Source organism: Neovison vison, chromosome 3, assembly GCF_020171115.1.
Source record: "Neovison vison isolate M4711 chromosome 3, ASM_NN_V1, whole genome shotgun sequence".
In the NCBI taxonomy this organism is placed as follows: domain Eukaryota; kingdom Metazoa; phylum Chordata; class Mammalia; order Carnivora; family Mustelidae; genus Neogale; species Neogale vison.
The window spans coordinates 14,779,286-15,013,329 of record NC_058093.1 but is presented as its reverse complement, the minus strand read 5'-3'; the positions used below and the strand labels follow the sequence as shown (position 1 = coordinate 15,013,329).

The 234,044-nt window shown below is 36.6% G+C and overlaps 1 protein-coding gene and 2 pseudogenes across 4 annotated transcripts; 1 reads left to right on the top strand and 2 right to left on the bottom strand.

Annotated features, from left to right (window-relative positions):
- Positions 1-21,985: 21,985 nt before the first annotated feature.
- On the bottom strand, positions 21,986-229,287 carry NBEAL1 (neurobeachin like 1). 4 transcript variants are annotated; one of them, XM_044241352.1, is made up of 56 exons: positions 229,175-229,287; positions 227,889-228,178; positions 201,966-202,057; positions 197,362-197,523; positions 181,139-181,220; positions 180,468-180,595; positions 170,804-170,886; positions 164,371-164,456; positions 160,346-160,652; positions 158,823-158,929; positions 151,101-151,187; positions 148,974-149,057; positions 145,320-145,418; positions 144,652-145,232; positions 143,812-143,944; positions 143,081-143,200; positions 140,866-141,169; positions 138,422-138,507; positions 133,713-133,802; positions 130,232-130,403; positions 129,621-129,754; positions 128,809-128,968; positions 128,601-128,703; positions 127,904-128,060; positions 126,051-126,209; positions 123,784-123,943; positions 119,957-120,045; positions 117,353-117,928; positions 116,838-117,013; positions 115,964-116,117; positions 115,339-115,467; positions 110,132-110,437; positions 109,885-110,034; positions 98,162-98,319; positions 95,936-96,060; positions 89,122-89,248; positions 78,362-78,510; positions 77,418-77,551; positions 75,726-75,827; positions 73,844-73,939; positions 73,334-73,458; positions 71,078-71,218; positions 67,511-67,641; positions 64,696-64,805; positions 57,311-57,428; positions 54,228-54,325; positions 45,216-45,332; positions 41,980-42,069; positions 37,826-37,935; positions 36,247-36,419; positions 33,741-33,835; positions 31,573-31,689; positions 30,761-30,922; positions 28,716-28,864; positions 26,763-26,898; positions 21,986-24,321 (listed from the first exon to the last, which is right to left on the bottom strand). In XM_044241352.1, exons 2-56 carry the CDS (start codon positions 227,937-227,939, stop codon positions 24,220-24,222), a joined length of 8,172 nt encoding a protein of 2,723 aa, XP_044097287.1. In that variant the 5' UTR covers positions 227,940-228,178; positions 229,175-229,287; the 3' UTR covers positions 21,986-24,219. The 4 variants fall into 4 exon arrangements, with proteins under 4 accessions (XP_044097287.1, XP_044097289.1, XP_044097285.1 ...); XM_044241354.1 differs by lacking the exon at positions 151,101-151,187; XM_044241350.1 differs by lacking the exon at positions 21,986-24,321 and having other exon boundaries at positions 25,311-26,898.
- Positions 169,861-170,300, bottom strand: LOC122902215 (annotated as a pseudogene).
- Positions 187,075-187,764, top strand: LOC122902068 (annotated as a pseudogene).
- Positions 229,288-234,044: the final 4,757 nt, after the last annotated feature.

Below are 234,044 nucleotides of genomic sequence, written 5' to 3'. Positions count from 1 at the left end.
CCATGCCAGGACCCTGAGATCATGACCTGAGCCAAAGGCAGAGGCTTAACCCGCGGAGCCACCCAGGCGCCCCTATGATCCCTCTTCTTTCTCATAAGTTTTAATTATGGACAGTGTAAGGCAAAGCCCGTTACTTACTGGTGCTCCATTTTGTGACCGCGTCCTAAAAGTACAGATTTTAAAGTTTTAACGGCATAAAGTCTGTCTGTCTGTCTGTCTGTCTCTCTCTCTCTCTCACACACACACACACACGCAGCGATTCGGAAAGAGAAATCATTCGAGATTGCATTTTAAAGATTTTTTTTTTTTTTTTTTGACAGAGAGAGATCACAAGTAGGCAGAGAGGCAGGCAGAGAGAGAGAGGAGGAAGCAGGCTCCCTGCTGAGCAGAGAGCTTGATGTGGGCCTCGATCCCAAGACCCTGAGATCAGGGCCTGACCGAAGGCAGCGGCTTAACCCACTGAGCCACCCAGGCGCCCCCGAGATTGCATTTTAGACCGCCTCTGTCTTCCCCTCAGGTCATGATCCCAGGGTCCTGAGATCTAGCCCCACATCCGGGCTCTCTGCTCAGCGGGGAGCCTGCTTCCTCCTCTCTCTGCCTGCCTCTTTGCCTACTTGTGATCTCTGTCAAATAAAAACTTTTAAAAAATTTTTTTAATTTTTAAATAAAGTATTTCAAAATTTAAAGTATTTAAAATTTTAAAACTCTTTTTTTTTTTCTTTTTAAGGTTTCATTTATTTATTTGACAGGGAGAGAACAAAAGCCGGGAGGGAAAGCAAGAAGCAGACTCCCTGCTGAGCCTACACTCCCACTGGCCAGGCCTAAGGCCTAAGGCCCACTCTTTTTTTTTTTTTTTTTTCTTTCAGCGTAGCAGTATTCATTGTTTTTTGCACCACACCCAGTGCTCCATGCAATCTGTGCCCTCTCCAATACCCACCACCTGGTTCCCCCAACCTCCCAATCCCTCCCCTTCAAACCCCTCAGATTGTTTTTCAGAGTCCATAGTCTCTCATGGTTCACCTCCCCTTCCAATTTCCCCCAACTCCCTTCTCCTCTCCATCTCCCCATGTCCTCCATGCTATTTGTTATGCTCCACAAATAAGTAAAACCATATGATAATTGACTCTCTCTGCTTGACTTATTTCACTCCGCATAATCTCTTCCAGTCCCGTCCATGTTGCTACAAAAGTTGGGTATTCGCCCTTTCTGATGGAAGCATAATACTCCATAGTGTATATGGACCACATCTTCCTTATCCAGTCGTCCCTTGAAGGGCATCTTGGTTCTTTCCACAGTTTGGCAACCGTGGCCATTGCTGCTATAAACATTGGGGTACAGATGGCCCTTCTTTTCACTACATCTGTATCTTTGGGGTAAATACCCAGTAGTGCAATGGCAGGGTCATAGGGAAGCTCTATTTTTAATTTCTTGAGGAATCTCCACACTGTTCTCCAAAGTGGCTACACCAACTTGCATTTCCACCAACAGTGTAAGAGGGTTCCCCTTTCTCCACATCCCCTCCAACACATGTTGTTTCCTGTCTTGCTAATTTTGGCCATTCTAATAGGTGTAAGGTGGTATCTCAATGTGGTTTTAATTTGAATCTCCCTGATGGCTAGTGATGATGAACATTTTTTCATGTGTCTGATAGCCATTTGTAGGTCTTCAGTGGAGAAGTGTCTGTTCATATCTTCTGCCCATTTTTTAATATGATTGTCTGTTTTGTGTGTGTTGAGTTTGAGGAGTTCTTTATAGATCCTGGATATCAACCTTTTGTCTGTACTGTCATTTGCAAATATCTTCTCCCAAGGCCTACTCTTAACTGACTTAGCCAGCCAGCTGTCCCTTAAACTCTTAAATATTTCTTCAGGATCAAGTTGTCATTACAATTTTGTTACATAATTGGTTAAACACACACACACACACACACACACACACAAAACCCCCACACCAAAAAAAAATTTTGATAAAGCAGTAAACATAAGGAAAATTCCATTGGAAATGCATCTCTCCAGATGGACAGGCAGTTTTTCAATTAGTTCATGTATTTATGAGTGAATACTGTTTGTTGCTAGTATTAGCTATGATTCAATATCAACTCTATTCCTGTTTTTTGTTTTAATACATATAAACCCTAAAAAACCTTTTTCACAAAAATAATAAGATGGGACACTGTTATAGCAACATTATTTAATTTTTGGCAGTGCTTTTGAGAGACCAAAAATCATATGAAAATATGATTAACCAGGCATATATATATTCATATATATATGATTATGTTTATTTTATATTTTTGGTCTGTTACCTCACCTTCACATCTCAATTAGGTCCTCTTTGCATTTTACTGAAAAGAATTAGAAACATCTTTTTGCCGATTGTTCTCCATTCTCCACCCTCCCCACATATCCTCAGATCATTCTCTGCATTCTTTGCCCTGTATTGTGACTATTGGAGCAAATTCCCATAGACTACACCCCCTGGGCTCCCTTGTAAACTTGCCTCCAGTTGGGTTCCACCAACAGGAAGCATCAATATGGGGAGCTTGAGAAGAAAGCAGGTTTAGAAGCTTCCTTTTTGCTCCTCATCCAGCTCCGAGCCATGTTATCCCGCAGGCGCCTATCCCTGTCTGCCCACAGCTGAGGTAGTCTCCTCCTCTGGTCCTCCAGCCCTCTCTGAGCCACAGTACTATCGTTTTCTCTCCTTGACCTCTCAGATCTAGGGTTGATGATGGTTTCCCCTGCTGCTAGTCTCTGCATAGTTCAGCATCCCTTGTTGGTGTCATAACCTTGCTGACACCCCTGTGCATCATTCCTTCATTAAAATCTTTTGAGCCATCTGAGTCAAATACTGTTTTTAAAACAGGAACGGGCCCTTGAAACAAGATGGAATTCTGGGCCAGGTTAAACACATATTTGACAACCTCATGAACCACAGACACCTGCCCTTGATAGTCTGTGGAATGCAATGGCAACAAGATGATTCAGATTGTCGCTGATTGTGGCATGGGATGGAATGCAGGTAGGGGACAAAACTGTGGGTGGTCACATACCTCTTGATGACAACAGTAGGAATTATGAAAGATTGTGAAGTGGATGGCTATTTCCAACTGCATTATAGATCTTAACGAAAGGGGAAAAATAAGTTCTCAAAACAAGGGAGAGATGAAGAACCAGAAACCCTCCATGGTGGTCTCAAAAGGATTTCCTATCTTGTGCAGCTGCAGGGCTGATACGGCCGAATATCAGACCTAGAATCTAATTGTGCAGGTTGTAGGGTTTCGATGCCTAGTTAAAAGCACAACCTTGGGGTGCCTGGGTGGCTCAGTGGATTAAGCCTCTGCTTTAGGTTCAGGTCATGATCTCAGGGTCCTGGGCTCGAGCCCCACATCGGGCTCTCTGCTCAGCAGAGAGCCTGCTTCCCTCTCTCTCTGCCTGCCTCTCTGCCTACTTGTGATCTCTCTCTGTCAAATAAATAAATCTTAAAAAAAAAAAGCACAGGGACACCTGGGTGGCGCAGTTGGTTGGACGACTGCCTTCGGCTCAGGGCGTGATCCTGGAGTCCCAGGATCGAGTCCCACATCAGGCTCCCAGCTCCATGGGGAGTCTGCTTCACTCTCTGACCTTCTCCTCGCTCATGCTCTTTCTCACTGTCTCTCTCTCAAATAAATAAATAAAATCTTTAAAAAAAAAAAAAAAAAAAGCACAACCTTGCCGAGTCTCTTATTCTAAAGTTAGAGCACTGTTGGGAAAGGACTAGGACTCTGCGATCAGGACATTTGGTCAGTGCAAGACACAGCCCAAACCCCAAGTTCCTCTGAACCTCACTCTCTGTCCCCTTATTAAGGAAGCTGCCTTTTCACACATAAAAATCTTTCAGAAATTTCTCTTTGGTCGGTTATATCACAAGGGGCTGCCTGTCATCCTGAAGAAGAAATCCCATTTCCCCTCGTTATCTCCAGGCCCATAAAGAAAGTTAAACTCCTTGTGACCCAGGAAGAGAAATGCCTGTTCAGTTCCTAGAGGGAATAACCCAACATTCTGCTGATGGGGCACCCCCAGCAGAATGGAGGCATTTATTACCGACATTTTTACAATTGCCACCACATCGTGATCATAAAAAGCAGAAGACATTTAGTTGGTTTATTATTGCTTTAAAATTCTCTACCCACAGCGCTTGCTTCGGCAGCACATATACTAAAATGGGAATGATACAGAGAAAATTAACGTGAAGTGTTCCATATTTTAAAAAAATAATAAAATAAATTTCTTTACACACAGTGCACCTCCTTTTGTATGAACCTGGGGAAGAACACTGGCTTATACAGCAAACAAACAGTAAGATCTTGTTGCGTGGGAGAGAAACTAGGAAGCATGTACAGGGGTGGATTCTAGGCATATCTGTTTAAAAAGATAAAACAGTGGCGTCTGATTGGCTCAGTCAGAAGAACACGCCACTCTTGATCTCAGGGTTGTGAGTTCAAGCCCCACGTTGGGTGTACAGATTACTGAGGTAAAAACTTTAAAAACAAAACAAAACAAAACAAAAAATATATATATATATATAATTTAATTTAAAAACTATCCTTTAAGGGCACCTGGGTGGCTCAGTTGGTTGGGCAGCAACATATATATATATATATATTAAGGGCCAAGTATATTTATATGGTTTCATTCATTTGGGATTTGAGATTTTAGTACCCCACGATACTGGATCTGAATATGTGCTTGTTTGGTTAACTGAAGCCTGGATTCAACACTGGCCGAGTCATTCTAGTTGAGATGCTGGCTATATCCCAGCATACTGTTTTATGGGGTCAGCAAACTAAGGATTGTGGGGCCCCATCTATTTTTGTAGATGGAGTTTTATGGGAAGACATTTATGCTCATTAATTTATGTATTGTCTGTGGCTGCTTTCATGCTACAATGGCAATAGTAAGTCGTTGCAACAGAGACCTGATGGCTCTCAAAGCCCGAAATATTTATTATCTGGTCCTTTACAGGAAAAGGCCTGTGGACTCCTGCTATAGAGGAAAGAAGTCCACAGGTTTAGGGAGATGGGAATGTTGGTATGGATTTTGTTGATTGTCAAAATACAACTCACAAAGGAAGTTAACAAACTGTTACATAAATGATATTCTATCTTTCTGCCCTAAAAATACACCTTCATAATGACAGAATTAAAACATGTGTAAAGCTATGGTTTTTATGACTGAAGGTCAATAAACTAACAAAACTAGCTTTACTTAACTATTGCACATGTCCGGGTGTTCTGTAATGGTCTAGTGTGTTTGAGCAAAAAATAAAATAGACACATAATTTATTTATTCCATAAAGCTAATTTTCTTCCCTTCGTCTCAGCAATATCCCTATTTTTGTAATCAAGATCTTCATATCTTTTGTGTTCTGTTGGCACTTATGCCAAATTAGCCTGCTTTGGGTCATAGTATTTCTTGGATAGATTTTTTTTAAAATAATCTTTTCAGGTTTATTGAGGCATAATTCATATAAACGATAGTTTTTTTTTTAAGATTTTATTTATTTGTCAGAGAGAGAGAGGGAGAGAGAGCGAGCACAGGCAGACAGAGTGGCAGGCAGAGGCAGAGGGAGAAGCAGGATCCCTGCTGAGCAAGGAGCCCGATGTGGGACTCGATCCCAGGACGCTGGGATCATGACCTGAGCCGAAGGCAGCTGCCCAACCAACTGAGCCACCCAGGTGCCCTTAAAGGATAGTTTTTAAATTAATTTATTTATGTATTATTTAATAGGATTTTATTTATTTGACACAGAGAGAGAGCCAGAGAGCATAAGGGAGGAGACTGGGGCTGGATCCTAGGCCCCTGGGATCATGACCTAAGCCAAAGGCAAACGCCCAACCAACTGAGCCACCCAGGTGTCAGTATTTTTAAATTGAAGAAATTTTGCTCTGTTGGGCGCCTGGGTGGCTCAGTGGGTTAAGCCGCTGCCTTCGGCTCAGGTCATGATCTCAGGGTCCTGGGATCGAGTCCTGCATTGGGCTCTCTGCTTGGCGGGGAGCCTGCTTTCCTCTCTCTCTCTCTGCCTGCCTTTCCGTCTACTTGTGATTTCTCTCTGTTAAATAAATAAATAAAATCTTTAAAAAAAAAAAAAAGAAATTTTGCTCTGTTGAGACAGTAGCAACTGGAATTATCAATAAAATTTTATTTTCTTTTAAAAATATTTTATTTATTCATTTGAGAGAGAGAGAGAGAGACAAAGAGAGCACAATCAAGGGGAGAGGCAGGGGGAAGGGGAGAAGCTGACTCCCCACTGAACTGGGAACCCAACATAGGTCTCAATCCCAGGACCTGGAGATCATGACCTGAGCTGAAGGCAGACACTTAACCAACTGAGCCACCCAGGCGCCCCTATCAACACAATCTTCTTCTTTTTTTCTTTTTTCTTTTTACTTATTTTTTAAATTTCTTTTCAGTGTTCGAGAATTCATTGTTAATGCACCACACCCAGTGCTCCGTGCAATCCATGCCCTCCACGATACCCACCACCAGGCTCACCCAACCTCCCACCCCCGCCCTCCAAAACCCTCAGTTAGTTCTTCAGAGTCCACGGTCTCTCATGTCAACACAATTTTAAAAGCAATATTTACATTCAGAAATGAACCAAAATTTTACCTATTTTATTTGTAATAATGGAATTATTACAAATGGTAACATTTTTATTGCAGGAAATATTATAAAATAATTTAAATTCATCATAACAGTTGTATCACTTACATTGTGATTTTTTCACCATTTCTCAAAGCAATAACTATATCTGTGCAGTAATATAAAGTAATATAAAGAATTTTGCTTCTATTATGTCTAGATCTGCATTAAAATGTAAGAGTAGTTTAATATAGAAAATTGATCATAAGCTGCCTGTTGTAACCATTGTGGCCACCATAATAATTCTTGAGTGCTTCTAGTTCATTAATTGAAACCCAAAGAGAAGAGAATGATTGATGAGCACTGCTGGGAAATGATATTTCATTATGCAAGAATCGATTGTGTTTATGCTACTGAGAACAAAGACTTGACAAATTAATTTATCTATTTTATCTACTTGCTCAAATCCTCTTTCCACTCATATATTCTTCTCCAACTTTAGCATGAGCACAGCCTATAAACCTTTGTAACTCTTAGATGCAGTCACATTTTATTTCAAAGATAAAAGACATGAGATGTGAAGTATTTTCCTGAAGCCTGAGCAGTATTCACTATGAGAATAATGTTGAAAGTTTAGTTTCACTGTACAAATACTGACCACTAAATCCTGATAGGACACCAAATCCTGATTTACTCATGTTCTCTTTAATATTAAGTTTTTAATGAATTCATGATATGTGGCATTTTTCAAGCATGCGACCCATTATGTATATAATATTCCATTATATATATTATATATATTATATATATATATATATATATAAAATGTGTCTTTATTCATCAGTTGATGGATACTTGGGCTGTTTCCATAATTTTCTTGTTGTAGATATTGCTGCTATAAATATCGGGGTACAGATATCTCTTTAAATTGGTATTTTTGTTTTTTTTTTTGTTTGTTTGTTTTTGTTTTTGTTTTTTTTTTAAAGATTTTATTTATTTATTTGACAGAGAGAGATCACAAGCAGGCAGAGAGGCAGGCAGAGAGAGAGAGGAGGAAGCAGGCTCCCTGCTGAGCAGAGAGCCCGATGCGGGCCTCGATCCCAGGACCCTGAGATCATGACCTGAGCCGAAGGCAGCGGCTTAACCCACTGAGCCACCCAGGCGCCCTAAATTGGTATTTTTGTATTCTTCGGTAAAACCTAGTAGTGTGATTACTGGATTATAGGTAATTCTATTTTTAACTTTTTGAGGAATCTCTGTCCTGTTTTCCAGATTGGTTGTACTAGTTTGCATTCCCACACTTGGTAGTTAGTCTTAAAGAATGAATTCTTCTGAACTCCCTGAGCCTCTGGTAATCATATACTTCTCAGGCTGTAATTTCTCTGTCCATTTGCAGTCACAATGGAGCCAAGTCACAAAGGAGTCTAAGTTATGCTCAAGTAGGTCGCCTGGATTCTACACATATTTCCCCTGTCCCCATTATGGAATACCAGCTTTACTTTTTCCTAACGATCTAGATGAATTACTCCACACAGGATGGTGACTCCTTGTCTGATAGTCCTAGCACAAAAGGAAACCAAAATTTAAAAAAAAAAAAAGGAAACCAAAACGTCCAGGAAACAGCCGTATCTTAAAAATCAGTGGGACTCTTGATGTGTTTTCTAATAGAACTGTGCCCCTTTGGGGAACTAGGACCCCAAAGAATCTAGATTTGTGTAGCTGGGAAGCACAAAGTGATCCCCATGGATCATTAAGAGTAAAAGTCAGAGGGGTGCCAGGGTGGCTCAGTTGTTAAGCGTCTGTCTTTGGCTCAGGTCATGATCTCAGGGTCCTGGGATCCAGCCCTGCATCGGGCTTCCTGCTCAGTGGAGAACCTGCTTCTCCCTCCTCTCCCCCTGCTTGTGTTCCCACTCTTGAGGTCTCTCTGTCAAATAAATAAATAAAATCTTAAAAAAAAAAAAAAGAGTAAAAGTCAGAGGGCTTACTTCTGCTCCCACTCCTTGATTCCCAGACCCATGTTTTATTCTATTTGGAGCCATAACACCATGTAAAAATCCTTGACTCCATGAGAATAGTGAATCCTAAAGGACAGCTCCTCATCTTTGTAAAGTATTGCATCTAAGCCAATGCTTCAGCAAATTGTTCCGATACTTCATCAAAATGGCAGCTTTGTGGGTGATGCATGTGGTAGGACCAGTGGATCCCGTAGTCTGGACTGTCTCCAGCACCAAAATCAAGTGGGCTCTTTGGTCCAAGGTGATGTTATGTGGGATCCCTTGCCAGTGAATCAAATACTCCATGGTCCTTAAAACAACGGTGCTGGCTGAGGTCCTGTAGACACATAAGGTAAAAATACATAAAACACATGTCTGTTCCTATGAGAATGGATCTTTAGCTCTTCCAGAATTGAAAGGATCTAAAGTAACTAACTTTCCAGCAAGTGGCCCATTGAGCTCTTTGAGGAATGATACTGAGTGCTAAGCTTTGATCTTTGTTGCTGGTAAGCTGGACGTTCAGTGGTGGCAATAGCTAGACCAGCCTCGGTAAATGTATAGCCTCCATTTCTGTCATTGTGGCTATTTCTACCATACACCATTTTGCCAACTCTGGGGTGGTCAAAGCAGGGGTTACCTGCCATTAACTGGAATGGTTGTTTTATCCACTTGATTGTTGAATGCCTCCTTCATGGTGGGCTCTTAGTGTTCATAGGTGACTCAAAGATTTTAACCCTTCTTCTCCACTCCCACATGTCCATCTACATACCTCTTAACGCAGACTCTTTTGTCCTTAATCTTAAAATCGTTCCCCATTCATGCCTCTGATCAGCTGGCCAGGCCTTTCATCACTGCCCATGATTCCGTATAAATTCTAACCTAGGGCCTCTTCTCTTTCCACACTAAATGAATGACCAGGTGCAGCACTGAAGATCTGAGACTGAGATGGTTTCCCCCCGCCATTGTCTTTCAGGACCATCCGTAAATAAGGCTTCAATTCTCCTGCTACCCATTTTTGGCTTTACCCACATACTGAGTCATTTCATCTATAAATCAGGCTTCGGCTTTTTATTCCTTCTCCATCTGGTCATACAGTATCACCTATAAAATAAAACGTCTCAGCTGAGGAAGGGGCACTGGTACTAGAGTAGTGAATACTTTGGGGATCACGGCTATTTGCTCATGCAACTTGCCTCTGGCCTGTGGTCCTTAAGACTTGGTGGTCCGACGAGACCTAAATCAATGATCAGTGGTACTGGTAAACTAAGTCTTTACAAGAAAGGTGTTAACTGTCATTTTGTCCTGCAGAAATCTTTTCATTGATGTTTGTACAGCAACAACATTAGAAGGTAAAGATGGCCTTCCTTTGGAAGAGAAGGCAGGTTTGCTTACTTATCAGTAGAAGTCTCCTTCCAGGGCAAAGGTCAGACAGGTTTTCTTGCAGCTCGTTATAAAAGACTCAGCTTCCCTAAACTCAGAGTCTTCAGTTGTGATGCAAGATTGTGAAATGTATGTTTATGATTTCATTTACTTAATGTTTGTTGGTTTGACATTTAGGTCTATCATTCACTTCAAGTTAATTTGTAAGGTAAAGGTAAGAGATTATTTTATTCCATATGGATAACCAGTTCCAGACCATTTGTTGAAAAGACTTTTCTTTTCCCCACTGATTTTGATACATTTGTAGACAACTAATTCATCATATTATGTATGGATGTGTCTAAAGGGCTTCTATATTATTCCATTCATCTACTTGTCTTTAAAAAAAAAAAAAAAAGATTTAGGGGCACCTGGGTGGCTCAGTGGGTTAGAGCCTCTGCCTTTGGCTCAGGTCATGATCCCAGGGTCTTAGAATCAAGCCCCGCATCAGGCTTTCTGCTCATTGCGGGGCCTGCTTCCTCTTCTCTCTGCCTGCCTCTCTGCCTATGTGTGATCTCTGTCTGTCAGATAAATAAATAAAATCTTTAAAAAAAAAGATTTATTGGGGCGCCTGGGTGGCTCAGTGGGGTAAGCCTCTGCTTTCAGCTCAGGTCATGATCCCAGGGTCCTGGGATTGAGCCCCGCATCGGGCTCCCTGCTCAGTGGAAAGCCTGCTTCCCCCTCTCTCTGTCTCTGCCTGCCTCTCTGCCTACTTGTGATCTCTGTCTGTCAAATAAATAAGTAAAATCTTAAAAAAAAGAGATTTATTTTAGAGAGAGAGCAAGTGGGGGGGATAGAGAGAGAGGGAGAGAGAGAATCTTCAAGCAGGCTCCGCACTGAGAGTGGAGCCTGACCCAGAGCTCAATCTCAAGACCGTGAGATCATGACCTGAGCCAAAACCAAAAGTTGGATACTTAACCAACTGAGCCAACTAGGCATCCCAAATAGCGCATATCTTTTAAAATATTCAAAATTAAATTCTAACCTTTGGATATTGATAGAACTCAGATTTTCCTTTAGCAAACACCTTTTCATCCTGGTTAACTTGCTGGTTTACTAGCTAAAAACAAAATGTTTCATAAATGATACACATTCCCATTTCAAATCTCCATGTTCTTTTACCGTGTAAGATTTGTGGAACACTAATTACAAAGTGAAACTAATTATATCATTTTGTAAGGAAATAATCTGGCACAAGTAGCGAAAGAGAAAAGAATGCAAACTGGTATCTATTATTGGCTTTTTGTGTTCATTACTGTGTCAGGCTGAATAATGGCACCCAAATACGTCCTCATCCTAATCTCTGGAATTTGTGAATGTTATCTTACAGGGTAAAATAAAGTCACCTTTGTAGACTAGGTGATTATGCTAAGAATCTTGAGATGGGGAAGACAAATCTGGATGATCCATGTGGGCTCAACATGATCACAACAGGCCTAATAGGAGGGAGGCAGGAAGAGTCAGAAGCAGAGAAGTTGGCAGTGGGATGATGGAAGCAGAGGCTAAGGTGATAAGCTTTCAAGATGGAGAAAGTGGCCACAGACCATGGAACATAGATGACCATGAGAAGCTGGAAAAGGAAAAAGATTTTCCCTACCAAGTCTCCAGAAAACAGCCCTGCTGACACTCTGACCTTAGCTCAGTGAAATTGACTTTGATTTTCTGACCTCCAGAACTGTAAGAGGGAATTTATGTCATTTTAAACCACTAAACTGTGCTAATTTGTTACAGCAGCCATAGGAATGTAGTATAATCCTCTTTTAAATGAAATGACATAAAAGGAGAAGAGCCAAGTTATCTAATGTTGTGATCAATAATACCCATCAGTTAAATATTATTTTATAGTAAAGGTAATTAGATTCACGGTGTCAGCTATCCACTTCAAAGCAAACTTACTTTGCCTTTTTTTTTTTTAAGATTTTATTTATTTATTTGACAGAGAGAAATCACAAGTAGGCAGAGAGGCAGGCAGAGAGAGAGAGAGGAGGAAGCAGGCTCCCTGCCAAGCAGAGATACCCATGTGGGGCTCTATCCCAGGACCCTGGGATCATGACCTGAGCTGAAGGCAGAGGCTTTAACCTGCTGAGCCACCCAGGCACCCCTACTTTGCCTCCTTATTAAGAATACTCCTTGCCTAGAAGTCAAACCATCACTCTTTGCAGATGATATGATACTGTATGTGGAAAACCCAAAAGACTCCACTCCAAAACTGCTAGAACTTGTACAGGAATTTAGTAAAGTGTCCGGATATAAAATCAATGCACAGAAATCAGTTGCATTTCTCTACACCAACAACAAGACAGAAGAAAGAGAAATTAGGGAGTCAATCCCATTTACAATTGCACCCAAAACCATAAGATACATAGGAATAAACCTAACCAAAGAGGCTAAGAATCTATACTCAGAAAACTATAAAGTACTCATGAAAGAAATTGAGGAAGACACAAAGAAATGGAAAAATGTTCCATGCTCCTGGATTGGAAGAACAAATATTGTGAAAATGTCTGTGCTACCTAAAGCAATCTACACATTTAATGCAATCCCTATCAAAGTCCCACCCATTTTTTTCAAAGAAATGGAACAAATAATCCTAAAATTTATATGGAACCAGAAAAGACCTCGAATAGCCAAAGGAATATTGAAAAAGAAAGCCAAAGTTGGTGGCATCACAATTCCAGACTTCAAGCTCTATTACAAAGCTGTCATCATCAAGACAGTATGGTACTAAAAAAAAAAAAAAAAAAAAAAAAAAAAAAAAGACAGTATGGTACTGGCACAAAAACAGACACATAGATCAATGGAACAGAATAGAGAGCCCAGAAACAGACCCTCAACTCTATGGTCAACTAATCTTTGACAAAGCAGGAAAGAATGTCCAATGGAAGAAAGAGAGTCTCATCAACAAATGGTGCTGGGAAAACTGGATGGCCACAGGAGGAAAAATGAAATTGGACCATTTCCTTACACCACACATAAAAATAGACTCAAAATGGATGAAGGACCTCAATGTGAGAAAGGAATCCATCAAAATCCTTGAGGAGAACACAGGCAGCAACCTCTTTGACCTCAGCCACAACAACGTCTTCCTAGGAACATCGCCAAAAGCAAGGGAAGCAAGGGCAAAAATGAACTATTGGGATTTCATCAAGATCAAAAGCTTTTTCACAGCAAAGGAAACAGTTAACAAAACCAAAAGACAACTGACAGAATGGGAGAAGCTATTTGCAAACGACATATCAGATAAAGGGCTAGTATCCAAAATATATAAAGAACTTAGCAAACTCAACACCGAAAGAACAAATAATCTAATCAAGAAATGGGCAGAAGACGTGAACAGACATTTCTGCAAAGAAGACATCCAGATGGACAACAGACACATGAAAAATTACTCCACAACACTCGGCATCAGGGAAATACAAATCAAAACCACAATGAGATATCACCTCACACCAGTCAGAATAGCTAAAATTAACAATTCAGGAAATGACAGATGCTGGCGAGGATGCGGAGAAAGGGGAACCCTCCTACACTGTTGGTGGGAATGCAAGCTGGTGCAACCACTCTGGAAAACAGCATGGAGGTTCCTCAAAAAGTTGAAAGGAGAACTACCCTATGACCCAGCAATCACACTACTGGGTATTTACCCTAAAAATACAAACGTAGTGATCCGAAGGGGCACATGCACCGGAATGTTTATAGCAGCAATGTCTACAATAGCCAAACTATGGAAAGAACCTAGATGTCCATCAACAGATGAATGGATAACAAATATGTGGTATATATCTACAATGGAATACTATGCAGCCATCAAAAGAAATGAAACCGGGGCGCCTGGGTGGCTCAGTGGGTTAAAGCCTCTGCCTTTGGCTCAGGTCATGATCCCAGGGTCCTGGGATAGAGCCCCACATAGGGCTCTCTGCTCAGCGGGGAGTCTGCTTCCTCCTCTCTCTCTGCCTGCCTCTCTGCCTACTTGTGATCTCTGTCAAATAAATAAAATTCTAAAAAAAAAAAAAAAAGAAACCTTGCCATTTGTGACGACGTGGATGGAACTAGAGGGTATCATGCTTAGTGAAATAAGTCAATCGGAGAAAGACAACTATCATATGATCTCCCTGAGATGAGGAAGTGGAGATGCAACGTGGGGGGTTGGGGTGTAGGAGAAGAATAAATGAAATAAGATGGGATCGGGAGGGAGACAAACCATAAATGACTCTTAATATCACAAAACAAACAGGGTTGCTGGAGGGAGGGGGGTCAGGAGAGGGGGGTGAGGTTATGGACATTGGGGAGGGTATGTGCTATGGTGAGTACTGCCAAGTGTGTAAACCTGACGACTCACAGACCTGTACCCCTGGGGATAAAAATATATCATATGTGTATAAAAAAAAAAAGATTACTCCTTGCCAAGATAGAGATTTTTCTTTTGTGAAAGATAATGTAAGCAATGAGCTCCTTGAATAAGATTTGTCTCTATATTTTCCATAGCATATGTATCATATATTCCCTTAATAATTTATTAATAACCTTTTAGTACATTTTTATTAAGAATCCCATACTTGTTACCTAATATTTAAACATATGTAGCAATAATCTGGATTCTTATAACTAATATGTCAATTGGACTTTCATTAAAATGAAATTAAAATTGTTTTACAATGGGGGGCGCCTGGGTGGCTTAGTGGGTTAAGCCACTGCCTTCGGCTCAGGTCATGATCTCGGGGTCCTGGGATCAAGTCCCGCATCGGGCTCTCTGCTCAGCAGGGAGCCTGCTTCCCTCTCTCTCTGCCTGCCTCTCTGTCTACTTGTGATCTCTCTCTGTCAAATAAATAAATAAAAATCTAAAAAAAAAAAATTGTTTTACAATGGTATATTTCCTTTTTAAAAAAATTTTTGGCTTGTGATCTTATGAATCACAACTTACCTAACAGCCATCCTGATACATCTCATCATTCTTCAGATGACTGCCTGTGTCTGCTCTGATTAATGATATGCCAGGCTTACAATTTACATTCACAGGGCAATCAATGATCCCGCATTTCCTTGTTCTGATTTTTATTTTTTAAAAAAATCTCTTCACTAAAGTGGGGCTCGAACTCATGATCCTGACTGAGATCATGTCGCATGCTCTTACAACTGAGCCAGCCAGGCACCCCCAATAGTGGATTTTTAACCTCTGAACCTTTAAATATAATTTCATTTGATCCCTAAACCATTACTAACGTTCTATTTTGTACACGAAGTAATTGAAACCAGATCTTTAGTTCCAGGTACATGCCCTTTCCATTATATGACAATCTATTAGACACAAGATAGTATCTCAGAATCTTGACCAATATTGTTGATCATAGATCAAAACTTCCTGTTTCAGTATACTTAAAAAATAGTAGTGACCCTAGTACACTAGGACATTAGGATCTATTGATGGTATGTAAGACAACTGTGAGAAATTAATTAAAGAATGAAGTTTTTTTTTTTTTAATTTCATCCATTTATTTGACAGAGAGAGCACAAGTAGGGGAGCAGCAGGCAGAGGTAGAACCAGGTTCCCCACTGAGCAGGGAGCCTAAGGTGAGGCTTGATTCCAGGACCCTGGGATCATGACCTGAGCCAAAGGCAGATGGTCAACAGACTGGGCCACCCAAGCACCCGAAGAATGAAGGTTGTCTTAAGAAAAAAACACTAGAAATGAATATACTGCTTGCTATGGTGTTACAGACTATCTCACAAAAGCAAGACATTCTTAATTAAACCTTTAACTGATCTGGCTTTGACTGTCCTGTGACTGTGAGATCTTACCAGATGAAATTAATGCAGGAAATTTCCAATTCTAACACCGTCTTCAATAAAAGTGTAGTATCATGTATCGATGGCATCAGGCTAGAAAAAGGTTAACGTTCATTTCTGCGTGTTGTTACTCTGGATCTAGACAAAAGTACTTAGAAAGACCCTGACACAGAGCTTGGATTCTGTTTTATTATGGATTAGGATTTATTAACAAACATAGGAGGATTAGGTCAACATTTAGACTGTCAAAAGTTGATGAATAAAAGATTTTAATTATGTGAAAGGAAAGAAAGTTAAGGAGAAAGGAAAGAAAGTTAAGGAAAAAAAAAAAGCCCAGCTTAATGTATTATTCAATGAACTACAAATGGACATCTCTGGCTTATGATCATTTCCGGAGGGAGGAAATGTAACAAGTTTCTGAGGTGGCTTTAAAACCAAAGGCATAATATCTGTTGTTATATATAACAAAAACTGGTCAATTAACCTAACATTTATCTTGTACACACAGGACTGCAGAAGAAATTCTCATATGAAAGCAGTGATCAATTTGCTGCTTAACAAAAACTGTATTTAATCTCTTGCTCACTCAAATAATTTAGCCAAGGCTAAATTCTAATCAGACTATGATGTGAGAATTACAAGTCAACTGAAGAAAGTAACATCATTTTTTTATTTGATTTGAACCCATTTTCATATACAAAGCTAATGTATTATGTACAAAATAAATGTATACTCTTAAAAACTGTTAGAATACAAATTTCCAAAGGACTAAAAAAAGTGCAAAATTCTCAATTATCTTCAATCATGCTATACAGAAACAAATCAAATATTAGCTCATATACACACACTGAAAAATTTTCAAACACAATGTAACAAAACAAAACATACATCTTATATATTCAACTTTAAAAAGATGAGGAAGGAAAGAATGTATTGCACCAAATTAACAGTAACTTCATTATAATGAGAAGACTAATCAAAATTATTTACACATCTTTATTAAAAATTTTCTCAACTTTAAGACCGTTTTTTGGCATACAAATATTCACTGAGTCACAGTTTGCACAGTCAATAATTAGATATAAATAAGGCTTAATATTCTCTTTTTCATGGTCAATTCCAGTAGAATAAATGAGAAGGACCGCTTAATGATAACTACACAACTTTTTGAATTCCTTAAATATTTAAGTAGCAGCACAATTTGCAAGTATTTTTCTTTAAAACAAGTAATTCTGAATTTTCAGGTGTCCTCCTCTGACTATGTGCACTCACATGCATTCAAGTCACTGTCACCCTCTACGAAAACACTGAAATGTTCCTATTTCATCTGGGTCCCAGAAAAACCAACATAAGAGACAAATCATATGTGTTTGGTATTTTTCTGTCTTAATGGATTCATTTTTATAGCAGTGCATCTGACAGACAATGTCTAGCTAAATCTCTGATTATTTTTTGCTAAATTTTTTGCTCCAAGTATATAAAAGCTAACCACTGGGGAAAGGAACGCCATACTCTTGAAAAGTTTCTGAAGAAAACAGACCAGCCATATAGTTTTCTAACAATTCTTTTTATGTAAAGTAAAGCTAATTATGAGACAAAGTATCCACAAGTATTTTTGATGGTAGTATTTTTGAAACACAGAGAGGAGTAACATGTTAGAAGAGGGGGAAAAAAAGTCTAAAATGTGAAAGATCTTCAACAGCAAGATCTGTTGTAATATGTCATAATTTTAGAAGAAGGTAGAAACTATGATACTTTTAAAAGCAATCAAAATCCCAAAGGAAAAAATAAAGTTATTTTCTTTAATCCCTATATAAGGAATTAAGAGGCTGAATTTTTTCAGTTACGTCTAACAACTGGTATCTCCTTACCAGAACCACTTCTAAAGTGTTTATGATTAATATGATTTTAACATTCTGAAGAGCAAAATAATGCCAATCACAGGTAAGCTTTTTCCTTCAAAATGCAAGACAGGCATTTGTTGAATTTATAGGTTGAGCCCACTAAATTTTTTTTTTTTTTTGAGCCCATTAAATCTTAAAAACGCATTGCTTGGATAGTGTAGGAAATGTTTCCAAGGGAAGGGACATCAAAAATAGCATTTTAACTTTAACTAGTTAGTACCCTGGCTACCAGAGAACCTCCGGTTTTAATACTTATTATTTTGAAATATATTATTACCAAAATAAAATTTTAAAAGGTCCAATTGGAATAAAACTCTTTAAAAAATTATATTTTAATCAAAAAAATATAATTTTCTTTTTCAACCCTACCTAAATCCTAACTTTCTATTCTTAAATTACAGTGCTACATTATAATATTACAAATAGCTAATCATTTTGTACATTCAAAAATAGTTCTAGATTTTAAATGAGACAGCCATCATATTATAAGTGGAAAAACACACACAAAACACCCAAAACTCCACTAACAATCAACTTTGAAAAATGAATGGGTAATTCAATGACAGAACTGTGCTGTTTTTAGTATTATGGTAATATTTGTAAAATAACTTTCAAAGGAAACATTAAAAATCTATACCACAGAAAACAAATGTTGTATTAGTGACTTTCTATTTGTTCTTTTCCCTTGAATTTTCAGTTTATAAGATTATAGGCATTAAGACAAAAGTAAATACAGTTGTATCTCTGTCCTTTTATTTTTCACTACAGCCATTAGCTTCATAGGTCCAAATCCTGTAATATGTTTAGAAATCAACCACATGTGACAACAAATGCCAGTGAGATAATCTAAGCTATGTCTGATGAATTATGTACTCTAGCTAAAAGTATGTGATAGCCACTTATTTAGACAGGATTCTTACACTGAAGAAAATCATACAACTCCTATACCTAGGATGGAGATTTTATATATATAAAAATATATATTTTTATATATAAATATATATAAATAATACATATATTTATTTATATATATTTATATATATATATTTTTAAGGATGGCTTTATATTTTTAACATAGAAAACAGCATCATTTCCAATATAGGCCTAAATATCTTAAATGTTAATGCTTTATTTTCTGTAATATTATGATTTTTTATATGAAAAATTTAAAGATTATTTCCATACTGAGAAGTCATCAGAAGTCTTCGGGAATATATCCAGTGTTTTTTAATTAGAAAAATTCTAATGATTACTACCTTCAAGGCTATGAGAGACCTAATTCTATTTTTAAACCCAGCATTTGGTAACTCGTGCTTCTTATTAATACTTTAAAGTGTTAAATAATTCACATACACAAAATATTACTGACAGTCACTAGGAACTAATAAAAGCAAACACACTTTTTGGAAGCAAATTTAAGTTATAATATTCAAATGTGAAAGGTCTGAAGAAAGTTATAATAATAACTGAAAAGGAAATTTGACTGGTTCAGTGGCAAGCAAAACAAAGGCAAGAAAGCCATTCTGAACAAATTTTAGAAAAATGTCTCCAAGGGGTGCCTGGGTGGCTCAGTGGTTAAGCATCTGCCTTCTGCTCAGGTCATGATCCCAGGGTCTTGGGATGGAGCCCCGCATTGGGCTCCCTGCTCTGCGGGAAGCTTGCTGCTCCCTCTCCCACTCCCCCTGCTTGTGTTCTTTCTCTTGCTGTGTATCTCTCTGTTAAATAAATAAATAAATAAAATCTTAAAAAAAAAAAAAGGAAAAAGAAAAATGTCTCCAAGGATAATGATTAAACCTATTTTCATATAGGCCTGTGAATAAGCAATCTGACTTGTAAAAATAAACAGATATAATTTTTTTCTTTCTTTCTTTCTTTTTTTTTTAAGATTTTACTTATTTATTTGACAGAGAGAGAGAGACAGAGACAGCAAGAGAGGGAACACAAGCTAGGGAAGTGGGGAGAGGGAGAACAGGCTCCGCAGGGAGCCCAATGCCATGTGGGGCTTGATTCCAGGACTCTGGGATCATGACACCTGAGCTGAAGGTAGACACTTCACAACAAAGCCACCCAGGCGCCCCTGACTCTAATGTCTATAGTGTAAAATATTTTAAGACTTAAAAATCCTGAGGCATAATTTTTTTATACTAGGAGATTCAGAAAGTCCAGAGTAGTGCCTAGACTTCTGTATATTTATAGGACTTCACAGACAAGTCTGATCTGCAATCTCAATTAAGAAACACTGGCTTAAGAAAATTCTAGATTCAAATTAAAGAAGTTGTGGCCGGCATTTTAATAATATTGAAATGATGGCTAATAATACTATATATATGGTTGTTGCAATAATGTCATGAGAAAAAGCACCACCAAAATATAGGAAAGTTCTTCAGAACAATGTTCTGGGTGGGGTCAAATTTTAAGCAAAGCAAATGTTGGTTGTATATGATAAAGGAATTAGGCAAAAAGAATATTGAGAATGGGTATTTGTTGGGAGTGATAAAAATATTTACGATTGACCACTTACTGGGAAAGAACAGAGTCAGCTGATTAAAAGTAATTAGGACAAGCTAGGAGTCTGGGTGATAGAGGAAAGCAAGAGATTAGATTTAGAAAAGAAAAAGAACATAAATTCATTTTATCAGTTAAAAATTTTATCCCACAGACAGGTGTAGGAACTTATTTATGAAGACAATTGTATTGATGTATTTGAAAAGACCAACCTTCACTCATTCACACACACATCCTACGATAGTACGTGTAATATATATTATTTAATATTTATATTTAATATAGTTCATGCACTTGCATCTTTTCACTTGAAGGGTGATAAAGACAATGCTACTCATTTTATAAATGTAAATATATAAAAGGAGCTAACCTTTTTAAATTTAACTAAAACATTTCCATTAGTGATTTCTTTAGTAATAACAATAAAAATATACTTAAAGGCCATGTGTCTATCATCATTAAATAAAAATCTGATATTTGAGTTAAAAAAATTTTTTTAAAGATTTCATTTATTCAATTGACAGAGAGAGAGAGAGAGAGAGAGAGATAGCAACGGAGGGAACACAAGCAGGGGGAGTGCGAGGAGAATCAGGCCCCCGCCACTGAGCAGGGAGCCTCTGTTATGGGCTCCAGTCCAGGACTCTGGGAACATGACCTGAGCCGAAGGCAGATGCTTAATAACTGAGGCACCCGAGTGCCCTTCAAGTTAAAATTTCCACGGCCTACGCTTATTCAAGTAAAATATAAACAATCTTAGGTTAAGATTCAACTTTCAAATCTAAATTCTAATTATGAGAGTACATTTACTCCTTCAAATGCATAAAACTGATTTTCAATACCAGTTTTTTAAGGATAATTGTTATATGTCTTATATAGAGAAAAAAAGGAAGCTTCACTGACATTCCTTGCTAATGACATGAATGCCTGGCATTTTCTTTCCTACAGAAAGGATGTGACCTAAAAAAAATTGCTGTTACCTAATGGAAACTAACAGGTAGAAACTTATTAATAGCTGACATGAGCTTCACAGGCTTAAAAGATTTTAAGCCAAATGGACAAGCTTTAGTTTCATCATATACTTTTCTAATTTTCATGCCCTGATCTATTTTTTCTTTTCTCCTCCAATTTTATCTAAGCATCACAGAATACTAATTGGAGAGTGAAAAATTGGTTCTTTATTCTCTAAATGAAAACAGTTATTTTATGTTTAAATATCTAAGACCTCATTTTCTAAGAGTAAAATCATTATCCTAGTATAAATCTCTATCACCAGGATGCTGAGATCTTTCATTGATTTCGTTGATGATTTCCATCATCACCAGTGTCAAGAAGCAAAAGCAGATGAAAATTTCCTTAGATAACAGACTTCATAGCAGCTAAGTTGAGATATTATATAATGAACTAAAATCACCTGTTATTCTATTCTAATCATACTGTTGTTCATTTCTCCCATTATATAAATAGAAACATCTTCTATGGGTAACACTAAATATACCAGAATCCCCCAAAGTATATCTTTCCAGTGATTCTATCTAGTCATTTTTAATTCAGTGGGCTACACTGTTTAGAAGAGGTTTATATTTTTCATATAGAGGTTTATATTTTACTATATTTGCTTACTTTAATAGCTAAACACAAGTTCCATTCCCCTAGACTAGTATTAGTATTCTTAGGTTTTCCTGAAAATATTACATTTTTGGTTTTTACTTTTTGGAAAAACTAATATAAGGAAGCATTCCACAGTTCTGAGCATCTACTATTAGTCTAGGTAGGATATTTATTTTACTGTGAACGAAGCGCCTTTTATTTGTGCTATAAAATGAATACTGCTTGTTTGGTTCTTCCATCTAAAGAGCAGCAAAATAAAACACCATAAATTTGGGGATTTTGCCCTGAAAAGTTAAACTTCTTTGTAATTTTTGTAAGCATTCATCTAAAATAATTCCAAAACCAACATTAAGTAACCTTAAAAATAAAGACATCCTTATACCAAAATCTCCAGATGAGTAAGCAAAAGAAAAATCTCCAACATTTTGATTCAGAACAGTTTAAAAAAAATCAACATTTAAAATATCAAGTCAATCATGTTGGTTCTGATGACCTGAAACCTCCTAAAAATGTAATATAAAAAACTGAATGAAATAAATAGAAGCAACAAATCTCAATAATTATCTCTATTGACTTGTTTTGAGACATTTTCATCAGAAATTTCTTAAGTCCTTAAAACGGAAATTTTCACATTTATATATACTCTATTTTACACTTGCTGCATTGGTTTATTTCAGTGCTTCTTACCTAAAACATAACCGTTTTTTTGTTGGTGGTGTTGTTTTCTTTTACTGAACAGAGCAGGGGATTTTAAATAATTGGAATGAAAATTCTTTTGTAAGTTATTAGTCCTGACTCAAACAGATCATATCTATTCAAAAAGCTTCCCTAAACTGAATCTTGTACTTCTCTTAATTGTTTTACTCACTCATAGGATTAAAGAAAATGGTATCAAATACTGTGGACAACCAAAGAGAAGAATTACAGAGTGAAAGTTTCTTAAAGATGCCATTGAGAAGACAACTAGATGTAAGGAAATCTATGATTTATGGAATAAAAAGGAGCATTATAAGAAACTATTATTGTGAGAAGTCTTTTTTTCCCTTCTGATCACAGACCCCTTTATGAAAGCCACACATGCACTCCTGAAAAAAATGCAGTTAACACACAGAATTTCCATACAATTTCAGAGGATTCATAAATTCCCCCAAACCCATGGAATCTCAGATTAAGGACACTTATAGTTGAAAAAGCTCTCTGACTAACTCCAAAGATGACCTTATAAAAGCACTAGGTTTAACAATCTCTTTGAATTCCAAAATAAATCTATCAGCTTTTTACTTTAAAATATTGAATATTAAGCATATGTAATACTTCACTATTATAATAAAATTGATTATCTTAAAAGTTATACATAACATGAAATAGAAATGTTTTTTAAAAATTACTATATCTACATGACAAGTTTAAGTGATACAAATCTTTTCATTTATCAATCACATGGAAGTTATAGGTAAAAATGTTAATGTATTTGGGTATCATTGCTAACACTTCTAATTATGGGGAAAGACACAGTATTTGCTTAGTAAGGAATAAGCCAAGAAATTTTGAACTTTGCAAATATAAATTGTGTTGCAAATGCTACTTAAAGGGTCCACCTGTCAAAATCATAATCAGCATTTTTCCTTCATTATACTACTAATGAAATGTATCTGCAAAATATATCTCTTGTTTCTCTTATTCCTACTTAACCTTTATTATTTAAGCATAATAATGTATTTCAGTAAGTTCTCATTAGTAATATGCTAAGTAGTAGTGGAATGACCCAATGTACCGGTTTCAACTGTCTTATATTCAACTTATCATGAAAACCTGGAATTTACATGGAGTTTTGAAAATCCAAGTGTGCAACAGATGCCTTTAAAATATTACCCTAATCAGAAGTTCCATAAATAAACTGATGAATTTTTAAATATGGTGGTCAGTAACTAGAAAAATGATTAAATAAAGAATACATTAAAAGCCAGGTCTCTCAACTGTCCGATCATCTTGTCTCTTCTTAGAAATACCTTACATTCTGCTGGTTAGGATCATAATGGAATTATTTACAACTTCTTCATTTTTGGAAGTTTTCTTCCCCAATGGATCTAATGATCTTCAGGAATGAACCACAAATCTAATTCAATTGTATTTTCTCAAATCCACCTTGGTGTAGATCAAGAATTAGTCAGTAAGACTGGATTCAATGTTAACCAGAAATTTTTAAAGTGGATAATAATACAACCAATGTCTTTATATACACATAGCATACTGAATTTTGGTAATCCCTAACTAATTTTCAGAGATAAAAGCCCAGATATATTTCAGAGAGTTGAGAGATGTGGTTAAAGTGCCAAAGCAATAAATCAAGTTTCATTTATCCATGACAGAAGATGGAAACAGTAATCACTTGAAATCTTGAGTATTATATTCAGTTTCTCCAGCTGAAATCTGGCTGAGTCGCTTGCTAGATCCCCACAATTTTCGAGAAAGCTGACCTGAACGCATCTGTTTAAAGTAATTCAGAGAAACAAAGAATAGATGTTATTAAGAAAAAAGAAAGAAAAAAAAAGAAATGAAATTGATATACAAGACACCGATTCTGTAGAATGCAGAACGTAGTTTTGTTAACAGAATAATTAACATTTTAGTGATTCGTGATTAATAATAATTGAAGAAAGGCTTCTCTACATTGGTTGTCTTTCAACTAAGAAAGGTCTAATGCTAATGTTAATTTTAAATTTTATAAAATTAAGTGTCCCAGTTTGTCCAAATTACCAGAGTCCCTTTCTTTATAAATTAACAAAACCAGGTGTTATATGCAACTTGAATTCTTGAACACTACATCAAAAACTAATGATGTGTTAAATGTTGGCCAAATGAACATAATAAAAATTTTTTTAATTAACAAAAGTATATTTTACTATATTAAAATAATCTTCCAAAATTATACTTTAATAAGACACATAAGTTGAGTATTTTCTCCTCTTGTATTTTAAGTAATATTAATGCTTATCACAGGGATAAGAAGGAAGTAAAATAATGTTTGGAGGAAAAGAAAATAACTTTAGGATATTTTGATATATAAGAATTTCAAAAAATAATATTTAACAAGAGAATGATAAAATGTGATTTAGAAAACAAGAACAGCATCAGTTCTCTGAAGATAAGAATCATATTTTATCCATCATTAAATTTTTACCACCTGCCACACTTCTCAGAATATAATAATTATTAAACATTAATTCAACGGGTGAATAAACTCCCCTCTAAAAGTGCTTAAACTTCTAGGTAGGGCAAAAAAAGAACCCATGTGGGAAACATTTCTCAGTCTAAGCATATGATTATGATGTCAGAATTACTTTCCCAAGTGCAACCTGCTTCTTAACGGTGATTCATCAGCCACCCTTTTTCAATGGTTATCCTTCTCTAAGGTACACTTATTGAAGGGATAAAAAAAAAATCAAGGCTCATGCAAAGACACTTTGGGATGCTTGTTTTACATTTTCATTTCTAGGTGTATTTCCAGAAACACTGTTTCCATTACTCTATTACCACATTACCACTTTATTTATAAATACAAATTTTGTACTGAGAACGTAACATATAAAACTGATGACTTAAAATACACATTAATCAAGATTTTGATCTTTTAGATAAATTCAGATATTGAAATAAAAATCTTTTCATACCTAAATCTTGATTTAATTTTGATACTGTCATACACAATTATATTTCAATTATGCAAGATTCTAAGTATTCAATTATATACTAAAGTAGAACTATACTTCAGCTGATACATCCAAAGATATAAAATGATAAATACTCCTATTCAAAATCTACACATAATTCAGATTCTCTGTGTTGTAGACTACAAAAATCTTTCAGTGAAGACAAAAAACTTTAGTAAGTAGTACAAAACATTGACTGAGGCCTATGAAATGAAGCTATTTAGGGGTTTTTTCCCCAATCAATTTTTAGAAGAAAATGTGTTCACATAATGGTCACTTCACTTAAAAAAAATCAGTAAAATAAAAAAGTGAAGCATACTCAGTGAGAAAAAGTGCTTAAAATGTTTTAAATATAAGTGAATACCAAGATATGGATTTGCTGACATTGTTTGGGGGATTGCTAAACTAAAGGTAAATGACAATATCAATTTAATAAGACCTCTGTTTTGTTACAATAATATCTTGAAAAATAGTATAAGAACTAACAAAACCTTAAAATATATATAAAACAAAAAGGCCCCCATGATCCGTGGTAGATTTACTAAAACCAGTGACAGTGTGTTATTCACTAGTGTCTTCTCTTGAAATGATTCCAAGAGTTGCCATTATTTTAGATTTCTCAGAAGAGACTGATGCAATCAGTAGAAATTTATAATGCTTAATTTGACTCTATATAGTAAAAGAAATTTTCTAGAAGAATTACTTGGAATATAGCCACTAAGTATTTGAAGGAACAATACCAGATTTATGGTATCTGAATATTCAGTGATTGATAAGCCACTGGCAAATCTATAGTTAAGTACAAGAAACTCACTGAGAATTAAGCATATTTGTTCTGCTAATTCTGGTATTCTTGTTGAAAGTAAAGTATATAGTTTTATTGCTGGAGTCTGTATTTCATTTTTTATAAAGGCTTTTATGTATTAGAAATCCAATTAGTGTCTTGAATCCAGATTTGGAAAGATAGATAATAAAAGAACTTCCTTATTCATACAGAGTGATAGAAACGGCCAAATATGTGCTTTCACTTATATCACAATATAAACATCACTCTTGAATATTAGATTTATGACCTTTTCATTTACTGCCCTTTGAAAAATCAAATTTGGTTTTTAGTTTGTTCATCCATAATGGAGACTTCTGATTCAGCTGGAACAAAGGAGAACCAAAGGAATCCCCAACAGTATGGGAAAAGAAGTTCTTGATGCTGTGTTTTACCTCAGCTGGCTTCCCAACACCCACTACAATCAATTTGCCATCTTCTAATCCTACAAGAATATGGCTGTATTCTTTGGTGACACAAACACAGTGGATAGGCATTCGCATGGCTAATGGGTTCATGCTGAGATTCAAACTAAAAGAGAAATAAAACACAAACATAATTACATGGATACATAATAGATTCAGAGAATCTTATACCTGGAAGATAACCTAATGATCACTGATTCTGCATTCTAATTTTACAGATGTGTAACTTAGATTCAGAAAGCCTCAATGACTCACACAAGGGCCCACATTACAGCATTACTTAAAATACATACTGTTTTTTTCCCTAGTCTCAACATCTGTTTTTCTTCTAACCATATGTATGATCTCTCACGAAATGATTTTTACCTTGTTGATTAAAAAGTTAAAGTAGAATAAAAAGGAAAAAGTTCAAAAAGTGTTCGTGTGCATGTTGGGGGGTAAGGTTGATGAAACTGTTCTATTTGCCTTTTCTTAGAAGATGTAATATATAAACATATAAGATAAAACATAATAAAATAATATATAATATTTAAAAACAGAATGATATAAAAACATAACATAATACTCAATTGTGGAAAATGTCCATAACTTTTAGGATTAAAGAATAAAGAATCCTCTGATGTACACACTATGTTTGGACCAACCTGCTAAAAGATCTCATTCTTTTTTCTGATCTGGGATTCTCTTTTTTTTCCCCTCACTACTGATCTGGGATTCTCTTAACAATACCGTAAAAGAAAATGTTGGAAAGCTATGATTCAAATAGGGACTCGGTGCTTTATTGCTGGAGAAAGAATGACAAAAATAAGAAGAGAATTACAATAATGGGGAAAGGATGTTGGTACAGAAGTGATTCTGATATGAATGTGGGAAGAGAGAACGCCCTGGGATCAGGAAATGATTTATAAGAACGGTTTGGGAGGGGCCAAGACAGTCTCAGGAATGTAAATGTAAATATAAACCATAATAAATTTTTTAAAAATGGAGGAAAGGATATATTTGGGAATACAAGGAGTAATAGTGCTTTGCATATATGTTAGTAAATATGAAGAATATAAAACTTAAAAACATATCCACTATTTAAACATCCTTTTCCTTCAGTGCTTTAAATAATAAGACTCCCCACCAATTTTACATACACATAATACACAATCATGAACAGATACGTTAGCCTTAAAAATACTTTAGTTTGTTTTACCACAATTAAAAACAATTTTTAAGACCTAGCTGTAGTTTGTAAAAATTCAAACTCTAACTGAACAAATTTACAAATCTATAATCCAGGCTTGGCACGATGAAAATTCTTTTCCTGGCTTTTTAAAAAAAATTTTACTATGCTAAAATACACATAACATAAAGTTTCCTACATTTTTAAAACATACATCTATATTTCATTTACTAATCCAGAAATAATTTAGCTTCCCTAATTTTTTTCAGAGTTGTTAAAAATGACATGTTCACAATAAATGATAGACTTTACAAAAGATTAGAAATCTGTGATTGCTGATTTCCACTCTAGGCTGCAAGTATTACTACCTTTTCTTTCTTTCTTTCTTCCCTTCTTTCTTTCTTTCCTTCTTCTTTTTTTTAAAAAATATTTTATTTATTTATTTAACAGAGAGAGAGATCATAAGTAGGCAGAGAAGCAGGCAGGAAGTAGGCTCCCTGCCGAGCAGAGAGCCCGATGCAGGGCTCGATCCCAGGACCCTGAGACCATGACCTGAGCTGAAGGCAGAAGCTTTAACCCACTGAGCCACCCAGGCGTCCCTCTTTCCTTCTTTTTTAAAGATTTTATTGTTAAGTAATCTCTACCTAAAACATGGGATTCGAACACACAACCCCAAGATCAAGAGTTGCATGCCAGTGAGGTGCCCCTATTACCACCTTTTCTTACGTGAGCCTTCAAAGAATCTTATTATTTACCTGTGGAGATTTCTTATGGACAGGAAGCCTTGTAAGCTGCCCGTGATAATATGTTCTCCAGTGATACATATATCTGATACTTGTTCTGTCAGGACTTGGGACCCTAGATACTTGCCATTTATGGAAAACAGATGTAATGCATTCTTATCCTGTGAAGATTAGATGAAGAAAAGTTAATGACCTCAAATGAAAATGGGGTTTTAATACTGGCAATTAAAACTGTGACTATAACAGAATGACTACTGGATTTAAAATTCTGAAATAAGCATATAGCTATGCTTATTTTTTATTTTTATTATTTTAAAAGATTTTATTTATTTATTTGACAGAGAGAAACACAGCAAGGGAGGGAACACAGGCAGAGAGAGTAGGAAAGGGAGAAGCAGGCTTCCCACCGAGCAGGAACCTGGGATCACAACCTGAGCAGAAGGCAGCCACTCAACCAACTGAGCCACCCAGGAGCCCCTACAGTTAGTTATGTTTAAAGAAAAAGTGTGTAGACAATATTATTACTGTTATTTTAAATGAAAAGTAGCTGTTTATTTTAAGAAAATATTTAAATAAGTAATTGCCAAGTAAATAAATATTAAACAGGTACTCTCATCCCTCCAAAAGAATTAAAATCTCACTCAGCCTAAAAAAATCCCACAAGACATTTTTTAAGCCCCACATTTTTAACACAGAACAAAAAGACTCTAACTTTTTTTTTTTTAAGATTTTTATTTATTTATTTGACAGACAAAGATCACAAGTAGACAGAGAGAGGCAGGCGCAGAGAGAGAGAGAGAGGAGGAAGCAGGCTCCCCGCTGAGCAGAGAGCCCGATGTGGGACTCGATCCCGGGACCCCGAGATCATGACCTGAGCCGAAGGCAGCGGCCCAACCCACTGAGCCACCCTACTACCCTGGCATCATGACCTGAGCAGAAATCAAGAGTTGGGTGTTCAACCAACTGAGTCACCCAGGCACCGTTTTTCAACTAAATTTTTAAAAAATGGAAAAAAAAAAAGAAGCCCCCAAGACTCTAACTTTTTTTAAAGCTACAGTTTTTAAAAAAATTTATTTTTTAAAAATAAATTTATTTTAAAATAAAATTAAAAAGCCCAGTTTTATTAAAATAAAATAATAAAAGTCCAGTGTGTGGCTTGAACTCATAACCCGGGGATCAAGAGTCTCATGCTCTACCAACAAAATTTAAAAATTAAAAAAAAAAATTTTTTTTTTTTTGAGAGAGAGAAAAAGAGAAAGAAAGAATGTATGTGTATATGGGCATGCAAGTGGGGGAGGGGCGGGGGGAAAGAGAGAGAAAGAGACAGAGAGAGACAGAATCCCAAGCAGACTCCCCACTCAGTGGGGAATCCAATGCAGGGTTCAATCTCACGACCCTGAAATCATGACCTGATCTGAAATCAAGAGTTGGATGTTTAACCAACTAAAGCCACCCAGGACCCGGTTCTCTAAATTTTATTATTAAAAAAAATTTTTTTTTAAATATTTTATTTATTTGAGAGAGAGAGAGAGAGAGAGCGCAAGCGCATAAGCCTGGTGAGGGGCAGAAGGAGAGGGACAAGCAGACTCCTTGAGCAGGGAGCCCAACTTGGGGCTCAATCCCCAAGCCCCAGGATCATGACCTTAACCAACTGAGCCACCCAGGCACCCCATCAGTGCTCTAATTTTTTAAAAAACTTGATCATGGAAAGAAAAGGAATATAATTTATGGCTCCTTTATACCCAACCTGTGCAAAAAGAATTTAATTTGGTTATAATTTCCACTGAAGCTTCTGAAGTCCCACATAACCAGAAATTCTTTTTGCAATCATTTATTATATAGGTCAATAGAAATCCCTAAAACAAAGTATGAACATGAGGCCAAAACTGTGATGGGGTCCATCTAATGGTAAGGAATAAACAAATTAAAAGATGAAAGGAACATATCCTTTTCAAAATATGGTGTTCATCAAAATGCCTCATATATACAGTATAACATGGAAAGAAAAAGACAGGCTTATAGATAGTCTAGCCCTCCTGCACGTAACTGTTCTATACCTTGAGATTGGTCTTTTCTTCAATGCTGGAATAGATAACAATATGTCCTTCCCAAGATATAGCCAAATTAGGAACAGTCAGGAGCACAGAACTCTCAGAAGGTGGCCGTAAAGTCCTCATGTATTGACCTTTCTGAATGGTATGTATAATCACAGTGCCATCCTACATACAGAAAACAGTAGAGTATAAAAAAGAGAAACAGAACAACAAAAAAGAAGGCCAGATAAATAAATACAAGAAATGAACTCAGAAAATGATTATTCTACCAAGGACTCATGTTATCTTAGGAAAAATTTCAATCTTGAAATTTGAAATAGTATTTTATTTCATGAGATGCTGTCTTTCTGTAACTAATAAGACTAGTAAAATACCAAAGTAGAATCCAGTCTCTTTAAGTTTCTTCTGTGTTATGCTACTTCTGCAAAGTCCTACACAAACAATAAAGAATTCCTATACTTTTACCAGTCCCCCTAGAAGAAAATTTGTCATTCCAATTTTAACATATGTGCCTCCAAAGCAAGCATGAAAATAATTAAATATAATATTCCTTCTCAATTTGTAGAAAAAAATTAGCATTTCTTTTTCTTTTTGAAGATTTATTTATTTATCTTTAGAAAGAGAGTGAGGGACGGGGGGCAGAGGGAGAGGGAGAGAGAATCTCAGACTCCCCACTGAGTATGGAGCCCAGGGTGGGGTCAATCCCATGACCCTGAGATCATGAGCTGAGCCAAAATCAAGAGTCGGATGCTTAACTGACTGAGCCACCCAGGCACCCTGAAAAAAGTGAGCATTTCTTAAAGGTGAAATCTTACCCTTGATCCTGACACTGCCATATCTAGTTCAGTGCTGATTCCAACACTCAATACCTCATCGGTGTGTCCATACAGAATCTGAAAGGGTTTAGATGCTAAGCCCACAGGAACACCTCCCTAAGGTCGAAAGAGAAGCAAATGTTAATTTTCTAGTAGGCTATTGTCTACAAAAAGGTTTATATTATATTTAAATTGTCTAATCACAAAGTAATATTGCAACTAGTTCTTACCACGGCATCTATTCATAACAAGACTCATTCTTGTGTTCCTCCTTGGATTCTCAAATTATTCTTTTTTTTTTTTTTTAAAGATTTTATTTATTTATTTGACAGAGAGAGATCACAAGCAGACAGAGAGGCAGGCAGAGAGGGAGATAGAGGGAAGCAGGCTCCCCGCTGAGCAGAGAGCCCAACGCGGGACTCGATCCCAGGACCCCGAGATCATGACCTGAGCCGAAGGCAGCGGCTTAACCCACTGAGCCACCCAGGCGCCCCAAATTATTCTGTCTTTTGAAGCTCCAACACTTAATCTGAATAATTTCCAAGTTGACTGCATTGGATCAATTCTAACAGGTGTATTATTTGTCCTTTTCATCCACAGATTTGCTCTTCCTGTACTACAAATAAACTTCATATTCTTTCTCTGAATACTTTTCTTTCTTTGTTTTTGGTTGACATAAAATGTCTTGTCTTTCTTTTCTTTTGGTTGACTTAAAATGTCAGGTATACAACAATGATTCAACAGTTCTGTAAATTATGTTAATACTGACCATGGTAAATGTAGTTATCACCTGTCACCACACAACCTTATTATAATATATTAGCTATGGTCCCTATACTGTATCTCTGTGACTTAGTTTATAGAACTTCATTATTTTAAATATTTCATATTAGTAATTTGATATTCAGCCACATCAAATCTGTTGCTTGCTGTTTCTACTTTTGAGTTTACTTATTATATTTGTAATGGTATTGGTTTTAATATTGGTTTGATTCTTCTGCAATCACCCTTTTCATCTTACTATTTATTTATTTTTAGAGAGCGAGCGAGAGAGAAAGAGAGAGCACACACACATGAGTGAGTGGGAGGGAGGGGCAGAAAGAGACGGAGAGAAGCAGAACCTCCACTGAGCGTGAATCTGGATGCAGGGCTCCATTCCACAACCCAGACCATGACCTGAGCTGAAATCAAGAGTCAGTTCCTAAGCCAACTGAGCTACCCAGGTGAAAATCCTTTCCATCTTTTTGTTTTTTAAGACTTCATTTATTTATTTGAGAGAGAGAGAGAGAAAGAAAGTGAAAGAACACATGCAGGGGGAGCAGTAGAGGGAGAGGGAGAAGCAGACTCCCTGGCGAGCAGGAAGCCTGATGCGGGACTCAATCCCAGGACCCTGGGATCATGACCTGAGCAGAAGACAGATGCTTAACCACCTGAGCCACCCAGGCACCCCTCCATCTTTTTTTATTTATTTAATTTTTTAATTTGAGAGAGTATGCAAGAGAGTATGCGTGGGGGCAGAGGGAGAGGGAGAAGCAGAATCCCCACCAAGCAGGGATCCTGATGTGGGGCTTGATACCAGGACCCTGTGATCATGACCTGAGCTGAAGGCAGATGTTAAACCAACTAAGCTACCTAGGTGCCCCTCCTTTTCATCTTATTATGCCACTGTATAATTTCATCTTTGAGGTCCTTCATGTTTTACTGAATTGATATTCTTATATTCTTCTAATAACACAATTTTATCTCAGAGATCTCTCCATACTTGTTGTTGTCTTCACTCGTGTTTAGCATGTTTTGTTTGTACATTACTTTCTATATATAGATACAGAATGTTTGAGTAGTTGCCATGGTATTTGTTTTATAATTATATACAGAGCATATATCTATACTCTTACTCTATATTAAATTTATAGAAAAGTTAATTACCAATGGATTAAAGAATCAAATGTAAAAAAAAATAAAGAAAAATAATACAAGAAAAATTTTAGGTAATTATTTTAACAAATTTGGAGAAGAAAGACTGTTAACCGAAGTAGAAAACCTAAAAGCCATAAAGAAAAAGGACACTTTCTTGAAGCAACATTATAAAGAGTATAATACAGTTGATGAAAATAATAAATCTGTAATTTTTAGCAGTCCCACCAGAAAGGAAGATACAATGTAACTACCTGTTGTGTTATTTGCCATATCATACATGTAGTATCTCTGGAACCAGAAATCAAATGTATTCCACAGTAATCTGTAGCTAAACAAGTCACAATATCTGTAAGAAAAAAGGAATTACAAAGGATGAAATGGTGTGGTTTTTCTGAATAAAGCTCTAAGAGCAATTTTAATTTATATTCTAACTATTACTAAATTAGTTGTTTTAGCAGAAGTGTAAGAATGGCAACAGAAAAGCACTGAGAAAGGATGACACAGGAAAGAAGCAGTTTTTTTTTTTTAAGATTTTATTTTTAGGCCACCTGGGTGTAGACGCCCTGACTCTAGATTTTGGCTCAAGTTTTGATCTCAGAGTTGTGATATCAGGCTCTGAGTTGGGCTCTGTGCTAAGAGTGGAGCCTGCTTGGGATTCTCTCTCTCCCTTTGCCCTTCTTCCTCCCCAACTCCTCCTTTCTAAAATAAATAAATAAAATCTTAAAAAAAAAAAAAAGAATGTTAAAGATTTTATTTTTAAGTAATCTCTGTACCCAATGTGGGGCTCAAACTTACAACCCTGAGATCAAGAGTCACGTGCTCTACCAACTGAGCCAGCCAGGCACCTCAGGAAAGAAGCAGTTTTACTACTGGGTATTTACCTCAAAGATACAAATGTAGTGAAAAGAAGGGCCACCTGTACCCCAATGTTCATAGCAGCAATGGCCACAGTTGCCAGAATGTGGAAAGAACCAAGATGTCCTTCAACAGATGAATGGATAAAGAAGATATGGTCCATATATACAATGGAATATTATGCCTCCATCAGAAAGGATAAATACCCAACTTTTGTATCAACATGGATGGGACTGGACGAGATTATACTGAGTGAAATAAGCCAAGCAGAGAAAGTCAATTATCCTATGGTTTCACTTACTTGTGGAACATAAGGAATAACACGGACGACATGGGGAGATGGAGAGGAGAAATGAGTTGAGGGAAATCGGAGGGGGAGACAGACGAACCATGAGACCATGGACTCTGAGAGACAAACTGAGGGCTTTGGAGGAGAGGGGAGGGGAGTGGGAGGTTGGGTGAGCCCAGTAGTGGGTACTATGGAGGGCACGTATTGCATGGAGCACCGGGTGAGGTGCATAAACAATGAATTTTGGAACACTGAAAAGAAATTTTTAAAAAATGGAAAAAAAAAAAAAAAGAAAAAAAAAAAGAAGCAGTGTTAAACTCAAGTAGGAGAGCTTTGAGAGTGAAGAGTATACACGGGGCAGGGAAATGTCTGCTGGAGTCCGGGCAGTGGGTGAGGTGGCTTGGAATGGATTCCCAGGAAGTTCTGATATGCTTCTCTGCTCTCTTACTCTCTCATTCGCATTCACCTTCTACTCCTATTAAGCACTGCAATCCTATGGAATATGTACCTCTAGTTCTCAATATGAAATACATTTTTTTACTAAACAGTAAAAACCTGAGCTAAGTGTCATCTCAGGAGTCACCTGTATAGAATTAGTAGCAGACCATTTCCCTTTCCTAATAGGTGTACTAGGGGAAAATCTACATGGTCTTTCGTTTTTAGAGACAGCGAGTGTGGAGAGAGGGAGGGACTGAGGGGCAGAGAGAAAGAGAATCTTTAACAGGTTCCATGCCCAGTGTGGAGCCCAGTGCAGAGCCAAACACGGGCCAGTCTTACATCCCTGAGATCGCAAACTGAGCCAAAATCAAGAGTTGGACACTTAACCTACTGAGCCACCCAGGCACTCCCACAATATTTTATTCTTTTACTGAAGGCTGGAACACTAAGAAGCACCAGGTTAAACTACCTTCAGTAATTTACCTCCTCCATGCTTAACTAATAGGGCAGGTGATGTCTTATTCAACAATGACAAATTTTTTTTTAACCATTTTGTCTTAAAATTCTTATTTGTATTAACTAATTTTTATTTTTATTTATTTATTTATTTATTTTAAAAGATTTTATTTATTTATTTGACAGAGAGAGATCACAAGTAGGCAGAGAGGCAGGCAGAGAGAGAGAGAAGGAAGCAGGCTCCCTGCTGAGCAGAGAGCCCGAATTTATTTATTTTTATTTTTAAAAGATTCATGTATTTTGAGAGAGAGGTGGGGTAGAGGGAGAGGGAGAGAATCTTAAGCAGACTCCCTGCTGAGTTGCAGAGTCAGTGTGGGGCTCCATCCTACTACCCTGGCATCATGACCTGAGCAGAAATCAAGAGTTGGGTGTTCAACCAACTGAGTCACCCAGGCACCGTTTTTCAACTAATTTTTTAAAAAAAGACTTAGCCTAACATTGTTCAGATACTATAAAGCTGTATTTAGTTTATATAGTATTTAGTGTATCCCAAATGCATAAATACTCTTAAAGAAACCATAATGTTCTTAACTGCTCTATCAAAAAGTTTACTTAGCTTCGAAGGTAAATTTTAATGCTTTCTATAGGAACAGGTACTACTTTTGTAGTTGGAAGAAAGTGAAACTTTTCTTTTTTGGGGAAAAAAAGTTAATACTTACCCATGTGTCTAATATTGTGTGAAATAATTTTGCCTTTTGTAAGCGACATCACTTGAATGCTATTATCCCAGTGTCCAGCACTGAAAAGCAACTTCGCATCATGTGATACTATGAATAGCTTAGAAGTGATCTCCAGCCCTGGAGCAAAAGGACCATTCATAATACGCTGAGTTCTGTAAACACAATGAAATATTAGACTTTTCCTTAAAAGATCACTTAGGCTGATACCAATTATTTTTTAAATCTCTCTGAAAAAGAAAAAAAATTAATCTGTTCAACCATTCAATTTGAAATGTCCATTAATGAATGATAACAACTTTCAGAAAATATATTAATAGTATTCATATTTTTTATTACATAAGATGGTACATAACAAATAGCCTCAAGGGTTAAGCTAAAGAAGTTGAGACTGGTGAAGGTGTGGAAAAGATTTAAGTCTTGCCTTTCAAAGCCAGTTTAGGAAGATTGTCAATTCTGTAAATGGTAGTATCAAAGAATAAAGGACAAGATAAGGATATGACAGGATGAGGAAAGTTGGAAATCAACTGAAACCACGAATCTACTGCACAGGCAGATAAATGTGTACCTAACAATACTCATGAAGATCATTTCTCACTCAAACGAAAGCAAGGATATGGGTTTTTATCTGCTTTCCTGTGAAATAAATACCTGTGAGGTCAGTCAATCTAGATTTTGCAGAGACACAATGAAGTTATACACAACCAATGAATCATTGAATACTACACCAAAAACTAATGATGTACTATACGTTGGCTAACTAAACATAAGAAAAGAAGTTATTACACCTCAGTGTGCACACAGAGAATGAGGGCCAATTCTGACAGTTCAGCTCTAGAACTTTATTATTCAGTATTAATTTGCTGAAGGTATGCTTTGTGCCAAGCACAACAGTACTAAGTCCTACATGGGATAAGAAGGAAAAAAGACATCACTCCTAATAAACATATAGCTAATACAGCTCGGAGTAAGGGAAACATTACTTGAATTTAAAATGTAACCTTTGGATATTTAAAAAATTAACTAAGGTAATAAATAAATTTTAAAAAATCTAAAAGAAATAATAAAGTAAAATTAAAAAAATAAAAAATTAACTAAGGTAAATAATAAATTCTTATATAAAACACACAAGGCTTATTTAGAAGTAAAACTGTGCAATAAAAATACAATCAAGCCTAAAAACTACTAATAATTTCTTTTTTTAAAAAGATTTTATTTATTTCTCAGAGAGCAGGAGAACGAGAGAGCACGAGGGCCACAAGCATGGGGAGTGGCAGGCAGAGCAAGAAGCCTGATTCAAGACTCACTTCCACGACTCTGGGATCATGACCCGAGCTGAAGGCAGACGCTTAACGGACTGAGTCACCCAGGTATCCTAATTTCTGTTTCTATAATGGTATTATAAAAATTATTTTATCCTGAAGCCAGGAAGAGGGAAAAAGGGAAGAAAATCTACATGTCTACTATATTACTTTCAAAATGACACCAATCAATTTAGTTGTTTTTTCCAGCAATAAGGTACCAGGTGCACCTGTTTTGCTTTAAATATTCATTTACTTACTTTGGATTTGTTACAGTTTGATCTTTGATGAATGTAAAGTAATTGGAAATGTTTCTGTCATATGGCAGCCATCCATGGGTTCCAACAATGTAATTCATGTTTACTGTTATCTGGTAAAGAACATATGAAGACAAAAAAGAAAAGATTAAAGAAAGCAGCATAAAATAATGGAATGCTCATATGATGTTAGCATTTACCATTTAAGGAATAATGTGGAATTGTGTATTTAAAGCACAAAATTCATTAATTCTTTTTCCCTTTAAGATTTTATTTTTAGGTAATCTCTATACCCAAAGTGGGGCTCAAACTCACAACCCTGAAATCACATACTCTACTGACTGAGCCAACCAAGTGCCCTGCATAAAGCCTTAATAATAGTAATTAATAAAGGGGCGCCTGGGTGGCTCAGTGGGTTAAAGCCTCTGCCTTCAGCTCAGGTCATGATCCCAGGGTCCTGGGATCGAGCCCCGCATTGGGCTCTCTGCTCAGCAGGGAGCCTGCTTCCTCCTCTCTCTCTGCCTGCCTCTCTGCCTACTTGTGACCTCTGTCTGTCAAATAAATAAATAAATCTTTAAAAAATAATAATAATAATTAATTAAGTCTTAAAATGGAAAAATCTGTTTATTCTTATCTTTTAGTTTATCTTATATCTCATGGCAAGAAAAGTTGTTCAATTATCTCTCCTTTTTTTTTTTTAGATTTTATTTATTTGAGAGACACAGAGGGAGAAAGAGCATGATCAAGGGAGGGGCAAAGAGAGGGAGACAGACTCCCCCCCTGAGTGGGGAGCCCAATGTGGGGCTCAATCCCAGGACCCTAAAGTCATGACCTCAGCCCAAGTCAGATGCTTAACCACTGAGCCACCCAAGGGCCTCTGTATCTTTTCTTTAGTGAGATAATTTTTCTCCTCATTTCTCAAAGTTTACTAACATCTATTGGCCTTTGGAAGAAATTAAAAGTTATTAAAAGAAATTAAGAAGCTCTCTCTTAGTAATAGTCATATGAATATTCTTTTTTTTTTTTTTTTAAGATTTATTTATTTGAAAGAGAGAGAGAACAGGCAAGCACAGGGAAGAGGGGCAGGGTGAGAGAGAGAATCCCAAGCAGACTCCCCTCTGAGCACCGAGCCTAACACAGGACTTTATCTCACAACCCTGAGATCATGACCTGAGCCAAAATCAAGAGTCAGAGGCTTAAGCAACTGAGCCACCCAGGTGTCCCTTATAGTGAATAATGAAAAGACCCCCCATTATAAAACAGATTACAAAGAAGATATAACTTAAAGAAATACACAGGTATTAAAGGTGAAAATCACAAGAATTCTACCACTGAAAGGCACTTTTTTTGGAGTATGTCTTTCTAGACTTCTTTTCCTAAGCAAACACACAATATACATAATTAGAAAAATAGGTTTAATTCTGGAATCTCTACTGTTCCCTGTGCTATACTCCTGTCTTATAATTTGTACATGACCGAATGTGAATAAGACAGACCTAGGTTTGGTCCATGTACCTGCAGCACAGATCCCTTGCTTGCTAGCTCTGCAACTATGAGCAAATTACATTTGAGTTTTAATTTCTCATCTGTATAAGAGAAATAATAATAGTGCCTATCTCATAGGATTGTCGGTGGATTAAATTACAAAATTCATATAAAGCACTCACTAACACGTCCTGAGTGTATATACTTTAATCAACTTTGTATTACTTCTCATTTTCATTCTTTTACTGCCTTATATTGTAATAGATGGTATTATATTGTATTTTTTTCTTGTACAAAATTTTCTGGTATTTTCAGATATTTATTATTCCAAATAAACTTTAGAATTACAGTTAACTTGAATAACGCTATGAAACTAGAAGTCAACTTCAAGAAAAAAATCTGCAAAGACCACAAATACATGGGGTTAAATAGCAGGCACTTAAACAATGAAATGGGTCAACCAAGAAATAAAAGAAATAAAATATACAGAAAGAAATGAAAATGAAAACACAACAGTCTGCCTTTGGGATGCAGCAAAAGTGGTCCTAAGAGGGAAGTATATAGCAATAGAGGCCTACCTCAAAAAGCAAGGAAAATCTCAAATAATCTAACCTTATACCTAAAGGAGCTAGAAAAAGAACAGCAAACAAAGCCTAAAGTAATAAATGATAAGCTAATAATAATAATAATAATAATAATACAACAGATCAATGAAACCAGGAGCTAGTCATTTGAAAAAAATAATACAACTGATAAACCTGTAGACTCAATCGAAAGAAAAGAGGTGTGCCTGGGTGGTTCACTCTGTTAATCTCCAACTCTTGGTTTTGGCCCAGGTCATGATCTCAGGGTTGTGAGATCAAGCCCCATATCAGGCTCCCCACTCAGTGGGGAGTCTGCTGGAGATGCTCTCCCTTTCCCTCGATCCCTCCCTTTCTCACTTGCTCTAAATAATAAATAAATCTTAAAAAAAAAAGAGAGAGAGAGAGGAAGTACCCAAATAAAATCATAAATGAGAAGGGAAAGAATAACCACCAACACCACAGAAATACAATTACAAGAGAATATTATGAAAAACTATATGCCAACAAATTGCACAACCTGAAAGAAACAGATAAAGCCCCCAAAACACATAAATTGCCAAAGCTGAAACAGGAAGAAATAGAATTTGAATAGATCAATAACCAACACTAATTTATTTTTATTTTATTTTAATTTAGTTTAAAAAAAAATTTTTTTTTCAGATTTTATTTGACAGAGAGATAGAACACAAGTAGGCAGAGCAGCAGGGAGAAGGAGAGGCAGGCTCTCAGTCTAGTCCGGGGCCTGATATGGGGCTTGATCCCAGGACCCTGGGATTATGACCTGAGCAGAAGGCAGCCACTTAACTGACTGAGCCACCCAGGCACCCTGTCCAGCACTAATTTAAAGGGATACACATACCCCAATATTTATAGCATTACTACAATAGCCAAATTATGGAAACAGTCCAAGTGTCTATCAACTGATGAATGGATAAAGATGTGGTCTGCCTGTCTATCTATACATAATGGAATACTATTCAGCCATAAAAAGGAATAAAATCTTGCTATTTGCAATGACATGGATGGAGCTAGAGAGTATTATGCTAAGCAAAATTAGTCAGTCAAAAACAAATACCATATGATTTCACTCACATGTAGAATTTAAGAAAGAAAACAAATGAGCAAATGGGAAAAAGACAGAGAGAGAGAGGCAAACCAAGAAACACACTGTTACCAGAAGGGGGGTGGGAGGGGAGATGGGTTAAAGAGGTAAGGGGGGGCGGCTGTTAAGGAGGGCACCTGTTGTGATGAGCACCAGGTGACGTATGAAGTGCTGAATCACTGTATTGTATACCTGAACCTAATATTACACTGTATGTTAACTAACAGAATTTAAATGAAAAGTTAAAAAAAAACCCAGAACAACTATTTCTGGTTCTAAAAAAGACCAAAAGCAAGTAATAAATTGAGACATATTTATTGAAATAAAAAAAAGAATTACAGTTAAGTAATTGAAATAAAAGCTGTGTATCTAGAAGACATGTATTTTTAAAAGATTTATTTGTTTATTTTAGAGAGAGCATGAGCAGGAAGGGCAGAGGGAGAGAGAGAGAGACTCTCAAGCAGACTCCATGCTGAGTGTGGAGCCCTATGCTAGGCTCCATCGTAGGAGCCTGAGATCATGACCTGAGATGAAACCAAGAGCTGAATGCTTAACTGACGCTGCCTCTCAGGTGTCCCCAGAAAATACAATTTCATATTTGATCAAAATAATTTCATAAAAATCTTCTTTATAATTTTTAAGAAGTCTTTAAAAATTCATTTTCTCAATTTTTTTGGTAAGTATTCTGTAATGTATTTTGTAATGTATTTTTTTAAAGTTTTTTATAATGTATTTTATTTTTATTTTTTTTAAGATTTTTATTTATTTATTTGACAGAGAGAAATCACAAGTAGACGGAGAGGCAGGCAGAGAGAGAGAGAGGGAAGCAGGCTCCCTGCTGAGCAGAGAGCCCGATGCGGGACTCAATCCCAGGACCCTGAGACCATGACCTGAGCCTAAGGCAGCGGCTTAACCCACTGAGCCACCCAGGTGCCCCTATAATGTATTTTGATGTAGCAGTGTGAAAAAAATATAAGTCAACTTACCAATAACTCAGGACTGCCTTGAGACATAAAAGAACGAGACTGATTTTTGGGGACAACGGCCTTTATTAGTGGGACGCCATCACTAATTCCCTATAAAATAAAGACAGAGGCTTAGTGGCTAGTTCTGCTTATCTTTATTAGGTTTAAGTTACTGAAAACTTCTATTTCTTGAAACAAGAATGAACCCTGTGAGACAGCATTTTACTCTATCAAAACGTACCATTTAAATAAATGTAGAAAAGGAGAATCATTATGCTGTACACTTGAAACTAATCTAACAGTGTGTGTCAAATAATACTTTTTTAAAAAGCCTAAAAAAATGTAGGAAAGGAACTTTGTACCATGTTTGTTGAGTGGCATACTTCAAACTTCTAAAACCCATAATTTTCTTGTATTCTACTCTGCTGTGAAACAGAAATGCAGATTTCAAGGAGCATCAACCATTTAACATAGCCAATGATTTCAAATCTTTCCTTTTCCTTTGCCATGCTGACATGAATATAAAGTAGGAAATGTAGACCATATAAGAACATATTGCTCAATTAAGTCAAATACAATAACTGGTTATATTTTTATAGAAGTTCTTTTTGGGTTTAACTTTCAAAACATAGATCTATTCCATTAAGTGAGAAAATCCTAAATGATGGAACAATAGTACCAGAAAAAAAGTCCTCAGAAAATATCTGCCATTATCTTATTACAACATGAAAGAGAAGAGTGATTTGAACTAAGTTTTTTGATGTAACAGTAGTTCATAAATTATACTTCACATTTATTAGATAAATTATAACCTAACATTATTGGGTATATGCTATGTGTCAGGTATTATTCTAAGATACTTACATGAATTAAGTAAAGAATTATAAACCATACAAAATTAGTCCCTATCTCTTCTCTTCACTCTGTGAATCATGAGAACAACTTAAATTTGCACAGCATAAATGAACATGGTGTTTGAAGAAATCCATTTATTAGGCCTTTGCTTTCACTGCTACCTCTGTTTTCTTTACCATTTTAGCAACTAGGAAGAGATAACTACAGACAGGACTTCTCTTTTCATATGAATGAGGTGGGAAATAGCGCCCCCTACAATGATGAACAGGGATTAACAAATTACTAGCACCCAAGGATATTTATTGTGTTCTTTGTCCTGCTCCAGATACTGGTCCTGGGGATAACTACCCTATGACATGTTGGGTTCAAAGGGTTCAAATGTCACTGAATCTGCAGATGGAACTTGGAATGCATTATTCTATAAAAACAAGGTCACAAATTATTAGACATGATGAAATAATTTTATCACCATTGCATAATATAGTATAACATGTGCATCAGATTATGTGTTCAATAATGGGTTGTCTATGTGCAGTGAAGAGTTATCATAGCAGGCTCGAAACAGTCTCCTTAGAACAGCCTGCCTTTAAGGTTGGCCCCTGGCTTGCATCTGGGAACTTGGTGGTCAGAGCTCCTTACACTGATACAAAACTTGTCCTCAAGGATAAAAGCAGCTTGTTATTCATAGATTAATTGTGCAAACAACATGGTTTATGCTGAATACCCTATTTTCTCCTGGGAGTCTGGAATTTTGGCATGGACAAGGCACATGTGACCAGCCCCTAATAAAAACCCTGAATGTTGAGTCTCTAATGAGCTTCCCTGGTAGACAAACATGTGTTTTCACATTTCATTACTGGGAGAAATAAGCATGTCCTATGTGACTGTCCTAGGAGAGGATTCTTGGATACTTGCCCCTGATTTCCCCTATACTCCACCCCATGTGCCTTCGTCCTTTGCTGATGTTATTTTGTATCCTTTCACTGTAATAAATTTTAGTTGTGAGTACAACCATATGTTGAATACCCTGAGTCCTTCTAGCAAATCATCGAACCTGAGGATAGTCTTAGGGACCCAGAACACATCCAGGAATTAGTCATCTTTTCTTTTTTCTTTCTTTTTAAAAGTTAAGCTCTATGTCTAACATGGGTCTTGAACTCATGATCCCAAGATCAAGAGTCACATGCTTTACTGACTGAGTCAGACAGGGGCCCCAAAATAGTCATCAATTCTAAGCACTGTTTCTATGTATGCCAAGTTCCAGGCAACTGACTTAGATACTTTGGGAAAACAACTGATTCTGGAGAGTTTGTATTGTTAAACACTAAATAACTATATCTCACTAAACATGACTCTAGGAAAGGAGTGGCAAGAATTAATTATGAAGTGTTTTCACCATGGGAAAACATTTAACGTACTATGGAGTTTAGTACATGATTCATTTGAATAAAACCCAATATAAAGCTAACTATAATAGAAGCTTTATAAAAATTTTTAACACCAAATTATTTAAAAAATTCTATAATGATGTCCCATGCTACTGAACCTAAGAAACACATTATAATGATGTTCTAAGGCAAGATTTGACAAACGGCCTATGGTACAAGTCCAACCTACCACCTGTTTTATAGGCTGTGGGTAAGCAAAGAATGGTTTTTACATTTTTAAATGGTTCTATTTTAAGTGGTTACATATGTACCTATATAACATTCTTGATTTTACCTTTTGATTACAGAGTGGAAAATATTTATTATCTGGCCCTTTAAGAAAAGTTTTCCAATGTCTATTGTATTGTGTGAGAGCTATTGCTTTTTTCACACATTTCCAAACTATCCTTAATAACTTTTTATCATCATTTTTCTTCTTGCCAAGAATATTATGTCTTAACCAAATTCATAGGTACAAATGTATTTCACATTTACACTGTGAACAAAAATTCAGTATGTATATAAACGTTTGAATTTAAAGTACTCTTTCAATTATAGCAATAACTATCCTGTTTTACTTGATTATTCCTTCTGATATTAGCAATTAACAATATGACTTATTGGGACATATTTTATAAATGAGCAGACACTATAATTAGGAGTTATTTTACACTCTCTCTATGTATCATTTCAGCTGTCACGAAAAGCAATTTAAATCAAATTATTTATTCTTCGTTGTCTGGAAAATGTGAAGTAGAAGACAGCAAGCCAAGAAAAATAGGTCTCACTACCGCTCAGCAGCAAACAAAAACTTTCAGCAAGATTGTTTTAAAAACCAAGAACATATTATTGCAATATTACTTACTATTTTGGATTAAATATTATGACCCCCCTCCTTTTGAGAATAAAAGGAGCATTGATCGGTGTATAGAATTCACAAAGAAAATACTTTGATATTACCAAGTTGGATATTACCTCTATAAAAAATGACTTGAGTTCGGAGAGATGTTGAAATACATTTAGGGTTGAAGTGTCTGTTTTGGTCTGCTTCTGCACTGCTTCTTCTGCTGACAGTCTAGGAGGATGCGGTTCCTTCAAAATAATTTTAAGAAAAAATAACTCCATAACTATATTAAGACATCTCTCACTGTATTCCTGCACACATACTGGGCTCTTGCTACAATGGATTACACACCATGAACTGTTGACAAATTCTAGGCCACTGTTCGGACTACTCCTTCAGCAGAGTTTTTATGCTGTTCATTTCTAGAGAAACCCTATTTCTACTTTAAAGTTTTCTTACTGATGTCCGTCTTGAATTTCTAAGTCAGAATTAACAATTCTTTTATTATTTTTACTAGCACACTGTTTTGTTTAGTATTTTATTTAGTAATTATTTCTGTGTTGGATTATGTAGTTGTTTATGGTCTATCTTTTCTAACTAGGCAATGAGTATCTTTTTAAAGATTTTTAAAATAATTTTTAAGTAATTTTTAAGTAATCTCTACACACAATATGGGGCTTGAACTCACAATTCCGAGATCAAGAGGTGCACACTCCACTGACTGAGCTAGTCAGATACCCTTAGGCAAAGGTATTTTAAAATCAGAAAACAAATCTTACTCATTTTTGAATTTTTGATACCTAGAATAGTGTATTGAGTGTGATAGATGCTTAATAAATATTTGGTAAAATTAAATGAATCATTCAAAAGTCAAAATTCATATGGGTAAATCCTTATTTCCTGAACTAAAAATCAAAATGTCAATACTATCAAAATCAAATTATAAATATTGCTGCAATCATTTTCAAATAAAATCTTCTTCCTTAACTTTAATGTCAGCAGCACAGAACAGTGTTACCTTTATTAAATTAGAAGTAAATGGCAAATCAAATTAATAAGCAAAAAGCATAATTAAAATATAGAACAGAATTCCATCTAAAGGGGATTTTTCTATATCACAAAATATTAAATGACAGAAAATAATACGACAACTATAAGTACTTCGATATTTAGCTCTCAATCCATAGGAGTACGATTGTCTTTATTTTAAATCAAAGGCTGCCTGGAAGTGAAGATGGTGGAGGAGTAGAGGGATTTATCAAATACAACTAGATAGTTATCAAATCATTCTGAACACCCAAGAAATCTGAGAAAAGAAATGCTGTAAGTCTAATAGTAGAAAAGCAACCACTGTTTGGAAGGTGGGAGGTACAGAGACTTGCATCCAGTGTGGGAGAGCTGAGGATACAGCAGTGGGGAGGGGCCTGCTGAAGGAGGCTACCACAAAGCATCATAAGCAGCTGAGTGCAAAATCAGAACTTTTGGAAGACTGCTCCTACAGTGAGGGACATGCCTGGCTTAAAGGTGCTCAGGTGGTGAAGTGGGGCAGAATCCCAGGGGTGACAGCATGATCTGAGGATCCCTGGGGTCACAAGAAGAACGGGTGGCACCTAAGGGTGGCACAGTTCCCAGGTACGGGAGCGTAGAAGCCAGCTTTCTGCTCTGTGTTGCCATAAACTGATCCCCTGCGTGATCAAGCGACTGCTTTCCTGAGACAGGTTTCCCAAATGGCAGAAGCGGGGCAAGACCGTCTCTGGGAGGAATAGGGCGGGTCCAAACCGTGGGAGTCCCTAAACTTTGGAATTCTGAAATTCAGTCAGGTGCTAGGGATAAAAAAGCTTGGACGTGGGGAGGGTGAACCCAGAGTTGTGACAGAAATGTGGGAGACAAGAGTGAATGAGTGCTTTTCTGTGAGGGCTCACTGAAGAGTGGCGGGCACACATTTTCAGCTTGGGGGGCTAGAAAACAGAGTCCTGCCATATTCATCCTGCCGGTCAGTGCTGAAGTGCTCAGGGAGCAAAGAGAGCCACCTAGTGGAGTCTGCAGCCGCTTACACTAGCCCCTGCCTCCCTTGCAATGCAGGTACATTTCCACTACAGCAAGTCCACCTGAGAATGAGCATAATGGGGCCCCTCTCCCAGAAGACCAGCACAAACAACTCTCCTGTACCAAGTCTACTGATCATAAAGGGCTGAAAAACTTCAGCTCTAGGGGAAAACAGTAGCTAGTATTCTTTGTATTTTTATTCTTTAGTCTTTCATTATTTTTTGTTATTTTCTTATTTTTTTCCAATTCTTTTTTAAATGTTTACTTTCCTAAACATGTTTTATTTTTTGTTTCTTTTCATTGTGTGTGTGTGTATAATTTTCTTATTTTGGGATCTAGCTTATTTTCTTTTTAATATTTATTTGAGAGAGAGAGTACAAGAGAGATCATGAGTAAGGGGGAAGGGCAGAAGGAGAAGCAGACTCCCCAGTGAGCAAGAGCCTGATGTGGGACTCGATCCCAGGGCCCTGGGATCATGACCTGAGCTGAAGACAGATGCTTAACCAAATGAACCACCCACATGCCTGGGATCTAGTTTCTTTTAACAAGCAGACTAAAACACATCCAGGATTTAGTTCTTTTCTGTTGATACAGTTTTTCTTTTTCTTTTCTTTTCTGGACAAAATGACAAGACAGAGAAATTCACCCCAAAAGAAAGAAGGTGGGGTAGTATTCAAAGTCAGGAATTTAATCAATACAGATATAAGTAAAATGTCTGAACTAGAATTTAAAACGACAATTATAAAGATACTAGCTGGGCATGAAAAAAGTAGAGAAGACCCTAGAGAATCCTTTATTATAGAGATAAAAACTAAAATCTAGTCAGGTTAAAATTAAAAACCCTATAACTGAGATACAGACCCAAGTGGAGGCCATAAAAACAAGCATGAACAAAGCAGAAGAGTGAATCAGTGATACAGAAGATAGAATTATAGAAAGTAATGAATGTGAAAAGGAGAGGGGAAAAAAACTATTAAAGCGTGAAGGTAGACTTAGGGAACTCAGCAATTCCAAAAAGTGAAATAATATCCATATTATAGGAGTCCCAGAAGAAGAGCGGGCAAAACGGGGACAGAAGGTTTATTTGAACAGATCATGGCAGAGAACTTTCCGAACATGGGGAAGGAAACATACACTCAAGTCCAAGAGGCATAGAGAACTCCCTACAAAAGCAACAAAAATAGGTCAACACCATGACATGTTAATAGTGAAACTTACAAATTACAAAGATAAAGGGAAAATTCTGAAAGCAGCTTGGGACAAGAGGTCCTTAACCTACAATGGTAGACATGTAAGGCTGGCAGCTGACCTGTCCATAGAGACCTGGTAGGTCAGAAAGTACTGGCATGATGTATTCAATGAGCTAAATGGGAAAAATATGCACCCAAGAATACTTGATCCAGTAAGGCTGTAATTCAGAAGAGAAGGAGAGATAAACAGCTTCCAAGACAAATAAAAACTAAAGGAACAGTGAAGAGTAAAGCAACCCTAATGAAAGGGGGCCCATATGAGCAAAAGAGATATCAAAAGTAACAATGACCAGAAAAGAATGTAGACAATCTACAGGAATAGTGATTTTACAAGTAATACAGTAATACTGAATTCATATCTTTCAATAATTACTCTGAATGTAAATGGACTAAATAATCAAAAGACATAGGGTATAAGAATGGTTAGAAAAATAAGACCTATTAAACAAACTGTGGGTTGCTGGGGAGAGGTGGGTTGGGAGAAGGGGGGTAGAGTTATGGACATTGGGGAGGGTATGTGCTTTTGGGTAAATTGGAAGGGGTGGTGAACCATGAGAGACTATGGACTCTGAAAAACAATCTGAGGGGTTTGAAGTGGCGGAGGGGTGGGAGGTTGGGGTACCAGGTGGTGGGTATTATAGAGGGCACGGCTTGCATGGAGCACTGGGTGTGGTGAAAAAAATAATGAATACTGTTTTTCTGAAAATAAATAAATTGGAAAGAAAAAGAAAAAGAAAAAGAAGACCTATTGATATGCTGCTTAAAAGAGACTAATTTCAGACCCAAGGACACCTCCAGATTGAAAGTGAGGGTATCTCCACCATTTATTATGCTAAGGGACATCAAAAGAAAGCTGAAGTGACCATCCTTATATCAGACAAACTATGTTTCAAATTAAAGACTGCAATAAGAGATGGAAAAGGACACTATATCATAATAAGCAGTCGATTCAACCAGAAGATCTAACATTTGTAAATACTTATGCCCCTAACTTGGAAGCAGCCAAATATATAGATCAATTAATAACTTTGAATGACTTTGAATTTCCTTAAGGAAAGTCATTGATAACAATACAATAACAGTAGGGGACTTTAACACCCCACTCACAGCAATGAGCAGATCATCTAAGCCGAAGATTAACAAGGAGACAAGGGCTTTAAATGACACACTGGACCAGATGGACTTCACAGATATATTCAGAGCATTTCATCCTAAAGCAGCAGAATACACACTTTTTTTAGAGTGCACATGGAACATTCTCCAGAACAGATCACATACTGAGTCACAAATCAGGACTTGACCAGTACAAAAAAGACTGAGATCATACTATGCTATTTTCAGACCACAATGCTATTAAGCTTGAAGTCAACCACAAGAAAAAAATTTGAAAGGGCCACAAATACATGGAGGTTAAAGAACATCATACTAAAGAATGAATGGGTCAACAAGAAATTAAAAAAGAATTTAAAAAAATATAGGGAAGCAAATGAAAATGAAAACATGACAGTTCACAACCTTTGGGATACAGCAAAGGCGGTCCAGAATGAAGTATATACCAATACAGGTATACCTCAATATATAACAATATAGGCCTTCCTCAAGAAGAAAGAAAAGGCTCAAAAACACAGCCTAAATTTACATCAAAAAGAAGCTAGAGAAGGAAGAGCAAATAAAGCCTAAATCTACCAGAAGAGAATAAATAAAGATCAGAACAGAAATCAATGAAATAGAAGCCAAAAGAACAGTAGAACAGATCAATGAAACTAGGAGCGGGTTCTTTGAAAGAAGAAGATTGATAAATCCCTGGCCAGACTTATCAAAAAGAAAAGAGACAGGACCCAAATAAATACAATCATGAATGAAAGAGGAGAGATCACAACCAACACCAAAGAAACACAAACAATTATAAGAGAATATTATGATCAATTATATGCCAACAAATTAGGCAATCTGAGACATGGATAAATTCCTAGAAATATATGAACTATCAAAACTGAAACAGGAGTAAATAAAAAACCTAACAGACCTATAACCTGCAAAGAAATTGAATCAGTAATCAAAAATCTCCCAAGAAACAAAAGTCCAGGGCCGGATGGTTTGCTTAGGGGAATTCTACCAAACATTTGAAGAATTAATAATTCTTCTTCTGAAACTTCCAAACATTAGAAACCAAAGAAAAATTTCCAAACTCATTCTCTGAGGCCAGCATTACCTTGATCCCCAAACCAAAGACCCCACCAAAAAGGAGAACCAAAGGCCAATATCCTGATGAACATGGATGCAAAAATTCTCAACAAGAGACTAGCTAACAGGATCCAGTAGTACATTAAAAGAATAATTCATCATGACCAAGTGGAATTTATTCCTGGGCTGCATAGGCGTTCAACATCTGCAAATCAATGAACATGATATACTGCATTAATAAAAGAAAGGATAAGAACCACACAAGCCTCTCAATAGATGCAGAAAAAACATTTGACAAAATATACAATCTTTTCTTGATTATAAATCCTCCACAATGTAGGGATAGAGGGAACATATCTCAACATAATAAAGACCATACACGAAAGACCCGCAGTGACTATCATTCACAATGGGAAAAACTGAGAGCTTTTCTTTTATGGCCAGGAACACAAAAGGAATGTCCACTTTCATCACTGTTGTTCAACATAGTACTGGAAGTCCTAGCCTTGGCAATCGGAAAATAAAAAGAAATTAAAGGCATCCAAATCAGTAAGGAAGAAGTCAAACTTTCACTATTTGCAGATGACATGATACTGTATGTGGAAAACCTGAAAGACTCCAACAAAAAGTTGCTAGAACTGATACAGGAATTCAGAAAATCCCAGGATATAAAAATCAACACACAGAAGTCTGTGGTATTTCTACAGACTAACAGTGAAGCAGCAGAAAGAAAAATCAAGGAAATCAATCTTGTTCACAATTGCACCAAGAACTATAAGATACCAAGGAATAAACTTAACTAAAGAGGTAAAAGATTTGTACTCTGAAAACTACAGAACCTTTATGAAAGCAATTTAGGAAAGACAAAAATAAAATGGAAAAATGTTCCATGCCCATGGATTGGAAGAACAAATATTGTTAAAATGTCTATGCCACCTAGAGCAACCTATACACCCAATATAGCTATCAAAATACCATCAACTTTTTTCACAGAGGTAGAACAAACGATTCTAAAATTTTAATGGAACCAGAAAAGACCCCAAATAGCCAAAGGAATGTTGAAAAAGAAAACCAAAGCTGGTGACATCATAATTCTGAACTTCAAGCTCTACTACAAAGCTATAATCATCAAAACACTACGGTACTGGCCCCAAAACAGACACATAGCTCAGTGGAACAGAAGAGAGAACCCTCAACTCTATGGTTAACTAATCTTTGACAAAGTAGGAAAGAATATCCAATGGAAAAAAGAAAGTCTGTTCAACAAATGGTGTTGGAAAATTGTACAGAAGAATAAAACTGGACCACTTTGTTACACCACACACAGAAATAAATTAAAATGGAAGAAAGAACTAAATGTAAGATAGGAATCCATGAGAATCCTAGAGAAGAAAACAGGCAACAACCTTTGTGACCTCGGCCACAGCAACATCTTACTAGATAGAGGTCTCCAAAGGGTAGGGAACAAAGGCAAAAATGAAAATTGGGACTTCATCAAGATAAAAAGCTTTGCACAGCAAAGGAAACAAAACCAAGACAACCAACAGAATGGGAGATGTCTTATCAGATAAAGGGTTAATACAAAAATCTATAAAGAACTTACCAAACTCAACACACAAAGAACAACTAAACTAATCAAGAAATGGGCAGGAGACATGAACAGCTATTTCTCCAAAGAAAACATATAAATGGCCAACAGACACATCACCTGGCATAAGGGAAATACAAATCAAAACCACAATGAGATACCACCTCACATCAGTCAGAATAGCTAAAATTAATTAATTAAGTCAGGAAACAACAGGTGTTGGTGAGGATGCGGAAAAAGGTGTTGGTGGGAATATAAACTGGTGCAGTCGCTCTGGAAAACAATACAGAGGCTCCTCAAAAAGTTGAAAATGGAGTTACCCTATAACTCGGCAATTGCACTACTAGGTATTTACCTCAAAGATACAAATGTAGTGATCTGAAGGGGTATCTGTACCCCAGTGTTTATAGCAGCAATGTCCACAACAGCCAGACTATGGAAAGAAGCCAGATGTCCATCAACTGATGAATGGATAAAGAAGATGTGGTAAATATAGAGAGAACAGAATACTACTCAGCCATCAGAAAAGAAATCTTGCCATTTGCAATGACATGGATGGAACTAGAGGTTATTATGCTAAGCAAAATATGTCAATCAGAGAAAGATAATTATCATATGATCTTACTTATACATGGAACTTAAGAAACAAGGCAAATGAACATAGAGGAAGGGAAGGAAAAATAAAACATGATAAAAACAGAGGGAAGCAAACCGTAAGAGACTGTTAATTACTGGGAACAAACTGAGGATTGATGGAGGGGAGGTGAGTGGGGGAATGAGGTACTGGGTGATGGGCATTAAGGAGGTCATGTGACATAATGAGCACTGGGTATTACATGCAACTGATGAGCCACTAAATTCTACCCCTAAAACTAATAATACACTATATGTTAATGAAATTGAATTTAAATAAAGAATTAAGAAAAAGATCAAAGGCTGACTTTTTTTGTAATTTTTTATGGTGATAAAAACTAATTAGCACTACTCTTATGAAAAAAAGAAAAGTTTAAAGCTGGTACAAAAATATTATAGAATCTACTTCAAAGCTCAATGAAGTGTTCTGTTTTCTTCTGTTACTTTTGCATTCGAACAGCAGACAGGTATAAAGCATTGATTTTAAATATGACTATTCTGTGAAAAGAGCGAACGTTGGAGGCTTTAAACAAACTCTGCTAAGGAACAGTAGCAATTACAAACCTTAGTCTGATAACTGAATTAACAAAAGTTCAACATATTTATAGGCCACAATTTAGATACATTCTTGCTGTAGCACTTGTGGAGATTCAATTTATAAATATTTACTACACAAATACTATATGCAATAAACATATAAAATGATTAGGAACAGTTGCCGCCTGTAACATACTTATAATAAAGTGAGGCAACTAAGGCAGGAAATGTCATTATTAGGATATAAATAACAGCCCACAGAACATGGAAAGTAGTCTGAATTCAATAAAGGAGTTTACAGCTATTAATTCAGAGGAGACATGGCATGGTAGAAACACTTCTAGGTTGGATGGTTATGAATCCAAATCCTGTTGCAGTAACATTTTAGTTGTTTAAACAAAATGAAGTGATTGGCTTTCTGAGTAAAAATAAAACTCCTCTGTGATTTAAGTTATTGACTATATATGCGGACTTTGACTACGATATTTTGTTATTTCAAAATAGGAATCATCATTTAAATCTATTTACTTTTTAAAAATTTTTTTATTTATTATTTATTTGACAGATAGAGATCACAAGTAGGCAGAGAAGCAGGCGGAGAGAGGGAGGAGGAAGCAGGCTTCCCCGCCGAGCAGAGAGCCCGACGTGGGGCTCGATCCCAGCACCCTGGGATCATGACCAGAGCTGAAGACAGAGGCTTTAAACCACTGAGCCACCCAGGCACCACAATCTATTTACTTTTTAAGGGGCAGTATAATTTTTCTTAAATTCTAGATAATTCTGACAGATACAGGTTTAAATAATTAAAATATTTGAAAATGCTGGTAGTACTCCTTAGCAATTAAGTTTTAGACTTCCTATGTAATCAATAACATTTTTAAAATAATCAATAACTTTAATGATACCTTTAACAGTTGACAGGGTGTTTGCCCAAAATTATTAATCATCCCTTCTAAGGCTTTTCTTTCCTTCTCATCTGTTAAGGCATCCAGATCCACAGCTCCTAAAACAAGGAGAAGTAAAACAAGGAGAAGTAGTCAACTCACTACAGAGTGAAAACAAATCAGGAAGCCACACATGTTGATTAATATATGAGACTGAATAGTGTATTTTCAACAAAATATCATTCTGTTCTTCAATTTGAAAGAATACTGTGAGAAAGGCAATTTTTAATATTTTATACGATTTTATTTATTTATTTTATAGACCAAGAGAGCACATGAGAGCTCGGGTAGGGTTGGGGTGGAGTGGGGCGAGGAACAGAGAGAGGGAGAGGGACAAGCAGACTACACACTAAGTGTGGAGCCCAGCTCAGGCCTGAATCCCACAAGCCTGAGAGCATGACCTGGGCTGAAATGAAAAGCTGGACACTTAATCCACTGAGCCATCCTGGCACCCCAAGAAGCAATTTTTAAAAAGACAGCGACTCCAAACATTAAATATGTATAAAAATAAATTCCATCTATGATTTAGAACAAAACTATTTTAAGCAAAAGTTAACTGGTAGTGCATAAAAATTTTTCTTGAAAACATACAAACTATCTCACAGTACATCTAATTGTTTTCTTCATGATAATCAAGCTGAACCAGGTATAATAATCACACGAAATACTACTATAAGTTACTGCTTATCTAACAAATACTGGCATAGGTGATAATACCCAACTGTACTTGATATGGCTGGTAAGTGGCCAAACTAGGGAAGTCGGATTTCAAAGCCTATGCTCGTGACTACCATGCATACCAGCTCTTTACAAAACTATTACCAGATGAATATGGCAACACAAATACATGCTTGTCTGTTTACCAAAAGGCATGTGGACTCTGTTCAAGTTCACATAAATTCACACTATTCACAATCTTTACTACTGAAGGATTAAAGAAAACTACTTCTTAAGGCTTTTAAACCCTTCAGAAAATGTTCTTGATTCCAAGCTAAACATTAGAATGATGTCACCTTTTTTTTTTTAAACATTTGAAGAGTTTGTTATTTATAATACTAAAGATCTTCTTTCAAAATCTGCTAACAATCAACACCTGAGTATTTATTTTAGGACCTGACTGAATAGGACACTTGCGGCAAGTAATCTAAAACTTTTATGCCAAAAAAAAAAAAAAAAAAAACAAAAAACTTTTATGCCACCGATAACTGATATTTATAAGTAGATATGCATATATTCTTATTTTTTTTTTATTTTAAGCAGTTCTTTTTTTTTTAAAGATTTTATTTATTTATTTGAGAGAGACAGTGAGAGAGAGCATGAGCGAGGAGAAGGTCAGAGAGCGAAGCAGACTCCCCATGGAGCTGGGAGCCCGATGCGGGACTCGATCCTGGGACTCCAGGATCACGCCCTGAGCCGAAGGCAGTCGTCCAACCAACTGCGCCACCCAGGCGTCCCTATTCTTATTTTTTTTTAATCCCCTTTCACTCTTCCCTGCACCCGTCTCCCCTCTGGCAACCACTGAGTTTGTTCTCTGTATTTCAAGAGTCTGTCTTTTTGTCTTTTACTTTGTTCGTTTTGTGTTTTTTAGAAAAAATCATTTTTAAATTCTAACAGCTTTTTTTTTTTTTTTTAAGTTTTACTTAAGTTCCAGTTAACATAAAGTGTACTACTAGTTTTAGGTGTACAACACAGTAATTCATCAATTCCATACATCACCTGTTGCTCATCAGGACACGGGCACTCCTTAACCCCATCATCTATTTAACTCCTCCTTCCATCTTCTCTCCTCTGGTAACCATCAGTTTGTTCTCTATAGTTAAGACTCTCTTTCTGGGTTTGTATTTTTTTTTCCTCCTTTACTCATTTCTTTTTTTTCTTAAATTCCACATATGAGTGACATCATATGGTATTTGTCTTTCTCTGACTTACATTTCTTAACATTACACCCTCTAGATCCATCTATATTGTTACAAATGACAAGATCACATTCTTTTTTATGGCAGAGTAATGTTCCATTGTGTATGTTTGTGTGTGTGTGTGTATATATATATATATATATATTTCATATCTTATCTATTCATCTATCAATGGACACTGGTTGCTTTCATATCTTGGCTACTGTAAATAATGGTGCCATAAACATAAGGGTACAGAGTTTTTCAAATTAGTGTTTTCATATTCTTTGGGCAAATATCCAGTAGTGGAATTACTGATCATAGCATACTTCTATTTTTTTTTTTTTTTTTTTTAAGATTTTATTTATTTATTTGACAGAGAGAGATCACAAGTAGGCAGAGAGGCAGGCAGAGAGAGAGGAGGAAGCAGGCTCCCTGCTGAGCAGAGAGCCCGATGCGGGACTCGATCCCAGGACCCTGAGATCATGACCTGAGCTGAAGGAGCATACTTCTATTTTTAATTTTTTGAAAAACCTCCATACTGTTTTTCACAGTGGCTGCACAAATGCACAAAGGTTCTTTTTTCTCCATATCCTTGCTAACACTTGTTATTTCTTATGTTTATTATTGTAGCCATTCTGACAGGCATAAGATAATTTCTCACTGTTTGTTTTTTTTTAAGCTGTGGTTTTTATTTGCATTTCCCTGATGATGAATAATGCTGAACATCTTTTCATGTGTCTATTGGCATCTGTACGTCTTCTTTGGAAAATGTCTCTTCAGGTTCTCTGACCATTTTTAAAATCAGATTCTTTTCTTTGGTGTTGAGTTATACAAATTCTTCATATATTTTGTATATTAACCCCTTATTGGATATATCACTTGCAAATACCTTTTCCCACTGAGTAGGTTGCTTTTTTGTTTTGTTGACAGTTTCCTCAACTGTGCAAAGTGAAGATTTGCATACATACTCTTAACTACTATTTTAAAAAAAACCACACATCAGTTTCTTAATATTTCAAATAGAAAATATCATTAAAACAATTTTTAAATGTAGTCTTTCTCATGACCAAAATATCACATATAAACACCTATTAAATGATACTTTCCATCAATGGGATGTAAGATAAAAAGTATATAGGCTTATACCTTCATAACTACAGTAATAGAAAACATTCAGTGCTTCTACTGCAGCTGGCCCCCTCTGTTTGTAGCCAAAAATCAGATCTATCCATTCATGAAGATGAGCAGAAACATATTCAGACTCCTAGAAAAAGAACAAATAATATAGAGATACCTTCCAACTACAATGTAATCACTGGTCCTTTAAAAAAAGTAAGAGAAAATTAACAATTTCCACACACAAATCTTATCACTATAAATAAAATTATTCCAAAATCATGTTAAAACATTTAATTAGTATCTATCACATATTTTGAATATATTCTATCTAGTATAATGTAGACATATTTATTAATATTTAATAACATATATACTTCTTAACTAATGGGTTAAGAAAATAACTCAATAGCCTAAATATCAACAACAAAAAACTTAATGAAGGCTATGAATATATATTTGCTGTGAAATTTCCATTGAAATAGCTTTCTAGAAATTCAATTCAGAGAAACAAACTGGTTGGTGTTGATTAAAGGTGGCTGAAAATCACTCCCTCCAACCTAGCTAATCTGACACCACCCCACTAAGAAGGTGGACTGTGTGGCAGGCAGAGGCTTGAAGGCCCTCCTGAAGCCTGTTAGTTATGCTTTGAAAGACAGTATGGAAATTGTTACTGAGACTGGAGAAAAGGGGGCTCAAGTTTATTTCCATCATGAATTTGGGGATAGATTTTTTTATAATATTAGATTTTTGTGTACAACATAGTTTTTTCAACACTTCCATACAGTGGGTGGGGGAATGGGTTAAATAGATGATGGGGATTAAGGAATGCATTTGTTGTTATGAGCACCTGGGTGTTATCTGGTGATGGAGACTTTCATGCTAATTGGTCTTTTTAGCTGCCTGTGACAAAGTGTGGAAGAGTAAGATGAATTTTAAAAAGTAACTATTCATGGGGTGCCTGAGTGACTCAGTGGGTTCATGGTCTTCCTTCAGCTCAGGTCACGATCCCAGGGTGGTGGCATGGAGTTCTGCATGGGGCTCCCTCCTCACCGGGGAGCCTGCTTCTCCCTCTCCTCCCTGCTCACGCTATCTCTGTCTCTCTCTCTCAAATAAGTAGATAAAATCCAAAAAAAAAAAAAAAATCAGGTTTTAAGCATAATTAAAAAAATATAAAGGAGCAGGTCTTGCTGGGTTCCAATTAAAATTATTTCATTCCCTGGATACTAGAGAGCACAGTCTTTAATTGAGAAATGGCCAAGGTCAGTGATCAAATCAAGAGAGTCATCAGTAAAATACGGCCTTAGGTGAAAGTTTAGTTCAAGACTGTGGCTGTGAAGCAATGTGCTGATACTTCAGAGATTTAAGGCTGTGCTGCACAGACCCACTCAACTAGAAAATAGAACACTTTTTTTTAAAAGTTTAAAAAAATTAACATATATTATTTGTTTCCGGGTACAGGTGTGTTAAATCATCAGTCTTACACAGTTCACAGCACTCACCATAGCACATACGCTCCCCAATGTCCACCACCCAGCCAGCCTATTCCTCCCCCCACCCCCTCCAGCGACCCTCAGTTTGTTTCCCAAGATTAAGAGTCTCTTACGGTTTTTCTCCCTCTCCAGTCCCACCTTGTTTCATTTTTCCCTCCCTCCCCCACCCCTGCCTTGCCTCTCAAATTCCTCATATCAGAGAGATCATAAGATATTTGTCTTTCTCTGATTGACTTATTTCCCTTAGCATAATACCCTCTAGTTCCATCCACATCATTGCAAATGGCAAGATCTCATTTTTTCTTGATGGCTGCACAGTATTCCACAGTATGGCTGCACTGTATATATGTGTGTGTGTGTGTGTGTGTGTATTTTATATATATATATATATAATACACACACCACATTTTCTTTATCCATTCATCTAGGCTCTTTCCATAGTTTGGCTATTGTGGACACTGCTGCTATAAACACTGGAGTGCACATGCCCCTTTGGATCACTACATTTGTATCTTTAGGGTAAATACCCAGTAGTAGGATTGCTGGGTCATAGGGTAGCTCTATTTTCAACTTTTTGTGGAACCTCCATAGTATTTTCCAGAATGACTGCACCAGCTTGCATTCCCACCAACATAGGAGAGTTCCCCTTTCTCCGTATCCTCACCAACATCTGTCATTTCCTGACTGGTTAATTTTAACCATTCTGACTGGTTTGAGGTGGTATCTCACTGTGGTGATGCTGGGTGATGTAGAGCACTTTTTCATGTGTCTGTTGGCCATTTGGATGTCTTCTTTGCAGAACTGTCCATTCATGTCTTCTGCCCATTTCTTTTTTTTTTTCTAATTTAAAGACTTTATTTATTTATTTGAAGAGAGAGATCACAAGTAGGCAGAGAGGCAGGCAGAGAGAGAGAGAGAGAGAAGCAGGCTCCCTGCTGAGCAGAGAGCCCGATGTGGGACTCGATCCCAGGACCCAGGACTCTGAGATCATGACCCGAGCTGAAGGCAGCGGCTTAACCCACTGAGCCACCCAGGCGCCCCTTCTGCCCATTTCTTGATTAGATTATTTGTTCTTTGGGTGTTGAGTTTGATAAGTTCTTTATAGATTTTGGATACTAGCCCTTTATCTGATATGTCATTTGCAAATATCTTCTCCCATTCTGTCAGTTTCCTTTTGGTTTTGTTGACTGTTTCCTTTGCTTTGCAAAGCTTTTTATCTTGATGAAGTACCAATAGTTCATTTTTACCCTTGTTTCCCTCACCTTTGGCTATGTTTCTAGGAAGAAGTTGCTGTCTTCTCCTTAAGAATTTTGATGGATTCCTGTCTCACATTGGGGTCTTTCATCCATTTTGAGTCTTTTTTGGGGATGGTGTAAGGAAATGGCCCAGTTTCATTTTTCTGCATGTGACTGTCCAATTTTCCCAGCACCATTTGTTGAAGAGACTGTGTTTTTTCCACTGGACATTCCTTCCTGCTTTGTCGAAGATAGTTGACCACAGAGTTGAGGGTCCATTTCTGGGCTCTTAATTCTGTTCCACTGATCTATGTGTCTGTTTTTGTGCCAGTACCATGCTGTCTTTGTAATAGAGCTTGAAGTCTGGAATTGTGATGGCACCAACTTTGGCTTTCTTTTTCAACATTCTTCTCCCTTCTTCGGGGTCTTCTCTGGTTCCACACAAATTTTAGGATTATTTGTTCCATTTCTTTTAAAAAAATTGATGTTATTTTGATAGGGATTGCATTAAATGTGTAGATTGCTCTAGGTGGCAAAGACATTTTAACAATATTTGTTCTTCTAATCCATGAGCATGGAGTTTTTCCATTTCTCTGTGTCTTCCTCACAATTTCTTTCATGAGTACTTTATAGTTTTCTTAGTATAGATTCTTTGCCTCTTTGGTTAGGTTTATTCCCAGGTATCTTATGGTTTTGGGTGCAATTATAAATTTGATTGAGGGACGCCTGGGTGGCTCAGTGGGTTAAGCCTCTGCCTTCAGCTCAGGTCATGATTTCATGGTCCTGGGATTGAGCCCCACATCGGGCTCTCTGCTCAGTGGGGAGCCTGCTTCCCCCTCTCTCTCTGCTTGCCTCTTTGCTTACCTGTAACCTTTCTTCCTCTGTCAAATAAATAAATAATCTTAAAATAAATAAACAAATAAATTTGATTGATTCCTTAATTTCTCTTTCTTCTGTCTTGCTGTTGGTGTATAGAAATGCAACTGACTTCTGTGCACTGATTTTATGTCCTGACACATTACTGAATTCCTGTATGAGATCTAGCAGTTTTGGGGTGGATTCTTTGGGTTTTCCACATAAAGTATCATATTATCTGCAAAAAGTGAGAGTTTGACTTCTTTGCAGATTCGGATGCCTTTTATTTCTTTTTGTTGTCTGACTGCTGAGGCTAGGACTTCTAGTACTATGTTGAATAGCAGTGGTGATAGTGGACATTCCTGCTGTGCTGCAGACCTTCTGGGTTTTTCCCCATTGAGAATGATATTCGCTGTGGGTTTTTCATACATGGCTTTTATGATATTGAGGTATGTATCCTCTATACTTACTACCTATTCCCTTTAGAGTTTGATCAAAAAAGGATGCTGTACTTCAAATGCTTTTTCAGCATCTACTGAGAATTTATCATATGGCTCTTATTCTTTCTTTTATTAATGTATCACACTGATTGATCTGCTGATGTTCAACCAACCTTGTAGCCCAGGAATAAATCCCACTTGGTTGTGGTGAACAATCCTTTTAATGTACTGTTGGATCCTATTGCCTATACTTCGGTGAGAATAGAAAATAGAACATCTTAAGAATCTTAATTTTCCCACAGCAGCCTCCCACTGGACCCACTGTTTTCTAAAGTAATGTGAAATGGTTATTATCCAATAAAGATGATGCATAAGAAATTCATAAAATTTTTTTAAGTCTTTTTTTTTTTTTAGGTTTTATTTATTTATTTGACAGAGAGACAGTACAAGCAGGGAGAGAGGCAGGCAAAGGGAGAGGGAGAAGCAGGCTCCCCACCGAGCAGGGAGCCTGATGTGGGATTCGATCCCAGGACCCCAGGATCATGCCCAAGCTGAAGGCAGCAGCTTAACTGACTGAACCACCCAGGTGTCTCTATTTTATTTTTTTAAAGATTTTATTTATTTACCTGACAGAGAGACAGAGAGCACAAAGGCAAAGTGGTGTCAGGGAAAGGGAGAGGAAGAAGCAGGCTCTCTACTGAGTGTAGAGCCTGATGCGGGGCTTGATCCCAGGGTCATGGGATCATGACCTGAGATGAAGGCAGATGCTTTGACTGAGCCACCCAAGCGCCCTGAAACCCGTAAAATTTTAAAATACACTGTTATTAGTTCAGACTGAAAGAGGCAGAAACTGTTCAAAAAAGATGAGATCTTTGGCTTCCAGTTTACTGTGGTTAAGTAAGAGGCTGACAAAGATACTCATGGAAACATTTTTTTTTTAATGTAAAATAAAGAATGTATATATGTTTTTTTAATGTAAAAGAATGACTCAAAGCAGGAAGCTAAGAGCCAAAGGGTAAAACAAAATAGCCATGGGGAACCACTCTGAGGGAAAAGGACTGGGCCCTAATAAAGGAACTGAAAACATGTCCCTGCTGGAATTCTGAATTGTTGTAATCCAGTTACTGCTAGGTACCTCTTGTTTTTCTCTTCCACCTTTTAAAATTTAATTCTACGCCCAATGTGGGGCTCAAACGTATAAGCCGATAGATCAAGAGTCACATGCTCTAGGGACTGAGCTAGCCAGGCACCCCTTCTAATTTCTCTTTTAAATGAGAATGTCTATGATGGTTCTTCTGTCTTTGTCACACCACTGTTGTTACGCAGGGACAGAGAGCCTGTCTCTTTACTCTACAGTCTTCAGATGCAAGAACAGACAAACCTGAGTAGTTTTATGCCCACATCCATTTGATTTAGATTACTAATAAGATTCCGGACTTCAGACCTCATGCCTTAATGCAGGGAACAGTTAACTAGTTATGGCTTGTGGCCCAAATTTTACTAGCTCCAGATTTGTAGAGTAGTACAAAAAAGCCACATCCGTTTTCTTTTGCATTGCAGTGGCAGAATTTCAACACAGACCTTAAAGCCAGCGAAAATATTTACTATCTAGTCCTCTACAGAAAAGAGGTTTGCAGATTCCTGACTTAAAAGTTGCTGACATGAGATTTTTGGGAGGGTCTTGAGAGGAAGTACATACATTTTGCATGTAGAAGGAATGCAAATAATTTGTAATCAGAGAGCAGACTGTGTGTGGGATTAAAGATGGTTGCAAATTCTTTTTCCCCTCCCACCACTGAGAGATGGAGATTACCTTCCCTCCTCTTGAATCTGCACTGATCCTATTACTGTCTGACTCTGACAAGGTGACAGAAGTGTGGTGACCATTCACAGCCTTAAGCCTTAAGAAAGCATGGAAGCTTCCAATTTTGTACTCCTTCCTGAGCCGTAGACAGGTGCATGTCTGCCTACCTAGCTACAGTGACCACATGAATAGGAGATATCCTGAGATTACATGGGAAGGAAGAAAAGCCCAGCATCCCAGTGTCTCAATGCATATGACTCCATCTCAGCTGCTATGACTGCAAGGGCATGAGAACCGTGCAAGGTGAGAACTTTTCAAGCAAGATGAGAACTTTTCAAGCAAGATGAGAACTTTTCAGTTGAGACCAGTCAACTCACAGAACTGTGAGAGATAATAAAATGACTGTATTTTAAGCCACTAAATTTTGGATAGGTTGTTGTACAGCAATATATAACTGAAACAGAGGCTTCCAATATAGTAATACAAGGAGCATGTCCTCCTAAAATCCTAGACCCCAATTTCATATCATAGATACAGAGGAATGCATCTGAGAAGGTCCTGGCTAGCCAATAAGTAACAGATTTTTTCTGAGTTGCTTAATTTTTTTCCCAATTCCTTATTCATGCATAGTGCTATTGCTTACAAATATTATGATCTAATTCTGATTTTTATGAACCTGACATACTATATACTAATGACATGGAATGTTTCCAAATATTGGCCTAATGAGCTTCAGACTCTGAGACATTTCAGTTTAGACAGAGAACTAAGTGGACTATTGTGGGGGGAAAAAAGCATCATTTACAAAATGACATAATAACAGTGCTTAACTCTCACAACTCTTTAAATCCCAAACTAGAAATTCAGCTAAAAACTAACATTTTTTTAAAAGTGGAATTTAGGATTTAGCAGTCATATTAAAAACTTACTGAAATTCCTCAGAGAAAACAAGAATGTACTCATCCTTTTTTTTTTTTTTTAAAGATTTTATTTATTTATTTATTTGAGAGAGAAAGAGAGAAAGAGAGCACAAGCGCAAGCTGGGGGAGGAGAAAAGAGGAGGGAGAGAGAGAATCTCAAGCGATCTCCACACTGAGTATGCAGCTTAACAAGGGGCTTGCTCCCAAGACCCTAAGATCATGACTTGAGCTGAAACCAAGTTGGACACTTAACCAACTGAGCCACCTAGGAGTCCCTCATCCTTGTTAGAGCTAAAACAAATGCAAAACACCAAATGACACCGGCTTGGTGGATGGAATAGCTTAAAATACAACAGGTGGTTATCTTATAGAACTAAATATATATAAACACACATACACACACACACATATACATACACACATATATATATATATATATATATATATATATTTTTTTTTTGGCTATATATCCACAGGACTATACCGTATTCTTACTGTATCAGAAGATTCATAACCTCAAAATAAATTATATTATACTCTTCACAATAGTATACAACAGATGACAAATTAATCTAAAAAAATAACAGCTAGATATACATTAATCTATTCTCTAGAGAACACATGCATCTCTATCTTAGTAACCTAATAACTAAACAACAAAATCTTACCAGAGCTTTCCTGTGTTTATAGATGAAATCTTCAGCTGACTTAGCCCATTTGGGGAGAATGACGTCATTTACTATTTCTTTGGAAACTTGCAGACAGCCCAAGTTAAATTCTAAGACAAGTAAAAGATAAATGCATCAAATCATTTTAGATTTAAATAAATCAAGTAAAACAGATATACAATTCTTGGCAAAACTGAGACTTCTTCTCTAATAGGTGAGAATCAAGTTCCCTTCTTGATCCAAATTTACTGAACATGTAAAAATAATTCTTTTCATATTGAAATGTATTTTATCAGTTGATTAAACAGGTAAATGAAAATAAAATACTTCTAAATTAGTTATTATAAAGCAAATCAGATTAACAACTGATTTTTGGTTGAGAAGCAGGGTATACGACAGATATGACCAAAACCTTAATCTAAACAAAAATGCAATATTCAGTATTCTGACATTAAAAATAATTAATATAGTCCCTGTAATGGTTAATTTACAAAATACAGCTCCTTAGTGCTTTTTGGTGTAACTTATACTTTAAATACACTCAAAGGAAGTGTTGTATTTGTCATAATAAAAAAATATGTATTTGTATAGCCCTCTTCTAAGTAATACTGACATAAAGATTTTCTCATATAGTTAAAATATAGTACTTTGACAAAACTATCCCAAAGATGAGGTTTTCTTATTTATATAGCATGGAAAGAGAAAAGTGTTCACATAAAAGATCTTCATAAAAGAATCTACCCTAAAATATCAGTGTGTCCCAGAGCTGGAAAGAGGTTTGAATGTCATAAAATGACAGGATGCACAGGGTCTGTGGCTTTGCTAACCCAACTACTGTGTAACAGACATTGTTGCCAACCTGCTAGCCATCCCTCCTTATTTGGTAACAGAACCTTGATTTTATTCAAGTATCCATCCTTGTGCTTTATTTTATGCCTGTAGCAGGCTGACTGGTATAAGCACAATAAGGAAAGGTTACAAGAAAGGATTTCTCACTTTTAAGAAATGACAAAAAGAATTAACAATCCACTTCTAAGACACTATTGTATCTGCCTATGAAGCCTAGAAATGCTTCAGTCATTTGTAACCATGAGAAAGACTAGCCAAGGACAAAGCCCAAAACACTTGGAACAGCAGAATGAAAATACAGGAAGAACTTGGCTTTGATGATGTTGTTAAGCTACCTGGATACTACCATACCTTAGGGTTTACACTGTGGAAAATACTAAAATTTTCTTGCACAATTTTGAGTTAGTTTTACTAATATTTGTTTTACTAATTAATATTAAAATTTATTGACATTCTAAGAAATGTTCTTTGCTTTCTCCCACCTATCTCATTTCAAACAAAGAAGCAATATACAATTAGAAAAGGAAGCCAGCAAGACAGTAGTTCAAGACAGCAACTTGCTCTAGTGAACATCAGAAATTGTCAAGCTAAGAGTATCTTAACTTCTGTGTCCAAATTTAATCTGCTCATTCTCCTAGCCCGGATACCCTGTTTTGGCAGTTCCAGTCCTATGGCTAAGACTCTAGAATCAGAGTCCGTCGATAGATTGATTTGATTTTCTGCAAGGGACCAACTTTAAATACTTTACGCTGAGAAATCAGATGCCCCGCCTCCAACAGCATGTCCCAGAGTGCATGATCAGAGGACACAAAGCCCTGGATATGTTCTCCCTAATGTGGCAAACAACTCTACTACAGAAGCAAAGGGTCAAACATTAACACTTCATACTAGGGGAAGAAAAGGAAGTTGGTAATGGTCCTTTGAAACTGTAATTTTCCTTAAGAACCCCAGTAGTAACAATCTTTTCCTTTTCTTACTGCGCTTAAAAGGAAATCTAAAATTCCTTCATAGAGAAGTATTTGGATATTTTTAAAGACTGTCTTTGGCTCCATAATGCTCTACTTCAAAAACACAATATGATTTTTTAAATATTGTAGTAACTTATAACTTGTCATTAATTTCAATTTGCCTCCTCTCTTCTGCTCTAAACCAGGAGTCAGCCAACTTTTTCCATAAAGTGTCAAAGAATAAATATTTTCTGTTGTGTGAGCCCAATGGTCTCTGATGCAACTACTCCAATAAGCTGTTATTCTATGAAAGCAGCCACAATCTACATGTAGATGAACTGGCTTGGCTGTGTTCCAACAAAATTTTATTTATAAACAAATGAGTCTACCCTGTGGATCTGACCCATGACCTACAGTCTGAAAACCCCTGGTTTAAATCCTCATCTTATCTAACTCACGTACTTTTATTTTCTTTCCCATCCCTAACTCAAAACACTTTTAGCCAAAGTGGCTAGCTATATGGCTGAAATAGCATATGGCCAATTTTGCATTTTTTTTTTTTTAAAGATTTTATTTATTTATTTGAGAGAGAGACAGTGAGAGAGAGCACGAGTGAGGAGAAGGTCAGAGGGAGAAGCAGACTCCCCATGGAGCTGGGAGCCCGATACGGGACTCGATCCTGGGACTCCAGGATCATGACCTGAGCTGAAGGCAGTCGTCCAACCAACTGAGCCACCCAGGCGCCCCAATTTTGCATTTTTGCACTGGGTTCTAGAAAACCCAATACTCTGATAAATTCTCTCACCAATTCAAATATGACTCATTTATCATGGTTCACCACAGCATTTCCCTGGAAAAGTAAGACTAGATCCGGGCATCAGTCAAACCCTATCTATGAATAACAGACAGAATGAACCTTAAGTAATCTACAGAATATCACAAAAATTTCCTGAAAGGTATTTTTCAGGATCCTTCACTGGGACCTGTTGAGTCAAAATTTTTAATCTCTCATTTCTTACGATTTTGATTTTCCAAAAACTCTGGGAAATAGAAGAATTCAGGAATAAGCTCCTTCACATCATACGCATTGTCCATGAGAGCCTGCCAGGTTGCAGGGATGGAATGGAACTGTCGATCTGCACAGTCAAACCTGCACGTGGAGATTGACAGAGAACAACGAGTAAACTTCTGTGAGAGCAACAATAGCCATGAAACAAGCCTTACACGCCCTTCAGGTTCCTAATGATTAGAGCTTCTCTTTCATTCACCTTTCTCTTAATGTCTAAAAGCACAATTTGGGAGGCACTTAGGTGGCTCAGTCAGTTTAAGTGTCTGCCTTTGGCTCAGGTCATGATCCCAGGGGGATCGGGCCCCCCATCAGGTTCCCTATTCAGCGGGGAGCCTACTTCTCCCTCTCCTACTCCCCGTTTGTGCTATCCCTCTCTCTGTCAAATAAATAAATAAAATCTTTTAAATTAAATTAAATTAAAATACAATTTGTTTTTCATATTTATGATAATATGATACATTCATATGATAATCTTTCACATTTTGTTGCCAGGAACTAAATACTACAACTTTTTTTTTTTGAAGTTTTTATTTATTTATTTGAGAGAGAGAGGGCGTGAGAGTGGAGTGAGTGGCAATAGGGGACAGTGAGGGCAGAGGGAGGGGAAGAAGCAGGCTCCCGGCTGAGCAGGGAACCCTATGTGGGGCTCAATCCCAGGACCTGGGAACATGACCCATGCGGAAGGCAGACACTCAAACGATGGAGCCACCCAGGCACCCCTCACTTTAACGTTAATCACTAGTATCATTTTAGTTAGAAGAGCTAAAAACCAAATCACACTGGAGAAAATTTTTAAGTAATTAAATGTAAACCTAAGAGACTTTTAAAGAAAGGCCTAATTTTTGCTGAGTAAAATTCATTACCGAGAGTGAATAAACATTATTTGGATATTTTAGATTCACAGAATTTAAATATCATTATTAATATACATGGTTAACAGATCCATAGGAGAGCTGCTGACTTAATCCTCTATACAAACTCTTCTAAAAACCAGAGGGTGAGTTAGGGAAATGGTTCTTTTTATAATATATATTAAATATTAATATATAAATATATGATATATTAAATATATATACTTATATATAAAAATTTTATATTTTAAAAATATTTTTATATTTTACCTGCATATACTATTATCTGATTTTATTTTTAAGTTTCATCACAGGCCTATGGTACTTGAAAGAAGCTCAAGTAGTCATGCTGCGATTTTATTACACTGTTTTTACATATTTTCTATTCACAAAAAGCATAAATGCCCGTTTAATCTCCTTTGATATTGTTATCCTGGATTTACTTAGTAATACCTACCAATCTTGGTTTGAGGTGGAGCTGAAATTAGCAGAATTCTGAATTTAATTACGGTCAATGATTGGGTCATCAATAAAGTCTAATAATGGTGTATCCAAATTCAAGGACATATAGTTTTAATGGAGGAATTTTTTGTTTGGGAGAACTGCTTTACTGAGATATAATTCACATACAATTCACAATTCAATGGTTTTCAATATATTCACGAGTTGTGCAACAATCACCACAATCAATTTTGAACATTTCCATCACTCCTAAAAGAAACCTTGTATCTATTAGCAGTTACTCTCTATCCACCCTACCTCAACTCTGGCAACTGCAAATCTACTTTCTGTCTCTATGGGACACTGCATGTAAATCATACAGCATGTGGCTTTTTATGTCTGGCTTATTACATTTAGCATACTGTTTTCGAGGATCATTCAAGTTGCAACATGTATCTTTCATTCCTTTTATCTACTCATGGCCAAGTAATATTCCACTATATGGATATACCACATTTTATTTATTCCTTTATCACCTGACAGACAAACAACCTTCGGGCTGTTTTTACTTTTTGGCTATTATAAATAATGCTGCTATGTACACCTGTATATAATTTTTTGTGTGAACATATGTTTTCAATTATTTTGGGTGTATAGCTAAGAATGGAATTACTAGGTCAGGATAATTTTATGTTTAACCCATTGAAGAACTTTGAAGAACTGCCAAACTGTTTTCCACAGAGGCTACAGTATTTTTCATTTCCACAGGCAGTACATAAGGGTTCTAGCTTCTCACCATGCTCATCAACACTAGGTATTACCTGTCTTTTTTATTATAGCCATCCTTGGAGGTGTGAAGAGGTTATCTCAATTTGGTTTTGATTTGAATTTCCCTGATGACTAAGGATATTCAGCATCTTTTCATATGTTTCTTGGACATTTGTATTCTTCTTTGGAGAAATGTCCATTCAGATCCTTTGTTCAGTTTTTAATTGGGTTATCTGTCTATCACTGCACTGTAAGGGTTATTGTATTGTAGACTTCAAGTCCCTCAGCAGATTTACAACCTACAAATATTTTCCTCCCCTGAATGGGTTGTCCTCTTCCATTCTTGAATGGAGTCTTTTGAAGCAGAGAATCTATTTCTGAAGCCTTGTAGTAAAATCACTAATTGTTAAAATCATTAAAAGCTGAAAAGACCCAGTTATACCTTAATGGGGAGAAAACTACCTGATATCATGTGTATGTAACATTTGGAGATGGTTAATGTGATCACAGAGACAGAGTCTCTTCTTGAAAGACAAGGCTTATTGCACTAAAGATAGGAGTAAGGTTAATTTTGAGAGATAAAAACTATATGCATGGAGAATAGAATAGGCAATGTTTAGGAAAGGTGAAATAGTAATGTTAAAGAATAAGGCAATACAGAGATAAAATGTAAGTAAGTAGGAAGCTATAGAGAGGATACATTGGAAAACCGAGGATTCATAAAGAAGTTTGTTTCTTTAAGATTATCAGGAAAGTGTGAACATAATATATAATTCTGAGAGGTAATATAATATACTACAATGGAATCATAGACCTGTATGCGTTATGTAAGAGCCCCTCATTCCTCCTCATTTTTATTCTTTAACAATATTTTAAAGAGGACTACACAGGCATTGGTTAGGTTTAAATCTCTGGTAGATGTCATGGATCTAGGTCTAAATCAGTTCAAACTCTCGGTCTCTGGCAGGTACCTAAAACCAGTAAGAATAACAAAGCTACAAAGCTGGATAACTGTAAAAAGGAATTCTCCTTAAAGGTCATTTGTGTAAGTCAGTTGGAGTGACTTATTCTCAAACTAGTTTGGCTGTTTTTATTTAGAGGCTATTAAATGAAATAAAATCTAATAGAGGAGACTGAAACTGATAAGGCCCTGTTATGTAGAACATGACACAAAGGCAAAGAGTTTTCAATGCTAACATGTAGTCTTAAGAAAATAGCTTATTGGGACGCCTGGGTGGCTCAGTTGGTTGGACGACTGCCTTCGGCTCAGGGCGTGATCCTGGAGTCCCGGGATCGAGTCCCACATCAGGCTCCCAGCTCCATGGGGAGTCTGCTTCGCTCTCTGACCTTCTCCTCGCTCATGCTCTCTCTCACTGTCTCTCTCTCTCAAATAAATAAATAAAATCTTTAAAAAAAAAAAAAAAAAAAAGAAAATAGCTTATTTACCCAAAACATACCTTCCACTCTGAAGCTGAATGTGGAGCGTGGTGAATGGTTCTGTACGAATAAGATAGTGCATGACCCCAGCAGAATTTGAATAGTGAGTACCATAATGAAATTTATCAATAGTTCCCAGGGGATCCTCAAAATTTTCATATCTAAAAAGAGAAACTAAACTTTTATAACCATAATAGTAATATTAAATTGGGATATAAGGTTGTAGTGCATTGCTAAAAACATAGTTTTTAAGAAGTCCTTATTAATATTCATTATTTACATATTCATATCATATCAAGTTAATAAATGAAAAAAATTATTCATTAATACTTTATCACTAGAAACAGTAATACTGTGTTTCATATTATGCAGTAATATGTATTCACTGTAGATAAATTAGAAAACACAGAGTACCAAAAAAGGAGAAACTTAAAATGAAGCACAAAGATAATTAACATTAACATTTTGATGAAAATCTGTCACCCTTAATGTATAAGTTAGTACACAAATGTATTTCAATGTAAAAGTGCTATACATAATATATTGTTCACAACCTGTTTTTTTATTTAGCAGTTTTCTATTTGTCTTTCCAAATGACTGAATAGTCTACTTTTTAACTGCACCTGGTATTTATAACAGTAACATATACGAATGTATGACAATTTAACCATTTCTTTAGTTTTGGATATAAAGGGTTATTTGATTTTTCTGCTACCATAAGCAATGTGATAATGAGACATCCTTTTGTGGACAAGATAATGGAAGAAAATATGGAGGATCAGGTCAAGAATTGTGGAAATAAATGTCTATTAATTAAAGGAAAAAGAAGGTTGTCTAGGAAGGAAGATGATGGATAGGAAGATAAAAAGGAAAGGATATATATATATAGTTAATTCTATAAGCACTACCAATATGTAATTGTTTTGAATGGTGGTTTGAATATTGACATCTGAATTAGTGGGTACAAAATCTGAATAAGAAGAGTTTTGGGGGGCACCTGGGTGGCTCAGTGGGTTAAAGCCTCTGCCTTCAGCTCAGAGCTCCTCTTGATCCCAGCTCATGATCCTGGGATCAAGCCCCGCATCGGGCTCTCTGCTTAGTGGGGAACCTGCCTCCCTCTCTGCCTGCCTCTGCCTACTTGTGATCTCTGTCAAATAAGTAAATAAATAAATTTAAAAAAAATTTTTTTTCAGCTTTAACTTGATCTGCAAAAAAAAAAAAAAAAAAAGTAGAAAAGAAAAAAATTTCTACATTGTCAAAAAAAAAAAAAAAAAGAATTTTTTGGAGGAAATAAACACTAAACTTTTCAAACCAAAACAGTAATTAGTTCATCGAGTTGAGGCCAATTTCCTTTTACACAGAAATCATTAATATTCAGGAGAATAAAAAGCTTTCAGGTCAAAGTCATCTCCATCTATGCAAAAACATACACTATTAAAATTTAAAACAGTGCTTTCTGTGGAACAGTATTTTTAAAAGCTTGTTTTTTTGTTATTGTCAAAAAAGTTTGACTAATGATAGTGAGGTTACATATATGCAGAATTCCACTAGTAAATCAAATCAAGTATCAAACACTACAAAGAGTCCTAAAATAGATTTGCAGATAAAATGGAAAAAAAAAGTACTTTCAAATAAATCTACATTATTTGTTTGCAAAATAGATTTTGCACTTAATGTAAGTCATTACTAACAATTCATCCACAATTTCACATGGAGAAAAAGGGAAATTAAAATTAGATTATTCTTTTACCTGTTAGCAGCTTGCTTTGAAGAAAAACATTGTAAGACATTCACAGGACATATCATAAATATACAGAATTATAAAAATTCCTTTCTTTATTAAAAGATAGCAACTTTCTACACATTTTGGTATACTTTATTCACATTATTTGTGAATCATAGGTTAGTATTAATTTTATATCTACCAAAGTACTGTATTAAATTAAAGGTATTTTTTCATGTTGATTAGGAGGTTAATAACGCTAAAATATCTGGGAAGAAAAATTACCCTTCAGCATATAAAAGGTGAAAAGAAACTCTAAACAAAATCAATTTAAATTGTCACAGAAGTGAAATTAACTGAATATAGGTAAAACACTTGAGAGATAATCATATATTTTCAAGAAGATACAGTAAAGGGATTATCAGACTGATTACCAAAAATAGTTGTGCATTTAAGAAAAGTAACACTTGGTTGGCCAGATTAGAAATCAATGCAAATTGAAAATACCATCAAAAGTGATGGGTATCTTTCAAAAGGGATAAAATGCACCTACTTTTCTCGCATGGCTTTGGCATTTTTATCATTAACTACCCCAATTGGTTTGGAAAGATCTCGAAATACAGATGGGTTATTAAGGTCCAATTCTTCTGAAGTATAATCTTGTAAAATCCAGGGAAACTAAAAAAGAGCCACAATTTACAATTTAGACATTCCTTTCCAGAGACGTTGTAATATCAAATGCTTATCTAAAGACAAAAAGGGTTAGTCTTTAAAAATATTTTTCCCTGTTTCAAATGTTTATTCATCTTCAGTTCCATAACCAGAAGCATTATTTCCTGTAATTCCACTGGAATATTTTCAATGAAGTGAAAAAAAAGCTTTTATTATTTAAATACTCTAAATGTTTATATATGTTTTGAAGATAGCAGGTAGAAAATCTACAAAAGGCAGAAACAGTTTTTGTATCTTTTTTGATGACAAATAATCATCACACACATACATTTTTCATGTATTATAAAACTGAAAGGTAACCCCATATTTATGAGATTTCTATAAAACTTACCACAGGATACTGCGCAAGGTCATTATAGGTTCGTCCTGCCATTGTATTTATTTGAATGAGGTAGTCAAAATTTGATATCTCTCTGTTCACCCATTTCTAGATAGTACAAAAAGCAAAATCAGAACTCACTTAAATTTTTAGAAGTTAGTAACTATTACTGATAGTACTAACATAATCTTTTGTTCCCATTATCTTCATCATCTTACTAATAAAAGGAATGGGACTTCAAAAAAGGCTTAAATCAATCAACTTTTCCTAAATTTCTTTCCTTTAAAAACTGGTCTTTAGAAAAGGAAGAGAAAATCAAACATAAATTTTTATTATAGTCAAAAAATGCAAAAGAGTCCTTTTTTCCAATTAAGTTATTTAAATATCTCCAAAATGTCAATTTTAGGACTGTCCAACATGGAAAATTTTGTTATAAACTGATATTTTCAGAAGTGCACATATTAAAGAAAAGCATCCTAATGTACTAAAATGATCTGTAAATTTTAAATAAATATTATCTAACTATTCTCAGAGAACTGCCTTGAGATTCTGCTACAGTAGATAACTTCCTAAAAAAAAACATAATCACCATTTTCTTTTAATCACTTGCCTATTAATTACTCTACACAGTATGGGTATGCTCGAGAATTTTGCTGACAGATTACATTCACTTTTTTTTTTTTTTAAGATTTTATTTATTCATTTGACAGAGAAAGATCACAAGTAGAGGGAGAGGCAGGCAGAGAGAGAGAGAGAGAGAAGCAGACTCCCTGCTGAGCAGAGAGCCCGATGCGGGACTCGATCCCAGGACCCTGATATCATGACCCGAGCTGAAGGCAGCGGCTTAACCCACTGAGCCACCCAGGCGCCCCGATTACATTCACTTTTAAGTTTACTGTTTGCCTTAAGCAAATAATACATTTAAGGGAATGGTGAGAAATGAATCTATATATATAGATTTAATAGAAAGCCCAATTATAATTACACTTGAGTGCTAACTTTAGAAGTACTTTAATAAAGTTTACTCCACAAAAAAATAGCAAATACCCCATTAAATAAAGTTTATTCCATAAGCAATACGAATGAATTGCTGATGGTTTTTGAACAAGAGCAACACTTCAGATTATGATTAAAGCATATGGAAGAGGGAGACCTAATTTAGAGACCTAAATCAGCAGACTATTGACAGTTCTGGAAAACAAAAAAACAACGGCCTTTCCTTGGATGTTGGTAGTAGAAATTCAAGATATACTGGGATATAGGTGAGAACAAAATATACAAGAGCATTAATCAGATTTGGCTAATAGATGAACTGATTTTTTTTTTCCTTTTTCCCCCATGGCGTCTTTTGTATTTTCCCACATTTTACCTCATGCATAGATAAATTTTATTATTAGAAAAACCCAACAAGGGGTGCCTGGGTGGCTCGGTGGTTAAGTGTCTGCCTTTGACTCAGGTCATGACCCCAGGGTCCTGGGGTTGAGGCCTCTAGCAGGCTCCCTGATCAGCGGGAAGCCGGCTTCTCTCTCTCCCACACCCCCTGCTTGTATTGCCTCTCAAGCTCTCAAGCTTGTATTGTCTCTCTGTGTCAAATAAATAAACAAAATATGAAAGAAGAGAAAAAGAAAAACCCAGCAAGGCTACCTGTTATACTTTAAAAAGTAAAATTATTAAAATAGAAGAATTTGTAAGATATACCCCATGAACCAAATGGTATGGGAGCTGAAAGACAGGACACAGTGTTAGTGAAACAGAAAGATTCAAAGATAATTCAAAAGATCAATTTGAATGGAAGAATGGTTGTAATAACCAAAATAAAATAATCAGAAGAGGAAGTTTTAGGCAAAAGCCTGAAATATAATATGAACATTACAACAGTGTTGAAATTTCCTACCTGTGTCAACCCAGATGCTTTGAATAATTCCTGTGGTGATCTGGTACCAGAACTAATTGGAGAATGAAGTGACAACAGTCTACTATATACTTTGTTTCTAACCTATAAAAAATAGTATTTTACAGTTTAAAAATTGATCAAGACAAATTGGGATTGCGATTTTTGTAACTGCTTTATTGAAATACATTTCACATACCACAAAATTTACCCTTTTGGAGTAGATAATTCAGTGGGCTTTTTAAAAATATATATATTCAAAGAGCTGTGCAACCATAAACACTATCTAACTCTGGAACATTTTCGTCATCCTTAAAAGAAACTTCATACTCACTAGTCATCAACCCCCCAACTCTTACTCCCTCTCATTCCCTGAAAACCACTAATCTACTTCCTGCCTCTACAAATCTGCCTCTTCTGGACATTTTTCTTTAATAGAGGATTATGGCTTTAACTACTCTACTAGGTTTGATGAAGTCAAGCTATATATTTTTTTGAAGAAGTTACATGATCAGCAGATACTGAATCGGAAAATAAACTGGAGTCCAATTCCAACTCAGTCCTGTCATTTACTAATCATACTGGCAAATCAATTACTTTACTGAGTCTCATTTATACAATAAACATAATAATCTCTACCCTTACAGTTTTCTGAATTCCTCAAAGCTATACAAATAAAGTCATAAATTCGTCTTGAACTTCAGTTTCCTCACCTATTAGAAAAGGAGTAACAGAATTTGCCACAGTGAATCTGAAGGTTGCTATAAAGGTTAGAACCATATATAAATGTGCTTTAAAAACTATAAATAAAGTTATACAAATAAATGTACAGTATTCAACAGGAGCATGGTTGGTTTAATTATATGACATAGCTTCCTAAAAAACACAAGCTTTGTATATTCCTATTGGAAAATTTTATTTTTAATAGTAAAAAAAGTATCCTTTTGTAAATACACAGAAATGCCCTTTAAACCTCTGAAGAAAATCATCTGTAAGTAAACCTGGATCCCACAAATGAACAGAAACTTAGTTACTGACTGTGCTAATCCAGATTATGTCCGAAGCAGATGAAGAAAATGGAACTGAATATTCAAGGATTTTATTAGGAGAGAGGCCTGTGACAGAAAATGAAGAGAGTGCTAGGCAAGACAGGAGACCTATCAGAAACTGATGCAAGTGCCACCCAAAGCGAGAAACAGAGGGAAGGAAGGTTGGGGGCAAGCATCCCAAGTAACGTGCTGAAGATAAATAGCTAGTATCTTGATCCAGATAATCAGGCTTCAAGGTAATCTCTTAACTACTTACACTATTCCAGAATTTACTCTATTCCCAGAAGAAATACCTATCTCATTATTATTTAACTGAACTGAACCCAATTTCATAAATCCTATCATATCATATATATTGCATGTTATTTCACAACTGGATATTGCATGAGGCATCTATTGGCTGACACCAGTATTTTACTGATTTATTTACTCATAGATTAAAAACTGAAAACAAGCACCCTAAAAATACTCAAACATAAATCCCCCCCCAATTAATTTACTACTTAGCTCCTAAGGCACATGTTTTTTCCTCTAGTATTTTGACTTCATAAATGAGTAGAGTTCAAAGTTTCATTATAGCTCACCAACCAGAAAATTACTTCAAGCTAATACTCTGGAACTTCCAGAAAGGCAGCATCTTACATACCTCTTTTTTGAAATTGAGAAAGTAGTTGGATTGGTCAACATGAAAAATCTCAAGAGCTGACCTCCTTAAATTATAACGCCGCAGGTGAATCTCTCGAATTTGAGAATGAGGCCACTTGAAATCAAAGCCTACTCCTAAAAACAGAAGAAATCTTGTGACCAAGGTACCATATGAAGTTCCTCATGCTATGCAGAAAATATCTCCTAGTTCCTGACAAAAGTAGCACTTAAGGAAAAGGAATTAAATTTGTTTCACAGAAATCATTTGTTAAATTTAGTGGATGTTTAAATGGCTTCTTTCATTTACTTTTTTGAGAGAGAGAGAGCGAGCGAGCGTGCAACATGCATGCAGGGGGTGGGGGGTTGCAAAAGCAGGGGGAGAGAGAGATAATCTTAAGCAGTCTCCACATCCAACACGAAAGCGGCTCGGGCTCAATCTCAAAACCCTGAGATCATGACCTAAGTGAAATCAACAGTAGGATGCTTAAGTGTCTGAGCCACCCAGGAGCCTGTAAATGGTTTAAAATTTTTAAAAAATTCTATAGCTGTTCCCCTTCCTTCTCATGAGAACAGAGAATAATCCTGATTATTATATCTCAAAAACATTTTTTCCTTTTCTCTTTATATTGGCATTTTAGATTTAAATATCCTTTTTCTTTTCAAAGGACTAGGTGAGAAACTGATGGAAATAAATGTACAAATAAAATTAAGATTGCATTTTACAAAAACTTTACAGCAATCTCCTTTCATCAAAACCATTAAAAACATTAATAAAAAAGCATTCCTTTATTACACTGTTGAATAATAAATTGAATCCCATATTGATTTTGTATTTCTCCTTTTAGATGAGAGACCACAATTCCAATCCTATCTTATTATTTTCTTCTCATTAATACTTGATAAACTGGATACTTAACTATTGAACAACAGAAATTATTCCCTCACCATCTTCTTTTTCAATGCTGCAATCATAGAAGTAAACGTGCTGAGTAGTGATTTCTAATCTGCCAGGAATGACGTCAATTATTGTAATGAGTTCACAGTCTTCTGACAACACCAATTTTTCTTTTTGATCCTGTTCTTCTTTCTCATCACTGTAAAAACAAGTATAAACCAAACAAAAACCACTGAGCAATGTATTCTGTGTAAATGGAAAAGAGTATTAAGAAAGCATAATTGCATTACTTAAAAAAATATTTTACTGCATATTAAATTACTGAAATGCTGTCCAAATGTTATTGCCCAATAAGCCAGTTTCCAAAAAAAAGTTTTACATTTTAATTGTATGTGACCCATTAAAACAAAACATAGTGAATCTTTAAGACAACTGGCAGAGAACAATTCAAACATGCAGCAATTTGGGATTTTAGTTATATTTGGGAGGCATGAATTGAGAACATATGAATCTGTGAATAAAGGACTGCATCATTGGTGATGTTTTATAAATAATTATCAGAAGCATTAATTGTAACTGATTCTCAAACTGTAAAATGAGACTTCTCCAGAGTAACTAAATCTAGGTAATGTCCCCTGACCGTGGGACTGGGGATGATACTACTGCAATACCTTACTTCGAGTGAAGTCACCTTGTATCAAGAAAACTGCTTCACTTGATTTTTTTGGACAAGATAACTGGGAAGGGTGAGTCTTCTGATGGCTTAGGTGACTTCTGACTGCCAGATAAAGAAATAGGAACTCCTACCACTCACAGAATGCCATTCAAGTAAATCTTTCAAGCCAGGTGCTTCCTGGTCCTAGATATTTCACATCTGCCCTATTTCCAGGATAGCAATGACTAAGTCTAATTTTTCCCCCCAGTGGAGTTCCAGGAGGAAGTATCCTGAAGTATCAAGTATCACCAACCAAACTGGTGATATTGCAGCCCATGACTTAAAGCTAAGCTTTAAAAAAAAAATAAGTAAATAAAAATCAAGAATGTTTTTCCTAAACAGTGAAATCCCAATATTTATAGTGATGAAATAGAGAAATAAGTTACCTAAAGGAGTAAATAATCTGAAGGTTATTTATATTTTATGAAAGAAAGGTTTTGGTTTTTTAGTTTGTAATTAATGAGACGGAATATTCACTGAATTTACTAGTCATTAAAGTGAGAAAATAAAATCCCTATTAAAAGGTTGATTAATAATATACTAAAGATAGCACCCTATATAACTAACCTTACCCAATTCCTTGAAAATTATCAAGGAAATCTTAAAAATTATTAAAATTATATGAACTTATTTATGCTAACAAACTATACTATTGAACCTGGTCAATTTGTAATACTACTAAAATAAGTCCCAAATAAATACATGGCATGTGTTGCTTATAATCCACAAAAAAAGTGATGTTCAGAATAAATTATATATTTGGGTCTCAGCTACTCATTTTTGGCTGAAGGTGAATCTTTACAATAGAAAGTAAAAGGGCAGATGTGTAAATCACAAAATTTGAACACATTCCCTAAAGCACACATAATTCTACTGGCAAAGAATGGCAGTCTTTTGGAACAAGGGGCTTAAATATAATCAACTAAATGATTATTGGCTGACCACCAAGCTATACTAACTAACTAAAAGGCCAGTTTTGTTTTGTTTTTTAACAAGAGACTTTTTGTCTAAAAACTAAACAAAGTGAGACAAAAACCCAATGAATACAGATATCAGTAGCAACACACAGCAGGTAAGACATACTCTACAGAATTAGTCCAGGAAAATCACTAAACAAAAATATCACCACAATAACCACCATCAAGGAAGGGTACAGGAAATCCAAGTGGTTACAATTTATTATCTAAAATGCACAGATTTCAAGAAAATTATGAGACATACAAAGAAAAGGTAAAGTATGGGCTATAAAGACAAAAGCAATAAAAAGAAACTATCTTTGGGGGACCACATGTTCAACTTAGTACACAAAACTGTAAAGTAGCTATCGTAAATACATTAAAACAAGTAAAGTAAACTATATTTAAAGAACTAAAGTGCATTATGGCAACAAAGCCTAGTCAAATAGAGACTGTCAATTAAGAGACAGAAATTACATGTCCACAGTAGCCAAATTATGCAAAGAACCTAGATGTCTATCAACAGATGAATGGATGAATGTGGTATATATATACAATGGAATACTATGCGGCCATCAAAAGAAATGAAATCTTGCCATTTGTGATGACATGGATGGAACTGGAGGGTATTATGCTTAGCAAAATAAGTCAATTGGAGAAAGACAACTATCATATGATCTCCCTGATATGAGGAAGTGGAGATGCAACGTGGGGAGTTTGGGGGGGTAGGAAAAGAATAAATAAAACAAGATGGGATCTGGAGGGAGACAAACCATAAGAGACTCTTAATCTCACAAAACAAACTGAGGGTTGCCAGGGGAAGGGGGGTAGGGAGAGGGTGGTGGGATTATGGACATTGGGGAGGGTATGTGCTATGATGAGTGCTGTGAAGTGTGTAAACCTGGCGATTCACAGACCTGTACCCCTGGGGCTAATAATACATTATATGTTTATAAAAATATAAAAAATTATTTAAAAAAGAGACAGAAATTACATACATATCTGTAAAAAAAAGAACCACATGGAAAAGTGTCCAATCAAAAAGCATAACTAAATGAAAAATTCACCTGAAGGACATAACAGCGTATTTGAACTTGCAGAAGACAGACCCAAGACTCTTGAAGACAGTTCAAAACAAACTGTCCAATCTGAAGCACACAAAGAAAATAAAAGCAGGATGAAAACACCTCAAAGCGTTATTACCATCATGGGAGAAAAAAATGTGTGTAAAGGAACACCCAGAAGGAGAAGACAGAGGAAAAGGGCGAAACATATATTTGAAGAAATAATGCCTGACAACTTCCTAAATAACAATAACAGTAACAACAACAACAACAGCAGCAGCAGCAATAGTAGTAATAATAATCTACACATCCAGGAAGATCTCATGACTATCCAAAGATATCATGGACATAAAGCCAAGGTGTGGAAAGGTAAGGACAAAAAACCACAATAATACAGGACACTAAAAGGTAGTGGGATGACATATTCAAAACACTGAAAGAAAAAAACACTTGTCCACTAAGAACTGTATATCCAACAAAAACTACCCTTAAAAAAAAAAAGTAATGGTTCCCAGGCAACTGGATAATCACATAAAAAAGAATGAATGTGGACTCCCATGTCATACCACATACAAAAATTAACTAAAAATGGATCAAAGACCTAAATGTAAGAGACAATACATAAAACTCTTAGAAAATGTAAAACTTCTGTGAATCAATAAAATGAAGGAAAGCACATTCAACGGAAGAACATTTTTTAATTCATACATCTGATAGGACATTTACTCCTAAAATAAACTATTATAACTTAATAATTAAAAGATACCCCAATTAAAAAGTGAGGAAAGGATTTGCATAAATATTTGTCCAAAAAAGATATATAAATAGTAAATATATACATGAAAAGATGCTCGGCATCAACAGTGATTAGGAAAATGCAAATTAAAATTACAAGGTACCATTTCAAATCATATAGGATAGTATAATAAGTAAACATATAAAAGAACAAACATTGGGGTAGACGTGGAGAAATTTAAATCCCCATACATTACTTGGGGGAATGTTAAACAGTGTAGTCATTGTGGAAATAATTTTGTAATTCCTTAAATAAACACAGAATTACTATATGACTAACAAATTCATTCCTAGGTATATACCCAATATAAGTGAAAATGTATGTTGACACAAAGATTTGTACATGAATACTCATGAAGTATTATTTTTAATAGCCAAAAAGTAGAAATAACTATAAGTTCATCAATTGATGAATAAACAAAAGTGGTATAGCCATATGAAGGAGTATTATTCAACCAAAAAGGAATGAAGTACAGTTACATGCTCCTCATGAATGATCCTTGAATCATTATCTTGAATGAAATGAGATGGACACAAAAGGACACATATTTTAAGAAATAAATTAAATGTTGAAAACAGACAAATCCACTACAGACAGAAAGCAGATTAGTAGTTTCCAGGGGATGTACAAAGGGGAAAATTGGGAGTGACTACTGAAAAGGATAAGATTTCCTTTCAGACTGATGGAAATGTTCTGGAATTAGTGGTAATGTTCACACTGTGAATATACTAAAACCTGTGGAACAGTACACTTTAACCTAGTAAATTTTATATACGAATCTTAATTTTCAAAAAATAGAACTCTAGTTTTTAAGAAGAAGCCAAAAATGGAGGCAAAAAATAAAGACTTCCACAGATAACAAAGACTGAGAGAATATGTGGCTATCAGACCTTCCTTATAAGAAAACAACACAAATCCTTCAGGCTGAGAGATGACACCAGATGTACTCGGAATGTGCACAAAGAAACAAAGTATATAAGCATGGTAATTATTTTCCTTTAACTAATTTAGATAAATGCCTAAAACAGTAACTATTAAACTATATTGTTGGGAGAGGAGTCCAAGATGGCAGAGGAGTAGGAGTACTTGTTTTGTCTGGTCCTGCAAATTCAGCTAGACAACTACCAAATCATTCTGAACACCTGTGAACTCAACCAGAGATCTAATAGAATTCCTGCAATTTTACAAATAGAAAAGTGATCACTTTCTGTAAGAATGACAAGATGGAAAAACTCACCTCAAAAAAGAGAACAAGAGGCAGTAATGACTGCCAGGGACTAATCAGTATGGGCATGAGTAAGACATCAGAACTAGAGCTCAGAATAAAAAGATTATAAAGATACAAGATATGCTTGAAAAGAGCACAGAAGACACTAGAAAATCCCTTTCTGAAAAAAATGAAAGAATTAAATCTAACCAAGTTGAAATAAAAAAGGCTATTAATGAGATACAATAAAAAATGGAGGCTATAACTACTAAGATAAATGAGACAGAAGGGAGAATTAGTGATATAGAAGACCAAACGATGGAGAGAAGCTGAGAAAAAGATAAAAAAATACTTGAGCACGGAGGAGAATTTGAGAGGTAAGTGATAGAGCAAAACAATATTAGAATAATAGGGATCCCAGAAGAAGACAAAAGATGGGGGGGGGCGGCAGAAGGTATATTGGAACAAATTATAGTGGAGAACGTCCCTGTCTGGGGAAGGAAACAGACATTGAAGTCCAGGAGGCACAGAGAATCCCCCTTCTAAATCAATAAAAATAGGTCCACATCTGAACATATAGTAGTGTAGCTTGCAAAACTTAGAGACAAAAAGGAAACCCTGAAAGCAGTTTGGGACAAAAGGTCCATAAACTACAAGGGTAGAGTGCTGGGTGTTATACACAACTACTGAATCACTGAACACTATGTCAAAAACTAATGGTGTACTAACCAGTGGCTAATCGAACATAATAAAAAAAATGATGAATCCAAATAAATTAAAGATTTATTAAAAACAAACAAACAAACCTACAAGGGCAGAAACATTAGACTGTCAGCAGTCCTATCCACAGAGACCTGGCAGGCCAGAAAGGACTGGCATGATATATTCAGGGTGCTAAAGGAAAAAATACACATCCAAGAATACTTTGTCCGACAAGGCTATCATTCAAAATAGAAGGAGATAAAAAACTTCCAGGATGAACAGAAACTAAACCAACCCTGCAACAAATATTAAAGAGGATCCTTTAAGAGAAAAGAGACCCCAAAAGTAACACAGGCCAGAAACAGAGACAATATACAGGAACACTGACTGTACAGGTAATACAATGGCACTAAATTCCTATCTTTCAATAGTTACTCTGAATGTAAATAGGCTAAACGCTTCCAGTCAAAAGACACAGGGTATCAAATTGGATAAAAAAGCAAGACCCATCGATATGCTATCTGCAAGAGACTCATTTTAGACCCAAAGACAACCCCAGACTGAAAGTGCGGGGTGGAAAACCATTTTTCATGCTAATGGACATCAAAAAAGCTGGGGAGGCAATCCTTGTACCAGACAAATTAGATTTTAACCCAAAGACTGTACTAAGTGGTGAGGAAGGACACTGTATCATAATTAAAGGGTCTGTTTAACAAGAAGATCTAATAATTTTAAATACTTACGCCCCTAACATGGGAGCAGACAATTATGTAAGCCAATTAATAACAAAATTAAAGAAATACAATAATAGTGAGGGACTAACTTACAGCAAGTACTTACTTACTTACCTCAAGGGACAGATCATCTAAGCAGAAGATCAACAAGGAAAGAAGGACTTTGTATGACACACTGGACCAGATGGACTTCACAGATATATTCAGAGCATTCCATCCTAAAGCAACAGAATACACATCTTCTCGAGTGCACACGGAACATTCTCCAGAAAAAACCATACATTGGGTCGCAAATCAGGTCTCAACTGGTACCAAAAGACCGAGATTATTCCCTGCACACTTTCAGACCACAATGCTTTGAAACTTCAACTCAATTACAAGAGGAAATTTGGAAAGAACTCAAATACATGAAGGCTAAAGAGCATCCTACTAAACAATGAATGAATCAGCCAGAAAATTGAAGAATTTAAAAAATTCACAGAAACAAATGAAAATGAAAACACAACTGTTCAAAATCTTTGGGATGCAGCAAAAGCAGTCCTAAGAGGGAAGTACAGAGCAATACAAGCTTTTCTCAAGAAACAAGAAAGGTCTCAAATACACAACCTAACTTATACCTGTAGGAGCTGGAGGAAGAAGAGCAAATAAAGCCTAAACCCATCAGGAGAAGAGCTGAAATCAATGAAAAGAACCGTATCCAGATCAATGAAACTAGGAGCAGGTTCTTTGAAAGAATTAATAAGACTGATAACCCCCTGGCCAGACTTATCAAAAAGAGACGAGACAGGACCCAGATAAATAAAATCATGAATGCAAGATGAGAGATCACAACCAACAATAAAGACAATTAAAAGAATGTACTATGAGCAACTGTATGCCAACAAATTAGACAATCTGGAAAAAATGGATGCATCCCTAGAGACGTAAACTACCAAAACTGAAACTGGAAGAAACAGAAAACCTAAACAGACCCATAACCAGAAAGGAAATTGAAGGAGTAATCAAAAATCTCCCAACAAAAAACAGTCCAGGGCCAGATGGCGTCCTAGGGGAGTCCTACCAAACATTTAAAGAAAAATTAATACCTATTCCTCTGAAGACACGAAACATACAAATGGAAGGAAAACTTCCAAACTCTTTCTACGAGGGCAATATTACCTTGATCCCAACGCCAGACAAAGACCCTGACAAAAAGGACAATTATAAACCAATATCCCTGATGAACACAGAATTCTCAGCAACATACTAACCAATAGGATCCAAAAGCACATTAAAAGAATTATTCACCATGACCAAGCAGGATTTACTCCCGGGCTGCAAGAGTGGTTCAACATCCACAAATTAATGTGATACATTAATAAAAGAAAGGACAAGAACCATATGATCCTCTCAAATGATGCAGAAAAGAAATCTGACAAAGTACAGTATCCTTTCTTGACTAAAACTCTTCACAGTGTCAAGATAGAGTAAACATACCTCAAGATCATAAAATCCATGTAAGAAAAGCCCACAGCAAATGTCATTCTTAATGGGGAAAAACTGACAGCTTTTCTCTAAGGTCAGAAACATGACCGAGATGTCCCCTACCACCACTGTTCAACATAGTATTAGACATCCTCGCTTCTGCAATCAGACAACAAAAAGAAATAAAAGGCATCCAAATTGGCAAAGAAGTCAGACTCTCACTCTTCACAGATGACAAACTCTTATTCTTCGACTCTATGTGGAAAACCCAAAAGACTCCACCCCAAAATTGTTAGATCTCATGCAGGAATTCAACAAATTGGCAGGATATAAAATCAGTGCACAGAAATCAATTGCATTTCTACACGCTAATAATGAAACAGAAGAAAGAGAAATTAAGGAATCAGTCCCATTTACAATTGTACCCCAAATCATAAGATACCTAGGAATAAACCTCACCAAAGAGTAAAAGAATCTGTACTCAGAGAACTATAAAGTACTCATGAAATTGAGGAAGACACAAAGAAATGGAAAAAATTCCATGCTCATGGATTGGAGGAAAAAATATTAAAATGTTTATGCCATCTATATATTCAAGGTACCTATCAAAATACCATCAACTTTTTTTTTTTAAAGATTTTATTTATTTATTTGACAGAGAGAGATCATAAGTAGGCAGAGAGGCAGGCAGACAGAGAGAGGAGGAAGCAGGCTCCCCGCTGAGCAGAGAGCCCGATGCGGGACTCGATCCCAGGACCCTGAGATCATGACCTGAGCCGAAGGAAGCGGCTTAACCCACTGAGCCACCCAGGCGTCCAAAATACCATCAACTTTTTTCACAGAAGTGGAACAAATGATTCTAAAATTTGTATGGAATCAGAAAAGACCCCAAATAGCCAAAGGAATGTTGAAAAAGAAAAAAAAGTTGGTGACCTCACAATTCCGACTTTAAGCTCTATTACAGAGCTGTAGTCAACAAGACAATATGGTACTGGCACAAAAACAGACACATAGATCAGTGGAATAGAAGAGAGAACCCAGAAATGGACCTTCAACTCTATGGTCAACTAATCTTTGACAAAGTAGGAAAGAACATCCAATGGAAAAAAGTCTCTTCAACAAATGGTGTTGGAAAATTGGACAGCCACATGCAGAAGAATGAAACTGGGTCACTTTCTTACACAATAAACAGAAATAAATTCAAAATGGAAGAAAGAACTAAATGTAAGACAGGACTCCATGAGAATCCTAAAGGAAAACACAGGCAGCAACCTCTGTGACCTAGACAGGTCTCCAAAGAGAAGGGGAATAAAGGCAAAAATGAAAATTGGGATTTTATCAAGATAAAAAACTTTTGCCCAACAAAGGAAAGAAAATCCAAAGAAAACCAACAGAATGGGAGAAGATATTTGCAAATGTCTTATCAGATAAATGTCTTTATCAGATAAAGGGCTACTATCAAAAATCTATAAGAACTTACCAAACTCAACACCCAAAGAACTAATCAAATCAAGAAATGGGCATAAGACGTGAACAGATATTTCTCCAAAGAAGACATACAAAAAAGGCCAACAGATCCATGAAAAAATGCTCCACATCACTTGGCATCAGGCAAATACAAATCAAAACTACAATGAGAGGGGCGCCTGGGTGGCTCAGTGGGTTAAAGCCTCTGCTTTCGGCTCAGGTCATGATCCCAGGATCCTCGGATCGAGCCCCGCATCAGGCTCTCTGCTAGCGGGGAGCCTGCTTCCTCCTCTCTCTCTGCCTACTTGTGATCTCTGTCTGTCAAATAAATAAAATCTTAAAAAAAAAAAAAAACCACACACACACAATGAGATACCACCTCACACCAGTCAGAATGGCTAAAATTAACAAGTCAGGAAACAACGGATGTTGGCAGGGATGTGGAGAAAAGGGAACCCTCTGAAACTCCGTGGGAATGCAAGCTGGTGTAGTCACTCTGGAAAACTGTATGGAGGTTCCTCAAAAAGCTGAAAATGGAGCTACCCTACAACCCAGCAACTGCACTAGGTATTTACCCAATGATATAAACGTAGTGACCCGAAGGGGCACCTGCACCCCATGTTTATAGCAGCAATGTCCTCAATAGCCAAACTAGTAAGAACCCAAATGTCCAACAACTGATGAGTGGATAAAGAAGATATGGTGTATAGATAGAGAATGGAATACTACTCAGCCATCAAGAAATGAAATCTTGCTATTCGTGACGATGTGGATAGAACTAGAAGGTATTATGCTAAGTGAAGTAAGTAAATCAGAGAAAGACAACATATGATCTCACTCATATGTGGAATTTAAGAAACTAAACAGAGGATCATGGGGGAAGGGAGGGAAAAATAAAAAGACAATCAGAGAGGGAGACAAACTGTAAGACTCTTAATTATAGGAAACAAACGGAGGGGAGGTGAAGGGGGGGATGGTGCAACTAGGTGGTGGGCCATTAAGGAGAGCATGTGATGGAATGAGCACTGTATATTATATAAGACTGATAGATCACTGAACTCTACCTTGAAACTAATAATATGCTATATGTTAATTAATTGATATATAAATAATGTATAGTTAATATATTTTTAAATTTAAAAATATAGTAAAAAATAAACTGTATTATTGGGGTTAAAACATATGAAAGCCTATATTGATGACAATAATAACACAAAGGAGAGTTAAGCAAATTAATATATTTTCTGTTAATACTGATAGACACTTAACAGCTGACATAGCAGTAACAGATCGATGCTGGAAATACAGTTGACCCTTGAATAATGCAGGGGTTAGTGGCACTGAACCCTATGTAGTCAAAAATCCATGAATAAATCTGACTCCCTAAAAATTTAATTATTGATTGCCTACTGTTGACCAGAAGCCTTACCAATAACATACACAGTCAATAATACATATTGTATTCTTATAATAAAGTAAGCTAGAGAAAAGAAAATGTTTTTAAGTAAATTACTCAGAAAATACATTTATAGTACTATACTGTACTTACTGAAAAAAAAATTGTATATATGTGGACCCACGCAGTTCAAACTTTTATTATTCAGGGTCAATGTACTTAGGATTATAAGCAAATATCTTCCACAATTATATAGGCCCATTTTTCAGAACAAAATAATTTTTAATTCTTTCAAATACTTATACATACATATTTACTCTGGCTGTTAAGTCGTCTTCAGGAAGGTCTAATTTATCCTCCTCCATGTTGCTAACTTTTACTTGTTTCACTACTTCCAAAAGCAATGAATCACTGGAAGGCTGTGAGTGCTGGATACCTGTTTAAATAAATACAAAATATCCATTAAACCAGTAAAAAAAAAAATCTTATTACAGTCCTTCTATAATTCCTGACTATTAATTACATAATAATAATAATGTGTATTTTAAGTAAAGGCAGGGGAATTGGGTGAAGGAGTCAAAAGGTATAAACTTCCAGTTGTAAGATAATAAAGTATTGGGCACATAATGGGCATGAGGACCAGTTAACAATGTGTATATGGCCTAGCTGAAAGTTGCTACGAGAGATCCTAAAAGGTCTCATCATAAAGAAAAAAAAATTTGTAATGATGTGATGGGTGTTAACTGTACACTGCCCTGATCATTTTGCAATATGTGCATATCTCAAGTCATTAAGCTCTACACCTTACACAGTACTGTATGTCAATTATATCTTAATAAAACTGGAAAAAAACTAAGAAGGACTTAACATTTTCTAAGATAAAAAAGCAATGTACAGGGTCCCTGGGTTACTCAGTTGGTTTTGTGTCAGCTCTTGGTTTAGGCTCAGGTGGGGTTGTGGGATTGAGCACTGTGTGGGGCTCTGTGCCCAGAGGTGAGCATACTTGGGATTCTCTCTCTCTCCCTCTGCTCTTCACACCTCTGCCCCCGCCCCTGAACTCATGAGCTCTCTCTCAAATAAATCTTTTCTTTTTTTTTTTTTTAAGATTTTATTTATTTTTTTGACAGAGACACAGCGAGAGAGGGAACACAAGCAGGGGGAGTGGGAGAGGGAGAAGCAGGCTTCCTGCCAAGCAGGGAGCCCAATGCAGGGCTTGATCCCAGAACCCTGGGATCACGACCCTAGCCGAAGACAGTTGCCCAATGACTGAGCCACCTAGGCACCCCTCTCTTGAATAAATCTGAGGGAAAAAACCTCAGTTTACTACAGAAAAGTTTTTATACATGATTATTTGTGATCTTAAAAACTATTACATGTATAATAAAAGGAATAAATGTTTTAAAAATATGTTATCTATTTTAATGACTGTATTATTTATATTTCAACATGGGCCAAGTAATCTCTTTAGTTCTAAAGTATGCCAATAAGTCATAGAAAGAATTATTCTCACTGTATTAACTTAATAGAACTATTCTTACTTTGTACTTGTACTAAGGAAACATTAAGAAAGAAGATGACAAATTATCTTTAATTGGAAGAGAATACATAACCCAAGAGCTAAAGTTTTTCTTTTTTTTTTTCCTGGTGCACATGAAATTTAATAATTAATTCTGGATAAAAATATATGCAATAAATGCAATACATTTTATAAACTATACATTTTATAAGAAGGCAGGGCTAGTATAATGGGATGAATGAAGGCTGTGAAGTGGTAAACTTAAGTCCAGATTCTGTTCTACCACTTATTAAACAGGTGACTCCTCTGACTCTGTTTTCTTAACTGTGAAATGGGGACACATCACATCACAGTAAGTATAAGATCAACAGCAGCTATCATTATTATACATCCACTTCTCAGTTACCTGAGTAACATAAGAATAGTAATAAAAATAACTGCATAATTTATAGGTAGGACTGGGAAAAATTTATGTATGTAACTTTGAATAAAGATATTTCAGTTGTGGGAAATAAAAATAATTCATACTAGTGAAGCCTTGTTAAGATTCTCTCTGTTCCTCTGCCCTTCCACCCCTCCCTAATGAAAAAGAAGAAAACAAAACAAAACAAAAAAACCCTAAGTAACAAAACATTATAAAGATGACAAATCCGGGACGCCTGGGTGGCTCAGTTGGTTAAGCGGCTGCCTTCAGCTCAGGTCATGATCCCAGCGTCCTGGGATCGAGTCCAACATCGGGCTCCTTGCTCAGCAGGAAGCCTGCTTCTCCCTCTGCCTCTGCCTACCACTCTGTCTGCCTGTGCTCGCTCTCTCTGACAAAAAAAAAAAAAAAAAAAAGAAAAGATGACAAATCCTCCCTTAGTTTTTCAAATGGTATCATTGCTCAGACACAAAAAATAAGTCAACATAATGTACAAATGCATTTTGTACATTTTATATCTATGTAAATCTGCTTTGATCACACCTGTCTATACCTAGGGAGGTACTGGCTCACACTTTTCCTAGAACAATTTACTATTTTTACTGAACATGTTTCTTTATGTAGCCTAATTTATTTTGTATGCCAAAATTTATTGTTAAACACTTAATTTAAAAAAGCACATGAGAATATGCAATGAAAACTGAAAATAAGGAATCTAGATAATCCAACACAAATAGAAAACAGACTTTATGTAGATGAATGACGTTACTCCATTAAGAGTGTAAGTTCAAAATTTGGTAAGATTGGTGAATGAGGGGCATCTGGGTGGCTCATTGGGTTAAAGCCTCTGCCTTTGGCTCAGGTCATGATCCCAGGGTCCTGGGTTGGAGCCCCAGGGCAAGCTCCCTGTTCACTGGAGAGCCTATTCTTCCCCCCCTGCTTGTGCTCTCTGTGTCTCAAATAATTTTTTTTTTTAAAGGAAGATTGGTGAATAAAATGAGGATGGAAAACACGTCAGGCAAAGAGGCCAGCTGGGAAACTACTGTTAATTTTAGGAAAAGGTAGCACTAAGCTAAGCCATGGCAATAGCAAAGGGAAAGAGAATAAGAAAAAAACATTCAAAAGATGTGTAAGGGAAAATTAACAGGACATTATATCTATTATGTGTAGGGGATTAGGAGGGATAAGGACAGATTCATGGTTAATATTAATGATTCTGAGAAACTAACAGATGGAGAAAATAAAACTACAAGCAAGATACAAGAAAAGCAGAGTCTGGGGTGAGGGGTAGACAAGTGAGCAAGATAACGAATTCAGTTTCAGAACTTTTATATGGAGGTGTCTGTGGAATAGGTATCTCAACAGGCAGACACGCAATTGGAAACCTTGGTCTAAAGTTCAAAAGGCAGTGAGAATTAGAAATACAGGTGAGAAAGCATCATTTCATATACACTGGTAAGGTCACGAAATCACCACTTCACAGAAAGTGTAAGTAAAAGGCAAAATGGTATGGACCAGGGAACGCGATCATTTAAAAGGTGACCAAGAAAAGAAGACTAAAAATTGGTAAAAAAAACAAACAAAGAAACAAATAAAAAAAAGTAGGAGGTTAAGCACCAGCGCTAAAAAAATATAAATACTTATACAGGAGGATTACTACCTAAGTTCAGAGATAATAGAAACGGTATAAGGACTAAAAATAAGTTGTTGCAAATACTCATTAGTATTTCTAATGAAGAAGTAAGGGCAAAAAAAAATTTCTCTAAAACCCAAACCAAACCAAAACAAACAACAAAAAAACACACAAAACCATTTTTTTCTCTAAAACCAAATATTAAAAAAAATATATATATATATTTTATTTATTTATTTGACAGAGAGAGAGATCACAAGTAGGCAGAGAGGCAGGCGGGGGGGGGGGGGAAGCAGGCTCCCTGCTGAGCAGAGCCTAATGTGGGGCTTGATCCCAGGACCCTGAGACCATGACCTGAGCCAAAGGCAGAGGCTTAACCCACTAAGCTACTCACCCAGGTGTCCCACTAACTATTTCAATTCCATAATTTGTAGGTGGTTGTGCTTCAAAAGATACTTTACAAATAACAAGATGTGTTCACAATCCAAGATCTTAATACTAAATTTTCAAAAAGGAAGCTCTATCACTTCTAAGAACAAACTTAATGTAATTTTATTAAGAGCAGGAACTCTAGGCCGTCTTCTAATTATAATCCATTTAGTCTACCCTCACCAAGTCAAAGCTTTTAAGCTCATCACAAAAAATTAACAGTAATTAGCCTGAGGTATTTTATTTTATTTATTTTTTTTTTAAAGATTTTATTTTTATTTATTTATTTGACAGACAGAGATCAGAAGTTGGCGAGAGGCAGGCAGAGAGAGAGGAGGAAGCAGGCTTCCCACAGAGCAGAGAGCCCGATGCGGGGCTCGATCCCAGGACTCTGGGATCATGACCCGAGCCGAAGGCAGCGGCTTAATCCACTGAGCCACCCAGGCGCCCCAGCCTGAGGTATTTTAAATGTAGCTCTACAGTCTCAAATTTAATGGCATTTCCCCCCACTAAAAATGGTCTTCTTTCTATGTTAGTCCCATGATCTCTGTAGTTTATACGACAATACGGTCATAACTAAAACACCTAAAAACAATCCTTGGACCTTTACAAAGAGTTGCTCATCTATCAGCTTCTATTAAGATAGGAGCCACACAAAGATCTGCAAGAGTGTTGTATAGTACTATTCATTCCTCTCCTGAGATTTTAATTAACTACTGGAAATCCTTAACCAGTTACGGTAGTGTGTAGGAAAAAAATGCCATGAAAACACCTTATGTTTTTCCTTTTATTTTCAAAATGCTTTTGTTTGCTTTGATTAGATATTCTTTGCTGATTCTTGTTTTTGTACCCATAGCTCATTTGATCACAGCCTTTTTTGAACTCAAAAATTTTAAAGATAGAATCCCATTTTTAATGAACTTAAGCAGCAGAACCACTATTTTTTTTTCCATTCCTTTAGGTAATAGCTATTGCCAAAGTGAAGGGACAGATACTATTTCATCTTGTTACATAAAGGGGATGTGGTTTGCAGAGGAATTGTTTTCTTAATAAATTTGGCACTGCAGCGTTCATCTATGCCATCTCTCCAGTTCCAAAATGGTTCTATTCCATTTTAGAAATTTGAAATATGTAATTTGAAATCCTTAATAAAATTTGCATTTAATTAAAAAAAAGATACTTTACAAATCACTTGTTTAATTCACAGTGAATTTCTCATCAAAAATGTTACAGATAGGGACGCCTGGGTGGCTCAGTTGGTTGGACGACTGCCTTCAGCTCAGGGCGTGATCCTGGAGTCCCGGGATCGAGTCCCACATCAGGCTCCCAGCTCCATGGGGAGTCTGCTTCGCTCTCTGACCTTCTCCTCGCTCATGCTCTCTCTCACTGACTCTCTCTCTCAAATAAATAAATAAAATCTTTTAAAAAAAAAAAAAGTTACAGATAAAAGTTAATTTTGTAGTTTAGTCCACAATGTAAAAACTGTTCTGCACATTTGCAATGGGATGCTTGCATAGCAGTACTGGGCTATGTTCAACAAAACAAAATAAGAAAATATTTTTAAAATACTATGAATTCTGGCAGCTAATGAAAATACTTACAGACAAAAATAAGGAATAGGTAGAACATTTTACAATTTCTTCTGAAGGATACTTTGGAAACTTTAAAGAGCTTTAGAGATTGATCACACTACAAATTTTTGTTTCTTCTGAACTATCTTCTTGTCACTATTATACTTGGGGTATATTTGAAAATTAGGTAAGGAGAAAAACTGAGAAATGAATAAAAGAAAGAACACGAGTTTTCCTAGATTTATTTAAAACCAAGAAGGGACATAAAATTGTATCTGTGTACCAGTATAAAGGGGTGAGGAGAGGAAGAGGAACAGGAAATTTCCTGGGAGGGATTTCTTCACACAAAAAAGAAGAAAACAATAGAGGACACTATTCTTTAAGAATTACTAGATTCAAGTCATTCACCAAAGATATTTGCTGAGTGATAAGTGTAGTAAAACTTCAAGGAGTAGAGAAAGTATAATTGTCTCAAGATCCGTACAGGGAGAACAAGCTGTATGCAAGCGACATTCATATATAAGATACTCTTATTAGAGTTTCTTTCATGGGTAGGGTTGGGCCATTATTTTGCATTAAAGGAAATGAGTTACTGTATCTGATTTATTTTAGGATGTAAGACTGTAAATGCCAGGCATCACAGATAGCACACTGGATTAATTTATGGCATCAACTGTATTGGCCAATATATTAAGGCAACTTTAAAAAGACTTTAAAACTAGTACTTGAATTTCATCTAAAACTTAGTCACTGAACACAAAGTGGCTATGATAAAGCAAGTTAGTACACATATGACTGCCAATAACTTGAGAGTCAATATTTTGGGTATTTCACAGACCTGTCTTCAAAAAGGGAGATATGAACTCAGATAGTTAGAAAGGCGGGGTTTCCTAAAGAGTTGTAGGGACTCTTTGAAATCTGTTTCGAAATACTGCTAAGCTATGTATTTTTGTACTTTTCTCTAGAAAAAGCCACTGGCCCACCTAAGATACTAAAGGTTTAAAAAGAACAGGTTATAAAACAAAGATCAAAAGCATTGCTAAGAATTCTAAATATATCTAACAGTATATATGACCTGAATATATATGACCTAACAGAATTCTAAATATATCTAACAGTAGCCTCAATCAAGGTAAGCAGTCTAAGGGAAAAGAAACACTGACTCAATATATCAGAGATAGTACAAAATACAATTGTACAATATTCAATATAGTACAATATACAATCAATATACAAGAGATAGTACATTGCACATAAACTACAGTTATCATTTTAGGATTATAATTATGTTTTTCTTTGAAAAATTACAATTAATTCCTATAGTAATTCACCTTAGATTTAGGCCAAAGGTAACAGAATTTAACCTTTACAACCCTTTAAGTATCAACTAATTTCTGTACAACAAAGCTTTGTAAATAGTATCTTAACATTTTGAAAACAAAATGGCACCCTTCACTCCTGAGTAAGCAATTCTGAAACAATTAACAAAAACAATACCAACCCACAATACCCTCACTAAGATAACAAATAATTAAACAAGCATCAGAACTCACCTAGATTATCTCTCAATGCACTAGCGTCTTCATGAGTTTTGAAGTTATAATTTGGCACCAATTTAAGTCTCATGCGGGAGTAATTTTCTACATTAGCTAGTTTCCAGTGAATTGGACTTTGCTTCCTATGAATATTCATAAGTAAACAAGTAAAATTACTTAGCTTGAAGTTACAAAGATTGGTTGATTGAAACAGAGTAAGAAAGTATCAGGAATTCTGCATTTGTTTAGCACCATTTTATAAAAACACATTCATTATCTCGTTTGACCCAAAGAACCCTGGAAGAAAACAGCGTGGATATGCAAAGCTGCAGTTTTACATGAAGTACCTAAGACAGGCTAAATTATTTGCCTGAGATGCCAAGTTGTTTGTGGGTATCAGAAATAAGAATTGAACATAAATCTTCACACTTATAGCCTGGTTATCTTTTACTTTTTACCTGCTCAATGGAAGTTCCTAATTAGCTACACAATGAATTTATTCTAATACAGTATTCAAAGTAAAATAATTTTACTACAAATAACGAGAATATAATTGATTAAATATAAGAGCTAAAACCCTTAGAAGAAAAGACAGGAGCAAATCTTGTTACCTGGATTTGGGAATGGTTTCTTAGATATATCAAAAACAAACAACAAAAGAAAAAAAAAAAGAGATAAATTGGACTTTGAAATTTAAAAAAATTCGTATACCAAAGGCAACTATCAAGAAGTGAAAAGATAACCTACATATTTACAAATCACATATCTGGTAAGGGTCTATTATTGAGAAAAAGAACTCTTACAATTCAACCATAAAATGTCTAACAATCTCATTTGAAAATGGGCGAAGAACTTGAATAGACATTTCTTCAGAAAGATATACAAATGGCCAGCAAGTGCATGAAAAGATACTCAGTGTCACTGATCATTAGGAAATACAAATAAAAAATCATATGATACCACTTTACATCCACAAGGACAGTTACAATTTAAAAAATTGGAAAAATTTGACAAGTACTGGTAAGGCTGTGGAGAAACTAGAACCAGCAAACAATGCTGATGGGAATGTTAAATAGTGCAGTTTCTGTGAACAATTGGCAATTTCTCGGTAAGTTAGACACTGGATTATCTCATGACCTAGTAGTTTTATTTGTACGTGTATACTTTCTTAAAGGAATTAAAAAACAGATGTTGAGGGGTGCCTGGGTGGCTCAGTTGGTTAAGCAAATGCCTTCAGCTCAGGTCATGATCCTGGAGTCCTGGCCCTGCATCAGGCTCCCTGGTCAGGGTGGAGCCTGCTTCTCTCTCTGCCCCAGACCCCATTCATGATCTCTTCTCTCTCAAATAAATAAAATCTTAAAAATAAGAAATTAAAAAAATACTGACACAAACACTTGCTCACAAATGTTCATAGCAGTACTATTTATAATAGCCATATGGAAAACCCAAATGTCTATCATTTGGTGAATGACGAGACAAAATGTGGAATATCCACACAATGGAATATTATATGGCCATTAAAAAAGAAGTACTGATACATGCTACAATACAATGAAAACATAATGCTAAGTAAAAGGATTAAGGCCACATATTATATGACTCTATTTATATAAAGTATCAATAATACACAATTTCATGGAGAAAGAAAATGGATTGGTGGTTGCCAGGAGCTGGGTAAAAGAATAGAGAATGATTGCCTAACAGGCCCAGGGTTTCTTTTTGCAGTAATGAAAATGTTCTGAAGCTAGACAGTTGCACACTATGAATGTACTTAATGTCACTAAATTGGATATTTTTAAATGGCTAAAATGGTAAAGTTTGTATTATGTGTATTTTACCACAATAAAAGGGGTGTATTATATATATATATATAACATATTACATTATTTTATATATATGTAATTCAGCAAAATGTATGTGACTTAGGATCAAGTAAATTGTGAAACAGTGAAACACATAGCATCACTAACTAGCCCAAAGAGGCAGTATCAGGAAGACAGATTCAAGATTTAAATTCTACATGACAGGGTAAAAGGCAGGGAAGTAACTCCATGTGAAAAACATATATACAAAGCTCTAAATATTCCAGACCTGTAATTCACAAAAAGAAAACCAAATTAATTAAACACAATTTTTTATAAGTTGAATGTTTTAAAAATCAGATTGGAGAGGTCAGTGGCTCAAAAAGTTCTACGCAGGAGTTCTAAAGAAGAAAAGGTTTTTTGATAAATAATACCCTCCTACCTTTTAGCCCAAGGTCCCCTTTCAGATGTGAGGTAGAGCTGTACTGCCTTCCAGCGTCTCAGAGTGATTAACTGTTGGCTGCTAAGTTGTTTAAGTGTATTATTATACCTCAAGTTCTCTTGCCGTGCTTTTCTATTAAATGGTTCCACAAAAAATTCCTGAAACAGCCATAAATAATAGCATTGAATCATTTATTTAAAGAATTTTTAAAACCTGACCCAAAAAAACCATGCAGTAACGGAAAGAGGCTGGTAACCAACAGTACTTTCTTGTTCCATTAGAATAACTTTCTTTAATGAAGCATATGATTCTAACTATAGTTTATCTGTATTTTGTAAAACTTAAAAAATTAAACATGTGAAGAACTTCAAAAGTGTAACGTACCTCAGTACAGGATTTTTTACAGAAACTCAGAATTATTAATGTCATACAGTCAAATAAAATGATCTTCCTTTGGGATCCTTTGGTTTTTAGGGCAATGGAATGAGAGTCATGCTTAAAATACAGCAGAAGGAAGAGTAACCACATCCATACTAATAATGGGGACCGGAAAAGAAATGCCAAAGACAAAAGAAATCTATAGGGGCAAATCTGTCACAAGGAAAAATTTCATCATTTGGACTGCTGCTCTCTGAATAACATCCTAGTTATTAGCAAATGAATTCACACACTTAGTCCAGTTTTCAGGATAATATAGACCCTAATAATAGGTTCTATCAGGATATAATGTTAAGCCCTGAAATTCAAGTTTTATAGTTTTCTAAAAAATTTTATTTATTTGAGAGAGAGAGAGAGTGACAGTGATAGTGATGGAAAGCACAAGTGGGGAGGAGAGGGAGAAGCAGGGAGCTCAGCAGGGAGCCAGATATGGGGCTTGATCCCAGGACCCCGGGACCATGACCCAAGCCGAAGACAGACACCCAACCGACTGAGCCACCTGGGCGCCCCGAGTTTTACAGTTTTCAAAAAGACAAGCGGTAAGACTGACTTATCTGACTCACACTGATATTTATCTATCAGTAATTAAATTAACAGTATTAATTTGTTTCAAAAATCAATACTGAATTACACTGAAAACAGTTAAAGATTTAAAGGAAATCTTTTATTTACTTTTTATTATTTTTAAAATTATGTTATGTTAGTCATCATACAGTAGATCATTAGTTTTTGCTGTAGTGTTCCATGATTCACTGTTTGCCTATAACATATCTTTAGAGAGGTAGTACAGCAGAGCGTGGTTAAGAATATAACTCTTTGGGCTCAACTGGTTAAATGCCTGCTTTGGCTCAGGTCATGATCTTGATCTTGGGGTCCTGAGATTAGCCTTGCATCAGGCTCAGTGAAGAGTCTGAGTCTCGCTTTCCCTCTGTCCCTGCCCTCAGCTTGTGTGTGTATGCTCTCTTTCTCGCAAATAAATAAAACCTTAAAAAAAAAGAAGTAACTCTGGAGTTAGGTCTGGGTACAAATCTTAGCTACTTAATTCTCTGAGGCCCAGTATCCTCAACTCTAAGATGAAGCTGACAATAATTGTCATCAAAAAAGATTAAGATTTAAAGTGCTTAATACAGTGCCAGAAAAGTAGTGAGCTCTCAGTGAAATGTAGCTGTTATTACTATAATTGTTACTAGACCTTTAGGAAATCAATGATTTGGTATTATCAAATATTTACCACAGATCCTTGCTAAGAAAACTGAAGTCATGATAGCTTCGTAATAATTAAACATCCATTTCATGGTGGGTGAAGTTTAAGCAAGAAGAATATTTTAAGGTTAGGTTTCCCTAGAAAAGCTAAGGGTCAAGTTGCATAGAAAGTATTGACTGGAATAGAAATAGACAGAACTATGAGGACAGTGCAACAGTTTAAAAAAAAACCACAACATTTTATTTGTGAGAGAGAGAGAGAGAGAGACCAGAAGAGCACGTGCGAGCACAAGCAGGGGGAGCAGCAGGCTTCCCACCAAGCAAGGAGCCGGAAGCAGGAATCAATCCCAGGACCCCTGAGATCATGACTTGGGCTGAAGGTAGTCACCCAGGTGCCCCCACAGTACATTTCAAGAAAAGGAGTAGCAAACAAACAAACAAACAAACAAAACTGTCATTTTGGTTTAACCACATATATACATAAATATCAGGAAGGATATATACCAAAATGCTAATAGTGGTAGATTACAAAGGTTTCTTTTTATATCATTTTATGGAATAAATGTATTTTTATTTGGTCACCTTTGTTTCATCATGTTTGTTTTTAGATCCTGTACAGATTTTGTTAGATTGATATGAGTATTTTATTCTTTTTAGAGCTCTTACAGACCGTATTTTTTCAAATTTTCAGTTTCCAGTAGTTCGTTGTTAGTATACAGAAATATGATTAAATTTTGTGTATTGATCTTATGTCCTGAAATGCTGTTAAACTCATTAATCACAAGAGATTTTTGGTAAATTCATTCAAATTATCCATATAATCGTAATATCTGCAAGTAGTTTTATTTCTTCCTTCTCAAGGTAAATGACTTTTATTTCTTTTTCTATTCTTTTTTTTTTCTTTTTTTTCCAATTTATTTATTTTCAGAAAAACAGTATTCATTATTTTTTCACCACAACCCAGTGCTCCATGCAAGCTGTGCCCTCTATAATACTGCCTGATATCTTTTTTTTTTCCCAATTTATTTATTTTCAGAAAAACAGTATTCATTATTTTTTCACCACACCCAGTGCTCCATGCAAGCTGTGCCCTCTATAATACCCACCACCTGGTACCCCAACCTCCCACCCCCCCGCCACTTCAAACCCCTCAGACTGTTTTTCAGAGTCCATAGTCTCTCATGGTTCACCTCCCCTTCCAATTTACCCAAATTCCCTACTACTCTCTAACGCCCCTTGTCCTCCATGCTATTGGTTATGCTCCACAAATGAGTGAAACCATATGATAATTGACTCTCTCTGCTTGACTGATTTCACTCAGCAGAATCTCTTCCAGTCCCGTCCATGTTGCTACAAAAGTTGGATATTCGTCCTTTCTGATGGAGGCATAATACTCCATAGTGTATATGGACCACATCTTCCTTATCCATTCATCCGTTGAAGGGCATCTTGGTTCTTTCCATAGTTTGGCGACTGTGGCCATTGCTGCTATAAACATTGGGGTACAGATGGCCCTTCTTTTCACGACATCTGTATCTTTGGGGTAAATACCCAGGAGTGCAATTGCAGGGTCGTAGGGAAGCTCTATTTTTAATTTCTTGAGGAATCTCCACACTGTTCTCCAAAGAGGCTGCACCAACTTGCATTCCCACCAACAGTGTAAGAGGGTTCCCCTTTCTCCACATCCTCTCCAACACATGTTGTTTCCTGTTTTGTTAATTTTGGCCATTCTAACTGGTGTAAGGTGATATCTCAATGTGGTTTTAATTTGAATCTCCCTGAGGGCTAATGATGATGAGCATTTTTTCATGTGTCTGATAGCCATTTGTATTTCTTGATTGGAGAAGTGTCTGTTCATATCTTCTGCCCATTTTTTGATGTGTTTGTCTGTTTCGTGTGGGTTGAGTTTGAGGAGTTCATTATAGATCCTGGATATCAACCTTTTGTCTGTACTGTCATTTGCAAATATCTTCTCCCATTCCGTGGGTTGCCTCTTTGTTTTTTTGACTGTTTCCTTTGCTGTGCAGAAGCTTTTGATTTTGATGAAGTCCCAGAAGTCTATTTTCGCTTTTGTTTCCTTTGCCTTTGGAGACGTATCTTGAAAGAAGTTGCTGTGGCTGATATCGAAGAGATTACTGCCTATGTTCTCCTCTAAGATTCTGATAGATTCCTGTCTCACGTTGAGGTCTTTTATCCATTTTGAGTTGATCTTTGTGTACGGTGTAAGAGAATGGTCGAGTTTCATTCTTCTACATATAGCTGTCCAGTTTTCCCAGCACCATTTATTGAAGAGACTGTCTTTTTTCCACTGTATATTTTTTCCTGTTTTGTCGAAGATTAATTGACCATAGAGTTGAGGGTCCATATCAGGGCTCTCTACTCTGTTCCACTGGTCTATGTGTCTGTTTTTATGCCAGTACCATGCTGTCTTGGTGATCACAGCTTTGTAATAAAGCTTGAAATCAGGTAAGGTGATGCCGCCAGCTTTATTTTTGTTTTTCAACGTTTCCTTAGCGATTCGGGGTCTCTTCTGATTCCATACAAATTTTTGGATTATTTGCTCCAGCTCTTTGAAGAATGCCGGTGGAATTTTGATCGGAATGGCATTAAAAGTATAGATTGCTCTAGGCAGTATAGACATTTTAACGATGTTTATTCTTCCGATCCAAGAGCATGGAATGGTCTTCCATCTTTTTGTGTCTTCTTCAATTTCTTTCATGAGTGTTCTATAGTTCCTCAAGTATAGATCCTTTACCTCTTTAGTTAGGTTTATTCCCAGGTATCTTATGGTTCTTGGTGCTATAGTAAATGGAATCGATTCTCTAATTTCCCTTTCTGTATTTTCCTTGTTAGTGTATAAGAAAGCCACTGATTTCTGCACATTGACTTTGTATCCTGCCACGCTGCTGAATTGCTGTATGAGTTCTAGTAGTTTGGGGGTGGAGTCTTTTGGGTTTTCCATATAAAGAATCATGTCATCTGCGAAGAGAGAGAGTTTGACTTCTTCATTACCAATTTGGATACCTTTTATTTCTCTCTGTTGTCTGATTGCTGTTGCTAGGACTTCTAATACTATGTTGAACAAGAGTGGTGAAAGTGGGCATCCTTGTCTTGTTCCTGATCTCAACGGGAAGGCTGCAAGCTTTTTCCCATTGAGGATGATATTTGCTGTGGGTCTTTCATAGATAGATTTGATGAGGTTCAGGAATGTTCCCTCTATCCCTATACTTTGAAGCGTTTTCATCAGGAACGGATGTTGGATTTTGTCAAATGCTTTTTCTGCATCAATTGAGAGGACCATGTGGTTCTTCTCTCTTCTCCTATTAATTTGTTGTATCACATTGATTGATTTACGAATGTTGAACCATCCTTGTAGCCCAGGGATGAATCCCACCTGATCATGGTGGATAATCTTTTTAATGTGTTGTTGGATCCTGTTGGCTAGGATCTTGTTGAGAATCTTAGCATCCATATTCATCAGTGATATTGGTCTGAAATTCTCCTTTTTGGTATGGTCCTTGCCTGGTTTGGGGATCAGGGTAATGCTGGCTTCATAGAAAGAGTCTGGAAGTTTTCCTTCTGCTTCAATTTTTTGAAACAGCTTCAGGAGAATAGGTGTTATTTCTTCTTGGAAGGTTTGGTAGAATTCCCCAGGGAATCCGTCAGGTCCTGGGCTCTTGTTTTTTGGGAGATTTTTGATCACTGCTTCAATCTCGTTATTAGATATCGGTCTATTCAGGTTGTCGATTTCTTCCTGGTTCAATTTTGGTAGTTTATATTTTTCCAGGAATGCATCCATTTCATCAAGGTTGCTAAGCTTATTGGCATATAACTGTTCGTAGTAACTTCTGATGATTGTTTCTACTTCCTTGGTGTTAGTTGTGATCTCTCCCCTTTCATTCATAATTTTATGAATTTGGGATTTCTCTCTTTTCTTTTGGATTAGTGTAGCCAGTGGCTTATCAATCTTATTGATTCTTTCAAAAAACCAGCTTCTAGTTTCATTGATACGTTCTACTGTATCTCTGGTTTCTCCCTCATTGATCTCAGCTCTAATCTTGATGATTTCCCTTCTTATGTGTGGAGTTGGTTTGATTTGTTGTTGATCCTCCAGTTCTTTAAGGTGTAGAGACAGCTGGTGTGTTCTGGATTTTTCAATTTTTTTGAGCAAGGCTTGGATGGCTATATATTTTCCCCTTAGGACCGCCTTTGCTGTATCCCATAGGTTTTGGACTGAAGTGTCTTCATTCTCATTGGTTTCCATGAATTGTTTCAGTTCTTCTTTGATCTCCTGGTTGATCCAAGCATTCTTAAGCAAGGTGGTCTTTAGCTTCCAGGTGTTTGAGTTCCTTCGGAACTTTTCCTTGTGATTGAGCTCCAGTTTCAAAGCATTGTGATCTGAGAATATGCAGGGAATAATCTCAGTCTTTTGGTATCGGCTGAGTCCTGATTTGTGACCCAGTATGTGGTCTATTCTGGAGAAGGTTCCGTGTGCACTTGAGAAGAATGAGTATTCTGCTGTTTTAGGGTGGAATGTTCTGTATATATCTATGAGGTCCATCTGGTCCAATGTGTCGTTCAATGCTCTTGTTTCTTTATTGATTTTCTGCTTCGATGATCTGTCTAATTCTGAAAGAGGCGTGTTAAGATCACCTACGATTAGTGTATTCTTATCAATATGACTCTTTATCTTGATTAACAGTTTTCTTAAGTAATTGGCTGCTCCCATATTGGGAGCATAGATATTTACAATTGTTAGATCATCTTGGTGGATAGTCCCTTTAAGGATTATGTAGTGTCCTTCTGTATCTCTGACTACAGTCTTTAGTTTGAAGTCTAATTTATCTGATATGAGAATCGCTACCCCAGCCTTCTTTTGAGTCCCATTGGCATGAAAGATGCTTCTCCACCCCTTCACTTTCAGTCTGCGTGTATCTTTAGGTTCAAAATGGGTCTCTTGTAGACAGCATATGGATGGGTCCTGTCGTTTTATCCAATCTGCAACCCTGTGCCGTTTTATGGGTGCATTGAGGCCATTCACATTGAGAGTGATTATTGATAGATACGTTTTTATTGACATCGAGTTACCTTTGAAGTCTTTCTTTCTGTAGACTGTCTCTATATTTCTGTTCAATGCTATTCTTGGGATTTTTCCTCTTTTATAGAACCCCCCTTAATATTTCCTGCAGTATCGGCTTGGTGGTTGCATAGTCTTTTAAGTCTTGCCGGTCTTGGAAACTCTTTATCTCTCCATCCATTTTGAATGTCAGTCTTGCTGGATAAAGTATTCTCGGCTGCATGTTCTTCTCATTTAGTGCCCTGAATATATCTTGCCAGCCTCTTCTGGCTTGCCAGGTCTCTGTGGACAGGTCTGACGTTATTCTGATGGGCTTCCCTCTGTAAGTAAGGAGCCTCTTTGCCCTGGCAGCTTTCAAGAGATTATACCTACAATTATAATTTCTCAATTTGACTATCAGGTGTCGTGATGTTTTTTTGGAGTGTATAATCTTGGGTGGAGACCGTTCAGCCTCTAGTACATGAACGCTGGTTTCATTCGCGAGATTCGGAAAGTTTTCATGAAGGACTTGTTCCACGACATCTTCTAGACTTCTTTCTTTCTCCTCCCCTTCAGGAATTCCAATAATTCTGACGTTGGAACGCTTCATGGCATCACTTATTTCCCTAATTCTGCTTTCGTGGGATCTAAGCTGTTTGTTCCAGGCTTCCTCCTGATCCTTTCTCTCTATCTGTTTGTCTTCCAGATCACTAATTCTATCTTCTGTCTCAGTTACCCTAGCTTTGAGAGAGTTTAGATTGGATTGGAACTCATTGAGAGCATTGTGGACCTCCTCCCTGGTAGCTTTAAGCTCCGCCCTAACATTGTGAACATCCTGTCTGGTCGCTTTCAGTTCGGCTCTAATCAATTCTGTTTGGTCATCCATGGCTTTCTCCAACCTAGCTATTGCCTGGATAATTGTTAGCCTGAATTCTCTTTCCGACATATTGTCTATGTTGATAGCCGTTAGCTCTGTTGCGGAAGGTCCATCCTCTGTATTTTTCTTCTGTTGGGCATTCCTCCTCCTAGTCATTTTGGTGGGAGAAGACTGAACAGATGTAGCTGGATGTATCAACTCTGGTGCAGTCAAGGTGCACCCTGGAACACTTCCTGATCTCCGTCTCAGAAGCCTCAGTCTGGGTGCAGAAGCTGAATAAATTCCCCCTTGGATGCTGGCAGTGCAGGTTCCAAGTTAAAGACCCTGGGGGCGCAGGATCTTTTGCTCGTCCCCAAAGCCAAGGCAGTGGCGGCTGTCTGGGAGCTCCTGACCGCCAGAGAGGTTCCAAGCAGCGATCGCACACTGAGATTTTGCCGCTGGCCGGGGCTGGGAGTGCCCGGCTTGCGCGCACCTCTTTTCAGAGGCGGCTGTGGGTCGGGCGCGCGTCTGGGGCACTGAGAACGGGGCGCTGGTCCGTAAGCCGCAGGCTGGGCTTTTGCGCGCCTCTGTCCGGGGAAGAGTTTCGCGGGCGGGAGGCTTAGACTTTGAAACAATGGCCCGGGTCAAGAAGCGCCCCAGGGCCTTAGAAACCCAGGAGAGCTGGAGCGACTTGCACGCGCATCTCAAGCTTTGTGGTAGGGCTAGCGCGCGTTCTGCAGACCGGCTCCCATCCCCTCACAGGAGCCGGAACCCCGCGCTCTGGGGCACGCTGGCGGCTTAGGGACCAGGAGCGGTTTCTCCGCCGCACTCTCTCTGCCTCCGCGCCGGGGAGGCCGTCTGGGACCGGGGACTCAAGCCCCTGTCCCTAGCCGCCCCGATTCCCACAGTTTGCCCCCGCGATCCTTTGCTCTTTTGGAGTGCTTTCAACCAGTCTCCGAGTTAATGCTGGTCCCCAGACGCAGGGCACTCTCGCTCGTATCGGGGTATTACTTTTGCACCGGTCGCCTCTGGTGGCTCCCTCCCCCTTTTGTTTATCTTCCGATATCAGTCCGCTGTTCCCATTCCGCTTTACCTGCTCACTGGCGTCTTCTGCCCCTGTAGAGATCCAGACGTGTCTAATTCTGATCTCAGGCTGATTTCATGGGTGATCGGAGTTCTTTGGTAGGTAATCAGCTCACTTTGGGGTACCAGCTGAAAAGACGCCTCTTCCTAGTACCCCGCCATCTTGTCCCCCCTCTTTTTCTGTTCTTTTTTTAAAAATTTCTATTTATTTGAGAGAGAGAAAGCATGGTGCGACCAGGGGGAGGGGTGGAGGAGAGGGACAGGAAAATCTCAAGCGGACTCTGTGCTGAGCCAGACATGGGGCTCAATACCATGACCCCTGAGCTCACGACCTCAGAGGAAACCAAGAGTCAGATGCTCAGTAGACTGCGCTATCCAGGCACCCCTCTGTTTCTATTCTTAATGCATTTGCCAGGACTTACAGTATAACAGTGACTAGAGGACTGGTGAGAGTAGATGTTCTCACCTAGTTCTCTTCTTATAAGAAAAGCAGGGCACCTGGGTGGCTCAGTGGGTTAAGCCACACACAGCCTTCGGCTCAGATCATGATCTCAGGGTCCTGGGATCAAGTCCCGCATTGGGCTCTCTGCTCAGCAGGGAGCCTGCCTCCCTCTCTCTCTCTGCCTGCCTCTCCATCTACTTGTGATTTCTGTCAAACAAATAAATAAAATCTTTAAAAAAAAAAAAAAAAGAAAAGCACTCAGTTTTCCATCTTTTTCCCCCTCCAGATTTATTTAATTGAGAGAGAGGATGAGAGAGAGAAGCAAGAGCGCAAGGGGCAGGAGGATCAGAGGGAGAGAGAATCAAGCAGACTCTGTGCTGAGTCTGACATGGGGCTTGATCCTACGACCCTGAGATCATGACCTGAGTGAAAACCAAGAGTCAGATGCTTAACTGACTGTACCACCCAGGTGCACCCCGTTTTCCATCTTTAAATATGAAGCTGGCTGTAGGATTTTTATAGATTCTTTCCTATTTCTAGTTTGCTGACAGCTTTGAACATAAAATGGACGTTGAATTTTGTCAAATGCTTTCTCTACATCTATGGATATGATCATTAGTTTCATTTTAACAAATATGAATTTGGTCCACTATCATTATATTGATTATTATCAAATGCTGAAGCAATCTTGCATTCCCAGGATAAATCACCTGGTATAATGTATTATTTTTTTATATATTGCTGAATCCAGTTTGCATTTATGTTCCTAAGAAATACTGTAGTTTTTTATATATTGCCAGATCTGTAGTCTGATTGTAGTTTTCTTGTATTACTTTTGTGATTTTTTTTTTTAAAGATTTTATTTATTTATTTGACAGAGAGAAATCACAAGTAGATGGAGAGGCAGGCAGAGAGAGAGAGAGGGAAGCAGGCTCCCTGCTGAGCAGACAGCCTGATGCGGGGCTCGATCCCAGGACCCTGAGATCATGACCTGAGCCGAAGGCAGTGGCTTAACCCACTGAGCCACCAAGGCGCCCCTACTTTTGTGATTTTTAACCAGTATAATAAATATACAGTGTTACAGGAGTTTCAGGTGTATTTTTGGATTTTTGTATGGTTTCAAAAAGAGGATACTATTGCCTTCAGATAATGATTTGAGAAGTGATTCTACTTTTCTGTTTTCTAAAGAGATTATGAGGAATTGGCGTTATTTCTCCATTAAATGTTCAAAAGAATTCACCAGTGAAACCACTTAGGCCTGGAATTTTCCCTTTTGGAAGGTATTTATTTACTTATTTACTTACTTATTTATTGGAGAGAGACAGACAGACAGACAGAGGGAGAGAGAAAGAGAGAAAGAGAAAGCACAAGCAGAGGGAGAGGGAGAGGGAAACTCCCCGCTGAGCAGAAAGCCCAATTTGGGACTCGATCCCAGGACCCTGGGATCATGACCTGAGCTGGTAGCTGGTAGATGCCCAGGCACCTCAGAAGGTTTTTAAAGTATAAATTAAATTTCTTTAATAGAAAAGATTATCCAGGCTATCAATTTACTATGGAATTAGTTTTAGAAATTAACATGTATCAAGAAATTGATCCACTTAAGTCATCTTATTTATGTGAATAGATTGTTTGGTGGCAGTCTCTTATTATCATGTTGGTATATGAGGGGTCAGTGGTGATATGCGCCACTATTCCTGGTAATGATAATTTTCCACTTTCTTTTTTTGCCTTGTCAATCTGGCTAGAAGTTTATTAATTTTATTGACATTTTCCAAAAGATTTATGTATTTATTTTAGTATTTATTTGAGAGACAGAGAGTGTGAGTGAGTGCAGGGGAGGAGCAGAGGGAAAGGGAAAGAGTCTCAAGACTATACACTGAGAGCAGAGCCTAACTCAGGGCTCAAATTTACAACCCTGAGATCACAAACAGAGCTGAAACCAAGAATCAGATGCTTAAGCAACTGCGCCACCCAGGCACCCCAATTTTATTGACATTTTAAAGAACTAGATTTTAGTTTTAATTTTTCTCTACTGTTTTCCTGCTTTCAATTTCATTGATTTCTGCTCTTATTTTTGTTAGTTTCTTATTTGAAACTAGTTTAGATTAGCTTTCTTTCTCTAGTTTAAGATAGAAACTTAAATTATTAATTTGAGGTCTTCCTTCTTTTCTAAAGCAAGTATTTAGTGCTATAAATATTCTGTAAGCACTGATATATGCCCAGCCTCCTTAGAGATATGTACTACCAGCTTAACAGACTTTTTACATATTAACTATGCATAGAACATTTTGACATTAACTTTTTAGTTGTTACTGACTAATCTTTTTCTTTCACTTCTAAAATATTTTAAAGATTTTATTTATTTACCAGAGAGAGAGAGATCACAAACAGGGGGAGAGGCAGAGGGAGAAGCAGACACCCCGCTGAGCAGGGAGTCAGATGTGGGAATTGACCCATCATGACTAGAGCCGAAGGCAGATGCTTAACCGAATGAGCCACCCACCACCCTCAATTCTGAAATAATTTTCAAACAACAGGAAATATCATTTGTTTTCAGAGTTCAGACGTGTTTACTCTTATCTGAATATTAAATGCTTGAAATCAACATAAAAAACTAGATACGAAAAACATTTAATAATTTTTACCTGAAACTTAAGCTTGCTTTCTCCTCCTTCCCGGTCTCGTTTATGCATATTCACCATTAAAGCTTCATAACAATTCTTCCAATAAACTGCCATGTCCTCATGGCCCTCATAAAATGCATGAGTTTCATACTGCTTCATGTAAGGCACGATCTTGTAAATATACATAAATATACACAGAAAATTTAACAGAGACTTCTATAAAAGTGACAACTAAGAAAAATATCACTCAAAATAGATTAAAACTTACATATTTTTCAATGTAAACTTGCCATTCATTTGAACTGCAATATTCTTGAAAATCTTCAAAAAATGAAGAGCTACCATTGGTAAAAGGTAAAGAAGGCAGGTGCAAGTTCATGAAGAGAAGTTCATAGATTTTGGAAACCAGGGTACGGACCAGGGGAATCAGAAATGAATAGATTTCAGTCTGTTCCTTAATTGACTGACTTAGAACATGTTCCAGCTTCCCTAAAATGTAACACGCTTCATCCTGATTTTCAATCACTTTGGTTTGAAGAAGGGTGTTTAGCTTAGCTGACGCCATTGCACAAACCTGAGGAAACAATATAGGTGAGAAAGAACAGAATAAAGCAGACATTTAGCAAAGTTCTCTGGCTCTTCCTAAAGTTTTTTTTTTTTTTTTCAAAAACATAACTACAAAAGCAGAACATACAGAAAAGGTGGAGTGGATAATTAATCACCCCAACATCCATTCTACTCCTTCTTAAAGTCTGCAAGGATAGGGGAACGAGTCCATCTCTAGTTCCAAAAATAGGTCTTAAATAATATAAACCAAACAGAATATCCAACCACCTTCCACAGTGAGTGGCTCAGGTAACTAATCTTTCAGTCAACTCATGTCACTGTTTGAGTCACAGAGATTCATCTGGGGATGGCCTTATCAGTTCAAGTTCAGAACTTTTACATAATAACTGTCAAGCACTGTGAAGGGTTTCAGATTTTGCCCAACCTCCAAGCTAACAAATTAGCCTGCCACAGTTTCTTAGATGCTAGCAGAAGATACGAGACTCCTGGTTCAGAGACAAAGACCTACAGCAATCCCAACAGCCAGACTGTACTTGTTTCAAGTTCAAACAAAACTGGTTCCCTGAACTGCTATCCCCTGGGGAGAGATGAACAGGACTAGATGATGGATGCACACCAGTGGCTGCAGTATAGGAGAGGAACCCCAAACATAAGGAACCTAAATCTTCTATACCAGGCAGTAAATTAGCCTGAACTTTGCCTTGGAGGGAGACATTGTCTTTATTATACTGGGCAGTAAATAAACCTGCCTTTTGCTCTGGAGGGAGACAGAATCTTGGTCTTCCAAAGTTGTTGACTATATCTGCGTCCTCAAAAAGATAGTTCATAATGAAGACATCTAGTGCCTCTATTTATAAGATACAGAGAAACACAAGAGATCCATGAAGAACTGTCTACCAACAGTGACGGTAGAAAGAAGGACTCTCTCTCTCTTTTTTGAAGATTCTATTTATTTATTTGAGAGAGAGAGCATGAGTGGGAAGGGGGCCAGGATGGAGCAAAGGGAGAGGGAGAAGCAGACTCCCCGCTGAGCAGGGGCTCTATCCCAGAACTCTGAGATCATGACCTGAGCCAAAGGCAGACACATAACCAACTGGACCACAAGGGGCTCCAGAAACACTCTTTTTATCTGATATAAATGAGGAAGCATGTAGCACCAAATGCTATTTATTGGCAGACATTTTGTGACAAGGGCAGCCAGCTTAAGATAAGCTGACTCATGAGTGAAAGGAGTGCTGTGAAAACAGCAAATAAATGGAACAGAATCCTTGATTGAATCATGCCTTAAACTGAACTACAGAATTTGCTATTATATGAGCCAATAAATCTCCTAAACTCAGTCAGTTTGGGTTGATGCTTCTGTTATTTGGAATCAAAGCATTATGATACATAAAGCATAGGTACAAGAGAGACTGAGTCCTTGACAAAAAAAGTTTACTACCCTTAAACTTCCCAAGGAAAATACACGTACTAATAAATCCAGGCAAAGGAATGCTCCATATTCCCATTAAACATTGTCCTTAACCTTAACAAAGGAAGGTAAATTAAGTCATAAATGGGGTCTCCTTCTGTCCAGACTAGATCTAAGCCATATAACCATGGTAAGACAAATGATATAAACTATCTCCTTCTCACTTAACACTATATATTACAATGTTGGATCTTATTACTTTCGAAATGAAGAAAAGCAAGAGACAAGAGGGAGTTATCAGAATCTGACATCGCTTTATGACTGTACTTGTTTCAAGGCAGTCTGAGCTGTATGCACAGGTCTTTGCAGGCCAAGGCAGTAAGAGACCTTAAGCAGTCTTTCCACACAAGCCTTAAAAAGGCAAAAAGCACTGAAGGAAACAGTATCTAAGACGGCTCAAGACTTTAACTTTTCTACTTTTAACTTAAGCTTCTACTAGTGAAACTTTATACTCTCCTCAGACTTTTGCAAATCCTTCATTTTAGTTTTTGGATGTGACTAAAACAACTTAATTCTAGTAGAGAACAACAAATATAAGAAAAAAGGATATAAAATCTCATCATACAGGAAATTCCAATAATAGCAATTCTGGGCTTTTTTGCTATGAGTTTTTCAAAATACTGTTTATTTTAATTAAAGTTAAATATCTAGTGCTTTGTTTTTAACTTATTATCAAATAAACCATATACTTATGTATTTATTTAAAATTATAAAGATACTTGTAATGAATACAAGATAATTTATTTAACCACTGTCTTAATTTTGGATACACACACACACACACACACTACATAAGTAGTGTGATACATATGACCCCCCCCCACCTCCACTATAAAGAGTATTAGATTAGGGTCGCCAGAGAAATTACAAAAAATACCAATGCCTTAGTTCCTCCATACTAAGAATGATGACCCACAAAGGTATTTTTAAAAAAGCTCCTCCAGGTGATTTCATATTCTCATCACTGGATGAGTTAACTAGGGACAAAATGGAGACCATATGCTGCACTAAATAAATCAACCACGACCTAATCCTGCTTTAGACGTTAGGAAATGCTGACATTTATGTCAATATAATACTTATATACAGGCAATTAACTAATAAGTATGAGTGAAACAAAACAAGTTTGTAGCCGGATTGGCAAAGAAGCTCTATTATAATCCCTTTAAGGGAAGAAGTTGCTTTCCCAGCCTTTTATGTTTTTATTCCCAAGAGAAAAAAAATTAAACAACTAGCTAGTAAAAAATATTTTAGGTTACTAACTACTGGTAAATAAGGTATCTTACCTATAGGTTATGTACTTTATGTTTTGCCTTCAAGTTTGTTAAAATTTAAGTTCAATTGAATTACCATATAGTATATTAGTTTCAGAGTTAGAATCTAGTGATTCATCAGTTGCATACAACACCCAGTGGTCATCACTTCAAGTGCCCTCCTTAATGCCCATCACCCAAGTGCTCCATCCCCCCACCACCTCCCCTCCAGCAACCCTCAGTTTGTTTCTTATAGTTAAGAATCTCTTATGGTTCGCCTCCCTCTCTATTATCATCTTATTTTTCCTTCCCCTCCCCTGTGTTTCTGTTTTGTTTCTTAAATTTCTTATATAAGTGAAATCATATGGTATTTGTCTTTCTCTGATTGACATATTTCACTTAGATAGTTCCATCCACCTCATAGCAAATGGCAAAACTTCATTCTTTTTGATGGCTGAGTAATATTCCATTGTGTCTGTGCATGTTTGTGTGTGCGTATTATACATACATATATACCACATCATCTTTATCCATTCATGTTGATGTACATCTGAGCTCTTTCCAATGTGACTATTAAAAACACTGCTGTTATAAACATGGGGGTGCATATGCCCACTTGAATCTTTATTTAACAAGTATTTATAGAGCCCTACTATGGAAGAGACACTGGATATTTAATGGTAGACAAATTAAACAGATATTTTATTTATGGAAATTTCACTGAAGACACTGAGGGTGACTAGAAGTGGGAAAGGGGTAAAAAAAAAAAAAAGAGTCCTCACATCTAAAATAACTATCTGGCATACTGGTTGCTACTGCTTTGACAGCCATGAAGCTAGTATTACTGAAAAAGCCCTAAAAGCTATCCTCATCTTACTTCTAGGTAGAAAAAAATAGAATACTACCATGAACATCTATGTGTACAAATGTCTAGAATTTTGGATTATTATCTGAATATAAGAGTGTGATCATTTTTTTGAAGTACCTAATTCATTTATTTTCCAGTTGCATTTGAATGGCTGCACAAGTCAAGCTTCCACCATCCATGTATCAGAAAGCCCATCTTCTTATTTATCTAGCTTTTCTGCATTTTCCATGTTTCTACAACGAATATGTCACTTTTGTGATTAAGAAAAAAAAAAAAAAAGCCCTAGGGACGCCTGGGTGGCGCAGTTGGTTGGACGACTGCCTTCGGCTCAGGGCGTGATCCTGGAGTCCCGGGATCGAGTCCCACATCAGGCTCCCAGCTCCATGGGGAGTCTGCTTCGCTCTCTGACCTTCTCCTCGCTCATTCTCTCTCTCACTGTCTCTCTCTCTCAAATAAATAAATAAAATCTTTAAAAAAAAAAAAAAAAAAAAGAAGAAAAAAAAGCCCTATTTTTAAATAGTAACATAGTATTATTCACATTATCACATTATCAAAATATGTGAAAATTTCAATCATCTGAAAAAAATATACACATATAAAAATACTGATAGTTGGGACGCCTGGGTGGCTCAGTTGGTTGGACGACTGCCTTCGGCTCAGGGCGTGATCCTGGAGTCCCGGGATCGAGTCCCACATCGGGCTCCCAGCTCCATGGGGAGTCTGCTTCGCTCTCTGACCTTCTCCTCGCTCATGCTCTCTCTCACTGTCTCTCTCTCTCAAATAAATAAATTAAAAAAAAAAATACTGATAGTTATTTCTTCTCGGGCTATGGGATGATGGATTTATTTTCTTCTCTTTTTTTGTGTGTGTATTTTCCATGAGTACATGTTACTTCTACAATTAGAAAAAAAAATCTATTGAAAACTATGGCCTTTAAAAAATATAGCAACCTTATAGAATTTTAATCTCTGTTCTCATCATTATGGCAAGTTTATATATATTAGAAACCATACCTACCCCTACCAAGTACTTAAAATTCCAATTATCAAAAGAAAATAAAAAGGACTAAGTATAAATCCTTTAAAAGGAAAACTTAAAATTACACTGAGTCATACACATCAGGAAGAAACAATCAATGAGCTGCCTCTGAAGCCTCTTTCTGATTAACAAAACTGAAACTCGAGGGAAATCATGGATATTTTTGGGAACTATTAAAAAAATAAAAATACTGAAAATTTATTATCATTTAGTTAGTACACAAATAACTCCTATGCTGCATGCAAAGTATAGAAAATAACGCAAAAGAACTGACAAACCTGCAAATTCCCCTTTCCAATGAATCCTAGAAGCAACTGGATCTGGATTCGAGAAAGTTTTGCCCATACTTGACTTTCAGAATACCAAACAGACAGACCATCGAAGAGCAGCATCAGATCGTCTAAAAGCTATCACAAGGGAAAAATTGAGAAACAAAAACATTGTCTTAAAATCTACTGATGAGTTTTCCCCAAAGTAATACAATCATAAATATTTCAAAACTAGTTTAATGTTCAACTGATAAAAGCCAAAAGAACTATTCTAGTAATAGCTAACAAAGTTAACTATCACTTTTTATCCATGTTCACTGTATCTGATTAAATATTAATGCTCTAAACAGAGAGGGTACAGGGGCACCTGTGGCTCAGTGGGTTAAGCCTCTGCCTTCAGCTCAGGTCATGATCTCAGGGTCCTGGGATCAAGCCCAGCATCAGGCTCTCTGCTCAGCAAGGAGCCTGCTTCACCCACCCCTTTCTCTCTCTGCCTGCCTCTCTGCCTACCTGTGATCTCTGTCAAATAAATAAATAAAATCTTAAAAAAAAAAAAAAAAAGAGGGCACAAATTTTTTTGTTGAATAAAGTCCTTGCCCACCAGAAAAATAATATCAAGGAGTTATTACTGTACCTTCTCAGTCCACATGTTTGAATTAACAAGCCCCTCTGACTGCAGAAAGTCCTGTATGATCAGGATGAGTCGGAAGGCATTTTCAGCAGTTACAGGATTCATTTTTGATTCTCTGTTTTCTGTGACTGTCCATTCTAACATGTTCTGTAGCAAACTAAGTGCAAAACAAAATCCTCTTAAGATCATTTTAAGTTTAGAAAAATAGTAAAACATGAAAAGAAACCCAGTTATTCATTATTATTAATAGTCTTTAAAGATATACTATCACTGGAAAGGATCAGAAGATATTTAATAACAACGAAGCAGATTTTTAATCTCTAAAATATCTATCTTTAATAAACTTAATATAAAAGGCAAAATAAAAGTCATCTGTTTAATTATAAAAAAGCTATTGAAATAATTCAAATTCCAGTCTCTAGTAGGTACTTAAAAGTTTAAAGTTGGAAACTGGGAAGGTAAGAAAAAAAAGCCTTAAACGTGTTGCAGAAGATCTAGCCCTGCAGAGAACTCTAAGTGTTTTACAGAAGTAATTTTTATGAAAACATTACTTGGTTCCCTCAGCATGGAAACTCTCAAACACGGACAAGACTGCAGAACACAATACACGAAATGTTTACATGTTACAAAAACTAATTTAAACAATAAGGATTATATATTACTGAAGCCCAAACTAAAGATTTAAATCTCCTCACACCTTTGGATTTCTCTCTAGATTCCATTAAAATGGCAACAGAGAGGAAAAGGGGCTGAGCATGAAGTTTTTCCTTTTCTCTCACTAAGCCCACTGACTCCTGAATAAATGTTCAATAAAAAGTATTATTTTAGACTCCCATCCACTCCAAAGGAAAGAGGAAATCACCAACTGAATGCTTACATTAATTTTATTTCATCCGATGGTCGAAGTAGTTCACTGGATATTCCCGGTTTACTTAGTGCTGAAAACACTTGTCCCCGTTCAATCCAAGTACTATCATCAGACTTTTCTAATCCCCTACACATCACATAGTTCAAAATATTTGTCAGTAACTGAAGAAGCTCCTCCTCACATCTCTAGAAAAAAGATGAACTAATATTAAATTATTGGAAGGAGGTGGTGTTAAAAGCACATAGAAAGAACCATCACATATACTGACTGTAATCATTTAACATATTTTTTAAGTGTCTTGATGAACCCGGAACTTTGCTAAGCAGGCTCTAGAGATACGAGGATGACTAAAACACCTGCTTTTCTCAAGATACAATTCAGTGACTTCCAGGCTTCCAAAAATCTTAGACCATGAGACTCAGAACATGAATAGAATATGGAATTGTTAACAATTAAACAGGATTAGAAGTGTGTAACAGACATGTGAAAATAAAAACAGCGTTTGGACACATAAGGAATTTTACCTCTTGGCTTTCAAGTAAAGAGAAGTCATCGCCAAACCCAGGATCATTTATGACGCCGCTCTCTTTGTCAGACTGCACGGAAAATGATTTGGTAGATTCTATCGGGGAGGGCGTGCTGGGCAGGCTGTCCGGCATGTGACTTCCACTGTCGCTCAGTTCACACGAGTCTATTCCACTGAGATCTAAACTCAGATGTGAAGGGTTATTATTCCAGAATTCTTCTTGATTCTCTGATCTGAAAGATAATTCTCCCACAGAACTATCTTCTTGAAATAATGGGGTGTTGGAGTCTAGAGAGTGTCTATCCTCTAAACTCCACTGATCTGAAGACACATTGGCTGAGGCAAAAGAGTTGATTTTTTCCTCATCAATCTTTTCATCAAAGTTCTTCTTAGTATCTTCAGCTGATAAATTTTTGTCACTGTCTTTTACTGAAACAGCCTTACTGTGTTTATGAAGAGTATTTCCATTTTCAAAATTGGTTTTTAAAAAAAGCCTAACTAAAGTGTCTTGCCAACCCACTTGTTGAGATATTTGATGTGCTGCATCTGGCTGGGACAGCAAAATCTGTAAAATCTGCAAAGATTAGGAATACAAAATTCATCAAGAAGTACACAGTACTTCACATCAGACACAGTTCCTTTTCTGTTATTTTAGTGACAAAGTAATTTAATGAGAAACTGTGGGAAGATAAACTTTCACAAGATTATGTTCTTAACTGGATTACAAACTATCTGTAGGGTACATACTGTGTTTTTAATTAATCTGCATATTACTCGTTGTACATAGCACTTAAATATTTGCTGAAAGATAAAAAAGGGAAAAATGATCCTCTACGTGTAAACACACTCATGTTATTAATTTGGTCAGAAAGAAAATATAACTAGAATGAAATATACATAAAATGTAATAAAGCTATAACCTCTCAACTAAATATTTGCCATGAGCCTACTACATTTGTTAAGCAAATACTGAATATGTACTATGTACCAGGCCCTGCTCTGGCCCTAGGGTTAAGGGAGTAGTAAAGACAACACACTGACACTTTAATAGAATCTAGACATCCCAAGAATGTTTCCTTGGCTCATTTTTTTTTCCAGGTAAAGTTAATGGTTGCTTTTGCAAAAACATTATTTTTTCCATTAACTCTGTATTGTACAAACACTAATTCTAACAAGATGGATGCCACTATTTAGCTGTAAAAAGAAACTGAAATTACAGAAGAGACACTGACATGCCAGTATGTATGATCTTACAATACAACTGATTCCACATTTTTTGCATAACAACAGATTCCTAAACACTGTCAGATACCCAGATAAGATCTTTCAAACATTTTTATCACAAAGCCAGTAAACTTCTATGTAGATGAAAATAATTTTTGCTCCCAGTATTTAGAAAATCTCATTTATTTCTAACCCTGACAAGTGTCATAGGAGATGAATAATGTTGGTAGGGACTTCAGAATCAGTGGCTCAAATTCATGCTGATGCTGATACAAAAAGCAACATGTCACAATGAGTCACAATGATGTGAAGTTCCTTTCCTCACTAATGCTGTTGGTGAGCTACCATTACTCTACTGACGCAGAATATCCATTTTTTTCTTAGGAAAGAAATTTTCATGATTTTAAAATTTCCATAAAATAAGACTTATTTTATGGCTACTTTATATGCATGTAATGGATAAAAATGAGGCTGCATTGAAAGCTGTTTTCAAACTGAAAGGAAAGAATCAATCTCTATGACCTGCTTCAAGAATGCTATGCCAGCATCCATCAAAATGTGGAATACGAGTACACTCTGATACAGCAATTCCATTTCATGGATAATGTCTCATAGATGTACCATCAAAACCAGGTAAAAATATATGTAAAAAAGTTCTTAACGGAAGTTTTACACAGAAAAACAGGAGACAACCTAAACACCCATGAATAGGGAACCAGGTAATACTTTATACAATAGCCACAGAATAAAAACTATATATAGCTGTTAAAGAAAAAGATATACATCCAGACTTACAGATGGAAAAATACAATAACGTAATTAGGGAGTAAAAGTAAAAAGAAAAGCAAGGAAGCAAATTAAATAGTAGGTCAGTGACTACTAGTGGAAGAGAGAGAAGGCCAAAATCAGGAAGCAGCACACGGGATAACTATTTCTTGACTCAGTTAAAGGCATGTATGGAAGGCAAGTCACTGTTGCTTTTCCACAAAGTTCAAGATTTAGAAATTCTAAAATATGATATATGAATTAGAAACGGTCATAATCGTTGAAGTTTCCTGACAAAAAACTACTCTCTTGTACTAATTTTTTTTACTGTGGAAAGGAAATATTTCCAGGAGACCATGTAAAGCTAAGAACACATTTTTATGCTGATTTTTTAATTACAATGAAGTTAATTCACCCCAAAAAAAGAAAATTACTTATTTATAAAATTGTGTCACTTATAAAATAACAGAAATTAAAATGTACACTCAGTGTAAAATACTCAGTATAAATTTATTCATTAATATATTCATCATGAATATAAAATTATTCATCAGAATTATTCACAGTATAATAATACAGTCATTTTTAAAGTACATCTTAAAAGTTTACTAACCTTTCTGCAGATAACCACTCTGACATTTATATGTGTTCTGTGAGATATATATACCACAGACAACAGATCTTTGAAATTAATAGCAGGATCTATGGTGGGAAAAAAAAAATAAAAATTTAAAATTAAATTCCAGAGATAGCCAAAGAGACTGTGAGTGACAGTTAGATAATAATTGTTTCCTTTTTATTTTTCTCGCTGCCAACAAGATATCCTTTATTTTTTTCTAGCTTTATGGTGATATAACTGCCATAAAACAGCATATAAATTTAATTTACAACATGATAACCTGATATACTTATATACCACAAAATAATTACCACAATAAGGTTAGTTAACATCCATCACTTCACACAGTAACCGTTTTCCTTTAGTGGTGAAAACATTTAAGATCTGCTCTTTAAGCAACTTTCAAGTACATAGTATTATTACTATAGTCACCAGGTTGCACTTTAGATCCCCAGAACTTACTCATCTTGTAAGTGGAAGCTTGTACTCTTTGGCCACCTTCACTCATTTGCCCTCTGCCCCCAGCCCCGGCAACTACCAATCTACTGTTTCTAGGAGGTTGGTTTTTTGAATTTCACCTATAAGTGAGACCACAGAGCATGTGTCCTTCTCTGACTTATTTCACTTAGCAGAATAATGCCCTGCAGGTTCTTCTGTTACAAATGGCTGAATAATATTCATATAAAACACCTCATCATTATCCACTCATCCATCAGCAGACATTCAGGTTGTGTATGTCTTGGCTATTATAAATGATGCTGCAATGAACATGGGGATGCAGAAAACTCTTCAAGATACTGATTCCATTTTCTTTGGATATGTATCTAGATGATGGATTGTTGGCATATATGACAGTTCTATTTTTAATTTTTGGAGGAACTTCCATACTGTTTCCCACAGTGGCCATCTAATTTGCATTCCCAGCAACAATGCACAAGGGTTTCCTTTTCACCATATCTTCACCACCACTTGTTATTGTCTTTTTGGCAATAACCACCTTTTCAGGTGTGAAGTGTTATCTCCTTGTGGTTTTGATTTACACTTACCTTATGATTAGAGATGTGGAGCACCTTGTCAACTACCTACTGGTTATTTGTACGTCTTCTTTGCAAATATGTCTATTCATACCCTTTGCTCTTTTTTTTTTTTTTTTTTTTTTTTTTTTTAAATTTTAGTTAGTTGACATACAGTTCAATACTGGTTTCAGGAGTTGATTTCAGTGTTTCATCATTTACATGCAACACCCAGTGCTCGTCATAACATGTGGCCTCCTTAATATCCATCACCCACCTGTCCCATCCCCCACTCACCTCCCTCCATCAACCCTCAGTTTGTTTTCTAATCGAAGAGTCTCTCATGATCTGTTTTCCCATCTCTTTTCTTTCCCCCTCCTGAAAGTTCATCCATTTTTTTCCCCCTAAATTTCACATGTGAGTGAAATCATATGGTATTTGTCTTTCTCTGATGGACTTATTTCACTTAGCGTAATAAACTCTGGCTCCAACCACGTCATCGCAAATGGCAAAATTTCATTTTTTGATGGTTGACTAGTATTCCACTATCTTCTTTATCCATTCATCAGTTGATGGGCACTGGGGCTCCTTCCATGGTTTGGCTATTGTTGATATTAATGTTATAAGCCTGGGACGCATGTACCCCTTCAAATCTTTATTTATGTATCCTTTGGGTAAATACCTAGAAGTATGATTGTTGGATCATAAGGTAGTTTTTTTAGGAACTGTCATACATTCCTAAGTAGGAATTTATAAATTTTTAGCATTTTTAGGAATTGCCATACTGTTCTCTGTAGTGGCTGCACCTATTTGCATTCCCACCAACAATGCAAAAGGATTTCTGTTTCTCTGCAGCCTTGCTGTTTCCTGTACTGTTAATTTTAGCCATTCTGACAGGTGTGAGGTGGTATCTCATTATGGTTTTGATTTGTATTTCCCTGATGATGAGTGATGTTGAGTACCTTTTAGCCATCTGGATGTCTTCTTTCGAGAAATACCTATTCATGTCTTCTGCCCATTTCTTAACTGGATTATTTGGTTTTTGGGTGTTGAATTTAATAAGTTCCTTACAGATTTGGGAAACTAACCCTCATTTGCAAGTATGTTCTTCTCTTTCATAGGCCGCCTTTTAGTTTTGTTGATTGTTTCCTTTGCTATACAGAGGTTTTTCATCTTGATGAAGTCCCAATAGTTCATTTTTGCTTTTGTTTCCCTTGCTTCCAGTGATGTGTCTAGTACCTTGTTCATTTTTTAATTGGATTTTTTTTTTGCTATGTTGTATGATTTCCTTACATATTTTAGATATTAATCCCCTCTCAGACATTTGATTCACTAGTATTTTCTTCCACCCTATAGACTGCCTTTTCACTTTGTTGATGGTTTTTCTTGCTGGGAGAAGCTTTTTAGTTGGATAAAGTCCCACTTGTTTATTTTTGCTTTTACTGCTTGTGTTTCTGGAGTCATTGCCAAGACAAATGTAAGCACTTCTCCTCCTCCTCATGTTTTCTTCTAGGAGTTATATAATTCAGGGCTTACATTTAAATCTTTAATTCATTTCAAGTTAGTTTTTGTGAGTGGTGTAAGATAAGGGCCCATTTTCATTCTTTTGCATATGAATATCCAGTTTTCCTAACACCATTCATTGAATAGACTATTTTTCCCCCACTGAGTATTCTTGGATCCCTTGTCAAATATTGGTTGACCAGATATACATGGTTTTATTTCTGGGCTTTCAATTCTGTTCCACTGGTCTGTGTTTTTATGTTAGTACCATACTGTTTGGATTACTGAAACTTTGTAGTATAGTTTGAAATCAAGAACTGTGATGCTTCCAGCTCTCCTCTTCTTTTTCAAATTCTTTCTCGAACACTGAACTGTGGGAAATAGTTCTATAAGTACTGAAATAACTGTCTCATTTAAAATAAAGATTATAGAGGGGCTCCAAGGTGCCTTAGCCAATTAACCAGCTAACTCCTGATTTCACCACAGGTCATTATCTCGGAGTCCTGGGATCAAGCCCTGTGTCAGGGAGTATGTTTGAACTCTTTCTTTCCTTCTTCCTTACCCTCCCCCACATGCACTCTCTCTAAAATAAATAAATCTTTAAAAAAATAAAGTAAGAATTACAGATGTTTAAATTTTATGAAGAAAATAGATTTAGAATATTTGACAGTCTCCTGAGTAAGCCCTAAATAACTGTTCTTTTCTTTTAGTTGCCTGAACACACCATCCATACTGTTTTGATCTTGTACTATTATTTATCTTTTTATGTAAATGTCTTATATCTTATATACTTATCAATGAGAAGATAAACCATTCAAAACAAAGAACCTTAACTTACATCTTTTGAACCCTTAGCATCTGACATAAACACTACAGTTTATAGTAAGGACTAAAAAAGTTTTATTTAAAAAAAAAGAGAAAAAAGAAAGAATATCTAAAAGAATATCTGAAATTAAGGATTTAAGCTCCCTAAAGAAAAAAAAACATGTTTTCTGTTATTTTCTCTAGCATCCTTTTCTTATTATAGAAGACCCTATTACTTACTAATCAATGAATCAATAATTATTGAAAGCCTACCAAGTAAGGTACTATACTATGCCCTGGGGAGACAAAAACAAAAAAGGTAAATAAAAAATAGTACCCAAGAAAAGCACTGCTGAATCAAATAATAAATAGTTAAAAAGTAACCTGAGGAAGGGGGGAAAAAAACTCTTTAGAAAAAAACAATTGAGAACCATCAAATAGAATTATGCTACTATGAAGAACATTTCTTAAATATATCAGTATTATCAGCCTTAATCATACCTGTATTTATAATTTGATTGGTGAGGCTTTTAATGAGAGAGGTATTAATGGGTGCTTCATTAAGAAGAAGTCCCAATCCTGAATAGCCAACTTCTCTGAGCCGAATACGTTGTTTACTTCGTTCATAAACATTTGTGCATTTCAACATTTGTTCCATAACCTGGTCACAACAGTAATATATTCTTCTCAATACAGAGAACTAAGAACAGTCTGTCACTTAAGTTAATATTAAATATAATGTTACTGTACAAGCATGATTTTGGAGAATCATTTTTTCCTTAAGTGTAACAAACAAACCCAGCAGTAAGAGGGAAGAATATTCCATATCATACTCTTATTTAAAAATAGATTTAAGAAGATTGAACTAAAATGCATTTGTATTTAAATAATTAATATATTTAAACCTGTAGTTTACATATGTTTGCATGTGTTTACATGTGTTGCAGATCAAATAACTTAAAACTTCCTTTTTAATGGCTAAGGCTTAGATAGAAACAAACCCTACAGCCTCCATGAAAAACAAAAGTATGTTGTGAAAGAGTAAAAAGATATTCCAGATTCATCTAGTGATTTATCTAACATTTATGTAACACTTATATAAGAGTTATCAAAATAATTGTTAAGAACAAGGAAACATCTTGTGAAGCAACGCATCCATATGCCAAAATGGGAGAATGGGTTAGTAATTCCATACTTTTTGAAGTGAGATCAATGTTTTAAAAGTGACATACTGAAACCCTATGGAAAGGGTAATTTTGGCAGAATAATATGATGAACAATCCATATAAGGCCATTTTTGAACAAATAACATTTAATCTCCATAAAGGAACATTTGTTTGGGCAGATACTTTAAAGAGCAGCCACAGGGGTCACCATAATTAATACTCATGAGAGACTACGCCAGGTAATTTTTAGTGCACTTTTGTTTTCCAAAGTTTAGGGATTCCAAACAGAGGCAATCCAAACTTGACCCCATATGTAAACTTTATAATGTAATACTAATGAAACAAGAGGAAACAAATGTCACAGGCGATCAGGCATAATGAACAGAATAAATCATGAGAAGTAGAAATATGACTCTTTTTTTTTTAAGATTTTTATTTATTCATGGACAGAGAGAGATCACAAGTAGGCAGAGAAGCAGGCGGGGGGGTGGGGCGCGGGGAGAAGCAGGCTCTCTGGTGAGCAGAGAGCCCGATGCTGAGGGGACTTGATCCCAGGACCCTGAGATCATGACCTGAGCTGAAGGCAGAGGCTTAACCCACTGAGCCACCCAGGTGTCCTGACTAACTCTTTTATTTTTAACAAAAAAGGTGAGGTGGATGGCTTCAACTAAAGCTCAAAGTGACTACTTTGGATAGCTTAACAAAATATATTCATTATCCTTTGACAAGTTACTAACCTCTCTGGCCTCAGTTTATCTGTAAAATGGGACTAATAATATCAACTTCGTAAAGTTTTTGCAAGGACTAAGTTAGCAAATATATGAAGAATGTATACTGCCTGATAAATAGTGGGTGCTACATAAGGTTGGTTATTATAATTAACTGCTAAAATGTCTGACCTGCCACACAGACCCATGACCCATGGTAAGTCAAAAGAGAAATGAGACAAAATTAGTGAAAGAGAGTGGGAGGTACATACCTCTAGTATGAAATGAGTAAATCACAGGAATAAAAGGTAGAGCAAAGGAAACATAGTCAATGATATTATAATAAGGTTGTATAGTGACAGATAGTTCTTACACTTGTGGTGAGCACAGCATAATGCAAAAACTTGCAGAATCACTACATTGTACACCTGAAGCTACTGTAACATTACATATCAATTATACTCAAATAAAAAAATGTTTTTTAAAAGAAGGCAAAAAAGGGAAATAAGAGGTTTTATACTGAGGTTGATATAACAAAGTGGATTTTCCACTAAATAACTGATCAGATTATAATACAATTAGTTTTTAAATGTTCAAAATAGGAGAAATATATATCAAAACAAACTGAAGAATTAATTAATTAATTTTTAATGTAGGCTTCACACCCAACATGGAGCCCAACACAGGACTTGAACCCATGATCCTGAGACTGAGACCTGAACTAAGATGAAGAGCTGGACACTTAACCTACTGAGTCAGCCAGGCACCCCTACAACAACTTAAAATTAAAGTAGACATGAAAAAAGAATTTACATTCATAAAATGGATATTTACAAGTAAATTCATATACTCACAAATGTCCTCAAATATAAAGATGCTTAAGAAATGTTTGTACCTTAAAAACGATTTCTCTTAGTCTGTCAGAGTACTTCTGATTTAACAGCAAGGCATAAAGTATGTCAGCATTTCCTGGTTCAAACAGCAACAAGAAAAGCTGACCTCTAGTTGGGCTGGTACGGAGGAGACTGAAGAGCATATCCAAAATTCCAAAGAGCTTTTAAAATTAAACAACACAAAACAAACAACCACACTTATATATGGAAGTACAAATAAAGTCGTATTTAAACTAAATTCTATATACCCCAATGTTTTAGTGCTTAACTCAATGATCTGATGTCTTCTGAAATAGCCATGCCTTTTACCTCCATTCTGCTTTTGGCTTATTTCCTTTTGTAGATCCTCTCAATATGAATCTTCACCTGCTGGGCCATATGTATAATGCTGTAGCCACATAAAAAACCATGTCTTCCATAAAACCTTTCCTGGTCTTCTCAACAGTAATACTCTTCTATGAAAACCTCATAGGACTTTGTTTCTCTCTTATAGCTGTTGTCATAGTCTCTTTTTGTTTGTTTGTTTCATAATTATTTATAAACCTCTCTTATCCACCCCTGCTTCTTTAGGTTAAAAGAATGCTAATTCATTCATTATAACATACCTATAGTATCTACTATTACTCTGTGTGTATAATCAGCATTCAATAAATACCTCTTTGACTGAACTGACCAAGAAAATATCACTGGCAATGAATCACAGTGGGTGACAACACAGCTATCATGAAGTAAGACTACTGGTTACTCTAAATAAAAAGCTTCTGCGGCTGCTGCTGCTCCTGCTGCTGCTGCTTCTTCTTCTTTTCAGTATTTTATGTATTTATTTGACAGAGAAAGAGCGAAAGCAGGGGGAGCAGCAGAGAGACAGGGAGAAGCGGGCTCTCTGCTGTGCAAGGAGCCTGATGTGGGGCTTGATCCCAGGACCCTGGGATCATGACCTGAGCCGAAGGCAGATGCTAATCGACTGAGCCACTCAGGCACTCCAAAAGAAGCTTCTGAGGTAGTCTAACTTTATGGGGAAATAGATTAAGTTAACTCATTTATATAAATCAATTTTGAAGTCATGTAAACTCTGAGTACACAACGAATACTTCATTATAGAGCACAAAATATCTGAATCAGCATAAATTAAGGATACTCAAGTTTGGTGCTGAAAGTGGTATACAGAAAGAGCAGAGAAAAAGCAGTAAATATACCTGTGTTCTGTTCCCATGTTTGTCAGCTGTATAACTTTTTAAGTCACCTAATCTATCTGAAAAGTACTTCCAAATGCGCAAATGGGAAGACTGATTCCTGGTCTGCATACTTAACATCAGTGGTCCTCAAATTTTACCATGCACCATAACTACCTGGAAGGCGTGGTTCAGTAAGTGTGCATTTATGACAGGTAAATCTGGTCAGGAACCATACATTGAGACCTATTGTCTTAAAGGGTAGCTCTGAGGTATAAATGAGAAATGTACGTAAAAGTATATAAAAATAGAAATATAATTTATTCTTTATGCAAAATTTTTAAGAACCTATGTTAAAATTCATGTCAGAAATCTGCCCGTATCTTTGATGACAGGTAAATATACATTATGTGACTTATGAAAAAAGGCTTCAGAACTGCCAAACAACTATTTTCAGATACTCCTTTTTAGCTAACTAGAATATCTTATTGCATCACCATCTATTATTTTATTTAACTTTCAGTTGGGAAATAAAAATTTACTTCTTTAACTGCAAATACTATATTTTACATAATAAACATCTTACTTTTAAAATATTTTTAATATATGTGTAATTTCAAAAGAAGATGATATAGCAACTTAAGTGTGAAAAAGAAAAAACAGATTTTTCTTGAGCAAAATACCTGTTCTTCTTCATTGATAGCGGCTATGTAACCCATAATACTCTGTATCTCTTCATGAGTTCCACCTTTGCACAGAAAATATTTAATCAGTCCATACAAAGAAGTCCTTATTGTTCGAATGTCATCTAGAGACAGCTCACTGTATTTACAATCACTCCTGAAAGAGAAAGTAAAAGTGCAAGAATTGAAATTTAAAATGTTTACATTTTAGTGCTTTTTTTATACAAAAGAATTCTTAGTTTAAAAAAAGATGTTTCCATGTAACTATTAGAATTCATGGTATCTTTGTTTTCTTTTTCCTTTTAAGGAAAACCTTGGGTTTCAATGACAAAGATATAGTTAAAACAGCTTATATTTAAACAACATTAGGTAACAGACACAGTTTTAAGTGCTTTACAAGTTATTAATACATTTAGTTTAATCCTGAAAATGGATAGGATGTCACAGGTTTATTATCTTTTTGTCACAGACAAGAAAACTTAAGCACAGAAAAGTTGAGTAAGTTGCCTACAGACAGACAATTAATGAAACACAAGATTCAAACACAATCTACGTGATACATTGTTCATCATCTTAACCTCTGCATCATCTTTCTGAAGTTAAAGGATATTAGAATTTCTGGAAAATAAATAATCTAGACATTCCAAGCAAGCAGCAGGCAGAAACATCAAAATGAGAAGGAGCAAGGACATCATACCCATAATAAATCCTAAGTGTATCTAGGAGAAACTGCACACCATACTTCTTTCGGAAAACTCTTCTGCTGTCTTTGATGATGGTGGAAAGATACTGTATATGACCTAAAATACAAAGTTCACTCTTAAATGAATAACTAAAATAAAACCTCACAGGTAGTTATAAATTTCTAAAACAAACGTAAAATTTGATCCAATGACTGTTCTCACCAATTCGAAAGGGAAAATCTCCACGGTTCCAAATACGGAAGTCAAAGAGTAAATATTGATACATTTGCTGCAGGAGCTGCATATTTTTCTCTAATGACACCTGTTCAATTAATAACTGAACTGCCATCAGTACATTAACATCCATCAAGGAGCTTGGCACCTGAAATCCAAACAGATGAGGGTCCTGTAAATTTCAGTTTAATAATTATCATTAAGCTACATTTAATTTCAAATGATTAATTTAGAACATCTAAATATAAGAATCTTTGTTACAAAAATATAAACTTAAACTTGAATTTACCAAGGTACATTAGAACATATTTTTCCAAAACAGTCTTAGATTTATCAAATATCCCAAATACCAATATAAACAAAGTCCTACATATCAAAGATTATATACTATTAGATAAGATGAGTAATTCTTGTAAAAAGGTGATTCAGAGTAGCTTTTAAAAATCTGCCTGTGGGGATGCCTGGGTGGCTCAGTGGGTTAAGCCGCTGCCTTCAGCTCAGGTCATGATCTCAGGGTCCTGGGATCGAGTCCCACATCGGGCTTTCTGCTCAGTAGGGGGGCCTGCTTCCCTTCCTCTCTCTCTGCCTGCCTCTCTGCCTACTTGTGATCTCTCTTTGTCAAATAAATAAATAAAATCTTTAAAAAAAAACTGCCTGTGAAATAAAAATATGTCTCCTAATATAACTGCAGCCACAAAAGTGTTTTTTAAAAAACATTTTACTTAGTAAGAAGAAAATCCCTAAAGACAAATTGCTAATTACAATCATTGGCCATATCTTCGAATGTTAAACAAGCTCACCTTCTGCAGCAAGGCACCAAGAGTGGCAACTCCATGGGAGTGAGTAAGATTGTCCTGGTTGATAGGATGTCTTTGAATAAAGTGCTTCACAATCAAGATAAATGTTGCAATTAAATTCCTTTCTAATCTTGACTCTGAGGAATTGTGAACATGTCTTTAATTATCATAATTACTCTAATCACTTTTACATCACATTTTCTATGTTATAGTGCGTGTTGTAACAAACAAGAAATCTGAGACTACTGCTCAAATTTGGTTGAGCAATTTGCTTCCAAAGGTCACTTGCAGAATGCAAGTGTCAGAGAAAAGCAGTGAGTGCATATCACATACTTACATACACATGCAAATATTTTCATTACCATAAATTTAGCAGTTCTATCATATTTCCACTAATAGTTCAAATTAAGGATAGTCAAGAGTAAAACCAACTTCTTAATTTTTTTGACTAAGGTATTATGAACTTTTTGAATTACATTAGTAAAATTAGGAGTGGGCTGCTTTAGCTACAAATGGTTAAGTTTCTTCCTAACGGTGGTAAGACATTTTTATCTATTTTTCAATTAATAACCAAATCTCTCAATGACTATCTTGTATTAATTTTATCTCAATACCTGATGCCTTCGTGGAGGTCAGTACAACCCAATCTCCTTCTACAGGCGTTATCAATTCAGAAACTGTGCTTTTTTCATTCATTCCTTCAGAAATCTGTCCTTCACCCAAGTGGCTGATTTGTTCCAACAGAGGAAACAATACATTTAATCCACCTATGCAGTTTATGATGTCCTGAAAAAAGACAATTACAATTTTTTAATTTTATAAAACAAGCACAATTCTGTCATTTAATATTCACACAAGCATGTAGGAAGTTATAATTTGCTAAACTTTCAGACAATGTCAAAGCTAAAGGAACCCTTGTTTGGGCAGCTGCTTTAAAGAATAGCCATGGGGTCACCATAGTCGATACTTGAGACTTTGCCAGACCATTTTTACCGCACCTTTGTTTTCCAAAGTTTAGGGATTCCAAACACAGGCAATCTAAATTTGACCCCATAAAGTAGACTTTATAATATAACACGAGTGAAATAAGAGGAAACAACTGTCAAAGGCAATTAAGTATAATGAACAACAAAATAAATTAAGAAAAAAATACATTTGGTGGTAGAAATATGACTGACTCCTCTCCTTTTACTTAACAAAAAAGTGAAGTGGGTGGTTTCAACCAAAGTTCAAAGTGACTATTTTGCATAGCTTAACAAAATACAGTCCAGGGCGCCTGGGTGGCTCAGTGGGTTAAGCCGCTGCCTTCGGCTCAGGTCATGATCTCAGGGTCCTGGGATCGAGTCCCGCATCGGGCTCTGCTCAGCAGGGAGCCTGCTTCCCTCTCTCTCTCTGCCTGCCTCTCCGTCTACTTGTGATTTCTCTCTGTCAAATAAATAAGTAAAATCTTTAAAAACAACAACAACAAAAAAAAAACAAAACAAAACAAAATACAGTCCATATTCTTTAACAAGTTACTAATCTCTCTGGTCTCAATTTTTTAATCTGTAAAATAAGGCTAATAACAAATCCCACTTTGTAAAGTCGTTACCAGGATTAAGTTAATAAATGAGTGCATAGTGTCTTACAAACCAGGTACTACCCAAGGTTAGCCAACATTAATTGCTAAAATGTTCTGATCTGCCACCTAGACTGAGTTTCATTTATTAAAGAACCCTCTTCATACTTTTTGCCTGTTTTTCATATTGATTTTTAAGGTAATAGTAAGCAAATTAACTTTTTGGATGGCAAGTATTTTTTTCTCAGTTGTCATTTAACTATTTTTGTGTTTAATTTTGTTGCAGTATAAAAATACAATGAATGTAAGAGACACTGAACTCTAGGAAACAGACTGAGGGTTGCTGGAGGGGTGGTGGGTGGGGAGATGGGGTAACTGGGTGATGGGCTTTAAGGAGGGCACTTGATGGAATGAGAGCTTGGTGTTATATTCAACTGATGAATCACTAAGTTCTACCTCTGACACTAGTAAAAATAGCTCTTAAAACTAACAAACAAAAAAGTAAAATATAATTTTCTGAAGGAAAAAACACAATGAACTTTCTTATTAATTCTATTCCATTTGATTTCCCATAGTTATAACTCAAAGGCACCAAAAACTACTTTGCTTTTCAAGTATAATGTACAGCAAAAATAATCCGCTTTCTATATATAAATAAGATATGCAACTAGCCTTATAAGGCCAATCTTGTAAGTCACAGCAAAAGTTAACTTATGAATGGACAAATGTCATAAATCTTACTATTTTATCAGGTAAAATTAAGTGGTTTCATCTCAAAGTCGAAGAGAAAAATAAAAATGCTTTATACCACAAGAATAACACAAGACTAACATTAACTGATAGATTCATTTTTACACTAGCAGAATTATTCTAATTACCTCTGTTCCACTGAAACAGTAAGTGTATTCAATCAGTGTTAATGGACTACAAGATGAAAGGGATCTGGGGGATTCCTGTCTGGCTCAGTCCGTTGAGCACCCAACGCTTGATTTCAGCTCAGTTTGAGGATTCTCTCTTTCTGCCTCTCCCTTAGCCCCTCCCCCTGTTTGAATGTGCATGCTCTCAAATAAATGTTTAAAAGGAAAAAAAAAGAGGGGCACCTGGGTGGCTCAGTTGATTAAGCATCTGACTTTGGCTCGGTCATTATCTCAGGTTCCTGGGATCCAGCCCCACACTGGGCTCCCTGCTGGGAATCTGTTTGTCCCTCTCCCTCTGCCCCTCCCGTGCTTGTGCTTTCTCTGTCTCTCACTATGATAAATAAATAAATTCTTTAAAAAAAAAAAACATATATATATATGTATATACATATGTTTTTTTAATATAATTTTATGTATGGGATTTTTTTGGTCAATTTACCAGCAAGTTGCCTCATAAATATCTTTTATATTTTTAATTTTACTTAGGCAATAATTTCTATGTAAGATAACTTGCAAGGGAATACTATATTTTAGAAATAGGGTATCTCTGACTTGACTTTCTAAAGTCAAGTTAACTTGACATTAATTCTAAAGTCAAGTTAACTTGACATTAATTCTAAAGTCAAGTTAACTTGACATTAATCTAAATAACCTTTATTAATTTAACAATTTAGTAAACAACATTACCGCATATCCTTGTAAAATGCACTAGTGGAAAAAAGCTGTGGTACGTCCTTTCAAAGTTCTTAAGGACTACTGGAGAATCAAAGCGAGCAAATATCAAGCTAGTCACTATTGACAATAAGTGAAATGATAAAGTGTTACAGGTACTCATGACAAAAGCGGTTAACTCAGTCTTAGAAAATAAACAGAGGTCTCTTAGATAGAACTGAAGACATTATGTCCAACTGACACACACATATGAGACACATCAAGAAGACAGACAAGTCATGATAGCTAGAGAGGGATGCGGGGAAGAGGAAAAGTCTCTCATCTTCAGTCACATGGAGGAAAGATCTGTGTTCAAAGCTAACAATAGGGCGCCTGGGTGGCTCAGTGGGTTAAGCCACTGCCTTCGGCTCAGGTCATGATCTCAGGATCCTGGGATCGAGTCCTGCATTGGGCTCTCTGCTTGGCAGGGAACCTGCTTCCTCCTCTCTCTCTCTGCTTGCCTCTCCGCCTACTTGTGATCTCTCTCTGTCAAATAAATAAATAAAATCTTAAAAAAAAAAAAAAAAAAGCTAACAAACAGGAGACCACAGACAGAAGTATGTAATACAGAAGAAAAATGATAATCAATGAAGTCCCTGAGAGGTTAGGAGGGGTTGAAATCTGCCACACAGTTTTAGGGATTAAATACCTTAAAAGGGGAGCAATGAACCAAGGCAGTATATTCTTCTTAAGGAAACTGTTAAATTCATGACATGGTTTAAGGAGGTAACTAAGTTTCAAGCAAATTAATCATTCAACTACCTATCTGTTTATACTTCAAACAGTTTATCTTGCCAGCAAAAATTTTTACCGGGATTTATTATTCAGATCAATCCAGTGGTGCTTAAAAGATAAACTCTTTAAAAGGATCAGTAAACTTACATATTATGTAGCTCATCATTAACTTACCTTAATGTCCCAGTTCACTACTTTGTTTCCTGTTAATCTTCCATGCAAACAATTAGTAGATAAATCAAGGCAGATTGAATTTTTACAGGCCTAAGAATAAAAGGAAAATATGGCAAACAGCTAAGCACAGTGAGGACAAAACATAATTTTAACTATATGTGAAACATTTCACCATAATTTAAAAGGGTATATATTGGGGCGCCTGGGTGGCTCAGTGGGTTAAGCTGCTGCCTTCGGCTCAGGTCATGATCTCAGGATCCTGGGATCGAGTCCCACATCGGGCTCTCTGCTCAGCAGGGAGCCCGCTTCCCTCTCTCTCTCTGCCTGCCTCTCCATCTACTTGTGATTTCTCTCTGTCAAATAAATAAATAAAATCTTAATAAATAAATAAATAAATAAAATAAAAGCGTATATATTATAGTCAAGGATAAGATGCTTACAATATGATGTTTAGTATTACTATTCTAATTGTCCCTTAAAAGAATCAGGGACCAGACTCTAAAGCATTCACTCATCAAAAGCAGGTCACTGCCTCATACCATTTGACAGATGAGCTATAGCAGCAACTTACTCACCAGTCACAGTTTAAAATTTTTTCTCTTTTAAGAACGAAGTGATAGTTGCTACAGGGGAGGGGAGGAGAGGGCCAGGTGAAGGGGAGTGGAAAATAAAGGCTTCCAGTTATGGAATGAGTAAGTGACAGGGATAAAAAGTAAAGCAAAGGAGATACAGTCAGTGGTCTGCATCAGTGATGTACAGTGACATAGGGCAGTTACACTTGTGAGCACAGCATAATGTAGACTTGTCAAATCACTATGTTGTACACCTGAAACTAATATAACACTGTGTGTCATCTATACTTCAATTAATAATTTTTTTTTCTAAGATTTTATTTATTTATTTATTTGACAGAGAGAAATCACAAGTAGGCAGAGAGGCAGGCAGAGAGAGAGAGGGGGAAGCAGGCTCCCTGCTGAGCAGAGAGCCCGATGCGGGACTCGATCCCAGGACTCTGAGATCATGACCTGAGCCGAAGGCAGCGGCTTAACCCACTGAGCCACCCAGGCGCCCCTCAATTAATAATTTTTTTAAATTCTGTGAAGTTAAAACAACTAAAAATAGAGAAGTTTTAAGCCAATTATATGCAAACAGATTTTTGGCTTTTTAAAAAGTTCAGTGTTCTGGGAGCACCTGGGTGGCTCAGTGGGTTAAAGCCTCTGCCTTCGGCTCAGGTCATGATCCCAGGGTCCTGGGATGGAGCCCTGCATCAAGCTCTCTGCTCAGCAGGGAGCCTGCTTCCCCCCGCTCTCTGCCTGCCTCTCTGCCTACTTGTGATCTCCATCTGTAAAATAAATAAAGTCTTTAAAAAAAACCAAAGTTCTGTGTTTTATTCCCATCAGTATTTCGCTAGGCATAATTTCACTGATACATATAAAATACATGGTTAAGATGTGATACAGAAATCATAAAACAATTTACAAAAATCCAGTCACAGACATTAGACACTATTTTCTTCCATGTTCTTGAATTGTCAAATTTATTAACTTCCATAAAGAATTATAAAGCACACAACTTCATGTTCAATCTGTGAATTTGCAGATAATGAAGTATCCTTGAATCCAATCACCATTCCAAAAAACCCCCCCTGGAAAACAAACAAACAAAAAAACCCCCAAACCCTATAAATTGTAGCACAAATGATGTACTAGTTATTTTCTTCTCAAAGCAACTGAGGAAATATGCTTTAATAAAACAAATGTAAATCGAGTTTACAGTTAACCCAATGTAAACTATATTTACAGAGACAGAAATGTTTTTCTCCCATTACAACCTTTGTTTGGGTATCGTGTATCTACGACTTGTCCTCACACAGTAAAACTCCTTATGGCGTGACTGCCTCCCATCTGCTATCCCTCCAATCCAACTTTCACAGTGCAGCTTCAGACCTTTTCTCTAAAATGCAAACCTACTAATTATATTTTGTTCTTCTCCTCAAAATCCTGTGCACTGCCTAGTTAACCTGGCATAGGAGGCTTGCTATCATCTGGCCTCCACGTGCCCTCTAATTTAATTTCCTGCCATCTTCTCTTCTTAGTGCCTGCTTACTTAGTGCCCTAAACCCCAATATATGTAGATCGCAGTTTTACAGTATGTGCCTTTGAAGGTGTTGCTTGTTAGGCCTGGCACATGCCTCCTCAACTCTGCTTTTTAAAACAGAAATCAAACCATCTTTTCTATGATCTTCTAGCCTTCTGAAAGAACCAACCACTCTCCTTTGTTGCTCACTGTATTTTGTACCTAATTCCAACACAGAAATATTGTATAGGTTAAGGATACGCATTAAATAGGCTGAATTCTATATCCAGCACTAGCACGCACTGCAATTATGAGGCTAGGCAAGTTACTTGTCTTTACTGAGCCCAAGAAAACTAGCACTTATAAAAGACACAAGTAATACCATATAACCCTTGGATTTTTGTGAAGGGTAAGTGAAACAATACATGTAAAACATTTAGCATAATGCTTGATACAGTGTAAATACTCAATAAATGGTAACTAAAATGAAAAATGCTCATAAAATTATATTGCACTTATTTTTTTTACATATTTACTTCACATTAGGTTATAAGCTTCTTAAAGTCAGACACTTTATTCATCTTTATATCCTGAAAGTTCTGCACAATTCTTGGCTCAGAGAAGGCACTCAAAAAATTACCAACAATGGATGGTTTAACACCTCCTACAAATGAGTACAAAAATGAAGAACTGTTGACTGTCAAAAAAATCCTCTAGAGCAGCTCCTCCCAGACTAGCATTTGTTAGTAAGTGAGATTAAAAAATAGAACATGTGTTATGCTCAAATAGCTGGTGAAAAAGTAGGATAAAATAAAAGTAAACTAGTTTCTAACAGGATTCTAACAAGATTTTTCAAGTGTATCATCAATCTCCAAAAATGGATATACAGAATACATTTCTCCAAAACTCTGTTAAACACAGAACCCTCATATCATGATTTTATCACCATTTTTAAGAAATATTCTTCCAAGAAATTCTTTATTGCATATATTTGTCATCTGAGTTTCTTGAAGAAAAACAAGAATGGCTATTTTCTTATTACAGATTTTTTACTGTTGGAAGTTCCAATAGTAAAAATTCAACCTAATGTTATCAAGTTTAAATCTGAAAAAAAGAATATGAAAACCATACTGCCAAAAAGATTCCATTAGCTATCACATGTCTAGAACATGCTACCAAATACATTAGTGAGATTAAATTCAATTATTTCCTATCTACTTATAATAGAGTAAAAATAAGTATATTTCTTGCCAAGAAAATAAAGAAAATAAGAAATAAGTATATTTCTTGCCAAGAAAATCCTCTAGAGCAAGCCTAGTTCAGCAGACAAACATATCTTTGGAAAAAAGCTAATGTTACAAAAGGCAAACACTAAAAAAAAGGAGGCCCAAGAAACATTATAGCCAATGCAATGCATGAACCTTGATCCAGATTTAAGTTTTGAAAAGGCTAAACAAAGAATTTTTGGGAAAACTGGGAAAATTTGAATGAATCATATAGTACAAAAATTATTCATAATTTTCCTGGGTAGGTTAATGATTAAACAGAAATATTTAGGAGTAAAGTGTCTAATAGTTATGTCAATCTGCCTTCACAAAAGACTGGAGACAAAGTCAACAGGTATGGCAAAATGTTAGTGGTTAGTGAATTAGTGAATGAATGGAGAGTACACAGGATTTCAGTTTACCATTCTTTCAACCTCTCTAGGTTTGAAATTAATTAAAATAAAAAGTTAGGGGAAGGGGCGCCTGGGTGGCTCAGTGGGTTAAGACCTCTGCCTTCAGCTCAGGTCATGATCCCAGGGTCCTGGGATCGAGCCCTCTCTCTCTGTCTGCCTCTCTGCCTACCTGTGATCTCTGTCAAATAAATAAATAATAAAATCTTAAAAAAAAAAAAAAAGAAGTTAGGGGAATACAAATGATAGGTAAATTTTATTATGTCAAATATAATAAATAAGTATTCAAAGTATTCAATTATGACCAGGTACTAGCTGCCTAAACTAGAAAAAAAGTTCTACAGTGTATAATCTCACAAAAAGCACTTTCTGGGTCAATGTAACATTTAGTATAACAAAGACAACTAATATGCCACTTTTTTTTTTCCTTCCTCCCAGTTCTACATTTGATCTTTCCCTCAGCCCTTGTTGACCTTAATTACTTTCACTAGGTAGCTCTTTGAAGGAAAAAGGACAACACATGCTATACATATACGTAGTTTCTTTTTTCTCCTTCTGAAATAAACATTCCATTTTGGGGGGTTTGTTTTCTTGCATTACATTTAAAAAATAAACAAAAATATGTTGAGCATAATTTTGCTTAATCTCTACTTCCAAAGAAGTAGGATAACAAAAAGTTTAAACGGTTTCATTTACTGATGTCAATTCATTAGTACAAATTCCCACCCCGATTCCCACTCATACTACTGGGATGACATAATGATTAACATTTGAATCCTACTTGAGAACTGCACTTCAATTTTATTGCTTTTCCTCTTCTTTCGAAAATTAATAATTTTTTAATAGAAATTCAAGTCTGTCCTTCTTAATTATCCATTGAAATGACAAAAGGAACAAGAAAGGAATTGTAGCTCACAGGATAATTACAACTAGACACACGCCATGCATTTACACTCACCTTTGCGGTGTAGTGAAGAAGGATGTTAGCAGGCAGGTCACCCATGTCAGACTCCTGAAATTTCCAAGGGCTTAAACAGTTTGGACCTGAAAATTATTTATACACATATACACAAATATCACTGAATATATATGGCCACCTTGGTTTGTGTAATTAGAATAAAATTTAAAATTAAGTCGTTTCAAGCTACTTAACACAGTTAAAACGTACTAGCCAAAATGAACTTTATTTTTATACCACCTGTAGTTTGTCTAAAACCTAGAAAAGCTGGAGGGTGGTTAGATCTCCACTACAGAAAGGAAATTTTATATGGTATTAAAAAACTAATATCAAATATAACTAAATTTACCTATTAATTTATCTAAAGTAATTTAAATTTATGTGACGGAAGAGCAAAGCAATCAACCAATAATGTGAATAGGTAACATTGAAATTGAACAGTAAAATAAGAGGACTTACTAAAAAATCAAAGAAACACAAATTACAAAAAGGTTCCATCTTATACCAAAAAATGGAGGAAAGAGTACTGATCATCCCATCTTAATGAGCCTGTGGTGAAACTAGTACTACCTACATTTTACTAGTATGCACTGTGAATTTGTATACACCTTTTGGAAACTGATTAGGCAACATTATTGAGAGCCCCCCCCCGCCAAAATTCTACACTCTGAATATTTATCCTGGGAATTTATCATAAGTAAACCCACCCAAATAAGGAAAAACACCAAAAGTACAAATAGTTCATCTCATTTAATACCTGAAGTTTATATCAAATTAAAAATTATAAACAACCTAAGTAAATCATGCAATATGGATTCAATGAACTATTATGCAGCCATTCAAAACAATAATTATGAAGACTATACAAAAAGTAATTATTATTTTATAAGAGTAGAATTATAAGTTGGAAAAATTACGAAAATAAAATCCAAACTATATAAGCTATAATGACTACACTAAATGACTCAGTAACTTTATTTAGATTATAGAGCACTTTCATATACTTTGGTGAGTTTTAAAGTAATAATAAGATTCTAATATAAACTTTCAAAGTTTGGGCAGTCCCATTCACCTCAAAACTCCTATGTTACCTAAAAAAGACATTTTTATATAAAATTGCTCTGCTGCAGTTAATATATATGAATACTTAGAGGTTTTGAATTTTGAAAATAGTTATGATCCAATAATAACCATCAGTGTCTATCTTTAAAATCACAGCCAAAAGGAGAGGAAAAAGCCAAAACAAAAATAGCTTATAATCTTATCCAAGGTCTCCTAATTCTTCTGTTCTCATTTCTTCAGGTGTATTAATAATAAATTATAAAAATGACAAGTTTTAGAACAAGACTCACATGATTTTAGAATCAGTCATATGATTTCTTATAAATACAGGCTTATATTTTGCTTCACCAATTTATTAAAATCTGTCAAAAGTATTGGCAATATTATATACTGAAAAATGTTCCCCCCACAAACTCATATGTTGAAGCTCTAACCCTCTTTATGACAATATTTGGAGGTCTTTAGGGTAACTAAGGTTAAGTGACGTCAAAAGGGCCCCTTATAAGAAGAGGAATAGATATCTTTCTCTTTGCACATACACCAAGTGAAGATGGATGCCATGTGAGTACATAGTGAGAAGGTAGCCATCTACTGGCCAGGGAGAGTTCTCAACAAACCAAGCCTGAAGGAAATTTGATCTTGGAATTGTAACACTCAAGAGTTGTGAGGAAATAGTGTATAAGCCACCCAAGCCTGTGGTATAGAGTTACAGCACTCCTAACAGACTATACAGACATTATTATGAATGACGTTTAAAAAACTTCCTAGGGCGCCTGGGTGGCCCAGTGGTTAAGCCTCTGCCTTCGGCTCAGGTCATGATCTCAGGGTCCTGGGATTGAGCCCCACGTTGGGCTCTCTGCTCAGCAGGGAGCCTGCTTCCCCCTCTCTCTGCCTGCCTCTCTATCTGCTTATGATCTCTCTCTGTCAAATAAATAAATTCTTTAAAAAATTTCCTAAAGGTTTGCTTTTTTTATGCCTACCAAAAAAAGTATGGTGTACTATAATTAACTATACTATATTTTACCCCAAGAAGTTATTAAGAGAGTAGATCTTAAATGTTATCACCACACATGTAAAACACGGTAATTATGTGAGGGATGGAGGTTAGTCAGCTAGTCCTAACTAACCTTATTTTGGTAATCATTTTGTAATATATATGTGTATCAAATCATTACATTGTACTTTCTAAACTTACTTGTTTTATGTCAATAATATTCTAATCAAGTTGGAGGGAGGGGGCATGGAATGTAGTAGGCTTCTTCTTCCCTTTCAGCTTTCATTACGAATACTAATACACTCTTCAGATCAAATATATTCTTCAAAATATATGTAGGCAACAAAAAGACTATTTAAGTTTAAATAGTATGACTACACATGCTCACCTGCTAAATACAATGCCTTCACCTGAGGAGGCTGTAGTGCTTCAAAGAAGATGATAACAGACCCTAGCTGACCCTCCAGAGATGTGGGGCAGCCCCATTCACTATCTTGGGTTCCAGCTGATATCAATTTGGTAATCAATTTTGATTTTTCAAGTGTTCCTCCCCAGGAGGCTGACGACAGAATTCCACCAAATGATGTCCGATGTGGGGTAATGGGGGAAGAAAAAGGTGGATCTGGGATTTGGGAAGGTGGAGGAGTGGTGGTTCTTTGCCCAGCTGAACCAATGCAGCAGGAAATAAAAGGCTATAAATTAAGAAACAAAATAAATCACATAATTTTAATTACATCTCTATCTTGATATTGAAAATAAAATAGTACATAAAATAAAGAAAACAAATAGATGGAAGATAAAACTGGAAGTTTTAATTTTATGGGATCATAATGTGTGTGCGTGTGCATATATACAAAGTCATTATAGATATTACTTTCGGCCTATGGGATTTAGATGCATTACTTTTATAACTCACGTTTCAATGAGTATTTTTAAAAACTTCCACTATTTTACTATATTCTAAAATAGAAGAAATTACTACTTTTCTCCCTTTAAAATTTATTTTAAAAACTACACATTAGCATAATAATACAATTACAGGTTATCCTATAATGAGCACCAGGATGAACTTCAACAAGAAATTACTAGAATCCAGGGCGCCTGGGTGGCTCAGTGGGTTAAGCCTCTGCCTTCAGCTCATGTCATGATCCCAGGGTTCTAGGATCAAGCCCCTCATAGCTTCCCCCTCTCTCTGCCTACCTCTGCCAATTTGTGATCTCTGTCAAATAAATAAAATCTTAAAAAAAAAAAAAGAAATTACTAGAATCCTAGAAGAACTTGGGAAATAAAAAATTTTGTTATCTTCAATAAAGGCTCTTTCAAAATCATCTAAGAATTCTCAAAAAACATTTACACTAATGTTAAGAATTATCTCAGTAAATAAATTCCATCTTATATTTGACTACAATATAATATGTAAAGGCTTAAAGTTTCTTCATTATTAATTCAAATTCAGTGGGATGGAAATAAGTCCAACAAAAGAGTCTCTAAGTATTTTGTATAGTTGGTGGGCTTTATTTATTATTTATTTATAGATTTTATTTTTAAGGAAACTTTACACCCAACATGGGGCCCGAACTCACAACCCAAAGGTCAAGAGTCCCAAGCTCTTCCAACTGAGCCAGCCAGGCGTCCCTTGGAGAGCTTTACTTAATGACCCTTTGCTCTGTTCTACTCAATTTCTCTGGCTTTCCTATTTTAAGCCTGACTTCATCTAATAATAATAAACTAATATTATTAAATATTAATTTACTATATCTTAGAATATAGAAAACATTTTAAAATTCATGGGCACATATTTAAAATAAACAAAACCTTCTACATGAAACTGAAATTTTATAAAAGTTCTCATCAATGGGTCCCATAAAGGGTAGGTTAGATACAAAGAAAGGGAAACACTCATACACTGTTGGTGGGAATGCAAGGTGGTGCAGCCACTCTGGAAAACAGTATGGAGATTCCTCACAAAGTTGAAAACAGAGCTACCCTAATGACCCAGCAACTGTACTAGTGGGCATTTACCACAAAGATACAAATGCAGTGATCTGCTGGAAAACATGTACCCCAATGTGTATAGCAGCAGTGTCCATAGTAACCAAACTATGGAAAGAGCCCAGATGTCTATCAACAGATGAATGGATAAAGATGTGTTTTATACACATATAGAGTGGAATACTGTGCAGCCATCAAGAAAAAATGAAACCTTGCCATTTGCAACCACGTGAATGGAACTAGAGGGTATTATGCTAAGCGAAATAAGTCAATCAGAGAAGACAATTATTATATGACCTACCTGATATGAGGAATTTGAGAAACAAAAGAGGCTCATAGGGAAGAGAGAAAAAATAAAACAAGATGAAACCAGAGAGGGAGACAAACCAGAAGAGACTCTTAATCATAGGAAACAAACTGAGGGTAGCTGGAGGGGGAGGAAGGAGGGAGCGATGGGGTAAGTGGGTGAGGGCATGTGATGTAATGAACACTGTGAATTATGTAAGACTGATGAATCACTGAACTCTACCTCTGAAACCAGTAATACACTATATGTTAATTAAGTGAATTTAAATTAAAAAAAAAAAAAAGAGTAAGTTAGATGTGCTTACTTCGTTCATGGCAGGAAATCTGAGAGGGGCAGAGACCTTCTGTTGTCCATTGTCATAGATAAAGACAAGGCTCTGACCAAAGGGTCTTTTCCCAGGCATGTGAACAATGGTTATGTTGTGCTAATAAAGTAAGATATACATTTAAAGACTAAAATTACATTAAATCTTTGAAATGACAACTGTTTCAGAGTATTACTTTATAACTAGTTTGTGTGAACAGTAGAACGTTGAGTTTAAGATAATTAAATGCTGGTTAAAATTCTGTTCTTAAAGTGAATGACAATTTTTTCTGTAGTACTATAAAGACATTTAATCTGTTCTAGAAATTTACACATAATTGTACCAGAGTATCTTCTCTGCATTTCCCAATTCTGAATATTCTTTACAATTAATTTTTCTAATAAGAAGCATTTATACCTTATGCAACGGAAATGCAATGTTTTCAATAACATGTTCTCATTTTAAATTAATTTCAAAATCAAATCTGATTCTAGAAAACTTGAAAGGAATGATAACATTTCCTTTTAACTTTTTAGGAGAAAACTTACTCCTGCTGAATTTATAATGATGAGGAAAGTGATATTAACTTCCTTATAAACTTGAACATTCATAGAATTTTAAAGTAAAAATTAATCAACTCTCAAAAAGGAGACAACTCCTGATGTACATGCACCAAATGTGTTTTTAAAGGAAAGAACCAGAAAGTTAAATGTGATGTCCTGAAACCTTACCCAGAGGGAATCACAGAAACTGTGGTCAGGAAGCATAACTGTAGCATATTCTCTTTTTGTGCACACTGCCACAACCAACATACCTGAATGGGTAATAAAAGCTTCGAAACCCATGCCACTTCCTGTAAAGAAGCTAACAAAAATATATATTATCAGAACTTTTGAAATCAGTTGTTCAGCTTTATCATCACTGAAACACACAAAACCATGTTATCACGAATATCTTTATCAGTAATGCTGTGGCTTACATTCTATTGCCAAGTATCAGTCCAGTCTTGCTTGAAAGATAATTCTTAAATCTTTTTTGGGCTTAATGGTTTAGTAAATTATAAAAGGTAGCTGTATGAGTGGAATTCCATTAAAATTCCAGTAAAATGATAAACTTGCAAATCTTCAAAATTCTTTCAAACAGGATTCAGAAAGCATAAATGAAAGTCTTTAAAAATCACAAGGCATATTAAAAATTATTAGTTACTGAAGTAACTTAAGTATACACAAAGGTTTTCTGATCCTTCATATAAATATACAGATTCTTCAATGGATCACAAAGATCACCATTCATTTTAAAATTTGTTATTCCTTTTTCTCTACTTTTACAATACTTTTAAGAGGGAACTTTCTTCCCAAACTAGCATAAGAACTGGCAAAATATTTGAGCTATGTAATCAGTATCAAGAAAACAATAAAACACTTATAATTAAACTGTGTACACCGCTAGATAAAGAGGCTTCAGATAAACTGTTCTGCATTTAAAAAGCTTAAAAAGCTTTTTCCTACTTGGGAATTACAGCATATACTGTTATGACAGTATTCATTTATATTCCGTAACTTGTACAGTACCTGTACAATTGTTTTCTTTTTCCTCCTTTGTTAGTGTTGCCAAGAGTCAACTGATCCTGATCTAAGCAAAACCAAGCACTGAAAGAAAAGGCAGACCCTGGCCACTTCTGTATGGACGGCACAGAAATTCCTGCCATACTATGTGACAAGTTAAAATACTGCAGTGCACTTTCTAGACTTTGTTTACGGGCCATTGTCAGAATTGCTCGAGTCACAGGAGTGGTATAGGGGTGAATATACTCAGGTTCATCCACTCTCAGCAATCTTAGTAGTCGACGGATTTCTTCTGAGCTCACTGACTGACTCCCCAAGGAACCATGAAGTGCAATCAAGTTCTCAGCACAAGTTCGGTGGAGGGAAGAATGGGAATCAAGGGTTTCGATGATGTGAATTCCCATGTTTGCATTGACACAAATAGTCCGGCTCTGCCTATTAATACAACAAATTCTTTTCAGCCAATCAGAGATGAAGATTTGCAGATCATGGGATTCTAGCTCTGGAAGCCACCGGATAAGAAGCAAGAGAGGGTGGACATTACTAATGCCCAAAATCCCAACTGAAGTGTGGTCACCCTCTACAGCCTATAAAGTAACATAAAAGACAAAAGGTTAGTAACCACCTTGGAAATGGAGATAATGGAACTTGTTTAACAAAGCTAAAAAACTCACCATATTCATGAGTTCTTTAAGTAGTTCCAGTGGTGGCTGACCCAGGGATTTTAAAACCTCAAACATATGTGTATAACCAATTCTTTCTTTAAATACTTCCTAGAGGAAGGGAAAAAGGGAAATAAATCCAACAAAGCACATTTCCAAAGACTGAATTTGTTGGAATATTTAAAAAGCTGAGTAACACCTATTTAATTAACTTAATATTGAAAAGACTGAGTTCACCCCCCCGCCACTTCAAACAGTGGGATGGGAGGTTGGGGTACCAGGTGGTGGGTATTACAGAGGGCATGGATTGCATGGAGCACTGGGTGTGGTGAAAAAAATAATGAATACTGTTTTTCTGAAAAAAAATAAGTTAATAAAAAAAAAAAAAGAAAAGACTCAGTTCAGTATTTGCTTCTTACATCACTTCTTCATCTTAAAATGGATTCCACATACCTCCTGAAATATGATGTGACCATAATCCACCAAAATGTAAAATAAATGAAATAAGCAATAATTGTATATTATAAAATTATTATATTGGGCGCCTGGGTGGCTCAGTGGGTTAAGCCACTGCCTTCGGCTCAGGTCATGATCTCAGGGTCCTGGGATCGAGGCCCGTATCGGGCTCTCTGCTCAGCGGGGAGCCTGCTTCCTCCTCTCTCTCTGCCTGCCTCTCTGCCTGCTTGTGATCTCGCTCTGTCAAATAAATAAACAAAATCTTTAAAAAAATATATATTATATTAATTTCAGATTAGGGTACAATTACTTCCTTTCCCCACTTGGTTTGTAATCACACAGTAATATGTGAAATAAAAACAAAACTGAAGAAAAAATGAGGAGACTCTGGTGATAACAGGAGTCAGACAGCAGTCTCAGAAGACTAATGAGTTCTCACAATATTGAGTGGTGACCAGAAAAAAATAGGTAGTTTTCTCTCTGCTTTTTGTATCTAAATGTACTGTCTTATCTGGAACATCAAGTTCATTTTAGTAAGGTCTAAGTCCTATATATTTTTGAACTTGTGGGCACACAAAACTATAAAGTAAAATAAAAAGATAACCAAAAAAGCTAGTAATACTAAATTGGTCCAGTAACTCAGGTATGAATTTATACACTTAATATAAAATCAAAAAATTCAAACAAAATGGGTAACTGGTTATCTCTGGAGAGGGGCACTAGTTGACTATGAGCCAAGGGTAGGAAGAAAATCTTTTTTCAAAAGGCATTTTTAAATACTAATTCAAAGGGATACAGTAGCCCTATGTTTATAGCAGTATTAGCTACAATGACCAAATTATGGAAACAGCCGAAGTGTCCATCAACTGATGAATGGGTAAAGAAGATGTAGTGTGAGAGTGTGTGTGTGTACAGATAGATCGATACAGAGAGACAAACATATAAATATATACATGATGTACTATTACTCAGCTATAAAAAAGAATGAAATCTTGTTGTTTGCAATGACACAGATGGACCTAGAGAGTATTATGTTAAGAGAAATAAGTCCGTTACAGAAAGACAAATACCATATGATTTCATTTATATGTGGTACTTAAGAAACAAGACAAACAGGCCAAGGGCAAAAAAGGAAAAAAAAAAAAAGGAGAGCGGGAGGGGGCAAAGCAAGAAACGGCATCTTAACTACAGAGAACAAACTAATGGTCTCTCTCTGTCAAATAAATAAAATCTTAAAAAAGAAGAAGAAGAAGTGTACTTGTGATGAGCACTGAGTATTATACGGAATTGTTGAAACACTACATTGTACACCTGAAACTAGTATTACACTGTATGCTAACTGAAATTTAAATAAAAACTTAGAGGCGCTTGGGTGGCTCAGTGGGTTAAAGCCTCTGCCTTCGGCTCGGGTCATGATCCCAGGGTTCTGGGATCGAGCCCCGTGTCGGGCTCTCTGCTCCGCAGGAAACCTGCTTTCTCCCCTCTCTCTCTGCCTGCCTCTCTTCCTACTTGTGATTTCTCTCTGTCAAATAAATTAATAAATAAATAAATAAATAAATAAAAACTTAAAAGAAAGAATACCAATCATTTTTTAAAATAGTTTTCTTTTAATATTCTATTTATTTTATTTATTTAGGGAGAAAAAAAGAAAAAGACAAAGAGAAAGAGAGAAAGCATGAGTGGGGAGAGGAGCTGAGGGAAAGGGTGAGAGAGACTTTAAAGACGACGCCATGCTGCGCGTGGAGCTAGACGTGGGGGTCAATCTCACAACCTGAAATCAAGGCCTGAGCTGAGGTCAAGGGTCTGACGCTTAAGTGACTGAGCCACATAGATACCCCAAAAAAGGGTATTTTAAAAATAACATTTTGAATTTCAAACCACGCAAAGGATAATATAATTTTAAAAATTCTATTTTAATAAGATTTGAACATCATTCCAGGTCTGAATATCATAATACAGTGAAGCCAATCCATTATACTCATAAACCAATTACTGAGAACTTAAAATGATTTTTTTCTTACAGCAACTATTATAAATGAGATTTGATTCCCAAGCGAGCCTATTAAAGTTGTAAAAGCCTATCTGGTAGGCATCTAACCATGAGTTATATATAGCAACAACTATAGAGCAATTGTTAGATTCCTAAGAAAAACCAGTGGAAAGCAAGGACTACTACTGAAGGCACGGCTTAGGGAACAATGAATAGTTCACTCATGTCTGCCATTAGGAAGGCAAAACATGAAAAAAAAAAAAAGGCAAAACATGAAATATATTAGAGGTGGTAGAGAGAAAGTAAAATGGTAATAGTAAGAATAATGATGATGATGATAGACACTGGTAATTATTAAGCATTTACCATGTGCCTGGCACTATGCTTACCACTTTACACAGATGATCTCACCAATCCTTAAAACTACTCAATGAGACAATTACTAGCACAAAACGAGCATGAGTGAACAGCAGGACAAAGTCAGTGGTTGTGAATGAGACAGAAAGAAAAACCTGAGAGTAACAAAAAAGAATTTCCAAGGCCATCTGGAAAAACAAGTCCCAAACTGTAAGGCTGTTCACATGTAGAAAATGTTCACAATGGTCACAACCTAGGCAATCATAAACTGAGAAATAGTGAAAGAGTAATTATTTTATTAATGAAGAAAAACTATGATATAAAATGTAATTCTTAGACACACTAACAATTGAATCACATAAAATGATCATTTCAACACCAGTGCTACCTTTGTTGACTGACACTGTAAATCTCTACTAGTTGACTGTTCTATCGTATAATCCCAAAGTAGTGCCCATAGGTATTTTACTCTAAAATTATTAGCAAAATGATTCTGACACTGAAATAGTTTGTGACTTTTTCACTTCAGGTGTAAAACCACAGGTATTATATACATACTTTCATACATTACTTTGGGAATTATACAGTGAAAATTAGTTTATCTAAAACAACATCTTATGAAACAAGATGCGATCAGGAGGGAGACAAACCATAAGAGACTCCTAATCTCACAAAACAAACTGAGGTTGTGGGGGGTGGGGGGTAGGGAGATGGTGGTGGGGTTATGGACATTGGGGAGGGAGTGCTGTGAAGTGTGTAAACCTGGCAATTCACAGACCTGTATCCCTTGGGCTAATAATACATTATATGTTAATAAAAATAAAATAAAATAACATTTTAGAGATTGAGGATGCATGTTTCACCTTAGCAGCTGGAGATTTGTTCATTACTGCTGTCAAAGCCTGAATGGCTGATATAGCCAAACAATCCAACTGTCCCTGAAACACCTACCAGAGAAAGAGAGAGAAAAAAAAAAGGGTAAGAAATTAGTAATGTGTTTGAGATTTGTATTCCGTTGGGAAACCTTTGTTCTGAAAACCTGAAAAAAGAATTACTTAACATGCAATACATTCCTTTTCCAATAGAACAGATTTCTGAGACATACCTGCAAAAAAAGTTACCTACCTGACAGAAAATAAGCCATGTGTCAAGGATAAGGTTAAATTCACTCATTACTTTAAAATGTTTTGAAAAAAAAAAAAAAAAAAAAACCAAAAAGAACACCAAGCTTAATACATGCTTTAAAAAATAATGGACAATCTCCAGAGGAAGGAAGGGAAGTCTATCATTGGAAATTCTATCATATTTTAATTTCCCTTCAGAAATATACTAACTTCCTAGTTTGAAATTTCATTAGCATGTATAATAAGATGTTTAAAATGGTGTTGTCTATTTGGTTTACAAGCCCTGCATTATAATTGAAATGGTATGTTTATTCACTGATCATACTTGTAAACATAAGACATATCTATTTTTAACATAAAATCAAAATTTGAGGCAGAATAGAAAATGAAATATCTATAATCATTATCACATTTTTGAGAAGGCAACCCTTAATGTCAAAAGCTTTAAAAAATAAAAACCAGCTTCAGCTTCATTTTGTGAATTTCTGTTTAAGCTTCATCATAAAGAGATGTGTTAAATTTCAGGGCTGTACATTTAGAGGAAAAAAAGTGAAAACAAAAGCTAACATTAACAACATTAAAAAACTGAACATGACTTATATCATCAGGTTTAATCAACCATGAAAGCATAGCAGGAGAATCAGAAAGTTATAAAAACTCATAGTCTCAAAAATCTGCCTTTGGGAATATATTACGATGACTTAAAAATAGTTACTCCATGAATAGAATTTTCCTTTCTCCCTTCCACTAAAAATGATTTGAGTAAAAGGGGACTCATTAGATTTTTGTCATTTTAAGCTAAGCTCTACCACTTTTAGGCAAGTTATATAAGCCAGTATCTTGATTTTTGTTGATGTTATTAAATATTACTACATATACATAGTTTACATTAATCATTCTGTATAAAGAATTTCATATGAATAAGATCTTTCCTACACTTTGTTCAAGACTACTAGACATCAGTAGTACCTACAATTAGGAATATTAATATAAACCTCTTATCAATATAATTTTAAATATTTTAATTAATCTAAATAAGAAGGCCTTAAGACTAACATAGAGAAATCTAAAATAGTACTCTATAGTTGGTATTTTACATCCTGAACAGAAAATAATAGATTTTCATGTCTCTTTATAACACAGCTCTATTTACAAATCTCGGTATTAAAATAATAATAAAAGATATCATGTAAGCTCTCTCAAAACATTTTGGGAAAGGAAAAAAACCAAAGCATTTTTAATCAGTAGTTTCTTCAAAACTGAATTACTTCATGCTGAAAAGCAACAAAAACTGCTTATTTCTCCTCTATATCCATATAGAGGTGACTTTAAGAAAGGAAAACAGTTAAGTTTTATGCTAAATTAAGATTCAAAGTGTTAAGCATCTTCTCCCCTTCCTCCAATTGGATGTCCACTGTATTATAATCATTACTTGTCAAAAAGAAGCAAAGAATCAAGATATTAAAATTGACCATACAAACTCACAAACAAAGCCTAAGGTCCCAATACACCGCAATGCTTAGAGAAAGAAGCTCCCAAAATATGAAGTCACCACCACGTGGACAGCATTGATATTGGGATCCCATTCCTGTACTCTGTGTCTCCTTAAACTGAAAAGGATGCACACATAAACATATGGAATACTGTTGATCATTTATATCAACTACCAAGATTTCAACGTATTTATCTTTTAGATGAAAAAACTTTTATTTTTAATTTTTTAACAATTTTCAAAAATAATTAATGAAGATTAGAATTAGATAGTGTTTGTGTATTTTAAGACATAAGAAGAAAAGTACAGGAATAGTTGTTCCCATTGACTGATTTCAGACTTCAGCTGAAACAAGATGCAGGTTTTTTAGATACCTGGTCCTCATTTATTTCTGTCAGTAATTTGTTGGCAAGGTCTTTCTCGTTCTTGTCTGCCACCTTATTGTTAGCATTTAAAAACAGCTGTTAAAAACAGAGACAAGAATAATGGAGAAAGAACATTAAATAGTTACCTATAAGCAGAAATGAAGTTTAAGTGGATTTCCATGTTTCTTGAAAATAAATTCAAGAACCCACTGGTGAAGTATATCACTTTTAAACTGACAATCAACTATTCACTTTTTGGGTTACAAACTAACATTAGTTTATACACCATATAATTAATTGTTAGCTATTTCTCTCTTGGAACTCAAAGTTACTAAAATAAGAAATAATAGCAACAAGGAGATTAGTTAACATTTCTAAATTCTTAATGAATCAGCAGAAAATAAATGTCTCACAAAAAAGGAAATTTGCTATTGAGACATATTAAAGATACTGTAGTAAATAATGTACAATAAGGATTCTGTAGTCAAGTATGTTTGTAAAATGCTATTTAACTTTAAAGAGTTCTTTCTGAAAATACTTCTCACTCTCAAGTACACTAATGTGCTTTCACAAAGGAGATATGTATTTTCCAAAATTATCAAGAGTTGAGTATAATTTATATTAGTTTCTACACAAAAGGGGATTAGGATTATCTCTGACATACATGGAGATTGCTAAGGGAATCTATTATTTTGGTTTAAGTGTATAAAACTAGCATTCCCAAAGATCTCAGGCATACTTTAGATAAAAAGAAAGACAGTTCAAATGGAAGTGGAAAGGGAAAAAAAGATTTATAAAGGAATTTAACAAGAGCATCCTAAGAAGGAAGTTCTATCATTTCAGAAAATAGAAAACAAAAGTCCAGTAATATAATGAAATAATGTGATATAAAATAAAGATAAGGTATGATATGATATGCAGACATATATAAAGCTTAACCTAAAAATAGTTAGTGTATACACCATAGGCTTTGGAATAGAAACGTGGATATGAATTGTAGTTCTGCTAATTATTAGCTGTTGGTTTTAAGAAAAACTTCTCTAAGCTTATTTTCCCAAAAGGGAAAAGAGTAACTCATGAAATAGAGGCACGGATTAAATGAGATAATCCATGCTAGGTTATTAACACAGTATCTAGCACGTAACAAGAATTTAATAAATGAAAGCTGTTATTACTAACAGCAAAATTTACTTTTAAAGATTTTATTCACTTATTTGAGAGTCAGAGAACACAAGCAGGGTGGAGGGGCAAAGAGAGAGAGAGAAGCAGACTCCCCACTGAGCAGAGAGCCTGATGAAGGGCTCTATCCTAGGACCCTGGGATCATGACCTGAGCTGAAGGGAGATGCTTAACTGACTGGTCAACCCAAATTTTTAAAATAGTAATACTCCATATTATCTGGTGCAAGAACACAGGAATGCTAAAAACTGATGAGAGCAAAAATGAGTAAAGGCTTTCCAGAAAGTAACCCATATCAAGAATTTTAAAACTACTTCTTGTCAGTAACTGTATTTCTAAACATCTACCTAAAAGTGGTCGGAAACTCAAATGAAGATTTTAGAACCAAGATGCTCACTTCAGCTTTATTTACAATAACATAAAGAAACCACCCAAATATCATAAAATAGTGAGCTAATTAAATAAATTATGATTCAACCATACGCTGAAAGGGAAGTCCTTAAACTTTTTTGCCTCAGGACCACTTAAAAGTCTTAAAAATTATTGAGAACCCCAAAGAACTTCTGTTTATATGGGGTTACATCTCTTAATATTTACATGAGAAATGAAAATCAAGACATTTAAATAATATTTGTTTAGTCATTCAAAAACAATAAACCTATTATATGATGACATAACACATCTTTATTAAAAAACCTTCATTTTTTAATAAATTACATTAGTGAGAATGGCACTGCTTTTACATTTCTGCAATCTCTTTAAAAAGTCTGACTTGATGGCGGGGGGGTGGGAGGTTGGGGTACCAGGTGGTGGGTATTATAGAGGGCACGGCTTGCATGGAGCACTGGGTGTGGTGAAAAAATAATAAATACTGTTTTTCTGAAAATAAATAAATTGGAAAAAAAAAGAAGAAAAAAAGTCTGACTTGATAGAAGACAGATGAACTCTAATACCTACTTTGCATTCAGACTGTTATGATGATGTTGTTTTGATTCAAGTTTATGAAAAAAATCTAGCCTCAAACTGAAATGTTAAGATTAGACTACAGATTCCCTAAAATGATCTTGGGGACCCCATACTTTGAGAAATGCTGGGTTGAAATATTTGCAGTCATTAAAAACAATGTTTTTGAAAATATATGGGAAAGACTCATGATATAATACATTTAAAACAGAATACAAAAATATTCACTGGTATTCCAATTTTGTAAAGAAAACTATATCCTTGGAAAAGGTGCCTGGGTGGCTGAGTCGTTAAGTGTCTGCCTTTGGCTCAGGTCATGATTCCAGGGTTCTGGGATCAAGCCCTGTGTTGGACTCCCAGCTCAGCAAGAAACCTTCTTCTCCCTCTCCCCTTTCTTCTATTCCCTCCCTCGCTGTCTCTCTCTCTAGGTCAAATAAATAAAATCTAAAAAAAAAAAAAAAAAAAGAAGAAGAGGAATATATATGGAAATATTGTTATGGGTATTTTGCCACAGTTTTAAAATTTAAATATTTATATATACAGACATGTTTTATTAAAAGATTAAGAAAATGTGTTTTTTATTTCATTTTCCTCCATTAAAATCTATTATTAATCATTGCTCTAGAACTTTAAAAGAATAAAAAGAAACTTGTTCAAATAAGGCAATGGGTATGAATCCAGGCAAGTACAACTCCCAAAATCAACCTTTCAACTATACCATTCTATGTATCCACTCCCAACATTCTTTAGCATCACTTAGTTGCTCCTTTCATAAATTCTCATTCCTACTAAGACTGCCTTAATGATAAATTTTTTCTTGTAGTTGATTTTTAGGGATAGATGTGGAGAAGAAAAGGAAGAAAGTGAAGAAAACAAATTAAGGAATGTAAACAAGACAACAGTATCAATAGCTTTCCAGAATCTTATGACTCAAGTCCTCAAATAGAACTTTACATATTTAGAATACATTGCAATGTCTGTATTTTTAAAAAACTGATTAAAACTTGGGGCGCCTGGGTGGCTCAGTGGGTTAAAGCCTCTGCCTTCGGCTCAGGTCATGATCCCAGGTCCTGGGATCGAGCCCCGCATTGGGCTCTCTGCTCAGCAGGGAGCCTGCTTCCTCCTCTTTCTCTGCCTGCCTCTCTGGCTATTTGATCTCTGTCAAATAAATAAATAAATAAAATCTTAAAAAAAAAAAAAAAGACCTATAAAAAAACTGATTAAAACTCCAAGCAGAAATTTCCCTACTGGGTATTTACCCTAAAGATATAAATGTAGTGATCTGAAGGGGCACGTGCACCCAAATGTTTATAGCGGCAATGTCCACAACAGCCGAACTATGAAAAGAACCTAGATGCCTATCAACAGATGAATGGATAAAAAAGATGTGGTATATATATATACAATGGAATACTATGCAGCCATCAAAAGAAATGAAATATTGCCATTTGTGACAACGTGGATGGAACTAGAGACTACTATGCTTAGCGAAATAAGTCAATCAGAGAAAGACAACTATCATATGATCACCCTGATATGATGAAGTGGAGATGCAACATGGGGGGTTTGGGGGGTAGGAAAAGAATAAATGAAACAAGATGGGATCTGGAGGGAGACAAACCATAAGAGATTCTTAATGTCACAAAACAAAATGAGGGTTGCGGGGTGGGGGGGGGGGAGGGTGGTAGGGTTATGGACATTGGGGAGGGTATGTGATATGGTAAGTGCTGTGAAGTGTGTAAACCTGGCGATTCACAGACCTGTAACCCTGGGGCTAATAATACATTATATGTTTATTTAAAAAAAAAAAACAAAAAAAAAACAACTCCAAGCAGAGTGCTAAAGTAAATGTTATGGTTTTGAATTCTTCTCTTTGCTACTAGAAATTTGCTGTTATTTTCTTCTCATTACTCCAAAAACCCTTGGAAAGCTTCTAAAAATAATTTTACAATAATTTAAAGCATATGCCCTTTCCAAAATACAATATGGTGACACAAAACAACTCTCAAATGTTTAACATCAGGAAAGTTAAATGTATGATTCCACTGAATTATATTCTAAGTACTTCTTAGTATGATGAAACTCATTATGACAAGCCAAAGGTCCTCACATAAATACTGAAGGAAATTAATGCATAAACTGGCTGGTGAATCTCATAAAAAACAAAGCATAGAAACTACAGCAGTCAGCCTAAAGTTTTCCATGTGATTCACAAAATGTTTGTTTAATAAACTTTAGTTGACAATGTTTCCTCTGGGTCTGAATATTTAAACAACAGTTGTCTTGATTCTATTCTGTATTACTATGTAAAACAAAATAAATTCTTTATTCCTTACTAACAAAATAATTTAAACAGAAGTCTATCGTAATCATCTCTAGCACCCTGTAATACATTTAACAACAAAGTTTTTGGGGTGCCTGGGTATGTGATATGGTAAGTGCTGTGAAGCACTTACATAACTTGAAGGAGTTATGTAACAGCAAAAAAGTTGGAAATTAAGTGGCTCCGTGGGTTAAAGCCTCTGCTTTCAGCTCAGGTCATGATCCCAGGGTCCTGGGTCCTGGAATCGAGCCCCACATTAGGCTCTCTGAGAGCCTGCTGCCTCCTTTCTCTCTGCTTATTTGTGATCTCTGTCTGTTAAATACGTTTAAAAAAAAAGTTTTCATAAGATTCCATTTTTATATATTTAAGAATCCTACTAACCTATCCCTATCAAGTATATTCATCAATAAAACCTGTACTCCTCCTATATTTAATATATAGAAAACATTTTTCTATTGACCTTAAGTACCAGTACAACAAAACTACTACAACCAGTGAACCCAGGGTCAGAATACCTGGGTAAGAAATCCTGCCTCCATCATAAAACATATTAACCTTGTGCTAATCATTTAATCTCTTAGGACATATTTCTTCATTTGTATAATGAAAGGAATGGGCAATTTATTTTAAAGGTTCTTCCATGTTGTTAGGACTGATAACTGTAATGGTTAGTGATGAGTTTATAGTGATACTGACTAGAATATCCTGCCTAGGACACTACCTCCAGCAGAGAAGGCTGGGAATGGTCCCAAAGCCTAGCCTTCCCCTCTGAAATGGGTTTCTACTCTAGCATTTCCTGCCTCAAAACAAAATGTGGTAAGTGCTATCAAATAATTAAATTTTAAAACACAAGGACTGTCAGCAAGTCTCCAGATCTAAATTACAAGAAACTCTGGCCTATACAACAGTAGAAAGAGTAAATATTAGCTCAACATCATGACTGCTATGCTAAAAAGCTTTGTACTTTTTAAAAAGATATTGTTGATCATGATATGACATTTTAAAAAATACCTGAGTTTCACATATTGAAGAAAAACACTAATCAATTTTGGCAGAACTACATTTTATTCAGTGATTTACCCTTCTACAATGTGTGACTGGCAGGTTCTCTTATACATGGGAGGTTTTGTCTTGATGAAGTTGCCTTTGTAACTGATATTTTTTTTTTAACAACAAACAAAAGGTTTTATTAAGTTTTCTTATGCTGTTTTCATCTCCCTAGGATTTCTTTCCTAAGAACAAGTTTAAGGGATGGGGGGAGGCTTGTTCACTCTCTAGTGGTAGTTTAGTACTTTCATTGACTCTAAAAATGTTCATTACAATTTACATCATCAATATATATTCCTTATTTTTAAAATGTGATTTCTTAACTTTTCACTGAAAGCTAAGAACAACATAGTGACATAAATGCTTTCATTTATCTCTCTCCTCTAACAGTGTGGAAAAATTTGAGGGGCTGATATTAAAATCCTCCTTTTGGGATATCTGCACAAAATCAGGATGAAACCCTAGTTTTTTCAGCAAAGATTCCATGAAAAGAATACCTCAAACAGAAAAGTAAAAGCTCTTTGAAGTAGTTCCACTTTCAAAGGCTTTTCAAGAAGCACTCTAAAAAATTTCTGATACCATCTTGAAATTTGTGAAAATATAATAATCAGATACTATTACATATACACAAATCTGCTACAAGTGTAAGCTAATAAAAAAAAAATAATAGCAAATTGGCAGTATATACCAAGAACATTAACAGTATTTCTATTTTCTTACTTTTCCATAACCCCAATTATTTACAAATTGTTTCTATACAATGTTCCCTAACTTTATAAAAGCACATTATGGGGGCGCCTAGGTGGCTCAGTGGGTTAAAGCCTCTGCCTTTGGCTCAGGTCATGATCCCAGGGTCCAGGGATCGAGCCCCGCATCAGGCTCTCTGCTTAGCGGGGAGCCTGCTTCCTCCTCTCTCTCTGCCTGCCTCTCTGCCTACTTGTGATCTCTGTCTGTCAAATAAATAAATAAAATCTTTAAAAAAAAAAAAAAGCACATTATGCCCTTTGACCTAGAAATTCTACTAGAAATAGGATTCTAGTCTATGAACTTGAAGGAGTTATGTAACAGCAAAAAAGTTGGAAATTAAGTTGAGTATCTGCCACAGGAAATAGGTACATTATGGCATATCTACTTAATATTATATAGGTATTTAAATCATACACAGGAAAATGCAAACAAAATCATCTTACATGAAACAAAAGCACAAAATTATAAACATCAAACACACACCAAATTTTAACAATGTACAACAAAAGACTTTAAAACTCAACAACAAAAACAAACAACCCAATTAAAAAATGCACAAAGAACTTGCATAGACATTTCTCCAAAGAACCTATACAAATAGCCAATAAGCATATGAAAAGATGCTCAGTATAACTAATCATTAAAATCACAATGAGATACCATTTCATACCCATTAGAATTAGAGATCATCAGAAAGAAGAAAGTAACTGTCAAGGAGAGCGTAAAAAATTATAACTCTTGTGCATTGTTCACAGGAACGTAAAATGGCACAACCATTGTGGAGAACAGTGAGGTGGTTACTCAAAATACTAAAAATTTAATTACTATATGATCCAGCAATCTCACTTCTGGAATATATCCAAAAAAACAAAAGCAGGGACTTAAAGAGATATGGGTATATTCAGGATCACAGCAGCATTATCCAAAATAGCCAAAAGGTATAATCAATACAAAAGTCAATTAACACATGACTAGGTAAACAAAATGTGGTATGTAGACACAGTGGAATATATTTCAGCCTAAGAAAAGAAAATTCTGCAATATGCCACAACATGGATGAATCTTAAGGCCATAATGCTAAGGGAAATAAGTCAGTCACAAAAATAGAAATACTGTATGACTCTACTTAGATGAGGTATTTCGAGTAACCAAAAATCATAGAGACAGAAAGTTTAATGGAGGTAGCCAGGGGTTGGGGAGAGGGGAGAATGTGGAATTGTTTGATGTGTATCGAGTTTCAGTACCATAAGACGCGGAGGGTTATAGAGAATGGAAGGTGGTGACAGCTGCACAACAATGTGAACGCACTCAGTACCACTGACTGATACACTTAAACATAGTTAAGATGGTAAATTTTATGTGTATTTTACCATAATCAAAAAAAGAAAATTAGTAACATGTTTAAATTTGAATCAGAGCATAAACAAAATAATAGCTTTTTAAAGTGAAAGACAATAATAACAGAAAAATACCTTGCAATTCTGCAGCAGTCGTATGAGATGTTCAAAGCAATTACTGTTAAGAAAAATGGCCTGAAGAACAGGCCTATCGGTGCAATCTAACATGGCTGTGATGGTATCTAGGAAAATAAAAACAAAATCATCGACTTATAAGTGGAAAATTTGGGATCACAGAAACATTTCCCTCTGGCCATATTTTTAATTTAGGCTTTTCAGTGGCAAACAGATGTAAAATGAATTAGGAAGAAATAGGGATGGAGATTGGAAAAAAAACCTACTTATTACTTGTTAAGAAAAATGAATAGTTTTATAGTTTATTATTAAAAATATTTGTTTTTCTACATAAGAGTGATATATATTTCCTAAAGATTACAGTTATTCTTCCATTATAATGCTCAAGTATAACTAACTGTGGTTTCCAACTCATTATTAATAAGCAACTTCTAGTTAGTTATATTCTGCAACAGTCTCATTTATACAAATTAGACAAATTTAGCATGTGGCCAGAAAATAAGACTTAGGGATTCAATCCATTCATGATGATGGTTTGCTCTTGTTTCCTACTGAACAGATACCCTCATTCAGAAATCAAGGGATAACTGGCATAAGTAATACAATAGTCCTTAATAAATAAGAAGCCCATTCAATACAGACTCAAACTTTCTTAGAAAGTTATAATTTATACAATTATAAAACATGTTTTATAAGAGAACAGAAACTAGATAAAAGGAATCTAATTTTCTTACAGAAACAAAGTCTCTTGTGCACTGATCAAGTTTCAACAAGATTTTGATGTCCAATATTTTTAAGTTGGACACCACATACACCCTCATACAACCATGTTTTTAAGTCTCTAGAGCTGTACAATAAACCATTAATGTCGGTTATGTCTAGGTCGTAGAATATAAAAAACTTCTTATCCAAATTTCCTAGTACAGCTGTAATGAAAATATTTTATTTCTATAAAAAGAATTAATAATTAATAATACTTGTACTATCAATCTAACAGGGGAATGCAATAAGAAATCACATATACTGATGAAAGCGCTTACAGAGAAAAACCAACAAAACAAAGAGAGGGCAGAGAAACAAGACACACATACACAGAGGCTCTGAGAAAAACCAAATAGAGGCCCTCTGAAGAAAGGATAGACGTTAAAGTGACATCTATAGAGATTTATAGAAGGACACATAATATTGCCATATGTTACTCTTGCCATAGGTTAGACAACATAAATGCCATCTCCTAAAAACTTACTTTTCCTAGAATTTGAAAATAATAGCTGACTTTCTTTTTAACAGTGATTCTTTTAATGGAATACACTTTCAAAAAACAATAGAGGCTCAATTTCATTAAAGCAAAGATGCTATAAACAAATTGATTCCATGTTAATTATTTTAAAGTCATAATCTCAAGTTACATAATAGCTGAATTAAACAATCAATACTTCTATATGACAGCCTTGAATTTCAAATAAGTCTAAAAAAACAGACTCAGAGAAAATGGAGTATAATAAATTTTACGTAATACTTACTCAACATTTTGATCTGCAGAGCTATGAACCGGCTTTCCCACTGTCTGGATCTCCTTTGATTAGGTAAAGCTGAATGATCTGAATTTAGCAATTTAAAATAGTTCTCCAAAATAGTGCTGGTTTCCACCTGACGCTGATCAGAGCTGCTAGTGAGAAGGATATGGACCACTTCTGTAAGGCACTTCAGAGTAAGTTCTATCTTCCTACCCACTTCTTCAGGATTTCCATCCTCCCAGGAATCACAATCTGCCAAAACTCTCATGAGAACTTCCATGGTGGCTGGAGAAATTGCTTGCAAAGCATTCCTCTGAAACATGAAAGATAATAAACGTGAAACCCAAACCAAACTGAAGTTCTGTGTGTTTGTAAAAATAAAGTTTAATAAATCTGCAGACTTTCTTTTCTTTTTTAAAGGATTTTATTTATTTGACAGACAGCGAGAGAGGGAACTCAAGCAGAGGGAGTGGGAGAGGCAGAAGCAGGCTTCCCGCTGAGCAGGGAGCCTGATGCGGGGCTCGATCCCAGGACCCCACGATCATGACCCAAGCTGAAGGCAGACGCTTAATGAATGAGCCACCCAGGAGACCCTGCAGACTTTTTTTTTTAGTAAATCAACATAAAAAATTTTCAGAACATACCTGATAGACATTGCTAGTTTTTATGCATATTAAGTTTTCATTTCCTTGCTAGATTACTAGATTTTCATTTTTATTCAGGTAGCAATCTGCCTACATAGAAAACTTGTTTACCACCCTCCCTTACAGCTTGGGGTAGCCATCCATCATAGTTCTGGTCAAGAATATATGCCAGGAGACTAGGAAGGAAATACAACTTTACAGATAAAAACAGAAGGACCCTTTGCTCTTGGCCTTTTCATCTTTTGCCTGCCTGGAATGCAGATACCATGTTTGACCTTTAAGTCATGAAGAAACAAACCCAAGAATTAAAGTAATAGGCTAAAGAGAGCAGAAGAGGAATGTGAAAGGACTTAGTCCTTTCTGATACCATGGAGCTGCTGTACCAGCCCAGAACTGCCTACATCTACATTTCTAATGCAAACAAACAAACAAAAAACCCCAAATTCTCAATCTGGCTAAGCTCCTCTAGGGTTTTATGTTGGTTATAGCAAATTCATCCCAAATGACATAGAGATACAAGACGACTGGCTTGACTCTGGTTCTACAAACATATTTCTGAAATTCTAAATAACTGGTAGCTATTCAAGGTGATCCATTAATCTTGGAAATAATATATATTGCCTAAAACTGTTAAATTGATATAGAATGAATCCAAACATAATGATGCAAAATCATCTGAAAGTAACAGCACTTAGGCCATTAGAGCTTATTATTATCAATATAATAAATAATAGCGGTAACAAGGGCTACAATGGAAGAAACTGTCAAGAGAGCACCCAACATCCATTTTCCTCCACTTCCTTATTAAAAGAATCCCTGATGTTTTGGTGGACAGGAGGCTAGCAGAAATAAAGATTACATTTCCTAACCTCCCTTGTTGCCAAAGAGGCTGAGGAAGCAAGTTTTGTTTGTTTTTTTTTTTAATCGAAGTTATTATTTGGACGTATTTCCCTTTTTCGCAGTTATCTCATTGAGTTTGCCAAATGAGATTTAAAAAAGATGAGTGTCAGCTTTCAGCGTCTCCTTTAAAGATAGTTGGCACATGCCATTTGTCTCCCTCCTCATCTCCCTCTCCATTTTTGTGCCCAAAGTGCAAATGCAAATGGTTAGAACTCTAGAAGCTAATCATATAGCAAAAGAAATAATAACAAATTGACATTCAGAAGGAACCTGGATCCTCTGAAGATCCCAGAGCCACCAGATTAACTCTGGACTACTTACTGCTACTTTATTTTTTCATGAAGGAAAAAAGTAAAACTTCTAACTTAAGCTGTTATAGTTTTAGTATTTACTGCTAATTATGGGAATCACAAATCTGATAGATCTGTGACTTACTTAACGCTTATAAGCACTTTACATATATCATATCATTTGGTCCTTATGACTATTTTGTAATTGTTACTGTTTTCTTATTATAAAGAAACTAAAACACATGTAAATAAAGAAACTAAAACACACGTAAACAGTTTATCCAAGGTCACACAATGAGAGACAGACATGGGATTCAAACCTCTGTCAGTCTGTCTCTAAAGCTTATCCTCTTAACATAATGCAAAACAACACCTATGTCAACGGGAAGTCCAGGCATGATCCTTGGAGAAGGGAGAGGAGTCACAGGACTTCAATTTTCCTGCCATTTATGAGTGAAAGGACTTAGTCCTTGCCAATACCATTCAATTTTCCTGCCATTTACACCTTTAAATATTCAATTCATCTAAACATCTCCCTAAATATCCCTGTACTTACTCTATATTCAATAAATAAACTTCTGACCTCAAAATAGCTACAAATACAGCTATAGAACCTGATTATAAGGATTTTGAGTATTTTTACTATATAAAATAATAAATTGGCCTTCAAGTATCTACTTGATTTCTGTCCGAGTTTTAATTACTGAAGGTCTCTTGATTTCTATTTGAGTTTCAATTATGGGAGGTCTCTCAAGGCTTGATACCCCCTAGGCATTAACAAAAACAAGTCTCTGTTTGTTCAAAATGGTAACGGGATCCAACCAGCTTCTCCACTAGTCAAAAACAACGTCATTTCCAATTTTATTCATGTATACTTGTTAATTCTTATTTTTAGTAGCAGAGAAATGATGGAAATGAGTAGATACTGATGCAAAAGAAGATTATCAACTAATAAAGGAAGGTGACAAAGCAAACAAACTGAAAAATAAGATGCTAGTCATTATCCCCCTCACAAAAAAAGACTCTTCTACTAGAGTGAAGAGGAAAAGGAAAGGTAGGCTACTAGGAAACCCAAATAGTATTATTAGCAATATCTGAAATTTTGTTAACCAAAAGAAATCCTATATATTTTCATATTTTATAGTTGTTGCAATGTCTTGAAACATCATGTTTGTCTTTTTTATGAGATCACATTTATTACTAGACTTGCTGCTCTATCTCTTTAGTGTGTTATAAAAACACATTACTATGTTACAAATTTATTTTAATATTTTAGTAACTGCATTTTAGCATAACTAGTTTCTTTTCCGATCTTATGTATTTTATTGCATGCATTTGAAATATTCCAACAAGGGGCTTTATGCAGGACAGAAGGTGTTAGAAACTTCTGATCTAAACTATGTACTTAAAGAAAACATAGAGGAAGTTCTTTCTGAACTACAATCCTATTTCAACGAGTACTTATATTCAAAGTTTACCACAGACAACTTTTAAGATACTCACCTTCAAAAATAAAGAAGTAAGTATTACTAGAATTTCTTTCTTGTGAGTAATAAAAAGCTGGCTGGGTTTGTTGAAAAAAAAAAAAAGCACATAAACCTTGTATATATGCATTTAGAAATTACATAGACAGAAGAGTGGTTAACTCATATATACTTAATTTTGAGTTTGATTTCATCATGTAGAGTAACAAGGGGTGATTTTATTTATTTAAAGTAAGAACTAGTAGCTGAAAGTCAACACAACTAAGAACTTACAATAAAATATTGTTAAATATGGTTATTTATGTAGTAATTTTATTGTTAGTGCTAATATTATTAGGTTTTTAAAGACGTTTTAAATAAAAGATTAGTTTTAAACAAGCTATAAACTCAGAAAAATATCTATGTGGTTCATAAAATTATAAAAGAACAAAGAATAAATTAAATAATCCATGGAAATCGGGGCGCCTGGGTGCCTCAGTGGGTTAGGCATCTGCCTTCGGCTCAGGTCATGATCCCAGGGTCCTGGGATCGAGCCCCGCATTGGGCTCTCTGCTCAGCAGGGAGCCTGCTTCTCCCTCTCTCTGCCTGCCTCTCTGCCTACTTGTGATCTCTCTCTCTCAAATAAATAAATAAAAATTAAAAAAAAATAAATAATCCACGGCAAACTTTTTGCAACTATTTTTTTAAATATTAACTTTCAACACTTTGCTCACCTGCCCACCGGCCACAATGGCTCCAAAGAGGTGCAATAAGCAACACTTGAGACTTTCCTTGAGATGTTCACTTTCCTGAAAACACTCTGTGAATATAATACACAAATAGAACAAGTAAGATTTCTCTTTCACAGTATGACTTATCTCTAAGGAATGTCTGACGCTGAAACATTAAAAACTATTAAAAGGCTAAAATTTCTTAAAAGGCAAGGTCGATACGCATTTTCTCATAATAAAGGAAAAGAGAAACCATCTACCAGCTAGTAGTTTAGATTAGTTATGTTATCTCATTTAATTCTCATAATACTCCATGTGAGGATGTTTTGCCCTTATTTATAAATGAGCAAGTAAAAGGTCTTAAAGTTACAGAGCTGCTAAGTGACAAGGCTAGAAGCTAACATTAAATTAGATATGTTTTTTGGTACTACTACTTCCTCTTATTAGTATAAATGATAATAATTATTCAACTATAAAATTGGAATAATTGGATGAAAAGATTTCCTGGGTTTATTCCAAGGCAAACATTCTAAAGTTCTGGTACCAAAAATAACCTTTCTTTTAATATTATAAAGTATTTTGTTGTTTTCAAAAGGTTATACATGCACATGACAAAGAATAATTAAAACATCATAAAACAACTGTGACCAAAAGTAAGTCTCCCCCAAACCTATTCCTCAATATACCATGCTCCCCACACCTTAAAAAAAAAAAGTATACATATACCACTGCATCATGTTTTCTGTTGTTTTTTTTTTTTTTAAGATTTTTAATTTATTTGACAGAGAGAGATCACAAGTAGGCAGAGAGGCAGGCAGAGAGAAAGAGAGGAGGAAGCAGGCTCCCTGCTGAGCAGAGAGCCCGATGTGGAACTCCATCCCAGGACCCTGGGATCATGACCTGAGCTGAAGGCAGCGGCTTAACCCACTGAGCCACCCAGGTGCCCATGTTTTCTGTTTTTAACACTAATATATACTGGGTATCTTTACATATTTATCTTCCTTATTCATTTTTATGACCAATACAATGATGTACCTTAATTTACTTAACCAGTTCTCTACTGATAAACTTTTACGATTTTCGGGCGCCTGGGTGGCTCAGTGGATTAAGCCGCTGCCTTCGGCTCAGGTCATGATCTCAGGGTTCTGGGATCGAGTCCCGCATCAGGCTCTCTGCTCAGCAGGGAGCCTGCTTCGTCCTCTCTCTCTCTGCCTGCCTCTCTGCCTACTTGTGATCTCTCTCTGACAAATAAATAAATAAAATCTTTAAAAAAAAAAAAACTTTTACGATTTTCCTCTTCATTTTGATAGTCTAATAACCCAGTAATGAGTATTTTTTGTATATATCATAGACAAGGTGTAACAACAGAATTATTTCAATTTTATACATAATAAACATTACCAAAAACAAACAGCTTTGAGTAAATATACTGACAGAAATCTACATTTAAAAAATTAAATTTTAAAAGATTTAAAATCTACATTCCAGCATAGCTGGAATAACTGTCACTATCCATGGCTTCCTCCTAGAAATAACTAGAAAATTAGACAATATAGGTAGAAATTAATGCACTCTAGAAACTTTCCTTCTCTCAAGAGAAACAAAGTAAGCTCAATGATTATCTCAGCTTCCTGCTGTACATACGTTCAGAACAACTGCACAGAAAAGGGAAAACCTAAAGGAAGATGACTATTTGCTGAGTTAGGAGGCAGATGAAACGTTTGAGAAGGCCAAGGCAAGCAGTACAGGAGTGGAAGGTATAAAGAGAAAGCACTCCAGAAATATTAGTAGGACTCACTTTGAGTCAAAGTATCAATCTTATAGGATACTGTGAAATCCCACAAGGCAGGAAAAAACCTAGCAAGAAGTTTTAAGCTGAGTAACTGTGAGATTTTACACAGAACTGCAAGAAGACAGAGTTCTAGTCAGCCACAGGAGACACACAGAAAATATGTACAAGATATAAAAAGATATACCATGTAAACGTTAATCATAAGAATGCTGGAGGGGCTATGTCAGTATCTGACGAAACAGTCAAGAAATATTATCAAGGTAAGGCAAGGAATATTACTATGGGTAAAAAGGGAAATGTCATTATTAAAGATAGGAAATGAAAATGAAACTTACCTTTTAAAAAATCTACAATAGTTTAAAGACTTCACATTTCTAAGTACCTGTGATAACTTATTTGGGATAAACTATCAAAATATATGCACAATCTAAATTCTGCAAACTATAAAATATTGATTGAAGAAATAAGTAACAAATAATGAGATTATCAGATTCATGAACTAGAAGTCTCAATATTCTCAAGACGTCAATCCTAGATGCAATACAATCCCAAACAAATATATCAGCAGGCGTTTTTGTAAAAAAAAAAAAAAAAAACATTTAAAAACTGGTTTCTAAAATGCATATAAAAATGTAAAGGGTCCAGAACAGCCAAAAAATTTTTGAAGAAAAACAAAGTTAGAGGACTTAATGATTTCAAGATTTAGCATAAAGTCACAACAATCAATATAGTGTGGTAATATCATAAGGGCAGCTATGTGGAACAAAAAAAGAGAATCCAGAAATCAGCCTATTTTGATTATCTAGCCGAAGCCAATATTACTACTGGTGGTCAAACAGAGTGGGCACGCGATCATCTTCACCAGGCACTCAAACAAAGCACTATTTCTCTCTTTCTTTTTTAAAATCATACCTTTAATGTGTGTATATTCATTTCCAATCGACAAAAGCAAAAAAAAAAAAAAAGAGCTATTTCTGTTTTGTTTTAAATTCTTAGGAAAAAAAGAAAAGAGAACTAAAGCAAATATGGTAAAATGTTACGGCAAGATCTGACAAATGAGAGTAGGAAACACAAGGTATTCCTTGTATATATTCTACAGTATTTTCCATATTCTTGAACTATGGCATAACCATTTTTTAAGAAAGAAAATTAAATCCACATAGATCACACCTATAATAGCCAAATCTCTTCTAAGTTTTTGATTAATTTTTAATTTTTTCAGTGTTCCAAGATTCACTGTTCACCCAAGGCTCCACACCCAATGCTCCATGCGCTACATGCCCTCCTTAATACCCACCACCAGGCTCACCTTTCCCCCCACCAAACCCTCTCTTGCAAAACCCTCAGCAGTTTTTTTCTTAAGAGTCCACAGTCTCGTGTAAAGGGCCTAGTCAGCTAGAGCGGCCCCACCCCGGTGGAACAGCCATTTTGTTGTTTATGCAGTAAAACTTAAACCGACCCGGGAGCTTACTTAAAAGCATGGCCGGGAAACCGTCTCCCGGTAACAAAGCCCAAATACAAGGGTGGGTCAGGTCAGGGGGAGATAACAGCCTGAATGCCCAGATGAGTCCGGTCAGGTAGAGACATCCAATCAGTAAAGCACGCACACTGTCTCCAGAGCTACCAAGGAGTGTGGGCCCCGCCTTTTGCCTGTCTTTTGGGTGCTAATTCTGACCAAGGTGATAGGCCAGTTCAAATAGCTACTATGGGGTAAATTGTAATTCAACTGGTCACTTATGTGTGACCTAGCAGGGCTGTGCAGCTTTCTCTGTGTTACAATCTCATTGGTACCAGTGCGTGGCCAGGTCCAACCACATGGCCTTTGCCCTTAAAAGCTAGTCTGTAAAGAAGAGAGAGGTCACCCTCTCTGTAAGGGACGGCCCCGACCGGTCTGTTTGACAGTCGGTTTGATTCTTGATGCTTGGCGCGAAATAAAGCTTTGCTTGACCTTCGCTTTGTATCAGTCTTGCTTCTTTGACCACGGACCCATTATTGGGGGACCCAATACTCTCATGCTTCATCTCCCCCTCCAATTTCCCCCAATTCACTTTTCCTTTCCTTCTCCTAGTGTCCTCCTGTTACTCCTAAGGTTTTTTTTTTTTTTTTAACTCACTAACTATTTAAGTGAAAACACATTAAAAAACACATAACCTACAGATCATCCTTTAAAACCAAAACAGCCAAGTGAAAATTCAGTAAAGAATTTTTACTTTAAAAAGGTTTAATAGGGAACGCCTGGGTGGCTCTGTTGGTTGAGCAGCTGCTCAGGTCATGATCCCGGCATCCTGGGATTGAGTCCCGCATTGGGTTCCTTGCTCAGCGGGGAGCCTGCTTCTCCCTCTGCCTCTGCCTCTGCCTGCAACTCTGTTTGCCTGTGCTCACTCTCTCTGACAAATAAATAAATAAAACCTTAAAAAATAATAATAAAATAAAAAGGTTTAAAAATTAATAAGCAGAAAATTTATATACATATATACACATATGGGTATGGGTGTGTGTGTGTGTGTGTGTGTGTATGGCTAGAGAGAGAAAGAGAACACATCAGGAATTCAACAACTATGTTCTTCTTTCTGGAGATATGACATCATGTTTTCTGGTCAGTAATGTTCTTTCAAACACTGTACTGAATCAAAGCAAATAGATGACCAGTAAAGCTGTTTGCTGTATCCTACTCATGCTTACCTGGTTACACCCATGGAAACCATCTTGGTAGATTTTGACAGGAAGAAGGAATTCCTTACCTCAACAGAAAACCTAATGAACCTGTTTATACAGCAAGGGTTTTAGCAAACCTACACAAACACTTAACATGCTATAAGAAAAGGATACCTTTTAACTTACCTCCAGCAGAAGCATACATTTACTGGTGCTTATTAACATAGAAACACCAAGGCAGAAAGCATTTTTGCTTTCATAGTACTAATAACTAAAAAGCACACAGCCTATATTAATTTGATCTTCAAGTGGGTGATCATGGAAGTTCCAAGATTACATCTACTACGTTAGCCTGAGTATTCATCTATAAAACTATTTTTTTCAAAATGCTTACAATGAGTTCAATTAACAGTGGAATTACATCAGGACCAGCAGAAGACAGTGACACAAGGATTGCAAATATAAGACTACAAACTTATCTTCACATGTAGCTTTTGGGTAAAGGCCCACCTCCCTCACTTGATTCTTTAGCCAAGACTAACTGTTACAGGAGAAGCTTCAGAAATTTCAGGATGATCAGCTGGCTTAATGTCCTGGATAAATACTTCCAGTCAAAAACCCCAATGAGGCTGCAGGATTAAAATTCTGATACATATAAAAACCCGAGTGTACAAAATGCCTGCTGGGACATGCAAAGCCTGTTGGGCCAAAGAAGGTTGGTGATGGTGAGAAACACTGACACCAACATGTATGCTGGGGAAGAGGCCCCCAGGTGGAATGCTGGCCTTTGAGCTTGACTCAAAAGTCCCTGAGAAGTTACAGGGAGGAGTAACAGGGTCACTGAATACAAGAAGGTGTTACGGGAGAAACAGGTCCCAGGAGGGTCAGGTAATTTTCTTTTCAACCCAACAATACTTAACATTAATGAACAGTTGCAAAACGGAGTCCTTCTTTCCAAGATGTATTCTTCTGTCCCATTAGCTTTAGCCTCCCCCAGTCTAATGGGCTGGCACACCCACAATGATCACACTGCCTAGAGATGCGCCCTAGGGCCTCAGATCTGTCTGGGAAGCTGATAAAAATGAGTCGCATAACAAAGTCACCACTAAATTGCTCCTTAAACCCAGTCCCCAGCCACCTTTTTCTGCTCTATAGCCCAGAAACATTTCTTTTAAAAAGCCAGAAAAGCTGTAAACATGAACAGTATGTCCAATATATCACGAGCTACTTCATCTTCGCAGTGCTGGAAAGACGCTGTGCGAGTCACCATGTTAAATCCAGGAATCTGCTCTAGCAGATGTTCTTCAATACACTTTTCTACCAAAGACATATACTCATTACAAACAGGTGGGAGTGCATGTCTATAAAAATTTCCTTTAATAACGGGAATTCTTCATCCGTGATAATAAAATCCAACCACAGCATCAAATTCTGTATCAGAGGTGGAAAAGGACAGTGCAAAGCTCTCTTCCTCTAGGGTATCCATCACCATCACCCCCTACACCGTCCACCTGTGGGGTGAGTGGGCCTGTTAGCCCCCTATCCCAAATGTGGCCTGGGCCCAGGCTGCACTTGGCTCTATTGAGCCCCAACTGGCAAAACGGAGGCCTCAGCCATGAGTCCACCACCAGCTCACAGCCCAGCTCTGTAGTGCCTGGGCAGGAGGCCCTGGCCTCAGGCTCCCCAGCAGTGGCCATGCACAAGCTGGGCCCCCATGCTACTCTTACATTTATTTCAGTAAAAATTCAGAAGGTCTATACTACAGTCATTACAATATTAAGCTCTTCTCAAAATAAAAACACTTTAAGAACAATAAATTAGAGGAAGAACAATAATCATAGCAAAGTATGAATCAAGTACTCCAGTGATAGGTTCTTATAATCTTTAGTTTACAAATACACAAAGATGAATCAAGTAGAATCAGAGTAAGAATATAAAGAATAATCAGAGTAACATCAAAATCAATGAGAAAGTAGGATCGATACTTACGATAAAAGAAAGGGACAAACTCCACTGTGAGAGAAGCTGGTTTATATTTCTGTCTGCTCTTTTCCACAGTACTAAGGATTCGTCTGTCATTAAAAAGAAGTTAATACCAAATTATAACCATGGTGAGTAGAGATGGCGTAATTACAGAAACAATTATAAAATAAATTTTAATATATTACTTTATATGTATATACTGAACAATACACCTCTAGGATTGAGATAATTTTAAAAACAAAGTCTGGCCTACAATTTAAATGCTCACCAATGAGAGATTTCTTCTTTTGAATTAAGAAAAAAAGTTCTAAATGCTTAATGGTGAAATAAGAAGCCAGATTAAGTCACCAAACAACTAGAAACAGAAAAAGGAGCTAGGCATTTAAAATTTCCAATCTGTAAAATTAGTTTTTCAAGAACCTATTCCACTGCCTTCTTCCATTTTAAATTAATGTATATCTAGTATGGGCTGAGATTTTTTTTTAAGGATTTTATTTTTTATTTGACAGAGTGAAAGCAGAGCAAGCATGAGTGGGTCTGGAGGGGAGGGAAGGGCTGAGGGAGAGGGAAAAGTAAGCTCCCTGCTGAGCAGGGACCAGATGCAGGGCTTGATCCCACCAGAACCCTGAAATCATGACCTGAGCCAAAGGGAGATGCTTAACTGACTGAGCCATCCAGGTACCCGGGAATTATTCTGGTTTTTAATGACAATTCCAGTAGTTTTTTGGTTTTTTTGTGTGTTTTTTTTTTAATTTTATTTATTTATTTGACAGAAATCACAAGTAGACGGAGAGGCAGGCAGAGAGAGAGAGAGGGAAGCAGGCTCCCTGCTGAGCAGAGAGCCCGATGCGGGACTCCATCCCAGGACCCTGAGATCATGACCCGAGCCGAAGGCAGCGGCCCAACCCACTGAGCCACCCAGGCGCCCTCCAGTTGTTTTGATGGCTGAAATATTGCGACAGACTTTGGTAAGGCACACAAGTTATCATGTGCTTTTACCAAGATCATTCCAATTCAACACAAAATGAGTCTCTTAAATGAGCATGGTAGTGGGGGATTGGGAAATAAAAGCTACCGTTAAAATGATACATCTGACTAGCGGACTGCAGAAAATTAAACAAAAAACAAAGAACTCAGACACTTTTTTCATACCCTGAAAAAAACTCTTAATGTTATTACATAAACCCAACAAAAAAGGAAAGTATTTGAAAAACAGCCACAAAGAACTTCTATATGTCTAAATATGATCTACTGATAAAGCAATAGATTAAGAGGACTTCTTTTTGACAACCATAATTGAGATATTAAAATTGTTTTCTTTACTTAAAGCTAGAAAGAAAAGTCCATTGGCGACATAGTAAGTCAAATAAGATAGACACAGCTGGTCAATAATGACAGAATAAAGAGTTCTAAAATCCAGATCTAATATTCAGATTCACTAGAAATTGTATTAGACAGCATTTGCTACAATGCTTTCCAAATCTGTGCCTACTCCCTTTTTTTTTTTTTTTTTAAGATTTTATTTATTTGACACAGGGAAAGTGTGTGCACACAAGCATGGAGAGCGGAGGCAGAGGGAAAACCAGGTTCCCCACTGAGCAGGGAGCCTGATGTGGTACTTGATCCCAGGACCCCAGTGGGATCATGACCTAAGCTGAAGGCATATACTTAACCCAACTGAGCCACCCAGGTGCCCCCAAATCTGTGTCTATTTCCATTGTGGAGAAGGCAGAAGAATTATCATATTTTGTGTTTATCTTAAATTCAAACATAATATCCTAGAATATTACTGGATCTTTCTATTTAATTAAAACCAGTACTGAGATTTTCCTTATGTCTTTAAGATAATGCAAATATAACTGGAGTTTTGAATTAAAAATTCAGTCATGCCTTTAAAAAAATTAATGTGGTAGAAAAATTAATTTTAAAATGACAATTTGGGGGGAGGGGGGTCAGAAGAAGGGGGTGGGGTTGTGGACATTGGGGAGGGTATGTGCTATGGTGAGTGCTGTTAAGTGTGTAAGCCTGGCAATTCACAGACCTGTACCCCTGGGGATAAAAATACATTATATGGGGGCGCCTGGGTGGCTCAGTGGGTTAAAGCTGCTGCCTTCGGCTCAGGTCATGATCTCAGGGTCCTGGGATGGAGTCCCGCATCGGGCTCTCTGCACAGCAGGGAGCCTGCTTCCTCCTCTCTCTCTCTCTGCCTGCCTCTCTGCCTACTTGTGATCTCTCTCTGTCAAATAAATAAAAAATAAAATCTTTAAAAAAAAATACATTATATGTTTATAAAAATTTTAAAAAAATTAAAATGATGATTTAGCTTTCAGTTAGGTCTTTCCATGAGATTACTTACATTGTTTATATTTGGCACATTTATTATAAGTTATAGTATGAACTAACAGATTGGATATATCCTATCCAAATATCCTGTACTACAAACAATATACATTCTTACTTTAGTAATATAATGAAAATGTACTCCTGCAATTTGTGAATAATGACTTATTCTAAAGGCCCTGTATTAGATGTAACATATGAACATAAATAATTTCGATTATGGAGCACCTGGGTGGTTCAGTCATCTGCCAAAGGCAGATGGCCCAGGTCATGATCCTAGGGTTCTGGGATCAAGCCCCAGTGGGGCTTCCTGCTGAACAGGGAACCTGCTTCTTCCTTTCCCTCTGCCACTCCCCCTGCTTGTGGTCTAATAAAATCTTTAAAAAAATGATTTAAAAAAAATTCCTGGGTTCTGGGGTGGCTCAGATGGTTAAGAATCTGCCTTTGGTGCAGGTCATGATCTTAGAGTCCTGAGATTTAGTCCCACATCAGGCTCCCTGGGTCAGCAAGGGTCTGCTCCCTCTCCCTGCTTCAGTTCTCTCTTTCACTCTCTCTCTCTCTAATAGATAAATAAAATCTTAAAAAAGTAAAATTTAAAAAAATGTTTTAATTACTATTATTGTTATAGTGAAATTTAATATACTAACATGAATAAAAGGGGTAAAACCCATTATATGTAACACAAACATTGAAACATAAGTAGTTTGTACTACACATTTGCAACAGGTTAAAACAGAATGCTAAAAATGAATTCACAGTGTACTTTCTTGTTAAATTATTATCTGATATTTGGGTCAAGCACGTGGCACCTAGCAGAGGCTAACACATACCAATTTCTGAGGGTTGTAAAACATGTTTGCATCTTAGTTTTCTTTTTCTTTCTTTTTTTTTTTTTAAAGATTTATTTGTTTATTTATTTGACAGAGAGATCACAAGTAGACAGAGAGGCAGGCAGAGAGAGAGAGAAGCAGGCTCCCTGCTGAGCAGAGAGCCCAACATGGGACTCGATCCCAGGACCCCGAGATCATGACCTGAGCCGAAGGCAGCGGCTTAACCCACTAAGCCACCCAGGCGCCCCATCTTAGTTTTCTAAGTTCGTGTCCCTTGGTCAATTACTTTGTACTTCTTTTTTATGTTGCCATCATGCCTAAGACATAACTATTTCTCTTAAGGTTTTAATCTGGAAATAAATTCAAGCTCTTGCAAAAGTTGCAAGAATAAAAATTGTGTAACTTCAAATATATCTCACCCACATTCATCATGAAAATTTTACCCAAATCCTTTATCATTTGTTCACCTTTCCCTATTATACAAAGGACACATATTTATATATACATGCATTCACACAAATAGCACTTTCCAGAACATTTAAAGGGAAATTATGTATATTTTGGTATATTATTTCTAAATACTTTAGTGAATACCTGATATGGTCTTACACAGTAACAGTATAATTCTAAATTTTAATACATTTAATATTAAAATAAAACATTTATCTACCATTTGTAATCCCATTTGGTTAACTGACCCATTAGTATCCTTTGCAGCATTTTCTCCCCCTCTCAGTACAGCTTCCTGTCCAGAAATTTCATCTGGCTGTCCTGTCTCTTTGTCCTCTCTCATTCTGAAACATTTCTATAGCCTTTATGACATTTTTGAAGAATACTGTCCCACACTCCTTCCTTTTATTCATTAAAATATTCTTTATTTTGGGTTTGCTTGATGTTTCTATATAATTAGATTCAGATTATGCATTCTTGGAGGAATACTATAAAATCAATGATATGTCCCTCTAAGAGCATCACAGTTGGAGGCACAGATGTCCATCTGCTCGTCACTGATGCTAATTTTGATCATCCAGTCAATGTACTATTCAGTACTATACAAAATAACTATTAATTTTTCCTTTGCAATAAATAATCTGTGGCGAAACATTTTAAAACCATGCAAAAATCATGCTCTTTACCAAAACTTTCCCTAGATTTACCATCCTGATCCATATCTTTCCTATAATTTGTGTAAAATGCAGATTTTCTTCCAACAATTCCTATACATTTACTAATTGGCACTTAGCCTTCTACTATAAGCAAGGATCCTCTTTTCCCTTTATCTATTTACCTCCCTACCTACCTATCCATCAAGCCATCCACCCACCCACCCACCTGCCTAGCTATCATCTATCACTGGTATGGACTCATTAATTCCCCCCCCCGCCAATGGTTTATAATTCTTTTTTTTTTTTTTAAGTGAACTCTACACCTAGTGTGGAGCACAAATTCATGACTCCAAGATCAAGAGTTATATGCTCTATTGATTGAGCCGGCTAGGTGGCCCTGTTTATAGTTCTTTATGGCAATTATTTATTTTCATATATACATTGTCCCAGATTTGGCCAGAAGAAGCCCCAGGGCATAATTTAGTCTAATTAAATTGTTTTTCTCTTTGGGCAGGTAGTAAGTCCTACTGTACTTACACTGCACAAAGTAGAAACTCAATAAATATATTTTTAAATAAATTCTTGAATGATAAGGCCTTTTCAGGAAAGAATTCTTTCCCTACATGTATTTTAGTTCCACTTGAGAAAATCTTTCTAAATATGTAAGATGCTACAAACAGAATCAAAATTGAGCTAATAGATTAATCAAATCTATTCCTTAAATCAAATTACATCTGGAGAGATGAAAAAGTCCATATATTTCATCTTTTTTTTTTTTAAAGATTTATTTGAGAGAGAGCAAGAGCACACTAGCAGAGGGAGGGTCAGAGGGAGAAAGAATCCTCAAGCAGACTCCACCATACACTGACAACAGAGTGGCAGGGACAGATCCCAGGACTCTACTACGATCACGACCTGAGGCGAAACCAAGAGTTGGGACACTTAACCAACTAAGCCACCCAGACGCCCTAAGAAACATACTTTTAAATGGCTCTGTATTTGGAATAATGCTAATTTACATTCGTTCTAATCTGTTTTAGTTGTTTTAGTAAGCAACAAACATAAATAATACATAAGAAAATACATTTCATGTTTCCACTTAACTTCAGAATTAGATCAGTATATAAGTTATTGCTATAGCTCCCTTGTATAGGTCTCCCATGAGCTATAGATTTTTCCTAATTCCATGATTTATTTGTAGTATGTTTCATTTCCCTATCAAAGTCAAAGAAACCCAAGTCTGAACCCTTGCTATACTGTTCACCTCTGAAGCAGTTCCTATTATTAAGAGCAAAATTTGTTATGCCCTGTAGAGATATGGCGACAGCTTCCGGCCTAATTCCTGATATGTATATTGGACATAGTTAGGAAATGCCACCACTCATCCGTTACTTTGTTCCTCTTCCTGTTACTTTATATATGCAGAATTCTCTTTCTATACCATAGCATTTAAATATCTTCTTGTTTTTGGTGCTCAAAAGTTGTTTTTTGCTTTCATTTACCAATTTTATTTGTTTTAATTTGTTGTCAGATCGACTTTTTTATATCTTCTCTCATTCCCCCAATTTTAAATTCATTTTGTTCTTATTAAGATTCCTTCAAAAGCTTCTCCTCTGTCATTTTCAGACTGATCTCACGTTCCTCTTTCTGTATACGTCTTGCTGTCTATAAAGAAAAACTATCTGTCATTGTTTCAAAACTTAAAACATTTTCTTAGATTTGCCATTACTGACAGATCTAAGGTAGAGGATGGGGAAGTAGCAAGAATGAAAAGAAGAGATATAATTTCCTTAAGAAATCCCTAGCATCAATGTCAAAATACAGAGAACACTAGTTTCCACCAAGGGAGCCATGGAGGAGAAGCAGCTAAGGCTCTTCACTACCTATGGCCAATGGGCCTCAACAAGAGCCACAAGATGACAAAGAATGTGAGCAACCTAAGGCACACCAAGTTCGTGTGGGACATGATCCAAGAGGTGTGGCTTCACCCCATATGAGCAGTGTGACATGGAGTACTCAAGGTCCCTAAGGGCAAGGGCGCCCTCAAATTCATCAAGAAAATTGTATAAACACACATCTGTGCCAAGAGGAAAGAGAAGTTAAGCTATGTGCTGGCAGCATTGAGGAAAGCAGCAGCCAAGAAGGAACCCCTCCCCTCTGTATATTATAAGCCTTTCTGGAAAAAAAAAATAGAACACTGATTTTTTGAGAACCATGGTGATAAATGAGTAGAAAGGCTACAAATGAACACTGTTATGTGCCTCTTTCAATCTTCAAAGAGTCATGAGCAGTGCTCAAGCAGAGGCAAAAGGCAGTGACAGTGCAGTCTGCCAATGATTCCCATGTCTACCCCTTCTAGTCAAAGTAGAACTAACTTCTTGGTTTCACTGTAGTAGATGGGGATGTGAGACTAATTCTGACTAATGAGTTCTGAATGAAAATAAGATGTGTCATGACCAGCCGAGAGCATTAAATTGCTAATGTGAGACATGTCAGAGCTTTCTTTTTTCTCAAGTGGTAATTAGCAAAGCCTTAGATGCTTGCTCCTCTGTTAGCTTAGGATCTTGAGGTACTATGATGACTGAGGGCTTCCTGCCAAAGATGGCAGACAGCATGAACAAGAAATAGAACTTTGTTATTCTAACCCTTTGTTTGTTATTGCAACATCATCTGTCTTATCCTGACAGATAAAACATCTTTGTCAAGGAAAATTCAAAGCACTTTCTCTCTGGGAAAAGAGACATATTAAAGCTCAACAGAAAAGAAGTATTCAATACTAAGTAAATGGTAATAGAACTGTTTACTTGACACAAATTTGAGAGTCATGAATTTCCAAAAACATAAGTGCACTGTAAGCAAAAGCTAGGTACAGCTTATGTTGGTATTTTGACATAATAAGTACAAACTATTTTTATCTATTCTTTAAAGCAGGACTCCTGTTAGATAGCACCTTTTAACCCTGGTTCAAATTGCAGTATTTCTTTGAACACAATATCGTGCCTCTGGTGGGGAAGGGAAGAAGAAGCATTCAGAAGTCATGACTTACTTCCCATTAATGAACAGTCAAGAAAATTATTAGGACAATGTGATGGTTAATTTAATGTGTCAGCTTGGGAGGGTGTTTTTGGATGAGATTAACATTTAAATTGGTCAAATACAGGGGCACCTGGGTGACTCAGTCATTAAGCATCTGCCTTCAGCTTAGGCCATGATCCCGGGATCCTGAGATCGAGCCCCACATCCGGGTCCCTGCTCAGCAGGAAGCCTGCTTCTGCCTCTCTTACTCCTCTTGCTTATGTTCCCTCTCTCGCTGTCTCTCTATCAAATAAAATCTTAAAAAAAAAATACAACATTCAAATTGCTCAAATATGGATCAAGGAGATTACCCTATACTAAATGGCTCAATCAGTCAGTGGAAAGACTGAGCAGAACAAAAAAACTGGCCTCTCTAAGCAAGGGGGAGTTCTCCACCAGACTGTCTTTGGACTTCATCTGCATCATCAGTTCTGGGTCTCCAGCCTGACTACATTTGGACTAGAACTAGAACGTTGGCTTTCTATCTGCCAGCTTTCAGACTGTAACTGTACTTTGGCTTTCCTGGGTCATACGCCTGAGAGCCCACATTGCAGATTTGGACTTGTCTGCCTCTAAAATCACATGAAGCAACTGCTTATAATAAAACTCATTTTGTGCGTGTACATACACACGTGCGCACACAAGCATACGCACACACCCCCTACTGGCTCTGTTTCTATGATGAAACCTAATAAAGACAACTTCTTTCAACATATAAAGGAAAGACCGTGTAAAAATAAGTAGATAGGATTGTTATATTTAATAACTAGAGTACTTATTCCTCTTATATCTACTTTTTATTTCTTACTTTAACTATAGGATGTGTTATTTCAATAAAATATCACTACACAGAACAAAGTACCACCATATAGTCTACATAAATGTTCTCTCAGTTAATCAATTCTTCACCATTATCTAATGGTGGCAACTCAAAGTGAAGGTATAAGACCCTAATAAGCCTATAAAGACCAAACATTTTAGTAGCGACAAGTTGCAGGAAGTGTACTGGTATAAGTAGGTTGATTAAATTAAAAATGAAAATGGAAAAATTGAAAACAAGATTTTTCAATCTCAAAAAATCTTGAGATTGAAAACATAGCAGATTTGGGAGACCTAAAAAAGTAGCCTGACTATAGTTGATGATACAACTCTTCCTATTCTGTGTCCACTGGTAATAAAGGTATGAGTTCAAAACTCTTCTCTGTGAGCCCTGAACTGGTATTTATACTACTGTCACTAAGCTGCAAACCCATCATCCTATCTTCTATCTGCTTTGTGATGCTGTGACAAGCACTATGCAAACTATACTTCTCTTTTTCCAGGTACTCCACTGTTGGGATTCACCAATAGTACATACTAAACGGAGACTGGAAGGCTAAGGGTGAAAAAGAAACTGATTTCTTATTCCTTATTTTCTTATCAGCCAAGAGTTCTTAGCTGTAGCATTCACAGCTGGTTCTTTGTCTTCAGGTCATTTTTGTTAATTCCAGCACCAGCCTACTCACGGCTGCTCAGTGATACCCGCACAGCTAAGCAATGCTCTTTCAACAAAGGGCCGAGACCCAAGTGTAGGAGCTCTTCTCCAAACTTATAGTTTCAGGTAACTCCAGTTTCTTCCTTTTGTCCCATATCCCCAGGGAAGTAGCTGCTTCCTGAAGTCACTATCTCTGTATTACATTAGTATCCCTATTGCTTTTTGAGTCCTCTATACCTATTTAACAACTTCCTTCTATTATATCTTATAAAATACCTGGTATGATTTCCGTTTTCCTGACCAGACCCTAGTGGACACAAGCTCCACAATTAAGAGACAAAGTACTGTTAAAATCATTTTCATCCCATGAAATGAGCTTAAAAAAACAGAGAACTTTCCTTGAAAAATGTGTACACTCTACTTGATGTTACTGTGCTTTGAAATTTTCCTATCAGATTATTAGAATTCCAAAACAAGAGTTTATAGGAAATTTCATTACTTCTAACATGGTGCTGTATCTCAGATATAAAGTTAAGGATCTTATACACACCTTACATACTTCTTTCACAGAGAGTAAGACCTGCATTGAAGAATTACATATATTTATGACCTTCAGGTCTTTTTCTTTTTTAAGAGTTTATTTATTTTGACAGATCACAAGTAGGCAGAGAGGCAGGCAGTGGTGGGGGGAAGCAGGCTCCCCGCCGAGCAGAGAGCCCAATGTGGGGCTCGATCCCAGGACCCTGAGATCATGACCTGAGGCGAAGGCAGAGGCTAACCCACCTAGCCACCCAGGGGCCCCGACATTCAGGTTTTAAGTGAACATTATGATTTATAAGACATACCCTGAAATTCTATGCCTCCAATTCCGATATGGATCATATAAACTCTCGCAAAATGCCAATGCATGGATTACAAATTCTTCAATAGATGTCTGATCTGCCAATTCCTTCTCTTTCTTTTTGCTTTTTAACTGGGAGTAAAATTTAAAAAAAAATTACAGTCAGAAATATTAAACTGCGTAACATACCTACATCATTTAAAGGCAACATGTTTTACTAATTATCTAATATATCATTTTTTTCATATAAACCTAAGTTCCAATGGAGTTTAAAGCATCAGTTAATCATATGGACTGGACTGCACATAATCCTTCAAATTTTAAATATGGCCTAGGAAGAGTTTTGAATGGATAGCTAAACAGAATATGTTTTCAATAAGAGGAATATTTGATGATAAATAACATATAATATATATAATATACATAAATTGACAAATTATGTCATTGTAAAAAGCCATTTATGAAACACTTTCATTTTTAATTAAAATAAAATATATTAATAATTACTTTTCTTAGATAATATGTTTAAGATTTCTGAAATATATAGTACCTAATGGAAATTTTAATTCATTTCTTGATTACCTCCTCTAAAAACCTTTAACTTTATGATATTTTAAAACATAAAACCTAGTTACCCTCAGTAAAGCAACAAAAGGAATATATTAAGTCACCTACCTGCTGAATATACAGTGTTGTCATAGTAATGACATGATTAATATATGAGCAAGTCCCAATTTCTTCCACATTAGATAAATTTCTGTGAGAAAAAAAGAATATTTATTATATGAATAGTGCCAAAAATGTATGTTCATCTATTCAGGATGAATTTTGAAAATACATGCTGGTAAAGGAAATATAAATGACATTTATTAAAACTTAAAATCAATATATTACATAACTGTTTTTCCACTAAGAATGTGAAACACACCTCAAGCACCATTTAGCTACTCTAAACAGAATGCTTAAGAAGTACATTGCTGATTAGCATTATTTATTATAGAAAAAGTAAAAAATATCACAAAGTAGAAACAAAAATCAGAAATATTCTCACAACCCAAATATTCACAACTATTTACATTCTGGATTATTTCTTTTCAGGTTTGTTTTATTTTTGTATGCAGATTCTTAGTTTGGTTTTGTACATATTATTGCCATTATAGAATATGTATAGTTTCAGAATTTTCATTTTGCTCTTTGAAATTAGAGTTCCCTTATCTAGACATATTTCTCAACTATACTGAAAGGCCTTGATAGAAAAGCCAGCATCTGTACATACATTCACCATGAGAGTGTAGTATATATATATATATTTTTTTAATTTTTAATTTCTTTTCAGCGTAACAATATTCATTGTTTTTGCACCACACCCAGTGCTCCATGCAATCCATGCCCTCTCTAATACCCACCACCTGGTTCCCCCAACCTCCCACCCCTGGCCCCTTCAAAACCCTCTGATTGTTTTTCTGAGTCCATGGTCTCTCACGGTTCACCTCCCCTACCAATGTCCCTCGACTTCCTTCTCCTCTCCATCTCCCCTTGTCCTCCATGTTATTTGTTATGCTCCACAAATAAGTGAAACCATATGATAATTGACTCTCTCTGCTTGACTTATTTCACTCAGCATAATCTCTTCCAGTCCCATCCATGTTGATACAAAAGTTGGGTATTCATCGTTTCTGATAGAGGCATAATACTCCATAATGTATACGGACCACATCTTCCTTATCCATTCATCCGTTGAAGGGCATCTTGGTTCTTTCCACGGTTTGGAGACCGTGGCCATTGCTGCTATAAACATTGGGGTACAGATGGCCCTTCTTTTCACTACATCTGTATCTTTGGGGTAAATACCCAGGAGTGCAATGGCAGGGTCATAGGGAAGCTCTATTTTTAATTTCTTGAGGATCTCCACACTGTTCTCCAAAGTGGCTGCACCAACTTGCATTCCCACCAACAATGTAAGAGGGTTCCCCTTTCTCCACATCCTCTCCAACACATATTGTTTCCTGTCTTGTTAATTTTGGCCATTCTAACTGGTGTAAGGCGATATCTCAATGTGGTTTTAATTTGAATCTCTCTGATGATTAGTGATGATGAACATTTTTTCATGTGTCTGATAGCCATTTGTATGTCTTGATTGGAGAAGTGTCTGTTCATATCTTCTGCCCATTTTTTGATATGATTATCTGTTTTGTGTGTGTTGAGTTTGAGGAGTTCTTTATAGATCCTGGATATCAACCTTTTGTCTGTACTGTCATTTGCAAACATCTTCTCCCATTCCATGGGTTGCCTCTTTGTTTTGTTGACTGTTTCCTTTGCTGTGCAGAAGCTTTTGATTTTGATGAAGTCCCAAAAGTTCATTTTCGCTTTTGTTTCCTTTGCCTTTGGAGACATATCTTGAAAGAAGTTGCTGTGGCTGATATCGAAGAGATTCCTGCCTATGTTCTCCTCTAGGATTCTGATGGATTCCTGTCTCACGTTGAGGTCTTTTATCCATTTTGAGTTGATCTTTGTGTACGGTGTAAGAGAATGGTCGAGTTTCATTCTTCTACATATAGCTGTCCAGTTTTCCAAGCACCACTTATTGAAGAGACTGTCTTTTTTCCACTGTATATTTTTTCCTGTTTTGTCGAAGATTATTTGACCATAGAGTTGAGGGTCCATATCTGGGCCCTCTACTCTGTTCCACTGGTCTATGTGTCTGCTTTTATGCCAGTACCACTCTGTCTTGGTGATCACAGCTTTATAGTCAAGTTTGAAATCAGGTAACGTAATGCCTCCAGTTTTATTTTTGTTTTTCAACATTTCCTTAGCGATTCAGGGTCTCTTCTGATTCCATACAAATTTTAAGATTATTTGCTCTTTGAAAAATACCGGTGGAATTTTGATCGGAATGGCATTAAAAGTACAGATTACTCTAGGCAGTATAGACATTTTAACAATGTTTATTCATCCGATCCAAAAGCATGGAATGGTCTTCCATCTTTTTGTGTCTTCTTCAATTTCTTTCATGAGTGTTCTGTAGTTCCTCAAGTACAGATCCTTTACCTCTTTGGTTAGTTTTATTCCCAGGTATCTTATGGTTCTTGGTGCTATAGTAAATGGAATCGATTCTCTAATGTTCCTTTCTGTATTTTCATTGTTAGTGTATAAGAAAGCCACTGATTTCTGTACACTGACTTTGTATCCTGCCACGTTACTGAATTGCTGTATGAATTCTAGTAGTTTGGGGGTGGAGTCTTTTGGGTTTTCCATATGTGTAGTATATATCTTGTTTAAAGCAATGAGTGGCTCAATAAGTGATGTTTAATTACAATGTGGTCGTGGTCCTCATTTTTATCTCATTTTTACAAGACAAGACAGGACACATAATGCTAGCATTTCCTGCATCTAACATCACCAATCTTCTTCTTAGCATAGTAACAGTCTATTAATTTTCACTTCTGAGACACTGTGACATGAAAAATACTATTTATCTAAAATACAGCAGAGGCCCATTTGCGATAACATGGATAGAACTAGAGGGTGTTATGCTAAGCGAAATAAGTCAATCAGAGAAAGACAATTAATATATGATCTCACTCATATGTGTAATTTAAGAAATAAAACAGAGGATCACAGAGGAAGGGAGGAAGAAAACAAGATGAAATCAGTGGAGACAAACCTTAAGAGACTCTTAATCAGAAGAAACAACTGAGGTTGATGGAGGGCATGGGTGGGGAATGGGGTAACTGGGTTATGGTCATTAAAGGAGGGTACGTGATGTAATGAGCACTGGTGTTATGTAAGACTGATGAATCACTGAACTCTACCTCTGAAACTACTAATACACTATGTATTAACTGAATTTAAATTAAAAAATAAAATAAAATACAAAATATGTTAAAAGAACCAAAAAAACAACAGAAATAACAGACCTATACCCCTGAAACAAATAATACATTATATGTTAATTTTTTTAAGATTCTATTTATTTATTTGACAGAGAGACAGAGAGAGACCGCAAGTAGGCAGAGCCACCAGTGGAGGAAGAGGGAGAAGCAGACTCCCAGCTGAGCAGGGAGCCAGATGTAGGGCTTGATCCCAAGACTCTGGGATCATGACCCGAGATGAAGGCAGCCACTTAACCGAATGAGCCACCCAGGCACCCCTATATGTTAATTTAAAATTTTTAAACAAATATATAAAAAGTAAATGAATAAAGTTGACTAGTTTAAAAAAAAAAAGGATAAACAGTTTTTAATATAAGAAGTCAGACTGGCATGACTTCTTTGGGAAAAGAGAAAGTACAGGAGAGATAAAACTCAAAGATCCTACGGAGGAGTCTAGGAAGACGGCAGAAAAGGAAGCACCAGGAAATCTGTCTCCACACCTAGAAAACAACTGTGCTGGATAAAACTTATTCTGGAACTCTGAAGTCTGCTGAATGCTGCCAACTTCCAGGGGAAGATATGGGACAGTAAACTGCAGTTAGTGTTCATTAATTTTGGTAAATTTCAGCTATTATTAGCATAGTAACAACCATTCATGGGGTAGGCAGCTCTGAACATCTTCCCAGAACCTCCAGCTAACAAGTTAAAAGAAACCAAGGTGGGCAAAAGGACCTTGTCCTTCAAATATCAGGAATTTGTGCTCTGATCACTGACTGCTGCTTCTGATACAGAAATGCAGACAAAGAGATGGGCAGCCATTGTTAGTGTACCTTGTCCCACTGTTGGGAGCGCCTTGCCCTCTGGCTGAAGTAACTTTAAGGGAACTTAAACGGTCATGGATGAAGTACCTCAACATAATAAAAAGCCATACATAAAAATTCTACAGCAGAATCATATTCTACCGTGAAAGACTGAAAGCTTTTCCTCTAAGAACAGGTATGATGCAAAGATGGTCACTTTGACTGCCTCTATACAACATAGTACTGAAAGTTCCAACCAAAGCTATTAGGCAAGAAAAAGAGGAGGTAAAATTATCTGTTTGCATCTGATATAATCTTATATGAAGAAAATGCTAAAGATTAAACACAAACCATGAGAATTAATAATTCATTAATAAATGAATTCAGCAAAATATTAGGATAAAAAAATCACCACATAAAAATCCAGTGCATTCTAATACATAAACAATAAATAATGAGAACGTATTATCATGAAGACAGTTTCATTTACAATAGCATTAAGAATAAAATACTTAGGAATTAATTTAATCAAGGAAGACAAAGACTTATAAAATGACAACAAAAAAATTGCTGCAAGATTACTTTGAAAGAGATAAACATAAACACATGTGATGTTCACAGAGCAGAGGACATCTTACCATTAAAACATCAAAACTACCCAAAACAATCTACAGATTCAATGCAATCCTTATCAAAATCCTAATGTTTTTTGCAGAAACATAAAAACCCTTCCTAAAAATCCATATGGAATCCCAAGGTACCCCATATAGCAAAATCAATTTTGATAAAGACCAAACTGGAAGACTCACACTTTTTAATTTTTTTTCTTAGTACAAAGCATAAATAATCAAACAGTGACAGTTTAAGTGACAGCATAAAGAAAGGCATAAAGACAAATGGAATAAAATAGCCCTGAAATAGGAGCGCCTGGGTGGCTCAGTGGGTTAAAGCCTCTGCCTTCGGCTCAGGTCATGATCCCAGGGTTCTGGGATAGAGCCCTGCATCGGGCTCTCTGCTCAACAGGGAGCCTGCTTCTCCCCCCTCCCTCTCTGCCTGCCTCTCTGCCTACTAGTGATCTCTGCCTGTCAAATAAATAAATAAAATCTTTAAAAAAAAAAAAAAAAAAGCCCTGAAATAAATCCTCACATGTATGCTTTTGACAAGGATCCCGATGTAATCCGATGGGGAAAGGAAAGACTTTTCCCAAAAAAGTGATGTTGGGAAAACTGGATACACACAAGCAAAAGAATGAAACTTGAACCTTACTTGACACCATATACAAATACTAACTCAAATGGACCAAGAAACTAAATGTAAGACCTAAAACAACAAAACTCTTAGAACAAAATAAAGTACAAGAGCTTCATGACAGTAGATTTGATTTCTTGGATAGGATACCAGAGGTATAGGTAACAAAAATAAAAACAGACGAATTGGATTTCATGAAAATTTAAAATTTATGCATCAAAAGACACTATTAATAGAGCAAAAAGGCAACTCACAAAATGGGAGAAAATACTTACAAATCATGTATCTGACAAGAAATTAATATTCAGAATATATAGAGTTCCTAAATCTCAACATTCAAAAAATCAACCCAATTCAAAAATGGCAAAAGACTTGAATAGACAATTCTCCAAAGAACTACTATATGAATGGCCAATAAACACATGAAAAGATGCTCAACATCAAATATCATTAGAGAAATGCAAATTGAATTTATAATGAGGTACCCCCTCACACCCATTAGGATGATACTATAAAAAAACAAAAACAAAAAAGCCCCAGGGTGCCTGGAAGGATTAAGTGGTTAAGTGTCCGACTCTTGACTTTGGCTCAGGACAGGAGATCAAGCCCCACGTCAGGCTCCACACTGGGCATGGACCCTGCTTAAGATTCTCTTTCCTCCTCTCCTTTTGCCCCTCCCCCTCCAAAAAAACAAAAACAAAAACAAAAAATTTAAAAACCCACAGAAAACAACATGTATTGGCAAGGATGGCCCTGCTACATCTGGCTGTAGCAACAAAGGACTATTCTCTATAAATGTTTAAAAGTGCCTCTTGCGATTAACCAGTTCACCTAGGCCTTGGACCACCAGACAGCAACTCAACTGCTTAAGCTGGCCCACAAGCACAGACCAGAGACAAAGCAGCAGAAGAATCAGAGAATGTTGGCCCTGCCTGAGAAGAAAGCTGTAGGCAAAGTGGATGTCCCCACTAAGTGGCCGCCTATCCTCCAAGCCAGGGTTAACACTGTCACCATCCTGGTGGAAAACAAGAAGGCTCAGCTGGTAGTGACTGCACATGAGATGGATCCCACTGAGCTAGTGGTTTTCCTGCTTGCTCTGCGTCATCATATGAGGGTTCCCTAATGCATTACCAAGAGGAAGGAGAGGCTGGGGTGTCTGGTCCACAGAAAGACCTGCACCACTGTCATCTTCACAAAGATCAACTTGGAAAACAAAAGAGCCCTGGCAAATCTGGTGCAAGCCATCAGGACCAATTATGATGACAGATACGATGAGATCTGCTGCCACTGGGGAGGCAATATCCTGGGCCTGAAGTCTGTGGCTTGCATCACCAAGCTGGAAAAGGCAAAGGCTAAAGAAGTGGCCACCAAACTGAGCTGAATGGACACTGTTGAATTTTCTCTTAAAAAAAAAAGGTGCGGGGCGGGGGGGCACCTGGGTGGCTCAGTGGATTAAAGCCTCTGCTTTCGGCTCAGGTCATGATCCCAGGGTCCTGGGATGGAGCCCCACATCAAGCTCTCTGCTCAGCAGGGAGCCTGCTTTCCTTCCTCTCTGCCTGCCTCTCTGCCTACTTGTGATCTCTGTCAAATAAATTGGAAAAAAAAAAATCTGAGCACTGCCAATGGGAATGTAACAGGTTCCAGACACTGCTATGAAAAACAGTATGGCAATTCCTCAAAAATTTAAGATTCCAGTTAGCATATGACACAGCATGTCTACTTTTGGATATGTACCCCAAAGAACCTTCACCAGACATATCTCTACATTCATGTTCATAACAGGATTATTTTTCTTTTTTTTTTTCCCCAGGATTATTTTTCTATTTATTTTTTTTCTCTGCATGAACACTTCACACACCTAAGGACCAGCGGAAATTGACTTTCTGTCCTTCCCATCTTTCCCCACGTCACTGTTCCTTACAAAATACATGACTTGATGGGGGGAAGCTGGGAGTAAGGGGTGGGGGGGCATGACAAGGACTTAAATACAAGCTGGAGGATAGGGCACAGGTAAGACAGGTAAGAGACAGCACAAAGAACTTGGTTTTTCAGCTAAAGATGATAGAAGAGCAGAAAGAGGCTGTGCTAGAGGGCAGGAATCTAAGATACTGGATGGGTGGGGGGGGTGAGCAGACAGGCCCCCAATCCTGGGTTTACACCCACATTCCCCAAAGAAGTAGTGACAGGGCATGAAGACTCCCCCCCTCATAGGCTCCAAGGAAAATAACTGGAAGAATAAACCAGATTGTGCTGCCTCAGGGAAAGGGAGGAGGTGCTGACAGACTAAAGTATTTATACAAACAAGTTGAAAACTAATGCCCATGGAAAAATCTACACAAATGTTTACAGTAGCCATACGGATAACTGCCAAAAACTAGAAGTAACCTGGAGAAATAAAAAAAATAAAATATAACCAAGCTGAAATTAAAAAAAGCTATAAATGAGGTGCAATAAAAATTGGAGGCTCAGGGCACCTGAGTGGCTCAGTGGGTTAAAGTCTCAGCCTTTGGCTCAGGTCATGGTCCCAGGGTCCTGGGATCGAGTTCTGCATCGGGCTCTCCACTCAGCAGGGAGTCTGCTTCCTCCTCTCTCTCTGCCTGCTTCTCTGCCTGCTTATGATCTGTCAAATAAATAAATAAATCTTTAAAAAAAAAAATTAAAGGCTCTTGGGGTGTCTGGGTGGCTCAGTGGGTTAAAGCCTCTGCCTTTGGCACAGGTTGTGTTCCCAGGGTCCTAGGATCGAGCCCCACATTGGGTTCTCTGCTCAGCAGGGAGCCTGCTTACCTTCCTCTCTCTCTGCTTGCCTCTCTGCCTCCTTGTGATCTCTGTCAAAAAAATTACATAAAATCTTTAAAGAAAAAAAAAAGGAGGCTCTTACTGCTAGGATAAATGAGGCAGAAGAGAGAATTAGTGATATAGAAGACCAAATGATGGAGAATAAAGAAACTGAGCAAAAGAGAGACAAACAACTACTGGAACATGAGGGGAGAATCTGAGACATAAGTGATACCATAAGATGAAACACTATTAGAAGAATTGGGATTCCAGAAGAAGAAGAAAGAGAGAGGGGGACAGAAAGTACATTGGAGCAAATTATAGTGAAGAATTTCACTAACATGGCAAGGGGGAACAAGCATCAAAATGCAGGAGGCACAGAGAACCCCCTCAAAATCAGTAAAAATAGGTCCACACTCTGTCATCTAATAGTAAAACTCACAAGTCTTAGGGACAAAGAGAAAATCCTGAAAGCAGCCTCAGACAAGAAATATGTAACACACAATGGTAAAAATATTAGATTGGAAGCAGACTTATCCATAGAGACCTGGAAGGCCAGAAAGAAGTGGCGTAATATATTCAGAGCACTAAATGAGAAGAACATGCAACCAAGAATACTATATCCAGCTAGACTATCACTGAAAATAGAAGCAGAGATAAAAAGCTTGCAGGACAACAAAAACTAAAAGAATCTGTAAACACCAAACCAGCCCTACAGTTAATAGTGAAAGCAGTCCTCTAAACAAAGAGAGAGCCTACAAGTAGTAGACCAGAAAGGAACAGAGACAATATACAGTAACAGTCACCTTACATGCAATACAATGTCACTAAATTCATATCTTTCAGTAGTTACCCTGAATGTAAATGGGTTAAATGCCACAATCGAAAGATACAGCATATCACAATGGGTTAAAAAAACAAAACCCGGGCACCTGGGTGGCTCAGTGGGTTAAGCCGCTGCCTTCGGCTCAGGTCATGATCTCAGGGTCCTGGGATCGAGTCCCGCATCGGGCTCTCTGCTCAGCAGGGAGCCTGCTTCCCTCTCTCACTCTCTGCCTGCCTCTCCATCTACTTGTGATTTCTCTCTGTCAAATAAATAAATAAATAATCTTAAAAAAAAAAAACCCATCAATATGCTGTCTATGAGAAACTCATTTTAGACCCAATATACACTTCCAGATTTAAAGTGAGGGGGTAGAAAACAATTTACCATGCCAATGGACATCAAAAGAAAGCTGGGTGGCAATCCTTATATCAGATCAATTAGATTTTCAGCCAAAGACTATAATGAGAGATGAGAAAGGACACTATATCATACTCAAAGGGTCTGTCCAACAAAAGATCTAACAATTTTAAATATCTATGCCCCTAACATGGGAGCAGCCAACTATATAAACCAATTAATGACAAAATCAAAGAAATACATCAACAATAATGAAATAATAGTAGGGGGCTGTAACAACCCCCTCACTGAAATGGACAGATCATGCAAGCAAAAGATCAACAAGGAAATTAAGGTCTTAAGTGACACACAGGACCAGATGGACATCATAGATATATTCAGATCATTCCATCCAAAGCAACAGAATATACGTTCTTCTTTAGTGCCCATGGAACATTCTCCAGAATAGATCACATACTGGGTCAGAAATCAGGTCTCAACCAGTATCAAATGATTGGGATCATTCCTTGCATATTTCAGACCACAATGCTCTGAAGCTAGAACTCAATCCCAAGAGGAAATTTGGGAAGAACCCAAATACATGGAGGTTAAAGAGCATCCTTCAAAAGAATGAATGGGTCAAACAGGAAATTTAAAAAGGAATTGAAAAAATTCATGGAAACAAATGGTAATGAAAACACAATGGTTCAAAATCTGTGGGACACAGCAAAGGCAGTCCTGAGAGGAAAATATATAGCAATACAAGCCTTTCTCAAGAACAAGAAAGGTCTCAAATAAACAACTTAACCCTACACCTAAAGGAGCTGGAGAAAAAACAACAAAGAAAGACTAAAGCCAGCAGGAGAAGAGAAATAATAAAGATCAGAGCAGAAATCAATGAAATAGAAAACAAAAAAACAATAGAACAAATCAACGAACTAGAAGCTGGTTCTTTGAAAGAATTAGTAAGTTTGATAGACCCCTAGCCAAACTTATCAAAAAGAAAAGAAAAAGGACCCAAATAAATAAAATCACAAATAAAAGAGGAGAGATCACAACCAACACCAAAGAAATACAATCAATTATAAGGACATATTATAAGCAACTATACACCAGCAAATTTGACAATCTGGAAAAAATGGATGCATTTCTAGAGACATATAAACTACCACAACTGAACCAGGAAGAAACAGAAAATCTGAACAGACTCATAACCAGTAAGGAGATTGAAGCAGTCAAAAAATCTCCCAACAAACAAGAGCCCAGGGCCAGACGGCATCCCAGGGGAATTCTATCAAACATTTAAAGAAGAATTAATTCCTAGTCTCCTGAAAGTGCTCCAAAAAATAGAAAAGGAAGGAAAACTTCCTAACTTATTTTATGTGGTCAGCATAACCTTGATCCCAAAACCAGACAAAGACCCCATCAAAAATGAGAATTACAGACCAATGTCCTTGATGAACACAGATGGGAAATTCTCACCAAAATACTAGCCAATAGGATCCAACAGTACATTAAAAGGATTATTCATCATGACCAAGTGGGATTTATTCCTGGGCTGCAAGGTTGGTTCAACACTGCAAATCAATGTGATACAATACATTAATAAACGAAAGAACAAGAACCATATGATACTCTCAATAAATGCTAAAAAACCATTCGACACAGTACAGCATCCTTTCTAGATGCAAATTCTTTCAAGTGTTGGGATAGAGGGTACACACCTCCATATCATCAAAGCCAAATATCTATGAAAAACCCACCGCAAATATCATCCTCAATGGAGAAAAACTGAGAGCTTTTCTGCTAAGGCCAGGAACATGGCAGCAATGTCCATTATCACCGCTGCTATTCAACATAGTACTAGAAGTCCTAGCCTTCTAGTAATCAAGACAACCAAAAGCAATTAAAGGCATCCAAATCAGCAAAGAAGAAGTTAAACTATCACTTTAGGCAGATGATATGATACTTTATGTGGAAAAGCCAAGACTCCATTCCAAATCTGCTAGAACTTGTACAGGAATTAAGTAAAGTATCAGGATATAAAATCAATGCACAGAAATCAGTTGCATTTCTATACACCACAAGACAGAAGAAAGAGAAATTAAGGAATCGATCCCATTTACAATTGCACCCCAAACCACAAGATACTTAGGAATAAACCTAACCAAAGAGGCAAAGAATCTGTACTCAGAAAACTATAAAATACTCATGAAAGAAATTGAGGAAGATACAAAGAAATGGAAAAATGTTCCATGCTCATGGATTGGAAGAACAAATATTGTGAAAATGTCTATGTTGCCTAGAGCAATCTATACATTTAATGCAATCTCTATCAAAATACCAGGAACTTTCTTCAAAGAAATGGAACAAATAAGCCTAAAATTTGTATGGAACCAGAAAAGACCCCAAATAGCCAGAGAAATGTTGAAAATTAAAACCAAATCTGGTGGTATCACAATTCTGGACTTCAAGCTCTATCACAAAGCTGTCATCATCAAGACAATCTGGTACTGGCACAAAAACAGACACAGATCAATGGAACAGAACAGAGAACCCACAAATGGACCCTCAACTCTATGGTCAACTAATCTTCGACAAAACAGGTAAGAATGCCCAATGGAAAAAAGACAGTCTCTTCAACCAATGGTGCTGGGAAAATTGGACAGCCACATGCAAAAAAATGTAACTGGACCATTTGTTTACACCACACACGAAAATAAGACTCAAAATGGATGAAGGACCTCAATGTGAGAAAGGAGTCCATCAAAATCCTTGAGAAGAACACAGGCAGCAACCTCTTCGACCTCAGCCATAGCAACTTTTTCCTAGAAACACCGCCAAAGGCAAGGGAAGCAAGGGCAAAAATGAACTCTTGGGACTTCATCAAGAAGCTTTTGCACAGCAAAGGAAACAGTCAACAAAACTGTTGATATTTGGGAATGACATATCAGATAAAGGGCTAGTATCCAAAATCTATAAAGAACTTATCAAACTCAACACCCAAAGAACAAATAATCCAATCAAGAAATGGATAGAGGACATGAACAGACATTTCTGCAAAGAAAACATCCAGATGGCCAACAGACACATGAAAAAGTGCTCCACATCACTCAGCATCAGGGAAAAACAAATCAAAACCACAATGAGATATCACCTCACACCAGTCAGAATGGCTAAAATTAACAAGTCGGGAAACAACAGATGCTGGTGAGGATGCAGAGAAAGGGGAACCCTCCTACCCTGTTGGTGGGAATGCAAGCTGGTGCAGCCACTCTGGAAAACAGCATGGAGGTTCCTCAAAAAGTTGAAAATAGAGCTACCCATGACCCAGCAATTGCATTACTGGGTATTTACCCTAAAGATACAAATGTAGAGATCTGAAGGGGCATGAGCACCCGAATGTTTATAGCAGCATTGTCCACAATAGCCAAAGTATGGAAAGAACCTAGATGTCCAACAGATGAATGGATAAAGAAGAGGTGGTATATATATACAATGGAACACTATGCAGCCATCAAAAGAAAAGACATCTTGCCATTTGCAATAACATGGATGGAACTAGAGGGTATTAGGCTGAGCAAAATAAGTCAATCAGAGAAAGACAATTATCATATGATCTCTCTGATATGAGGAATTTGAGAGGCAACATGGGGGGTTTGGGGGTAGGGAAGGAAAAAATGAAACAAGATGGAATCGGGAGGGAGACAAATCATAAGAGACTCTTGATCTCACAAAACAAACTGAGGGTTGCTGGAGGTAGGGGAGTATGGAGAGGGTGGCTGGGTTATGGACATTGGGGAGGGAATGTGCTATGGCAAGTGCTGTGAAGTGTGTAAGCCTGATGATTCAAAGACCTGTACCCCTGAGGCCAATAATACATTATATGTTGATTAGAAAAAAAAAAGAAAAAAGAAAAGAAAATTCAAATAAAAAAAAGAAAAGCAAATTAAAAAAAAAAAACACTAAAAGACATGGAAGAACCTTAAATCTACTTCCTAAGTGAAAGCAGGCAGTGTGAAAATGGTACACACTATATGAAACATCCTGGGAAAAGCAACACTATAGGTATAATTAAAAAAAAAAAATCAGCAGTTGTCAAATGTTGGGCATAACCAGAGAGAAATGAATAGATGGGGCATTTTTGGGGTGATGAAATTATTCTGTAAGATACTATAAAGGTGGATACATGACTATACACATTTGTCAAAACTCATAGAACTGTACAACACAGAAAATTCTAATGTACTCTACAGACTTTAATGATGTATCAATACCTATTCATCATTGTAACAAAGGTACCAACCTAATGTAAGATCTTAATAATAGGGGAACTATGGAGGAAGAAGAAAAAGCATACAGAAACTCTATACTTTTTCCAAATTTTTATATAAAACTAAACTGCTATACCACATAAAACTTATTAAAAATTTTTAAAAGAATTCTTTTTAAAAAATGAGGTCTCTGAAAATAGAAACACATTCTGTGATTGATAGCTATTAAACATTAAATTTGAAATAAAATAAACATTACACTTATCATGAGATTATCTCCTAATAAAAAAAATTCAACCAAAAGATATGTTGGAATATTCCAGTGTTTGCCTATAATGATAAAGAGCTACGGGAGCCTGGGTGGCTCATTTAGTTGGGCTTCCAACTCTTGATTTCAGCTCAGGTCATGATCTCAAGGTCATGAGATCAAGCTGTGTATCAGGCTCTGTGCTGAGCGGAGGCTGCTTGGGATTCTCTCTCTCTCCCCCTCTACCCCTCCCCCCCCAGTTGCATGCACACACCTGTGCTCTCTCTTTTTCTGTTTCAAGATAAATAAATAAATATATATATATATATATATATTTTTAAAGATTTTATTTATTTATTTGACAGAGAGAGATCACAAGTAGGCAGAGAGGCAGGCAGAGAGAGAGAAAGGGAAGCAGGCCCCTTGCTGAGCAGAGAGCCCAATGCGGGACTCGATCCCAGGATCCTGAGATCATGACCCAAGCCGAAGGCAGCGGCTCAACCCACTGAGCCACCCAGGCGCCCATAAATAATTTTTTTTTTTTTTAAGATTTTTTAATTTATTTATTTGACAGAGAGAGATCACAAGTAGGCAGAGAGGCAGGCAGAGAGAGAGAGGAGAAAGCAGGCTCCCTGCTGAGCAGAGAGCCCGATGCGGGACTCGATCCCAGGACCCTGAGATCATGACCTGAGCCGAAGGCAGTGGCTTAACCCACTGAGCCACCCAGGCGCCCCCATAAATAATTTTTTAAAAAGAGCTGAACATGGATTTATTTTTTTAAGATTTCATCTATTTATTTGAGTGAGAGAGAGAGCAAGAGCATGAGTGGTGGGAAAAACAGAGGGAGAAGGAGAAGCAGACTCCCTGCTAGAGAGGGAGCCTGATGCAGCGCTCGATCCCAGGACCCTGGGATCATGACCTGAGCCGAAAGCAGACACTTAGAACCAATGGAGCCACCCAGGAGCCCCTAAACATACTAAATTTAAGACAGTTATTTATCTATAGATTTCTGATTTCTATAAAACTGTACTAAGTAGTTAAGAGGATAAAATATAACAGATCAACAAACCAACTCATGTTTTATTGCCTAAATAAACCCTCTTTCCCTCAACCCTTTAATTCTTATATTATTTTTCTGAATTTTAAGGATAATAAAGAGCACACAATCAAAAAAATGTCTATAATTCTGGGAGAGCCTAAATTACAGGGAAAACATTTTAGCAATTATTGCTCAATCTTTCCATGATTCCCGCAATCAAATACAATGAGCAATTATGTGAAAGGTAAATAAATGCACAGTAATTTATTTTTTTTTTTTTTTAAGATTTTTTATTTATTTATTTGACAGAGAGAGATCACAGGTAGACAGAGAGGCAGGCAGAGAGAGAGAGGGAAGCAGGCTCCCTGCTGAGCAGAGAGCCCGATGCGGGACTCGATCCCAGGACCCCGAGATCATGACCCGAGCCGAAGGCAGCGGCTTAACCCACTAAGCCACCCAGGCGCCCCAATGCACAGTAATTTAAGTCCCTGTTTGTCTACTAATTCTAAAATACTTATAAATCAAATAGCATATATTACAGGAAATGGTTTCCAAAAAGAAGATAGACTTTAAAGAGGAATAAAATGCCCTAACCCAACAGTTCTTAAATTTGCATATGCAGGTTAATAGGGAAGTCATGAAAAACCAGAATGCCTGAGCTCTTTGGAGTCAGAATTTCCATAAGACTCAAGCTCTGTATTCCTATTAAGCTTCCCAGTTGATACTTATGCACATCAAAATTTAAGTGCCACAGACCTAATCATCTATAAACCTGGAAATATAAGCTGTAGAATAATTCTACTTTTTTTGGTGAAATTATAAAATGAACGATTAGAAATCATTTCACAAATGATAATACACAGTACTTGTACAACAAATCTTGGTTAGGTAAAAACTTCAGTCACTGTCTTTAGAATAATTTTTTTTTTTTTTAATTTTGGCTGAGTCTCTCTATAACTAAGTATGGTACCTAAAAGGCTTTCTAGTAGGGCGCCTGGCTGGCTCAGCCGGTGGAACATGAGACTCTTGATCTCAGGGTCCTGAGTTCGAGGCCAAAATTGAGCACGGAGCGTATTTCAAATAAAGTAAAATATTAAATAAACAAACAAAAAGCTTTCCAGTATTATAACAAATCATAAGCCGTTCATAAAGGGTGCACTCAAGGGATGCCTGTGTGGCTCCGTTGGTTAAATGTCTGCCTTTGGCTCAGGTCCCATTCTCAGGGTCCTGGGATGGAGCTCTGAGTTGGGCTCTGCCATCAGCAGGAAGCCTGCTTCACCTGCTCCCTCTGCTCTTCCCCTGCTTGTGCTCCCTCTCTCTTTCTCTCCCTCTCTCTCAAATAAAAATAATAAACTCTTAAAAAAAAAATGGCACACTCATCTTTAAAGCTCCAAATGAACAACAAACATTAATAATCGACAAATGCATTGTTATTTTGGTAATTTTTAAAAGCATATAACTAGATTGTTTGTACCAGATACCTGCAAAGAATAATGAAGAACTTGACAAGCAAAACTGACAAAGCTTGTTGTTGTTCCTCTAATCCATCTGCCATTTTCTGAACACACTGTAGTAGCTGGATCCTTAAAACCTGCAGAATGTTATCAGGAAGGAGAGATATTCCTGGAGGCACATCGTCTACCCTATAAGGGGGAAAAATAAGAAGGCTGATTAAGTACAGGACTAAAATCTTTGACACGTTAAAGGAATTGCATTTTCACCTCAAACCCTAAAGAAACTCTTTTATTCCAGATGCTCTATGCCTTCTCCGCAAGTCACCACCAGATGATCACTGTGATCCTTTAGAAGGTTAGTAGAGCACAGTAGTTACTCTCATTTCAGAAGAGTCTTACTGAAAAGAGGGAGAGTTAGAGAGAGAATCTATTCAATATCTTCAATTGTGCTATTTTCAAAGAAAATATTAAGAATTAATTCACCTTCTACTTAGAAATAAAACGTGTGTGTATATATATATGTGTGTATACCATTCCTAAAAGGAACAATAACTAGCTAATAAAAATGGAGTACCTAATTTAATATCTGTCAACTTCTTTACTAAATAAACAATATTCACCTACCTATAGGCTTCCCAAGCCATGTGGTCAGAAGAGGGAGAGAAATTAACCAGCAAAAGGAAAGGAGAAAGGTGAATGAAGAACCCTAAGCATGACAATTAATAAATTTTTTTAAAGTAATATATAAATATTTTATGACAACTGGTTTCTGGGTAAGAAGACCATCTGGGGGGGCCTGGGGGGGCTCAGTCATTAAGCGTCTGCCTTCCGCTCAGGTCATGATCCCAGCATCCTGGGATTGAGCCCCATGTGGGGCTCCCTACTCTGCAAGAAGCCTTCTTCTCCCCCTCTCCCACTGCCCCTGCTTGTGTTTCCCCTCTCACTGTCAAATAAATATAAATAAAATCTTAAAAAAAAAAAAAAAAAAAAGAAGAAGACCATCTGGTTCTTTAAGGACAAAGCCAAGACCAGATGTGACTGGCTACTCTGTCTTAGAGAAATTCCCCTAGAATCTAGGTGAGAAGACCTTTGGACCAAGTTACCTCTGTACCATAAAGTATGGTACTTAATCTCTGAAGTACCCTAATCTATAACATTGTAATATCATCTGCCCTATTTCACAGGGTTCTGAAAGCAAAAGGTCAATGTGCATTTTTAACAATGAAATATGTAAAGAACTATAAAAATGTAATGTGCTTTAAATATACTATCACTAAAGCCTACAAATCTTTTCATAAAGTCACTGAATACTAATTTTCCTATCTCTATTAAGAAAAATACCTAATTGCAAAGGAGCACCATGAAGAGCTCCTATGATTAAATGATAATCATACTTTAAACAGTATCTTCTTCAGGTAACAGTTAATATGAAGATTTACTATTACTTTTACCCTGAGTTTAAAGCTTCATTCACTGTAGACAGAAAAATTTGAAACACCTTACCAGTAGTCATATAATTATGTATGACAAATGTTTTTAGCCTCTTCTAGAATCATCCCACAACATAAAGTGCTTTATAAAATAAACAGATCACTTTAATTACACAGAAATCATAAAGCACATTACCAAGGCTGCAGAATTCTATAACCATGTCACAAAAATACATGTTTCATTTTAGTCTGGGAATCACTTCACTTATAACTTGGATTCCTTCATTCTCTTTTATAGGTGGTATAAGAAAAACTCTCATTTTTATATATACATTTTTCCGTGCTAAAGAGCTAAAAAGAGGTGATGAGAAAAACCACAGTAACTTCTAAATAATATTTAAATTTAAATATAACTGATTTTTAAGACTAAGCTAAATTATTCCTACTCACTTTTCCAAAATCATAAGTCAACAAGAAAGAAACATTAGATTTCCCAATATTCAATCCTAGTTACTTAAAGGATTTCTTTCCTTTTTCCTTCACTGTCCCATTCTTTTTTGCATTAAAAAAAATTTTACTAGACAAGTGCACCTGGATGACTCTGGATTAAGCCTCTTCCTTCAGCTCGGGTCCTGATCTCAGGGTCTTAGGACTGAGCCCCACACTGGGCTCTCTGCTCAGCAGGGAGCCTGCTTCCCTCTCTCTCTGCCTGCCTCTCTGCCTACTTGTGATCTCTCTCTCTGTCAAATAAATAAATAATATCTTAAAAAAAAATTTTTTTATCTTAAAGATTTTATTTATTTATTTGACAGAGAGAGATCACAAGTAGGCAGAGAGGCAGGCAGAGAGAGAGGAAGGGAAGCAGGCCCCCTGCTGAGCAGAGAGCCTGATGTGGGACTCCATCCCAGGACCCTGAGATCATGACCTGAGCCAAAGGCAGTGGCTTAACAGACTGAGCCACCCAGGTGCCCCAATATCTTTAAAAATTTTTTTACTAGACAGAAAAAAAATTATCTCCTAAGAGAGAAATCTACTGTTGTACTTACACTCATTATAAAATTGGGCTTTGATTAACATAGATAAAGTTGAGAAAGTTTTGGCCATATTCCTAATGTGATGAGGATTTAAGAATTTGAAAGCATTTTCCCATCATTAGGACTTCACCGCCCCCAAATTCTAAGCATCTTTTGCTGAAATTTCCCAACCCCCAGAAATCCGTTTCACTCCTCTGTTTGGCTACTAAATGTCTATATTAAACAGCTGCCCATTATTGTCTCCATCTAACACAAGAGAGGCTTTAAATCCCAAGGCTTTAAATTCTGGGAAAAGCATTCCTTGCCTTGCATTTTGAATTCTCTAACTTGGAAATTCTACCAAGTCAGTTTAATTTAAACAAGGATTATCTGTGAGTTTCTTATCTTTAAGGTGAACAGACTAGTTTTACACATCTTGTACATCACATTCACTTGAAAAACTAAAAGTTTTCTATTAGTAAAATCTAAATTCATAGTTTAGTTTTCTGTCAGGTATGAAATAAAATTTTAAATAAACCAGCTAAATTATGAAAAAGGCAATGCTTGGGCATTCTTCATCTTATTTTAAATATAGTAGCAATGTAAGTCTACATAATGTTTTTAGATATGACCTCCCAAGAAAGGAGATATGTATAATAAGTGCATCTTACAAACTTTAGAAGACTTCATTTCAATATTCGAAGTAGTCAAAGGCCCAAATCCTGACTTCATAAAATCCTTAGGCTCATGATTTTAAATGAGCTGCAAATTATTAAAACAAAAGCACTTCTAAGCACAAACCACAAGAATACGTCTATGAGTAGAAACCAATAATATGTAATCTTGTTTTGAGTTCAAGATTTAATAGTTTTCAACTTTTATAAACCTACTACAAATCATCTAATGAAGAATTCTGAAACTGTATTTATAAATAATGAAGCACTAGTGCTTTCTGAGCATTAAAGCACATCTTAAGTTCAATGCCTTGGTCCAAAGCTCTAATGATTTCTTCTCTGAATTATTAAAATTGCCTTTTAACTGTGCTTCTTGCCTTCAGTCTCAAACATTTCCAGTTCAACCTCCTAATGCTACCATAAGGACTTTTAAAAAACAAAATTCATCATGACATTTCCATGCAGAAAATTCTTTAGTAGAGCCTCGCATCTTCTGTTACAAAAAATGTAAGTCCATTAGCAATGCATGCATGGCATTTTATGATCTGGCTTCTGGCTTCTGATTCTCTAGGCTCAGTTCACACAGGCCCACCCTCTTACTGCCTACACCTCCATCCCCAAACTGAAAACACTTTCTTCCTTGAAGATTTATAATTCTCTAAATACTCTTTCTCGTCATCGACCACCACCCATTTATCCCCTTCAATCTCAGTGTATCTCTAGAAATGGATTCCTTTTGTGGCTAAAGTCTAGTGTCTCCTTTTTTTCTCCAGCTTTTTACCCCAGCCAACCTCACCTCTCTTACCTGAGTAACAACTATGACGTTTTCAAGATGGCCTGAGAAAAAGGTGAAAACTTTTTCTTGGAAATGGGCCTAGGAACTGTAATGTAGGATGGTAGTACACAGAGCAACGGGAGCTAAGATTTATACTTTCACTTGCACTTCTCCACAAAATTTGAATTCCCCCCCATTTTATGATTTTTAAATCCAGCTTTGAAAAATCTGAATACTTTACCTCCTCCAAGATGTTTTTTAAGACCTTACTATATAATGAAACCATAGTTTTAAGTATAGTGTTTTCAGTGAATTCTGTGAGTCTAATTACTGAACTAATTACTGAGTCATGAAAGCTTTCAAATTTGTATCCAGTTGGTCAGAGATATGGGTAACTTCCAAGACTTGCAACCGGTATCTGAAGCGAGGGCAGTCTTGTTGAGGACTTTGCCCTTAATCTGTGGGATCTGCCACTAACTCCAGGTAGTTAGCATTAGAAATGAAGTGAACTGCAGGACACCCAGTTGCTAGTAGTTAGTTCTCTCTACTCCTAGGAGCCAAGTTTCATATTAGCAGGAAAACCTGCTATAATCAATTAACAAAGTCTGCCATGAGAGCAGGGATATGCAGGAATACTTTGCATGTCACATAATAGCCATTCTTCTAACAGGTCTTCAATGAACTCTTTGTGCCTCAAATTAACAAACTCATCTAAGGTTAAAAAATTGTTTCTACATACCTGGTAGGCAGCTTTTCAAAGTCAACATCTAAGAACTGTTCATAGCTAGAAACAAAATTGTCCAACCAGAGCTTCAGGTAATCTGGATCTTTCTGAAATAAGAAAACCAAGATTAAGTATATCTATCAGAAAAAAAAAAATGCTTTCATTCCTATAAGCAGATATGAAGCAATAATATGAAATCTCTTAAGTTATATTCATGAAAACGTATGTGCTATTTTAAAACGTCTATTAAGTACAGGGGCGCCTGGGGTGGCTGTCAGGTTAAGCGTCTGCCTTCAGCTCAGATCATGATCTCAGGATCCTGGGATGGAGGCCCACATCAGGTTCCCTGCCCAGCGGGGAGTTTGCTTCTACCTCTTCCTGAGTCCCTCCCTGCCACTCATGTTCTCTCTCTCGCTCTCAAATAAATAAATTAAATCTTTTTTTTTTTTTAAAGATTTTATTTATTTGACACAGAGAGAGAAGTCACAAGTAAGCAGAGAGGCAGGCAGAGAGAGAGAGGGGAGGAAGAAGGCTCCCTGCAGAGCAGAGAGCCCGACGTGGGGCTCGATCCCAGGACCCTGGGATCATGACCTGAGCAGAAGGCAGAGGCTTTAACCCACTGAGCCACCCAGGCGCCCCAAATAAATTAAATCTTTAAAAAAAATAATAAAATATCTATTAAGTACAGGGAATCCTCAAATGGCCTCTCATCTCACTCACACAAAGAGCTACAGTCTTAACAATGTCCTACAAGATTCTAAACAATTTGCCCTCCCCTATCTCTCTGACCTTATCCACTATTACCCTGTACTACTCTGGCTTCCTGGCTGTTACTGAGACGAGCCAGACAAACTCCCACCTCAACTCCTTTCAGTGGCTGTTTTCTCTACCCAGAAGGCTCTTCCCCCAGATAGATGCATGGCTAACTCTCTCACCTTCTTCAAGTCATTCCTTAAACAACATTCTCGGAAAAGCCTACTTTACCACCCTTTCTTAAAACTGCAAATCTTCTTACTAACCTTTACCTGATCCTATTCTTTTCCCCACCCCACAATGCTTTCTCACCATCTATCATACCATGTCATTTACTTAGTTATTAATTTATTGTCTGTCATTACCCCTAGAATATAGGCTTCACAAGTATAAGGCCTTTCTAAAGGCTTATCACAAGTGACTTTTTTTTTTTTTTTTTGGTAAAGATTTTATTTATTTATTTGACAGAGAGAGATCGCAAGTAGGCAGAAAGAGGAGGAAGCAGGCTCCCTGCTGAGCAGAGAGCCCCATGCAGGACTCAATCCCAGGGCCCTGGGACATGACCTGAGCCGAAGGCAGAGGCTTTAACCCACTGAGCCACCCAGGCGCCCCCACAAGTGACTTCTTTTCGTTAACTGATGGACAGTGCCTGGTAACGAGCAGGTGCTCAATACATACGTGTTTAATGAATTAGTGAGAAATAGAAGATACATGAATAAAAATCAGATATAGATCATTAACCTAAACATAAAAATTAAAACTCTTCTAAAAGAAAATATGAGACATAATATACCTTTTATGAGATACACCTTTGCAACCTTGGGGTAGACGTAGATTTCTTGGGGAGCACACAAAAAAAATCACAAACCAAAAAGATAATAATAAGTTTTAATCAAAATTAAAAAGCATCTATCCATCAAAAGATACCATTAAGGAAATGAAAAGGCATGCCATATACAAGTTGAAAATGTTCTTAATACATGTATCTGACAAAGAACTTACACCAAGAATATATAAAGAACTCCTAAAACTCGGGGCACCTGGGTGACTCAGTAGATTAAGCCGCTGCCTTCCGCTCAGGTCATGATCTCAGTGTCCTGGGATCAAGGCCCGCATCAGGCTCTTTGCTCAGCGGGGAGCCTGCTTCTCTCTCTCTCTCTCTCTCTCTGCCTGACTCTCTGCCTACTTGTGATCTCTCTCTCTCTGTCAAATAAATAAATGAAATCTTAAAAAAAAAAAAAAAAAACTCCTAAAAATCAATACCAAAAGGACAACCACTCAATTTAAAGATGGACAAAGGGCAGACACTTCACAAAGGGGATACAGGAATGACCAGGATATGAAAGCATGCTCAAAATCATTAGCTCTCCAGAGAAAAGCAAATAAAAATAAAATGGAATACCCACTGCACACTCACTAGAATGGCCAAAACTAAAAACCCCGTTAATTCCAAGTACTGGAGAAGATGTGGAGCAACTAGAACTCACACTTCTTGTGGGAGTATAAAATGGTATAATCATTTAGAAAATAGTTTAGCAGTTTCTTTTTTTTTTTAAGATTTTATTTATTTGACAGAGAGAGATCACAAGTAGGCAGAGAAGGCGGCGGGGTGGGGGGGTAGGAAGCAGACTCCCTGCTGAGCAGAGAGCCTAATGTGGGGCTCAATCCCAAGACCCAGAGATCATGACCTGAGCGTGAAGGCAAAGGCTTAACCCACTGAGTGACCCAAGTGCCCCTTTGACAGTTTCTTTTAACGTTAAACATAGACATGTCACATGGCCCTTCCATGAGAGAAGGAAAATCACAGAACTACAAAAATGCACAAAAATGCTCATAGAAGATTTATTTTTAATAGGCAAATGCTAGAGACAGCCCAAAATTCCATCAAACTGTTCACTGACAAAGAAAGTATTGTATATTCATACAGTGGATTACTATTCAGGAATAACACTAAATGAAAAGTTGATACAATGACAAGCAGAAATTTTAAAAACATGACCCAGCAAGAAATGCCAGGCATTTAAGTGTATACACTGTATGATTTCATTTATACAAAGTTCTAGAGCAGGCTATGGTGACAGAAATTAGATCACTGGCTCTCTGTCAGAGGACTGACTATAAAGGGACAGAAAGGAAACTTTCCTAGGTGATAGGAATTTTCTATTTTTTTATATAGTAGTTACACAATGTTTGCCTGTATCAAAACATGCAATTTCACACTTAAAATGTGTGCATTTCACAGACTGTAAGTTATATCTCAAAGCTTATTTGAAATAAAATGCTTCCTCAGAAATGTCTTTTTAAATATAAATCACTAAAAATGATGCTCAAATTTATTTCCTTCTTCTCCTTAGCTCTTCTTTACTGCAATCAATTTCAACAATTCTCAGAAGTTTTACTTAGTCATTAAATATTATTGGTCAGGCACTGCACTTGGGAAGGGAACTCAAGTAATTTATTTCCTAAAATAAAAGCATTACACTACAAATCAGAATTGCTAAAAGAATGTTCCCAGAATGTACAGAGACTGCTGACCTTTTGTGTATTTGCTTTTTTCTATTAATACACTGTTCCAAAATCAGATTATAAATTGCCACTATCTAAATCATCACTGAGAAATAAAATGGAAATAATTCGGAAAAAGATTTCTCATGTGAGAAATTTTCTCTAGGGTTCCATTACTTGCTATTTTCATTTTCAACTAGCACAGTATTCATTTATTCATTTATCCACTCAGAATAGGAATCCAGAAATACAAATAGCTGGAGTTTTCCCTATCATTTTTAATAAAGCAGAGGATTATCTCTCTGTAAAAGTTAGACACTAAACAGTCTCATAACACCATAAAGAATTAATGCATTTGTCCTCATAGTTTATTTAGGAACTACAGTATCTGGTTCAAAGTCTAAAGGTCAGGGTTACCAAGTGGTTGGCAGGTACAAGGTTCTCCTAGGAAGCTGAACAACTATACTGAAAGAAATGATACTTAAATCTGGAAATGTTTCATTTAATAAAAAGTAAAGCAGTTGTAGTTTTTTGAGCATATGCCATGTGCTAAGTACTACAACAGGCATTTTCAAATACGTATCATTCCATTTACTCCTTACACCTACCCAGAGGTTTCATTTCCCCATTGTGTAGGTTAGAAAAAGGATGTTCTAGAATATGTAACTTGTCCAGTCACACAGTTAGTAATTGATAGTGCTGGGATTAAAATGCAAGATACATGAATCCATCTGTGCTCCTTCTACTACACTATGCTATCTTTGAAATACGAGCACAGCTTTAGTGAGCAAATAGAGGAAAAGAGTTATCAGGGTCAGCAAACTCAAAGCCATAAACAATTTAACACAAAAAACCAGCCACATCCTATACAGCCTGATAAAATTCTTAGAGAATCTACATTTTACTGCGAAAAACCATAAAAAGAAAGATCTCCACAAACCCAGAAACCATATTAACTAAATCTCAAATTTAGTCACTTTCATGCTTAAGAGCTTGGTATAGTGAAACACCATAGTGCCATCTATCTTACCATTTGTACACTATTAACATAACCCATAACCGCATTATGTACTCAGGAGCACTGGGGCCAAATTACAGGGACTCTAATACCTGCTTTGCCACTTTCTTGAACAAATCATCCTATGTTTGTATATCAGTTTTTTCCTCTATAAAAATGAATATAATTATAGTACCTTTCTTACAGGGCTGTTATAAAAATTAAATAATCTAATACCTGTCAAGGACTTAGAATAATTCCTCACACAGAGTATATGCTTAAGTATTAATATTTTTATAACCTACTACGTGTCAAAATTAGGAAACTCCCATAAAACAGAATACCCTATGCAACAAACATAAATGATCCCCCTTGCCCAATGATTTTAATTGTATTCTCCTCTTTTTAAATCTCTTTGCATTTATTATCTACATGACTTTGGCCACGTTACTTGATTTCTGCAATCCGTTCTTCATCTATAATATTATTTCCTACCTCATAGAGTGTTGAGAGCATTAAATAAGATAATACATGTAAGGCATTCAACAATGCCTGTCATTTAGCGATTATTTAAAACATGCCGGTTACCATTATTAAAATACAGACTTTGCTATTAAATTGGCCATGATTCAGTGTTAATAAAATAAGCACTTATGAAATAACTACAAAATCAACTTTACTGATTCTGCTCTCAAATATTCATTCAATCATCTGCCATTGTTTAAAATAATCTTTCATTTGAACTGTTATATAGGTCTCTACTGATCTTTATAGCTTTAATTTCTCTTCCCTATACATAGTTACTAATGGGATTTGTTAAATTTAAACCTAATCATTTCTTCCCTCCTGTTCAAATACCTTCAATGGCCACCATTACCACAGGATGAAGTTTAAACAGTAGCCACTAACCAAATGTGATTATTTAAATTACATTAATACACAGAAGGCTTTTATCTTAACACCCACTCCCCTGTTGGAAAGCATTAGTAGGTAATGGAATTAGGAAATCTAAGCAATTTCACCTAGTTCTTAAGGGGTGAGGTTACAGGTAAAAATAGGGGAACACCTGACTTCCTCCATGCAATAATGGAATGCAGTATTCCTTCAAGTTTTAAAACTATAAACTTTTAAATACATAGACGTATTTCAACTAATACTAGGCAGTTCCCAACTTACATATGAGCTGCATTTATAAAAGTTCATTTAAGTCAGTTACATTCATAATCTAGTTTCTAATTCCTACCAAAAGAAGATAAATCTCCCCTCAATAGAAACACAATTATTAAGGGTAAATCATCTTTCAGGTCAGTCCTCAAGTTTTTCTTGACAGAATCTAGCTACCTCAAAAAAACATTCAGTAAGTACATACCAACCATATAAATCAAGAACAGTACTAGACTCGGTACACCTGGGTGGCTCAGTGGGTTAAGCCTCTGCCTTCAGCTCATGTCATGATCTCAGGGTCCTGGACAGAGCCCCACATCAGGGTCCCTGTTCAGCGGGGAGCCTGCATTCCACCCCACCCCCCGCCTGCCTCTCTGCCTACTTGCGATCTCTCTCTGTCTAATAAATAAATAAAATCTTTAAAAAAAAAAAAAAGAATAGTACTAGACTCTATGGCTATGAGGACAACTAAAACATAATCTTAAGGTCAATTTTACCTAGAGAAACAAACAAAAAACCTATAATCTTATCCTCAAAGTGCTCACTGTTCTATAGAGGAAAGGCATAAATAAATAAAAGGCACAACAGCGTAAGAAGTAAAGCAGTTGTAAAAAGTACTGAAATAATGAAAAGGTGAAGCCTAGCTGGCTCAGTTGGTAGAATACACAACTCTTGATCTTGGGGTTGTGAGTTCAAGCCCCACAGTGGGGGTAGAGAGTCCTTAAAATAAAATCTTAAAAAAAGAGGTAAAGGATCTATACTCGAGGAACTACAGAACACTCATGAAAGAAACTGAAGAAGAGAGAAAAAGATGGAAGAGCATTCCATGTTCATGGGTGGGAAGAATAAACATTGTTAAAATGTCCATACTGCCTAGAGCAATCTATACTTTCAATGCCATCCCGATCAAAGTTCCACCGGCATTTTTCAAAGAGCTGGAACAAACAATCCTAAAATTTGTACGGAACCAGAAGAGACCCCGAATTGCTAAGGAAATAATTGAAAAAGAAAAATAAAACGGGGGGCATCACGTTGCCTGATTTCAAGCTTCACTGGAAAGCTGTGATCACCAAAACATCATGATACTGGCACAAAAACAGACTAGTGGAACAGAGTAGAGAGCCTCAACTCTATGGTCAAATAATCTTCGACAAAGCAGGAAAAATATAAAGTGGAAAAAAGACAGTCTCTTCAATAAATGGTGCTGGGAAAACTGGACAGTTCTGTATGGAAGAATGAAACTCGATCATTCTCTTACTGCATACACAAAGGTAAACTCAAAATGGATAAAAGAACTCAACATGAGGCAGGAATCTATCAAAATCCTAGAGAAGAACATTGACAATTAATCTCTTCAACATCAGCCACAGCCAACTTCTTTCAAGACATGTGCCCAAAGGCAAAGGAAACAAAAGCAAAAATGAACTTTTGGGACTCAATCAAAATCAAAAGTTTCTGCACAGCAAAGGAAACAATCAACAAAACAAAGAGGCAACCCATGGAATGGAAGAAGATATTCACAGATGACACTACAAAGGGCTGACATCCAAGATCTATAAAAAACTCCTCAAACTCAACACACACAGAACAGATAATCATGCCAAAAAATGGGCAGAAGACATGAACAGACGCTTCTCCAAAGAAGACATTCAAATGGCTAACAGACACATGAAAAAATGTTCACCATCATTAGCAATCAGGGAGATTCATATCAAAACCACATAGAGATACCACCTTACACCAGTCAGAATGGCCAAAATCAACAGAACAGTAAACAAGTGTTGGAGAGGATGTGGATAAAGGGGAATCCTCTTACACTGTTGGTGGGAATGCAAGTTGGTGCATTCCTTAAGAAATTAAAAATATAGCTATCCTATGACCCTGCCATTGCACTACTGGGTATTTACCCTAAAGATACAGATGTAATGAAAAGAAGGGCCATCTGTGCCCCAATGTTCGAAGCAGCAATAGCCACAGTCACCAAACTGTGGAAAGAACCAAGATGCCCTTCAACGGACGAATGGATAAAGAAGATATGGTCCATATATACAATGGAGTATTACGCCTCCATCAGAAAGGATAAATACCCAACTTTTGTATCAACGTGGACAGGACTAGAGGAGATTATGCTGAGTGAAATAAGTCAAGCAGAGAGTCAACTATCATATGGTTTCACTTACATGTGGGGCATTAAGAAATAATATGGAGGACACTGGGAGAAGGAGAGAAGTGAGTTGGGGGAAATCCGAGGGGGAGACAAACCATGAGAGACTGGACTCTGAGAAACAAACTGAGGGTTTTGGAGGGGGTGGGGGGTTGGGTGAGCCTGATGGTGGCTATTAAGGAGGGCACGGACTGCATGGAGCACCGGGTGAGATACATAAACAATGAACTCTGGAACACTGAAAAAAAATTTAATTTAAAAAAAAGAAAAAGAATTAAAAAGGGAGTTATTGACTATTAAAATCAGAAATAACTGAGACTTGCAAAAGAACTGCTATTAACATACTCTCAATCTCACCTCCACATTCTTAAGATTATATACATATAGTTCATGCCATTCATCCCAAGATGTTATATAGTGACTTATTAAAATTAAATACACTCCTTAATATATGTCAGCCTTCTTATATATGTGTATTTCTTGCAAAAGCTGAAAAACAATGAATTTGAGAATTTTCACATTAAAAAACTTTTAATTTCCCTCACTCTACCTTCTTTGTATTTATTCTTGTCTTCTTGAAATGGGTGGTGTATTAATAATCTATTTATGCATAACAAATTAAATAAATTCAGGAGTTTAAACAACAAATATTTTATCAGTTTTTTGGGTGAGGAATTCAAAACCAGCTCAGAATTTCTCATGAGCCTTCATCATAATGAAGAGGTCAAGCAGGGCTACAGTCATAGCAAAGCTAGACCGGGCTGGAAGAACTACCTTCAGCCTCACTCATGTGGTGACTGGCAAGGCTTCCGTTCTTCATAGCATGGGCCTCTCCACTGGGCTGAACACAACACAGCAGCTGGCTTCACCAAGTCAATTATCCAAGAAAAAAAAGGAATAACTGAGATGAAAACAATAATGTCTTTTCTAATTTCAGAAATGATACACCATCACTTTTGCCAAATTCTATGGTCACGAAAGAACCCTGGTACAACATAGGAGAGGATGTGAGGATCTTAAAGACTGGTGACCACAAATGTCTTTCTAGTTCACTAATTTTTAGCCTTTTTTTTTAAACATATGTACTTTTTTAAGATTTTATTTATTTGACAGAGAGAACACAAGCAGGGGGAACACCAGGCAGAGGGAGAATCAGGATCCCTGCTGAGAAAGAAGCCCAATGCAGGACTCAGTCCCCGGACCCTGGGATCATGACCTGAGCCAAAGGCAGATGCTTAACAGACTGAGCTACCCAGGTGCCCCTAAATAGATGTATTAAAGCAATAAATTTTCCTAAGTAATGTGTAGCCACTTCCCATCAAGTTCTAAAATACAGTATCATTCAGGTCCCCCCAAATTCTTACTTATCTATTTTGGGGGGGTGGAGGAGGGACAGAGGGAGAGGAAGAGAGCAAGCTTGGGTCTCCATCTCACAATCCTGAAATCATTAGCTGAGGCAAAAATCAGGAGTCAGACACCTGATTGAGCCACACAGGTGCCCCTCAAAATTCTAATTTTTAGTGCTTGTTTTTTAATCAAAAGTTTATTTAAAAGGGTATTTCATGGCTTCCAAACATTCCTTTTTAATCTTTTCGCTATTGTTATCTTCTTTCATTGTCATTGTTAAATATACTCTATTATTTTGATCATTAGAAATTTGTTGAAATTTGCTCTAAGGTCTGTTATATCACTTCTGTAAATGTGTGCTTGAAAGGAATGTTTGTTGGGTATAGTGTTCTACATAGATCCATAACATCAAGTTTATCAATTCTATTGTTTGAGTCTTCTGTATCTACTGACTTGTCTATTCCTTCTATCAAGTACTGGCTTTTTTTTCTTAATTAGTAAGGCAAGTTAAATAGAAAAAAAAAACCTTACAATTGTCATATGTTCATTTCTCTGTGCTTGCTTTAAGACTATGAGGTACACACAAATTTAAAATTGTTACATCTTCCTGGTGAACTCAACTGTTTTGTTTTGCTCAACATGGCTTTATTTCACTTTACCCTTTGGAAAAATTTCATTTGGTTAGAAGTAATAGATTAAAAATGTCAACTTTTTTCCTTCTGTCATTCTTATTGAAAAATCAGCTATTAATCTGTCATCCCTTTTAAGATAATCTTTTTTTTTTTCCTCTGACAGCTTTTAAGATTTTTTTTTTTTTTTTGGTTTTCTGCAAAACCACTACAGTTTCCCTACAATTTATCTTGATATGAATTAGTTTTAATTATTCTGCTTGAAATTCAGTGGACTTTCATTAATCTTGGAATGCTCTCACCGGTAATCTCTTCAAATATTACATTTGTTTCATTTTTCCTTTCCTTTCCTTTTCAGAGTCCAATTAAAGTGGAGGTACAGCTCAGTGGCAGAGCATTTGACTGCAGAGTCCAATTAAACATGGATTAAGCCTTTTCATACTAGCCCTCCTACCTCTTAACCTTTCTTCCCTATCTTCCGTTTCTTTGACTCCTACTTTATCCTGTAGAAAGGACTTATCTCCCTTCCAATTAACTAATTTGGCTGTCTAAACTCTTATCAACCACATTTACTGGTTCTTAAACCAGTTTATTAGGTTTAAAATTATTATTAGATTTCCCACCTATTTCTAGATACTCTATTTCTTTTTTTGAAACTGCTAGTTCACTTTTTATATCATATTTCTCTGATTCTAAGTTGTTTTGTTTTTAAAATGTTGGTATCTTTGAAATCAAAACGCATCTTATCCAGAGAGGCTGCTATTAAGACCTATTTGTCAATGCCTGTGCAAACCTGGTAAAAGCTGTTTCATATTGTCCTTTCACTAGATTCATGTACAAATTACTATATGTTGAATTTAATTGGTCAAAAAATTATAATATAATTATGCAATAAAATGAAGTTTTCGTGTATACAAAAAAAAGACATGAAAACAGAGCACAAGGGTATAATTTGACATTAATGATACACCTATTCCTTACTGTAGAAATAATCACAATTTTATGTTTTATGGCAAGGCAACAGCTAAGGGCTTTACCAAGTTGATAATGGCAGATACCCTCAAATAGAGGAAACTGAAATACATGCAAAAGAATTACCTACCATATGCCAATCAGTGCAAATAAAGACTAGAGAATCTGTCAAATCCCTTGGAAAATATGAAAGAAATTCCAAGGCAATGAGAGTCTAGTATGGTTGATTCATACATCATGAATTAAAGTATTAAGTTGCAATTTGAAAAAATATTTGGTATCTGAACTGAAATTTCTTCTTCCAGAAGGACTGCGTTTGCTTTTACCAAGCCGCAGACTAGTCTGCAAGACCTAGGGCTTTTGGACTTTTCCCTACAATGAAAGGGAAATTTGATTTGCAAATTCATGAAAGAATCAACTGGTGGTCTCATCCTCTCAGGGACTTTTTACCGTTTGGCTCTGTTAACACAGTCCTTTTCTCCTGGAATCCCCAAGTGAAGATCAAAGAGTCAGGTGGGTTTGTTTTCACTTGACCTTTACCCCACGGGTATATTCTTTTAGGGGTCATAATGGAAAAATCTATTAGACTTCTCACTCTGATTAGTCCCTTACCTTTGATTTCTTCCTTCCATCCACAAGACACGAAAACACAAAAGATCAAGTTCGCCAGGAAAGGTAGCTTTATTCTCCATCTACCTAACTTCCTGTTTTCACTAAGATATAGCCTCATAATGCCTCACCATCATCTTGCCAGCTTCTCAATGACATTAAGATATTTCTTAATTTTATTCAGAATCATAAATGATTTTCAGAAGGGTTGGTCTAACAACCTAGACTAATTTATTACCAAAAGTAAAGTCTAAAGTAAGGTCACTTATCCTTCATACCTTTGGTCAGGATTTCTATGAGTCTGGAACATATTCTGTGGCTACTAAACTACTATTCATTCTTTAAAACCTTGACCAAATGCTATCTCCTTAAGTAATCCATGATGACTTCATTCACCTTCCCTAAGGTCTCACATCTAAGCCCCCAATCTAAATGGTTAACTCACTATTTGGAGATGAAGTCAGTCAATTAAATAGATAAAAGGGACAAAATTTTGATGAAAAGAAAGTGTGTCACATCTTAAAAGGTTTGGAGGTCATTTTAATATAAATGAAAAAGCAACATTCAAACAGAGGTCTAGATAAAAAAATTAGGCGTAGAATACACCAATCCCTAGAGAGAAGATTTCAAATTTTACTTTAGGTATATCTTTATTTTTATTCTATTTATTTATTTATTTATTTTTTAAGATTGTACTTACTCCTTTGTCAAAGGGAGAGAGAGAAAGAACAATCAGTGGAGCAGCCGGCAGAGGGAGAAGCAGACCCCCCACTGAGCAAGGAGCCTGATCCCAGGACCCTGGGATTATGACCTGAGACATGCTCAACTAAGCCACCCAGGCGTCCCTGTATTTCTTAAATTAAGGGGGAAAAAAACCAAACCCGTTGTTCAGATAATTAAGTTCCAGGTTTGATAAACGTAGTGCAGAAAATTCGGCTAAACTTAGCAAGACTTGAAAAGCCAGTATCTGGAATGTTTTAATGTTAGGTAAAACATGACTTGCTGCATTAATTTTGTGTTCAGCTTGGAGTTTCACACACGGTAGACAGGTAAAGAAATGTCTGACATCAGGTGTTTTTGGAAAGGCAGTCAAGTGATCAAATGTACCGCAGTGGTATGGGATGCTAATAGCAGGAAAGGCTGTACATATGTAAGGACAGGAAATACAAAGGAACTCTCTGTACTTTCTGTTCAATTTTGCTATGAACCTAAAACTGCTCTAAAAAAAGCTAGTTTAAAAAATTTTAAAAAGAGAAAAATACACAATTCAAGGTATGACAGTAAATACCATCTGTATACAGTAGGCACCCAATAACTAGTTGAATTGGACTACAGTGAATCCTTTTCTTTTTTTTTTTTTTAAAGATTTTATTTATTTGGGGCACCTGGGTGGTTCAGTCCTTAAGCGTCTGCATTCCACTTGGGTCATGATCTCAGGGTCCTGGGATCAAGCCCCACTTCAGGCTCCTTGCTCAGTGGAGAGCCTGCACCTGCTTCTCCCTCTCCCTCTGTTGCTCCTCCTGCTTGTGCTCCCTCCCTCTCTCTCTCTCTCTCTCTCATTGCCTCTCTATGTCAAATAAATAAAATAAAAAAATAAAAAATAAAATATTTTTTTTCTTTTAAGATTTCATTTATTCATTTATTTGACAGAGAGCACACAAGCAGGGGGAACAGCAGGCAGAGGGAGAAGCAGACTCCCTGCTAAGCAAGAAGCCTGATGCAGCACATGATCCCAGGACTCTAGAAACATGACCTAAGCCAAAGATGCTAAATGGACTGAGCCACCCAGGAGTCCCTGAATTCTGTTTGTTTGTTTTTTTAAGGTTTTCTTAAGTTTATTTATTTTTTTTTTTTAGTAATCTCTATACCCAACATGGAGCTCAAATTCAAGACCCTGAGATCAAGAGTTGCATACTCTTACAACTGAGCCAATCAGGCACCCCTACCTACAGTGAATTCTTTTAAGAAAAGCCTACCATTGTGAATGTATTAACTAAATATAACACTGATACTTTTTAACTGGAGCTTAAAAGCTTAAAGTTAAAGTTTCATGTCAGGTTGAAGTTTTTCATATTTAGTATCTTAATGATTCGTAGTGGTAAAGGTAATTAATTTATAGACACCCATAAAGTACTTGAACTGAAAATCTCTGAAAAATGAAATTTTTACTTTCAGCATGTCTGTATTTTCTATAACTAATTGTATCTTAAATTTAAAAAATTTTAATTCTAACATAAAACACTACTTTCCTTAGAACATAAATCTAAATTAGAAAATTTATGTATTTTTATGCCAACTCATTCACTTGAAAATTGAAATTTTTATTTAAACTTATTTAAGTATTGTATTTTGACAAAAATCCTAAGTCAAAATTGCTCAATAAAAAAGTATAAATTCACCTCACAATGATATCATAAATTAAAATAGTACTTATCTTTCCTACTATTCAAATGTTTTAATGTCATGAAAAATAATTTGACAAATATATCAAACAAAACTGAATTTTTTTTAGAGGCAAATTGTAATCTTTTTTGAGAGACGTATCAATCAGTTAATGATTTGGTTCAATGTGAATAGACAACTCTCAGTTTGAATTTAAGTCACAAGACATAAATTAAAATGTTGAAACACCCAAAGAACAAATAATCCAATCAAGAAATGGACAGAAGACATGAACAGATATTTCTGCAAAGAAGACATCCAAATGGCCAAAAGACACATGAAAAAGTGCTCAACATCACTCGGCATTAGGGAAATACAATCAAAACCACAATGAGATACCACCTCACACCAGTCAGAATGGCTAAAATTAAAGAATCAGGAAACTACAGATGTTGGTGAGGATGCAGAGAAAACGGAACCCTCCTTCACTGCTGGTGGGAATACAAGCTGGTGCAGCCACTCTGGAAAACAGTATGGAGGTTCCTCAAGAAGTTGAAAATAGCTCTACCCTATGACCCTGCAATTGCACTACCAGGTATTTACCCCAAAGATAGAAAGGTAGTGATCTAAAGGGGCACCTGTACCCCAATATTTATAGCAGCAATGTCCACAATAGGCAAACTAGGGAAAGAGCCCAGATGTCCATCAACTGATAAATGGATATAGAAGATGTGGTATATATCACAATGGAATACTACTCAGCCATCAAAAAAACGAAATCTTGCCATTTGCAACAAGGTGAATGGAACCAGAGGGTATTATTATAAGCAAAACACATCAATCAGAGAAAGACAATTATCATATTATCTCACTGATATTTGTAATTTAAGAAACAAAACAGAGAATCATAGGGGAAGACAAGAAAAAATGAAAACAAGATGAAACCAGAGAGGGAGACAAACCATAAGGCCTCTTTTTTTTTTTTTTTTTTTTAAAGATTCTATTTATTTATTTGTCAGAGAGAGAGCGAGCACAGGCAGACAGAGAGGCAGGCAGAGGCAGAGGGAGAAGCAGGCTCCCCGCCGAGCAAGGAGCCCGATGTGGGACTTGATCCCAGGCTCCCCGCCGAGCAAGGAGCCCGATGTGGGACTTGATCCCAGGACGCTGGGATCATGACCTGAGCCGAAGGCAGCTGCTTAACCAACTGAGCCACCCAGGCCTCTTAATCTTAGGAAACAAACTGAGGGTTACAGAGGGGAGGGGGATGGGGGATGGGGTGGCTGGGTAATGGGACATTGGGGAGGGTATGTGTTGTGGTAAACGCTGGGTGTTGGGTAAGACTGATAAATCACAGAGCTGTATGCCTGAAACAAATAATACATTACTATTAATTAAAAAACAAAAAAAATTAATTTAAAAAACAAAGAAAGAGAAAAGGTTGATATGCCTTAGATATAGATAAGAAGACATTACTTTGAATATTTTTTTTAAAGATTTATTTATTTATTTGACAGAGAGAAATCACAAGTAGACGGAGAGGCAGGCAGAGAGAGAAGGAAGCAGGCTCCCTGCTGAGCAGAGAGCCCCATGCGGGACTCGATCCCAGGACCCTGAGATCATGACCTGAGCTGAAGGCAGAGGCTTAACCCACTGAGCCACCCAGGCGCCCCTACTCTGAATATTTTAAAAGACAGTATAGTAGCTCAACCAGTTAAGTGTCTGTTTCTTGATTTAAGCTCAGGTCCCAATCTCAGAGTTGTGAGACTGAGCCCCACGTTGAGCTTGGTGCTGGGTGTGGAGCTTGCTTAAGAGTCTCTCTCTCTCTCTCCATCTCTCTGCCCCTCTTCCTCCCCATCTCCCCAGCACCATTGCTGGCCCATGCACACACATTTTACTAAAAAAAAAAAAAAGATTTAAAAAAACAGTATAGGACACATTAAATATATTTAAGAGCAGAGTTCCTCATTTTCCTTATTGAAAAAGAAACAAGGTGACTTCCATTTTTTTTTTTGGTAAAAGCTAAGGAAATGAGGAGGAAATGAGTGTTGCTAACTCCTGTCTGAATTCTGACCACATCAAAGAAACTGATTTACAGTTATGGCAGATACCAGTCATTTCAGTAGATTCTGAATGACCAGAATAAATTTTTCTGAAAAAATAAATACCATTTTCATAAAATAAATCAAAAGTTTGTCAAAACCTCTAGGTATAAACAGAAAAAGCAAGTTAGGTAGGTCAAACACTTAAATTCATATACTACAGGGCAATAAACTTTGAACTATAAGCATTATATTTTACCTATTTTAAAATGAAGGACTACTAAGAATTAAGTGCAGTGCCTGATTCCAAATGTACCTACTTACAATTAATAATGATTCTAATAAAAGAGAATATTTAAAATGGCAACCACTAACTACCAAAGATTAAAGTAAGTTATGATTTTTTCATAACTTTTTCAACTTTAGTATTTTTCTGGAACTTAGGAATAGTCTAATTATCCACATCTTAACAAGTACACACATAAAACTATTCTAAGTAGTTTTATAATATATTGTAAAAGTAGCAAACCTGCATTAGAAGTATCAATAGTATACCTAAGAAAAAAATGAATAAAGTAAAACATCTATCATTTACCTACCATAAATCTGATCCATGAGTTAGAGGAACAATACATTACAGGTCTTAGTCCCAATGCCTGAAGCTAACCTAACAGGGAACACCAGCATTTTTCCCCGCTGAAGTGAAGGGGAAGACAAATACGTCTCTTGTTCCAAATACTACAGAACATCATGCTGGAGTTACTAGACAATGTAGTTTCTAAGACAAGAGAAAATAAGTGAAGGCAGAAGAATTAGAAAGTGGACTTCCCATTTTCTATAGGGGACTTTCTGTACGCAGGAAGCCAGGTGAGTTGTTCAGTCATAAGAAAGTATGGTCTCCAGTGCCCTCCTCAGATGTACCAAAAGAACATCTAAGAATATGGAGCCAAGAGTAATAAAGAACAGTGGCCTGTGCAACTACACCCAAGAACAGAACCATGGGAACATTCCTTCTCTGAAAGTAAAGAGACCAGGACACATTTGCCCAGTTTTCAGAATTGCTGTGGACCAAAGCCTCCTATATGCCTCCCATTCTTTCTGTTGTTTCAAGAGTCTTTATTGGGGCATTCCTATTCCAGTTACTACAGTATGTTGGGTTGATCGGGGCCAGATACCAACAGTATCTTCTGAGGTCACAGGTCTCAGTATCAATAAAAACCACAACTAGACCTGTAATACATATTATAAGATCTTGGGTTTCAACTAATTCCATGATTGGATGAGACTTCTGGAATTCTTTTTTTTTTTTTTTTAAAGATTTATTTATTTATTTATTTATTTGACAGAGAGAGATTACAAGTAGCCAGAGAGGCAGGCAGAGAGAGAGAGAGGAGGAAGCAGGCTCCCTGCAGAGCAGAGAGCCCGATGCGGGACTCGATCCCAGGACCCTGAGATCATGACCTGAGCCGAAGGCAGCGGCTTAACCCACTGAGCCACCCAGGCGCCCGAGACTTCTGGAATTCTTAAAATGGAGATAAAGCAGATTTTGTATGTGGGAAAGTTATGAATAACTGTAACCAAGAAATCAGAAAGTGGTGGACTAGATTCTTGATCCCAAATTTCACCCCCTTGTAATAAACCTGCCAAGTAATTTTGCAATAGGGAAAGGAAGCTATAGAAAAGGTAAGGTAGCAACAACGTGTCAATACTGATCAAGGTTTCCTAAAACATGTCCAAGAACCCTGGGATTATTGGAAATATTTCTGAGTCCACAGGTTTCATATAAAAGTTTGTGAAGTTTGTATTCACATTTCTATTAATTTCAAATTAATTTAAGTATATTAAAGTGGACTACCTTGTAACTAGTCCTCAATTTCAGTGGCCACATTTGCACTGCTACCAACGAACATCAGTGACTTTTCAATTTGTAGAGCTACATTTTTCAAATTACAGATACAAAGTGTGGTACAGACAGCAATAAAGGTCCCTTGGCCAGAGAAGTACAAAAATCAAAATTAACATTTTTCAAACCTTAAAAGCAGCAGTCTGGCAGTCATTTTAAGCCTGCTACATTTAATTTAAAAATTAATGAAGAGGGGATTTGTATTTTTAACATTTTTCCCACTTGTTTTAGAATTACTTGGCTAAAGCCAATAATAATCTCTTTTTTAAAAAGTATTTATTTGAGAGAGAGAGAGAGAAAGAGAAGGCATGGGGAGGTGGGGAGAGGGATAGAGGGAGAGGAAGGGAAGCAGACTCCTCACTGAGCACAGAGCCCCCATGTGGGGTTCAGTCTCACAACACTGAGATCACTACCTGAGCCAAGAGTCTGTGCCACCCAGGCACCCCAACAATAATCTCTTAACTATCCATTCCAATATATGTTCCATAATGCTTTTCTTTATTGCCATACTGAATTTGACAATATTGACTAGTCCCTTCTTTATAAAAGCCCTCTACTTGATGCAACTACTCACTCCTGGTTCTCCTCCTATATAAACCCTTTACAAACTCTTCTCTCCTCTTCTTAAATGATAATGTTCCTCAGGGCTCCCTATGACCTCCTTCTCTTCTTACTTCCATATAACTCTTCAGTAATTGCCAATAAACCTGAATCTACCAAGAAAAAAACTGAGAATTATTTTAGCCTATTATTTTTCACTCATGCTCCTATCTACACAATTAAGTGCTATCAATTCTACTTTCTACCAGGGAAGTTCAAATTTTGATACTCAAAAAAATAAGTAAGAAATATTCATGCATCTTTTTTTTTTTTTAAAGATTTTATTTATTTATTTGACAGAGAGAGATCACAGTAGACAGAGAGGCAGGCAGAGAGAGAGAAAGAGGGAAGCAGGCTCCCTGCTGAGCAGAGAGCCCGACGTGGGACTCGATCCCAGGACCCTGAGATCATGACCCGAGTCGAAGGCAGCGGCCTAACCCACTGAGCCACCCAGGTGCCCCAAAATATTCATGCATCTTAACAACTTTTTCAAGTGGTGCATGGGCTCCTCAAGTCAAACCACAAAGGTAATATTCCTTTCCTAAAGGCTACTTCCATGTTTATTGATATAAAATATTCATTTCTTGCTTTCACATCTAACCCTAACATAAACAGGTTAACCACTACTACTGAGCTGCTAAGCAATTTTTTTGTTTTGCTTCAAGTCAAACTTTACTTCCCTTATATACAAAGTCATTATTAAGCCACAGAAAATTAAGAGCCATTTTCTATTTTACACATACCAGAGACTTATTAAATATAGGTTAAATTATAAGGGCTGATGTATATTGAGGCATCTTACTAAAAGCTTCACTTTGGATTATAATTAAATTATAATTTTCTCATTGGAAGAGTTTATGTTCATCCCATTTTTTCCAAATCTACACTTAAAAAAGAGCTACTTGCCTTTTTATCTGCATAAAACAACTCTAAATTCTATTTTCTTTATGAAGCAAAACTTTTATTCTGAAAAGGAAGTTTACTCTGAGCTCATTGCAAAACTATCTATTTCAGTCATATTCCAGATTTAGCAGGACAAAGGGCAACAGCAGGAAATGGAGCATCACCAAGGTCCAAAACAAACTTGGTTTAGAGTAAAAAAAAAAATCTCTTTATTAGGATAATTAAGCACTATGCTTAAAAGAAAAATAAAAACAGATTAAAAATTAAGACACTGATGAGGGGCACCTGGGTGGGTTGGTGGGTTAAAGCCTCTGCCTTCAGCTCAGGTCATGATCCCAGAGTCCTGGGATTGAGCCCCACATCGGGTTCTCTACTCAGCAGGGAGCCTGCTTCTTTCTCTCTCTGCCTGCCCCTCTGCCTACTTGTGATCTCTGTCTGTCAAATAAATAAAATCTTAAAAAAAAAATTAAGACACTGATGAGCACTGCTTCATCACTAGATAAAAAGATTTTAATATTGTTCTATAATATTAAATAAAGGCAAAATGGAAATAATGATACTCTCCAGTTCATACATGTATTTCAAAACTAACAAAGATAACATTTTATATTTCGTAGCCTTACAGTGCATTTAATATAATCAATTCATCTTTTCTCAATAACCCTGAGATGCAAAAATAGTTATTTCTTTCCATTTCACAGATGAGAAAACTGTTAACATGAAGAAATTATGTAACCCTCTTGTCAGGTCCTTCCTTAAGCTCAGAAGCAAAACTGGGACTAAATCTTGGCTCTAATTCTGTAGCTTCACAAAACTTTTTAGTGTAAAATGAGTATCAAAAAAAAAAAAAAAAGCAAATGACCAAAATGAACCATAAATTTTCAACCCACATTGCCACATTTCAAATGTCATGATGCTTCTGAATCACCCTGTATCTTTTTAGTGAGTTCATGCATTTGATACTTTCCACTACATGGAACAAAAATAACTTAATCTTATCTAAGAATTTGAGAAGCTCAGTTTCTCTTTTGCGTATTCTGGGGATCAGCTAAAGCACTCCCAAAAGGCTAAGTGTGAAACAGAAATATATCCTAATCTATCCAAGGGGAGTTGAGAGAAGGATTTTATGATACATGTATGTCTTGCTAGTTATAATACATGAATTCCAAAAAGTTGTATGATAATATAGAGATGAAAACTGTTCTCAGCACTCTCTCTCTTACCATAAGCACATTATGTAAAAAAAAGTCAAAGGATACAGGGAATAACATGGTGCCTACTACAGATAATATGAATTGAAATGTAAATCAATTTGTCTTCAAAACTTAAGAAAAACATGCTCAGACAAGAAATAGTTAAGTACTAAACTAAAATACAGATACATGATTAAACCTGTTCAAATTAATGTTTAACTTATAAGAGCTATATGAAATGCACTGTTAATGAAATCCTTGATCCTGGGTGGGTATAACCGTTTGGAGGTAAGAAAAGTTCAGACTACATAATCTAGTGAAATTATCTGTAGAACATAGGAATGCTGGGTGTTCAGAAATCATCCTTCCTACATTATGTAATAATAACTACATGACATTAATAAATAAGCCACTAAGAAGATGCATGTTTCTAACAATGCAATTAATTTCTACTCCTAGAAGAAGAAAGCGAAAAATCAGACCTGAAAAGTTTGGTTAGAAAAAAAAATAGCCAACGGGTGCCTGGGTGGCTCAGTGGGTTAAGCCTCTGCCTTCAGCTCAGGTCATGATCTCAGGGTCCTAGGATCAAGCCCCACATCAGGCTCTCTGCTCAGCAGGGAGCCTGCTCCCCCACCACCACCCCTGCCTGCCTCTCTGCCTACTTGTGATCTCTCTCTCTCTGTCAAATAAATAAATCAATCTTAAAAAAAAAAAAAAAGAAAGAAAAAAAAGAGAAAAACAAATAGCCAAGTGTTTTACCCCAATTTTTAAATATCAAGTTTAATATGTGGGAAGCCACCTGCTAAAAACTGAAACCAGTAATTTATTTTAATTGTACTTGAAAGCCTTTAATCACTAGCATTTAGGCTTACAACCAAACCCAGACTAACAGAAAACATATTTATATATTCTCTTTTCTTTTGCCTACCTAAACAGTATGACCCAAGGACTATTTCTGATATTACCCTATTTAAACACGTACTAAAATTTTACATTTCTAAGTGGTAACTTTTAAAATATTACATTACACAAAAACCCTAGAACAGTATCTTAATATTGATCTATGACTAATAAACTGCGGAATACCTATGCAGGTTATCACTGTGGCAAATACGGAGGATGTCCTAACCTTACCACTCTAGAGCAGACTTTTTTTTTTTTTTTTAAAGATTTTATTTATTTATTTGACAGAGAGAGATCACAAGTAGGCAGAGAGGCAGGCAGAGAGAGAGAGGAGGAAGCAGGCTCCCCGCCGAGCAGAGAGCCCGATGCGGAACTCGATCCCAGGACCCTGAGATCATGACCTGAGCCGAAGGCAGCGGCTTAACCCACTGAGCCACCCAGGCAGACTTTAGAAAATTTTCCAAAGTCATGTTCTTTATCTGGTATGTATACGATGTTTGGTATGTATAGCACACTAACCAGGGCAGCAAAATGGTAGACAATATTTAAATTTTAATCATTAAAGATGAACTTGAGGGGCACCTGGGTCAGTTAAGAGTCTGTCTTCGGCTCAGGTCAGGATCCTGGGATGAACCCCACATTGTGCTCCCTGCTCAACTGGGAGCCTGCTTCTCCCTCTCCCTCTGCCTGCCACTCCCCCTGCTTGTGCTCTCTCCCTCTCGCTCTCTTTCCAATAAATAAATAAAATCTTTAAAAAAAAAAAAAAAGATCAACTTGATACTTAAGAAAGATAAGTGGTCACCTTGGGGGATGCTAATAAATCCAGTTATTAAAACAAAGAGAAAGGGGACGCCTGGGTGGCTCAGTTGGTTGGACGACTGCCTTCGGCTCAGGTCATGATCCCGGAGTCCCGGGATCGAGTCCCTCATCGGGCTCCCAGCTCCATGGGGAGTCTGCTTTGCTCTCTGACCTTCTCCTCGCTCATGCTCTCTCTCACTGTCTCTCTCAAATAAATAAATAAAATCTTTAAAAAAAAAAAAAAGAAAAACAAAGAGAAAGAATCAAATATTTATTCTGCCTGCCTTCCCTTCAAGGAACTGTCAAACAGCTGACAAGGGAATGCATGTCTATGTATGTTCTGCCAATAAAGAAATGACAGAATTGGAATATCACAGTTTTGCAAATTCCTAATGAAATAATCAATACATGTAGGTAAAACTCACTGATAGCGGAGACGCTTATAAATTATTCTAGGCTTCCCCCACCAAATAGAATGTCAATCAGCCACGTCTCTAGATCTGCTAGTTTGCAGACACCAGGAGAAAAAAACAAGGATGTAACCAGCAAAATCCAGACTGAGGAAAATGCTAAAGTCAAAAGCTGGTTTTGTCAACAAATAAACAGAAGGAACAAAAAGTATGGTGAGGGAGAAATATTTAACAGACATGTTAAAATATTTAACAGACATTTTCAACAAATATGATGTATATACTTTAAATACTAAATCAAACAAACAGCAGGAAATAAATTTAGGATACTACAGAAAAGTTTGAATACTGACCAGGTATTTGATGATTCAAAGAATTATCATATTCTGATTGTTTTTAAGAAGAGTTCTTGTTTTATAGATATATTTTTAAATACTTATTAGATAAGATTATGTTGTCTAGGATTTAAAACAATGCAGGGGTAGTAGATTATTGAAAACATTACTGAACATGAATCGAAACAGGATGACAGATACAAAAGTGTACACTAGATTATCTTCTTTATTTATGTCCACTTGAAATTTTCCATAAGGAAAAGCTTAAGGATGAACTTAAAAAGGTCTATATGACAATCCACAAGCTTAAGGACAAAATACGCCTCACTCCGAGGTCAAAACAAATGAAAATCTTAAGGGTGAGTTAAACAAGCATTCTCCCTAAACACACACACACACACTCTTAAATGAAATATGAGAAAATGAGACCAAAGAGGTAAGTCTTGCTCAAGGTCACAAAATAAAAAGGAACAGAACCAAAACTTGACTTCTCAATTACAAGCCCACAAAGAAGTCCAAGTTGGAGCTAAGTTAAAAGATCTGTGCAATCCTGAAGAAGACTGATGGCCCATTAGAGGTGTTAAAAATGGTATTTAAAGTTAGGTGGGAAAAAAAGGCAGGTGTTTTGAAAGACAAAATGCTAGAATGAGAACAATAAGCCTAGGGTATAAGGACCTGGGCATTTGGTAATCATCCTCAACAGGGGAGCAGAAGTGTTAAACCTGGGATATATATTTGGAAACTATTTGAATTCAAGGTGTTGGTAGAAAACAAAGTTGTTACCTAGCTTACAAGCTTATACATAAACTGATGAAACATTAAATCATTATTTTAATAACAATTTTTGAAAATAGTTTAAAAAAATCTTAAATCTTATTACGTGCACAACTGATTTAAATCTTAAACATAAAAATGGATTTATAAAAAAAAAGGGGGAGTGACTTATCTTCCTGTCCAAAAATAGGCTTTAAAATTTGACCATGAAGGGTCTTCGTTGTTTACTTAGACATCTTCATAAAAGAGTGAAGATTCATATTTATATTAAGTTATCAAGAATAAAACTCTGGGTATGCCAACAAACTATTTTTTTTTAAGATTTTATTTTTTATTTTTTTTTTTTTAAGATTTTTTATTTATTTATTTGACAGAGATCACAAGTAGGCAGAGAGGCAGGCAGAGAGAGAGAGAGAGGAAAGCAGGCTCTCTGCTCAGCAGAGAGCCCAATGCGGGACTCGATCCCAGGACCCTGCGATCATGACCTGAGCCGAAGGCAGCGGCTTAACCCACTGAGCCACCCAGGCGCCCCTAAGATTTTATTTTTAAGTAATCTCTACACCCAATGCGGGGCTCAAACTCACAACCCCGAGATCATGAGCTGCACACTCTACCAGCTGAACCAGCCAGGTGCCCATACCAACTTTTCAATAAGCACAATGACAAAACAAGATCTCCACCTACAAGCAACATAATTAATGAACAAGACAATGTAATGCCATTTACCTTCTGTCATCCTAAAAATGTAAAACCTACTAAGTTTAATGTATTTTTAAATAAATCATTTATGGACCACCAGACATTCATACTAAAATGCATTTTAATTTTTGGCTGACATGTGTTAGTGACTATTTTCAAAAGTGGTGAATTAAATTCCTTTTTTATTAGAAGAGTGGTCTATTTTTAAAAAGACATTTCTGGCATTAAATTACACAAGACTAAAAAGCTATTTTAAAAATCCATATCAAACATTTCAAAGTGGATGTCCTTCAGTAATTTTGAGAACTGCCAAACCAGGAAGTCAAAGAAAATTCCAGTGTGATCTCTAAAATTTAGTATTAGAGATAACTGAGATCGTTTGTTAAAGAATAACTTGTTCTTTAAAAAGCTGAATAAAAAAGGAGCCCAGAGGGATAATGCAGAAACAGAAGCTGAGACCTGAGAACTTCACCAGACTTAAAGTAACTCAAGTAGTAAATTAGAGATGCTTCTCTAACTCTCACCAATATCTTCAAAGTACTAATGTAGCTCCTCTCTTGAAAAACATGTTTCTAAGTAGTATATTTCTCCCCCAACAACCCAAAATCAAAGCTAAGGTGTAGGGGCGCCTGGGTGGCTCAGTGGGTTAAGCCGCTGCCTTCGGCTCGGGTCATGATCTCAGGGTCCTGGGATCGAGTCCCGCATCTGGCTCTCTGCTCAGCAGGGAGCTCCTCCTCTCTCTCTCTCTGCCTGCTTCTCTGCCTACTTGTGATCTCTCTCTGTCAAATAAATAAATAAAATAAAAATTAAAAAAAAAAAAAAACTAAGGTGTAAAAATTCACATAAAGACAAACACAAAAATTTCCTTTTAAATGCGAAAATAGGGGTGCCACAGTCGGTTAAAGCCTCTGCCTTCAGATCAGGTCATAATCCCAGCGGGGAGCCTGCTTACTCCTCTCTCTCTGCCTGCCTCTCTGTCTACTTGTGATCTCTGTCTGTCAAATAAATAAATAAAATCCTTTTAAAAAATGGAAAAATAAAATATACTAAGGAGTCATAATGGATAAAAGCATGGACCTGACTCAGGTGGTTCTGATTCTCATAGCCCATTTAAGCTCTGAATCAATTTTCGTATCAGCAAAAGGGGATAATTACAAAACCCATCTCACAGGATTTTTGTGTGACTCAAATGAGACAACACTGAGAAGGTCCTATCATCGCAGTAAACTTATAGTAACCACCTCAAACCAATAACCATTTTCACATAAGGAATAACCTTTTTTAAGCCATTAAAAGGTTAATTATAGGAAAAATGCTAAATGCTCTTCTCATAAAAATATCTGTATCCCACCTCCAATTTGTGGGAGAAAAAGAAAAACACATAAACAAATATTTTATTTTTCTCCAAAGGTCATAATACCACATATAATTTGGGGATCACTTAAGAAAAATATCAAAACCAGGGGTGCCTGGGTGGCTCAGAGGGTTAAAGCCTCTGCCTTTGGCTCAGGTCATGATCTCAGGGTCCCGGGACTGAGCCCCACATTGGGCTCTCTGCTCAGCAGGGAGCCTGCTTCTCCCCCTACTCTCTCTGCCTGCTTCTCTGCCTACTTGTGATCTCTCTCTCTGTTAAAGAAAGAAAGAAAGATACCAAAACCATACCTATAGGATTTAAAAATTTGTCAGTATTGTGTATGTGTTCAAACCCAGAAAGGTGGAAAACAGAAAACTCCATGTTTTTAAATTTGACCTCACTACTATGAATAAAAATATGCTACTCCATTAAATAAAATAAGGCCAGTCACAAAATTTTATAACAAAGTATTTTAAAACTTAGAAATAAAAAGGAAAGCAATTACCTTTGTACAATAAAGCATCCAAAGTTCAAAGAGCCTCTCTCTGGATGCCATTCTGGCTTTCACTCTGGCACTTTAATTTTTCCTCCAAAAAAAAAAAAAAAAAAAATGTGTTCAAGACCACAGCATGTTCACTTTATTCTCCAAGTTTTTCAGCCGTTACAGTAAAGCTCAAAGCAGCAGGGAAAACAAAAATAAGTGAAACAAATGGGCTGTCTTCTGGCCAATAAAATTCAGTTCAAGCAGTTACTCCAACTTATCTTCATCAGTGGTAGCTGGGCGATTAAATAAATCTGCGAAAGAGAAAAATACGCAAAGGTTTGCTAGAAACAGAGACCACATTTTTTAAAATGTAGATTTATCAGAACTATAGATGATTTACTTCACTTCCTGCAAACAACCAGCTAAGCTTTTCTTGTTGAGTTCATTGAAACTAGTGCTTCAGGAAAACATCGCGGCCAACACAGTATTTCACACCAACATCAAGTCAGAATTCCCTAGGGCAGGGGTGCCTGGGTGGCTCAGTGGGTTGAAGCCTCTACCTTCAGCCCAGATCATGATCCCAAGGTCCTGGACTCGAGCCCCGCATCGGGCTCTCTGCTCGGCAGGGAGCCTGCTTCCTCCTCTCTCTGACCGCCTCTCTGCCTACTTGTGATCTCTGTCAAATAAATTAAAAAAAAAAAAAAATTCCCTAGGGCAGATCCTGAAAGATGAGTACTCATAACCCAAAATGCATCCTGTTGCCACTCGTTTATTTTCTATAAACATAAAGCCACACTCAGTAGTGCTGTATTTCCAAGACAAAGAATCCCTTAGAATTTTCTAGTCTGCTTCTCAAAACTTGTTGGGAATGTTTGTCGTTCAGTCGCAGGGCAGGGCGTGGGGAGGAGGGTGAAGAATTCCTGGTTTGTTTATTTTAACAGTCTGGGAGAGTGAAAGTTGACCAGCCCACCTGGCCTCACACCCTCTCCATCCCGGAAGAAGAAAGGAGCCGCACAGACCCTCCCCGGGTTTTCAGGGATCTTTAAATTGCCTCCTCGCATCCCAGCCAGCCAGAACAGAGGCAACCCTAAGGCGTGCCAAGCTGCGAGGAGCAGCTCTGGAAATGGGGCGACGCGAGCTCGGCATCCTCCGACCCGCTATCCATGCCCGGCCGACCGCACTGGGACACACCCGGGTCCCCCTCGCCCCCTCACCGCCGCCCCAGACTCTACGGCGCACCCCGGGCCCTCCCACTTCTGCCGCACAGCCCCTTCGTCCCCAACACCCGCTCCCCTCACCGCGCTCACATGGGGTGGGGGGCTGCGCCAAGGCCGCCAGGCCGACGTCTAACTTCCTTCCCTCGCCCCCTTCCCCAGCCGAAGCCCCGTGTCACCTCGCAGCAGGACAGGCGGGCGGGAGAGGGAGGCGGGGCGGGGACGGCGCGAGGCGGGGAGCGAGGGCCTGGAGGAGCCAAGGGCGGGACCGCCCTCTCGGCTAATCACTCCGGCCTCTAAGGATTTACCCGGCCCCGGGGCAGGAGCTGCTCATTGGCTGCACAGGCTGGAAGGGGGCGGGTGACTTGAAGACCCGCCCCAGCATTCCTGCGCAGTCGCAGTCGACCGCGCTCCCGAAGATTCGGGGACTGGCGCCAGCTGGGGCGTTCCAGCGAGTCGTCCCCAGGCTGGCGGTGTAGGCTGACCGACGTGCTGACGTTCTTGCCCCGCCACTACGGGGGACGGTAGCATTCGGCGGACGGCGTCATTTCCGGGATTCGTCCGGGGGCGGAGAATCCTGGAGCGCTAACTAAATGGGATTTCGTCTTGATTTTGTGTAAAAAGGGGCTTGGTCTTGGGCGCGTTTACTAATGTGAAAACAAAACAAAAACAAAAGTCCTTTTCCCCTAATCACGTTTGTGCTTTTTACTTTCCACGTTGCGAAATGCCCGATCCGAAGGGATTATTTTGACAATACTAAAGGCTTCAAAGGGTTTTTGCTTTTTCATGAAAACAAAAAGCAAAGGCTGCATTTCCTAGACACAGACAACTTTCAGGAGATACTAGTCTAAATGGAATGGGAAGACACGTAGATGAATCACCTCTGGTATACCTAAACGTTGTAAAAACTTGTATTATGAAAAATGCCAACCATATGCAAACGTCAACTAGTATAAGGAAACTCCACATACCATCACCCATCTTCAAAGAGTACCAACAAATGTCCTATCTTGTTTCATCTATACCAAAATTTGGCAAACTGTAAACAGTTCTTAGGTTTTGCAGACTGTCTTGCTTGGTATGTAGTTTAAAATTATTAAAAATCATATTTAGTGACATTTGAAAATCAGGAGAAATTCAAGTTTTAGTGTTGGAAAGTTGGTTAGAACACAGCCATGCCCATTCCTTTACTTTTTATATACCACCACCACCACCGGTCCGAGGTGAGTTACCACTAAATCTTTTCGAGGTTATTATAATAGCGCCTGCCTATGTACTCTCCTCAGCCATGGATCTCCCAACACAGTAAGCAAAGTGACCTTATAACCTAGATCCCATTTAAAACAGTGAACAAGGTTTTCCTTCCACACTCAGCTCTCTAACTTCTCCCAACTATTCTGGCCTTCCCTTATTTTAGTCCAGACCAATGGCTTCCTCGCTGCTCCTAAAATTCACAAAGCTACTCCATTTTCAGTGATTTTACATAAGCTGTCCCTCTGCCTGGAATGCTCCTTCCCCGAATGTCCACACACAATCTTCACGTCTCTGCTGAAGAATCACCTTTTCCATTAGGATAGTCTGAATGTTTGTGTCCTTCCAAAATTCGTATGTTGACATCCTAACACCCTAAGTAATGGTATTAGGAGGTAGGGCCTTTGAAAATAGGGCTGAGGGAGGAGTCCTTATGAATGGGATTAGTTTCTTATGAAATCAATTTCAGAGAGCTTCCCTAGCCCTTCTCACTACATGAGAATACAAGATGTCTGGGATCTGGAAGATGGTATTCACATAATCACCCTATCTTGGACTTCCAGCCTATCGAGCTTTAAAAAAAAAAATTGTAATCTACCCAGTCTGTGGCAGTTGTTATACCAGCCCAAACACTATAAGACATCAGTAAAGCATCCCTCATCCTTTTCTTTGGAAAATAGCATCCCTTTTTCTCCCTTACTCTATATTTCACTGTAACACCTAACTGCTGACATACAATTTGTCTATTATGAATTCCCCCCAGTAATATGTAAGCACTATTAAGACAAGGACTTGGGGTGACTGGGTGGCTCAGTGGGTTAAAGCCTCTGCCTTTGGCTGGGGTCTTGATCCAGAGTCCTGGAATCGAGCCCCGCATCGGGCTCTTTGCCCGGCGGGGAGCCTGCTTCCTCCTCTCTCTGCCTGCCTCTCTGCCTACTTTTGATCTCTGTCAAATAAATAAATAAAATCTTTTTAAAAATTAAAAAAAAACAGGGACTTTATTCACTGGTATAGATTTTCAGGTCCTTGAATAGTGTCTTCTACACAATAAGTTCCCAATAAATATTTGCAGACTATAAAATGAAATAGTCTAATTCGCCATACGTCTGTGTATTATTCTAAGTCTCTTCGTGAGTCTGTCAAATTCTGCTGCATTTAGATGACATCTAGATGTCAGCAGGATGAAAACAAGTCTTCCACTGCTGAGATTTCTGACATCTCCCTGGAGTGGGGATAAGCTTTAGTTTTATGAGTGGGTCCTTAACCAATACTTAGGTGTCTCCACTAATGAAGCTATAACCTCTTTATCTTCAGATATACCTCAAGGCAAACACATTTGCCATCTGGAGAACACATTTCCTTATTAAGACTGTTAGTTGCCTTCTGAAACAACATGGCCTTATGTTAAAATCATATTTCTGGCCTAATTTTCCTGACAAAATGTGTTAACCTTAAAAAGAAAACCAGAGGGGTGCCTGGGTGGCTCAGTCATTTGAGCAGCTCCCTTAGGCTCAGGTCATGATCCCGGAGTTCTGGATCAAGCCCCAAATCGGGCTCCCTGCTCGGTAAGGAGTCTGCTTCTCCCTGTGCCCCTACCCTCCCTACTCATGCTCTCTCTCTCTCATTCACTTTCTCTCAAATAATAGATTTTTTTAAAAAAAATTTTTTAAAGCCAGCAAAAAATGGCTTTATCTGGGAATAACAGAATTGCAATTCAGAACATGCACTCTAAGGCAAAACCATATGCAAATCCAACAAACAAAGGAGAGGAACTTTTTTTTATGGAGGAGGAGGAAGTTGGGAGGGATTGCTCTGAATGAAAGTCCATTGGACAAAAGCACGAGTTCTGCACAATGATGGTTTCTCACTGGCCAAGTTGCGGGGGTAGTAGATTTCTTGCAGAAGATGCAATGTACTTCTTTCCCTACTGGGGACTGTAACTGGGAATTCTCCCCTGTTTAAGATTCTTCTTTTGAGGTCTATAATTGACAGTTCTTCTGGTAACTGATGTTGAATAGTCCTGGCTCCCACTGGCTTCTAACCTCCCTTTCTATCTTTCCTACTCTACTGTAGTGAGGATTCTCTTTATTTTCGAAAGGCATACTCATGAACTGAAAAGGGTCTGCCTAAATCCACTGGATGTTTCTGAGTTCAGATAGCTTCTTATCTGAGAACAGGGTTAGGAGCCCCAGTTCACTTCAGGCATATAACCTTAGATTGTTACTAAATTAATTAACAATGCAAATTACATCTACCAAGACTATTGGATAACTTATGTAAATCAGTCAGGGCATTATCATCCCAGAAAAATAATTACATAAAGAAGTAAATTATAGGGACACTTGGGTGGCTCAGTTGGTTAAGCATCTGCCTTTGGCTTAGGTGATGATCTCAGAGTCCTGGGATCCAGCACTACATCAGGCTTCTTGCTCAACAGGGAGCCTGCTTTTCCCTCTCCCTTTGCCTGCTGCTCTCCCTACTTACGCTCTCTCTAACAAATTAATAAATAAAATCTTAAAAAAGAAAACTCTTCCTTAAAAGAAGAGAGGTAAATTATAATCTTGGATTGCTTTTTGGCCATAATTCAAAGCCAGTAAAATTAGTAAGATTAACTTGATAGTGATATCTTGTAAAAACCTGCATGCAGTCATTCCCATTATGGACAACCTGCCAACTGAGGCAGATACTCAACTGTGTTAGATAGAACAAAGTTTCACTTGGGCAGAGCTGGAGACATACAAACAAGTTATTGCTCTGAACTTCCCTGTTCATGAGTTCTGTCCAGCCCATTTCGCTTGAATCCATACCTTTTCAGTCAGCATGGCTACAGCCTTGTTGGTTTTGTTTCTCTTTTCCTAAAACCAGTTTTTGGTTTTATTGAGTCTCAATATTGTTCCCTGTTTCCAATTTCATTGATTTCTGCTCTAATTTTTCCTTATTTGTTCCTGCTATTCTTTTTCTAGTTTCCTAAAAGTTTAGATGAATGATTTTAGATTTTACTTCTATTCTAATGCATTCAGTGCTATGAATTTCCCTCTAGCACTGACTTTGCTGCACACTTCACAAGTTTGTGTGTGTGCGGTTTTTTAAAGATGTTATGTATTTGACAGAGAAAGAGAGAGAATGAGCAGGGAGGAGGGGGAAAGGGAGAAGTGGTCTCGATGATGCGATCATGACCTGAGCCAAAGGCAGATGGCAGATGTTTAACAGACTGAGCCACCCAGGCGCCCCCACACCTCACAAGTTTTAATAAGTTGTATTTACACTTTCATTTAGTTCAAAATATGTTTTAACTTTTCATGGAATTTCTTCTTTAACCATATATTATTTAGAAGTGTGTTGTTTAGGGGCACCTAGGTGGCTCAGTCTGTTGAGCATCTACCTTCGGCTCTGGTCATGATCTCAGGGTCCTGGGACCCAGCCCCAGGTCAGGCTCCCTGCTCAGTGGGGGATCTGCTTCTTCCTCTGCCCCTCCCCCCTTGCTTTTGTATCTTGCAACTTTACTGAATTCATTTATCAGTTCTAGTTGTTCATTCCATGGAGTCTTTTGGGTTTTCTATATATAGTATCATGTCATCTGCAATAGTGAATATTTTAATTCTTCCATAATGATTTAGATGCTTTTTATTTCTTTCTCTTGTCTGATGGCTGTGTCTAGGATTTTTTTTTTAATATTTTATTTATTTATTTGACAGAGATCAGAAGTAGGCAG

Bases quoted from the DNA above. Each gene is read 5' to 3' on its own strand.
- NBEAL1 (XM_044241350.1), bottom strand. From the start codon at position 227,939: ATGGCATCCAGAGAGAGGCTCTTTGAACTTTGGATGCTTTATTGTACA. The intron at 116,118-116,837 runs GTAAGCATTCAG...TTTTGCACTTAG, and splicing joins TCGGATGAAATAAAATTAAT to TTTGCTACAGAACATGTTAG. The intron at 42,070-45,215 runs GTAATATCCAAC...TTTATTTTATAG, and splicing joins TCAAGTCATTTTTTATAGAG to GGAATTAGTGATGGCGTCCC.